Here is a 286,632-nt window from a genome sequence, read left to right as displayed (position 1 = left end):
GCTTCTTCCTCTCCCACTCCCCCTGCTTGTGTTCCCTCTCTCACTGGCTGTCTCTATCTCTGTCGAATAAATAAATAAAATCTTAAAAAAAAAAAAAAGAAAAGGAAAGAGATATACACATGGGTATGATATAACGTAATTTTTGTATTTGCTAACAAATCATGCTTTTTTTCTTAAACTATAAATTTAAAACAAGTATAAAGTGTACATAATTTGTGTAACAAGAAAAAAATAGATTTCTGCCTCACATACTGTATATTACAGTGCAATAAAGTTGACTTTATAATACAATCTTTAATAATACATATAGATGTATTTTAATAAAATATACTAGTCTAAAACAACAGGCTTTAACCTAAAAGCACTTCTATATAACACCTAAGGAATGACAAATGATTTGAGAAATTCTCAAGAGAGCTGGTAAAGTCATATATTACTATGAAAGGTTTAAAGAAAAAAAAAGGTTGAAAATGTTCACGTAGTGTTTAAGAACGCTAGGGGTATATCTGGCATATAGTCTAGACTCTCTCCTTGAAAAGTGATAGAAACTCCTTGAGGTTCCATTTTATCTGTAAAATTGGGATGATACGAATATCATAGAGCTGTTTTAAAAGGTTAAACCAGACTATACTTGTAAAAAGCGCAGAACCTGTTATATGGTAAACCCTCAATAAATGTTAATTATCCTTACCCCCCTGGGGTGGATAAAGAGGAAGGATTCTCCACCTGTGGCCATACAGCCTCCTACTCAAGGAATAATCCAGAGGATAGCGGGCAACCTTGCTAGACACGTGTATCATTTCGCCATTCAGTAGCACGGAATCTGCCCACAGAACACACTCTCTCGTCCAACTACATCACCACTAAGGTGCAGGGTATTTTCCCTTCTGCAACGTTTCTTGTCCCTACTCCCAGCCCCAGTTTCCCAATCCACCTATTCTAGTTGCTGGTCCCTCTTTGCCCCGCCCAGAGACAATGCCTTTTTTTTTTTTTCTTCTCCTCCCTGCACCCTCTCTAGTTCTAACTTTCCCGCCCCAGTAGGTCTTGACCAATCGGAGATGGGCTTGTCTCTTCTTTCCCGGCCTCTTGGTGACGTTAGAGAAGTAACACCTCTGATTGGATATTCTGGAGCAGAAGCCTACCAGTAACTGGCAGACTTTTTTGGTGCAGACGGACCGCTAGTATTATCGCTGGTGATTGGTTGGAGTGGCAAGACAGGAAAATGGCTGCGAGTCCCTCTGTAGTCCCGGTGGTTGTGACTGCTGCGGTGGGGCCGGTCCTGTCAGCGAGCAGCGATTTCTCAAATTTGCGAGAAATTAAGAAGCAGCTGCTACTCATCGCAGGTCTTACCCGGGAGCGGGGCCTACTGCATAGTAGCAAATGGTGAGATGTCGGGGTCGGAAGGGACTGGACTTGGATCCTTGGCCTTTGGGGCTGTGGATCTAATTCAGTTTGGGTGTTCCAGGTCCGCGGAGTTGGCCTTCTCCCTCCCCGCCTTGCCTCTGGCGGAGCTGCAGCCGCCGCCGCCTATTACAGAGGTAAGGACATCATCACTGCCGACGCTCCTTATCAACCCGAAGAGTTACACCGAGTGCTCTGTCGTTGGATGGAAGCTTACTGCTTATCAGGAACGATTGTCAAGGGAATTCAAGCATTTAAAGAGCTGGATGTTCTAAGCGATCTTATCGGTGTGGGTTTGTCGATCTTTGTAAAGATCTGGTGGTGCTTTACTTAAGCTGGAGAGAATTAGTAAACAGTCCTTGTTTTAAGATTTTCAGCCTTTTAAGGTTTTGTACCCCAGCCCGCTGTTCTTAACGATGAGAAGAATCAAAGGTGGCTTTGGTTTTTTTTTAAGATTTTATTTATTTATTTGTCAGAGAGAGAGCACAAGCAGGGGGAGGGCAGAGGGAGAAGCAGACACCCCACTGAGCAGGAAGCCCGATATGGGTCTCGATCCCAGGGCCCTGAGATCTTGACCTGAGCCGAAGGCGGCCGTTTAACCGACTGAGCCGCCCAGGAACCCCGAGAAGAATCAAAGGTTTTAACAACAGTATGAAACTGGCTTTGGATTCAGATAGTTCTGGGTTCAAATCTCAGCTACACCAGTGACTTTTGGCAACTTACATAATATCCTGAGCCATACGTTTTTCATCTGTGAAATGCAGATAATAATAGTATCTACTTTAAGGAGCTATTCAGAAAATTAAACGAGCTATGAATATATTTTATGTATGATCTATATAACAGGTATTTTTACATAGTCTGTGTAGTAGTCTGAATGATTTCATCATAATCCACTTGTTTTCCTGAAGATGCCATTTTTTGACACCCCCCACATGCACGCACACACTTAAATACAGTGGATATTTCCTACTCCAAAAGGTATAATGGAGATGAGAGAGGGTGGGGAAGGAAAAAAGAAAATGGTGAGTGGATGTGAAAAAGGCCACTAGACTCCTAAGCCAAATGGACACATTTAGGACTAGTTCCAATGAAGAAAACACTGAATATGTGTTGGTTCCAGTTTTGTTCTGGTAGTATTTGCAGCAAGAAGGATGAAGAGAATGAAGTTATTAAAGTTTTAATCAACTTACTCCTAGAATTTGGGGGGATTGTATGCTTTTTTAAACATATATGCATCATCTATTTTATTTACATACAGAATTATGTCTGTGTTCTATTCTTTTTGCAATACTAACATGTCAAAACCTTTTGAAGTATAAAAAATACAAGTAATTGCACAGTAGATTGCATTTTTGTACATATTTGAAAGCCTAGAAGCAGCAGCAAATGTCATATTAATGCTAGACATTTCCATGACTTTTCCACTTTTTCTTCATCAAATCTATGCTACTTGCTCCATTTTACTGATGAAGAAAGGAATTTTCAGAGAAACTAAGTAACTTCCCTATTAATATCATGAAACCAGGAAATCAAGGAATGGCAATTTGAATCCAGGTCCCTAACACTAAACCTATGCAACTTTACACTGCATTTAAAGAAACAATACGCATTTCTGAATGTCTTGGTTTACTTTTTAAATTTTTAATTTTTTCCCCCAACTTTTTATTTTGAAAAAAAGTTCCATAACCTTAGGGGGCGGTTAAACGTCTACCTTCGACTTGGGTCATGATCTCAGGGTCCTGGGATGGAGCCCCACATCGGGCTCTCTGCTCAGGGCGGGACCCTGCTTCTTTCTCTCCCTCTGCCCCTCCCCCTGCTTGTGTTCTCTCTCTCTCTCTCTCTCTCTCTCTCCTCCTTTCTCTGTCTGTCAAAAAAATCTTTTTTTAAAAAGTTACATAACCTTAGGTTATAATAAAATAATATACAAAAGTAATTTACATATATATGTATATGTAAATAAATATATGTGCACACATATGTATGCTAGGTTTTTGGGAGGAAAAAAATATTTTTCTTACATCTTAAAATAAATGAATATGCTTCTTTTTTTTAATGAATATGCTTCTTAAATTTGAATTTTTGTTGTCTTCTTCTCTAACACTTACATAAACTTGTCTCTCTTCTAGGAGGATGCCCAGGATATGGATGCTTACACCCTGGCCAAAGCCTACTTTGATGTTAAAGAGTATGATCGGGCAGCACATTTCCTGCATGGCTGCAATAGCAAGAAAGCCTATTTCCTATACATGTATTCCAGATATCTGGTGAGGGCCATTTTAAGATGTCATTCTGCCTTCAGCGAAGCATCCATATTTAATACCAAGGGGGAAAATTGTAATATTTTAAATAGTTTAGCAGTTTACTTGTTAAATGTACTTTATAAATACTTAACAGTAATAAAGAAGGTGTCATAAAGTTGAAAAGTGATGGTATAAAAGAAAATATTTAAACTATGTATTTTTAACATTTTATTTATTCATTTGACAGAGAGAGAGCACACGCAAGGGGAGGGGCAGAGGGAGAGGGAGAAGCAAACTGCCCACTGAGTATGGAGCCCCATGTAGGGCTTGATTCCAGAACCCTGGGATCATGACCTGAGCCGAAGGCAGACGCTTAACCGACTGAGCTACTAGGTGCCCTAAAATATTAAAACTATTGATAAGGGTGCCTGGCTGGCTCAGTTGGTGGAGCATGTGACTTTTGATCTCTTGGGGTTATGAGTTTGAGCCCCACATTGGGTATAGAGATTACTTTAAAAAATGAAATCTTTATTAGTGTATTTTTTAAAGATTTATTTATAACTCACGACCCCAGGATCACAAGTCGAATGCTCTTCTGACTGAGCCAGCCATGTGCCCTGATAATGTTCATTATTGACAAAGGTGTGAGGTAGTAGACTCCCTATTTTAGTAGTAAAATTTCATAAAGACATTTTGAAAGTCAATTTTGGCAGATTATGTCCATTTGAAATACTATGACCAGATGATTCTATTTTAAGAAACTTGTCCAGTAGAAATACTTCAATATATGTACAAGGATATATGAATAGGGATATTTATTAAAGTATTTTTTGTGATAGCCATAAAATGTCAATAACCTAAATAATCATTGTTAATTCTTGCCTGAAGTATTCCTTACTATGATTTTGCCAAATGATGATTTTCCACACCTTTGTTCTCTCCACGTTTACTGCTTGCCACTTGGCATTCTACTGTACATGAGCTTTCCCTCCCCATCTCCATTTATTTGTTTAATATCAGTGTGAACTCAAAGATTCCTATATTTTTGTTTATAATTTAGTACTGTACTTAATTATCTTGGTGCTCAAGTTATTCCAGATTTGACCATTGGGAGCCCTTGAGTTGTTTAAGAGTAGTGACCATGGGGTGCCGGGGTGGCGCAGCTGGTTGAGCCTCTGACTCTTGGTGTCCGCTCTGGTTTGATCTCATGGTTGTTGGATCCAGCTCTATGTTGGACTCCACACGCAGTGCAGAGTCTGCTTAGGACTCTCCCTCTGCTCCTCTTCTCTGCTCTGCTCTCTTTCTGTTTCTCTGTCTCTGTCTCACTCTAAAATAAATAAATAAATAAATAAATAAATAAATAAATCTTTACAAAATGAAAAAGAGTAGTGACTAGTAGTATTTGCCATTTTGTTTGGACTTGGGCCCTTTAGCTGGAATCAGGTTGCTAGTTTTTAGAATGAGTTTCAAAATAAACTGGGAAAAGACCTTTTCATTGATTTTTCTCTTACAGTCTGGAGAAAAGAAGAAGGATGATGAAACAGTTGATAGCCTAGGTATGAATTTCTTTCTCTTATCTTTTGGGCTAAAGCAGGGGTTGCACACTCAAATGCCTACATGAGCCAGGCAGGTAATACAAATGTGTGAAGTGGACCTAGGAGGTCTGTTACAAATGGGGGAACACAACTTCCTGCTTGTTACATACCTCTGGCTGAGGGCTGCCTTGGGGAAATGTGGGCCTAGTGTTGTCAAGGCTTTCTTCCCTTGGCCCTACCCCATTCTTTGGAAATTGAAGCTGGAAATACAGGTTTTTATTTGAGGCTTGTGATTTTTAAACATTGGTAACTATTTCAAATTTTTAAAAACCTCTGCGGTCCTGGGGTGCCTGGGTGGCTCAGTTGGTTGATTTCGGCTCAGTTCATGATCTCAGGGTACTGAGGTTGAGCCCCCCCACTACAAGCTCCACGCTCAGCTAGGAGTCTGCTTGAGATTCTCTCTCTCTCCCTCCCTCACGTCCCCCCACTTATGTGCGCGCATGCTCTCTCTCTGTCTAAAATAAATAAATTAATTAAAAAAACCCCCAAAACCCAAAAAACAACCTCTGTAGGCCTAACAAAATATGGCTGCAGACCAGTTATCAGTTGTAATTTCAGGAACAAAGTAAATGGATTGTGTAAGATGTTGTTGGCCACTTCTCAGCATTTGCTGTAAGTTCTAGTTGTAACTTTGGTTGATGTCAAAGGGAATGTCTAGGTCTATGAAATGAACGTTGGCGGTCTTTCCTTATATCTGAGATTTTGTTTCCCAGGTCCCCTGGAGAAAGGACAAGTAAAAAATGAGGCACTTAGAGAATTGAGAGTGGAGCTCAGCAAAAAACACCAGGCTCGGGAACTTGATGGATTTGGCCTTTATCTGTAAGTGTTAGAGTAATTTGGATTTTTCTATATCATTTTCTCCTGAGTAGAAGGGAGGTGTTATGAAACATTAACCTCTCCTGTAATTGTTTCTTGCCTTCCTAGATACGGTGTGGTGCTTCGAAAACTGGACCTAGTGAAAGAGGCTATTGATGTGTTTGTGGAGGCTACTCATGTTTTGCCTTTGCATTGGGGAGCCTGGCTAGAACTCTGTAACTTGATTACAGACAAAGAGATGGTAAATTGAGAAATTTATGTGAAAGACTCTCTTCTCCAAGTCTTGTGTAATTCTGTAATGGGATGGGAAGAGAGAGGTTTGCTAAACCTTTACTTGTAGCTAAGTCCTTGCTCCTTCTCTAATCTCTTTCACTGTTGGAATTTCAGTCTTCCTTTGAAAGTCTGATGTCTGGCTCTTGGCTGGTAGTTGCTGTTGGATTTGTGTGTAGATATATTAGAGTATCTTCTCTTTATTTCATGTTTTCACATTCAAGTTTTACTGTAACTTGTTGTATAGACTAAATGTTAGTATACTTTGTTTCCTCATTCCAAAGATGCCACAGGAAAGGTTTCTCTGATACCAAGGATTGTATTAAAAACATTTTTAAGGTCTCTTCTGGGCTGTCCTAGGACTCTATAAAGATTTACAGATTTGTTAATTAATGAAATAATGTATATGAAACTGCTTTATAAACTGCAGTCATTTTATTAGTCATTGTTAGAGGACATTTTCTATAGAGTTTATTTTGCCATTCTTCAGTAGTTAATGGAATTGATAATATACTTCATTTTGCTGACTTTAAAGAGCCAAAGACTGGTTGATTTCCCCCAATAATGACATGTGCTGCTAAATCCGTGTCTGAAATCTTATCTTGGTTTACTCATATTCAATATTTCTAACTGCCTACTAGAGTTTCATTGAAAGTTTGTTTTATCTTTGAACTCAAAATATGCAAAACCAAGTTTCTGATCTTGCCTGCCAAATTCTTTCTTCCTTCCAGCTTGAGAGACTCCCTTGATAGCATCACTATTTCTCAAGACACTCAGTCTTGATGCCGCACAGTCATATTTGTTCTTTCTCTTAATCTCCTTTCATCTAGTCAGTTGCCAGACCTCGCCATGGTTTCCTTCTTGTATGCATCTCTTTCTCTTAGTTTTCTTTGCCATCTTGGTTTTCAACTTAGATTTATTACTTAAAATTAATAGCTACTTTCCTATCTAGCTTTTCCATTTATACACTCCCATTCCCAAACTATTGTATATACCGTTTTCACACTTAGTCTTAAAACACCCATGTCATTGTGTCATTCTCTTTCCAAAAATTGTAGTGGTTTCCTATTGCATCCCACTTCCTTTTGCACCATAGGACCTGCCCTACCAGTTCAGTCTTATTTTTTTCACTATTTTTGAGCACATAGCCTCCCCTTAAACCAAGCTAGTTTCTTCATCCTATTCACACACACTCATCAGGATTGTTTTGCCTATCTTTATGTCTTTTTCTCTTCCTCTCTTTTTCTTTTCAAGTTCCATCCATCCTCTAAGATTCACCCCAAATCCTATCTTTTCTTTGAAGTCTTCCTCAACTAGGTCATTCCTCCCTGTTGTGCTTGTGAGTCCTCTTCACTTGATTGAATTGCCCTTATTCATTGTTAGGTGCTCTCATAAAGTTTTGGTGATAAATTTCTTTAGACAATAAAGATAGTTCCTTGATGTTCATTTGGGAGAGAGGTCAAAGTATATTAAGTGTGTCCCTCTCTCTCCTGCTGCCAGCTGAAGTTCCTGTCTTTGCCAGACACCTGGATGAAAGAGTTTTTTCTGGCTCATATATACACAGAGTTGCAGTTGATAGAGGAGGCCCTGCAAAAGTATCAGAATCTCATTGATGTGGGCTTCTCTAAGAGCTCATATATTGTTTCCCAAATTGCAGTTGCCTATCACAATATCAGAGGTGAGTGAATAAGGACAATGAAATACCATCAAATCCTGAAGGTGGCACTGTGTTGTTTTCTAATCTTTCTTATCTTCTTTCTACAGATATTGACAAAGCTCTCTCTATTTTTAATGAACTAAGGAAACAAGACCCTTACAGGATTGAAAATATGGACACATTCTCCAACCTTCTTTATGTCAGGGTGAGCTGCTTTGCTTAGACTTGATCAAGCTCTTCTGTGCTTTAATCTCCTGGGTTGGATTGTCACTGAGTGGCATTAGCTATGAGAAAAATAGTTCAGGGGGTTCCTCACTGATGCTTAGATTGTCTTTCTCTTTTCTTCCAGAGCATGAAATCTGAGTTGAGTTATCTGGCTCACAACCTCTGTGAGATAGATAAATATCGTGTAGAAACATGTTGTGTAATTGGTAAGAGTCACTACTTTTTTTTCTTTTAAGATTTATTTTTATTGTAAGTAATATTAATTAAAAATAACAGTATAAAAGCATCAAGGATTATAAAATTATATATTATAGAATGTAAAAGGTGGGTATAATCCCACCCCCAAGATTGTTCAGTGAACATGACTCCAGAATATTTTTCTGTGTGAATGCTAAAAATGTGTGTGTGGGTGCATGTGTGTGTATAACTTGCTTGCAAAAACTGTATCAGTATACACACTGATTTGTAACTTGCTCTTTTTTTTTTAACTTAACAATATATGTTTTCTGTCTTTTTATTTAGTACATCCAGATTTGTGTTATTTTTGATGGCTATTTAGTATTTTATTACACAGATGTGCCATCATTTTTATGTAATCATTTTCTGTTATGCAAGTTGTGGCCACTGTTTGTTAATATAAAAATAGTTTCAGGAACCATCTGTGTGTGTGTGTGTGCGTGCGCGTGCACACACACACACAAAATGGTGGTTTTATTAATGCACAGGGACAGGACCTGTAGGCAGAAAGAGTTGCTGCACTGGGGTCTTGAGGAGTGGTGATTATATACTTCAAAAGACCTTTCATATGCTAAAGAGGACTACCTACAAGATACCTGCAAGACACTGGAGGCCTTGCCATTGTCAAGTTAAGGTTGTTTTCCCCTCTGGCAAGGTATTGGCATTAAGATAGCTGGGAGATTCTTGAAAGAAAGTCACACCTGTCCCACCCAGGAGTGGGGGCGTTGGGGGAGGTTGCAGGGTGTCAGCTTATGCTTTGTCTTCAGCTTGCCTTCTGCTCCCTCATCATTTCCCCCCCCCCAAACAATTTTGACCCTTAAATCTTTAAGGTTGTTGAAGGTGGTAGGTATCATCTTCTTTAACTTCTTCCTGCTGATTAGGGGCATAGAAATGTACCTACCTAGGGTCAACATTGGTCCGTTGGGGAACACAGAGGGGAGTTATGAAAGGGGAGGCAGCTGAATTCAATGTATGTGGTCAACATACATGAATCTCTTTGAGTAGAAGGGATCATCTGTCGAAGTCATGTAGGGATGGAGTCTCAGGACCAAGCAGAGAGATACTGAAGAAGACAATGCATTAAGATTAGTATGGCTATAAGAATGAGAAGTCCAGGGGCGCCTGGGTGGCACAGCGGTTAAGCGTCTGCCTTCGGCTCAGGGCGTGATCCCGGCATTGTGGGATCGAGCCCCACATCAGGCTCCTCTGCTGTGAGCCTGCTTCTTCCTCTCCCACTCCCCCTGCTTGTGTTCCCTCTCTCGCTGGCTGTCTCTATCTCTGTCGAATAAATAAAAAAAAAATAAAATCTTTAAAAAAAAAAGAATGAGAAGTCCAATAAGGAGATGCTTAATAGTTGACCATAATTTTCCTCCAGTCCAGGAGTTTAAAGCAATCACTAAAGGAAAGAGAGATCATTTAAAGCACCAATTTGAGTGTCCATGTCAGTTAAAAACCCAGAAATATTTTTGTGGTAATCTGGAATGTATACTCAGCATTCTGTTTTTATGATAACGCGAGTTCTACCTTTGAAAAAATTAAAACACCTACTGCCATTCTGTTTTGTAAAGCTGCTTTACACATTTGTATTACTTTAGTATTTAATAGAGAAATGTTATTTTGAGTGTCATTTAGGGATTTGACCATGTACTTATTAAGAGCTTCTGTGTGTCAAACAGCAACCTCCAGTCTTAAAGAGGGAACAAAGATGGATGCCAGGTGGTCATACAAGGAGATACAGAACATGTCCACCACTGTTTTAAATCGGGAAGTTTACCTCGGTTGGTAATGATTTTAATAATGCATCTGTGCATCCAGGCAGAACCCAGAGTACAGTGGCCTATCCAGCCTGGGGGAAGCCATGGCCACAAGTTAGAGTTGCATAGCCATTGGGTCCCAGCCAGGAGGCAACCATCTAATACTGGGCCTCCTTGAACTGCAGTCAGGATTTCAAGGGCTACTTGGTTTTGGAGGGCCATTCTTTGAATGTGAAATAATTTCAGGCCCATATTGGATTGGGGAGTTACGGCTTGATAATAATCTCCTTTTCTTTAAATTGCTCCATGGGCATATAGGACTAGGAAGGCATATTTGGAGTCAGTATAAATATTTTTAAGGCTTTTGTCAAATGCAAAGCACAAGTGGGTGCTATTAATTCTGTTTTGGGGGCAGACGTGTTTGCTGACAGGGCTTTGGCCTCAACAGTCTGAGTTAGACTGACTATAGCATACCCACCTTTTCTTACCCCTTTTTCATGACACGACTGCCATTGGTAAACCAATTGTCGTCTGCATTTTTATTAGGGGAATCTTTTAAATCTGGTTGACTAGAATAAGCAAGATCAATGATCTCTGAACAGTTATGCTCTATAGAAGCTATGATGGTTAGGTCCAGGCATAAGGTTAGCCGGGTTTAAAGTTTGACAGGTTTTAGGTATTACTTCAGGCATATCTGTAAGCATTGCCTGGTGTTTAATAAGTCATTTTCCCATCATCCATTGGTGGCTTTTGGTCTCTAAGACACTCTGGACCTGATGTGAAGTCATTACAGTCAGGGACTGTCCCATAGTGAGCTTTAAGGCTCCTTTTACCAGGAAGGCTGTTACACACTTGGCTAAAGCCTTTGTTTGCAATTGTATCTCAGTAGAGGTGGCTTCTAGGATAAATATGACTATGAGGGATGAAACCATCAAGAAGCCCTGTTTGTTTGAGGTCTAGCCTTGACAATATTCTAATTACAAGGAATCACTGGCAAGTGGGAGAAGACTTGTCAAGAGATAAGGGCATCCCCGGGTGCATCATCTGATCAGGAACCATCTTTGTTTGTGTACATTTATTTTTGCATGTTTATGCAACTATTTCTGTATAAAATCTTCTTAACAGTGAAGGGTGGTTCAAAGGTGTGTATAGTTTAACCTTAATATTACTGAAAGTTGATAAGAATTTCTAAACCTCTGAAAAGAGATGAGAGTCCCTGTTTCTCTGTATACGGGTATTTCAATCTTTGCACTATCGACATTTTGGGCTGATAATTTTTTTTGTAGTGGGTGCTGTCCTGTGCATTGTAGGGTGTTAGCAGTATCCCCCTCTTCTACCCACTAGATGCCAGCACCCCCTCTCCCCCCAGTTGTGACAACCAAAGATGCACACAGATACTGCCAACTCTTGGGGTTAGAATCATCCGTGGTTGAGAACCATGGCCCTATGTACTCCACCACACTAGTGTGACCTGATCAGTTGGCATCAACACATCAGTGGCCACTTTTGGATAAAAGTAAGCTTGGTTGTTTGTAATTGAAAGTCTAGCTTCCCTGGAAACGAAAGGGAGATGTCTGTTGCTGGGTGTTTGATGACACTACGTTGAGATCATACATTCATATCTTTCTAGGTCAGGAAGTTCTTAATAAACTGATAGAATTTCAGTCCATCAATTCACTATTTTTAGCCCTTGAGGAAGTTGTGTTCATTATGGGAAAAAAGCATTAAAATATATATATATATATATATATATATAATAGGACCTATTGGACATAGGTGAAAGTAGGAATAAATGATCTTTTCAGTGTCAGCATTATGAAGAAAAGATAAAGTCTATTAAGATGAGGGCAGAACTCTCTTTTATTCAGACAACATCTTTTGAGCATCTTCTGAGTGCCATGCACTGTGCCAAATTTGGTTTTGTAGTACCTACCCTCATTGCCTATTGAGGAAGTCTAATAAAATAACTATAATGCAATGGGTCAAGTGTTAGGATTGAGGTAAACTGAAGATACTAAGAGAGTACATATGAAAGATACCTGCTCTGGCCTGTGATTAAGTAAGTCTTCTTGAGAAGGTGGTGCTTGAAGGCTGGGCAGAAGTGTAAGAGTTCAGTAAGGGAGGAGAAGGATTGACTTGGGAAGGGCATTGCACTGCAGAGGGACTGAAGTATGAAACAGGCATTGTGCCTGAAGTAGCTCCGTGTCTGGAAGCATGGTGTGGGTGGTGGGAATGTTCACAAAGGGGCCAAATATTGAAGAGTCTTCTATGCCTTGCTGAACATTCGGATTTTATTTTGAAGGTGATAGGAGTCTTCTGAAGGATTTTGAATCAGAGAGTGATGAAAGTTCTCAGATTTTCATTTTCAAATGATGACTGGAGACAACATGCTGGGAAGATTAGAAAAAGGGCAAGACTAGAAGCAGGGAGACCAGCTAGGAGACTTTTGCAATAATCCAGTCTAGGGATGATGCTGAGAGCCTACACTGAGGTATTGGCACAAGGGATGGAGAGAGGCTGTTGGATTTAGAAGATATTTAGGAAATAGAACAAACAGGAATTGGCAACTGGGTAACAGTGCCCTGTCTGTGAAAAAAGGGAACAGAGGTTGGGGAGATAAGGAACAATCTTTTTTTTCACCTCTTAGAGCCAATTAAAATCAAAGGAGGCATATATGAAGAGTAATGATTTAGGAGTTTCTTGTTTTTTTAATAATCTTGAGGTGAACGCTTTTTTTTTTTAGATTTTATTTATTTGAGAGAGAGAGAGCAAGAGAAAGCACAAGCAGGGGGTTTAGGGGGAGGAAGGGAGAAGCAGACTCCCCGCTGAGCAGGGATCCTGACAGGGGGGCTGGATCCCAGGCTCCAGGGATATGACCTGAGGTGAGGGCAGATGCTTAACCACCTGAGCCACCCAAGTGCCCCTTGAGGTGAACTCCTTAATGAACTGTTTTTTTTTCTCCGCATATCTGTAAATGCCTAGCACAGTGCATGACATAGCCAATAAATGTTTGTTGAATTCAGCCCACCTACCTTAAAAATAAAAAAATAAGGAATATTAGTTTATGACAAAAAATACACTTCAGCTTTTACATTGTAGCCAATTCAGAGGAATTAAAAAAGAGAAAGAAGGATGGAGAGAAGAAAAGAAACTAAGGACCTGAGAGAGAATGAACCCTCATATGAATTCAGTGGTGGCAGGGATCTCCTGTTTGTTTAGTCCTTGCTTCTGCTCTTATGTCGTGATATGAATTGATTGTTTCCTTCTGTGTCTTTTCTGGAGTCCCAATCTCTGAGAGACAGCACTTTATGTATATATAAAACAGCATATACTATAGTGTGGCATAGTTAAGTTTGGACTCTGGAACCAGACTACTCAAGTTTAAATCTTGGTTCTACTTATTACTAACTAGCTGTGTGACCTTGGACCTAACCTGTCTATGCTATAGTTTTCTCATTAATAAAGGGATAACAGTAAATTTTTCTCTCAGGTAGTTGTCATGAGGATTAGATAAATTAATGCCTAGAAAGCACTTACAACAATGTAGATTGCCCAGGATGTTGTATCCATTCATTATATTTTAGCTCTTCCAAATGAGATTTAAAAAAATCTCATTTACTGATCTTTGCTCAAAACTTGGCTTGTTCTGACTTCTTTAATATCTTCATCATCCTCACTCCTTTAGTACCTAGGGCTTATATAGGCCTATATCCCTTTTTCTGGGTGGGGAATCAATATTTTGACCTAGAAATATACCATGTTGATACATATAGCTTTCATTCCTTCCTTTTCCCTATTCCCCAGCTAATAACAGTTTAGGTTATTTTTTCATTTTTACCATGAGACATATTCTGCTTCATAGCTACATTAGAAACAGGATTTGTGGGATTTTTAAATTATTTAAGTATAATGTATTAGTTTCAGGTGTACAACACAGAGATTTGACAGTTCTGTATATTACTGAACACTCACCAGGATAAGCGTAGTCACCATACAGTTATTACAGTATTATTGACTGTATTCCCTATGCTGTACTTTGCATTCTTTGACTTATTTATTTTATAACTGGAATTTTGTACCTTTTAATCCCCTTTCAGTTGTTCTTTTTTGTAAAAAAACAACTCATTCTTTTTCTAAAAATAGCTTTATTGAAAAAAACAGCTTTATTGTGGTATAATTTACATACTATAAAATTTACCAACCCTAAGTTTACAGTTCAATGAGTTTTTGTAAATTTATACAGTTGTGTAACCATAGCCATAAATCCAGTTTAGAATATTCTGGCACCCTTGGAAGTTCTCTTGAGTGTGTTTGTGGTCAGTCCCCCTTGCGTCCCCCAGCAGCTACAGATTTGCCTTCTAATTCTATATTTTGCCTTTTCTTGAAATTTTCATGTAAGTGGAATCTTGGAATATTTAGTCTTATTGTCTGGCTTCTTTCACTTAGCTGTTTCTGAAGTTACCCATGTTGTATCATGTATCGTAGTTCTTTCCTTTTTAATGTTGACTAGTATTCCATTGTTTGGATATATACATTTTGTTTATCCATTTACCAATTGACATAAGACAAACGGCTTCTGTACCCTTTTTGCAAATAAAATCTTCAACTGAATCCCCAAAGCTTTCACTTGTTCTTTTCAAGAACAATGCTAATAGACCTGTTTTGATTCTTGTGGGAGAGAGGAGCTCAGAGCTCTACCTTTTTATCCCTTGAGGTACCTCTTTAGAAACCTAGGAATATAGTTGGAACACTGCCAATCTAAAGCATACTGTAGAAATTTCCTACCTTTTTTTTGGTTGTTGTTGTTTTAATATTTTATTTATTTGTCAGAGAGAGAGAGCACAAGCAGGGGGAGCAGCAGGCAGAGGGAGAAGTGGGCTCCCCACTGAGCAAGAAGTCCGATACGGGACTTGATCCCAGGATTCTGGATCATGACCTGAGCTGAAGGCAGACGCTTAACCTACTGAGCCACCCAGGCATCCCTTCTTACCCTTTGTTAAGAAAATGTGGATAATTAAGGAGGGCATGTGATGTGATGAGCACTGGTGTTACATGCAACTAAAGAATCATTGAACATTACATCAAAAACTAATGATGTATTATATGTTGGCCAATTGAATTTAAATTTAAAAAAAGGAGAAGAAAAAGAAAATATGGATAAATGCTCTATCCAGATGAAATTAACTGAAGAAAAACTTGAAGTGTTAGGAGACGCCTTTTTTTTTTTTTAAAGATTTTATTTATTTATTTGACAGAGATAGAGACAGCCAGCAAGAGAGGAAACACAAGCAGGGGGAGTGGGAGAGGGAGAAGCAGGCTCCCAGCGGAGGAGCCTGATGCGGGGCTCGATCCCAGAACGCTGGGATCACGCCCTGAGCCGAAGGCAGACGCTTAGTGACTAAGCCACCCAGGCGCCCCAGGAAACGCCTTTTTTTTTTTTTTTAAACCAGAACGTGTGATAGATGCACTATATTTCCCAAGGGAATGATGATGTTCCCTTTATGTACAATTTGGTTTTTCTGCAAACTCTTTGGGGGAATGGGTTATGGTTCATGCCTGCTCTGTGGAATGCTATTTTAATCGACTTATATTTTTACCTGTCTGGTTATTCATAAATCTTTTTTATTTTTCAATCAGGCAATTATTATAGTTTGCGTTCTCAGCATGAGAAAGCAGCCTTATATTTCCAGAGAGCTCTGAAACTGAATCCTCGGTATCTTGGGGCCTGGACACTGATGGGACATGAGTACATGGAAATGAAGAACACATCTGCTGCTATTCAGGCTTACAGGTGAGTTTCTAGTTGAGGGGTGAGGTGGAGGGGATTACTCTGATGTTAGGAGCCTCTCTTGAGCCTACAAGTCGCTAACCTCGATTCTGCCCTCTTACCAGTCTCTCTTCCATTTCTTAGACATGCCATCGAGGTCAATAAACGGGACTACAGAGCCTGGTATGGGCTTGGACAGACCTATGAAATCCTCAAGATGCCATTTTATTGCCTTTATTATTATAGACGGGCCCATCAGCTTCGGTAAGTCTGACCAGTGAATGATGTGTTTGTTATGAGAAGAGCTCATACTTTTCTTTATCTTTTACCTTTGATAGCTACTGAAGAATCACAGTGAGTGAATGGTTTTGACTCTTAGAGACCTGGGTTTAAACATGCTGTATGTTTTTTGGTCATTTTTTTTGTAGTGTATTCTAATGGGATAATAGTGTAATTGTGAACACAAAGCAATATAATTATATGAAGTATTGGATTAAAGATTAATTACTGTATAGATTTGAAATAGTGGTCAATGATGGTGTTTCCTGAAGGGAGGACTTTAGTTTTTTTTTAAAGTCTTTGCTCCGACTGCCCGTTCCTCTTTTTTCTTAGGCCCAATGATTCTCGTATGCTGGTTGCTTTAGGAGAATGTTATGAGAAACTCAATCAACTAGTGGAAGCGAAAAAGGTACCTGCAATTGGGTCCTGGAGAATTTGAGTGGAAATCAGCAGTTTGGATAAAGGGTTGGACTCTCTGTGCTCTAATTGTCCTTCATTCTGATCTATCTGCATACGAAAGTCTTAAGTATTTATAGGCTCATAGGCTAAAAAGCAAAGTGGGGCTGACATCATCAGTGAGAATATCGGTCTAGTAAAAATGCTATGCATTCTCTAAGTCCACACTTCTGGGTGGCTTGTAGCACTTGAGCCTTTATGTGGTAGGTCATGGCATATGGAACCATGGTCAAAGTGACCAGTTTATTTTTTTGACAGTGTTATTGGAGAGCTTATGCCGTGGGAGATGTGGAGAAAATGGCTCTGGTGAAACTGGCAAAGTGAGTGAAAGGAGTGAAATGTTGTTGTTATTTCTGTTGGCTTCTCTGGTATGGTGCATCACGTGCTTTTTTTTTTTTTTTATCACTAGCTTGCTTTGAGATCCGATTTGTACTTACAGACCAATTTATTTTGTAGGCTTCATGAACAGTTGACTGAGTCAGAACAAGCTGCCCAGTGTTACATCAAATATATCCAAGATATCTATTCCTGTGGGGTATGTGTCATGAACATGAGAATTGGGTTGCTGATCTCGTCCTGACCACTTCAGTCACTCCTGCTTTCCCTGTCTAGGAAATAGTGGAGCACCTGGAGGAGAGCACTGCTTTCCGCTATTTGGCCCAGTACTATTTTAAGTGCAAGCTGTGGGATGAAGCTTCAACTTGTGCCCAAAAGTGTTGTGCATTCAACGATGTGAGTAGCAGTTCTTTATTCAAGGGTTTGGATTTTAGGCTCAAACTTACGATCTTTACTGTGATCGGAGGGTAGAAGATGTCAGGTGAGGAAGCTAAGTGGAAAGGCTACCTTGACCTGTGAAACTTTCATATCAGCGTTTTAGAACTTGTTTTTGAGAATAGCCTTGGACATATTTTGAAACAGTTGCCTGACTTTGTTTCAGACCCGGGAAGAAGGGAAGGCCTTGCTCCGGCAAATTTTACAACTGCGAAACCAAGGCGAGACTCCCTCTACTGAGATGCCCACTCCCTTTTTCCTCCCTGCCTCACTGTCTGCTAACAACACTCCCACACGCAGAGTTTCTCCACTCAACCTATCTTCAGTCACACCATAGTTGGCTACTTTCAAGCCATCACATTACTAGACCCATGTTAAGCCTTACCTCTGTGTAAGGAACGGTCACGGTCTGTTCTTCCAAGGACCGTGGTTTTTTTGTTTGTACAGCTCCTTGGGGACAGTTTATAGAATTACCTTTGGTGTAGACTAATAGAAGAATCCTGGCAGCAACAGAAATTGTCTTTTGCCAGTTAGAAGCACTTCTATTTCCCTTCTGTTCAGAGAGGGGCTACGGATCTTGGCCTTCTTTCCGCCCCCTCTAGAAAACCACCCTTTAACAGCACTTTAGCACAGGCAAGGCTTACAGGAGCAAAGTTTTAATGCTGCTGGGAGTGAGAGATTTCTTAGAGAGGCATGGAAGGGAGAAAAGTTTGCCATTCTACCCTCTGCAGGCAGTAGGGCACTGTGTACCCCAGGAAGGTCAGGGCACTGGATAGACATGATCTCATCATTCTTGGATTTACAAGCATGACTATGCTCTCAGAGGTAAGATTTGAACAGAGTGAAGCTGTACATTTGTTCTTGCTTTGTGGAGACAGTCTTCTAAAACATTTTAAGGACTCTTCCTGGAAGCTTTCAAATAGAAAGGAACTTACTAGAGTTGAATCAAAGAAGGGACAAAAAGAATCTTACTTTGCAGGGAACTGTTGATGGCAAAAGAGCCTATGGAGTTAGCTATCCCCTTACTAAAGCCTCTTTGCTAAAGAGGCAGGATTAATGGATAATTTCATGGACATTCAGGAGTGTTGTTTTGTGACTATATAGACAAGAATAAACTCACCTCAAGCTGGTCTGTTGTAATAAATATTTTTGTTGTAGTTATTTTTCTCCTCATCTCTGACAAAATGGTTCTTTTCAGCCATCACTTGTTTAGATAAGGTAAAAGGAAGCATTCTTGCTGTGTTCTTGGACGGTTTTAGGCCTGTGCATGTGTATTCAGTAGGAGGTAATATGTTATGACTATAGTGTCCGCTGTAATAAATTTGAACTGTAGATGCCATGGATTATTCTGAGCTCAGGGCCCAGCCTTCCTTTACTGTTTCCAGAACAAGTTTGTTACCCATTCACCTCTTAAGGAATGACACTTCATTTTATATTAAGGAAGGTTTAAAGTATCTAATGTCCCTTGAATTCATTTCTTACAAAGCTTTTCTTGGCTTAGCTGTACAGTAGTTACACATCTCCACTGCCACTCCTGTGCAAGGTTCCAAGGGGCCCAAGTGATGTTTAATTTTCAATTTTTTCCCTGTTTTTTAAGTCCTGTTTTAATGAATTTGTTAAAATTGGAATTCAAACAAAAAACATGAAAAAAACACAAAAGCTGTGAACGATATGTTTATTTAATATAACTTTTTGTGTGCATAGAAACCATATAAGTAAAAAAGCATGAGATTACATAGGTGATTATATTACAAAAGGGAGGAAAATAACTAGTGTCTGTATATTGCATTCTGGATACAGTTCCAGGTATTGGTAAAGCTTTTTAAAAGAGACCTATTTCTCAAGCAGTGACCTGCCTCAGGGCAATGACTGCTCTCTCCTTCCCCATAGCCTTAGTATTTTTTGCCAAAAGGCCCAGATTTGAGTAAAGGGGAGCGCCGTGAGCGCAGGATCCGGGCATAAGGGCTGCAGTCTGTTGAGCTTTGGCAGGTGGGTGTTCTAGGAAGTAAATTTCGAAGAAACGGTTTCTTCCCTGGGGGCTGTTGGTTTGGTTGCTGGTTTTCCTGGTTGGCACCAAGGCGCTTTTTGGTAGAAGCCTGGCCTTGGAGTTTTAGTACAGTATGATACTGCTCTGCGATACATGCTGCCTTCTTCCGAAGGTCCAGTTTTACTAGCATCATGTTATTCTGCAGCTCAGCCAGGGTCTGATCCTAAGGAAGGTGAATAAAGTTAAAACAGTTTGGTCTGGTGTATTAGAGAAACTAAAGGGCAAGGTAATACATGCCATCTCCTACTTAGTTACTAACAACTGTTTTTACAAAGTTTAATTCTTTAAAGTTAGAGCTTATTGAATAGCGGGTATTTTCTCTAAGCCCCAAACGAATAGCACTGAATAGAAGGACAATTTCTAATATATGGCATGAGCTTGAATAAGTTTACTTAGACCTCCAAGAGCCCTAGTGCCTATGTATTAAGAGCTGTGTTTAGGGGCACCTGGTTGGCTCAGTCAGTAGAGCATGCGACTGAGCGCAGAGATTTGAGCCCCACGCTGAGTGCAGAGATTACCAGAAAGAAATAAACTTAAAAAAAAAAAAAAAAAAGCTGTTTACTCTAAGTTTTTTTTTTTTTCACTCAAATCAGGGTGCATTTACTGACAGTTGTCATAGCTAACTTGTTAGTGTTTTGTCGTAGTGGTAATATAACGGTTTCTTAAACTATGCATTTTGGCTTTTTTTGTTTTTTAAATATAGTTTTATTTTTTTAAGTAGGCTCCACAACCAATGTGGTGCTCAAACTCATGACCCCGAGATAAGAGTCACATGCTTTACTGACTGAGCCAGCCAGGTACCCCTTAAAATCTACATTTTGGATGAAATATGATAATATCTACTTCCATAGGGTTGTTATAATAGAAATTGCTTATAAATTACTTAGCATAATACCTTGTACTTAGTAAATAATTTTATTTTGCAAAGAAGATAAACTACCCTCCCTCAGGACTAGCCCAAAAATCTCTGCCTTTTTCTGCTTCTCATTCTTCTTTCTGGAGTGGGCTGATGAGAGAGAAGGAGATATATAGCCCTAACCTGTTTGATTAAGATGTCATCACAAGTGGTCAAGGCTTGGCGAAGTTTTCCTGCCCCAGTGCTGTGGCAACAGGCTCTTTCTGCTGACTGGAGAGACTCACCCAGTTTCTGAAGCTCTGTCCGTAGCAGCCTTATATTCTGAAAAGTAGGAACCACATTGTGGCCAAGATCGACCAGGAGAATGAACTGAAGGAATTGGATAGCCGTTTGAAGAAAAGTAAAATTAGAAAGGCTAGTCAGCTAAATGAAGTAGACACTCTGCAGGACTGTGCACAAAAAAACAAAAACAAAAACCCTGGTCCTCATAAACCACAGGTACAGGGTTGGAAGTTGCCTTAGGTAAGAGCCTGGTAACAGAGAAAGGTGTAAATTACCTTTTGGCCCTCCTCTAATTTTTTGTCCACATCAGTGGTAAAGGGCTTGGCTGAGGGTGGTGGTTCCAACATTTTCTGATACTTTCGTAGTTCTGAGGGAAGGAAACAAGAAACTTCAGTATGTAGGCTTTCTAGCCTTGGACATACCTCTTACCTAAATTAATAGTAGCTTGCAGCAAATATAAAAAGTGAGGCCATGTGCATCCTAGAGTGAAAGGTCAGGGGATGTACCTCAGAGTTGAGGAAATTATGGAGTTGGGAGTCTGGAGGCCAAAATTTGAAGAACAGTTCTCTGAACCACTCCAATGCTTTGTGCCCTCTCTCCTTCCTTACCTTCAGAGGTGGAGTTTAGCTCTGCTCTGCACTGTTCCAGTTTAGCTTTAACCTCATGGAGCTGCTGATTGGAGGCAGAAGCTGCCAACCTTTGTGACCGCCGAAGGGACAGTTCAGACCCTGATTGTTGAGGGGCTACTGGCTGCTGTCTGGCTTCGTGCAAAAGAGCTTCTAGTTCTTCAATTTTTTCATCCCGTTCCTAAGAGGGAAGCAGAGAGCACAGTTCCATCCAGAGTCAGACAAATCCTGCAGGAACGGATGACTGAACAGTGAACAAAACCTTCCCTGACAGTTATGCCTCAAAAGCCTGTTAGCAGGGTGCCTGGGTGGCTTAGTCGGTTAAGCATCTGACTTCAGCTCAGGTCATAATCTCCGGGTCCTGGAATCGAGCCCCATGTCAGGCTCTGCCCTCAGCAGGGAGGCTGCTTCTCCCTCTGCCTCTCCCCCTTGCTCATGCTCACTCTCTCTCTTTCAAATAAATAAATAAGTAAATAAAATCTTAAAAATAAGCCTGTTAGCACTTAAGCCATTTCCAGGTCAACCAACTCTTAATTCAAAGAATGACACCTATACAGTACTAAAAAGACTAGAAAAAAACTGAGTTACATATTCTTGCCCTACCAGAGTTTATAAAATCTATTTCCATCAGACAAGCTAGTGATGGGAATCAGTGGCTAGTTGGGGCTGCTTCAGGGCAACTCACCTGAAGCTCTTCTTGATAAAAACTTGTAAGTGACTCCTTGAGGATCTTTAGTTTCTCTTCATACATTTCCTCTAATAGTTCCTTCTGGGTGTCCAAATGTTCACTGTCAGAGGAGAAAAATGGATAAAGAAGATGGGGTTTATATATGTGCGCGCGTGCACACACACACACACACACACACACACACAATGGAATGTTACTCAGCCATAAAGAATGAAATCTTGCTCTTTGCAATGACATGGACGGACTGAGAAAGTATGTTAAGTGAAATCAGATAAAGACAAAATACCATATGATTTCACTTTTATGTGGAATCTAAAAAACGAACCAAAACACAGACTTTTTTAAAAAACAGACTTAAATACAGAGAACAAACTGGTGGTTGCCAGAGGGCAGGGGGTGGGAGGAATGGGTGAAATAGCTAAAAGGAATTAAAAGGTAGAAACTTCCATTTATAAAATAAATAAGTCACAGAGATGAAAAGTAGAATATTAGGAATATAGTCAGTAACACTGTAATAATGTATGGTTGACAGATGGTGACTACACTTACTGTGGTGAACATTGAATAATGTATAGAATTGTCATATCTCTAGGTTGTACTTGTGGAACTAATGTGTGTCAATTATACTTCAATAATAAGTTTTTTTTAAAGATAGACTGAGTGGCGGGAGGGGCAACAGGAGAGGGAGACAGAGAGTCTAAAGCGGGGTGCACGCCCAGTGCAGAGCTCAATGTGGGAGCTTCATCTCACGATCCTGAGATCGTGACCTGAGCCAAAATCAAGAGTCAGATGCTTAGCCACCTGAGTCACTCACGTGCCCCCATAATAAACTTTTTTTAAAAAAGAGAAGAGGTAAGGGAGTGAAGATTCTGAGGAGTTGGGAGGACAGGGCTTGAGGCACAACTCTATCCTAGTCCCTATTCCCCACCCTCTGGTCTAGTTGACAGACCCAGAGCGGTCACTCCAGCTGATACCTGCACCACTGTTCCCGTTGTTGCATCTGTTCCACCATCTCATTGCAAATCTCGTCACGGAGCTGCATCTCCAGCTGCAGCTTTTCCTGCCGTTCTTTACAAAGCAATGCTTTCATGGCTTCCACCACCTGCAGGAGCTCCTGGAGGGACACACAGTTCAGAAGTGATCTGAAGGTCCATGCCCTACAAAGGTAAAGGCCCACCTGGAAGACAGCGTGGAAAATATATAGCCATCAAGTTGCTACCCCAGAGCTTTCTTGCATTCTCACCTCCTTGCCATACATGGAGATGTCAACTTCATTTTCGATGTCATCATCAAGGCCTGGATCTGTCTTAGCTCCCATCTCTAAGCTGGGAGATGCCCGTAGACTGTGTTCCTTGATGAATGACTGTAGCAATGGGAATCCCAGGTGCACAGGTGGAGCATGCACAAGCTAGGTGGGGAGGAGGTGGGAAATCAATTGAATTCATAACTAGTCCCTAGTAGATTCCTTAAATAAAGGTACCAGCCCAAATTGAGCACAACCATTACACCTACAGCTTCTTACCTGGCTGGCAATGGCTGAGAACTTGGCCACATGAAGGGTCTCATCATAGGTAGATGCACAGGGATTCACATTGACAATCATGCAGGAGCGGCCTCGACCTGTGAAGAAGCCTTGGAATACTCGAGTCAACTTGCTGTCACGGAAGGGAACCAGGTTCTGTTTTGACCTAGCAGCGGATCAGAGAACAGAGCTGTGAGCACAATTCCAGCCCTTGGAGTATCCCAGCACCATCCCCAGTGAGAATCAGGAAGTCTCTTAGCAAACTGCAGTGCTCCAGACCATCCCAGCCCACGGCTTACAGTCAGAAGCTCACCGATTCTGCTGGTTTTGGCGCAGGGCAGCAATACAACGGCCCAAGGTGTGCAGAGAAGTATTAATGTTTCCTGCTTCCTTCAGCCGCTCGCCACTTTTCTGATCTTTGCAGCGCTCTGAGCCAGCCAGATCACAGAGGGACAACCTTGAATGATGGACAGGATCTGACATAAGGACCCCACATGTTATGAGCTTTCCAGCCCTTCATATAGCTCTGGGGAGGGGAGGACCCACCAAGGATCTCTGTACCCAAGGAAGCAGAGCAAGACTCTAACAGAAGTAATTCCCCTGAGGACCTCCCTTAACCCCTGCTTCCAGTACCATTTATGACCAAGAAGCCCACATTTTTTTTTTTTTTTTTAAAGATTTTATTTATTTATGTGACAGAGAGACAGCCAGCGAGAGAGGGAACACAGCAGGCAAGTGAGAGAGGAAGAAGCAGGCTCCCAGCAGAGGAGCCCGATGTGGGACTTGATCCCGGAACGCCGGGATCACGCCCTGAGCCGAAGGCAGACGCTTTAACAACTGCGCTACCCAGGCGCCCCAGAAGCCCACATTTCTAAATGGAAAAACTTACTCGCTGATTTTGGGGATGATATCCCCTTCCCCCTGAAGGTGCAGGATTCGTATTGAGAAGATGCTGTGACTGGAAATGAAGAAAAAAAGAAAAGTCACTGTGTATCTTCCATGACCAGGTGGAGGACTCTTGTTTCCTAGAACACAGTAAAAAGTTGACTCCCATAGCCCACTCACCTGCGGCTAGAGTTCTGGTTCAGATGGGTGCTGGCAAAGCTCTGGTTTTTACGACCCACTTTGAGCAGTTTCCAGGCCTCCTCAGCATCCTGAACGTGAATCCAGTTGAGATCTGAGGCAAAGAGAAAGGCATATAGAAGATGGGAGCACCTAACTTGTCCAGGTTTCTCCCAAATCCCGTTTCAGGGTTGTTGGCAGGCTCCCCACCTTCCCATACCTTTTACATAGGGATTGCCATTCTGATCTTCACAGAGCCGCAGAGTCTGCCTCTTGCGCTGTTGGCTAGGTGGTTCCAACAGGTCATAAAGCAGTTCATTGTAGATCTCAAAGAAGGAGATCCAGACAGAGAAGCGAATGTTTGCAGGGACACTCACAGGGGCAGTGTCTGGCTGTGCCCATCGGTGACTCGTTTCTGGGGAAGAAGCCAGTGTATAGGGCAACAGCTCTAGAGTAGTCCATCTCCCCTTTGGCCTGCGGTGGCCTTGGAAGGAGCAGCTTAGGCTGAAACCTCTGGTCTATACCCCTGGCAGCCGTTGGGAGCAAGGGAGTGGGTTTCTACTGTTACTTGGTACAAAGCCCAGTCATGGTACATACCATCCAGCTGGCTACTGCTGGTCATATGACTGGAGGAGAGCCCAGCGATGCCACTGTCAAAGCTGGTGCTGGTACCCATCCGACCTTCAATGTAGACACTCCTCTTCAAGGAGGTGGACAGCTCCTCCTGGAGGGGCCCAGGGAGAAAATAAGCACAAAACTTTCCACAGATTTGTCCTCTTAGCCCCACCTCTGTGAACACCAGCACTTCACCTCTTGGAGGCCTCCATTTAGCAGGGCCAGTTTCTTCATTTCCTCCTGTCGGATCTGCTTGCTGTCTAGCCAGATTACCTCATTGAAGAGTACAGGCTTCAGATCAGGCGTTGGATGAAGTTGGCCTTGGAGGCTATTGAAGATCAGAGCCAAGGACCGGGGTAGGATCCCTCCATCCTTGATGGTACCTGGAAGCATGTGAAAGATGGACAGCTGAGCGCTCTTCCCAAATTGAAAGCATCAAAAGGCAAAGAAAACATCATCACAGGGGCACCTGGATGGCTCAGTTGGTTAAGCATCTGCCTTTAGCTTAGGTCATGATCCCAAGGTCCTGGGATAGAGTCCTGTGTTGGGCTCCTGATCAGTGGGGAGTCTGCTTCTCCCTCTCCCCTCTCCCCCTGCTCTTGCTCTCACTCTCTCTCCCTATCTTTCTCTCTCAAATGAATAAATAAAAAAAACTTAAACAAAACAAAAAGCATCATTATCCATCATTACAGGCCAATCAGCAATTCTGTGAGGCCTACTACTCACTCACCTTGAATTGTGTGGGTTTTCCCTGAGTTGGTGACTCCGTATGTGTAAATGAGCCAGTTCTGCCCTTTGAGTACATCCTTTACCATCTCCTTCACGGTCAGGTTGAAGAAGGATGCCTGTCCCACTTCTGGCCCAAAGATCTAGAGACAGACCCAATTTCTCAGAGGCCCATCCCTCATCTCCCACTTGCCTCCTGTACAGAGCCAGCAGATGTGTCCCTTTCTGGGTGACTGGCTCTGAAGCTTACTCAGGCAACCTCTTCCTGCAGTGCTGCCAGCTGCTCTCCAAACACTGAAGACTAAACCACTCTCTGCCAGTGCATCTTTCATCCAAATCAACAAATACTTCCAGGTACCATCAAGGATGGAGGGATTCTACCCCGGTCCTTGGCTCTGATCTTCAATAGCCTCCAAGGCCATTGTGTGTGTAGCAGCAGACTACACACACGATGGGACAACACAGTAATCACAAGTGTGGGCTTTGGAGATGGATAGTTCTAGATGCAAGGCCTAACTCTACCACCGACTAGCTACATGGATTCAGCAACATACCTTCACTGAGTCACAGTATCCTTACCAGGAAGACAGGAACAAGAATGATAATAATAATGGAGATGTTGGGAATTAATGCACATAAAGTACTAGATGCACTGACTCGCACATGAGTCCCCCAAATTATGGACATGCATATATAAGGAACTCACAGTCAAGTAAAAAGCTTCTCCTCTAAATAGAGAATAAAGTTACCCCTAATATGTTGGTCCTTGTTCATAAACCAGTACCTCCATACCTGGGAAAAGGTGAATCTATGGGCAGCTTGTCCAATTCCCCGCTCATTGCTCTTCTGGGCAAAGGAATCCTTGGGTGCCTGTAGAACAAGGGTCTCCACATTCTCAATACGGACACAATCCTGAGAAGGGGTAAAAAAAAAAAAAATCACAGAAGGAAACAATCCTGGGAACGTTTCCTGTATTGCATCATTCCATCTTAAATCCTCCCTCCTCAGACACTCACCTGATCTTCCTGTCGTTCCAACTCTGAAGGTAACAAGGGCCTAACTCTCAGGTATACTTTCACCTTCTCTGTACTATCCTCAGATGGAACCTGTGACAGAATTCCAGGCCGGAATCAGCAGTTACTTCCAAGGAGATGAGCAAACAGCATATTTCCAGAGATTCCTGCTAACATTATCCCCACTTCACCTCAAATGTCTGTATAGCTAGCTGCTCTACAGTTCCATAATCACTCCAACCCACAGGGGTTTTTCATTGCTTTATCACCCTTCACTGTCTTCAGTATCCTGGAAACATGGCCTGCCACACTGACTTTCTGAATCAGAACTGGTTAAGTAGTATGCAAATCAGCATGTGGTATTACAGCAAAACATAAGCACCTTGGAGGCAGACAAACCTAAATTTGAGGGGCGCCTGGGTGGCGCAGTCGTTAAGCGTCTGCCTTCGGCTCAGGGCGTGATCCCAGCGTTATGGGATCGAGCCCCATATCAGGCTCCTCCGCTAGGAGCCTGCTTCTTCCTCTCCCACTCCCCCTGCTTGTGTTCCCTCTCTCGCTGGCTGTCTCTATCTCTGTCACATAAATAAATAAAATCTTAAGAAAAAGAAAAAAAAAAACACCTAAATTTGAGTTCCAATTCCATCATTTAGAAGTATGACATCTTGAACAAGTTTAGATTCTCTGCCTCTGTTTCCATATCTGTAGAATTGGGTTAATAATAGAACTCACTTCATTCACTCAACAGATGTTTAGAGATCTGTCTACTATGGCCTGGGAAATCTAAGGCTCTGGTTGTCCACAGTCAGGGACATTATCAAGGCTCCTGTTCTCATGAAATTTTCTCTATAAAAGAGGAGACTTTCTAGCAGAGTTGTTCTCAACCAATGCCATTTCCCTGCCAAGGGACATTTCGCTGTCAGGGGCAGTTTCTTGGTTGTCACAGTGGGAAGGAGCTAGTGACATCTAGTGGGTAGAGGCCAGGTATGCTGCTAAACCTCTTAAAGTACAAGACAGTCCCCTAAAACAAACAATTATCTGGCCCCAAATGTTCATAATGCTGCAGCTGAGAAGCCCCAGCTTAGCATAAAGTCTCCATAAATGGAAGCTACAGTTGATATTGAAAACATACTTAATGGCAGTATGGTCTTGTGCAAATTATTTACACAACTAGGCCTCATGGGGAAGAAGATAGAACTATTAGCCTTCCCTTATAGGACTAAGAGTATGCACGTGAGAGTGGTTCATTAATGGAATGCAAATAATAGTTCTTATGGACACACAAATTTACATTTTTTTAACCTTTCGTGCTCTTAATTTTGAACTGATCTCTCAGACCCCTGGGACTGTTGTCTTTGACCTCATACTAATTCTGCATGGAATGGTAGGCTGAGGATATCACTTTCTGCTGCCAAGCCACTGTCCAACTCTTTTACCTGCTGCTTATCCTCCAGGGAGGTGGAGATGACCGAGCAGTCTGATATCAGGTCCTTGCGTACCACAGACCCTAAATCTGCAGCTGTGGACTCAAACATGGGGGAGACTACAACCTCCTCATCTGACAGCAAGCCGGCTGGCGGAGAAAGGATCCCTTGCGACATGACAGCAGGGGCAGCTTAGGTCTACAAAGAGACAAGAGTGGGTAGGGAGGAGAACCTTAAGGGACAGAAGGGGCTGCAAATTCTAGGTAAGAAATAATTTCCTTGCCCCAGGACACCTTCCTCTCGCTGCCTGAATTCCTACTCCCTTATCTCTTCAAACGCCAGTACAGGGGTAGGGGATAAGAGAAGGAGTTAATCACGTAATCCAGTCTTAGGCATTTCCGACCGCCAAAAGGAATGAACAGATACCTCGCTCTAAAAGCAGCAGGCCACACTCTCATTAGGGTGCCTCGCCCACCGGTATCGAGGAGGTGGTATAGTTCCCTTGGGGTCCTTCTCCAACCTCACTCAGCCCCCAAGGGAGGACAGAGGTATTAAAAAAAGAAAAGAAAGGATGGCGGCACCTTCGCTTTCTAAAAGCCTATCCCGCGAGGGCAAGAACTGGTACCGCAGCTGGGCTCCGGCACAGCCGCAAACTCACCGAAGACGCGACACTCACTCTTGCTCTGGTACCGGCTCACACACCCTGCTGCCGAACCTGGACTTTCGCCGTCTGAGAGCACAGCTCCACCCACGAGGCGCACCTTTGTTACAGATACAATGTTTTAAATTACGCGCTGCGTTCGTTCGGCCAATCAGAGAGCGAAGCCTGCGGCTACCAATCAGCGCAAGGAAGGGGGGTGGATAATACTGGTAGACCGTTTGCTCTGGCTTGACCTCTTCCTTCTCATGTGGGTCCGGGTTACCAACTGACAAGTTTGGAGTAAGGCCGCGTACAATTCTTCGCGCTTAACACTTTTCCTTGGACCCTAGGAACTTCTTTTCTAAGAAACCTAAAGGAAATTCTGAGGCTTCAGAGCCATCTTCTTTAGCATATTCCTTCCCAGGAGCACTCAAGAAGCCTGATTTAGGGTTTGCTCATCCCGGTGGTTGGGACTACGTTTCCCAGGAGGCATCGCGAACAAACGCTCGGACTCTATTTCCCAGAGTTCCCGGGTATCGGCGGTACCAGACTGTCTTCCCTGAGGGGGTTGGAGACTTCAGGGCCAAGATGGCGGCAGGAACGGGTAGTAAGTATGTCTGCTGTTATTGCGTGGAAGGTCTTTTAGACCAGAGGCTAGGTACCAGCTTTCTGTCACTTGCTTGGGGATTAGGACCAATGATTGCCTAAGATCCCAGGGTCTTGAGAAACCTGCTCTCGACCGTATCGTGAAGACTAACGATTAGAGGCCCAGAAGAAGTGTAGGGTGTTGTGTCTCAGGGAGGCTGCGGAGATTTGAGAGAAACAGCTCAGCGAATCCTTGCGTGTTTGGGAACTCTGCGGGGTGAGAGATAAAGGGGCTCAAGAGGCTTGTGTGTGCAGACGAGGAGATGCTGTAAGCCATAGGAGTAATGTCTCAAAGAGCCGTTCGTTTTCTGGCCAGCGTTTGTGAGGCCCGTGGTCTATCTCTCAAGAGAAATGGGGTGCTTTAACTCTTAGCTTTTTCGGACGCTAGGGAAATTGCGTTTTGTGCATCTCAGCCATTTTCCTGTTTCGTACATTGAAAAGATCCTTTAGGTCCGACAGCTGCATAGGGGTGGAAGTACTGAGAGAAGTAAACAAGTTTATGCTAAGAAGGAGGCAGGGCCGTAGGCGCGGGGTGGGGGAGGGGAGTGGCTGCTCGGAATCCTGGGAAATAAGCCCTCGCGTTCTGATCCGAATCAAGTAGTCTTAAAAGTGGGCCTATCGGGAGAACTGCCTTATCTTACTCTGACGTTCTCCCCTGCCTTTTTAAAATAAGACAAGGTAGCCATGTCATTTGAAGAAGTAAGTTTTGTCAGATATTGAGAGCAATTTGAGGGGAATGAATAGTGATGGTATTTTAGTAGAGAGGTGAAAATCGAGATTCCGTTATAGTAACTCACTTTGTTCCTACAAGGTGGGATGTTTTGCATTAGGCTTTTAGTCCTCCCTTTGGGTCTTGGAACTGGTACCTCAGTGGTTGTTCTCTAAGACTTTTCTCCTTTTAGAACACAAGCTGCTGAGTACTGGCCCTACAGAGCCATGGTCCATCCGAGAGAAGCTCTGTTTAGCCTCTTCAGTTATGAGGAGTGGAGATCAAAATTGGTAAGGTATCTAAGATAGCTGCATTGTTGGGTCTTAGAAACTGTTGGGTATTTTTTTATTTACACTGGTGGATTCCTGTAGTTAATCATACTAGCATTTAAGCAGTATTTGTTTTTTAACAGCGTTATTGAGGTTTGATTCCAGTAACATAAAATTAACGTAGTATATACACATAATTTAGTATATTCAGAGTTGTGTGATCATTATCACAGTCTAATTTTAGAACATTTTCGTTACTCCTAAAATAAATCTCTTACCCCTTCCTTAACTGTCACTTTACAATCTCTCCACCTCGCTAATATCCACCCCCACCCTCAGGCAGGTAGATACTCAGTCTACTTTCTTTCTCTGTTGATTGCCTATTCTGAACATTTCATATAAATGGAATCCTATAATTTGAGGAACAGCTGAACTATTTTTTTTTTAATTTTTTAAAAAATATTTATTTATTTATTTATTTTAGAGAGAGAGTGAGAGAGCATGCAAACAGGGGAACGGAGACAATCCTTAAGCAGACTTCCTCCTGAGCATGGAGCCTGACTCCGGGGTTGATTCCAGGACCCTGAGATCACCCTCTGAGCCGTAATCCAGAGTCAGAGGCTCAATGGACTGAGCCACCCAGGCGCCTCCAACTGAACTATTTTTTTTAAATGGCCTCATATTTTTTATATCCCCACAGGCAATGAGTGAAGGCCCTAATTTCTTTGTATGCCTGACAGCACTTACTGTGTGTCTTGCTAGTGGTTATGAGATGGTATCTCGTTGTGGTTTTGATTTGCATATTCCTGATTACTAATGTTGAGCATCTTTTCATGTGCTTGTTGGTCACTTGTATCTCTTTAGAAAAATCTCTGCTCCGATCATTTGGATTCTTTTTTTTTTTTTAAGATTTTATTTATTTATTGAGAGAGAGACAGAGAGAGAGAGAGAGAGAGCATGAGTAGGGGAGAGGAGGAAAAGGGAGAGGCAGATGGAGAAGCCGAGTCCCTGCTGAGCAGCGATTCCCAGGACCCAGGTTCCGCACCTGAGTAGAAGGTAAACGCTTAGCTGACTGAGCCACACAGGTGCCCCTATCCTCTGGATTCTTTATATTATTACTATTACTGAGTTTTAAGCATTCTTTGTATATTCTGGACACAAATTGCTTGACAGATAATTTGCAAATATTTCTATTTTGTGTGTTGTCTTTTTTACTTACTTGACATATCATTTACAACACAAAAATTTCAATTTTGATATGTCTAGTTTATTTTTTTTCTTCTGTTGCTTATGCTTTTGGTGTCATAGCTAAGAAACCATTTACTTCTGCGTTTTCTTTTCAAAGCTTTATAGTTTTAGTTCTACACATTTAGGTCTATGATCCTTTTTAGTTATTTATTTATTTATTTTTAAAGTAGGTTTGACTCCCAACTGGGGGCTAGAACTCACAACCCTGATATCTGGGGTTGCATGCTGTGCTGACTGAGCCAGCCAGGCACCCCATTTTGAGTTAATTTTTGTGTATGTTGTAAGGCAGAGGTCTCTTTTGCACATAAATATGTCCCAGTATCCAGTATTTGTTAACAACACTATTCTTCCTCTATTAATATTGTCTTGGCACTTAGTATTTCTTTCTATGGACCATAAAGTAGAACTATGGTTTCCAGTCTTTTTTTTACTTCTAGTGCATACCCTTTTATTTATTTATTTAAAAAATTTTTATTTTTTCTCCCTTTGTTTTTTAAATTTTTTATTTAAATTCAATTAATTAACATACAATGTGTTCTTGGTTTCAGAGGTAGAGGTCATTGATTCATCAGTGGTCTGTAATACCCAGTGCTCATTACATCAGGAGCCCTCCTTAATGTCCATCACCCAGTTCCCCATCCCCCCACCCGCATCCCCTCCAGTAATCTCAGTTTGTTTCCTGTGATTAAGAGTCTCTTATGGTTTGTCTCCCTCTCTGATTTCATCTTGTTTTTATTTTTTCCTCTCTTCCCCTATGATCCTCTGTTTTGTTTCTTAAATTCCACATATGAGTGAGATCATATGATAATTGTCTTTCTCTGTTTGACAAGATTTATTTTAGAGAGAAAGAAAGAAAGCGCCCACTGGGAAGGGGAGGGTCAGGGAGACCCTTAAGCCTACTACTCTGTGCTGAGTGGAGCCCCACGTGGGGCTCCATCTCATCAGGCCCGAGATCACAACCTGAGCTGAAAAACCAAGAGTCAGACACTTAGCTGACTGCACCACCCAGGCGCCCCTCTTTTATTTTTTATTTATTTATTTTTAAAGATTTTATTTATTTATTCGACAGAGATAGAGACAGCCAGCGAGAGAGGGAACACAAGCAGGGGGAGTGGGAGAGGAAGAAGCAGGCTCATAGTGGAAGAGCCTGAGGTGGGGCTCGATCCGGGATCGCCGGGATCACGCCCTGAGCCGAAGGCAGACGCTTAACCTCTGTGCCACCCAGGCGCCCCCCCCTTCTTTTATTTCTAACATTTGTCTATTTTTCCTCAGGATCTAATGATGCCTTTTTTTTTTTTTAAAGTAATATCTACACCCAGGGTGGGGCTTGAACTCCTGACTCCGAGATCAAGAGTTCCATGCTCTATTAAGCCAGCCAGGCACCCCTAAGGCATCTTTTAATTGTCCTAAGCCTTATAATTACTTAATATTCAAATTTGTGTCTATGTGGTACATCTCTACTACTTTAATCATTCAAATGAGTTTACCGAGACACCATTGTTGGTCACACTTAGCATTTCTGCAGCCTTACATATTTTTCAAATAACTTTTTTTTTTTTAAGATTTTTTTTTATTCATTTGAGAGAGAAAGATAACGAACAAGCAGGGTCCCTGGAAAGGCAGGCTCCCTGCTCAGCAGTGGGCCTCCATCCCAGGACCTCAAGATCATGACCCTAAGGAAGGCAGCTGCTTAACCAACTGAGCCACCCAGGCACCCCCTCAAATAACTTTTTAAAGGTGAAATCCGGATATCCTAGGTAATAGCTGTTCTTGAACCAAATTAAATGGTAAACCCCAGGACAAAATGAATCACACTAATTTGATAAATATCAGGTTAAAAATAGTATAAGAACACTTAAGTAAAAATGGAGTTTTATTTATTTTTTTAAAAATATTTAGAGAGGGAGTGAGTGGGGGGAAGGGGAGAGGGAGAGGGAGAGGGACATGCAGACTCTGCACAGAGCATGGAGCCCCACACAGTGCTGAGTCTCACAACCCTGAGATCATGACCTGAGTGGAAATCAAGAGTTGGACACTTAACTGACTGAGCCACCCAGGTGCCCCAAAACTTTGAAATTTTAGGGGCGCCTGGGTGGCTCAGTCGTTAAGCGTCTGCCTTTGGCTCAGGGCCTGATCCCAGGGTCCTGGGATCGAGCCCTGCATGGGGCTCCCTTCTGTGCTGGGAGCCTGCTTCTTCCTCTCCCACTCCCCCTGCTTGTGTGCGCTCTCTTTCTCTGTCAAATAAACAAAATCTTAAAAAAAAACCCAAACTGGTACTCTATTGATGGACATTTGCTAATACAGATATAACCTTGCATAGTTACATACTAACTGAAAGCAGAATTATTGGGTCAAAGAATATATGTGTTCTTAGTGTTTGATAAATATTTCAAATTGCCCTACGCAGAGGTTGTTTCGATTTATAATCCCATCAGTTAATATATCAGAATGCCTCTTTTTCTGTGTCCTGGTTGTTAGATATTTTTGATCTTTGACAGTATTGTAAAAGGTGAGAAATAGTTCTCATCCTTTTCATTTACATTTATCTTATGGTGAGTGAAGTTAAATATCTTCTTGTGTTAAAGAGCCACTTGTATTTATTTTTTTGTGTGAACTGCTTTTTCCCATTTTTCTGCTTATTAGTCTTTCTCTTTAATTGGGGGAGGACTCATTATACATCAGGGAAATTAGCCATTTGTTTGAACTATGAGATGCATTTATTTTTTTTTAAACCAGTGTGCCATTTGTCTTTGCTTATGGCAACATTTTTACATTAAGACTTTTATTTATTTATTTATTTTAAAGACTTTATTTATTTATTTGACAGAAAGAGAGAGCCAGCAAGAGAGGGAACACAGGCAGGGGAGTGGGAGAGGAAGAAGCAGGCTCCCAGCAGAGGATCCTGATGTGGGACTTGATCTCAGAACGCTGGGATCATGCCCTGAGCCGAAGGCAGACGCTTAACAACTGTGCCACCCAGGCGCCCCACATAAAGACTTTTAAAATGTAGTTTACTTATTAATTTTTTTAACAGTTCCTAGATTTTGTGACCTATTTAGGAAGTTCTACCCTAGTCTGAGATTATAAAATAATTCTGTGATTTCTTCTAGTACTTTCATGGTTAAATTTTTTTTTTTTAATATTTAAATTGTTGATTCATTTGGGGCTTTTCTTGGTCTAAGGTGTAAATTATGGATCAAACTTTATTTTTTGCTGATAGCTAACCATATAATTATTTAATTTATAAAGGAAAAGAGCTGTGTAATACCATTATCTCAAAACGAAATTTAAAAACATTTTTCTGGGGCGCCTGGGTGGCTCAGTCGTTAAGCGTCTGCCTTTGGCTCAGGGCGTGATCCCAGAGTCCTGGGATCGAGCCCCACATCAAGCTCCTCCGCTGGGAGCCTGCTTCTTCCTCTCCTACTCCCCCCGCCTGTGTTCCCTCTCTCGCTGACTATCTCTCTCTCTGTCAAATAAATAAAAACAACAACAACAACAAAAAAACATTTTTCTTTCTAAAGTTACGTAGCTTTTTGGGACTCCTGGGTGGCTCAGTTGGTTAAGTGTCTGCCTTTAGCTTGGGTCATGGTCTCGGAGTCCTGGGATCGAGCCCCGCATCGGGCTCCCTGCTCAGCAAGGAGCCTGCTTCTTCCTGTCCCTCTGTCCCTTCCCCCAACTTATGCTCTTTCTCTCCCCACCCCCCCAATAAATAAATAAATAAAGTCATTAAAAAAATAAAGTTACGTAGTTTTTCAATCACATAGAGAAGTGTGGAGAATAATATATAGAGTATCCATGTACCCAGCCTGGATTTAATAAATCTTAATATTTCGTCATGCTTTTTTTGGATCTTTTTCAAGATTTAAAAATTTTATTTATTTGAGAGAGATCGAGTGAGCACATGTGAGCAGGGAAAGGAGCAGAGGGAGAAAGAGAATCTCAGGCAGGCTCTGAACTCAGCGGGGGGCTCAATCTCAGATCCCTCAGACCAAGACCTGAGATGAAATCAAGAGTTGGACGCTCAACTGACTGAGCCACCCAGACGCCCATCTTTGGATCTTTTTAAAGAAATAAATATAGATAAAATTAAAGCCACATACTCTTCCTTGATCCCATTCTAGTCCTTTTCTTATTTTTGCCTGTTTTTTTTTTTTTTTTGTCTTTACAACCTTTTAAACAGTTGTATGATTACATCATAGTAAAAAATTGTGTCTTTTTTTCTGTTAATATTATGTGGTACATGTTTTCCTTTTAACTACATACATTTTTAAATTATTTTTATGGTCTATTTAACATTTTGTAGAGGTGAAATACCATAGGTTAAACATCCCTTGCAGGCATTTAGGAAAAACCTAACTGTTCGTCAGTCTGGTCAAGTCTGCATGGTGCTTTCTTCTTGGTACTTCCTTCTTTGTTAGATTATTTTTTAATAATATATTCCTAGGAGCTGTATTAGTGGATCAAAAGATAGCTTTTTACTCTGGAATATAGTAGAGATTGCTTTTCAAAAGACGTATCTCTTGTAAAAGAACCAAAATCAACATAAAAATACTTGCCCAAATGAACAGGAATAATAATGTACTAGGTTCTAATACCTTCACTTCACCCAGGAAATACATCACCTAGGAAAACTGTTTCACAGGGCCCCTGGGTGGCTCAGATGGTTGGGTGTCTGCCTTCAGCTCAGGTCATGATCTCCAGGTCCTGGGATCAAGCCCCACGTGCTCTCTCTGCCTCTCTCTCTGTCTCAAATGAATAAATAAAATCTTTAAAAAAAAAGAAAAAGAAAATTGTTTCACAATGATTCTTTCCCTCTGAATGAATTTTTTTTTTTTTTTAATTGTCAGAGAGCACAAGCACAGGAGGTTTAGGGGGAGAAGCAAGGCTCCTCACTAAGCAAGGAGCCTGATGCTGGGCTGGATCCCAGGACCCTGGGATCATAACTCGGGAGCCAAAGGCAGACACTTAATCAAATGAGCCACCCAGGGGTCTCCCCTCTAAATGAATTTTAAGTGGTTGTGTCATTTTCCATTGTCACATATTTCAGAATACTTCCTGGTGGCAGTTTATCATTCTAAATTTTGTACTCCAAACCTTGAACTCTTAGCATACCTCCCCCCACCGCCCTTTTTTTTCTTCCTATTTAGTGTGTAATAGGCTTTTCTCATTTTGTTTAGGGTATCAGTTAGTAGAGCAATCAAGCCGTTTGCAGAACCTGGCCGCCCTCCAGACTGGTTCTCTCAAAAAGTAAGTTCCCAAGCAAGTGCTCTTTTAGAGCAGTCTTAGAGATGTGAAGTGGGTTCTCTTCCAGGCCCTGCCATTTAATCACAAGGCTTTTATACCTTGAAGAGGAAGCATAGTTGAGAATACCTTTTCATTTTTCCCACTGTTTGCCAATCAACACACTATTGCCATGTGTGTTCATGTTATAAACTTTTATTATCTGTATAACATAACATGTAAGAGTCTAAGCTTGGGAGTTAGAAGACCTGGGTTTAATATGACTTCACTTAGCATCTTTGGACCGGGATTCTGTTTTCTCATTCGTAAAGTAGAGATAAAAGTTGCTTCATGATTGTTTTAAAGTTTTAGTCAAGGTAATACTTATAAAGCACTTAGCACAGTGCCTTGCATATGGTAATTACTCAGTACATATTAACTATAAATATTGGCTTTTGGGTTGTTTTTCCCCAAATATACGAATTCTAGGTCAGAAGACTCCTTTTCTCTGTCCTGGTATTGAGTTTTTTGGTTTTTTTTTTTTTTTTTAAGATTTTATTTATTTGAGAGAGACATCACGAGCAGTGGGGAGGGGTAGAGGGAGAAGCAGACTCTGCTGAGCAGGGAGCCTGATGTGGGACTTGATCCCAGGACCTGAGCTGGGATCATAACCTGAGCTGAAGACAGATGCTTAACCAACTGAGCCACCCAGGTGCCCCCTGGTATTGAGTATTTTTAACTGAATGACTGCAGAGTAATTTGCCCTCCTAGAAACCACTCATATCTTACATGTAGTTTTTTCGCTAAGCCTTAGTCTGATATGGTAAAACTTTGAAAGGTTGCTCCTTTCCAGTCTTGCTCATCATTTTTTTACTTTTTTTCCCATAGCATTGTGCTTCCCAGTACTCAGAGCTTCTAGAGACCACTGAGACCCCAAAGTGAGTACAAAGCCAGGCATTCAAGCCTCATCTCTTTAGTGGAAAATGTTCACTTGGTTTATATCTATTAATATTACTGTTTTATATATCTGGTTTATATCTATTAATATTACTGGGTGATTAAAAATAGAGCAGAAGCTGTCTATGGTTAAATGGTGGAGAGGCTCAAAGAAAGCAATTGGGAGTGAGAACAGATGTTCTCTTATTCAAATGTATGTGTTTGTTTTTAAATGTTCTACAGACGGAAACGGGGTGAAAAGGGAGAAGTGGTCGAAACCGTTGAAGATGTCATTGTTCGGAAATTGACTGCTGAACGAGTTGAGGAACTAAAGAAAGTGATAAAGGAAACCCAAGAAAAATACAGGTACTTATCAGAGAGAATACTAAGTGGTTGGGAGAGACCAAAAGGGCTGACTTCTTAAACTGGTCAGAATTTTTTGACCAAAAAACCCAGTTAACTTATTTCTCTTTCTAGACGGCTGAAAAGAGATGCAGAACTAATTCAAGCTGGGCACATGGACAGCAGACTGGATGAGCTTTGCAATGACATTGTGATGTGGGTTATATTGTTCTTCCTTTTGTACACCTTTCTCTTGTTTTACCGCCTTTTCACCTTAAGTAATCTGGCTTATCTCCTCCATCTGCCATCTCTTTAGACTTGAGTGATTCTGGAAGGGAAAAGCTGCAGAGTGGCCTAGTAGCTGGGAGGGGGGAGTGAGTTGTAGAAGGTAATGTGATGGAATATTTCCATGTGAAGACATAACTTAGTTATAGCTTGAAAGGTGGGTTTGCCTATGAAGAACTGGTAGTTAGGCAGTACACTAAAAATTTTCCCATTTTGGGGGTGCCTGGCTGGCCAATCAGTAGAGGTTGCAACTCTTGATCTTGGGGTTGTGGGTTCGAGCCCCACATTGGGTGTAGAGATTACCTAAAAGTGAAATCTTAAAAAAAATTAAAAAAACATTTCCTATTCTTCTGGTAAGGATTCTTTTTAGGCCTTTCCTCCAGAAAGTGCTAGCCTGGCAAAAAATTTCCTTGTGAGGGCACTGTGACCTACGGAGGAACTAGAGCTGGCTAGGATCTTACTCTTACTTCCCTCTTTAGGAAAAAGAAATTGGAGGAAGAGGAGGCTGAAGTAAAGAGGAAGGCTACGGATGCTGCATATCAGGGTAAGCCGAACCTTGTGACTCTGTTTAACAATTTAACTATACAGTACTGCATGCTAGTAACAGTTGAAGACTACGTTGTAAGATAGAATCCATTGATGCCGATTTACTTGTGCACTTTTCTGTGTCCTCTTTACCAGTATAAAAACATCCTTTTATATCCAGGAAGAAACTGTTGGAAAATGAGTTCTGCTCAATTCTCACTAGACTTTGAGTCCTTTTAGGATACAAAGGCTTTATAATATAGATGTTGAACATCATTAAGTTTTTAGAATTCAAAGCTCTGTAAAAAGAATTAAGAATAGCCCACTCATTGGGTAAGAACTTAAGTGTTTGTAAGCCTAGGAATACATGGTCTGAGCCACCCAGCGAGGTCTTTCCCTCTTGTTAAAAGCAGAAACTTAATAACTTGTTGAAGAGGACATTGAGGACTGTTTAAACCACTTTCCTACTTCAAGTCCCTTTGAGATAGTTCAGTGAGTTTGCTTAGTGTGAGAATTACACTTAGGAAAAACGAGTTTAAAAAGTTACCTGTCTTCCAGAAGTGTTAAAGATTTCTAATCCAGACTCATAATGCTGCTTTAATTATGCAGCATCCCCATTTGTCCTTTGTTATAACAGAGTAGCGTCTACTTTCATTTATTTAATCCTGAAGACTTAGTAATTGTTGTCTTTTATGTTCTAGCTCGTCAAGCAGTAAAAACACCACCTCGGAGATTACCCACTGTGATGGTCCGCTCTCCTATAGATTCTGCCTCCCCAGGAGGTGATTATCCACTTGGAGACTTGACTGCAACCACTATGGAAGAGGCCACCTCTGGAGTGAGTATATTTTCATCTGCAGGAATTGATCAGCAAAGGGGCAATAAGCCAGCAGAGAGCTGAGTGATGAGGAAACCACTTTTGGCCTAGAGACATTTTCCTCTCTTGGTCTGAATGCTAAAGACTTAATTTACCATGTTCTGTGCTCTAAGATAAGGATGGACCTAAAAATGTTGAGCCTTTTGACCTTTTGGGAGATAGGTAAAATATTACGTTAAGGAGTTGTTTGTAAGTAAACTAGTCTTATAAAATTCCTGCAGAAGTAAGTGATAGTTTTCTTGTAAACAGAATATTGGTAGTGATTAAGCAGATTGTAAAAGGCAGGTTGGGTGGAATGTTTGGGTCATTGTGGGTTTGAGTGGGTGGAAGAGAAAAAACTGGGGGAAGAAAGGAGTGGCTGAGAGCAGGAGGGGTAGAGGGTTTCTGGGCAGTTTCACTCAGGACTAATAAAGTAATAGTTAGACACACTAACCCATCCAGATTAGTAGGGAACCTTCCAGAGTTTGAGAAGTCAGATAAAGGTTCTCTGTTGTCTCTTAGGTAACCCCTGGGACTTTGCCGAGTACCCCAGTCACCTCGTTTCCTGGGATTCCTGACACCCTTCCTCCAGGCTCTGCACCCTTAGAAGCCCCCATGACCCCAGTAACAGATGATTCACCCCAGAAAAAGATGCTTGGACAGAAAGCAACTCCACCCCCCTCCCCTCTGCTGTCAGAGCTCTTGAAGAAGGGCAGCCTCCTGCCTACTAGCCCCAGACTGGTATGGAGACTTCTGTGGGTGTTTGAGAGCTGTGGTGATTTAGTACTTTGGAAGGGAGTGCCTGGGACCTAAAATATGACATGGAAAAAAAAAAAAGTTCAAAAGAGAAAGAGATCTCCTAATTTTAAATGTTAATTTAAAAAACAAAAACAGAAACAAAAAACCAGTAAGTTGATAGTATCCTTGGGTCCTGAGTTACCTGAAACCACAATTATTTCAGTTCTCTTCTCCAGAGAACTCTTGTCAAATAAGTTTTAAAAATTAGAGCTTCCCTTTGGTCTGAAATTATTCTCTTTGGATATTAACTTCATGAAGTTTGGTCAACTGCTGGAGTCTTTTTTTTGGGAAGTGGTAGTAAAAGAAAGCTTGAGTGTAGCCTTCACCTCTATTCTTCCCTGGTAGGTCAATGAGAGTGAAATGGCTGTGGCTTCTGGCCACTTGAACAGTACAGGTGTCCTCCTGGAGGTAGGCGGGGTTCTTCCCATGATACATGGTGGGGAAATGCAGCAAACACCCAACACTGTTGCGGCCTCCCCTGCTGCCTCAGGTAAGTCAACACTTTTCCGTTACCTACTTTACTTCACAGGTGTTGATCATAGTATTGACTGTCTTTGGTTTCCGGCCTTCAGTAGTAAGCAACTGTCAATCATAGATGTGAAGTTCACCTTTCTTTGGTGCTACTTCACCTGTTAAACCACATAGTGCCCCAGATTGTAAATCCATTCTTGTCTTCAAAGTACTGATAGCTCTAGATGACCACAGCATAGCTATTGATGAGAAGAAGAGTGAAGTTAGTAGTGAAGCTGCTTCCCTGGGGCTTGCGTAATTATGGAAAGGTGCTAGAGATACCTGAGGTTACAGTACAGGGGATTGAGATTCGGAGCCAGAGAACTTGATTTAAGTGTCAGGCGTGCCACATACTGATTTTGTGGCCTTGGATAGATGATTTAACTCGTGAACCTCAATTTCCTCTTTTATTAATTGCAGTGTTAATTAATAAAAGAGGAATTTTTTTTTCACAAGGATGTCATGAGAATTAAGTGAGATAGAGAAAGTAAAGCAAGAAAAAAAAGCTTTACAAAATCTCAAACCTTAGATATGGATATTTGAATGGTGTTGAATTTGGGTGGTTTAAAGCATGCTTAACTGCAGAAGTGACAGATTATTCATACCAGTTTTTTGTGGTTTTGTTGTCACTGTTTAATTTTCTTCTGGGGAAAAATTACCACCAAAATTTTTCACACACATTGTGTGTTCTAGTGCTTTGGGTCATTCCTAACTTAGAAGAAGATCTTTATTAGTAAGTTTGGAAAAAGTGAGGATATAGGTAATGAGCTTATTCAATAGAGGAATTTCTTTCATTCTTTGAGACTAGAAATTTTCTTGGTTGAGTCTTAAAGTGGCTATTGCTTCTTGTTCACATGCTTTCCTCTTACCTCATTTTGTGTACCTCTTTGTCTGTTAGGTGCTCCCACTCTTTCCCGGCTTTTAGAAGCTGGTCCTACACAGTTCACCACTCCTCTTGCTTCCTTCACTACTGTTGCCAGTGAACCTCCAGTTAAACTTGTGCCACCCCCTGTAGAATCTGTGTCCCAGGCTACCATTGTCATGATGCCTGCGCTGCCAGCACCATCCTCTGCTCCGGCTGTCTCCACTCCTGAGAGTGTAGCTCCAGGTGCGTCCCTGACCCACGCCCTGAGCAGCCACTAGGTCCAAAATTTCATCTTGAGCTTCAGTTAGAGAAAACTGACCTAAGAGCATCAACTCCAATTCAAATGCTTCTGTTCTGTTCTCCGTGGACATGTGCCATCTTTATCCTTAGAAAATTAAGAATTTGAGAAGATGTGGGTGGGCATTTATGTTTTGGGGGAAAAGGGCTAAGTGTACAAATATGAGTGGGCTTGAGAATGTGTTCTCACCCTACTTGCTAGATAAAACTGGGGACAAGAAAACATACAGAGATGTAGATCTAAGATAACTTTTTTGAGCTTGAATGTGTGGGTACTTGACATCTGTCTATAGCCTTGGTTGATCTCCAGGTGGTCACTTGGTATCAAATGAGGTTTTGAAATGCATTTCTCTTCCTATTATTCAGTGAGTCAGCCTGACACTTGTGTCCCCATGGAGGCTGTGGGGGACCCACATACTGTGACTGTTTCCATGGATAGCAGCGAAATTTCCATGATCATCAATTCTATCAAAGAAGAGTGTTTCCGATCAGGGGTAGCAGAGGCCCCTGGGGGATCAAAGGCTCCCAGTATAGATGGGAAGGAAGATTTAGATCTGGCTGAGAAGATGGATATTGCTGTGTCCTACACAGGTGAAGAGCTGGACTTTGAGACTGTTGGAGACATCATTGCCATCATTGAGGACAAGGTAACTATTCAGCAAAGGCCAAAAGAATCTCTCATGAGTCTTACATAGGCGTCTCTCCTCAGCCTCTCCTTGTTTCTTGTAGTAGAAATTACATAAACAAACAGTTCTACTTCTTCCCATCTCCCATCTCCTTAGTCCCAAAGCCCTTTGGTGCACACATTGGTCATCTCCCCAGCCATCCCTGTGTTACTGGTTTGCTCAGGACAGGTGCCTGTCCATTGGTTGCTTCTATATGGAGAAGATGGAGAGAGAAGCTGCAGATTGAGGCCATCTCATTTGGTATAACAGAACTGAGGGACTTGGGCTTATTTCTGTGACTTCAACGGTGTATGTATTATGGGACAGGTAGATGATCATCCTGAAGTGCTGGATGTGGCAGCAGTAGAAGCGGCACTGTCATTCTGTGAAGAGAATGATGATCCCCAGTCCCTGCCTGGCCCCTGGGAGCACCCTATCCAGCAGGAGCGGGACAAGCCAGTATCTCTCCCTGCACCAGAGATGACAGTCAAGCAAGAAAGGCTGGACTTTGAGGAAACAGAAAACAAAGGAATCCATGAACTGGTAGACATCAGGGAGCCCAGTGTTGAGATTAAAATGGAGCCTGCAGAACCAGAACAAGGCCTCTCGGGTCCTGAAATAGTAGCTGGAGTTGTTCCAGCCACAAGTATGGAGCCACCAGAACTCAGGAGTCAGGACTTAGAGGAGGAACCCAGAAGTATTGCCACTGGAGAGATGACTGAAGCAGATGTTTCCAGTGGGAAAGGCGATGAGACTGCACTTACAACTGTGAAGACAGAGGTATTTAAAATCAGGGGCTGGGAGGATGAAGGGTTATACCTTAGATAAGAAGGGACTGTTCAGGCCTTTGGTTTTCCTCTTGCGTTCCTGAATTCTCACATGGTTGATGTGTCCAAAGCCCACAGGTGTGATTATTGCTGTATATGCTTATCCTGTTACTTGTAAGGTGACCATTAGATTCCTGTTACATGGGTAGGACTTAGAACTTCTTCTGTAGTCTTGTCACTGAAAAATAAACTTGTATCAGCAGAAGTGATATATCAGTATTTAGGGTATTTATTCTTTTTGGTCTTCAGGCATCCCCTGAAAGCATGTTGTCTCCATCACATGGCTCCAATCCCATTGAAGATCCTTTAGAGGCAGAGGCTCAGCACAAGTTTGAAATGTCAGGTAAATAATAAGGCCAGGAAATCTGTACTCTGTAACTAACTTGAAATCCTTTGCTTTGGCTTCTGAGGGATTGTGGGTTGTGGGCAAGTAGAGGAGGTAGAATAGGTCAGCATGGAAAGGAGAGCTGCAGGGGATTATTGTCCATAGGAAGGGGGAGGCTAAGGTGGAAAAATCTTCAGGTAGTCTTTCTCTCCTCTGCAGACTCATTGAAAGAAGAATCAGGGACTATTTTTGGAAGCCAGATAAAGGTATTTCAGACTTTTCTTTATTCCTCTTGCTGTGTGACTAGATTTCCTGATAGCACTACCTTTTTAATGAATTATAGTAAACGTGCATCTTACTCTCTGAGATGAGACTGATTAAGGAGTTCCATGGGGAAAAATTGCAGTGGACATTTAGGCATACTGGCAGTACTGTGGCCACATGTGCTTCCCATCTGAAAGAGTTTGTGAACATCACACAGAGCTTTCTTTTGCACATAATGCGTAATAAAGCTTTGATACCTCCAGAGTGATTTGGAGTAAATAGGGATGCCAGAGTCAGGGAGAACATATAAGAAATCAGATTATTAGTTACACTATCCAAAGAAAATTATCCAGAATTTTCTTTTTAGAATTACTAAAGTAGTAGAAATTAACAGATTTAAAGTAATGCGATGTGAGCTTGCTCCATCAGAGGAGACGCAAAATAAAAACTATTTTTGATAACTTTGTATCCAGGGTCAGAGTTCCTCTCAAGAGCAAGGGGAAAGAAGGAACGCCTCTTAGCTTAGTCTTAAGTAAGTAGCTTTTTTTTTCTTCCTTTTAAAAAAGATCCTGGGTCTTATTCTTTGTCCAGGTTCTATATTACTTGATCAGTGAGTGTACGTAGATGGTAGTGTAAGTGATAGGGGGCTCAGTCAGGAAGCAGTGTGAGGCCATTTTCTAGAACTGATCTAACCCAAAAGATCATGTTTAATGACGCTTTGCTGGATAGCTTTGCTTGCATTTGTTGACCGGAGCACACTGTGTCTAAGGATGCCCCAGGTGAGGATGAGGAAGAAGATGGAGTCAGTGAAGCGGCCAGCCTAGAGGAGGCTAAGGAAGAAGATCAAGGAGAAGGCTATTTGTCAGAAATGGATAATGAACCCCCAGTGAGCGAGAGTGATGATGGCTTTAGCATTCACAATGCTACTCTGCAGTCCCATACGCTGGCAGACTCCATCCCCAGCAGCCCTGCGTCTTCACAGTTGTGAGTATCTGAGATTCTTCTTTGAGCTCAAGACAGTGAAGGTGAGAAGTAGGAGACGACATTTTCTTCAGTCTTACTTTTTCATCTTCCCTTTCTTGGCCTGAACTAATAGCTGACAAGAAATGATTAGGATTTTTTTTTGTTTTTTTTTATTTTTTGGACTTATGCGTAGTGGGACTCCTTTGCTTCTTTTATTTCAGCTCTGTCTGTAGTGAAGATCAGGAAGCTATTCAGGCACAGAAAATTTGGAAGAAAGCTATCATGCTTGTATGGAGAGCTGCAGCTAATCATAGGTGAGTTTTACCAATCAGTAGGAACATTTTCTCCTGCTCCTCCTCCGTTTTAGTGACTAGAAAAAAGCCTGGGTGGTTTTATGTGGGATTGGTGGCTTTGACTTTTACAATCTTCAGCTACTTAAATCAGGTTCCCTCACCTGTGCTTCTGAAGGATAAGTCAGTAATTGCACCTTACTCTTTTTGGACAGATATGCCAATGTCTTCCTGCAGCCTGTTACAGATGATATAGCACCTGGCTACCATAGCATTGTACAGAGGTAAGCCATTATCCTTTCAGCATGCTGACTTGCCTGAATTTGTAAGTTGTTCAGTCTTAGTGGATTTTTACTTTAGATGGTATGTTTAAAGCAAGTGTTTTTGATGTGAGTAAAGGTGACCAAGTGGTAAATTGATCATTTCAGTGGCTGGATCACCAAAGACAGTCCAAAAGAATTAACCCTCTTTATTACCTTTCTTAGCCAGTACTTATTACAAAGGTTGACTTTGGTTTTTGGATTAAGTGCATGTTGTAGGGTGAGGAGGGATTGTCATTTCAGTCCTGGCAGCTAAGACTAAGGGTATGCATGAGAAGATATGTATGGTATTAATATATTTGGATCCAGTTGAGTCCTCTTCCCCTCCATTTACCTGTTGCTGCTGTTTTGTTTTTAGGCCTATGGATTTGTCAACTATTAAGAAAAACATTGAAAATGGACTGATCCGCAGCACAGCTGAATTTCAGCGTGATATTATGCTGATGTTCCAGAATGCTGTAATGTATAATAGCTCGGACCACGATGTCTATCATATGGCAGTAGAAATGCAGCGAGATGTCTTAGAGCAGATTCAGGTACTTTGAAGATCTTTAGTGTTTTAGCAAGGATGAAATGAAAATGCTCAGGGGAAGAATTCATACTGATGTCAGGAAAGGGTGCTGGTGGCTTTTAATTGGAATAGTCTTTCAGGGACACAGGAACATAAAATTTTGTTCTTGATGTTGGATTCATGTTGGTTTTCTCATGTTGGTTTGGTAAAAGAATTATGAGAATATTCTGCCTTGGGCAAATACGTGAGTTTACTGAAGTTTTTAAATATTTGGGGGGGGAGTAATTTTTTTTATAAAATGGTGAATGCATATTTTTAAATTACATTAAGTATGTATATAGTCGACCGTCAAATGGTTTCTTCTTCCTTTTTTATCACAGATAATCTACTTCTGTAGTTGCATTACCAGGGACCGTTTGGGATATTGAACTTCAAGGGATGATGTCTATATCTGCATAGTCTGCTAAATTAAATTACCTAATGGCCTTTGGTTCATCTAGGTTTTTTTTCTCTTCCTCATTCTTAAGAGATAGTTATTCTGTATTACAGTGAAAAAGTTAAGAGATATTTGGCACTTAGATCCTTTAGCATGCACAACTAGAATTAAAACCTAATATGCTAAACTTTCAATCAGTCGAGAAGTATTTGAATGCTGTTTACAGATGGATATTAAATGAAGTCCCATTTACAAAGCCAAAGGTGTCTTAATTCTTCCCTACTGGGTCAGGTCTGAAGGGCCAACTGTCTTTCTTTTCCCTATAGCAATTCCTGGCCACACAGTTGATAATGCAGACATCTGAATCTGGAATCAGTGCTAAAAGTCTTCGAGGGAGAGATTCTACCCGCAAACAGGATTCTTCAGAGAAGGTGAGGGGACAAGAAAGAGCCTGTATATCAGTGTTCCAAACTAGGAGTCCGAAGCATCCAAGGAGCCTTAGGTTACTACTTGGTACTTGGTGACTGCTGGGCTTCTATATTTCAATGGTGTACAGACATATAAATCTTTGGATGTACTCATCCAAACGTTGAAGACACTTGCTGTGACTGAAAGGCCCAGTCACTCACATGAGAAATTGTGAGCTGAATGAGTGCATTATTAATTTCTCTGAATGAGTGCTTGCAAGGTGGGGGAAATGACTTTTGCAGCAGTTGGGGACCGTCAGTTCCTGTTCCAGAAAGCATAATGGCCAAACTGCTTTTGGATCTCTTTCCTCTTGTTCTTGAGTTTTTAAATTTTGTCTTTGTGTGTGTGGTGCTTGTGTCTCTGTCCTGAGGTTTGGGGTGCTTGCGGCTGAGAGTTTCTGTGGAACCTGATCAGTGTTTGTTTGTCCTCTAACAGGACAGTGTCCCCATGGGCTCTCCTGCCTTCCTTCTCTCTCTCTTTGTAAGTATTGAATGGCTGCAAGGGGTGGTGTTGCCACAAAGATTCTCAGCTCCTGCTGGGGGTGGGTGGCAGAGGGAAATCCAACATGCAGACTGTGGCAATGTCTTGGACTTCTCTTTATTCAGGTCATTGAATAAGAATCTGTCTCATTTTCTGCATTCCTGTCTTTCTGCATGTGTGTGTGTGTGGGCTGGGTAGGGACTATTTATGAGTTCACTGGACTGAAATGAGGTATTCTTGGTAAGGATCTAGGATGCACCTGCTCCTCATTTTTGACTCCACCTTTTGCCAATTCTTTTCCTGTAAATAAGATTGCTCAGAGCAGCAGCTGCTAGCTGGCTTTTTATAAGTGTTCCTCATACCAACAGATACCTAGCACATAATTTTTTTCTCTTCGCCTAACATTAAGTTGCAAAACTGATGCCTGATACACAAATACTTAGTAAAATTTAAATAAGAATCTTAGTAACAATGAGTACTGCATACAGTGGTGGCTGGTAAAATTAGAGCTAAACTTAGTAAAGCTAGCCCTGAAGACTTACTATTTTCCTCTGTGAATTGAACTACCCTCTGGATCTGTGTTCATTATGGGGCACTGAGCATGATGTAATGGAAGAGCATCAGCTCGAAAAATGCATGATCTTAAACTCACTGGATTATCTCTTTGAACCTTGTTTTCCTCATCTGTATAATGAGGTACCTGTCCAGCCTACCTCACAGGGATGTTGTGAGGATAAAATGAGATCAAGGTATGGAACTGGCTTGAAAAAAATTAAAGTGTTAAATAAATGCAAGGTGTTATTTTTATCTTTAATGTCGCCTCAAAGGCAACTTATGTTCATGAGCTCTGAAAATTTTAGAGTCCTTGCATGTTAGAAATGTAAAAATGGCCGAGCCCAGCGGAAGTGTTCACTAATTCATTTTGCCTACAGGCGTCAGCCTGTACCACGGACGGAACACTGTAATCTCCCTTCTTTCTTACTGGCCTGCAACAGTGACTCTGGATCCCCAAGCAATTGGCTGGCTGTTGCAAAGCTGGTTAATAGGATCTTTTATCTATTGAAGACAGCAAAGTATTGCACAAGAGGAAGGAGCTGGGCTGCAGGGAGAGAGCAGCAGATGGAAAGAAGCCTTCTGATTGTCCTGATCTCATGGAAAACAACTGTCAGGAGGTGCTAGGGAACTAGTGCCAGGGTCAGTCTGCAGGAAAGGCCTTTCTTATAGGGACCAGCAGCTGGACAGGTATGTTAGCCAAGAATCTCACTATTCACTGCCCTTTCTGACCCTCCCACCTTTCTTTTACTCTGCCTGTTCCTTTGAACACAGTTTGGGGCCTGGGTGGGATGACTAATAGTCATTCTTTGGGACCCCAGGTGAACCCCAATGACCTCTGGTGGGCAGGAGCAAAATGTCCTGCATTTCCTCTCACAGACTACCAGGAGTTTTTTAGCCTACTCTGTGGGAAGACAAATCTGTACCTCTCATTTCCTGGATTTTTCTGCTGATTCTCTTCCCTCTTCCCCAAGAAACCATATCCCCAGCATTGTTGCAACTTTTCTCTTACCTCCTAATCAACTCACTCATGCTCCTTTTCTTTGTCTGCCTGTCATCTAGGATGGGGGCACCAGGGGGCGCCGCTGTGCCATTGAAGCAGATATGAAGATGAAAAAGTGAAGCTTCAGAGTATCCTCATTGAGCTGAACCTGAAGTAGAAGTAAACAAGATGGAGCTTGGGCTTGTCGGCCCAGTTCCAGAAGTGGAAGTTACAGAAGAGGAGGCACCTGGGCCATGTGACATGAGCTGGGGAAACTCAGAGAGTTGGAGTAGCACAATTGCCTGTTGTAGGGCAAAAATCATGGGCTGTGTTAATGTCCTAATGTGTAGCTAGCAGATTGTAGCTAGTTTGTACTGTCTGGTGAAGTGTACAGACTTTTTAAAAAAAAAAAAACAAACCAAAACACCTGTGAAGTGTGTGTGTACACAATAAACTGAAAATAAAGAAAACTCTAGCCTTTGGTGTGTTCTGTGTGTGTATGTGTGTGTGAGAAGCTTGAGATTTTTTTTTGCATGATAATTGTTTTATCACCTGTGGAAATGAGATGATTGGGGGGGGAGTGGTGTTATAATGTGAACTGTTCAACAGCCCGGAGAAGGTAAGATTGAATTTATAATTAATGTTTTAAAATGTTGCATTGTGTATTGATGATCCTATTCAGCTTTTCTTGACTGGGAAAACTTAAGGTTTCAGAGTTCTGTTGATGGTATTGCTTTTAATTGAAGATTAGAGCATGGACAGAGGTAGCACTGACCTTTATTTCAGTCATTTGTCCTACTCAGTGTACTATGTAGTATTTGCAGATGGTATTTCTAGAATAGCATAGCACTGTTTCCTTCCTGATTCTATATGTAGGGCTCTTGTATATTTTAGAATTAATTGCTATTTGAAGCCTAAAATCAGTTTAAGAGTTAGGAAATTTATCATCTGAGTTTATTCCAACTTTTGTTACTAAATAAAAATTAACTCCGTGAAATGAACCAGTTATGAGCCTTTTGTTATACAGAAATGGACATTAATAGGGTATTGTCTAGTACATTGAGTTTTCTTGAAAAAGATGTGTTTTAGAAAGATATTAGAAGTCACAGATCTTTCTGACTTAAACTATAAAGCTTATTAAGATTCTAAGGAAGTAGAAGATACAGTCTTGCGGGGGTGATAGAAATTCAGTCACTCCAGGAATTAGAAGATTAGTAACTATAGTATAGGGTCACCTAGGTAGCTCAGTCGGTTAAGCATCTTACTCTTGGTCTCAGCTTAGGCCTTGATCTCAGGTTCAAGTCCCTCATTGGGCACAACGTTGGGCGTAGAGCCTACTTTAAAAAAAAAAAAATCCCAAAGCAATCTACAAACTTGCATGTGATACAAACAGTGAAGCCCTAAATATGGGAGAAGATTGTAGAGGAGATCCATTTAAGGATATAGATTTTGGGTTGGTAGAGAAGGTGACAGATGTGCTTAATAGTAGATTGGATTAAAGGTCAAGAAACTTACCAGGAGGCTATGGCATTTATTCAGGAACAGAGGATGGGCATTGAGAAAAATTACTGTGGTTGAAAATTGAAAAGTGGGCTTGCGTACTGAATATAGGAGAAGTAAAGAAGATTAGGAAAATAGTGTTGATAAGGGGGGAAAGGGAATTTGGGAAGCAAATGATTTTGGAGAGATTCAGGAAAGAAGTGATTTTAGTTAGAAATGTTGAGTTGAGCAGATGGTAGGGCACCTAAAGGGAATTGACCTTTGGGTACATGGAAAAATGAGACCAGAAAGCACATAAGAAGTAAAGGTGGAGATACGGGAGCTATTTGAGTAGAGATCAAAGTTGAAACCTCAAAATATAGACATTATTTGAAGTATTAATGAGGAAGCAGAGGCCAAGCAAGCACATAGAAGAAGGATTTCCTGCAACTTGTAAAAGAGAGAGGAGAGGAGTGCCTGGGTGGCTCAGTCAGTTAAGAGTCTGATTCTTGATTTCAGCTCAGGTCTTGATCTCAGGGTCATGAGTTCAAGTCCCTCGTTGGGCTCCATGCTGGGCGTGGAGCCTACTTAAAAAATAAGCGGGGAAGAGGAGAAAGGGGTAAGAAAACCAGGATAGTGTAGTGTAATGAGAGGAAGGGAAGATACTTTTAAAACTTGATACTGTACTCATTCTGAGAAGTGAGTTGGATATGACCAGAAGAATGCCACAGATAATTTTAAAGTATGTTTTGAGGATTCAGTGGTTGATAGATTTAAAATGTCTATACACTGAGCAAAACATCTCTTGTCCCTCAAATGTATTGTCTTCCAGTTGAGTTTAAGGGTGATTTGCGATAGAGGAATTCTGTTCAGCTATCTATGCTTCTGTTCCTTTCTTTTGGAATGCGAGGAAACCCAAGGAAAAAATCACTGGGTAATACTTCTGTTACACTTTGACATGGGGCTTTTTCATTTTATTCTTAATGACAAATGTTTCATCTCCTGATATTTCCCTTCAGCTAGCTTTTATTCTTTGTAATGGTGAGTAGAAAGAAGTTTCTGATCCCTTATCTTTCTGCTGGATATTGGAGATGAAAATGCCTTAGAAATAGCTGTATGAGTGAATTTAACGCATTTTTCTGTGTATTTACAGATGGGGCGTGAGTGGGTTTGGTTCGATTCGGAGCAAGACTATCCCAATGACTCTGAGCTGAGCAACGACTGCAGGTCCCTCTTCAGCTCATGGGATTCCAGTCTGGATCTTGATGTGGGCAGCTGGAGAGAAACTGAGGATCCAGGGGCTGAGGAACTAGAGGAAAGCAGCCCAGGGAGAGAACCTAGTGAGCTGCTTGTGGGGGACGGAGGCAGTGAGGAATCTCAGGAAGAGGCAGAGCAAGTCAGCCGTCAGAATCTCCTCCACTTTCTTTCTGAGGTAATGGGGAGCCATTATATCCAAAGTTGAAAGAGTCCCAACCTTCTAAGAGAATGCTTACTCATACATATTTCTACCACTCTTAATATTGTTTACTAAAATGCAAACTCCACAGTGGCAGGAACTAAGTTAATTATTATGTCTCTAGCACTTGGTGCTAATACAAAATATGTGCTGAATATGTACTTTTTGACCAAATGTTGTAAGATCCCATTCATTAGGAGCCCAAGATCATAGGAAGTGGAATTTCCGTGTGCAGAACTGCCTTATGAATATCTGTTGCAATTCATTTTTCAGAGTCATGGGAGATGACACCCGAAGCCTTTGAAGGTCATAACATTATGACTTCAAGGCAATATTTTACATTGTCCTTATTACCCTGGTTTCAGGTTGAGGGCCAGAAACAAACCAAATTGGACAGTTTATATTTATGTGGCAACTTCACACATTCAGGAGAACCTAGGTGAAGATCAGTGAGAATCCATTTTATGTGTTGCTACTTCTTTCTGCATCATCTGTGGCGAACAAAATTTTCAGCAGTTTTCTAATCTGCCACTCCCAATTGATCAGAGTTGACACTTGACATGAAAAATTAGAGCATACGCTCTTTGAAGAGGCAAGAACCATATCTATCTTGTTTACTGTTAGGTTCCTAACAACTAGTCCAGTGTCTGGGTATCTGGGTTGTTTTATACATTTTGTTTATTGTTTTAAAAGATCTTATTTATTTATTTGATAGAGAGCACAAGCAGGGGGCGTGGCAGGCAGAGGGAGAGGGAGAAGCTGGCTCCCCATTGAGCGGGGAGCCCCTTGTGGGGCTCGATCCCAGGACCCCGGGATCATGACCTGAGCCAAAGGCAGATGCTTAACTGACTGAGCCACCCAGACACCCCTATTATACACATTTTATTTTATTTTACTTTTAATGTTTTTTTATTATGTTAGTCACCATACAGTACATCCCTGGTTTCTGATGTAAAGTTCAATGATTCATTAGTTGCGTATAACACCCAGTGCACCATGCAATACGTGCCGTCCTTACTACCCATCACCAGTCTATCCCATTCCCCCACCCCCCTTCCCTCTGAAGCCCTCAGTTTGTTTCTCAGAGTCCATAGTCTCTCATGCTTCATTCCCCCTTCTGATTACCCCCCCTTTCTTTATCCCTTTCTTCTACCGATCTTCCTAGTTCTTATGTTCCATAGATGAGAGAAATCATATGATAATTGTCTTTCTCTGCTTGACTTATTTCACTTAGCATTATCTCCTCGAGTGCCGTCCATGTTGCAACAAATGCTGAGAACTCGTTCTTTCTGATAGCTGAGTAATATTCCATTGTATATATGGACCAAAACTTCTTAATCCAGTCATCTGTTGAAGGGCATCTCGGTTCCTTCCACGATTTAGCTGTTGTGGACAATGCCGCTATGAACATTGGGGTGCATATGGCCCTTCACTTCACTATGTCTGTATCTTTGGGGTAAATACCCAGTAGTGCAATGGCTGGGTCATAGGGTAGCTCAATTTTTAACTTTTTAGGGGACCTCCACACTGTTTTCCAGAGTGGCTGTACCAACTTGCATTCCCACCAACAATGTAGGAGGGATCCCCTTTCTCCACATCCTCTCCAGCAATTGTTGTTTCTTGCCTTGTCAATTTTTGCCATTCTAACTGGCGTAAGGTGGTATCTTAGTGTGGTTTTGATTTGAATTTCCCTGATGGCTAATGATTTTGAACATTTTTTCATGTATTATACACATTTTAAATGATGGAATGAATGAGTTAATCTCTTTGCATCTCAAACTGAGTCATAGTGGCTGTGTAATCATGTAACATTATTGATAGTAGATAATGGTTTCCACTGGTGTTCCTTTGCACACTATGATTGCAGGTTGCTTATTTAATGGAGCCATTGTGCATTAGCAGTAAAGAATCAAGTGAAGGTTGCTGTCTTTCATCTGGTACCAGACAACAAAAGGGAAGGGAAATGGAAGCTACTGAAGGAGAAGAGTCATGCAGAAAGCCTGAACAGCCTTCAGCTAGGGTAGACCCCTTGGTAGCTAAGAAGTCACTGGAAGAAAATGGAAGGCCAGAGGTGACTCCAGCTCCCTCAGAGATTTGTGCAATTCACCGACTATCCATGGAGAGTGAAGAGGTGAGTGAGTAACTTAAACCAGATGGCTGATTGGTCCTCTGCCCAGGGAGGCAGAACACAGAAGTTACTGCACATAGGTTAACCCCAGAGAGTTCAGCAACCTGGTTGCAAATTTGGGTTTCAGCACCACTTAGCTGTGTGACCTTAGATGTGTCAGTGAACATCTTAAAACCTCAGTTTTTCTGATGTAAATGGAATAGTGCTCTCTCTACCTTAGGTTTGCTGTGAGGTTTAAGTGAGACATTTCTTGTAAAATACTTCGTTTAGTGCCTAGCTCACAGTGAGCAATCAGTAAAATTTAGAATGCCATTATGATGAGTATTAGACCAGCAACTCCAGGGCCACAAGTCATACAGTTTTAAAAGAATACAGCATCTTTCTAGAAATTAGTATATTGCTCTTTTATTTTTTTTTCTTGGGATACAGAATCACAGTTCTCCAGCCAAATTATTACCAAGAATTCATTGACTAAGGTCTGGTTAAGTCACCTTTCTCTAATCTCTTTTATAGCTTTACGTAATTGACCCTTTCCACCTTAAAGTCAGCCCTCATTTACCCCATGCAGGGTAAATTTACTATCTTGCAGATAGTAAATCTCTTTCTAAAATTCTCCTTGTTTCCTTACATTCCCAGGGGGAGGTTCATCAAGAATCCAAAGAGGAGGACCAGGGTGAAGGGTATGTGTCAGAGATGGAAGACCAGCCCTCTTCAGGTGAGTGTGATGATGGTTGCAGCATTCAGGAGACTCCTCTGGTGGACATCCTTTTCAGCCGTGCTACTTCTTCAAAATTGTAAGTATGGATTTTTATCCAAGGTTGTTAAGATTCAGACTGTTACTTCCGTTTATGCCTATTTGAATTGAAACCATGAACATGAATTACTTTTGTAAAATAATAAAAGGAAATTAAAATTAGAAAACACTAGAAATAGAATTAAATATAATTTTATTGTATAAATAAAAGTCTATGTTTTCCACTTATAAAACAAATCTGTTTCAGGTATCTGGCTGGCTCAGTCAGTAGAGTGTGTGACTCTTGATCTAAGGGTTGTAAGGTTGAGCCCCATGTTAGGCATAGAGCCTACTTTAAAAAAAATCTGTTTCATCAACATTGAGAATCTCTTTCATAAATAACCTTTTTCTATTTTTTTAAAAAGATTTATTTGAGAGAGAGAGAGCACGCATGAGGCAGGGAGGGGCAAAGGGAGAGGGAGAGAGAAACCTTAGCAGACTGCATTCAGCACAGAGCCTGATGTGTGAGGGCTTGGTCTCACAACTCTGAGATCACGACCGGAGCCAAAACCAAGAGTCGGATGCTTAACCGACTGCGCCATCCAGGCGCCTCGATAACCTTTCTCTTTAATTACTATATTTATTCAGGAAACATTGGTTATTCAGATTGTCCCTCAAGTCTCTTACTGAAACTGTACTTCTTTCAAAAATATTAAAACAGCTCCTTGTAACTTGAAATTAAAAATTATTTTGAAGTTTTGATCTCCTTTGTTTCTTTTTCACAGATCCTAGGAAATTGTTTATATAATTGTCTTCTTATAAATAATTATGAAGCTAAAGGGCACACTTTGGAATCTTAATTTTTTTTTTAGTAAAGGGAATTTCTTTTAAAATCAGGGGAAAAAATGTTTTTGTTATGGTAATAAATAGTTCCTTTTCTGGGCCTGGTCTTGTATCTATCTACTGAGGGAAGATAGCATGAAGTGTTGTTTCTTAAGTAGCAGATTTCAAAATTTTATTATGCAAGTAGAACACAGCTTAATACCCAGGTTGTTGAAGAATTGCTTCCTTTGCTTTTCTGTAACTCCCTGTGTAAGTATGAGCAGAGGACATATGATTACTATCCAAAAAAGAGGAAATCTCAAATCTGGGACATTTTATTTCATGACATTTTAGTACCTTGAATGGCAAAATCCACACTCTTATTTTAGGATTTAGGATAAACATGGAATATTTATTAGAAAGCAGTAGATAATAGTAATTGACTCTCCTTGACCAGATGCCTTTAGGGGAGATAGAAAGCTGTGTTCTTATGTTATAATCAGGCAAGCTTAAAACTACTTTGAAAGCTAGATATTCTCCAGGCTCCTCTTTTCTCGGTTCTCTCTTAGTTGGTACTAACTCTCAGGAAAAACAGAAATAGAGACTGTGGAGCGTTACTCCTTTCCTGCAGGTCCTTTCCATTCCCATATTTTTACTTGTAGTTTCTTGGCATGCATTTCCAAATAGGTGGAAATAAAGATAAGCTAGGGATTATTTCTTAAAATATTGCAAAATATTTTTTAAAATTTATGAGGTTACAAAACCTAAGGCAGTACCTTTCATATAATGGAAACTTAATACCAGTTGTGTGGATGTATGAACAAAAAATGCCCTGGTACCAAAGAACTATTATTCATTCTGGGTGACTGACCAAAAACAAAGGAAGAGGTTTGTTTTGGTCTTTAAATGCCTTGTTCTGATAGGGTTCTGGATTTAAGGACAAGTTGATTTTTGTGTACATAATTTAGATGCAGATGAGATACTATATCCAGAAACTGAGTAGTTGTTTGAAATTGCTCAACTTGGAGAAAGATAAAATGAGATGTGAGTTGTGCTCAAGTAGACACACACAGTATGGTTCATAAAGCACAAAGAGGGTATAAAACATTAGGTGTGAGAAGAACCCATTTTGAGAGATTAATGCAGTAGTAGGAAGTATCACGTAATGTTAAGCTTTGGAGTAAACAGAAAACTTGTCAACTGGGAAGATTATTAGATGAAATAAAACAATGGACAGTAGCACCTGGAAGAAAAAATAAACTAGACAATTTATTGGCCCAGAGAAGGAAGGGCCATGAAGAAAAATGAAATTTTCTTAGGTATTTTCTTAGTGAAAAGGAGAAATATGTAAATTGTATAGCACTCAGATGAAACATAAGAGAATTCCCTAAGATGTGAAACCAAGTATTTCTTTCTCAGGAAACGTAGGAGAAATGCTTATTAATGTGGCATATTTCTGCATAAACATAGGACCAGATTCATTTCTGAAATACTTAATACTATGAAATATTTGAGCACTTACTATGTGCCAGGCACTTGGGAAGCATCAGTGAACAAAGACTACTTTCATACACAAGTTTTTTTGAGTCACAAGTGCTGAAGAGCAAATCAGCGAGAGTCCAAAAGACAGAAGCATTTGTAGATTGGTAGTACAAAGTAACTACTTCATTAGGTAATAGTGACCGGTAAGAGAATATTTGTAGAGTTTGGGGTCTCTTATGGAAGAATTAAATATGTTTTAACTTCTGGTGTTAGTTCCTTCCCGTATTAAGTAGGGGCACTATATATTGAGAAAATCTCTTTACCTACCTGAGAGAGACAGAATACCATATGTGAAGTTACTTTTTCCTTTCTGTCCTGTTTTATCCCATAGGTCTGATCTAGGCCAGAGTGACCCTGTTCAGGATCACTTGTTATTTAAGAAAACTCTCCTGCCAGTCTGGAAGATGATTGCCAGTCACAGGTAGGTCTTCAAGCCACTCTTGGCCTTCACAGCCACTCTTCTCATTTAGAATGACTTTCCAGAGTTTCTTCATCCTCTCAGAGTGTGTCCCTTAACAGGTTCAGCAGTCCTTTTCTGAAGCCTGTGTCAGAAAGGCAGGCCCCAGGATACAAGGATGTGGTGAAAAGGTCAGTGGAAAGGGGGTCAGAAAAGGTTGGTTGCTTTTATATCTGTCTTTTCATACTTTATTTCTGATCTATTAGATCTTTTCTTTCTTCTCTTTCTTTCTTTCTATTTATTTTTAAGTAATCTGTACACCCAGCATGGGGCTCAAACTCCCAACCCCGAGATCAAGAGTCACATGTTCCACCAACTGAGTCAGCCAGGCACCCTCATCATTTCTTTATGTCGTTTACATTACTTAAAAACTCAAGATATATTTTACACCTGAACAAGTTTGTAAAGTTATGGTAGGATTGGTCTTCATTTGAGAAGGAATGCAGAGAACAAAAGGATAATAATAGGCTTTTTTCTTTTTTATATTGATTTTTAAGTAATATCCATTCATTATAATCTTACATAGCCTTTGATAGTTTTTGATACTGTTCTTTTGGAGCAAAACTTTAAAAAGAGCATTATATTCATCAAGCTGTTGTAGGTATGCTAAGGCAAAGATGGTAATCCAAATGGTTGTTACAAACATTGGTTGATAGCACTACTTTGGATTTTTATAGCATAATTCATCTAAAATGCTGTCATAAATCAGTGTGCTAATAGAGTATAAAAGATCAGGAAAGGACCTTTGGAGACCAACTCCTTCAGTCTATACATGAGGAAAGTAAGGCTTAGAGGTGCTCATGACTTGGGGTGATCAACAGTGAAGAGCAGAGCTAGAACTAAACCCCAGATTCTTAACCTCCTAGTTCAGTCCTCTTTCTACACTGCTGTGTTTTCCCTTATGTACCCACTCTCTGTGTCTCCTTAAATAGTTATTTATCTAAACATTCACTTCATTCACACTCTTCATCTTCACAAAAGGAGAAAAAAATTCTCCTATATAGTAAGAGAAGCAGATGAAACAACTAGTATATGACTACACATTGTGAACGGTCAGTCAGTAACTCTTCTGTGACAGACTAATCATTGGAGCTCTTTACACCTTTGGTATGTGGGGCCAGCACCCCTCCTACAGTGGTAGAGTATGGTGGCTGGGCTTGTGGGCTCCAGAGTCAGACTGCCTTAAGTTGGAATCCAACCTGTGTGACTTTGAGCAAGTACTTAACCTTTTTAGCATTGGTTCCCCACTGCCAGTTGGTGATAATAAGGTACCTAGCTTATAGGTTTACTGAGAGGACCAAGTGAATTAATATAGACAGTACCTGGTACTTGGCAAGGTAAGCACTTGGCTTATTGTAAAAAGTCATATATTAGCTGCTGTTGCCATTTTATTACCTGATGGGAATTAAGAGCTGGTTCTCCAGGAGAGCATATTAGGTCCCACATCAAGGTTTGGTTTCCTGTGGTTTTTCTTGGCCACCTGCAGACCCATGGACTTAACTAGCCTGAAAAGGAATCTGTCTAAGGGACGGATTCGCACCATGGCTCAGTTCCAGCGGGACCTGATGCTGATGTTCCAGAATGCTGTGATGTACAATGACTCTGATCATCATGTGTACCATATGGCTGTGGAGATGCAGCGAGAAGTCTTGGAGCAGATTCAGGTACTGTATGTAGGCTATAAGAAAAAGGAGTACAGGGGCGCCTGGGTGGCACAGTGGTTTGGTGTCTGCCTTTGGCTCAGGGCGTGATCCTGGCGTTATGGGATCGAGCCCCACATCAGGCTCCTCCGCTATGGGCCTGCTTCTTCCTCTCCCACTCCCCCTGCTTGTGTTCCCTCTCTAGCTGGCTGTCTCTATCCTGTCGAATAAATAAATAAAATCTTTAAAAAAAAAAAAAGAAAAAGGAGTACAGCCTCTGGAATCTGATTTCAGAAAGTCTCTGAGAATAAGAGTGATGTTCAAGTGACCTTGTGTTCTCAGAGTTTATGTTTAGATATGGTTAAAGGCCCTGAGGTATTGACATTGTACCTACTGCTTTGGAAAACTCTAAGTCTGTAGGACCAGCTTTCACAGATAGTGAAGTAAAGTAGTATAGGAAGACAGGCAGCAGTGAAGAAGTCTCAAGGGAGCTGGGGATAGTTAAGTAACTGGAGCTCCTGCTTCCAGTGCCTCAAGTCAAGAGGGCTAAACATGCAGACTAAAGGCTGGAATCACTATCCATTTTTTGGTTGCTATGCCTGTTGATATTAATGTATGTTCACATTGTCCCATCTATAGGGGTAAGACATGGTAGCCAGAAGATGACATTTGGGGGTTTCTTTTCTGGGCAGGACCATACTTAAAAGGAAAAAAAGCATAGTCAGACCTTATTGCAGAAAAAGAAAATTGCATTCAAATCTCTATAGTTTTTAAGATTTATAGCTTGCTATCTGCCTTGACTCTATAGGTGCTGAGTATTTGGTTAGACAAAAGAAGAGACTTAAATAGTTTGGAATGAGAACCAGCCAACCCTGTGGATGATGGAAAACCTCTTTTGTTAACCAGGAGCTGCTGTCCTGACCTTTTCTGGATTTGGGACCTTTTATTGATACTCAGAAGATCCCAGTATTTGTTTACCAGTTTTCTGTTGTCTTTTCTAGTAAGAAAAATGTGTTAACTCACAACCAAGGAGTCAAAGGTATCTGTAGACATAATATAAAATGGGGAAAGCTGAGATTTGGGGTTATGCCATAAATGTTGCTCACTTCTTTGTTCCATAGGCTTGATTTAGATGTAACTAAATTAAGCCTCTTATAACTGCTCTATAAATAAATGTTATTTCACAAGTTGAAGATTGCTTTTTTAATGATTACAGAATCTGGGAATAAAGGGAACAACATCTAGTGGAATGACTATAAAGTATTTGACGTGGGCTTCTTATATATACTGTCTGAAATGGGATGGTGTGGGATGAGGGGAGAGTGTCTATGATTTGCTCATTATTTATAAAGTTGATTTAATTGAAGCGTCCTTTAAATGGCTAAGAGGGTGAAATAAGATGAGGAAAATGTTGGAAAATGTCTAGTGCTCTAAGGTTGGCAGGGGGGAATAAAGATGGCTGTAGGCTGGCTCCTCCTCTTGATTGAAAGGAACCACCCAGAGTCTGTGACGCGCTGTGCTGGGATTGGCCCTCTGCCGCCACCGTCCCTGAACTGTGCTTTGCGTCTCCTAGCAACAAGCTGCGGTAGTACGGCAGGAGCCGGCGCCAGGGTGAGTGCGTAGATGAGGGCTGTACTCGGAATCTGGGAGTGCACCTCGGAAAGGCACCGGGACCTGGGGATCCTGCTTTCTAACCAGATCCTATGTGTGGTCTTCCAGGAGGGGCGGGGCAGGGGGGCAGCTTACCGGCCGCTGGGTAGAGAGTGGCTGCAGAGTGGCGGACCCAGTCTTCACCTGCAGTCCTGAGAGTCTCCGCCAGGGCTAGTCCCTCAGACTGCCCCTTGGCCTCTGTACGTCAACGAAAGGCTTAGGAAAACCAAGGGCATGAATTAGATGTAGAATAGAAACTGTATTTTTTTAAGTTTATTTATGTATGTAATCTCTACACCTAACCTGGGGCTCAGACCCACGAGACCAGAGATCAGGAATCACATGCTCCTCGGACTGAGCCAGCCAGGCTCCCTGACATCTTATTATTGACACACTGCTTATAGAAAAAGATTCGGCAGTTTCTAACTATAAGTTAATAACATCAAGCGTCTAATAATGCTGTTCTTAATCACAGTTACATTAAATTTGGGGTGGGGATGATGCATGTCATTGCAGTTGGTACCTGTGGAGAATCTCCTAAGTTGTACTCTGAAAAGGCAGAATGGAGATATCAATGCCCCCACCTCAGATATATGTAGAAAAAACTCTGGCTATTATCAAACCGGATATTGCTGACAAAGAGGAGGAGATACAAGACATTATTCTCAGGTCTGGATTCACCATTGTTCAGGTAACTTCTGGGCATGATGATCATGTTTTTTCCCCATCTTTGCTCTTTAAAAAAAATGCTTAAATATGTTAACCTATTTAGTGCCTTAGTACTTAGTATTGAACTTAGGTTTATTTAACTTTTAAGTATAAAAGTTATATGTGTTTTAATTTTTTTTCATACTTCATAAGGATATAAAATGAAAATTAAAATTCCATTTTCCTCCTCCTCTGCTCTCCCACCCAAGTCTCAGTCTCCAAGGAAAGGCATCTACTTAATGCTTTCTGTCCTTGCAGGTTTTTTCTAAGCATTTACAAACACCCCCCCCCCCCCCCCCCCCCCGCAAAAGAACAGTCCTCTTCCCTTGACTCCTGTTACAAAGTTGCTCAGATAGCATTCCGTGTTATTACATCTGAATCTATCTCATTCTTCCACGCTTCTATGTAACAGTCCTCTCTGAATACTTGTTCCTCAATTGATGGACTTTAGACTGTTGGTATTTTTTTTCAATTATTAAAAACATTTAGTGCTTTAAAGCCTTATTCTGCAGTTGGTAGAGGTTTGAAAGTGTATGTAAAAAGAGTGTTGTTAAAAGATTATCAAATAGAATGGAATATTTTGAATATTCCTTTTTTGTACCATCCCTATTTGAAATTCCAAGTTTTTTAATTCTCTTATATTTGTATAGTGTCATATTGTCTATTTTGTCAGTGTTTTAAAAAAGAAAACAGAGGGACACTTGGGTGGCTCAGTTGGTTAAACATCTGCCTTCTGTTCCCATCATGGTCTCAGGCTCCTGGGATCTACTCCCACATCAGGCTCCCTGCTCAGCAGGGAGTCTTCTTCTCCCTCTCCCTCTGCCCCTCCCCCTGCTTGTGCTCTCTCTCTCTTGCTCTCTTGCTCTCTCTCTCTCAAATAAATAAAAATAAAAGTAAAATGAAAAAAAAGAAAAAAGAAAACCAGGAAAGATAAGGGATTTCAGCTGAGCTTAGAAGGATAGGTAAAGGCTCAGGGTAAGAATGGTACAAGAAAGTGTAAGGAAGTAGTGCAGGAATGTATAATGAAATATTTAATATATTTGAGAGACTCAGGTAAAGAACTTTTTAATAAATTTTGTTAGGAAAATTGGGTAGCCATTAAAAAAAAGTTGGATTCAAATATACTGTATAACCAGGGTAAACTCCAAATGGATCTAAGATTTAAATATTTTAAAATTAAATGATATAAATTCTAGAAGAAAAGATGCATGAATTTCTTTTATTTTTAGAGTCGGACATCCTTTTTTACTATGACTTATCATCTGGGAGCCATAAAAGAAAAGATTGACCAGACTGTAAACATAAAAAACTTATACATAGCCAAGTAAACATCATGAAGTCAAAACTTGAAAGCAGATGATAAACATGGAAAAAAGATTCTCAATTCATAACACAAAGAGCTAATCTCCTTTAAAGATATAAAGAGTTCCTAGAAAAAGATAAAGAATCAATTGAAAATGGGTAGAACAGGGGCTCCTGGGTGGCTCAGCTGGTTGGTTGTCTGCCTTCAGCTCAGGTAATGATCCCAGGGTCCTAGGATGGAGCCCCCTGTTGGGCTTCTTGCCCAGCCGGTGGGCCTGCTTCTCCTCTTCCCTCTGCCTGCTGCTCCCCCTGCTTGTGCTCTCTCTCTCTTTCTCTGTCAAATTAATAAAATCTTAAAAAAAAATGGGTAGAACATGTGGATGATCACAGAAAAACAGATGCTTCTTAAACATACGAAAAGATGACCAAATTCTAAGAAGGAAAAACACAAATTAAAACAACACTGAGGGGTGCCTGGCTGGCTCAGTTGGTAGAGCATGCAACTCTTGATCTCAGGGTCGTGAGTTCAAGCTTCACATTGGGTGTAGAGATTACTTAAAAATAAAATCTTAAAAAAACAACCCTGAAATACCATCTAGCAAAAATTTAAAGGTAAATGGCACAACCCCTATGGAAGGGAAACTTGCAAGTATCTAACAATATTATAGATGCATCTACCCTTTGACTCAGCAGTTCTAATGCTGGGAATCCCTCTTGTGACCCATGTATTAATATGAAGTGACATATATATGGGTTTTTTTTGCAGCATTGTTTATTTTTTTCTTCCATTTTTAAAATTTAAATTCAATTAACATATAATGTATTATTGGTTTTAGAGGTAGAGGTCAGTGATTCATCAGTCTTATATAATACCCAGTGCTCATTACATCACATGCTCTCCTTAATATCTATCACCCAGATCATTGTTTATTTTGAGCAAAAGACCGAAAAGAACCCAGCATTCAAAGTTTGGTTGAATAGAGGGGCTCCTGGGTGGCTCAGTTGGTAGACCACGTGACTCTTGATCTTGGGGTTGTAAGTTAAAGCCCCCTGTTGGGTGTAGAGATTACTTAAAAAAAAATCTTGAGATGCCTGGGTGCCTCAGTCAGTTAAGTGTCTGCCTATACGGCATAGGTCATGATTCTGGGGTCCTGGGATCAAGTCCCCCGAGCAAGGAGCCTGCTTCTCCCTCTGCCTGCCTCTCCTTCTGCTTGTGCTCTCTGACAAATGAATAAAATCTTTAAAAAAAAATCTTAAGAAAAAAAAAGGATTGGTTAAATAAAGTCTGATGAAACCATCAAATTGAATACTATGCAACTAATTGTAAAATGAAAAAAGAGGAACCTCTCCATCTCCTGTTATGGAAAAAAGCAAGATGGCAGAACTGTGTATACAAACAATCTTTTTTGAGAGAGAAAAAGTAATATATATTCATGTTTCCCAGTATTTTCAAAATGAAATACTAGGAGATTAAAAAATGGTTGCCTGTTCGAGAGCAAGGAAGAACAGGGTGGATTACGAAAGGGATGGGAATACAGGTTTTCAGTATATACTTTTTTATAGTGTTTTGAATTTCTTTTTTTTTTTTAATTTTTTTTATTATATTATGTTAGTCACCATACAGTACATCCCTGGTTTCTGATGTAAAGTTCAATGATTCATTAGTTGCGTATAACACCCAGTGCACCATGCAATACGTGCCGTCCTTACTACCCATCACCAGTCTATCCCATTCCCCCACCCCCCTCCCCTCTGAAGCCCTCAGTTTGTTTCTCAGAGTCCATAGTCTCTCATGCTTCATTCCCCCTTCTGATTACCCCCCCTTTCTTTATCCCTTTCTTCCCCTACTGATCTTCCTAGTTCTTATGTTCCATAGATGAGAGAAATCATATGATAATTGTCTTTCTGTGCTTGACTTATTTCACTTAGCATTATCTCCTCGAGTGCCGTCCATGTTGCAGCAAATGCTGAGAACTCGTTCTTTCTGATAGCTGAGTAATATTCCATTGTATATATGGACCACAACTTCTTTTTTTTTTTTTTTAAAGATTTTTATTTATTTATTTGACATAGAGACAGCCAGCGAGAGAGGGAACACAAACAGGGGGAGTGGGAGAGGAAGAAGCAGGCTCATAGCGGAAGAGCCTGATGCGGGGCTCGATCCCATAACGCTAGGATCACGCCCTGAGCCGAAGGCAGACGCTTAACCACTGTGCCACCCAGGCGCCCCTGGACCACAACTTCTTAATCCAGTCATCTGTTGAAGGGCATCTCGGTTCCTTCCACGATTTAGCTGTTGTGGACAATGCCGCTATGAACATTGGGGTGCATATGGCCCTTCACTTCACTACGTCTGTATCTTTGGGGTAAATACCCAGTAGTGCAATGGCTGGGTCATAGGGTAGCTCAATTTTTAACTTTTTAGGGGACCTCCACACTGTTTTCCAGAGTGGCTGTACCAACTTGCATTCCCACCAACAATGTAGGAGGGATCCCCTTTCTCCACATCCTCTCCAGCAATTGTTGTTTCTTGCCTTGTCAATTTTTGCCATTCTAACTGGCATAAGGTGGTATCTTAGTGTGGTTTTGATTTGAATTTCCCTGATGGCTAATGATTTTGAACATTTTTTCATGTGTCTGTTAGCCATTTGTATGTCATCATTGGAAAAGTGTCTGTTCATATCTTCTGCCCATTTTATGATTTGTTTATTCGTTTCTTGCGTATTGAGTTTGAGAAGTTCTTTGTAGATCTTGGATACCAGTCTTTTATCTGTAGTATCATTTGCAAATATATTCTCCCATTCCGTGGGCTGCCTCTTAGTTTTTTTTGACTGTTTCCTTGGCTGTGCAGAAGCTTTTTATCTTGATGCAGTCCCACAAGTTCATTTTATCTTTTGTTTCTCTTGCCTTTGGATATGTGTCATGAAAAAGGTTGCTTTGGCCGATGTCGTAGAGGTTGCTGCCTATGTTCTCCTCTAGGATTTTGATGGATTCCTGTCTCACATTGAGGTCTTTCATCCATTTGGAGTTTTATCTTTGTGTATGGTGTGAGAGAGTGGTCAAGTTTCATTCTTTTGCATGTAGCTGTCCAATTTTCCCAGCACCATTTATTGAAGAGGCTTTTTTCCACTGGATGTTTTTTCCTGCTTTATCAAAGATTAGTTGCCCAAAGAGCCGAGGGTCCATTTCTGGGCTCTCTATTCTGTTCCATTGGTCTATTTGTCTGTTTTTGTGCCAGTACCATGCTGTCTTTGTGATCACAGCTTTGTAGTAGAGCTTGAAATCCAGCATTGTGATGGATTTGTTTTTCCTTTTCAACAGTTCCTTGGCGATTGGGGGCCTTTTCTGGTTCCATACAAATGTGTTTTGAATTTCTTATCCCTGTAGGTATATTACCCATTAAATTGGGGGGGGGGGCAATTAAATGAAGTATACAAATAAGAAAGATATCTATTTAAGTTTTTTTAGAAGTCCATATTTTAAAAATAATTAGTGAAAAACTTAAGTAGCTCATGTTTAAATATGCCTAAGAATCACAAATATTGATATATCTTAAATAATAGAATAATAGGATTATACTAAATCAGGTGGTTTTGTAACTTCTCAAATTTCTTTTTCTTGACTATATGAATTTCAGTATGAGAACAGATACAAGCACCTATTTTGCAGTAGCTGGTTCTTGACTGGTGAGAATGTTAATTAGCATAAATGCTAATATTTAACACTTTCTTTCCCTAGTCAGCAGTAAATTTCATACCAAAGAAAGATTTGGTATATTGTATGCTTCTTTTTTGTTTTAATTGTGATAAAATATACACAACATGAAATTTACCATTTTTAAGTGTACAGTTTAGCAGTATTAAGTACATTCCCTTTATTGTGCAGCCATCACCACCATCCATCTCTAGAGCTTTTTCGTCATCTGGAACTGAAACTCTGTACTTACTACTCTTCCCAGCCTCTGGTAACCACTACTCTGCTTTTTCTGTCTCTCTGACTTTGACTATTCCAGATATCTCATGTAAGTGGAATTGTACAATATTTATTCTTTGTGTTGCATACTTTTAAAATAGGCTTTATCGTAGTTGGAAGTCCATTGAACTTGAGGCTTTCTTGTTGCATCTAGGGAAAACCTTCTGAAAAATGATGCATCCTTTCAGTAGGTGGCAGTCTTTCCTTTGTTACAAACTAATGGTTTCTTCTCTGGTATTAATGCTGCTTTCTGTGTGAAAATACCCAAATTCCAAAAATTTTTACCTGATCCAGTTTTTAAAAAGATTTTATTTTTAGGGATGCCTGGGTGGCTCAGTCGGTTAAGCCTCTGCCTTTGGCTCAGGTCACAATCCCAGGGTCCTGGGATCGAGTCCCACACTGGGCTCCTTGCTTAGCAGGGAGCCCGCTTCTCCCTCTGCCTGCCGCTCCCCCTGCCTATGCGCAATCTCTCTCTCTCTCTCTCTGACAAATAAATAAATAATTTTTAAAAAAATTTTATTTTTAATCAATCTTCAGACCCAGCATGAGGCTCAAACTCACAACCCCAAGACCAAGAGTCACATGCTCCACTGACCGAATCAGCCACGTGCCCCAACCTAATTTTAAAGTAAGCAATGGAATTACTGGTTTTTGATCAGTTTTTTTTTTTAAATGATTTTTTATTATATTATGTTAGTCACCATACAAAAATATGGAACGCTTCACGAATTTGCGTGTCATCCTTGCGCAGGGGCCATGCTAATCTTCTCTGTATCGTTCCAATTTTAGTATATGTGCTGCCGAAGCGAGCACGGTTTTTGATCAATTTTTAAAAAGATTTCATTTATGTATTTGAGAGAGAGAGAGATGGAGACAGAATGAGAGGGGGAGGGGCATACTCCCTGCTGAGCGTGAGCAGCCCTGAACCCAGCCAGACTGGGGGGAGGGCTGGATACCCGGACTCTGAGATCATGACCAGAGCCAAGTCAAACACTTAGCCTACTGAGCCACCCAGGTGCCCCTCATCAATTTTGGTTTAAGAGGAGCTCTTAATTTTTTTTTTTTTTTAAAGATTTTTTATTTATTTATTCGACAGAGATAGAGACAGCCAGTGAGAGAGGGAACACAAGCAGGGGGAGTGGGAGAGGAAGAAGCAGGCTCCCAGCAGAGGAGCCCGATGTGGGACTCGATCCCGGAACGCCGGGATCACGCCCTGAGCCGAAGGCAGATGCTTAACCGCTGTGCCACCCAGGCTGCCCCTAGCTCTTAATTTTTATAATTATGCTACATTAGGCAGCACACCTGCAGAAGGTGGCTTCCCTTGCTTGTTAAGGGGTGTGTGATAAGGGCTTACATTATAACAGATGAAATTTTTATTTTTTTAATATTTTATTTATTTATTTGACAGAGAGAGAGACAGCCAGCAAGAGAGGGAACACAAGCAGGGGGAGTGGGAGAGGAAGAAGCAGGCTCCCAGCAGAGGAGCCTGATGTGGGGCTCGATCCCAGACCACTGGGATCACGCCCTGAGCCAAAGGCAGACGCTCAACAACTGAGCCACCCAGGCACCCCAAAATTTTTATTTTTTAATGCAGCAACAAAAAAACCCATGCCAGTATGCCTAAGAATCACAAATACTTACACATCTTATTTTTAAATAATAGAATCAAGGATTATACTATATCAGGTGCTTTTGTAACTTCTCAGATTGCTTTTTCTTGACTGCATGAATTTCAATATGAGAATAGATACAAGCACCTATTTTGCAGTAGCTGGTCCTTGACTGGTGAGAATGTTATGTTTGTCAGCAGAACCTGTTTACAGCAGTGCTGACCCACCTAGGTAAGCATCTTCCCATTTCTTGCTTTGGGCAGTTTTGATTTCTCACTACAAACCAAGCAGTTTTGCCAAGTTTCTGAAGCCTGAGGACACATGATTGTTTTGGAAGGAGCTTTCAGAGGTCACTTGGTAAATTTCACGCTGTACCGTCAGGAAAATCTAACCCACTCTAGAAAGATAGCTTTCTGCCTTAATCATGGAGACTTTTAGCCTTGACCCAGCAACTTATCTCCATTCTCATCATCCTTATTCTAGCCAGAAGTTTTTCTTGGTGACTAATTTGAATCCCTCTGTTATATCTTGGGTCTTTTTCTTCATGATCCACCCACCTTTAGTGGAATTGACAAACAGTAGTAATGGACGATTTTTAAAAGGCGTTCAAATAGCTGCTTTTAGAAAAGGATGATATCCAATCGGAAGAATGGCTGATTTCACTCTGTGATTTTTTTACTGATTCATTCATATAATCTCATTTGTGAAGAAAATAACGTTTGTTTGCCATCAACATTTTATGTTCTTTCAAATTGAGAAACTTAATAGCAAGTATTTTAAGATCATAGTGAACCTACATATTTATGGCAGAACCAGGAGAAAGATTACACAACTTTCACATTCCACAGAAAAACTTGTTTACTCCATCGTTATACTGTATTATATTATTTCCAAGTACCACAATGAGACCAGCTCCCTAAAATAATATAGGAAAATTTCACAATTAATAGGAAAATATCACAAATAGATAAAGATGAATTTAGAATATTCTGAAGTCCAATTTTGTTACTTTATACAAAGTATAAAAATGTTGATGATAGTAGTCTTTTTTAAGAAGGAGTTAAGCTGAATTTATCATCAACAAACCATATTTTGAAGTAGGCTGCCAGACAGGAATAGTTTTTCTTAAGTAGGTTAAATAGCTGTTTTTAACTCAAGTGTAATTAACATGCAATGTTGTATTAGTTTCAGGTGTACAATATACTGATTTGACAATTCTATACTTTAGTCAGTGCTTACCACAGTAAGTGTGGTCACCATCTGTCACCATATGACATTATTACAATATTATTAACTCTTTTCTCTATGCTGTGCTTTTCATCTCTGTGACTTCCTTATTTTCTAACTAGAAGTTCCTACCTCTTAATTCCCTTCATCTGTTTCACCTGTGGCCCCCACTAACATCCCCTCTGACAACTACAAGTTTATTTTCTATATTTAAGAGTCTGTTTTTTGTTTATTTGTTCATTCGTTTTGTTAGATTCCCCATATAAGTGAAATCATGGTAATTGTCTTTCTCTGTCTGACTTATTTCATTTAGCATAATACCCTCTGGGTCCATCCATAGTGTCACAAGTGGCAAGATCTTTTTTTTTTTTTAAAGATTTTATTTATTTATTTGACAGAGATAGAGACAGCCAGCGAGAGAAGGAACACAAGCAGGGGGAGTGGGAGAGGAGGAAGCAGGCTCATAGCAGAGGAGCCTGATGTGGGGCTCGATCCCGTAACGCCGGGATCACGCCCTGAGCCGAAGGCAGACGCTTAACCGCTGTGCCACCCAGACGCCCCAAGATCTTATTCCTTTCTATGGGTGGGTAATAGTCCATTGTGTATATATACCACATCTTTATCTACTTATCTGTAGATTGATCCTTGGGTTGTTTCCATGTCTCAGCTATTGTTAATAATGGTGCAATAAATGTAGGGGTGCATATATCTTTTTGAATTAGTCGTTTTGTTTTCTTTGGGTAAATATCCAGTAGTGGAATTACTGAATCATATGGTATTTCTATTTTTAATTTTTTGATAAAACTCCATACTGTTTTCCACAGTGGTTTCACGGGTTTACATTCACATCAACAGTGCATGAGAGTTGGTTAAATAACTTTGAGAAATTTATTTATAGCCTACATATAACTTTATCTCTCCCTTTCTTTATAATACAAAAATCTCAAATTTATAATCAAATTTGTATTAATTTCAAGTTGTTAGTGACTTAATGAGTTATTATTGAACTGTCATTTTAAACACTTTTGTTGACTTTGTTTCTCTTATAGAGAAGAAAACTGCATCTCAGCCCTGAGCACTGTAGTAACTTTTATGTGAAACAGTATGGGAAAATGTTTTTCCCCAATTTAACAGCTTACATGAGTTCTGGACCACTTGTTGCCATGATATTAGCTAGACATAAAGCCATCTCTTACTGGAAAGAACTTTTGGGACCAAGTAATACCTTAGTAGCTAAAGAGACTCACCCAGACAGGTAACTTTCCTATGGGGAAAAATGGAATCCAAGTATAAAAATGGAAACAAAACAAAACAGAACACTAAACTGATTTCATTGTAATAGGAGTTTCTTTTCATTTGAAAGTTTTCCTAAGTCAACTTTTTGGTTTTATGGTTGGGATGGGGGTGGGTTCAGTTGTACATTTTAGCTCTGTAAGTGTCCATCTTAACACCAAATACTCCAGCCTAATTCTTCTCTCATCCTTGAATTAAACTGCCACTGAAGTAGAATTTTTCATAGGAAAATTGGCATGGCTTTTAAAAATAATATAGGTAATAGAAGGCCAGAAAAACAGATTTTTAGCATTATCATTAAAGTTTGGAAGTGCGAGGACATTGAATTCCTGCGTTTTTGAATATACATTGCCTTTTCACTTCTCACAAAAAAACACCTCTTCTTCACCCAGGGAGCTCCTATTTCCCAGTGTATCCCTCCCGCAGATTTAAACATATTTGACCCTCATCTAGATAGTTTTAAGCTTAAATTCAAAATAGATTAAAACTTCCATATGTGAGAAGTGGCAATGCTTCTGTAAAATTCCTAAGTAGAATGCATATGTAAAGAGTAAGGAGAGGATATCACATTGGATGGTCATCATCTCTAACTTACTTTTAGTCTAAGGGCAATTTATGGCACAGATGATCTAAGGAATGCACTTCACGGGAGCAATGATTTTGCTGCAGCAGAAAGAGAAATTCGATTCATGTTTCCTGAAGGTGAGTTACTGATGAGTAATTTAGTCAAGTGCATCTCCCTATTGTTTGCTTTTTCTTTTATTTGGGTGATGTACTGGGAGGGAAGATAAAAGGGTTTTTCTCCAATATATTTTGAAGTTACAGTTACTTACAAACTTGAGGCCAAGAATGGAAAATTCAGTGTTTCCCTCAGAACTAAATTGTGTCCAGTGAGGGAATCTTCTGAGAAGAGTTAACTTTTTTCTTTCTTTTCTCTTAGACTAGCCATGGCTAGGGTTTCTCTTCTCCTTTGTTGCAATTCCTAAAGTTCTCCCTAATGCATCAGTAAAGTTTGTTACACATGAAAAAAATGATCTCCCTTGGAAATTATGATAGATTTCCCATTTTCTCTAACACTTTACTGTTTGCCTAATGAATGCCTATGCAGTTGTGAAATTAGTAGGTCTCTGGCCCATTTTTTGTTTCCATCCTGTTATGGAAGTTGTAAACCTTCTAGAAGTGGGCATAGTAAGGAACAGCATTGAGGTTTTTAGTTTGTTTTCAATATTTTTAGCTCTAGAAGAAAATTTGGTGATTTCTGTTATAAAGAAAAAGATGTAAAGCACGGGAAGCTTTGAATATTTTTTTGGCCTGTTATTTTCTCTTAAGTCATTTAGGCCTGTTCTCAGTATTTTCTACTGACGATTTATTCAAAGAAAACTGAAATCTGTCTTGGAGATTTAAAAGTCCTGATTCTTTTTTTTTTTTTTTTTTTAAGATTTTATTTATTTGAGAGAGACCATGAGCCAGGAAGCCGGGGGGGGGGGGGGGGGGGGCAGAGAGAGGGAGAAGCAGGCTCCCCGCTCAGCGGGGGGAGTGGGGCTTATCCCGGGACTCCAGGATCATGACCTGAGCTGAAGGCAGATGCTTAACGGACTGAGCCACCCAGGCGCCCCTAAAAGTCTTGATTCTTAAACAAAAACTGGTGGGTTTTGTTTTGTTTTTTTAGCTACTGATTTAAGGGTTTTGTTTTTTTTTTTAACTTTCATTTTTAAATTTTTAAAAAAATGTATTTGACAGAGAGAGCAGGAGAGCACAAGCAGTGGGAGTGACAGAGGGAGAGGGAGAAGCAGGCCCTCTGTCCAGCAGGGAGCCCAATGCAGGGCTCAATCCCAGGACCCTAGGATCAGAACCTCACCAAAGGTAGTCGCTTAACTGAGCCACCCAGACGCATCTCATTTTTTAAGTAATCTCTGCACTCAACATGGGGCTTGAACTCATGACCCTGAGATCAAGAGTTGTGTTCTCCACCCACTGAGCCAACCAGGTGCCACACAAAAACTGTTTTATAGCTATTTGTACACAAAAGAATTTGCCTACTTACATGTTTTATTCTTGCTGATCTAATTTCTACCACATATCCCTTCCATTAGGGTATCTGTTTCTTTGGAATTGTTTATTGTGGAAATTTCAAACATAATCAAAGTTGAATAATATGATAAACCCCCAATGAACCTATCACCAACTTAAATAATTGTGATCAGTCTTAAATCATCTATAACCTCTGCTTCTATTTCAGTGCTTCCATATTATTTTGAAGTACATCTCAAACATGAAATGTCTTTTTAATGTGATACTACTTTAGATTTAGTCTTCTTAGTGAATTAGATTTTTCCTCTGACTCCAGACATCTAATCTCTCTTTGTTTTTTTCTCATCAATAAAATGGAAATGTTATTAGTATTGCCTACCTAGTTAGGGATATTGTTAGGGTTGAATATATAAATGCGTGTAAAATTCTTTGAGTGTTTGGTGCTTATGTGCTCAAATATTAACTGCTATTGTTGTTTTGTTTTCTCTAGTCCTTTTCTTTAGAAGCTCTTCTTACTCATAGGGGTATATACCTAAACTGTTATTTTAGATTGCTTTTGATTTTACCCATTAATTTGTCCTCTAGACATACGTTTAAGAGACACAATTAGACATTTGAGAATCAGCAGTTGTAGGATAGATAAAAATGATTAGTTTCCTACCACATTGCAGATCTTTGGTTGTGAGAATGTGAAGTTCTTTGGAGTAAATTCTCAGAGTTTGGGATATGAGCTCTCTCTTGCTTAGCAGTCAGTCAAGAACTAGGTGCAAAACCCTATATGATGATTCACTCAAGGCACCTTTCAAATAATCTTAAAAAAAAAAAAAAGATGATGTAGAAACAATCCAAAAATGAAGTTAAGAAAATAATTTCATTCACAATAGCATCAAAAATAATAAAATACTATTTCACTCATAGGTGGGATTTACGAAACAAAATAAACAAAACGAGACAAAAACCAGACTCTTAAAAATAGAGGGGCGCCTGGGTGGCTCAGTCGGTAAGCATCTACCTTCTCAGGTCATGATCCCAGGGTTGTAGTATCGAGCCCTGAATCGGGCTCCCTGCTTGGCAGGGAGCTTGGTTCTCCCTCTCCCTCTCCCCCTGCTTGTGTTGCCTCTCTGTCTCTCTCTCTGTGTCAAATAAATAAAATCTTAAAAAAAAAAAAAATTGAGAACTGTTGGTTACCAGAGGGTAGCTATGTGGGGATGGGTGAAATAGGTAAAGGGGATTATAAGGGTACACTTATTTTGATGAACACTGAGCAATGTATAGAATTGTTGAATTACTATGTTGTATACCTGAAACTAATATAACACACTGTATGTTACTTATACTGGAATTACATAAATAAATAAAATACTTAGGAATAAATTTAGCAAGACGCACAATTCTTATACACAGAAAGACATAAAACATTACTGAGAGAAGTGAAAGACTATCTAAAATAAATAGACATCCCATGTTGATGGATCAGAAGAGTCAATATTGTCAGGATTGCAGTTCTCTCCAAATTGATCAATTAATTTAATGCACTTCCTGTCAAAATCCATACATTCTTTTTTTTTTATAAAGATTTTATTTATTTATTTGACAGAGAGAGACAGCCAGCGAGAGAGGGAACACAAGCAGGCGGAGTGGGAGAGGAAGAAGCAGGCTCCCAGCGGAGCAGGGAGCCTGATGCGGGGCTTGATCCCAGGACCTGAGCCGAAGGCAGACGCTTAACGACTGAGCCACCCAGGAGCCCCAAAATCCATACATTCTTTTATGTAGAAGTTGGCAAGTTGATTATAAAATTTGTCAGGAATTGCAAAAGATCTAGGCAAGCTAAAACAATTTTTAAGGGGCACTTGGGTGGCTGTTGGTTAAGTGTCTGCCTTCGGCTCGGGTCGTGATCCTAGGGTCTGGGATCAAGCCCTGTGTTGGGCTCCCTGCTGAGCAGGGAGCCTGCTTCTCCCTCTCCCTGCTACTCGTGCTCTCTCTCAAATAAATAAAATCTTAAAAAAAAAAGATTAAAAAAATTTAAAAAATAAAACAATTTTTAAAAAGTAGTAATAAGTTGGAGAACTTCCACTAATCGTATTTCAAGACTTACTATGAGACCATAGTAATTAAGACAGTATTGTACTAGACATATATATCAAAGAAACAGAATTGAGAATCTAGGAATAAATCCTTATATTTATGGTCAGTTGACTTTCAACAAAAGTGCCTAGACAATTTGATAGGGAAAGGTGGTCTTTTCAACAGATGGTGCTAGGACAACTGAATATCCACATGCAAAAAAAGAGAAAGAACTCAGATCCTTGTTTCACACCCCATACAAAACGTAACAACAATGGATCATAGACCTAAACATAAGAGCTAAAAATATCTATAGAGGAAAACATGGAAAATCTTCATGACCTTGAGTTGGACAAAGGGTTTTTGCATATGATATCAAAAGCATGATCCATAAAAAAAAATTGCTAAATTAGGCTACATCAAAATTAAGAGTTTTAATGTTTCAAAGGCCATCATTAAAAATATTGAAAAGATTAGCCCCAGACCGGTAGGAAATATTTGCAGATCATATGAAATAAAGGACTTTTATCTAGTATTTATGAAGAACTCTTATAATTAATTCAGTAAAAAGAAGGCAAACAATTAAAAACCAGGCAAAAGATTTGAATAAGCATTTCACAAAAGATACATGAATAGCTAATAAGCACGTGCAAAAGTGTTAGTAATCACTGGGAAAATGCAAATTAAAATCACAATGAGATATCACTGCATATCCACTACAATGGATAATCATCAATGGCAAGGATAAAGAGATACTGGGATCCTCATTCATTATTGTAAAATGGTAAAGCCACTTTGGAAAACAATTTGGTTATTTCTTAAAATGTTAAACATATGCTTACCATGTAACTCCATTGCAATTCCACTCCTCTTAGAATTTACCCATTCAAGAGAAATGAAAACATAAATCTACATAAACACACATGTGAATGTTTCTAGCAGCATTATTTAGTACAGCCAAAAACTAGAAAAAATTCAATTATAAATGGTTAAACAAAATTTTGTATAGCCATACAATAGAATACTATTCAGTAATTCAAGGAACAAACTACTGATACATGCTACGAGAATCCAGGCACAAAAGACAACATAGATGATCTGTTTATATGAAATATCCAGGAAAGGCAAATTTTTAGAAATAGAAGCTCAGTGATTGCCAAGGGCTCGGGGTGGGAGTGGGAGTGGGAAATTGCAAACAGGCACAAGGGAACATTTTTGGGGTAGTGAAGTGTTCTAAAACTGGATTGTGGTACTGATTGTACAACCATAAGTTTACTAAAAATGTATTGTATACTTCAGTGGGTGAATTTTATCATGTGTGAATATACCTCAATAAATTTTTTTAGAAATTACAAAAAATAGATGAGGTCCCTGTTTCCTTTGAGTTTATATCTAATGTTCAGAAGACAGCCATTAAACAACAATTACCCAAATAATTGCACAGTTATAATGACTGTGTAGTTACTGTGTGGTAAGTGCTATACAAAGCAATTATAGGATATTATAAGACCCTATGATAAGAAAGGGCCAGCTGAGGAAGTGACATGAGATCCAGGGAAGAACATTCTATCTAGCAGATGGAACAGCATGTCTCTCTCAAGTCATGAGCAAGAAAGAACATGATACATTGTATAAACAAATATCAGAGGAAGATAAATATGAAGTTGGAGAAGTAAGTAGAAAATACATGGTATAGAGTCCTGTGGGCCGTGGTATGGAGTTCTATCTTGACTGTGAATGCAATGAGGAATGAATGAAGCTTTTTAAGGCTGGGAATGGCAATAATCAATTTTTATTTTTATTTTTTTAAAGATTGTATTTCTTTGAGAGATGGAGAGAGCACAAGTGAGGGGAGGGGCAGAGGGAGAGAGAGAAGCAGACTCCCTGCTGAGTGGGGAACCCAACAGGTTACAGTGAACATGATAAATGTGGTCCTAACTTTCATGGAACTTACAGAGTAGAAGAGACAGATGACAAATACTTGTGTAACCAAATAAAACAAAATTATTACAGTGATCAGTACAAAAAAGAGTGCTATAATGAGACTAATAGGGAAGGAACCTTTTACTCAACTCCTTTGAGATATCTCCTAGCTTTTCCTGGCATCCTTGCAAAGGACTGTCCCATTGTTAGTTGTCTCATTGAGGCTGAGCCCATACACTAGTCATATAGAAATCTGTCTTCCCACCCTGTTTTTCCTTGGGCCAGTGATGATAAATCTGAACACACGAGATCAGTAGCTTCACATTCTCATCTTTATCAAAAGTTGCTCATTGATTGAGGTAAACCTCAAATACTTACTAAGACTTATAAAATACATTCTTTCTCTTATAGATTCTTATTAAACTGCAAGTCTGGTTGACCTACATAGTGTTCAAACAAGACTAAGAAGACTAAAATTTTCCTAGATCTTACATAATTTATTTAATTAAAAAACCTGAAAAATAAGAGCAGGAATGTTAATATACACTATGCACACAGAAATAGGTTTTATGTGTATATTCAGTAGTTTATAAGAGAGTGAAAACTATGTATTTTTCACTGTTGTATCTATACCACTTTGTGAAGTGCCTGCTATTTTGGTGGCAGGCATTAATTTTTGAAATGAATTTCCTAGATTTTACATGTTCTTCATATTTTTCCTTTTCATAATATTGTCCATTGTAATATTTACTGTAAAAAATATGGAAATGGAAATGCAGACAAGGATGTAGTAGAAAACATAATCAGAATCTCATACATGATCAGTCTTAGCACTTTGATACATTTTTTTGCCAGTCTTACATGGTCTTATTATTTCTCTGTGTGTGCTTGTGTGTTTTTGAACAAACTACGTATGCTATGTATCTAGTCCTGTTTCCTTTTTATAAAAAAAAAATACTTTATAAGTATCATGCCACTAAAATTTTTTCTTTGTAATGATTATATAATGTTTCATCATTTGTGTTAGTTTCAATGGGAATACATTTGTATTTGCAGTGATTATTGAGCCCATTCCAGTTGGACAAGCTGCTAAGGATTATTTAAATTTATATGTAACACCAATTCTGCTTGAAGGACTCACAGCACTTTGTAAGGAGAAACCAGCAGATCCTCTTGTAAGAAATCTTTTTATTCACACTAAAGAAATTGTCTATAGTTTTCATATTTAAAACATCGTGTTTTTTGAAACAGTGAAAATATCGAGAGCATTTTAAAAACTATTTCATATTCATTTTAGATACTTATATATAACTTTTGATTACTTATTCTCTTGCTGTATTTTAACTCTTTTTTTTTTTTTTTTTTTTTTAAGATTTTGTTTGGGGATGCCTGGGTGGCTCAGTCTGTTAAGTGACTGCCTTAGGCTCAGGTCATGATCACGGGGTCCTGGGATCAAGTCCTGCATCAGGCTTCTTGCTCAGCAGGGAGCCTGCTTCTCCCTCTGCCTGCCACGCCCCCTGCTTGTGCGCTCTCTCTCTCTCTCTCTCTCTCTCTCTCTCTCTGACAAATAAATAAATAAATACTCTAAAAAAACCCACACGCCTTATTAAAAAAAAAAAGATTTTATTTAAGAGAGAGAGAACACATGAGCTGGGAAAGGAGCAGAGGGAGAGAGAGAATCCCCAGGCAGGCTCTCTGCTGAGTGCAGAGTCAGAGGCAGAGCTGGATCCCAGGACCCTGAGATCATGACCTGAGCTGAAAGCAGACACCTAACCAACTGAACCACACAGTTGCCCTGCTGTATTTTAACTCTTAAAGAACACTGTTCCTACAAAACAAAAACAATATTATTTCTAAATACATTTTCAGTTACTGTGCCCTTCAAATACAGAGCATTGTTTTTGGGTATAATTTATATAATCAAATGATAAAATTAGGTACATATTTGAATTTTTGATATTTTTATTTTTAATGATATCTAAATTTTTTTTTCATAGAAAACATATTTATTCACATCCCTAGATACTTCAACTTGCTTACTCAGGTGGAAGAATAGTTGGATAGGAGAAACTAGGATAGTGTCCAGGGTCAGATGTCTTCCTTGTTCCTTCCTTACAGGTACTCCCACTCATTTGAAGACTCAGAGATAATTTGGAAGGTTATTTCATTTATTTATTTATTTATTTATTTGTTTGTTTGTTTGTTTGTTTATTTATTTATTTATTTTAAGTAAGCTTTATGCCCAACATGGGGCTTGAACTCACAACCCCAAGGTCAAGAGTGGCATGGTCTTCCCACTGAGCCAATTAGTTACCTCAGGGAAGGTTATTTTAATATCAGCCCTGACAGAATAGTGTCTCCAGCCTCTGTTGGAGGTTACCATTCTGAAAGGGAATCCCCTTTGGAAGACTAAAGATTTAATCTCTCCTACTAACTGTCACTTTTACCAAAAATAAAAGATAGGCAGGTTATTTCTCTCTCCCTCTCTCTCTCTTTTTTTCTTTTTCTTTTTAAGTAATCTCTATACCCAATGTGAGGCTTGAACTCATGACCCCCGAGATTAAGAGTCACACACAATGCTGCCTGAGCCAGCTATGTGCCCCTAGGCAGGTTATTTCTTTAATAACTCCTTTTCATTATGACAACAACATATGTTTACTTAGTAAGAACCCTGATACTACTGAAAAATGTAAAGAAAAAAAAAGATACCCCTGGTTCCATTTCCTAAACATCGTCTTTGAAGTCATCTTGCCTAGATTCAACTGACTCCAGACATCTAACCTCTGAGTTTTTCTCTTCTCATCAGTAAAATGCAAATAGGTTAGTACCTGCCTACGTAGTAGGGATATTGTTAGGATTAAATGTATAAATGTATGTGAGGGTACCTGGATGACTTAGTCAGTTAGGCCTCTGACTCTTGATATCAGCTCAGCTCTTCATCTCAGGGTTGTGAGTTCAAGCCCCTCATTGGGCCCCACGCCTCTTTAAAAAAAAAAAAACAAAAAAAAACACCAAGAAGTATGAATGCATGTAAAATTCTTGGAGTGTCTGGTGCATATGTGCTCAAATGTTAACTGCTTTTGTTGTTTTTTCCAGTCCTGTTTTTTCTTTGCTCAAGTTTTATTTTTTATTTCTATTACTATCTATAAACATATATCCCATAAATATTACTATATTTAAATATATATTTTATAGAGGTTATTTTAATAGTTGAGTGATTTCTTTTATTACCCTTACCATACTTTTGCTGTTTTAGTTGTTTGCTATTATAAATAGTGTAACAGTAAACATCTTTGAGTATAAGGCTTTTTACACATTGAGATTATATCATTTGGAAAGAGGTCAGAAAGTAGAGGGGTTGCCTAACTGGCTCACGGCTAGAGCACATGACTCTTGATCTCAAGGTTGTGAGTTCAAGCCCCACATTGGGTAGGGAGCCCACTTAAAATAAAAAATAAAAAAATGTAAAAGGTAGAATTATAATTCAAAACATATGCAGATCTAAAAAATTTTTGCCCTTTTCTAATTAAATTTTTGAATAAGTAATATTTAGAACAGTTTTTTTTGTAGCAAGCAATGTTTTAATATGGTAAAATTCAAAAATTACAAAAGGATATATCATGAAAAGTAACTCTCATTCCCATTTCTGTTCTTCAGTCATTCATTTACACTTCCTGGAGTCATTCACTCTTAGGAGCCTCTATATATCCTTTCAGCAGAGAAAATCTATACATTTATAAGCATATATATTTTTTCTTAAAAACATGCTTTTACTTAGAAGCATTTACAAATGGTAGCCACTAATTATGCCATTTGATACTTTTTACCTTATTTACTCAATATATATTATAAGTTATTAAATAACACCACAAACAAAATTGCCCTGTTTTAAAAGAAGAGCTCATGGCATTTTCTTGAATTGATGTTCTACAGTTTATTAATTAGTCACATATAGATAGTAGTTTAGGTTGTTTCTACTCTTTTGTTACTATGAACTGCCAACAGTGAAGATCTTCATTCATATGTCTGTGTACCATGTATCTATAGAACAAATTCCTGCAAATGGAAATACTGAGTCAAAAATAATGTTATTTTTTAAAAAAGAATGTTGTTTTGATGTGTTTGATATGTGCATTTTAATTTGGATAAGTATGGCCAAGTTTTGTAGTGGTTATACCATTTTATACTCTGATTGAAAGTGGATGAGAGGGGGCTCCTGGATGGCTTAGTTTGTGGAACACGTGACTCTTGAGCTCAGGGTCCTAACTTCAAACCCTACATTGGGTGTAAAGTTTACTTAAAAAAAAAAAAAAAAAAAAGATGGGTGCCTGGCTGGCTCAGTCAGAAGAGCACGCGGCTCTTGATCTTGGGATCGAGTGTGAGCCCCACGTTGGGTATAGAGATTACGTAAATAAATGAAAAACTGAAGAAAAAAAAAGAAAAAGTTAGAAAATTCTCCAAATTTATTTTTCCTTTTCATGATTGTTTTGTGTATTCAGAGCCTCTTGAAATCACATGAATATGAGGATCGACTTCAATATTTCTGCAAAAACTTTTTTGGGAATTTCATAAGGATTGGATTGTATCTGTAGCCCACTTTAGGTAGTAATGACATCTTAACAGTATTAAGTCTTTAGGGCTCCTGACTGGCTTGCTTGGTGGAGCATGGGATGTTTGATCTCAGGGTTGTGGGTTTGAGCCCCATGTTGGGTGTAGAGATTACTTAAAAAATAAAATTTTTTAAAAAAGAAAAAAATAGTATTAAGTCTTTCTATCCATGAACACAGGTTATCTTTACGTTTACTCAGATCTTTAAATTTCTTTTAGCAACACTTTATAGTTTTCAGCATATATGTTGGTTAAATGTACTCCTAGATGTTTTTTTAATGCTACTGAAATGGAAGTGATTTCTTATTTTCCTTTTTGGGTTGTTTATTGCTGATATATAGAAACACAAATGATTTTTGTGTTGGTCTTTTAACCTACAACTTTGCCGAATTCATTTATTAGTTGTAGTAGCTTTCTTGTGGATTCTTTGGGATTTTCTATATATATAGGATCATGTCATCCGTAAAAGGGGATAGTTTTACTTCTTTTCCAATTTGGATCTATACTTGACAGTCTTGCATAATGTAAAACTTAGTGTTTCAGTTTTTTAATGGTCATTTTCTCATTCTCAGAGTAAATTTGCAAGCTAAGTTTTAAATTGATATGTATATATAGAATATATTTATAATTTATAGTATATATACTTAAATGTCTATTATGAGTTTTTTTCCTTTTTTCCATAGATTTGGCTAGCTGATTGGCTACTGAAAAATAATCCCAACAAGCCAAAGCTATGTCACAATCCGGCTGCAGAAGAACCTTAAAATAAAGTTCCTCAAAGAACAAATCACGATCTTATTGTGAAAGACATGCTTCTACTTTAAAACAAACAAACCTTCCTAAGGGTTTAAGTAACTACGTGTGAAATAAATTGTTTTCAAAAATATAAGTTTTAAAAGAATGACTATGTTTTGTGCATAAGATAGCATTATCTAAGGTAAAATATGCTTTAGGGTATGATTTTTTTTTCTAATAAGAAAATTGATTTTATCTAGAAGTATTTAGAATGTTAACGAAACAAATGGAAGTATTTTGTGATTGTAAAGTGGTATCCAGTTAGGAGAAGAACAATTAATTTATATAAGACACGCTAGAAACAACTGAAGATGAAAAGACTTATGTGCATCTTTTTTTTTTTTTTTCTTTTAAGATTTTATTTATTTATTTGACCGAGACAGCCAGCGAGAGAGGGAACACAGGCAGGGGGAGTGGGAGAGGAAGAAGCAGGCTCATAGCAGAGGAGCCTGATGTGGGGCTCGATCCCATAACACCGGGATCACACCCTGAGCCGAAGGCAGACGCTTAACGACTGTGCCACCCAGGCTCCCTGAGACTTATGTGCGTCTTGACACTCCCCTACTGTGCCAGGCAAGGGTAGTGGCCACTGAAAATGCCACCAGGATGCGGTGGCTGAAGACACAGTTAATAGTATGTTAACTATACAAAAAAAGACAGTGTACAGTTCAAAAACAAGTCTCACGCAGCATTATATTTTAGTTTTTTTTCTTCAAAAGAGGTGAGTTGTGTGCAGGGAGGTTAAATACTTTAGAGATGAGAAAAAAAGGAGAATGCACTTATTTATCATCATCATCATCTTCATCTACATTGTCCTCCACTACCTCTCCATCTTCTCATCCTCCTTTTTCTTGTTTTCAGCTTTGAGGACTTTTCTTTTTTTTTTTTTTTTTTGCCACATAGGCTTATTTTCATATTTTGATTTTTCAGCAATTTATCTATTTTACCTATTTTTCCTCGGCTTAGCAGCCTTCTTTTCCTAAGGCTGCTTGTTGTCTGCAGCAGTGTTAACTTCACATGGCTCCCTGTCTCTTTGTAGCATCACCAGTGCACAGGCCAGGATGTTCTCCTTGGATCCGGGGGTAATACTCAACAAGAAAAAGACTCAAGGCAGCCTTTTTGGTGCATCAGGATCCTTGAACTTTGTGTTTTTGTTTCCCCTTTAGGAAGAATGTAGGTTTCCATTTCTTTTAGAACTGCCTTGTCTGCATTTGCCACGTCTTCAAAGTTACCTTTCTCTTCATCAGACATTGTCTTCTACCTCTCTGAGCTCTTTTAGTAAAACTCTGAGAAGGTGACTGAAGCATCTGGTTGCTTCTTGTGCTCCTCCTGGAATGTTTGCACAAAGGGCGCCTATAATACATTTTGCTTCTTGGTCTCAGGATCTTCTTTGCCCGTGTATAGTCATTTTTTTTCAGTGTGATGCAGAATCACCCGGTGCCCATGTGACTCTCACTTGCCCTGGCCCTGTCTCTTTGGAGCTCAGTATACTGCAATGGCTGTCAGCTTAGGGGATGATTTTAACAATGATGTAACATTAAGTACTAGAAGACTGATATAAGGTGTTGCTGTATTTTTTTTTAAGTTAGGGAAGTAAGACACGGAACTTTTTTTTTTAGTAAATTCTACATGGGGCTTGAACTCATGACCCCGAGTCATGTGTTCTACCAAATGAGCCAGCCAGGTGCTCCAAAACACAGAATTTTAGTTACGATATTTTCCTAAGCGTATATTCTATATCTAGATGCATAGATTAACACAGTTCAGTTTAAAAAGTTTAAGTATATAAATAATTATTTTGTATAAATAAAGTGGTCAGAACCATGTTATGGTTTTAACTAATCCTTTATATATAACTATTTCCTCAACAAGTGCCCTCCAAGTGTGACCAGACAGTAAGGTAACAGTTCATCCTGGTTTGCCTACGACTTCTTTCCTGGTTGTGTAACTAAAAGTCTGCATCCTGGAGTTTCTTTAGTCCTGAGCAAAATAGAATGCTTGGTCACTCTACAAAATAGTCCTTAGGTTAGCATTTCCCAATTATGTTTTTGGGATAAAGTACTAGTTTAAAAAAAAAAAGTGAAATTCTCAGTTCTTAAATATTTATTTAAGTAATCTCTACACCCAATGTGGGGCTCGAACTCACAATCCCAAGATCAAGAGCCTCCCCCTCTACTGACTGAGCCAGCCAGGCACCCCTCAGTTCTTAAATTTTAATGTACTCAAAAAAAAAAAAAACAAAAAAAACAGATTGTAAAGCACTTTTATTAACAGTAGATATTTAAACCGGCCTGATCTCTTCAAAAAGTCAATGTCATTGTAAAACAAAAAGTAGAAATGCAGAGGAACGGTTCTAGATTAAAAGAGACTAAAGAGACATCTAAAACTAAAGCATCTTGGGGCACCTAGGTGGCTAAGTTGGTTAAGCGTCTGCCTTTTAGCTCAGGTCATGATCCCAGCGTTCTGGGATTGAGCCTTGTGTTAGGCTCCTTGCTCAGTGGGGAGCCTGCTTCTGTCTCTCACTCTCCCACTGTGCTCTCTCTCTCTATCTTAAATAAGTGAAATCTTTTTTTAAAAAAAAAAGATTTTTTAAAAAGAGAAAAAATAAAACTAAAGTATCTCAACCAAAAGTAACTAAACACATCCTAACCAAATCTAATGAGATCTTCATTTGATCCTGGTTAAATATGCCTGTGTGTGTGTGTGTGTGTGTGTGTGTGTGTGTGTGTGTATGATCTTTGGAGGATAATTAAGGACATTTTGATATGGATTAAATATTAGATGGTATTAAGAAATAAGTGCTAAATCATAGGGTCAAAATGATATGACCATAAGAGGAGAATGTATTTCTTTTTAGATGACGCAGTCTGAAATATTTAGGATAAAGTTTTTGATGTTTGCAACTTATTTTCAAACAGTTTGGCAAGAAAGAAATATTTTTATACAGGTATAGATAAAGCAAAATTACTAAAATAACAATAATTAAGTCTAGGTGGTAAACACCCTAGTGTTTATTGTACTGTTCTTTAAACTTTTCTGTATTTTAAAACTACTCACAAATGAGGTTGAAGAAAAAAGGAGAAAAGATCTGACTGTCCTCATCATAATCCAGTGGTCAATTTTTCACATGATTGATAGGGAGACATTCAGATGTTATATACCTCTTGATTGTACAGGATGAAATATGCTAGTCATCTAGCCAAACATAGTAAGATAGGAGACAAAATGGTCATCTAAAGGACACCATAAAAAAAGCAACTAGAGAGGCACCCGGCTGGCTCAGTTGGTGGAGCATGCGACTCTTGATCTTGGAGTTATGAGCTCGAGCCACATGTTGGGTGTATAGAGTGCTTAAAAATAAAATCTTAACAAAAAATGTTTAAATCTTAAACAAAAATGTTTAAGCAACTAGAAAAATTTAGAAGATGGGATGATCTCCAGGACAGATGCCCCCATCTTCTCAACACATTGGTGTCATAAAAAAAGGGGATTACTTCTTTTTTTAAGATGTAGCCTTGATTATTTTTTATTTTTATTATTTATTTTTAAAAAGATTTTATTTACTTCTTTGTCAAAGAGAGAAAGAGAGAGAGAGCACAGCAGGGGGAGCAGCAGGCAGAGGCAGAGGGAGAAGCTGTCTCCCTGCAGAGCAAGGAGCCTGATGCCAGACTCAATCTCAGGACCCTGGGATCACGACCTGAGCCCCAGGTAGACACTCAACTGACTGAGCCACCCAGGTGTCCCAAAAAGGGATTACTTTAGATTTAAAGAGACTTAAGCTACATCATCAGAATCAATACTTGTTTCTAGATTGGATGCTGGTTTCGATGGAGAAGCTGCAGAGAACATTTTTGAGACAAATGGGAAGATTTGAATCGAGACTGAGTATTAGATGAGATGCAAATATATTGTCTTGGAAGGTAAAGATCGTTAACTGGAAAAAACATGTTATAAAGCAATATACACAGTGTGATCTCACTTTGATGAAAAAAAATATGTATATGTATATATGTAGAATATGATGTGGAAGGATACCCACCTTCCTTATAATATATTTTATATATATGTATTATATAATACATAATTATATAATCTCTGGAAGATGAGACTATGCTCTTTTTAAAAAATTTTTTTTTTAAATTTTTACTTAGTGGGGCACCTGGGTGGCTCAGTTGGTTAAGCGGCTGCCTTCGGCTCAGGTCCTCATCCCAGGGTTCTGGGATAAAGCCCCAGGTCGTCGTCGTCTTGTTGTCGGGCTCCCTGCTAAGCAGGCAGTCTGCTTCTCCCTCTCCCTCTGCTGCTCCCCCTGCTTGTGCTCTCTTCCTAGCGCTCTTTCTCAAATAAAAAAGCCTTTAAAAAAGTAAATTTTTACTTAGCTGTATTTTAAATTTTTCTACAGTGTTCATGTTACTGCTTTTGTAATTCTTTCTAAGGTTTAAAAAGGTCCACCCAAGCATCCAAGCTGTTGATTTCAGCTCAGGTTATGATCTGAGGTTCTTGGGATCAAGCCTGGTGTTGGGCTCCCTGCTCACTGGGAAGTCTGCTTGAGGATTTCTCTCCCTTTCCCTCTGCCCTGTTCACTCTCTCTCTCTCTGATAAATAAATCTAAAAGTAACCCCTCCCCCCAAAAAAGTCGAGTGCTTAACCAACTGAGCCACCCAGGCACCCCTAAAAAGATAAACATCTTAATGGATGTCAACTTAAAAGGGTTGGCAACATTTCTTTAATAGGCTATCTATCGCCAAGATGTTTTATAAGTTCTTAGTGCTGGCGTATATATGAATTTTTGGACGTATTCCTCCTGAGACTGATATGCCTGCTGTATTTCAAAACACCTTTGGCATCGGTGTTGGGAAGACAAACCAAAATCTTTTTTTTTTTTTAATTTTATTTATTCATTTGAGAGAGAGAGAGAGAGACAGCCAGCGAGAGAGGGAACACAAGCAGGGGGAGTGGGAGAGGAAGAAGCAGGCTCCTAGCAGAGGAGCCTGATGTGGGGCTCGATCCCATAACGCCGGGATCACACCCTGAGCCGAAGGCAGACGCTTAGCGACTGCGCCACCCAGGCGCCCCCAAACCAAAATCTTAATAACAACGATAAGTGATAGATTGTTGTATTTTGAGCAATGGCCAAGAGCACATTGGAAAAAGCAAATAGTTTTTACAATGAGATTTCAGTGTGATAGCTTCAGGAGGTCATTTCCACCACAAGAGGTGACTCTTGCCCAAGATAGAGGCAGCATTGTATTACGGCAGAAAAATTCCACACTGGAAGTCAGCTCCAGTCTCCAAACCTACCATTTGTTTTTTAAAAATGGAGGGGTGGGGTGGCCCCCACATTGGGCTCCCCGCTCGGAGGGGAATCTTTTTCTATTTGAGGTAATTATTTCATGGGCCACAACTGCAATGTGTAGCATAGGGTGAATAGGAGAACGGGAAGACTGCCTTCTTGTTTACTTCCTAGGTAACTGGAGAGGGGAGAAGACCACCTTCTGACGTCACCTTTTAGGTAGTACCAAAGTACTACTATGCACACATTTGTCATCGTTAAGCGCTGGTGATTTCATGCATTTCTCTCCCACTGAACGATAGTGTGGTATCCTTATTAACCAAGATGTATCACTTCATTTATTTCCTTTCTCCAGGACTCAGAGAGACCAAAGAAGAAAACAAGCAAGCACCCAACTCTGTTAACGACTTTGAACTAAACAGTTAAGATGTTTCTTTACTTTTGTACAAGTTTAGATCTGGGATGGCATCTAGAAGTTACCATTCTTCTTATACTTAGCCAGAAAACATGGTACATTATGTCTCACCTGGGCATACGGATCTCAGCCTCTGTTTGGGGGATTTTGAAGAGTAGAATATTGCTTGAAGAAGAGAGTTCAGGGCAGTCGTGTATTGGTTGTGGCAGAAGGGTGCCACAGATTAGCTTGATTTGAAAGTGTCGCAGATACTTTTGACAAGTACTTAACTAGCTCAGAAATACTGCCACTTCTTTTATGCAGTTAACTATAAGAACTCTTTACATTAAGCTTTGACTTTTGATTCAGAGATGGCTCCATTCTTTGTTGCTCTTTCTCTGACTTCAGATGCTTTTCCTGCATTATTTTTGTTAGTCGCCTAACAATAGTCCCTATCCTGACCTGATGCCTTTCATTTTAGATCCCTAATTGCTTTCCAAAAGGTAATTAAATCCCAGAGACTGGGGCACCTGGGTGACTCAGTCAGTTAAGTGGCTTCCTTGGGCTCAGGTCATGATCTCGGGGTGGGGGTGGGGGGGTGTTCCTGGGATCTGTCCAGCATCAGGCTCCCTGCTTAGTGGGGAGTCTGCTTCTCCCTCTCCCCCTCCCTCCCACTCTGCTCTCTCTCTCTCAAATAAATAAATAAAATTTAAAAGAAAATCTCAAGGGGCGCCTGGGTGGCTCAGTCATTAAGCGTCTGCCTTCGGTTCAGGGCGTGATCTCAGGGTTCTGGGATCGAGCCCCGCATCGGGCTCCTCCACTGGGAGCCTGCTTCTTCCTCTCCCACTCCCCTGTTTGTGTTCCCTCTCTTGCTGGCTGTCTCTATCTCTGTCAAATAAATGAAATCTTTAAAAAAAAAAAATCTCAAACTCTTGGACTTAAGAGAGCCTTTAACAGAGTTTACTTCTAAAGGCAGAACACAGTGATTTCTGGCAATTTCAGGTAGAAAGTGCAAGTGAGATAGCTTTCTCCCACCTCACCAAAGGACATGACTAAAGGAAAAGATCTCTGTAGAGCAGTCATGTATAGCTTTCCTATTAAATTAGACCCTTAAGTCCATTGGACTAAGATGACTAAATAAAACGATATTGTCTGTTCCTTTCCTGCTTCCAAGGTGACCCAAAAAGTTCTCTCCCATCCAAATCAAGGGTTGATGACACTGCTTTGATTGATGCCTTTTGTTCCCAAACCAAATTGTTTTTTATAGCCCACCCCCTGCCAGCACTTTCCAAAGTGCCACTGCCATCAGCTGCAGAGGGAGCCCCTTCCTCAGGCTTCCTGGTGAGCAGCTGCAGTGTGGTGGCAAGGAGCAGGGAATGGGAGGAGAAAGCAGTTTGCAGACAAATGGGCAGCTAATCTGACCAACAGCCCCATCACTAGAACCATAAAAAACTTCCTTTTTTTCCCACCCACTTGCCTCATCTGCATTTCTTAGCTGAGGTGGGTGGAATGTTCCTTGGAAGAATTATGGCTTCAATATGGTCTATCAAATAAGACTAAAAAAAATTTTTTTTTAACCTTTTTTTGCTTCTTAAACCAGTTCTGCTTATTTGGCCCAATATTGTCAGATCACTACAGACCTTACAGATATTAAAAGGGCAGGGGCGCCTGGGTGGCTCAGTTAAGTGTCTGATTTAGGCTGAGGTCATGATCTCTGGGTTCTGGGATCAAGTCCCATGTCAGGCTCCCTGCTCAGCGGGGAGTCTGCTTCTCCCTCTCTTTCTGCTTCTCCCTCTCTTTCTGCTTCTCCCTCTGCTTGTGCTCTCTCGTGCTCTCTCTCAAATAAATAAAATCTTTTTTAAAAAAAAAGCAACAGAGAGACTATAATGAATAATTTCATGCCAATAAATTTTACAAACTAGATGAAATAGACAAGGCCCTTGAAAAAAACAGATTACCAATAATGTGTCGATCTCAACTACAATTTCTAGATCCCTCTTTAAACTTTCTATTATTACTCTCTCTGTGGTCAGCTTTTTATTATGAAGCTACCATGCGGAGCTTACTCAATTAGCATTCTTAGCTGTTCTACGAGGATCTGGTTACTTTTCAGCACAAGTTTTGTAATTCTGGGATAGAGAGGGTTAAGCTATTTTACAAGAATAAGCATCTCAGGGGTTAATCACTTATCTTATGTCAGGATTATAAAATCCTGATCCTTCTAGGTGGCCTTTATGTTGAGGCCTGAATGACAACCTCTCTGGACTTTATCTAGTGTTTCTGGTTCTTGTCAATGTGAGAACATTTCGAGGAGTCTTTAACGTATACATGTGGTTAGAGCCTCTTGCACCATAAAATGGTTAGACAAGGACCAATATAAAACAGTCAGTCTACAATGAAACTGAAGCTTTGGAAACAATCACATCCTTTTCAGTGGTGCTTGCTTTTATAATGTGTCATTTAGCAAATGGACTGTGAAGAATTAGTCATGCCAAACTTCTAACCATCCGATGACTGGCTCAGACTAAACATCCCATTTGAAAATTTTTAGGCCTTAAAGTTTCGGTCTTTCAATTCAAAGTTCAATTAAAATAAAATCCTATATTTAACAGGACCCCCAAGTTCTAGTGTAGTTTAACTTGTTTGCACCTTCCAGAGATGCAAGTTCAGTACACAAATGGCAAACCATTATGAGCATCCTTCATGCCTCTCAGGGATGTAAGAAAATGTAGTATTTGAAACCATTGTTATCTTTGTGCTCAGAAATCCAGTATACTCGAAGTAAAAATACCATATTATCATGGGTAAATTCACATTGTTACATCCCCCTTTCTATTGCTAATATGGTAGGTCCCAACCCGAATCCACTGTTGTATGTAGAAAGCCAGACCTTTTGTGTAGCTTCTCACAGGCCTGCTCTCTGTCCTCTCCACTCTCCAGGAGTTACCTACTGGACTCTGAGGGCTTGGCCTCGGGCTCTCCGAAGCCATCTGGCTGGCCTTCCCACTGGACTCTGTGCCCTTGCATCTTCTTAGACTTTCCTTCCTCTCACAGCTCCATTATTTTCAAAGTCTGTTTATCTTTTTCTTGCCCTCATCTTCATCATTTCCCTTTATTTTTATCAGTGAGTTTGGTATTCCTGACCTCAACATAAGCTGCTATAAAGATTTGGGTATGTCAATTATATCTCAATAAAACTCAAAGAGTTTGAAATTTTGGAAGGACGTCACAGACTGAAGGAGTTAAAAACAGTGGGCTCACACGCTTTCTTACTGTTGCAGCTGGCCAGGGGACTCAGGTTGAATAGACACTGCCCATACTAAAAATGAGTTTCTTACTTCCACTGGGGAACTAGGTTTGAAATTCATTCTCTTGATTTTGTGACAACCAACAAATATTTATTATCTCGTGTATACCTAATACGGTAAAAAAAAAAAAATCTTATTTGTTAGTCTGGTATTACGGCTCCCACAGTCTGGCCAGTGCTTATCTTTCCCACTTTATTCCAGAACGTGCCTTTATGAACGTTGCTCTATTTAGAGTGGTCTATTGGCTCACCTAGTTCGTTCCTAATTCTCTACATTTGCTGAAGCCAATCTCTTCCTTTACTCCTGCTCCCCCACCTCACAAATACCGGATGACTCTCCTACCCTTTTATGGTTACACAGTTCCTAGCCTAGGAGGCAGTGTCCTATGATTTTGTTCTAAAAAGTGCTTGTTTCTTGTGTCTGTGAAATACTCATGCTTAATTTCTGACTTTTCTGGCACTTAGTAATGTACTCCTTTGATATAATGTAGTGGATAATATGGTGAAATGGTTTAACATTTGGTTTTTGGAAAAAGCAAAGCAGTTTTGTAACATAACTCCTTGACTTCCTAGTTCTGTGACCATGGGAGAAGTTGCTTAACCTCTGAGTCTGTTTCCTCATCTGTAAACTGGGGATAATGATAGTACTGACCTCACAGGTTTATTGTAAGGATTACATGTGATATGGAAAAGCACCCAACAGTACCTTGGAGGCACAGAGTAAGCACAGTCAGTGTTGACTATCATTACTTACCCAGGTATTTTTTTTTAATTAAAAAAATTTTTTTTAAAGTACTCTCTACCCCTAAGGTTGAGCTCGAACTCACGAACCTGAGATAAAGGGTCACATGCTCTATGGACTGAGTCAGCCAGGAGCCCTTAAGTTCCCATCATTAATGAAAGAACTATCTATTGTGACCTCTCATGTGCCAATCAGTACGCTAAGCACTTTCTTTTGTTATCATTTAATTCTCACAACAATCTTGAGGTTAAAATGATTTGATCTAGAGGCAAAGTCTAGGAATTTTTAGAGCCAGGGTTTTGAACTTAATTATATTTGGCCCTAAAGCCTTTCCATTACTTCCTGGTGCTTTTTCACAGACATGGAAAACCTTGTTTTTCTCATAGGGCCAGTCTGTTGTGTACCGACCAAGTTCAACCATTTAATGGATTTATTCTGAATAAATCAGTAAGTGGAACTTGGAGCTGTACTACGTTTATGCTGCTGCTTTTGGGGGCCTACAATTACACTGTTTTTTTCTTTTATTACTTAAAAAGTATCTCCAAATCCCTTTTCATTTTCCATATTACCAAAGGCATTAATGTCTTTATTTACATTTAACCACGACTCATTCTTACTCAGCTTTGCCAATGAATATTAAACACCTAATATAACCCCTTCATTTATAGTTGAAGCAAATGAGACTTGGGATAGCTAAGAGACATGCCCAAGGTCACAAATCTAGCTAAAGACTGATGATCCAGGCTCCTGGCTCACATCCAGGGCGCTATTTATTATGCAAGGAGCCCCTTGAGAAGAAGCCCCTGAAAAGATTGTTATTAGAAGCTGTTAACAACTTCCACCTGCAGCCTTTTTGTGGTGTTAATTTAATAGTAACCCCTTTTAAAATATAATATACAAATACGCTTCCTTCAGCACAAAATTCAGATTATTGAAATCTAATTGTAAGACTATGTATCTGAAGAACATCTTACCATTGCTGTTTTACAGGCTATAAGTTTCTAGAAACCAAAACTAGTTCTAATTTATTCTGTATGGCTATTGGCATGGGACTTCATATGAAGGCAGAACTGTCAGGATAGAGAAACTTAGGGGCTCAGAATAGAATTTTAGAATTTCAAAAAAGTTTCGCGCATATCTAATGCATTTGAATCCCATCCCCTTCTTTTTATAGTAACGATTTTGAAGCTCAGAAAGTGATTTGCATGATGTTGTAGTAAAATCTGTGGCAAAATCAGCAGTGCTTTTTCCATAATATCAAATTGCCTCCCTTGATTACTTGAAAATTAAAACTAAATTGTGTTGATAGTCACAGAGATAGCAGGAATAAATCCTTTTGGGAAAATAGAAGATAGCCAAGGAAATAAAATCAAATATGACCTTAATCTCCCTTGGAACATGAACCCCCATATTATTCAGGGAACTTCACTGCATGTACAGATTTTCCTGGCTTTTTGATAGTCCTTATGTGTTACTGGCAGAAACATCAGAATTCAGAAAGAGAGAAAAATGGAATTATCTCAGCTAAATGGGAACTTTGAAAAGCTCCAGATTGTGATCTATTCTGAAGTGGCCTCAGTTTTTAACAACTTCTGGGCATGGAGAGGAATCAGGATGGGTTTGGGTCATCCTCTAGGATAATCAACAATTCTTGTCTAACGTTTTAGCCATAGAGGCAACAAAAATATCTGGATGTTCAGTGTGGCTTTAACAATATCTTTATCTTCACTGTTTTCTTTAGGTTGTGGGTTGTGTTGCTACACCTATTAGAGCCCAGGTTTTGGGAGAAATTTTGTATTGTCCATTTTTCAAGAAATTTCCATTCTTCCCAGTTTGCACTCATATACATTCAGGTCAGACTTTTTCGGTCCTACTGTCCTACCCTGCCTGCCTCTAAAGAAATCAGACCTGAGAAGGAGGATTATGACCCAGTGGGGAACTGCATCCATACCCTCAACCCAGCCCTGTCCTTCAAACTTCAGAGATTATTCAGAGTCAACCCCAGGACACTGGTGAGTGTGGGAACCTCTTGGAGGGGTGAGGAGTGGAAGGGTGCCAGGGACCTGAAAGATCTTATGAAGTTTCCGGCCAAGCTGGCCTAGGATTAACCCATCGTTTCCCAGCCGGAGCTATCCCAGCTGTCTTGCTTTCCTGGGGCCTCTCATGTTAATCTATGGAATTGACCAACTGAGTTTGACCGTGACTGGCTTTGTTTTGCAAAACAAAATTGGTAAGGCAGGCCTCATGCTGACTGACTGAATGGTGTCATCAACTCAATTCAAGGGGTGCCACAAAAGCAAGGAAATGAAACTTCAATTTCCTCCTCATGTTAAATGATAGCTTATCATACGGATTATGACCCTTATGGAGCTCAGGGCAAAGTATTTTATTGCTTTTTTTGTGAACAGCAATAAACCACTCTCATCTTCCACTTTTTCCTCTAACTCCCACCCCCACCCCACACCTGATTAAGGCTCCCCCGAAAGGACTGTTTTCTATTGTCAATGGTCAGAGAACCAAAGCCTTGTTTTTTTTACCCCCACCAACCTGTCAGGATTTTACCTTTATTCTAGGAAGCACAAGATTTGCTTTAAAACAGAAACAAACAACCAAGTGGTGGTGGAGAAAAAGCCATTCTGACTTCAGAGCTCCTTTGTAATGTTCAGCTCCTCTTACTGCTTGGATGAGCTTTGCTCCAGCTCTGGACCAGGCAGACATTGTGTGCTGTCTTCCCTGTATTCACACTGCCCCCATACACACCTCCTCTAGAATGCTTACCATAACACATTTTTATCAGCATAAGAGTGCTTTCCTTCCCAATTGGGAAGGATTATGTCCGTTCATTTTTATGTCCCTGACCCACAGAAGGCGTTCCTCGAATGAATAGATTGAAAGAGGCCACCCACACAGTTCAGCTCATCTATTTCCCTACCTGCCAGCAAATTTGTACCTATCTCTTCCCAGATTCCAAAAGAGGTTCAGTTGCTCACCTTCCTCACTGGGCGCTTGTGGACATCAGTGGGAGAGGTGTGGTGTTTCTTTGGACTTGAACCTGTACCTTCTTCCCTTCACCTCCTCCTCTTCTTAGGAAGTCTCATTTCCTTCCATGGCTTCAAAAACCATCTCTATATTCATGTCTCCTAAAATTGCATCTCCGTCTTAAATTTCTTCTCTAATTTATTTAATTAGCTTTCCCAGATTTAAGAGTCAATTGCCTGCTTGATGTCTCTACTTGAATGTCTCAGAAAAATTTCAAGTTAACGTGCTTAAAATGGAACTCTTTGCAATTTATTTTTATTTATTTATTTTAATTTTTTTATTATGTTCAGTTAGCCACTGTATAATACATCATTAGTTTTTGATGTAGTGTTCAAAGATTCTTTAGTTACACGTAAAACACCCAGTGCTCATCACAGCACGTGCCCTCCTTAATACTCATCACCCTGTTACCCCCTCCCCCCAACCCCCTTGCCTCTGAAATATTTTTATTTCTTTATGTAAGCTCTACGCCCATACTGGGGCTTGAACTCACAACTCTGAGATCAAGAGTTCCATGCTGTATTGACTGAATTAAAATGGAACTCTTGGAGTGGCTGGCTGGCTCAGTTGGTATAGCATGAGACTCTTGATCCCAGGGTTGTGAGTTCAAGCCCCACATTGGGTGTGGAGCCTACTTTATTATTATTTTTTTAAGATTTATTTATTTGTGTGTTTGTTTAATTATTTATTTATTTGACACAGAGAGAGAGAGTGCAGGCAGGGGGAGCAGCAGAGGGAGAGGGAGAAGCAGGCTCCCCACTGAGCAGGGAGCCCAATACTGGGCTGTATTCCAGAACCCTGGGATCATGACCTGAGCCGAAAGCAGACATTTAACCGACTGAGCCACCCAGTGCCCCGTGGAGCCTACTTTAAATAAAAATAAAATAAAATAAAATAAAATAAAATAAAATAAAATAAAATAAAATAAAATAAAATAAAATAAAATTTAAAAGAACTCTTGATTCCCATCTTCCCATTACCCCTAACCTGGTTCTCTCTCATTTTGCCTCTGTCTGTAAGTGGCATCATCTGCCACTCACTAACTAAAGCTAGAAAACCAGAGTTATCCTAGATCCTTCCTCTCTCTCACATACCACATTCAGTCCATCAGCAAATTTTATTGGTTCTGCTTCATTTATACATACTTCTCATCTTCCCTGTTCTTTCTATTCACTCGGTCCCTACCTTTGTCCCAGCCATCATCAGCTCTTGCTAGCCTGATATAATTGCCTTTTTGTCTCCAGGCTTCCATGCTTGCCTCTCTCCAGTCCATTTTCCTTATAGCAGCCTGTACGAGTTTTCTTGCAAAGTAATTAGGATATTATCACCACTTCACTTAAAATCTTTTAGTGGCTTCCCGTTCCTCTGAGCAAAATTCAGATTTTTTACTGGGACCCCCTGGATCTTAGATGATCTGACCTCTGCCTACTTCTCTAATTTCTCCTCATGCCACCACATGCAAACCATGCTCCAGTCACATCAAATTTTGATCAGCTCTTGGAATTTTTCAAGTTCTTTTCTGCTTTGGGCTTGATTGCTTATGATGCTTCTTTCTGGATTATGGTTTCCTGAAGTTCTTATAATTGGATTTGGTACATACTTTCAATATCAGCTTATATGTCAACTTCACAGAGAGCCTTCTCTGACCACGTTTTTTTTTTTTTTTTTTTTTTTTAAGATTTTATTAATTTATTTGAGAGAGAGAGAGGCAGGGAGAGAGAATCTGAAGCCGACTCGGGGCTGAGTGCAAAGCCTAACATGGGGCTCAATCCAACAAGATCATCTGAGCGAGATCACTTGCTTAACCAACTGAGCCACCCAGGTGCCCTTCTGGCCACCTTTTCTAAAGATGTTGCTGCCTTATTATGACAACTGTACTTATTTCTATCATGACAGTTATCTCAATGTATAATAATTATTTTTTTTAATTTGCTCGTTGTTTGTGTCCTCCACTAGAATGCCAGTTCCATGAGGGCAGAGACCTGTCAATGTCATGAACTCCTGTATCCCCTGCATTTGTGCTATGCCTATAACAGAGTGGGTATTCTGTGAATATTATTTAAGTGAATGAATGAATGAAATAGGTTATAAATAGGAGCACCATATAACTATCATCAAGCCAGGGTACTTTTCGGTGTGAAAGGAGACACAATTATACTTGGGACAATAGACACAAACCATGAAATAATAGAAAGAGCACTGGGGAGGCACCTGGGTGGCTCAGTCATTAAGTGTCTGCCTTCGGCTCAGGTCATGATCCCAGGGTCCTGGGATCGAACCCTGCATCAGGCTCCCTGCTCAGAGGGGAGCCTGCTTCTCTCTCTCCCACTCCCCCTGCTTGTGTTCCCTCTCTTGCTGCCTCTCTCTCTGTCCAATAAATAAATAAAATCTTAAAGAAAAGGAAAAAAAAAGAAAGAGCACTGGGTTTCCAGAAATACCAGAAATCCAAAGTGACTCTGACTTTGTGCCCTACAACAGTTTTTTTTAAGTTTATTTATTTATTTTTAAATAATCTCTACACCCAACATGGGGCTCAAACTCATGACCCTGAGATCAAGAGTGGCGCGCTCTTCTGACTGAGTCAGCCAGGCACCCCTGTGCCCTATAGCAGGTTTATTCAGGGAAGCCAAGTTAAGGTGACTACTAGAGAAAGGGACATGCAATGAAGAGTAGTGTAGAAGGAGAACGGGATGAACTTTTCCTTACACTTGGGTGTAAGTGATAACGGTATGTTTGGGAAACCACATATGTTCTTCTCCTTCCTACTTTTTTTTTTTTTTTAAGATTTTATTTATTTATTTGATAGAGAGACTGAGAGAGAGAGAGAGCATGAGTTGGGGGGGGAGTGAGAAGCAGACTCCCCACTGAGCAGGGAAGGGAGCCCGATGCTGGGCTCAATCCCAGGACCCTGGGATCATCACCCAAGCCAAAGGCAGAAGCTTAACTAACTGAGCCACCCAGACGCCCCTCCTTCCTTCTTTTTATTTGAAAAATTTGGGTGGGGGGGCACCTGGGTGGCTCAGTTGGTTAAGCATCTGACTCTGAGCTTGGCTCAGGTCTTGATCTCGTGAGTTCAAGGCCCACACTGGGCTCCATGCTGGGCATGGAGCCTACTTAAAAACAAAAAACAAAAAACAAACAAACTATATATATATAATTTTTAAAAATTTCACATGACACATCCAAGCCCTCCCCTATCAGTTACCTATCTGAGTTATTACCCAGCTGGTTGCTCGAGAGAATAGTATGGATCCTTTCCAGAGCAAAGGACCAAGGAGTTGCTTGAACTTGGAATTGGGAGACCTGAGATCTTCAGTTTTGACCTTTACCTGTAGCCAAATAACCTTGGGCAAATAGCTTTCCTCTTCTGCAAAGTGAGAGGATTGTAGGAGATGACTATCTTCTCCATCTCTGAGATCCATGAGCTGTCTAATGTCAGAAGAGCACCCATCACCCACCACATGCAGAGTGTTGTGAGAGGCTTATGGAAGCACGGAAAGGTAACATGGTCCTACGCTCAAGGGGAGACTTGTCAGCTCTATTGTTGAAACAGAGAAAAATACATAATGACTAGATATCATAGGCAGTGATATTTAGATTCTATCAAATAAAAGGCAGGCAATTTCAAGGAGCAGGTAATAAACCTTAAGGACAGAATGTTTGGAGTTGGATAGTCAGTAATTAGGGCAAAAGTATTTCAGGGAGGATGGTCTCCACTGGGACACAGAAGTTGCATGGGAATACTATATGTGAGGAACTATCATAATTTGGTCTAGCTGGGGCTGAGGAAACAAAGGATGAACTTGGAAAAGCGAGTTAGGAGCAGTTACTGTGGGAAGGGCAGTGGGCTGGAGGAAGAAGGGAATAAAATTGATTAATCACTTTTGGTCTATTGACTTCTAAATTGTTTGAATTTTTATGAAAATATATTTATAGAAAAAATATTTTAATGTTTACTGTAGGATACTGTTAAGTTTAGAAGACTTGAAATGTCAGGCCAAAGAATTGAGATTTTATTCTCTAGGACATTGCAGGGTGGTTGTTGTTGTTGTTGTTGTTGTTTTAAGGATTTTTAAAATTTTAAGTACAATCTGCCCCTCAAGGTGGGACTCAAACTCCCGACCCAACGTCAAGAGTCACAAGTTCTACCAACCGAGTCAGCCAGGTGCCCTTGTTTGTTTGTTTGTTTTTAAATCAAATGGTGATGAATTGAATGTGATATATTAGTAAGATAAATATGGTAACAATGTGTTAAGTGGAGAGTCAAGAGGCAAAATATCAATTATTGAGTGCAAAATTTAGTGCAAAATTCAGGTACAAGGTATAACAGCGTTAGTCAAGACTGGAGGCAAAGGTAATGAAGAGGAGGGTATAGATTTGGAGGCCAAATCTAAAGGAAGATGACTAAATATGAAAAGTTGAGCAGAGGGAGGAGTCAGGGAAGATTCAGGAGTAAGCCTCAGTCACTCAAAATTAGACCACTGCTGGAAACAGAAGTTGAAAGAGAAAATCAGTGTTGTCACCCAGGAGAAATGGTTGGTGAAGCATTAGAGCTGTGGTGCCTAGAATTTGCACAGAGATGGGGATATAGCAGTCATCAGCAGAGAAATAAATCTGGAATTTTGAAGTAGATAAGATCTCCAAGGATGGGGTGCCTGGGTGGCTCAGGCAGTTAAGCATCTGCCTTCAGCTCAGGCCATGATCTCAGGGTCCTGGAATCAAGTCCCCAATGGGGCTCTCTGCTCAGCGGGAAGTCTGCTTCTCCCTCTGCCTCTGCTGCTCCCCCTGCTTGTGCTCTCTCTCTCTGACAAATAAATAAAATCTTAAAAAAAAGAAAAAATATCTCCAAGGGTGAGAGCAGAGAAGCAACTGTGTCCTGGTTGTCAGTTTCATGTTCTTGCCCTTGTACCACTGCCAGCTTTGACAGTTGTGGTTCCAGCTGATGGAGGTGGGAATCAAGGCTACCTTGATGAAATGATGGGAGTTAACAAATGAGCTCAGGCCGTGGAGAAATGCAAGTAGGGCCTGATGAGGCAATCAAAGCTCTGTGACAGTGGAGAATAGTAAAAAAGAGTGTGAGAGAGAACTAGTGAGAAACTGGAGTAATCAGGATTATTTAGCTTGGAGAAAAGGAGAGTTTGAAGGCCTGAATCCATACTGAGAGGTCCTAGAGGATTTGGTAGGCTTAAAATATAGCTGTGGTGATTCAGGTTAGACATGCAGCAAATGTCCTGATAAGCACTTTATCACAAGTAAGGAAGGACTGCCTCCCCCCTCTTCCTTGATGGTCTTTCCTTTTTTCCCTTCCTCCCTCCCTTCCTTCCTTCCTTCCTTCCTTCCTTCCTTCCTTCCTTCCTTCCTTCCTTCCTTCCAGAGATTTTATTTATTTGTCACACAGAGAGAGAGAGAAAGCACAAGTAGGGGGGCGGCAGGCAGAAGGAGAAGCAGGCTCCCCACTGAGGAGAGAGCTGGATGCCGGGCTCAACCCCAGAACGCTGGGATGAGGACCTGAGCCGAAGGCGGATGCTTAACCTACTGAGCCACCCAGGCATCCCTCTTTTTTTTTTTTAAACGATTTGATTTGTTTATTTTTTATTTTATGTTTTTTAAAGATTTCATTTATTTATTTGACAGAGAGAGCACAAGCAGGGGGAGCAGGAGAAGGAGAAGCAGACTCCCCGCTGAGCAGGGAACCCTATGCTGGGCTTGGTCCCAGGACTCTAGGATCATGACCTGAGCCAGAGGCAGAGGCTTAACTGACTGAGCCACCCAGGAACTCCTCCCTTGATGGTCTTTCTTTCTTTCTTTCTTTCTTTCTTTCTTTCTTTCTTTCTTTTTTTTTTTTTAAAGAAGATGAGAAGCCACTGGAAGGTTTGTTTTTTTGTTTTTTTTTTAAGATTTTATTTATTTATTCAACAGAGATAGAGACAGCCAGTGAGAGAGGGAAGACAAGCAGGGGGAGTGGGAGAGGAAGAAGCAGGCTCCTAGCGGAGGAGCCTGATGTGGGGCTCGATCCCAGAACGCCGGGATCACGCCCTGAGCCGAAGGCAGACGCTTAACCACTGTGCCACCCAGGCGCCCCTCTTTCTTTCTTTCTTTCTTTCTTTCTTTCTTTCTTTCTTTCTTTCTTTCTTTCTTTCTTTCTTGAGTTTATTTATTTGAGAGAGAGAACAGAACGAGAGAGGGAGAGGAAGAGAGAGGGCGCAGGAGCAGGGGTGGAGGGGCAGAGGGAGGAGAGGCAGGCTCCCTGCCGAGCAGGGAGTTGGACTCCGGGCTCCATCTCAGGACTCTGGGATCATGACCTGAGCCCAAGGCAGATACTTAACGGACTGAGCCACCCAGGCGCCCCTCTTGATGGTCTTTCAAAACAGAGCGTACAGTCTTCACCTCTTCCTTAGGCTTTTGATTAGGAGCTCTTGTATTAAGAAGCACGTGGCTGAATCAAGTGATCTCTTATGGACAGCAAGAAGGTCCTGGTGAAGAAATGATAAGGGATCTTAGTACCTCAACATAGGTCTGCGCAGGTACTTGAGAATCTGGGGATGTGGGAATGAATTTGGGCTCCTGGTGCACCAGCAGGCCTTTTCCCTTACCCACATGCCTAGTTCCCATACCCCTAGTCTCCCTACTCCCTCACTGACCAAATGCAGTTTGAGGCTTCCTGGAGCCTTGGCCTAATTTCCTCAATACTTGCATGGGTCATCCAATATTGCTTTTGTGATGAAAAGGGCAGTCTGGCAGGGTGGGCAGAACATCAGCCATGGAGAGTCTAGCGTTGGAGTCTAGTGTTATCTCTTCAGTTATCTCCTTTGGTGACATCGGGCAGGACACTTTGCTCCTCTAAAACCAGCTTTCCCCCCTTTTGTTAGGGAATGTAGCAGGATTAGCTGGTTTAGGGCTGTAGTCCTACTCAAAGGTCTTTAACTTCTCCTGAAGTCTTTGGTCTGGTTCTTGCTTTCATTTCACTTCCCCCCAGCCCGAACATCTGTATCTGGGCCCTGAGTCTCTGTCTTTTGTGATCAATTATTATAAGTAGTTTGTGATCTGGGGCTAGAAATTTGTCTTTCTCTGGATCCTGCTTTTCCTTCCTCTACCCTCTAAAATAAACACTCCTGCTTTGACATTCCTTTGAAACTTTGACCTTTAATATAGACCGTAATTGTTAGCCTTTTTCTTTGAGTACCCCCTAGCGAACCAGGATTCTGCCCTCCCAAGTCAGCAGGAGTCAGGCGATCTTGCTTTATCATTCTAAGGAAGGCCTTTGCAAGTCAAAAGTTAGGTTTCTCCATTCTGGAGAAGGGCTGAGAAATTTAACTCTGCCGCTTGCAGAAGAGAGAGGAAGAGGACACCTTTCACTGCATATGAATGGTAGTCATCCTGCAAAGCTGTCATGACAGTTAAGAATGTCACCAGAGATTCCCAGGGCTCCCAGAGCTTAAGTGGTGAAAAGAAAGAGTATGGATTTGGGTGATAGCGTTCTGAATTCAAATCCACCTCCTTGTGTTTAATTTTAGGTTGGGTGCTTAACTTATCTGAGCCACAGTTTCCTCAGTAATAAGAGGGGAATAATTGTAACTCTTTAACTGGATTGTTCCCAGGATTGAAGCATATAATATATATTAAGCACTTGAAACATAGTACCTGCTCCATTACCTCCTTTTCACCGTTACTGTTACAACTGCCCACTGGCAAACCCTGGGGAGATTGGCAGGGGCCATAGGAGCTCCAGGAACAGACCTCACAGTTTTCTTGGGAGTCCCTAATTCTACTCATGGCAAAGGTCAGATGGGAAGGAGGAGGAGGGAGAGGAGGAGGAGGTAAAGGAGGAATAGGACGTGGGAAGGAGAGGAGAAAAAGCTTTGGAGGGACCTGGCAAGCAGAGGCATATTTTCCTTTTAATCTAGACTGAGAAAATACAGGCTTCTATTCTCCAGGTCATATGAAGCGGTGCCTGCATTTGAAATATGTGAATAGGCTCATGGACAGGTTTCCCCTCATTGAGTTGATCTTTTTTTCCAACAGGTTTTCAAGATCCACCATAGATTGTGGCCAATCTGCCTGTCTTGGGCCTTGAACCTATTGAATATAGGAGTTTTACTGTTTTGTCACCTTAATGATAGCCAGTTTGTTAAGGATGAGCCAAAAGGGAAGGAGGGTAGAGTTGTAACTAATGAATTTGAATAACAGTGTAATGCCTTGGAATGAATCCCTGACAGGAAGGTGATGGATGTAGAGAAATCAAAATTCCTTTAGTTTCTGGCTAGGGGTCTACGTAAGAAGATTGGTTGGTGTGATTGATTGCCATGAAGGTAAAATGAAGGATGATGGAAGAGACTTGGAAGAAGTGGGACTATGAGCTTTTCTGGGGAAGTAGGAATTCTTTTCACGGAATTCCCAGTTGCTCTGGGTTTTATTAGTTGAAAACTTCAGATGTAAACCCACAGAAGACATAAGGCATGCTTTTCTTGAATGATCATGTTTGTACAGGGCAGCGGGAATAGTTTCAGAAAATCCCCCCGAGGATTGTTTGGGAATGTCAGCAAGGTGGGGGGGTGGTAGAGGGGAGATGTCAAAGCGTCAAGTACCTGGGTTCTTTGGATGGAGATTCATTTAGGAATGAAGGGAGAAAATCTAGTTTGTTCATTTCCCTAGCACAGTGTCACAAGTCAGGTTTCATGATGGGCACTTTGGCACCTTTGTGTACTGGAGGACTGACCTCAAGACTGCATAATTTTATGATTTTTGTTTTTCTCTGAGCCCCAGGTTAATAATCTTTTCTTTTGGTTGCGTATTTCTTCACCATAATTTTTGTGCTTAGGTACTGCCTCGTTCCCCTTTCCACTACCACCACACACAGACACTTTCTCTGTCACTAACTGTGGGGTCTTGCTGTAAACTTCCTTAGGAGAGAGGTGGAGGAAATCTTCCACTTCCTTAACATAGGGTGCATTTTAATGGATTTCTCCTTGTCTCCGGCATCTATGGGAGTTTTAAATGCAGAAGCAATAGAGACCACAGTGAGTTTTCAAGGTACCTGCTTATAGTTTCTCTTGAGATGCCATCTTCCTTAATATTTCACCTTCCTTTTCATTAAAAAAAAAAGAGGGGTTATTTCCTGTTGGCATTTTTAAAAATAACTCATTCTTTTTTCTGAAAGTGTTTTATGACCAGTATTTTTTAAAATCTTTATTTGTTTATTTTAAAGATTTTATTTATCCATGAGACAGAGAGCAAGCAAGAGCATGGGGTGGGGGAGGGGCAGAGGGAGAGGGAGAAGCAGGCTCCCCGCTGAGCAGGGATCAGATGCGGGGGCTCAATTCCAGGATCCTGGGATCATGACCTGAGCCAAAGGCAGACGCTTAATGACTGAGCCACCCAGGCACCCCTATTTATTTATTTTTAAGGGGGCTTGAACTCCCAACTCTGAGATGAAGAATCACATGCTCTACTGACTGAGCCCACCAGATACCCCAGTAACTCATTCTTTTTGATAAAAAAAAAAATTTGTTTATTGTAGAGAAATGTAAAAATACAGAAAAATACAAAAAGGAAAACAAATTACTCTATTTGGTATTACACGATAGCAAATGTTTTCATGTTTTCTTAAGTAAGCTCTGTGCCCAAGGCTTGAGCTCACCACCCTGAGATCAAGAGTAGCATGACTTAACTGAGCCAGCCAGGTGCCCCAGTATTTTCCTGTTTTTAAAAACAAAATTGGGTTATCCTGAACATGCTGTTTTGTAATTAATTTTATTCACTTAATATATCATGTATGTTTTTCATGTTGCTAAGCGTTTCTCCAGAATATTATTTTAATGGTTCATATTCCATTGTGGGGCCATGATTTAACTAGTTTGCCCTACTGTTGAACATTTAAATTGTTTTCTAATTTAAAACGTTCAGCTGAGAGTGTTTCCCCACTCTTGGTGATCAGTCATTTTATTTGTTTATTCAACATATCTGAAATACCTCCTCCCTGCAGGGAGCTTGGCCTTTGCACAGAGGGGAGACTCCCAAGGCTGAGATGCTCAGATTTAGGAGACCAGTTGTGGAGCCCCCAGGGGCTCCCTGCCCCAAGATTGCCCATGGAAGATGCAGGAGTGCAAATGAGGAAGGTAGAATCCACAACTTTCCTAGTCTCTTGTCCAGGTTCTCCCCAAAGCATACAGACACCCCAGGAAGCCCAAGTTAAGAGAGCAAACACACTTTGAATATGGTTCAAGTTCAAAGGGCTTCCTTGTCCCTCAAGTTTCTTAGGTTGCATTAAAATAACATCTTCTAAATCTGGGAGTCTGGATTGTTTTCCTATTGGCCAGTTCCTGGTTCTCAATTATATTATCTCTCAAACACTGATATCTAGGGGGTTGGATATTTCCAGTTCCCTTAGCCTTTTGCATAATTGGAATATACAAGCAGGGTTTCCCATTCCTTTTCTTAAACTATGGTTTCTAAAGGGAGAAATAAAAGTCTCAGGTGGATAGATAGTCTTGTGTTTATTGCAAAATGAAGTTGAGTTCCCAATCTGGGAAAATAACCAAACAGTCATTTTACAGCTCTTTGGGGAAAAAAAAAAATCCCTCTTTGGGTGGGGTGGTGGAGGGGAGACTTATCTAGATAAGTTGGGGTCACCTGCCCACTTCCTATGACCATTCTTTTTCCATGGCTACAGAGGTGGTTTCTGAGCTGGGAAAAGTCCTCAGCTTATGTTTGGTCCTAGTTCCCCCAGGGTTTTGTGGGGAGAACTTTTTTTTTTTTTTTTAAGTAAGCTCTGTGCCCAATGTGGGGCTTTAACTCAAAACCCCAAGATCAAGAGTCACATGCTCTACCAACTGAGCCAATCAGGCGCCCTGAGAACTTTTTAAAAGTGCATACTCAGACGAAAACTCTAACACCCTAAAAACCTCCCACTAGGCAGGTCTATGGTCTCTGCCCCCCTTATCTGCGTGAACATGTACTTGGTCTTTCTGGAGCTAGCCAGCATCGGGGAAGGTTGCTCCTTCAGAAGTCTGGACGGAACTCTTTGTTTTTTGCTTCCATTCCCTCTGAAACTAGTGACAAGTACTTTGACAGTCCCTCTGGATAAGAGCCCCAAACCAAACAACTCTCTAGCAAGCTGCAAAAGGACAGGCACAAAGACCGGGAAATAACTTGCAGGAGAGGTGAAATGGGGTCTGCCCACATTAGAATGCCAGGCTCCAATTTCAACACTGTCAAGAATATGCTGGATCACCTTGGGCCTCCATTTCCCCGTGAATTGCAGATATGAAGAGGGCTACAGATCAACCCTGTGATTTTCCAGTTGTTTTGAATTCATTCTCTCTGAGAAAGAAACTGTGTCCCCCTCCATTGTCATACAACCAAGCAGCGACTCTGTGTGGGCTGCTGTCAGGCACTGGCCTTGCCTCGGGACCAGGCACTGCCTGGGGAGCTTGAGCAGTAGTACTTGTTCACCACCTGCCTACACTGGTCACACCGGACTGTACAGCACCACTGGAATTTGCAGTTACAGCTGCTGATAGCCTCAGTTCTTCTCTCTTCCACCTGCAGGCCGCACTCCGTGCACAAGCGCCCGCAGCTGCGCTGCTCCCACCTGGATGTGTTGTGGCTGTTCTGCAGACACTCCCGACCTTCTGTGCCATGGACGCCCAGGCTGGAATTGCGGGTACAGTAATCTGGAGATTCCTCTAAAAAGATCAGTTCAGCCTCGGCACTAGGAAGGAAGGCCTCAGTGGGTGCCCAGCGGCCCTCAGCGCTGTTGCCAGCCCGCAACTGCCGCTTATCCATCTCAATTTTCAGGGCCCGGTCATACTTGGCCTTCAGGTAGTCGCCCATCTCCCGGAAGTCAGCCAGCTGCAGCCAGCATGTCTGGATGCTGCAGCTCCCGGAGATGCCATGACATTTGCAGGTCCTCTTCATGATGGCTCTCACGGCCTTCAGAGAGAAAGGGAGAGAGAATGACTCTGGGGAGGGAGGACCGAAGGCCAGCAATTAAATGGGATATTTTATTTTAGAGTTGTGCTGCTTAACTTTGGAGGAGCATCAGAGTTACTGGGGAGGCCCGTGAAAAATGCTATTCCTGGGCCCTACCTCAGATCTTCTCAGCTGGAGTGTTCGGGGTGTAAAGGCCTTGGTAAGGGTGATTTTAAAGCACCCTTCGGTGTTCTTTGGGAAAAACAGGCAAGTGTTGAGGAAGTTGCAGGAATCGGGAAACCTAGGCTCTAGGCCCAGCTCCATCACTTGCTGAGCTTGTTTTTCTCTCTCATTGGAATAAGAATGATCAAGAGAGTACTGTGTGAATTAAAGAAGAAAATAGGATCATTGGCACTATTATTGTCTCCAAGGTAGGGGCTGGATTATTGGTGAGAGTTTGGATTTGTCCTCTCCCAGAGGCAAGGGAGCTCATGCAGTCAATTACTCGTGTGTGTAAATGCCTTGAAACCTCTTCCCCTTGCTCTGGGCAACCAGGTCATCCAGATATAGGTTCAAAGGAAATTTTTATGCTCTTAGCTTTAAATCCAAATTGCTTTCAGATTTGAGTTCAGAACACTCCAGAAGTTTTGGGGGAGAACAGACCCTCCAGAGAAGCCTAGATCAGTCCCAATTCCTCGAAGTCCTGACAGATCTTAGGATACAGGTTGGATGATAACCCCCCATTAATTTCCTAGAACACACACATTGAAATGGTTAAAATTTGAAGTCATGAAAGCAAGGCTTTGGTACTGTATTGTTCTGTGTTCTCAGAAACCTGCCTGTGGAAGGGGCTAGACCATAAGGATTAGTAATAACATTAAAGTAGAAGATCTGAGTTTATTGCCTGGTTCTGATGCTTATTGGTTGTATTATGTTGGCCAAGCTACTTGGCTTGCCCTGAACTGGCTTTGTCATCCAAAGAATGGGGGTAGCCATCCCAGTCCTGATCGGTGGTGTAAGGATGACACATGGGTATGAGACAGCTCTTGGTAAGTTGTGAAGGGCTGTACAGATGTGAGGCTCTTGCCAGTACTGTTCCTGATGGTTCACTTGTGGACTCCTATACCTACCAGCCTGCCTGCCCTGTTGTTGTGAAGATTCATCAGGGCTCTGGCATCCTTTCCCTTTTCCAGGCTGTCCACAAAGAGTTTGGAGATCCTTTCCCCAAATTCCACATTGTCACTGCAGCCTCCCCAGATCCAGCCATGACCTCCTGCACATAAGGAAAGAATAAGTTCTGCACACATTTCCCTGCTAAGTTTCAGGAGAAGAGTCAAGGTCACTTTGGGTAACATAGCCAAACCATCCCCCCAAGAGCTCTAGAAGCATATAATGCTGCTGGTGAGACCAGGAACTGGAGGTGTGCAGGGTGGGTGGGTGAGGTCCTTTTCACAAAGCCAGCTGCTCACCATTCGGGTACTTTCCATCTCTAGGCAATTAGTCTATATACCCTCAGTAAAGATAGGCCTACTGAGCCTGGCCTACATGATCTTAGAGGTTCATTGCAGCTCAAACATTCTCAAATTCTGCACCATTACCCTACAGTAGTCTTGTTAGAGCCACCTCCTCCACCTTTAATGACAAATCTGAGTCTCTTAGATGGTCTACAAATAACTGAGTAGCTCTGGATTATGGCCAAGCTGTTCTCAGCCTGAAACTGGAGGGTCAGCTTTAAGCTCTCTTTGATCTTCTCATTCCTAGATGTCTTGTTGGTTTTAGAGCTCAGTGCTACTTGGTGATCCTAGAATCATGGACCCAGGTTCAACTTGTGGAAGGGTCCAGGAGCTCCCGGTAAGAAGTTGCTGCTAGCATCTAGGGGGTTGAAGGACCTGTGTCCCCTAGCCTTTCCCTGGAAGACCTTAGCCTGCACGTAGCTCTGCCTCCCTCACTTCTTCCCCACCCACATCAGAGCGCACAACTTACCTGTTTTACCATTTTTCGACTCATCACAGCCACAGTTTTCAAAGTCGCCCATGCTACAGTTCTTGGTGATGGTGTACATGACCCCAGCAGAGCTGATGGCATGAATGAAGGAGGTCTCCCTGGTGGCTTTGGAGAGAAAGAGGGGACTGGAAACTTGGACTCTGATGACTCAAAGCAGAGGCTTTGGAAAAGCAATTGTTTCTCTCCCCTGTCCCCGGCCCCTTTGGGTTTAAGAGGATGCTCTTCTCCTTGAGAGAACAGTGCATGTCTTTCCAGCATCCTTACTTCTTTCAGGCAGACGTGAGTATTCCCATGGGGCTGGGGACAGTAAAACTCAGAGAGTGATGTGACCAAGGCCGCTCTCCTCACCATTTGTATTGGGACCAAGACCCTGCTCTTCTGAAATCCAGCCTGGGCTTCTGTTCATTAGCCACTGCTTCTGGTCCTTGGGCAATGGGGGACTTAGGGCCATGGAGCTGTCTTAGGAAAGAGAGAAGGGCCTTTTCTTCCTTCTGACATGAAGCAGGAACTACATAATAATCATACTGATTGTGGCTACCATTTACTGAGCTCTTATCTTACTAAACTCTTTAAAAAACATTGTCCTGTTTCATTTCCACACACTCCCGATTCTGTCTGTATACCCCATGGGAAGATACTTCTCTTCATGCACATCTTCTTTACTCCCTTCCCCCTACCTCTTCTCAGGCAACTCTCTATTGTTTGTATATAAACAAGCTTTATGTAAACTACATACAGTTATAAAGAGGTGCACAGGTGCATACACACATGCGCACACACACACACACACACACACACACACAAGACACAGCTCAATGCGATTTTTCAACTTCTCTCTTTGGATTTTATGACAGCTGGGCAGGTGGGAAACTCCTCAGGGGCTACAAACACAGGGCCATTTCCCTGTTTTTATTTCATACAATTCAGTGCAAGGTAAGTGTATACAAACACACAAATACAGGCATGCTTTTAAAAAATAGAGAAATGGTTACAGTCGTATGGAAATACCTTTGTATTCACCTCATTCAACCCTTACAGTAATGGGGAGCTAAACAGAGCTGGCCTTATTGACCCAATGACAAAACTGGGGTTGAGAGAGGATGTAACTGACTCGGGGTTTCACAGCAAGGAAGTGGCAGATGAGCAGATCACTGATCCCTTTTTCATTTCACTGTGCATAGAGATGTCATACATACAACACATACACATAACTGCAAGCCCACCTCCATGCACACATACCCCTTCATGCAGGTGCACAAACTTACCACTTCTCAGCCTGTTGTGAGTGGAAAGCTGGAGAGCATTTTCTGGGCAGTTCCAGCGTTCCCAAGCAAATTGGAACTTACACTCCTCAATGCCACTCTGGGCACCCAGGGCCACGCTGGTCGTGTAGGTCAGATAGGCCTGGCAAAGGGAAAAGGGCTATGAAGTTCAGCCCTGGCTCTGCTCGGGTCATCTGGGGTTGCGGGAAGCAGACAGGACTCAAATAGGTTAGCTCCCCAGGAAGGAACAATTATGGGCTCCTCTGGGTGAGGGACTTCTGGCACTGTCTCCCCTCCCCTCTTTTCTTTCCCCAGAAGAGCCAGAGGACCATCCTACCTTGGGACCTGTTATCAGGAAATTGTTCACTGACCTATTGAAAAGAGAAAAAGTGAGGCAGTGGTGAATGGGGATGAGAAATGGGGTTTCCTTCGTGGAGAGTGGGGAAGGTAGGGCGGGGGAAGGACTTACCAGGCCAAGGCACTGAAGGTGGCATAGCATATGCCCACAGCTACCCTGAGCATAAACAAGTCCCCCATGGCCTTGCTCACCCCCAGGGGACCAGGTCCAGGCCAGGGCCAACTCCAGAGAAGTGAGGAGAGGGCAGGGTCTTTCTCAGTATTTATGTGGGGAAATTCTGAATGGCCAAGGGGGAAAAATCAACAGCTCTTCTCATTTGTCCCTCACTGGCAGGGCTGCAGGAGCCACTGACCCAATGGGGGACCAGGAAGGAAGGACTCAGCCCAAAGCCTCCAAAGGAAAGCCCCGCCCCACCCCGCCCCACCAGCCCTTCTTCCCTCCCAGGCTGACAGAGGGGCTGAAGGCTTTCCCTACCCTTGAGGTTTCTTTCCTCTATAAATCAGACTTATCTCTTCCTGCTTCATGGCTCATTTCTCAGAATCTTGTAGCTTGGAGCAGATGAGGTTCCCAACCCTGAAGGTAGGTTACCAATTTCTCAGAGTTACAGTGTCCTCATCTATCCCTGAGACCTCACTCTTTGTCCTGCCTTCTTCCCCAAGGTGTTAATAATAGAGGAACCCTGTTTGGGGCACCCTCCTACTCATTTTACGAAAGTAAGTGAATACACCTTTCCTGCCTCCTTCCTTGGTGACTGTAAAGTCATGGAATCATGGGACCATGGAACAGAAACACTTCAGAGGCCATCTCTGTAATAGGAGGCCTTCTATCAACATTCCACCAAAGTAAGCTCTGGTAAATTTCCTTCATTCCTAGTAGATCTGTCGTTTTTTAAAATTTATTTTTATTTTTATTTTTAAAAAGATTTTATTTATTTATTTGACAGAGAGAGGGAGTACAAGCAGGGGGAGTGGGAGAGGAAGAAGCAGGCTCCCAGCGGAGGAGCCTGATGTGGGGCTCCATCCCAGGACGCCGGGACCACGCCCTGAGCTGAAGGCAGACACTTAACGACTGCACCACCCAGGCGCCCCAGGTCTGTCATTTTATATATGAGAATCAACCTTTGGGTCACCCAGGGCTGTATTTGAGAAAACTAACGCCTTTCTCACACTGCTTTGTTGCTAGGAGGTCAGCTCCTTAGGCAGGAATCTTTCTTTTCCTTTATTTTTTTGTTATTATTATTATTTCTAAGTAATCTCTACACCCAACTTGGGGCTTGAACTCACGACCCCAGTGGAGATCAAGAGTCTCATGTTCTATCAACGGAGCCAGACAGCATCCCAGGAATCTCTCTTTTAGTTTCACTTAAGTGCTTGAGATGATGCCTGGATAAACAAACAAATGAATAAAAAAATTGTGACCCCTAGTAGGGACCCGAGACACCATTTAGGTAGGTTTTGGGACTGCAGTGAAGGGGTGGAGATCTTCCTTGGTTGATGGAGCTCTTTTCTTGGATGGGGGAAGGCAGCCCAGAGAGACTCAGAGGAACCTACAAACAGAAGATCACTATCCTGACTCATTACCCTGTGACCACAGATATCCATATCACATCCCAGCCCCCCAGGGCCTGATTTGGGTGAGAAAGCGAGCTCAGACATCTCCCCACCGAAGAAGTTGCAGGCCCCTGTCCTCAGGCTTTTTTACTTTTAAGGACAGTGTACTCAAAGTTTGGGCTAGGATTGGTATCAGTCTATAAACTGTTACCTGTTACCTAAGTACAGAAATGAAAGTGTTTAGAAATTTTTATAGCAATTTGATGTAATAATTTTATTTTATTAATTTTTAAGTGCTGTTTTGTTTATTTGTTTGTTTATTTTTTTAATACACACCATGGAGCCCAACACAGGGCTTGAACTCAGGACCCTGAGATCAAGACCTGAGCTGAGATCAAGAGTCAGACATTTAACCGACTGAGCTACCCAGGCACTCTGATGCAGTAATTTTAGCTTTGTTGGATCTGATAATAAGACATTTGGGCTCCTGTTTTGTGTGTGTGTGTGTGTGTGTCTGTGTGTGTGTGTGTGTGTGTGTGTGTGTGTTTTAAAGATTTTATTTATTTATTTATTTGTCAGAGAGAGAGAGAGAGAGTGCACAAGCAGAGGGAGTGGCAGGCAGAGGGAGAGGGAGAAGCAGGCTTCCCTCTGAGCAGGGAACCTGATGCGAGGCTCGATTTCAGGACCCTGGGATCATGACCTGAGCTGAAGACAGATGCTTAACTGACTGAGCCACCCAGGCATCCCAGGGGGCTCCTGTTTTGTATATATTTTTTCTGTTTCATTTTTCTAAGAGGATTGGTTTGAACATCACAAATGCAAAATGTCTTTAATGGACTAAAGCTCTGCCTGTCAGCCGTCTGAAAGCTGTCTTCCTCTGCTTGCTTGTGGGGTTCTCTCCTTGGGGAAAAGAAGTATCTGAGACTTCAGTCACTTAGGAAAAGCCCACTGAGTTTGCTTCCTATTTTCCCTGGTCAAGAATCTAATGTTTAACTTTTCTTTCTTTTTTAAAAAATTAATTAATTAAATAATTAATTATTTTTTATTATGTTAAGTTAGTCACCATACAGTACATCATTAGTTTTTGATGTAGTGTTCAAAGCATCTCAGTTGCATATAACACCCAGTGCTCATCACAACACGTGCCCTCCTTAACATCCATCACTGGGCTATCCCATCTCCCCAGCCGCACTCCCCTCTGAAACCCTCAGTTTGTTTCCTGGAGTCCATAGTCTCTCATGGTTTGTCTCCCTCTCTGGTTTCTTCCCCTTCGGTTTTCCCTTCCTTTCCCTGTTGTCCTCCATTCTATTCCTTATGTTCCACATATGAGTGAAACCATATGACCATTGTCTTTCTCTGCTTGGACTTATTTCACTGAGCATAATCCCCTTCAGTTCCATCCATGTTGAGGCAAATGGTGGGTATCATGCTTCCTGATGGCTGGGTAATATTCCATTGTATATATGAACCACATTTTCTTTATCCATGCATCTGTTGAAGGGCATCTCGGCTCCTTCCACAGTTTGGCTATTGTGGACTCAACTTTTCCTTCTTAAGACAGCTGGATTGACTTCCATGCCACTCACTGTCAGGTCAGAGGGTTAGCATTAGCTTTGAGGTAGTCCCCCCATGCCCCTTGAAAGTGTTTTAGGAATGACCCCACATTCACTTCGTGGGATAGAGCAACTGGATCTTACTATTCTATGTCCCCCACACACCTGGCATTTCAGTTGGTACTTTATAAAAATATTCTTTTTTCCTCCTAGGAAGCAGAGGGAAAGGTAGAAACTTTGTGCATGCTTCTGCTCAGATTCTCTAAAGTTCTCATAATTTCTCTAAAAAGGATTTAGGATGTTGAGGAAATGACTTTACTCCCAGGTATTAGGAGGCCTGGGCTTTGGCCACTAATTTGTTGTGTGACCTTGGGTAAGCTATTTACTATCGCATGGACTCAGTTTTTTCATCTGTAAAATGAAGGAATGGGGGAAATGTTGAACATTGAATGACCTCTAAAGACCTTCCCAGTTTTCTACATGCTGTAATCCTACTTTTTTTTTTTTTTAAGATTTTATTTATTTATTTGACAGAGAGAGAGAGACAGCGAGAGAGGGAACACAAGCAGAGGGAGTGGGAGAGGAAGAAGCAGGCTCCCAGCGGAGGAGCCTGATGTGGGGCTCGATCCCATAACGCTGGGATCACGCCCTGAGCCAGAGGCAGACGCTTAACGACTGCGCCACCCAGGCACCCCTGTAATCCTACTTTTAAGGTTTACAGAATTTATTAATCCCAGAGGTAATTATAGATCAGAAATGGGGACGTCTTGTTTTCCCCAGCTGTTTGCATGGAATCATCTTTTTGTCTTTGAATCCTTCAGTTGCCTGTAAGGATAGACCTGTAAGATAGACCACCAGTGCTTTCTTTGGAGTGCTTTGGGGCTACGTCTACATAAGACCCCTCTGCTAGACTGACCAAAGTCCTTCATGTGGACAGATGGGCCCCTGGAAGGGGAGATGAACCAGAGACAGGCACTCCACGTTGGAGTTTACAAGTCATTTACAGTCATTGTGCATCCCTTTCCTTAACACCAGCTCCATTATCTCACTAATTTTTTTTTTTTAGAAGGGGGGAGGGGCAAACAGAGGGGGAGAATCTTAAGCAGGCTCCCAGTGAGGAGCTGGATGTGGGGCTTGATCTCATAACCCTAAGCAGAAACCAAGAATCGAATGCTTAACCGACTGAGCCACTCAGATGCTCCCCTCCTTTTTTAAAAATAGGCTCCACACCCAACATGGAGCTTGAACTCACAACCCTAAGATTAAGAGTTGTGTGCTCTATGGACTAAGTTAGCCATGCGCCCTATCTCTTTAGTTATTAAGTGTGTGATCCAACTCTTGGTTTTTCTTTTCCAGGGAGGGAAATCTGGATCTGAAGACCGGAGCAGATGATGATGGAGATAGAGTGGGCCCATCACAAGGCAATAGTGTCTCTGAATTAGTGGTATACTGGTAAATAGGTGTTTAACAACCAGTGGTGTGACAGGAGCCATGATTGGCAGTGTTTGCTGATATCATGGTACAAATATTCCCACCAGGGCCTTTTTCAAACTACCAAATGGACTTGGGAAGAAATGAACAGTACCACATCATTATATAATATTCTTTCATATAGATATAATAGATGTCAATAACCTTAAGAATGTAGATATTAGTAAAATGTCAGAAAATAATTAGGAAAAGATGAATTTTGAGTACTTGTTACCTTTGTTTTTAATATAATTTAATTGGTTATGCAATTTAAATTTTTTAAAGATTTTATTTTTATGTAATCTCTACCCCCAACATGGGGTTTGAACTCATGACCCCGAGATCAAGAGTCACACACTCTACCAATTGAGCCAGCCAGGTGCCCCTATGTAATTTAATTTTTAATAATGGCTGTGTTTAACAACCAGTTTGCAAAATTGTTGAAAATTTACCAATCAGCTTTCTGAGCTGGGACAGACGGCCCCCCAGCATACCATTGGAGCCCTGTGTCCTCCCTGTAGGCCACTGGGAGATACAGTGCAACAGATTTCTATGTGGAATTGAACACCAACTGTTTGTCAGTTCCAGTTATGTGCAAGGCTTTAACTCTTGCTGAACCACAGTCTTGCTACCTGCCCTCAGGGGGCTTAGTATCTGGTAAATAGAGGCTAAGGTGTGTGTTTAACTATTATGTAGGGCAGAAAGAAGAGTACAGTGAATAAATGCATGTACCTCTGGAAAGGTATTCATAGAGCTAGAAAGGAGGTAGGATCATATAATCCTGAAGGCCCCTTCTACCCTTACTGTTTAGGGATGTTGAAGTTTCAAGAGTCCTAGGGGAAGCTCTGGGGACTAGAATCAAGGAGGAACAAGCCAGAGTCACCCTTGTTGTGCCCAACTTCAGAAAATCTAGAGGCCATTCATTGAACCAAGACTGTCTGAACTAGAGGGTCTCATTTTATGAGGTACATGGGGCTCAGAGACAGGGTACTTAACTCAGGGTCACACAGTGAGTTGAGGCCAAGAAAACTTGGATCCTACCATCCTGGTTTGCTCTGGATTGAGGGATTTCCCGTGGAGTGGGACTTTCAGTGCTTAAAGTGGGACAGTGTTGGGCAAACCAGGTGGTTAGTCACCCTACGGTGATGATGGCGTGCATCATAGGCCAATGTTTCTTTCCAAATGTGCACTTTCACTGAACTCCCTTGTCCCTGGTTCCCTCGCATTTCTTTTCCAGGCTCCTTCCAGCGCTCTGACCCTACTAGCCACTTCTTAGACTGTGGAGCAAGTTGGGGTGGGGGCAGTGGAGTGAGAGGGTGGAGAGAGGGTGGAGGTAGCTGAAAATGCCAGAAGAGAAAGAGATAGGATTTCTGACTTTTTACACTCCTCTGCTAATTAGATAAGGGGGGGTGGGCCAGGGGGGAGAATGAGGCTCAATGCATATTCTTCTAAACTGTGACACTGAGCAGAGCTCAGGGATTTTCAGTCTCTGGTCTCCACCCCTTCTCCTTGGAAACTGGTCTCTTCCCGCCCCCTGGGGATCCTTGACTCCCAGTCCAAATGCCACAGCTGCTTGAGGTCCTGGCCCTCCCTTTGGCCCCTCAGTTTAGCTTCAGTGACTTGCAAAACTCCTCAACAATATGTCCAAGGAAGGAAGAGGAGAATACTTTAAGTTCTCCCTTTCAGATCCAGAGTTCCAGGCGTAGGGGAGAAAAAAAAGAGGCCCTCCTGTTTGGAAAATGGGAGCAGTTGGTTGTCTGTTGAACACATGGGCCTGTGAGGGCTGGGGTCCATTAGAGGGGATAAATCTGCAAGCCATGACTAGATCTGTTTCATGTTTGGAGATGCTTCTTTCATCATTCTGGAAGCTCCTTGGGGCTTGGCCTCCTCAATCCCATCCACAGGAGGACCTCTCATAGGATAGCAGCATCTTTCTCCCATTGGAATGAGGTGCCCAGACAGCAGAAGCTACATCTTCACTATTAGCCTGGGAATGTTTGGAGTTGGAGGAGCTCCTCCAAGGAGAGATTTCAGGTAGTTTAAACTCCTTTTTTCTGTTTTGTATTCTCTCACCGTTCTAAACTCCAATCTCTAGGCCCTGGATAGGACACAGAAATTCCCAATTAATGTTTCTTGATTGTTGGGGAAGAAAGTATGGAGATGATTGTGGGATTTATTAGTTTTCAGAGAAATATTCATCTGTCTATCCATTTATTCATTCTAAAAAATATTTATCTACTGAGTACTCAGTACTCAACACTTACGAGTCTAATATGAATTACCCTTAGTTGATATTTTTATCCTGGACAAGCTCTCAGTCTGGTTTGAGAGAGAAATGTAAACAATTTATAATAATACAATGAGATAAAGTATTCTTTTGGAGCTGGAAATGAGAATAATGAGGGGGAAAAAAAAAATTCCATAGCATGGGACTTCTGATAGAGACCTGCCATCTGGTGGCAGTAGGTGGTACAACAGGCTCCTTGTTGCCCTGATGGAAGCCCTGCAATTTCAGCCTGTGCGAGCACCTGCCTAATGGGTAGCCAGCCCATTGGTTGGCACTGTGGTGCGTATAAAGCTTCTAACATAATCTCTGTCTTTGAAAAACTTGTAGTGTGCTTGTGAATATAAAGCATAATCAAATTATCAGCCAAATATTTGATGTGCATGCATGAACAAATAAATAAAGCTTTAAAAAATTTTGTATATGTGATGCATGCTCATTACCAAAAAAATTAAATAAAATGGAAATACACAATGTAAAAATTGAGTCTCTCCCATCCACTCCCTGTAGGCAACCATTATGAACAGTTTAATGTGGATTCTTTTCTCTACATATACAAATGTCCATATATCCATGTTATTTTAATTTAATTTATTTAAGTAGGCTCCACTCCCAACATGGGGCTTGAACTCTCGACCCTGAGACCAAGAGTCATATGCTCTACCAACTGAGCCAGACAGGTGCCCTTATACATATGTAATTTTAAAAATAGAACTGTGCTATTATTCCTCATCTTGATTTTATTTTATTTTATTTTGTTTTATTTTATTTTAATTTTTTTTTTTTTCCTCAACTCAGTTTAAATTTTTACCTCAGGGACTCCTTTCTGTGATACTACAGAACAATCTACCTTGTTTTTTCTTAATTTTTATATTAAATCAAAAACATACTCCTTAAAGTTAAAAGTTCAATAGGATTTGTTAAGAAAAACTGCAGCCTTCTTCAACTATGCCCCTTTTTTCCTCTCAAGAAGCAACAACTTTCAGTTCTTTTATTTGATGCTGTTAGGATTACTACCATATTTCTTTTTTTAAGATTTTATTTTATTTACTTTTTAAGATTTGTTTTCAAGTAATCTCTACACCCATCATGGGGCTTGAACTCACAGCCCCGAGATCAAGAGTCACACCCTTCACCGACTGAGCCAGCCAGGTGCCCCTACTTCTGTATTTCTAAAAAAAAAAAAAAAACCTATTTGAATCCTATGTAATAATTTTCAGTTTTAGGTATTGTCTGTTTACTTCCCACCATGGAGGATGAGAATTTGGCTCTCTTTTCTCTCCCCACCTACCACACGCAAATCCATCTTTCTCATTTTCCCATCTTCCAAGATAATTAAATTATAGTTTTACTCAGGATGGTGTTCAGCGTTTACAATCTGATTATACATGTGGTAAACCAGCCTTACTTTTCTTTCCCTATAAGTCTTTCTGTTTTCCCAGGGATGAATAATTTCCTTTCTTTTGTTGTTTGCTTCTTTTCTATGTAGTTACCACCACTTCAAACCCTAACTGTGCCACTCATCTAAAATACCTCTCAGGGCACTGACTTCTCAGACTCATTCTATCTGGCTCAGGTATTTCTCTGCATTCTGTACAGCTGTCATTTTAGTATCTTTTTCACCATCAGGATAGGGTTCACTTTGCTTCTCCACTTTGTTGTACATCCTGTTTCTTACATATTATATCTTTTTATCTCTGTTTACTCCTCTCATTTTGGTGGGTAACATATTTCAGTAGCTTCCTGAGAATGGGTAGATAGGAAGCACATTTTTTAAGACCTCACATGTGTGAAAATCTTTATTCTACTCTCACTTGGTTGATATTTAAAATTTTTATTAGATTAATTTTTTGATCAGGTATAGAATTGTAGGTTGGAAATAATTTTTCCACAGAATGTTGAGGTCATTGTTCCAATATCTTCCAGTTTCTAGTATTGCTGTTGAGAAATTTATGCCATTTGAATGTTAGTCTTTTGTAGGTTACCTGTGGTTCTTTCTGCCACTCCCCTTGGAAGCTTGTAGAAGCTTTTCTTTATCCTCAGCATACTGAAATTCCACAATGACGTGGATTTGGTTTACAGCTTTTTCATTTCTTGTATTTAGTACTCATGGATTCTTTCAGTCTGTAAACACATGTCTTTTTGTCTTGGTAAACTTTCTTGTATTATTTCTCTGATACTTTCCCTTTATTTTCTGTGTTCTCTTTTTCTACAATTATTTGTGTGTATTTGTGTGGAGGATATCAGAACTTCTTGACTAATCCTCTCATTTTCTCATTTTACCTCTTTTTTCCATCTTTTTTTTGGTTTTGTTTTATTGTTTTATTATCTAGGATAACTCCTCAATTCTATCTTCCAACCTTCATTTATTTTTATTTTAGAATATTTATTTATTTTTAGAGAGAGAAAGAGTGTGTGTATGTGTGCTGGGGGTGGAGGTGGGGGGAGGAGCAGAGGGAGAGGGAGAGAGTGAATCTTAGGCAGGCTCCATGCCCAGTGTAGAGCCTGACATGGGACTCGATCTCTCCACCCTGAGATCATGACCTGAGCCAAAATCAAGAGCTGGATGTTTAACTGACTGAGCCACCCGGGGAACCCCTATCTTCGAACCTTTAGATTAAATTCTTTTTATTTCTGTATCAAATCTTTAATATCTTAGAGTTTTCTCTTATTCTCTGACTAATCCTCTAAAAAATGGTATTCTGAGGTGCCTGGGTGGCTCAGTTGGTAAGTGAGATCACTATTGGAGCAGAAATCAAGTGTTGGATTTTTTTTTTAAAAGATTTTATTTATTTATTAGACAGAGACAGAGACAGCCAGCGAGAGAGGGAACACAAGCAGGGGGAGTGGGAGAGGAAGAAGCAGGCTCCCAGTGGAGGAGCCTGATGTGGGACTCGATCCCGGAATGCCAGGATCATGCCCTGAGTCGAAGGCAGACGCTTAACCGCTGTGCCACCCAGGCGCCCCTAAGTGTTGGATGTTTAACCAACTGAGCCATGCAGGTGCCCCACCTGACCCACATTTTTAAAAGATCACTCTGGCTCCTGTGTGGACAGTGAATTGGTGTGTGTTGGGGTGAGAGTGCTGAAGACATTGACAGATCTCTCTTAAGAAGAACTGACCAGGTTTTGGTACTTAATTTACCTTTCTCCCTCATTCCTGATCCCTCCTCAGTCCTAGCATTTTTCCAGCCTGTGTGACTGGGAAGAAGGGTGATGGTATTACCTGAGAAATCAGGGCTTCATGGGGTGAGAAAGGTGATGGCAGCAAAGTCCAATAAATGTTTGGTGGGTAGTTGGAAATTTGGTTCAGGAGCTGGAGAGAAAGGACAGAATTTTGAATGTCTAGATTTCAGAGCTACTATGGAGAGGAGATAGTTGAAGCTGTGAGATTGTATGAGGCATCTGAGAGGGGTAATTCAGAGAAAAGAGCAGAGGGCCAGAGACATATCCTCAGCGAGGCAACACCAGCAAAGGAAGCAGGGGCACAAATAGTGTAAGGTGGCAGCACCAGGGCAGCGCAGAAACCCTGGACAGTTTAAGCTGGTCTGCCAGCAGAGCGGCGAACACAGCAACTATATGGCAAAGCTAGAGTTACGGCAGGTTGGAGTACTAGGAAGTCTTGTGGCAGAAACAGGACTTGAATGGACCTTGAAGGACAAGTAGACTAGATTGATGGAGATGAAAGCAGGGATTTCCAGACCAAAAAACCCAAGAACCAAGGTATACGAGAAAATTCTGACCATCAAGTGTGTGTGCAAGGTCAGGGAGTTGTTGGGAGTTTGTGAGAGGAGGCTTTAGTCAGGAAATCTTGGGTGATAAATGTGTATAGAAAGAGCTGAATCAGGGGCGCCTGGGTGGCACAGCGGTTGGGCGTCTGCCTTCAGCTCAGGGCGTGATCCCGGCATTATGGGATCGAGCCCCACATCAGGCTCCCCCGCTGGGAGCCTGCTTCTTCCTCTCCCACTCCCCCTGCTTGTGTTCCCTCTCTCGCTGGCTGTCTCTATCTCTGTCGAATAAATAAATAAAATCTTTAAAAAAAAAAAAAAAAGAAAGAGCTGAATCAGTTAGCTGATCAACATGTGTATTTTTTGAGCACCCCTGCATACCGTGCACCAGGTTAGGTTCTGGGAATGTATCTGTGAACCAAGAGACTGAGGCCCTGTACCTCAGAGCATACCAGTTAGTGAATCAGACAGGTCTCCACAAGCAAGCCGAGGAGTTTAGACTTTATTCTATGAGCTGCTGCTCTCATGTGACCCTATAATGGGAGCTGGGGGGAGGGATGTCCCCAGCCTGTGGGGGACATGGAAGGGAGTGTAGGCAGAGGGAATGCAGGATGGTGAAGAGTCTACGGGAGCGTGTGAACCTGAACTGTGTACACATAGACTACGACGGGTGCACTGGAAAGGAAGGGAAGTGGTTGGAATTTCTGAGAAAGTCTTTTCTTTGGAGAGACTGATGGCTGGTTCATTAACCTTTGCAAGGGAAATTTGCATTTAATAAGAGTAAAGCCTTTGTTTGGCTTAAATTGCAGGAATTAAACTCTGATGATGGAATTATTGGCTTGAGTCAGTAGGAAGAAGAGGTATTTGTTGGAGAGAGGGCAGTCAGAACCACTCCTGGCTCTGAAATACCACCTTTCAGGAGCTGTCTGCCCACTCAGAGGCCAGCTCTTACCTTCCGTGGGACACTGCTTCATTCTCTGGACGTCATTTTGACCATTCAGAAGCAGATGTAGAACTTCTTGGTTTTCTAGAGATGAAATCATTCCCTTCTAATTCCTAAATGATTGTCGCCCTGCTTGCCCTGCAGACTCAACTTTCCTAGAGAAAGCAAGGGAAAGGAAATGAGGAGAAATAGGCAATAGGTAGGAGCATACAGTCAGAAACTGTGTGTAAAACTTGAAAAGGAAGTCAAAGGAAACAGACAAAATTTCTTCTTGAGCTTGGGATCAGCAGGGAATGATGCCGCTTCCTGAAGATATTTATAAAAAGCACTGGACAAGCAGAACCAAGAGGCAGAGTGACCAGCTCATCCTGTTTTTCCCTGAACTTGCCCAAGTTTGACACCTAAAATTCCATTCTGAGAAAACTGATATAGTTTATCATCCCATTAGGAGGCCTGGGCTCTATCTCTGCATCTGCCTTTACCTCCCTTCCCTTGAGCCCGAGTTTCCCCCTTATTTGGTAAAGTATGGTACCTGAACAAGGTGATATCAAAGAGCCCTTCCAGCACTAATGGAACAATCTGGAAATTTGCCCAAGCTGCCCTGATACCCACTTTCTCTCAGAGCTTGCCCTGAGCTTGGGCAGAACCAATGTCACCACCAGAGGGCGCACCAGAGGGCTAGCGATCCGGCCAGTTCTTCCAAAGACCCTCCTTTCCTCCACATGGAACCTTCTGAGGGACGTTAGTCAGTATCAGCCAACAGTATATTGTAATTATTAGTTGTCACCTCAAAACATGAGTGGGGATGATTATTCCCAGTTGTCAGATGGTTTCAAGGAATATATAAACCAGAAAGAAGAAATAGAGCAGGAAAAATAAATTTCTCAGAGCTTCCCGCAGGCACTATATTCATTAAATTATAGCCTATACAGTTGTATTGGAATGATGTGTGGTATTCCTACTATATAGAATTTTACCTGGCTAGTAAAATAATGATTTCTGTCTCTCAATTTCTATTAACATAAGTAGAAAATTTTTCTTTCTCTTAAAAGTCTTTTAAGTACTTACTGTTCCAAAAGTGGCCTTTTATGCCCCCTTTACCAGGTCATCATTTTCTGGCAGGAATTTGAAAACCAGTGAATTTTTTAAGTTGTTCCACTGGACTTTTCCAGAGTTAGTAGTCATATAACATAAGAGCCTAGACCCTGAAGCCCTCCTTCCTGGGTTCACATCTCAGCTCTGTAACTGATTAGTATAGCTTGATGTTTCTGTACCTCTGTTTTTATCTGTAAAATGGGGATGATGTTAATAGTATCTACCTCATAGAGACATCATGAAAATTAATTTTTTTTTAAATATTGCTCCATACCCAACATGGGGCTTGAACTCATGACCCTGAGATTAAGTCACATGCTCTATGAACTAAACCAGCCTGGCACCCCAAAGTTGTCATGTCTGAAGTGTTCAGACCTCTGCTTGCCCTTCAGCATGGGGATTTTCATTTATTTTGTTCACTTACATATCCCCAGTGCCTAGAACTTTGCCAGCTCATAGCAGGCATTCAGTAAATATTTGTTGAATGACGGTCTAAGGTTTGGGAATAGATGTTCAATGTAATATGTTGTTATTCTTGAAGTTTTTACAGCCCATGGGATTTATCTATTTTCACCTTTAATTTTTTTTAATTTTAATTTTTAAAAAAGATTCTATATATTTATTTGAGAGGGAGAGAGTGCACAAGCAGGGGGAGGGGCAGGCGGGAGGGAGAGGGAGAAGCTAACTCCCCACTGAGCAGGGAGCCCAACACGGGACTAGATCCCAGGACCCTGGGATCATGACCTGAGCCAAAGGCAGACACTTAACTGACTGAGCCACCCAGGCACCCCTTCACCTTTTAATTTTCATAAAAGAAAAATTGAGGTCCGGAAAGAATCTTTCCCATGTCACATGAACTTGACTGGCAGTAAAATTAAATATCAAATCTCTGTCAGACGGGAAAAGCACTAGATGGAACCTCTGTTTCCCCACTTTATGTTTCTTTTTTACCAGTCTAGTATTTATCAGCACTTCTCACATAGAAGCATTCAGCTTTCATTTGAGTGAATGCCACCCTCCCTGATAGCATAACATCCACTGTAGCAGGCAGAGTCCATGTTCTCCCACACGAACAAAATGCCTTGCCCTGAAAGAAGATAGGTCACTGTGTTCGTGCTGTGTCCTTGACTCCTGCGTTTCTACTCAGTCTGAGGCCTGCTCCTCTTTCCTTCCTCAGAAAGCCTGGGACCCTGTGTGCATAGTCACAACTCCCACAGCCACCCCGGAAATCAACACTGCACTGATTTTGCACTGAGGCTGACCTGGTTTCAGATCCCATTTCTGCTACTTATACCTGTGTGACCTTGTTGGACAAGTTTTTGTGCTTCCACAGCTTGAGTTTGTGCATCTCTAAGGTGGGCACATTGCCATCATCCTCCCAGTAAAGGTCAACATTAGCTAATAATACGGGGCCAACTGATTGTTCAACGTGATGAATGCAAAAAGACCCAAAGCAAAGCATGTTGTAGTTTCAGGTTGGGTTGTCCGGGAAGCAAACTCTTGAGATGGAGAGTAGCAGGCAGGGCGTTTATGAGCGCATGCTCTTGGGGTCAACACATGTGAAAGGAAGGAGAAGGAAACAAGACTGGGCAGAGGAAGAAGTGGGTTGTGGCGTAGGCCCAGGGAAGACCTCAGCTGATCTCCCATGGGGAGCTGTAGAGCTGGGAGGAGGTTTCAGAACTGTTGCCAGCTGAGGTGAGGGAGCTGGGCCTTTCATGCTCCCATGTTGTCACTTATGCGGACAGGCTGTCCTGGAGGTTTTCTTCCTCCAGAGCATTCTCCAAAGAGGACTGGCAGCTGAGGGTCATGGCAGCATTCCCAGAAGCTAAGGGAGATAAGTCATGCATTCCTGAAGGGGGGTCTGGGTTGTGCAGTCAAGCATCCATCACTCCCCAGCTCCAGATCCTGCATAAAGATCCCAGGGGCAGGGCCGCCTGGCACCCAGTACATGTCATCATCCCAACCCTGCCATCCATTCCTGACTGAGTGCTTTCAGCTCTTGGCTTCTACAGAAGAAGGCTGTGGGATGTCTTCCAGAGGAGTGTGCAAAAGCAGGGGAGGATTAATACTCAGCCAGGAAATAGTTTTATGTTTGCACAGACAAAAAATTGAATCCAGAGCTTTCTGTTCTGAAAACATATCACTGCAGAGAGAAAATTAAGGGATTTTCTATTTTTCCTGTTCCTTCTATAGCTGTCATGTGGATGGTAGGATGGGAAGATCTGCTATCCCATGTCCCCTTTCTTACCTGCAGTTGATGTTTATGAATAGCTCAGTGGGAACCTGGAACGCAGCCAGATGTTTTCTGGGAGTTATTCTCATGAAAAATTTGTAACTCTAAAATTCCTTCGGAAATTTCAGATATACTTTTGCATGACCTAACCTGTTTGCTGTTTGCTTGTTTTAGTGATTCTAAAACTGCAGATTTATTTCTTGCACAAATGGCTCCTTGTTGCAATAGAATTCAAAGACCCACCAATGAGAGGAAGAACCAGCATTCTCCTAGGCATTTCGGAGGCCCTGCCTTGAACTGCCGGATGAAGGTCAAGAGGAGAGGAGACTCAGGAGGTGGGGCTTTTCCTGATGGTGACAAGATGCCCAAGAAGAGCAGTGAGAGCAGTGGTTAGCTTGAAGGTTAGTTCCCCATGGAAGATCCTAGAGGGAGGAAAGCAGAGTTACCGTCTGGGCCCCAACAACAGCCTCTGATCTTTGGAGGGCAGCCCTTCTTTGCCTCTGAGGATCACATGAACCTCCATATGGGTTCTTATAGGGCAGATTCTTCTTGGGGACTCTACCCCCTCCTCTTAAACTCACCTACGAGGGAAGAAGGCTGTTGTAATGGCGAGAGCTCCAGACTAGGAGCCTGGAAGCCTGGGCTCCAGCTCTGTCTTTAAGCAGTGTGCACCTTGTTCAGATAATTTGACTTGTGGGGCATTGGTTTTCTGAGTGCTGGAACTATATCAGCCCTGACATCCCTTCCAGTTCTGAGAGACTGTGATTCGAGTATCCTGCAAAGCTGGTGAGAGGTAGCACGGTTAACAGGAAGAGCATATGGGTGCTGAGCCCAGCAGACCTAGGTTTAGATCCCAGCACCGCCACTTACAAGCTGTGTGAACTTTTTTTTTTTTTTAAAGATTTTATTTATTTGTTTGACAGAGAGAGAGACAGCCAGCGAGAGAGGGAACACAAGCAGGGGGAGAGGGAGAGGAAGAAGCAGGCTCACAGCGGAGGAGCCTGACGTGGGGCTCGATCCCATAACGCTGGGATCACGCCCTGAGCTGAAGGCAGACGCCCAACCGCTGTGCCACCCAGGCGCCCCAAGCTGTGTGAACTTTGTAAATTTTAATTTAACTGTCCTCAGCCTCGGTTCCCAGATCTATAAATTTATAGTCGTACCTACAAGGCAGGTCTGTTTTGAAGTTGGAAGTGAAACAGTGTATGTCCATGGTTCTCAAACTATATCTTGAGGCACCCTGAGTCTCTGGAGTGAACTCACATGGGACCACCATGGGATTGTCAAATTTCTAAGGGAAACAATGAAGCAGAGGTAGTCTGTAGTTTAAACATTAGATGGGGCCACATTCCTTTATGCCTTGCGTTGTATCTTCACAAAGCGGGGTTTTCAGTGTGATAAAAGGCAAGCACCGTATGAAAATCATCGTGGAAAACAAAAGGAGGGTGGTGGTCTCTAGTCTGCTTAAGAAGTTGAGCAGTGTGCAACAGCTGCACACATCCCATTAGTAAGTACTTGTGCTTATTTAAGAATAAAATAAAAATATTTTTCTTTCAATTTATATGCATTGTTTTTTTTCACAAACAACTACTAAGTTGTTAGCATATTAATGCATCTTAATGTGTTTGGATCTAATTATTTAATAAATGGCCCAAAGAAGTGGTGGCATACTTACTGAGTTTTCCTGTGGCCCTGTGAACAGAGAAAGTTTGGGAACCTCTGATATATGGAAAGTACTTGGCACACAGTAGGTGCTCAACAAATAGTAAAAAAATTATTTTTTAAAAAGATTTTATCCATCTTTTTATGTGAGAGAGAGCGTGTGCGTGGGCACAAGTGTGCGGGAGGGGCAGAGGAAGGAGGGGAAGCAGGCTCCCCACTGAGCAGGGAGCCCACCCCAGGGCTCAATCCCAGGACCCTGAGATCATGACCTGAGCTGAAGTCAGACATTTGACAGACTGAGCCCCCCAGGTGATCCAATTGGTAAAAATTATTAAGAAAGCTCGCAGAAGGGAATGGAGAGCTATCTCTTATAGCTTATTTCTTGTAGTGGTGGGAGCCAAGCATGAATCAAGAGGAGTTTGACACATCTTTATAATAATAGTACCAGGCACATAGAGGTGCTGCATAAAGGCCACCTGAATGAGTGAAGGTGTCACAGATAAAAGATTTTGTAAGGTACCTGGGACATGACCACCAAGGTGAATAATAATTTTTTCAGGGTCCCTTCAACTCTTCCTCACATGCTATATCTTGCACAGTGTATTTCCCAAGAACGTCCCCAAATACGAATCCATTCCCTCCAGAGGATTTTGGTCTTTAGTCCCGTTTCAATGTGGTAAAAGTGCTCTTTTGTAGAATTCCAATTTGAAGAGTTTGCCACAGATTCTGAGACGTTTGGAACTTGTTAGGTGCAGTCTGGGCTGGGTTCAAAATAGGGCTGGCCACAGAGCGAAAGGAGTCCCGGTGTGGGAGTTAAACTGTACCAGAGTGAGCTAGTCCTTGGTTTAGCCTCCTTCCCTACAAAACAGCTGTTTTTAAGCCCTTAGGAAAACAACAACATGCAACAGTCCAGCCCTCTACATTCTGTCAGTTTTAAGTTTAAATCAATTTAGAATAAAAGGTATAATTATGTTCCCAAATAGCCTCTGTCTGTAGTGTGGAAACAGGGCTCCCTTCCCAAATATTCAGTCCTCAATATTTGAAATTAGAGTGGTTTTCATGCATTGTTTGCAAATGATCTCTTAGGTGAGAATAAACTTCTACCTGATGGAAATAAGTCTGTCTTAGGAGTTGTGCCTTCCTTTCCCTTGACTTTAATCACTAAATGCAAACAGTTTTTGAAGTGTGCGTAAAACAATCTTTTGTTCTTGGTTCTGTCAACTAATGGGATTTTGATAGCAGGAAGACAGGTTTACTGAGAGCTTTATTCCTTATAGGTTTTAAGTCTAATAGAATGTTTGTCTGCTGATATTTGCTTTTCTAAAAAACGACATTATTTTGGCAGTTTTCACTAAAAATGGAGGCTGTAGCTATGGAGATAACTTTTTAAAATAAAGTAACTTAAAGAGGGCACCTGGGTGGTGCAGTTGTTAAGCGTCTGCCTTCGGCTCAGGGCTTGATTCCAGCATTCTGGGATCGAGCCCCACATCAGGCTCCTCTGCTGGAAGCCTGCTTCTTCCTCTCCCACTCCCCCTGCTTGTGTTCCCTCTCTCGCTGGCTGTCTCTCTCTGTCAAATAAATAAATAAAATCTAAAAAATAAAAAGTAACTTAAAGTAACTTGCAGGGCATCTGGCTGGGTCAGTTGGAAAAGCAGGCAAGGACCTATAGTCCGGGTAGTGAGTTCCAGCCCCACATTGGTAGATTTTACTTAGAATTTTTTTTTTTTTTTGCAAAAACAAGGTCAGTTTCTTATCAGTCTGCCCCAAGGCATTTTGGATTTTATTATTCTTTTTGGTCTTTGTTCCTCTGACTGTTCCACTGCAGGTTTAGAACAAGACTGCTAATTCAGTCCCTCTGCCTCCTTTTCTCTAGCTTTCCATTATCAATCTGTGGCTGGTGACTCCTTTTCTGTCCAAAAGTTACCGAAAAATAAATTTTGGGGAGAGGAGATCTAAACCTTCTGTTAACCACTGTATAACTATGTATGCTTAAGAAAAGTGTTAGGGAAAGGTCTATTGATCTCCATCCATCTCTTAATTTGAAAATATAAGGAGCAATAGGGGAGCAGTGGGGTCCTCCCTGGGATCTGTGTTCCTGACAAGGGTTAATTTACTCCGAAAAGCCTTGCCCAGAGTAATTTCAGCCAATGGGGCTCGCCCTGATGAGGTAATGCTTTCAGCCCATGCTTCATTGGTTGCCCTTCCTTACTTGGTGTTCTCCCAGAGGCTGGGAAGTGAAGTGGGCTTGCTTTAGGGATCAGAGCTTTTTTTTCTCCTCCCTCTGGCCACTCTCAAGGCTCTCCTCAGTCTTCAATTTTCGGAAGCATGGTTGGTGCAGGCCGTTGCTGAAAACAGGCGGTGCTTACAGCCACTGGAGAAAATCTGATTCCCCTTCTTGAGTGCTTAGATGTCCTCAGCTTGAGCCAGCTCTAGACCGGGGCTCTAGGGGTGTCTTCTAGTCTGGACCTTTATTTTCATCTTTGTGTCAGCGACTAGGATTCTCAGCAATGAGAACACGAGTGAGATGGGGCTGATGCTAAACTCTGAGGAGGTGAGAAAGGAACCAGACAGTCCTGGGACGAATATCCGCCATAATGCTTGTCGTCCAGTGGACCGAGGGGCCCGGCACCATTTCACTTCTTAACCCTCTGCGATCCGGGAGCGGTAGCACTGGCTGTGAGTCGGGCTGGTTGTCCTGGTTTGCCCTGTCCACCCCAACAAAACTGGAGGGGTGATGATTAGGGGAACTGGGACTTCTTATCAGTCATCTCACTCTGTCCATCGTCTTTTACTTTGTCTACCTCTGTTCTGGGAAATTGTGTTGTCTGCACCACAGTGCCTGGTGTAGGTCTTTTGACAAGGAAACAGTTGTTTAGCAGTGTCTCTGAAAGAACTTGGAGAGCTCTTGGTTCTGCTTTTACATCAAGAATCTATCTAAACTTCCTGGGAAGAAGGGAGGGAGCATCTGATTCTAGGTTGCAAATAGGGAAACTGAGGCAGGAAGAATGAAGGAATTGTGGGTGAGGTGGGAATAGTAGGTGAGCGCTCATCTCTGACAACCTGGCTAGTCTATGTGCATAAACCCATGCTCCTTTTCACACACTGAAGACTTAGACAACAGGGGCACCTGGGTGGTGCAGTCGGTTAAGCATCTGACTCTTGATTTTTGGCTCAGGTCATGATCTTGGGATCATGGGACTGAGTCTTGTGTTGGGCTCCATGCTCAGCAAGGAGTCTGGTAGAGGTTCTCTCCCTCTTCCTCCCCACATCCCGCACCCCCACCCCCGCTCTCTCTCAAAATAAAAAAAAAAAAAAAAAAAAAGAAAAGAAAAGAATTAGATAACAAACGGTGCACCTGGCTGGCTCAGTCAGTGGAGAGTGACTCTTGATCTCAGGGTTATGAGTTCAAGCCCATGTTGGGTGTAGAGATTACTTAAAAATCTTAAAAAAAAATTAAACAACAAAGAAGCAATATGGCACACCCTATATAGGTGGTCTCTCTAAAGAAGTTCTTCATGGCTAACTAAGAAGTGGACATTTGTATACAGTAAAGGATCCTATAACTGCATGGGAGAAAATTGGTAGGTAGAAACTTTTTAAAAAAAATTTTTAAAGATGATTTTATTTTTTAAAAAGATTTTGTACTTTACTTACTTGTTTTAGAGAGAAAGTTGGGGGGAGAGACAGAGGGAGAGGGGAAGGGTATATTAAGCAGGCTCTGCACTGAGCACGGAACCTGATCTGGGGCTCCATCTCACAACCCTGAGATCATGACCTGAGCTGAAATCAAGAGTCAGACGCTAAACCAACTGAGTTACCCAGGCGCCTCTAAAAGATTTTATTTTTAAGTAATCTCTACAACCAACATGGGGCTCAAACTTACAACCCCGAGATCAAGAGTCACATGCTTTAACAACTGAGCAGCCAGGTGCCCCAGTAGGTAGAAATTTCTAAAGGGAATTGCAGCTGAACATATTCTTGTGGACTCTGGGACCTGAGAGTGACAGCATTCCAAAGGTTAATGGGTTAATCTGGCAGTTCTGTGGAGCAGGTGATCTGATTTGAAACATAATTTAGTTGTAAGCATGAGTCTTCTGCCCTTCATGGTTGGGCTTTATGGAATGAGACGCTGCAAGTTGAAGGTAATGAAATTTTACTCTATTTTGCTATCTAATCGTGGGAAAGTGGCTCTTTTTTTGTGACCCAGTTTAACTGTCTTGAAACAGGAGAATCACCTTGAATTCAAAGAAGGATTTTGTATGAGTGAAAGGCTCCCTCTAAGTATTTAAAAGGGTGGAGATGTCTTTAAAAAAAAAAGGTGGAGATGCCCTTTATGATTCTGATAATACTGTCTGAAGCATCCTGAAATGAACTCCTACCAGGGTCCCACTCATAGATACAAGAAAGGTCTCCCCGTCCTGGTCTAGCCCTCCCCTCCAACCTGAAACCATGATCCAGGCTTTTAGAGATCTGGATTTATCGCAGAAAACAAAGAAGGGCTAGGAAAAATAAAAAGTAGGTGGCTTCAAAGTTAAATTTGCAGTCATAATATGTGTTCAAAATACATTTGCAAGTGCTTTGTAACGTGTAACATGTTGACATGATAACAAGAGGGATCACTGCTCCTCACAAGAGCAGGAACTCTGTTCTATTTGTCGCTGGACCTCCAGTGTCCAATCCAGTGTCTGGCACGTAGGACATTTCTTTTTTAACTTTTTATCATTGGAAAATTTTAATTATACGAAGGTAGAAAAAATACTTTAATGCACCTCCATGAACCCAGCTTCAGACTGTTATCAATTCATTCTATAGGCATTTAATTAATGCTTTTGGAAGCGAGTTTAGCAGTTTCTTAGAAAAATTTTACCCATCCTCCTTTTCTTTAGAAGATTATGATCAATATAACAATAATATCAGAAAATCACATTCCAGGCTCCCCTCCTATATTTCTCATTGGGTTAATCACATTTGAGAAAAAAAAAAAAGGTGGAATTCTTGGAATTCTGGGTTATTAAATAAGGACCTATAAAATAAACATCTTGATTTTATAGAGAGCAGAACCTCAAACTGTTTGCTACTCATGCCTATGGTTAATAGTTCATTCAATTTCAGAGTTTTTTTTAAAGGATTTATTAATTTTAGACAGAGAGAGAAAGAGAAGAAGAATGTGAACATGCAGGGGGAGGGGTAGAGGGAGAGGGAGAGAGAAACTTTAGCAGACTCCACACTGAGCCTGGAGCCCAATGCAGGGCTGGATCTCACAATCCTGAGATTAGGACCTGAGCCAAAGTTAAGAGTTGGACATTTAACCCACTGCGCCACCCAGGCACCCCCAAGTTTTTTAAAAACTCTGAAGCTGAGGGGTGCCTGAGTGGCTCAGTCAGTTAAGCGTTTGCCTTTGGTTCAGGTCATGGTCCCAGGGTCCTGGGATCAAGTCCTCTGTCAGGTTCCCTGCTCAGCCGGAAGCTTGCTTCTCCCTCTGACTGCTGCTCCCCCTGCTTGTGCTTGCTCTTTCACTGTCTCTCTCTCTCTGTCAGATAAATAAAATCTTTAAAACAAACAAACAAACAAACAAACAAACAAACAAACAAAACTCTGAAGCTGAGGAGGCACCTGGGTGGCACAGCTGGTTGAGCATTGGACTCTTGATTTTGGCTCAGTCCATGATCTCAGGGTGGAGGGATCAAGTCCTGTGCCAGGCTCCATGCTCAACACGATGTCTGCTTGGGATTCTCTCTCTTTTCCTCTGGCCCTCCTGCCTCTCTCTCTCTCTCTCAAATAAATAAAATCTTAAAATAAATAGATAAAAAAATTTGTAGTTTGGCAGGTGGGTGTTGGAAAGTAACTAGAAACCATTTTACTCCCGAAAGCTGATTTGAAGGGCCATCAGTCCTCTTTGACTATGATATGGATGGAATGGGGCCAAGGTCTCCGTGCTTCTTGGTGTTTCTATTTATCTTTGACCCTTGCACTTCGTGTTGGTTCTTTATTTCTAAGAACACAGATAATAGGCACGCAAATCTGAGACGTTTGCCTAAACCGCCTTTGGCATTTTTCAACATTGTTTTCTGGGAAGACCAGGGTGGTTAAAAGCTCACTGGTGGTCTACACTGAGATGTGCATCTACCTATGAGGTTGTGTTTGGGTGACTCACTTCCCTTTGGGTTTCCACATTTGGGTAAAATGAGGTGGTGGTGGTGTTTTTTTTTTTTTTACCTAAGTAGGCTGTCCACCCAATGTGGGGCTTGAACTCTTGTGAGAACCCTGAGATCAAGAGTTGCATGCTTTACTGAATGAACCAGCCAGGTGCCCCTAAAATGAGGCTTTTTGATAAAGTGACGTAGTAGAGGAAGGGCAGCCTCAAGAGTAAAAAAGACCAGGCTGTGAATTGCATCTCTGTATGTTTCTCATATTTCCCATCTCCAACATGTTTTTTTTTTTTTTTAAAGATTTTATTTATTTATTCGACAGAGATAGAGTCAGCCAGCGAGAGAGGGAACACAAGCAGGGGGAGTGGGAGAGGAAGAAGCAGGCTCATAGCGGAGGAGCCTGATGTGGGGCTCGATCCCATAACGCTGGGATCACGCCCTGAGCCTAAGGCAGATGCCCAGCCGCTGTGCCACCCAGGCGCCCCCAACATGGGTTGTTTTAAGACAAACTTTATTTTCAAGCATCTAGTGCAGTGTCTGGCACACAGCCAAGTGCTTGAAATATATTAGTTATCCTTATGATCAAAATGAGGAAGTTGCAAGCAGAAAAATAGGCCATGGAGTTGGATAGATAATTCACTGAATAAGAAATACAACGGGCAAGGATGCATATATATATAACTCTACTTGTAATTAGGGAAATGCAAGTTAAATAATGTGTACCACTGTTTCTGCTCATCAAATTGGCAAAAAAATAAAAATACACATAATATCCATTGTTGAGCAAAGTTTAAGCAAATAGGCATCTCCTGGAAACCTTTGGAGGGAGATTTCGATAGTATCTACAAATTCAAATGTGTTACTCTTCTAATCAGCAATTTTGTTTCTAGGAATCTGTTATACACAAATATATACATGACTATACAAACACTTATTCCACCACTTTGTTTTTACTTTGTAAAAGAATTTTATTGTGTGGCTTATGTAGGTCTTTGCAGTCTATATTTTTTTATAAAAAATTTTTTTCACTACTGTTTTTAATGGAGAAAACTGGAAACAACCTAAATTTTACTAAAATGGATAAATTTCTATGGAATATTATGTGTAAAGCATACTATAGAATATTATAGTATGATCCCATTTATGTCAAGAAAAGCAATTGTGTGAGTGTGCATTATATAAATGTATGGAAAGAGGTCTGGGAGGTTATACTTCATAAAATTTACTTGTGGGGAGGGGAGTAAGATTAGACGGTAAATAGAGAATTTTGCTTTTTATTCTTTATTTTTCTAAATTTTTGAAATTTTCCCAGTGATTATGTATTATTTTTACATTTGAAAAAAGTTTTAGTTCTTTTTATTTTTAAAGAGTTTATTTATTTATTTGAGAGAGAGAGCATGAGTGGGGGTGGGGGTGGGCAGAGGGAGAGGGAGGAACAGACTTTCAGATGAGCAGGGAACCCGACAGACACAGGCTTGATCCCAGGAACCTGGGATCATGACTTGAGCCAAAGGCAGATGCTTAACTGACTGAGCCATCAGGTGCCCCAAAAAACCAATTTTAAAAAAAGGGTGGAAGTGTGAATTAGACCATCTCTCAGCCACTATGTCAGTTGAGTACTTGTCTAGATCCAACATCAAGGTTGAGTAGAGCCATGCGCTTCTTAGGTCTGGAAGGGTGGGGAAAGCTTGTATTTAAGTAGCCAAATTTCCTCTCCATGGTTTGAGGCTTGGACTGATGGACCAGTGAACCCAAGTGACCCCTTCTGAAAATAGCAGGACTGCATGGGAATGAAGGAGAAGTGTTTCAGTAGCCCCCGGTCCTTTCCAAGGTGCTCTGTTAAAAAGGAAAAGAAAAGGAAAAGGAGGGGCGCCTGGGTGGCACAGCGGTTGAGCGTCTGCCTTCGGCTCAGGGCGTGATCCCGGCGTTCTGGGATCGAGCCCCACATCAGGCTCTTCCGCTATGAGCCTGCTTCTTCCTCTCCCACTCCCCCTGCTTGTGTTCCCTCTCTCGCTGGCTGTCTCTATCTCTGTCAAATAAATAAATAAAATCTTAAAAAAAAAAAGAAGAAGAAAAGGAAAAGGAAAGGAAAGGAGAAGAAAAGTAAAAAAGAAAGAAAGGAAAGGAAAGGAAAAGAAAAGGAAGGAAAGGAAAGAAAAGAAAAGGTCCTGGGCTTCTTTGGAAGAGTCAGGGTGATCCTAGAGTTGTAGTATCTCAGAATACAAGACTTCTGGGCTGGGAAGAACCTTCTAAGTTATCTGTATGTTTGCTTCCTCTCAGGTCAGTATGTCAGATTTTGTCAGACATGCCAGATCTCTAATAACGAAATTTCTCTTTAGGTCCCAGGGAGCGTTCTTGGATTATAGGCGCCCACTAACTTCTCTGTGGTTTGCACATTGAGCTTCTACTACTGTGTACAATATCCAGGTGAGAACACAGACAAAACCTTTTATTTAAGATAAAGATAAGGCCTGAAAGAAGGGGAATCCTGTTTTCCTGCTTGTGGATAATTTGCCCCAACTCTGAAAAGAGCTTACATGAAGTTAAGAAAAGTATCACTCTAGGGGCACCTCGCTGGCTCAGTCAGTAGAGCATACAACTCTTGATCTTGGGGTGGTGAGTTCAAATCCCATGCTGAGTGTAGAGATTACTTAAAAATAATAACAATAAAAATAAAATATACCTGAAATTCAAAAAATATATTTTATATATATTTTATATTATATATTAAATATTATCTATTATAATATTATTATATTTAATAATATATTAATTATATCATTATATAATAATATCATTATATCATCATATTTAATATTATTATATATTATACTTATATATTATTATAATATTATATTTAATATTATTATATTTAATAATAATATATTATAATATATTATAATATTATATATTATTAAATATAATAATATATTATATTCATATTATATAAATATATTATTATATTATAATATATTATTATATTAATATCATATTATTATATTTAATAATATATTAATAATGTTATTATGATTAATTATATTAAATAATATATATATTATATATATTAAAAGCATCATTCCAATATCCTTCAAATCTCCCTGATTTTTAGATTGTACACAGAGCAAGAATGGTGCCCATGTACTGGCAATGGGATGGAATGGTACACATTTCATCACATAACTGAATATTTTAACATTTTAAAAACTGTGATCAATACCAATAGAAGAGTATATAATATATATACATATATAGTTTGAAAGAAAGTTATCAAAAACAAACCCCTTGTACCTTCTACACAGCTTGAAAAGTAGAATATTACAGAAACTCTGAAGTTCCTTGGTGGGGCTGCCAGCACTTTGGTATAAATTGGGCACTCCACAAAGGTCCTAGTCGAGGGGAGGGAAATCTCTGGAAGAATGGGGACTTTTCCTTGGGTACAGAGGCTCCACCTGCAGCCAGGCTGTGGGCCCTCTGGGCTATTGTTTTCTAATTCATCTGCCCAAAGAACAGTCCTTTTTCTAGTTCCCATAGAGGTCACTTACAGGCTAGTACAGACCTATTTTTGGGGGGTCCCATTTATATGCTCCATACCCTCCACTAGAAGTAACAATTATACTGAATTTTAGATTAATTATTCTCTCATTTTTCCTTAGTATTGTTAAAAAGAAACAACAGGCCTATAGAGTCACCTGTGCGTAGCCCCACCAAGACTTAATACCTAACGTAATTGCAATTTCAGCCTCTCCCTGGAGTGGAATTTTAAAACAGTCGATCTGGAATTTCCTGGTCAGCACTAGTGAGACAATATGTCTGATAAAACGCCCAGCCTTTTCCTAAGGGAAGGTGATTTTGCATGAAATAATCCATGCTTTTAACTTCCTTGTTGCATCCTGCTTCTGCCCATAGAAAGCTTCCATTTTGAATGCAGAGCTCCCCTCTATTTGCTAGATGGGATGCTGCCCAATTCATGAATTGTTCAATAAAGCCAATTTTTTAAAAAATTTTATTTATTTATTTGAGAGAGAGAGAGAGACAGCACAAGCAGGGGGAGCAGCAGGCAGAGGGAGAAGCAGGCTTCCCACTGAGGAAGGAGCCCCATGTGGGGCTTGATCCTAGGATCCCAGGATCATGACCCATGCCGAAGGCAGACACCTAACCGACCGAGACACCCAGGCGCCCTCCCAATTTTGTTTTTTAACAGCATTTTACAGTATCTGTATATATCCTTACATCTCTCTTTTTTTCCTCCTCAAAATGCCACTGGCCTTTGTATTTATTTTTTTGTATTGCTCTACCAAACTGCCACAAACTTAGTGTCTTAAAAATATAGATTCATATGTGGGGGCAGAGAGTATCTACAAAGTCTCTACCTTCTGCTCAATTTTGCTGTGAACCTAAAACTGCTCTAATGTCCTTGTTTTTTAGAAAAAGGCATTAGGTACTAACATTGAGAGAAACTGGGAACTCTATGTGTGATCTTTGAAACTTTTTATTTTTTATTTTAAAGATTTTATTTATTTATTTGACAGAGAGAGACACAGCCAGCGAGAGACGGAACACAGGCAGGGGGAGTGGGAGAGGAAGAAGCAGGCTCCCAGCGGAGGAGCCTGATGTGGGGCTCGATCCCAGGACTCTGGGATCACACCGTGAGCTGAAGGCAGACGCTTAATGACTGAGCCACCCAGGCGCCCCTGAAACTTTTTTTAAAAAAGATTTTATTTACTTATTTGAGAGAGAGAGAGAGAGCACAAGCAGGGGGAGTGGCGGGGGGGGGGTAAGCAGGCTCCCCAATGAGCAGGAAGCCTGCTGCTGTGCTCCATCCTAGGACCCTGGGATCATGACCCAAGCCGAAGGCAGATGCTTAACCAACTGAGCCACCCAGGTACTCCTGCAACTTTTCTTTTTAATTGAAGATTTTATTTTAATTAATCTGTTCACCCAACATTGGGCTTGAACTCACAACCCCAAGATCAAGAGTCCCATGCTCCACCGACTGAGTGGGCCATGCTCCCATCTTTGCAACTTTTCTATAAACCTAAAATTATTCCAAGATATAAGGTTATTTTTCTTAAAAAAAAAAACACATGAATTTACTACCTTATAGTTCTATAGGTCAGAAGTCTCAGTTGGGTCTCACTAGGCTAAAATCTGGGCTCTATGGGGCTCTAGGGAGAATCTGTTTCCTTGCTTTTTTTAGCTTTTAGAAGCTGTCCACATACCTTGGCTCATGGCACGGGCACCCCCCCTTCCTCGTCCAAGCCAGCAGTGTGGGTTGAGTGGATCTCACATCAAATCACTCCAAAGCAAACAAAGGACTGCTCCCCCACTTCAGATAGCAACTGTAAGTAGAGGGCCCCCGGGTTACCTCCACTCCTGACCGACTTGGCTGCAAATCAGGGGTGTTCCCATGACCCTCTCTTCAGGTTCAATAATTCCCTATCATGGCTCACAGAACCAAGGGAAACACTTCACTTTCTTTGACTGGCTTACTATAAAGGATATTATAATGGATACAAATGAATAGCCAGATGAAGAGGTATTTAGGGCAAGGTGCAGAAGGGTCCTAAGCTCAGGAAACTGCCCTTGAGGACCTGGGGATAGACTACGGTCGCAGCTCATGGATGCATTCACCAACACAGAAGCTCCTCAAATCTTGTGCAAGTTTTTACAGAGTTTATAATCTCCAGCTTCCTCTTTCCTTCCCAGGAGGTCAGAGGTGGGGCTGCCAAGTTCTAAACCTCTAGTCTATTGGTCTTTCTGGCATCAGCCCCATCTGAGGCTATCTAGGGGCCCACTCTAAGTCAGCTTATTAGCATAAGCTCAGGTGTGATGGGAAAAAGGGACTTGTTATGAATAACGAAATACACTCCTTTTACCCCTATTACTCAGGAAATGACAAAGGTTTTAGGAGCTCTGTGCCAAGAACTAGGAAAAAGACCAAATATGTGTTTCTTATTATATCACAGTGTCACACATATACTTTATTTACATTCCATAGCTGATAACTAGAATACTTGCAGTCATTGCTGTATCTGAAGCTCATTATTTCCTTTTTTAAAATATTTATGTATTTGAGAGAGAGAGTGAAAGTGAGCGACTGAACACTGAGCAGGGGGGAGGGGCAAAGGGGGAGGGAAAAGCATGCTCCCCACTGAGCCTGATGTGGGGCTCCATCCCCTTGGGATCCTGACCTGAGCCCAAGGCCAGATGCTTAACCTACTGAGACACCTAGGCGCCCCTCCAGAGAGGACTTTACTTTTGCTTATGCAAGGTGCCTGGGGGCACTAAAGTGATCACCTTTATAATTTTCAGCTCAGGGTTTTCTGGTTCCCACAGATAGTGTGAAATTCTGCTCCCCTCAATATGCTTGTAAAACTTGTTTAGGAAATCTCAGAGGAGAATTTTCTTTTTCTCTACTCCGTCTTCAATTAAGGTGGAGACATTCAGTTTTCCTTACCCTTTCTTTTGGTAGGTCAGGCTTTTTTTTTTCATCTTCTCCTTTAGGGATAGGAGTTTGGGGAAAGTCTCCAATGTGAAATATGGGCAAGATGTCTGAGACCCAGAGAAAACGGATTCCTTATCCAACCTACGTGAGGTCACAGTGGCTGCCCAGATAAAGTGATACTTAGGACACTTAAACTGGACTTAGGCTTATTGACGTAATTACACTATGTTCCCCACAAGGCAGGAATCATGTCTAGTGTGTTCACTGCTATGTCTCCAGCACTTGGCACAGTACCTGGTACATACTAGGTGCTCAATAAATATTTTTAAGTGCATCAATGAGTAAGAAGTATCCAAGTATTCCAGGTGGAGGAAAAAAATACACATAAAGCAAATAAGGAGAAACCACTAGCAAAACCTTGTTAAAAGACAACAAATTTGGTTGCACTAAGGGCCATTTCTTTTCTCAAGTGTTTTTATGGGACTTGTTTTTGGTAAGACACTCATTTAGGATACAGGCAGTGCCATACTCTAAAAGGGTGATAAGACACATGCATAATAACTGTAATACTTCTCCCCCTGTGTACAGTTTGATTTCTGTCATTATGAAAGAGTGAAATAAGAGTGTAAGCCTTCATATTTCAGAGTTTCTCTGCTGATGAGCTTGGGGACTGGAAAAACACTAGATGCTCTGTAAATCATTATATGCCCTTGTCTTTAGTGGACAAGAGCAGTCAGGTGTAAATATTTGGCAAAAATATGGTTGCATTTAGATTGCCATCTGCGAGGATTTGGGCTGTTAGTTTGCCAGAGAAGGTATGGCCCTAATGAAAGGAGTTTGAGGAGTCTGGCTGGTCAAATGGTAGGAAGATCCAAAAGCCTAAGGCTTCTGAGGAAGAAGAAGGGTATGCAGAATGGCAAGATACTCCTGCCTGGATTTCTGGATTTCTTTTTCCTACCTGAGTAGTAGAATGCCCATGGTTTTGTGAGGGTCATAATCTCATTGAATCTCTGAGCACTTTTTAAATTTCCCTTACATGGATATAGGGAGAGGGGAGAAGAGAAAGGGATATCTTTTTTTTTTTTTTTGTAAACTCTACCTCCAATGTGGGCCTCGAACCCACGAGCCTGAGATCGAGAGTCACATGCTCTACCAAATGAGCCGGCCTGGCACCATCCCCCCCTTTTTAAACAATAAAAGTTCTGATTGTGGAAAAAATACCTAGTTGACTATAGGAATTTAATCAAGAAGCCAAAACAACCGAGTCTCTTTTTTAAATAAAGATTTCATTTATTTGAGAGAGAGAGAGGGGGAGAGAGCACAAGCAGGGGAGTGGCAGAGGGAGAGAGAGCAACAGATGCCCGGCTGAGCAGGGAGCCTGATTCAGGGCTTGATCCCAGGACCCTGAGATCATGACCTGAGCTGAAGGCAGACTTAACCAACTGAGCCACCCAGGTGCCTCCAAAACAACTTAGTCTTATAGCTAATGATCTCATTGGCTTATATTATTGTCATACAGTGAATTCTGAGCGATCAGGCCAAAAATGTGGACTTGGCAAAGATGAGCGTTACTGTCAATTGTTCTAGCTCCCCAAACTGGATGGTACCAGTAGCTGTGTGAGTGAATATGGAAGCTGAAATAAACAGCATGTTAGCTTTGGTTCTATTCCAGAAATATGTAAGATGAAGCTTTTTCAGGGCAGAGATCATGATTATATCCCCTAACACAGTGCCGGACCTGTAGTAGTTGTTCAAGAAATATGTGCTGAATAAATAAATGGCTCAAAGGTTACTTGGGGTTGCTAAGATCAGAACAGTATTTGCCATTATTTTGGATGTTGGCGTGGGATTTGTACACCCTGGAACAGTTTCTTCTCTTTGCAGCGAGTAATATTTTTTTTGTTTATGAAGAACATGCATTCTTGCGTGCTGGCACAATGGTCCTGGGGAAAGTGGCCCAGGCAGATTCCACTGCATTCCTCAGAAGAGCCAGCAATACCGCTCTCTCAGGGTGAGTTCCTTCTTTATGAGAAAATTTTAATTTTGTGAAGTTTTTAGTCCCTTTTTTCCCAATATACATGAATACTTCAGGAAAAAAAATTAGTTTGATTGACTTCAAGAGCATTTTACTGCTGTGTGGGAATCCAGGTAGGTACAGCATCATGTCTTGTGCAGTTTCTCTTGCACACAAAACTGCATCTGTTTCCCATACTTATTTATATGTATGTCTTCCATAAGTGGGCAGTGTAAATATGCTTCCTAATTAGGGAGGACATATGTGCCCATGTATTACAATTCACAAGGTTCAGAATATCTTAAAAATAGCACCAAGAGTTTGGGGTTCTTAGTTGTTGTTGGTTTTCACTTAAAAATAAATTTACAAGTATTTAGCAACTTCTGCCAAGAAAGACTTCCACATGGGGCTCATTGCTAGCAATAAAAACTCAGATGGTGGGAAAACATCTCCAGAGACTTCGTTAGGTCTCTGGAAGAGGTGCAGGAGAGAAGAGTGAAAAAAATTGTAGTATACAGCTTATAAAACACTTTCATGCATACCAATTCATTTCAGTATTATTTTCCCTATTTTACCAATGGGGACTCTAAGGTGCATTTAGGTTAAGTACCTTGATCAGAGTCACATGGCTACTCAGTGAAAGGACTAGAACTCAAATACAGGTTTTCGTATTATAAATTCAATTGTTCTTGTTCCAGGTCTGACATTCATAAGTATGGAATGTTTGTTGTGACTATTTTACTTTTTAAGTGATAGGATCAGTGGGGATGGGATATGTCTTATGGCTCTTGCTGGACATTATGGCTCCAGTTTCTTAGGACCACTGTATTAAAAAAGATAATAGCAGGAGTGCCTGGGTGGCTCAGTCATTAAGCATCTGCCTTCAGCTCAGGGCGGGATCCCAGGGTCCTGGGATCCAGCCCTGCATCGGGCTCCCTGCCCTGCTGGGAGCCTGCTTCTTCCTCTCCCACTCCCCCTGCTTGTGTTCCCTCTCTCGCTGGCTGTCTCTCTGTCAAATAAGTAAATAAAAGCTTAAAAAAACAAATAAAAAAATAAAAAAGATAATAGCAGCCTTGAATGAACAAAAGTTAATCTCTATGCTAGTCCTCTAATAGCCTTGGCCAGATATGAGATCAGTAAGGGTGAGGAGGACACTTAATCAAAGTTTTCTTACTGAAGGCACAAGAGAAGGGCTCAACATCTTGCTACATCTAGGAGAGCTGAATTCAATCGGAGTATTCCACGGGTGGGTGGAGGGGAGAGGTCCATTTGCATCCTCCTTGAATAATGAGGGTTCCTCTGTAAAGTAGTACAGACAGAGAGCTGCTCCCTAACTTCAGTCTCATCCCAGTGACGTGGGTGACCCTGGGGAGGCAGACATGCTGATGTCCTCCTCTAGGATGTGTTTTGGGGTTGAAGCAAATAGATATTTCTTCTATAGTGATTTGACTCATGATTTTACTTTTGAGGGGCTGAAAGCCTCTGCTCAGAGAAGCTGGGTAAGGTGTTTGTTTTCCTAGGCTATAAAAGTCAGCTTGCAAAGAAATACCTAAAAGATTTCACCTGAAATAATAATTTTTCTGGTAGGCCTCACCTTCAGAGGAAGTCTTAGCAACACACTAGTCACTTCTCATCCTGGCCAAATAGCTATCTGAAATGCTGTTTTTGACACTAATTATGTATTAAAATGTAACTTCTACATCTATGGGTGAAATATTTGGAGGCAAAAGGAAGAAAAAAGTGATGTAATTTTGAGGTGTTTTCTTACTTACAATGACTGCAAAGTGTAGAAATTCTATTTTTCACAAGATGTTCCATTTTCAGCCAGATAGTTCTTTCTCATGGGGAGGGCTGTCCTATGCATCCTAGGATGTTTAGCAGTGTCCTTGACCTCTACCTGCTAGATGCCAACAGCACCAATAGCTCATAGAAGTGTCTCTAGACATGGCCATAAAAATTATCCATGGTTGAGAATTACTGTTTTTAAGTACCAGGATATTAAAAAAAAAATCCAACAGCTGCCTCCACCCTCCAAAAAACTCACTAAAGTGAGTTCTGAAATGGACTCCCCCTAGAAATCTAGACAGAATCAGGTAGATAACTCCAAATGCTTACAACAAGTTATAAAAGGTCAAGTGAGAATATTATTTCTTTGGAGACTATTGTTGCAATGCCGTGAATTCTTACCAGCCGCCTGCCTTAGTTTTATCTCAAACTGAGGGAGAGGAACCTTCGTCAAAGGAACTACTCAGAGTACTTCAGATGTGCCTCTTGTAGTTAGAGAGGCACAGTGGACCTGTGTCTGACTCCTGCCTGGAAAATATAGAGGACCAGGGAAGGGCTGGCCACTGTTTTGGCAAAAGAGCAGAGGAATGCTGAAACCGCACTGGGTTGGCCTGTACTCCCGTTTGTTTGGGCAAGAAGTGCATGAGAGATTCACGTAGACCAGGGGTGGACCATAGGGGGCTACCACTAGCCTAAACAGCACGGTAAAAAAGAAATTCTCTTTCACCCAGACACTTCACTACCGGCTATTGGAAAAAGTCACACTAATTTACTTTGGACAAAACACTTTACTGCCATCTGCTGGAAAACTATCAAAATCAAGATACAAATCTGCAAGGATGATGAGAATGGTACTCCCTAGGGTGTGGAGTGCATCACCGAGCACAACTACACGGGGTGGCCCCAGGGTCACTTGCAAATGGGCGGGTGTGAGAGCGATCTTAGATCCTATTTGACAGGGTCCTTACAGAGAAAAACAAGTTTCAACGGACAGGAAGTTGGAGGTAGGCCTCCAGATTCCAAGGGGCTGAAAGAGGGAGTAAAGAACTGCCAAAACAGAGTGCTTTTGCTCAGATCAAGGGAACTATGGGTGGGAAACCACCAGAGAATGGGGATGGGGGTGGTTTCTGAAGTAACCGTACAAGTATCCACCAGGAAAAAAAGGGGTGCCTTTAAATATCTATCATGTCCAAGTGTTAAACCAGCCCATGGAAGTTAAGAGTGCGAGAAAGACCAGGCATGATGTCTCTCTAGGGCAGGCAGTGAGGGAGCTCTCTCCTTGGGGGGGGGGGGGGGGGGATTAGGGGAAAGGGTCACTCTTTGTGATTCAAACACTGTAGGACTATTATTATTATATTTTCTTAATGTAAGCTCTACGCCCAATGTGGGGCTTAAACTCATGACCCAGAGATCAAGAGTCATATGTTCTATTGACTGAGCCAGCCAGGCACCCCTCAAACACCCTAGGAATTTTCTATTCCTAAGGGTGACCAGGCAACTCATGAAATCTGCCTGAATCAAGTGTGTAACAGATGTATTCCCACTGCCCAGGTTTAAAGGGATGGTGAAAGATTAAAAAAAAAAATGTTTTGTTTTGTTTTTGTTTTTTAAAATGAATCTTGTATGGATGCATATTGGTCACATATCACACTGGTTACATATTATAAACTAGGATCTGGAGAAGATATCGTCCAAGGACATGTTCTTGAGTTTTACAGGGGGAAAATGGTCATTTAATTGACTCGTTTTGGGGAACTCATATTTTGGGAGTAGGGCCATAAATGCAAGGCAATCTCTGTCCTCTGGGAGCTTACAGTCTTGGGTTTCATACTCATGCCTGTAATGTATCTATTACAGCCAGTTATGTCAACAAGAGCCTGTGTTGCATAGGTGGGGCAGGTACAGGAAGGTTTTTACTCTATTGATTTACTCTAAGTTTTACTAGCTTATGATTAAGCTTTAGCAGCAATCATGTCCCCCCGTTCCTCAAGTATTGAAGCACAGGTAAAGCTTTCATTGAAGATGTTTAAAGAAAGATGCAAGGCTAAATGCCTAGGCTGCATCTTAATTGGGCTGCTATGAAACCAGGGCCCGTCTGGTCCTCGATTTGGCAAGATTCAGAAACTTATATTTTACCTCGCTTACGCTTAATCAGGCTCTGTGAAATTAATATGGATAAAACAACGTTTTCTTTTGATATAACACCGTGATAATTCAACCCAGTGAAAAGCAGCTGATTTATAACCATGACATGAGTTTATCAATTGAGAAAGAGTGTATAGTCAGCTTAACTAGTACTAGTCATGTGCCTTGGACAATTGCTTCTTAGTGGGTTTATTTAATTGAGACCCTTTAAGTGATGGGAAGACTACTTCATGGGTATGGAATCAGAGCACAGGTCTTTGCATATTTTTTTTTTTTAAGATTTTATTTATTTGAGATCGAGAAAGCACACAGGTGCGCTCGTGAGAGAGAGACACGGCGTGCCAGCCCAAGAGCCGGGAGAGGGGGAGGGGCAAAGAGAGAAGCAGAGGCCCGCCCCACTGAGCAGAGAGCCTGACCTGGGAATCCCAGAACTCCGGTATCATGACCTGAGCTAAAGGCAGCCACTTAATCTACTGAGCCACCCAGGCACCCCAGGTCTTTGCATGCTCTTAAAAGATATCCAGAATTTAAGTTTGTTAGTATATAAACTCAATAAAGGCAGAGATCTTATTTGCTGCAGAGAGGATAGAACACAGTGAGAATTCAGTGAGTATTTGTTGAGTGAGGGATTGATTTTGAATTCACTTTTTACCTGTCCTGATAATAGTTATTGATCCTGGTTGTTGCAATCAGTAGCCTCTCTCCTGGACAGAGTGGGAGCACACAATACATTCTTATTCAGATTCTGCTGGTTCTAGGCTCTTGATGGACCCCACCCTTCTTCTATGACAGTATCAACTGGGCATGTGACACTGAAGTTACAGATGATTTGTTTTACTCTCTGATGAAATTTGGGAGCTACCCTGGCCTCTGTAACACATTTACAGATCATCTCACAGGGTGAATTTTTCTTTTCTTTTTTTAAAAAAAATCTCGTCCCAAGTTCTATGAGGGTTCTTGTTTGGCATTTTCTGGGTTACTGACTTGCACCTCAGGCAGGCAGGAGACAACCGAATTGTGGTCATTTATATTTTTACAAACACCCAGAGTTCTTTGTGCAGGTGTGGATCTACCAGCCATGAAGGAGTCCAAAAACAGAACACTGCGTTTTAGTCAACGGAAGATCTCAAAGCCCTTAACACACTAAAGGAAAGAAGAGATTGGCTGAATATTCACATCTCTGTGAGCGCGTGAGAGCCGCAGGGTCGGTCTGGGTGGCTATGCAAGCAAGTACCGAACTCCCTAGGCTCAGAGGGCGCCTTATTCTTTATGCCTCTTTTCAACTCTTTGAACCTCTGGTTTAGTATAGGAAACTCCCTGTGAACAAGTAGCCTATCAACTTTCATATTCCCAGACGGTTTGCGGAGGCATATATGTTCTCTCTGGAGTGTAGGTCTTGTCCTTAGATGAAGGGGAAGGGTGGAAAGCGGGCAGGGTCCCCGATCTGACGCCCAACGCTGAGAATGTGAACGTGTCATCGCTTCGGCCTGTCTGGTGGCTTTCGGTATCCGTGCTCCTCACCTGGATAAGGGCACCCGGGTTTTCCTGGCCTTCTGCGGGACGGCACGGCCCACTCTGCAGAAACCAGGAGACCTCGGTCTTCCAGATTTACTCTTTATCCCTCCTATGTCCCCTCCCGAGTTTTCTCTATCTTCTTTCCAACCTTCTCTGGCTGAGGACCCCCAACACCTCCTTTTGGCCCGCGCCGGGCTTTTTTCACCCCAACTCAGGGGGCCCACGTTTGGGGTGGGAAAAGGAAGGTGGGTTCTAAAGCCCACAGACTGCTGGGCTGCGGCCAGGGGCTTTCGGGAACCCCCAATCGGGGAGCGCACGCCCCGCCTCTGCCAGCCGGCCCGCCCCGCCCCCTCCCACGCACGTCACGTCCGGCCCGGCCTCCGCCCGCCCTCCGCCCTCCGCCCTCCGCTCTCCTCCCGCTCGCCGTTAGGGAGGGTCTGCGCCTCAGCCACTGCTTCAGTCGCCGCTCCTGCCCCCTCTTCCGTGTCTTCGCCGCCGCCACCGCCGGGGGCATCCGGAGGTCGCTTACCGGGCTGGCCCCGCGCCGCAGCCGTCGCTTTAGCGTCCTGCCAGCGGCCGCCACAGGAGGAGGCTCGCCGGCCGCGGAGCCACCTGGGGCCTCAGTTTTCGCTCTATTGCCGTCGCCGCGGGTCCTGGAGAAGCGGCCGCGGCCGGGGAACGGGGCGTCGCGGTTCCAACGGTAGGTGAACGGGCGGGTACCCCTATTTGCGCATGCGCGGGTCGCCCAGCGCCGCGGCTCTCCCCCTCTGCGCCCCCCAGCGCCTAGTCCCACCCGCGCAGTGCTCAAGGGCGTTGCACGTCGGGGTGCTCGGGTTGGGGGCAGTGCACTGAAGATGGGCTAGTACGTAGAGCGTGCCCTCTTTCTGCTCAAGCTTTCGGAGATGAAGCCGTGCCGGGGCTGCTGGGGGGTGTGGCAGTCTTCGATTTTTCAGCCGCTGCAATGCGCGTGAGCGGGTGTGTCTTCTTACCTCCTAGCTCCCCCAAAGTCCAAGGCACAGCAGCCCACGCGTTTGCTAGTCTCCCCTGAATACCAGACTGCGCCACCTCCCTGCCCACTTCCTTGATGCTGGTCGGTGAAGTTGATGCAAAAAAAAAAAAAGTGTGGTTTAATCTGGGCTCAACTGCGCCCCTTTTTAAGATCACGTGAGATGAGTGGTTGCTGACTTCCTTAAATCGCTCAGAGAATATAGCCAAAATTGGTACATTCGGGACTTGTCTAGAATGCACTTTGAATACGCAGGCCAGAGGGGTAACAGCATTAAATTTCAGATGGGGCGACTGCTCTCCGAGATAAGGCTATAGGAAATTGAATCGGTTGGCACACTTGACAAGTGAGAAATTGGTAAACTTTTGTTTGTAATCAATTAAAAATCAAACCGAATTTTAGAAAGGCAGTTGCAGAATTTCATTCGGTTCCGTATTATGCCATATAATCATCGAGAAAAGTATCTCAAGTTCGGCATTTACTTTCCTTTCAAGGAACAGCTAATCTAAAAATGACAGCCAGAACCACGGTAATGCATACTATGGAGATTAAATAACTGGGGTGCACTTTGAAAGGCAGACATTAAATGCTAGTTTGAAGTAATGACTTTCTGAGTTAATGTGAGGCTGTGTCTTTAACTTTCCTTTTTGCAAGTACAGTAGCCATACTTGTTGGCCTGGGCTTCTCACAGGTATTGTGCATTTACTAATTACTTGTTGATGGAATTGGATGGGCACTATTTGTGTGTCCTTTGGGAGCTCCTTCTTTATTAATCTGTGCTGCTTTTAAAATTAGGGCAGTATTTTCTCCAATTTAATTGTATCACCAATTAGGGATTTTTGACACAACTTAAGTCCTTAGATGTAGAAAGGCATATCACAGTCATAAAATTCTTCACTGAGCGAAGTAAATGTTACATTATGGTTTTTGTTAGAATGCCATTGTTTTAGGACAGAAAATGGCTGAAATGAATGCATTGTGACTTGTCACTTTTCCCTCACCAGTAAAATGACAGACAGCTGTTTTTATTATCGTTTATGAATAACCTCTCTTCTGTGCATGGCTTCTCCTTCATTGTACACTAACTTTAATATTGGAGAATATAATAGAAATTACTGTAGCTATGCTTGGAAAAAATTGTGGTAAATAATACATAACAAAATTTACAATTTTAACAATTTTTAAATGAACTAGTTATGGCATTAAGTACAGTTACAATGTTGTGCAACCATTACCACTGTCTAATACTTATAGAACTTTTTTATCATTCCAAACAGAGACTCTGTAGACCGTAATTCCTCATTCCCTTTTACCCCTCCCTAGCCCCTGGTAACCTTTATTCTATCTTCTTTATAAATTTGACTATTCTTGGTACCTCAGATAGGTGGAATGTGTTTGTCCTTTTGTGTTTGGCTTATTTCATTTAGCATGTTTTCATGGTTCATCTATGTTATAGCCTGTATCAGAATTTACTTCCTTTTTAAGGCTGAATTCCATTGTATGTATAGGCAACATTTTGTGTATTCATCTGTTGGACATTTGGATTGTTTTTCCCTGTTAAAAAACCGAAATTCAACTGAATAAATTTTAACAGTCTTACTGGTTTTATTCAACTATTCATGAATCAGGCGGCATCCCATCCAGCAGATCGAAAGGAGCTCTGAGGAGCTGTACAAAATGGAAGGCTTTCAGAGGCAGAAGGAGGCGGGACAAGGAAGTTACTAGCAAAGAGTGGGTTGTTTCAAGCAGGTCACCATACTTTGGTGGACAGCCTGAGTCTGTCAGGCAGATTACCTCACTAGTGCTGACCAGGAAATTCCAGACTGACTGGTTAAGATTACATTCTCGGGGGAGGCAGTTAGGTGGATATTAAGTCTTAGTTTGGTGATGCAGGTTTAGCCTAGGTGACTCCATTTTGGACCCATTATCTGTCTGTTTCTCTCTCTCCCTCTCTCTCTCTCTCTCTAAGTAGTCTCCAGGCTCAATGTGGGGCTTGAACTCAAATCCCCGAGATGAGGAGTTACATGTTATACTGACTGAGCCAGCCAGGTGCCCCCTGTTGTCTCTTTTTTAACGCACGTTTTGACTGTTGTGAATAATGCCGCCGTGAATGTTGTGTACGAATGTCTTTTTGAGTCCCTGCTCTTCATTCTTTTGGGTATGTATCTAGCAGTGGAATTGCTGCATCATATGGTAATTCTATGTTTAACTTTTTGGGGAACATCCAAACTGTTTTCAGGGCTGCTGCACCATTTTGCATTCCTGTTAGCAAAGCATAAGGGTTCCATTTTCTCCACATCCTCTCCCAAAAGTTGTTGCTTTTGTGTGTGTGTGTGTGGTTGGTTGGTGTATTTGTTTGATAATAGCCATCGTAATGGGGGGGAGCTGGTATTTCATTGTGGTTTTGATTTTCATTTCCTTAAGAGATAAAGATGTTGAACATCTTTTCATTTGTGTATCTTTGGAGAAATGTCTGTTCACGTCCTTTGCTCATTTTTGGAATGTGTTTTTGTTTGTTGTTGCTTTTTAAAAGATTATTTAAAAATAGCTTTTTAAAGTTATTTTATACATGAATTAAATCTCTTATCTGAAAAGCTGTTCCAAAAGTGAATGAAATACTGAAATTTAAAAAAATAGAACTAGACAATTTCTGTTTTATACATGAATAAACAACAAAAGGATTGATACCTGAAAAAGGTTTCCAATTATATGGTAGGTCACTCTATATTTAGAACCCAACTAGATGTATATCAGTACTGAAAACTTACTTCCATCACTTCAATATTACAAAGGTATTGGGGTGCCTGGGTGGCTCAGTTGGTTAAAAGTCTGCCTTCTGCTCAGGTCATGATCCCAGCATTCTGGGATCGAGTCCTGCATCGGGCTCCCTGCTTAGCAGGAAGCCTGCTTCTCCCTCTCCCACTCCCCCTGCTTGTGTTCCCTCTCTTGCTGCCTCTCTGTCTGTCAAATAAATAAATAAAATCTTAAAAAAAAAAAAAGAAATTATGATCCTGATTGAGTCCTGCAGTGGGCTCCCTGCTCAGCAGGAAGTCTGCTTGTCCCTCTCCCTCTCCTTCTGTGTTCTCTTTCTGTCTCTAATAAATAAATAAAATCTTAAAAAAAATATTACAAAGGTACATCCATTAAATAAAGGCCCTGTCTTCAGCAGTGAGTAATATTACTGCTTCTAAACTTTCCTTTGTTTTATTGAGTGTTTTATTAACATGGCTAGGGGCAGAGGAGGAGATTACTTGGTAGAGAAAAAGGAATCGTAGTATGTACACATGAACTTGACCTGAGTGAGTCACTGTTCCCCAAGCGAGGCGGTAGGCTAATATGTGAATTGGTTCAATTTGGGGCCTTATAGAAGAGCTGACTTTGATTGGAAATAGAAATAAGGAAGGATATTTGGAATGGAATAAAGGCAATTTTTCCATGAAATCCTGTGGTACACCAAATACATAGTAGTAGTAATGGGATAACAAGAGTAACTCATTATCAGATTCATTTATTCATTCACCAAATATTTATCTCCTTCTAAATTCCAAAGTTAACAAGCAGTCACTTGGTGAGAGTTGTATAACTTTGTAAATTTACATGTACTATTGAAGTGTACACTTGAAAAGAGTGAATTTGTGATATGTAAATTATACCTTAATAAAGCTGGGTTTTTTTGTTTGTTCGTTTTTTAAAGCAACCCACCAGCAGACTTCATGGAGCTTATACTCTCTTGGGAGAAATAGACATTAAACACAGAAAGAAGTATATATAAATCTTATGAATGCTTTGGAGCCACGGAATAATATGCCTTGAGAAAATTTAAGGATAAATCATTAGATTGAATAGGTTGGAGAAAGTCCCTCCAAGAATGGTACTTGAGTTAAGAGCTGAAGATGAGTAGGATGAAGTGGGGAGAGTGTTTTAGGTAGATGAACCAGAATGTGTAAAAGTCTTAGGTTGAGGAAGATGAGATGGGATTATAGGATAAGTTAATGCAATTTACTGGATTTCTGTTAGAGGGAAATATTCCAGTCTCTTCTGCCAAGTTATTTAGCTATAGTGTGTATTTTCTTTTTTTAAAGAAATTATATATTATTTGTCAGAGAGAGAGAGAGAGACAGAGGGCACACAAGCAAGGGAGCGGCAGGCAGAGGGAAAAAGCAGGCTCCTTGCGGAGTGGGGAGCCTGATGCGTACCCATTCCAGGACCCAGGGATCATGACCTGAACCAAAGGCAGAAGCTCAACCAACTGAGCCACCCAGGCGCCCTCTAGTGTTATTTTCTTTTCCTTTTGTATATGATGCATGATACTTTGTATCTCTTTGATTTTAAACAATTTTCAGAGGAATGTCTCAAGTTTATTATTGTCCTTTTTAGTAATAGAAAAACAGAAAACGTTGAGCCGTTTATTCTTAAAATATTTATTTTTGCTTTTGTTTATTAAGCTGCTGTTCCATACATTTGGAGAGGAAAAGTAAAAATAAAACAACTTAAATTTTTTTTTTGTTGAAGTATATTTGACATTGCAATGTTAAATTAGTATATCACAGTAACTCAACAATTCTGTACGTTATTCAGTGCTCACCACAGTAATTGTGGTCACCATATGTCACAACAGTATTACAGTACTGTTAAAACATTCCCTTTGCTATACTTTTCATCTCCCTGACTTATTTTATAACTGGAAGTTTATACCTCTTAATCTCTTTCATCTGTTTTATCCATCCCTCCACTTTGTCCCTTCAGACCCATCAGTATGTTCTCTGTATTTATGAGTCTGTTACTGTTTATTCTGTAACTATATGAATATAAGTTAAATCGTATGGTATTTGTCTTTCTCTGACTTACTTCTCTTAGCATGATATCTTCTCAGTCCATCCATGTTGTGGCAAATGGCAAGATCTCATTCTTTTTTATGGCTGATTAATACTCATTTTTATGTCCGAGTAATACTTCGTTGTGTGTGTGTGTACCACATCTTCTTTATCCATTCATGGGACATTTGGGTTGTTTTTATATCTTGGCTGTTGTAAATAATGTTGCAGTAAACATGGGGGTGCGTCTATCTTTTTGAATTAGCGTTTTCATTTTCTTTGGATTAGTACCTGGGAGTGTGAAAACCACTTATTGATTGATATAGTGGGTGATTAATTGATTGGCAAGGAAGCAGGCGGTAGGAGGGTAGGTGCTTTGTGGTCCTAATTTGGGGAAAAAACACTAATCACAGTGCAATAAAAATTTGGAAAGGCAGGGCACCTAGCTAGCTCTGTTAGTAAAGCATGAGAGTCTTGATCTTGAGGTTGTGAGTTTGAGCCCCATGATGGGTATACAGATTACTTAAAATCCTTAAAAAAACTTGGGGGGGGGCGCCTGCATGGCTCAGTTGGTTAAGCGTCCAACTCTTGATCTCAGCTCAGGTCTTGATCTTAGGGTTGTGAGTTCAAGCCCCATGTTGGGCTCCACATTAGGCATGGAGCCTACTTAAAAAAAAATTGGAAAGGTAAAGGAACTCAAATTTAGAATCAGATAAGATGAGAGTTTTTAATAGGAAAAGCAGACCATATTACGGTTGATTATAGAATCACTTTTGAAACTTATAATTTCAAAAGATAAACTTTTTTCTACTAAGGAATATTGTAGTGTTTGAATATTGATTTTTGAGTAGCAAGTACAAAATGTTTGAGTGTTTTATAAATTACCTCCTGTATGTCTTCATACATTTCACTGAAATTTTAAACAAAATTTTCTGTGATGATTGTAGTAATTGTTGCCTGAAAGAGCATTTACTTAAAAGATAACAGTCTTAGAGTTCTAGTCCGTAGTTCAGTGACTTTGAACCAGTTTCTTCAGCTTTCTGAGATTTTTGTTCCTATTCTGAGAGAGGGATTGGTGCTCTGTCCTGCTTATCTCACACAGGATGGTTGTGAGGATTCATTTGGGTAGTGAACTGGAGAGAACACCAGAAATGATAGCATCATTTCAGATATTGGATTTCTACTTTTGTTTAGTGTTCACAACTGAGGAAACAAAGGGGAAGTCATATCTTTTGCTCTCAAAGTTCACAATCTAGTGGGAAGATGCATACAAAAATAAGTATATTAAGTGTTTTTTTGTTCATGTGCTAGCTTTCCTTTCTTTCTTTTTTTCACCAGAGCAGTTTCTGTACAAGTTTGTGTAAAAAGAGAAATGTCCTGATTTCAAGAAACCCAAGAACAGATTGTAGAATTACCGGCAATACCCCTTACATGAAAAAAATGAAGTGCTATGGTTTTGTACTGTGCAATAAGAAGTGATGAGCTAGTCTTCTTAAAACCTTGCTCATTAGTTTGTGGTAGGTGCTGGCAGTGCATGTTTTCAATAAAAAAGAGGTGAAAGGTTACTAGAATAGAGGAGTCTGGAAGAGTCAAAATTTGTCAAAATTGAGATTACATGCACACATTTAGCTGAGACAGATTACATGTCTACAGTATGTATTCTCTATAATGCATATATGCTTTCTCAGATATTTTTTGTCACCTTCTAAATTGTAGTGCTATTTTTTAAAAAGGGTCACTCATTGTCTAATACTTAGTGTGAAGAGCTAATTTAGCTGATAGTCACTTTGGCTTAATGGAAAATCATGGTACATTAGTGGACCAGTGACAATAGAGTGCTTGTGGGAAAAGGGAACCTGTTGGGAGGCATCTTCTTCTAGCACATTATAGGCTTACCTTTTAATCAGGAGACAGGCATTTAAAGTGTTACCTTTCCATGTGTACACACACACACACACACACAGATTTTATTTATTTATTTATTTATTTATTTGAGAGAAAACAAATGAGCATGGGGGGAGGTACCTCATGGTCTCCTTGGCTTTTTGAATCAGAACTGAGGTTGCTTTCCAAGTAAATGTGAAAGTAGTCTTTAGCCTTTTTAATAGTATGTGTGTGTGTTCTTTCTGTCTTTCTGTCAAGAATAAACTTGAACTCAGGACTGTGAGATCGAGACCTGAGCCTAGATCAAGAGGACACTTAGCCAACTGAGCCAGGCACCTCACTTGTTTTATTTTTTAATCTTATTTATTAATTTACTTATTTTTAAGTAATCTCTACTCCCAGTGTGGAGCTCAAACTTATAACCCTGAGATCAAGAGTCACATTCTCTACCAATTGAGCCAGACAGGTGCCGCCAGTAGTGCTCATTTTAATGTTCTGGTTTCTTAAGACTTAAATTACTTGGGTTAGAAAGATTTGCAGTTAGAGCCACCAGCATATTTTAGCATCATCATTTACAAATTTTAAAGTTAAGCTGAGTAACTTGAGGCTCACAGTACTTTTTATTTCTTTATTTGAGAGAAAGAGTGAGTGAGCGAGCATGGGGCAGGGAGGGGCAGAGGGAGAGGGAGAGAGAATCTTAAGCAGACTCTGCACCCACAGTGGAGCTCCACTCAGGGCTGGATCTCATGGTCTTTGGATCCCGAGATCACCACCTGAGCTGAAACCAAGAGTCCAACCGACTGTGCCACCCAGGGTCCCCACTTTCAGTTTTTATATATATACAAGTGTCTGATTCACAGCATTATTCTAGGTGTGAGAAATAACTTGTAAAGTGCTTTAGATATTTTCGTAAGTAATAGTTGCTTTTCCTTCATGATTTGATTATCTTTGGTTATTGTGAAAAGTAGATATGGCAGCCAATTTTGATGTTTTATTTAGTTTTTAATCACTTAAGGAGATGCCCCTTCTTGTTAATCTTAACTTTGAATAGACAATATTGTTTCTTGTTTATGTCTTTATTCAACATATTATTTAAAAAACTAAATTATCTGTCAGGCATTCGGTGAGGCCTTTAGTGTTACAAAGATGAAACGACAGGTTCTTACCTTCACGGATCCTCTCTATTGAGAGACGGACATACTTTAATTCTGTAGCATAACAGCTAAAAAGGTCATGGTATATTAGGCACAAAGGAGGAAGAGAACTGTATGCTTTGGAAAATTAGGCAAGGTTTGATAGGAAATTAGAATTGGACTCAAATATCAATAGAAGTTTGGTGAACTGGATGGGATTGGTTAGGGTAGTCATTGGTTATGGTGTTGAGTTACCGCTCTAAGCACAGTAAATGGTATGTGTAAAGCCTGGGAGGTGTGGATTGCGAACTTCAAGTAACTTAAGTATTGCTGGAGAGTAGAGTGAGGTGGAAGAGTGGCAGGAAGGGAGATTTTACTGGTAGGTAAAGTACTTGTAGGTCATGCAATGGATTTAGGGTTTAGTTAGTATGCCGGAGGTTCTTAAATCTTTCTATGCATCATAATCACCTGAAGAGCTTATTAAACATGAGGTCCAGGCCATGCTCTCATGGATGCTGGATTGGGGTTGTGGCCTTGTACTCTGTATATTGAATAAGCACCTCCCCATCCCCAGACAAAGTTAGAGAAACATTGCTTTAGGCCACTGGTCTCAGAAGTGAGGTACTGGCAATTGTTTTTTTTAAATTTTTAAATGTAAGTATAGTTGACATATAATATTGTATTAGTTCCAGGTGTACAACATAGTGATTTGACATTTATATACATTAAGAAATTCTCTTTGCAATAAGTACAGTTACCATCTATCACCGTTACAGTTATCACATTATTATTGATTGTATTCCTTGTGATATACTTTTCATCTCTGTGACTTATTTATTTTATAACTGGAATTTTGTACCTCTTAATACCCTTCACCTATTTTGCCCCTCTCCCTGCTGCCCTCCCCTCTGGCAACTACCATTTTATTCTCTGTATTTGAGTCTGTTTCTGGTTTTTGTTTGTTTTGTTTTTTTAGATTCCACATACAAGTGAAACTGTGTGGTATTTGTCTTTCTCTCTGATTTATTTCACTTAGTGTAATATCCTCCAGGTCCATACATGTCCTTGCAAATGGCAAGATCTCATTCTTTTTTATGGCTGAGTAATATTTCATTGTCTGTATAAACCACATCTTCTTTATCCATTCATTCATTGATGGACACTTAGTTTGCTTCCATATCTTGGCTACTGTATATAATGCTGCAGTAAGCATTGGGGTGCATGTATCTTTTCAGAATAGTGTTTTCATTTTCTTTGGGTAAATACTAATAAGTGGAATTACTGGATTTTATGTATTTCTGTATTTAATTTTTTGAGGTTCTTTTATACTGTTTCCCATAGCGGCTGCCTGAGTTTACTTTCCCACCAACAGGGCAAGAGGGTTCCCTTTTCTATACATACTTCCGAACACTTGTTATTTCTTTTTGATACTAGCCATTCTGACAGGTGTGAGGTGATATCTTATTGTGGTTTTGATTTACATTTCCCTGGTTAGACTGATGTTAAGCATCTTTTCCATGTTTGTTGGCCATCAGTATGCCTTCATTAGAAAATGTCTATTTAGGTCCCCTGCCCATTTTTTAATTGGTTTGCTTTTTGGTGTCATGAGATGCTCACACTTTGGAAGGACAAGATGACCTATTAAAGTGTGTGTGTGTGTGTGTGTGTGTGTGTGTGTGTAGCAGTACTAGTGAATTTATTTATTTATTTATTTATTTATTTATTTATTTATTTACCTTTTAAAGATTTTATTTATTTGAGAGAGAGAGAGAGAGCCCGAGGGGGAGGGAGGGGGGGAAATGGGGAGGCTGAGGAAGGGGGAAAGAATTCCTAGCTGACACTGCACTGCCAGGGCTGGATCTCACAACCCTGAGATCATGACCTGAGCTGAGACCAAGTCTAATGCTTAACCGACTGAGCCACCCAAGGTGCCCCAGAATTTGTTTTTATATATTTTTTAGCCTTAAAATTATTTTTATGTATGTTTATTATATATAATATACTAGTATATTATTTACTACTCTAGAAATATGCATACAATACAAAAATGAAGGGTGGATTCATAATCTTTTCATGATCAAAAATTTGGAGTCCAGGACTGTAGGCAGTGGAAAACAATTGAGGAATTTTGTCCAAGGCGGGGATTTGGGTTAGATTTTTGGTTTTGAGGAGATCAGTGAGGAGAATAGATGAGGGGACTTAGCTTCAGGGGATTTCATCTCCCTCTGGCTTTTTTACTTTGTTTTGATTGGTATAGCTTGGAATAGCTTGAAATCATGGTTGGAGGTTATAAAATAATGGACTGTGGTCATGAAACCCTTTGGAGAGTTTTTCAAAATGAACCAGGCTGTTTACCAGTAGCTTATCTCCAGGGGCAACCAAATTTTGCCTGAATACGTTAAATAAGAGAGGAATAATAAGCTGTCTCAAGGTAAAATGGTTTACATTTAGTGTGTATTAGTCTTTGAAATATATGTGCTATATCTAGTATCTTAATTTGGCAACTGTAGTCTTTCAAAATAGGTTTGATTCCGTTGTTCATTGTAGTTTTGCGGAATGACCATGGAGGAAGATTGTACCCTTGAGTAGTACGTTAAAGTGCACTCAGATGAACAAGTCCTTAGGAATGGGGGTAAAAATCGTCACAAAATGTACTTCATACTCTTTCTCTGATTTTTTTTAAGGTAAAGAAGTTCTTAAACTTTTGAGTGTTAATAGCTCTTTAATTTAAAATACTTCTAAACCTGAATTCTGTTTTATTCTATAGTACTTAATGGCATAGTATGAATTTAATAATAGATTTAATTGACTTGGTGTTTTCCCTGATCAAAATATTATCTGTGAACATATGACAGGTAACTTTATGTGCTCTTGAGACATTTGTTCATCCTTTCTGTTTGTTCGGTGTAGTGTTAAGGGTTTCGGACAAATGAATCCCTTGTTAGTTTTTCAGATCAGGAAGGAACCACTGATTTGGCATTTTGGGAACCCTCTTAGAGCTATCTTTGTTCAGTTTGAATGAAGGTGGTGCCTTCTGAATGAAGAGGTGTCTTTTCCTTTACTTTGGTGAAATGTTTAGAGCTTACTAATGAAGACCTGAATGTATGGAGCAGGGGTAAATTTATTTGCCTTAAGCTTTGGTTCATTGACTTAGAGTCAGTGTAATTGTCTACAAACTTAAATCTCTTTTCCCAAAGTTTACCATCTTTATTGAGGCCCAGCTCCCTGTTGGCTTTTTCCTCATAGTAAACTAGTGATAGGGATTTTTTTTTTTTTTCCTTTTTGGCTTTAGCAATTATTGAGGTAGCTCTTATAAATTTTTCTGTGTGAATTGTATCCTATTTTGTCAAAGCATTTAGGGCAAAAGTGAATTTTCTTGTTCCTTTCTATTCATTTTGAAGGTAGAACTTTTTCACATGAAAATGACAGTTTATCTTGGCAGATGCTGCTCTTACCACAGATGGTTGATTTGCTAAATGATAAAACTTTATTAGTATATCACAGATCAAATCTTAATACTATTACATTGTTTTGTTAAATTGTTTGCTTTGAAAAGACTTAATCTTCAGTCCAACTTTAATTTTTTTTAAAGCTATGTAGAAAATGTAGTAGTTTCTAAATGTGCTTGCTGGATAACATACTAGGGCCGAATAGGATCAGTTCTTGAAATGTGGTTGAAATAAATCTTTTATTTTTCTTTTTTGGATAGAGAAGTATATTTAAAAAATGACATACTCTTTAATGAAAATAGTTTGGTATTAGATAACCTATTAAGGTGATTTTATGTCTTTATTTGTATGGTTTTTTAAAAATTTTTTTCAATTTTGTTGAAGTATAGTTTATATGCAATAATAATTTAGATACAATAACATTCACCAATTTAAATGTCCAGTTCAGTAAGTTTGACATGTGTTTAAGCACATATCCACCACTATCATAGTCATGACATAGAAATTTCCATCACTCCAGAAAGTTCTCAATGTTTTTTGGTTTTCTTGTCAGTGAAATGGATATAATAAAGCATCTGCATCTATAGAATTGTTATAAGGATAAATGAATTAGTACATTTAAAGCCCTTAAGGGGCACCTGGGTGGCTCAGTTGGTTAAGTGTCATGATATCAGGGTCCTGAGATCAAGCCCCATGCCTGGCTCTTTTCCCAGTGGGGAGTCTGCTTCTCCCTCTCCCTCTGTGCTCTCTCTCACTGTCTAAAATAAATAAATAAAATCTTTAAGAAAAATAATAAAGCCCTTAAAATAGTTCCTGGCTTTTTTTTTAATCTTGTTTTATCTTTTATTTGAGAGAGAGCATGGAGGGGGGAGGGTCAAAGGGAGAAGCAGACCCCCGACTGAACAGGGAGCCTGACACAGGACTGGATCCTGGGACTCCAGGATCATGGCCCGAGCCAAAGGCAGTCAGTTAACCAGCTGAGCCACCCAGGCGCCCAGTTTCTGGCATATTGTAAGAGCTCAGTTATTTGTCCATTGTATTGATGTTGGTGTTCTACCGTTTTTTAAAAGCCCCTCTCTACTAATTTTATTAGGTATTTAAAACTGAAAAGATACTGTGCTAAGCCATCAAAAAAAAAAAAAAAGAAATCTTGTCATTTGCAACAACGTGGATGGAACTAGAGGGTATTATGCTAAGCGAAATAAGTCAGTCATAGAAAGAAATTATCTTATGATCTCACTGATAAGGTGGAATTTAAGAAACAAGGCAGAGGATCATAGGGGAAGAGAGGCAAAAATGAAACAAGATGAAACCAGAGAGGGAGAAAAACCATAAGAGACTCTTAGAAAACAAACTGAGGGGGGCGCCTGGGTGGCACAGCGGTTAAGCGCCTGCCTTCGGCTCAGGGCGTGATCCCAGCGTTATGGGATCGAGCCCCACATCAGGCTCCTCCGCTATGAGCCTGCTTCTTCCTCTCCCGCTCCCCCTGCTTGTGTTCCCTCTCTCGCTGGCTGTCTCTATCTCTGTCAAATAAATAAATAAAATCTTTAAAAAAAAAAAAAAAAAAAAGAAAACAAACTGAGGGTTGATGGAGGGAAGGTTGGGGGGGTGGGGTAACTGGGTGATGGACATTGGGGAGCGTATGTGTTGTAATAAGCACTGGATATTACATAAGACTGATGAATTACAGACCTGTACCCTTGAAACAAATAATACATTATATGTTAATAAAAAAAAAAGATTCTGTGCTGTTAAGAAAGGTATATGTTGCTATCATATATATGCATGTATAAGTGGAACTGAATGGAATGCAGAAATACCTTGATCTTCAGCAGAACTCAAGTTGATAGCCTGGTATATGAAGGTACACTTTGCTGAATGTACCTATCACCCACTGTTATTGAAAATTGGTATTTAACAGCGTGTGTTTTTTTTTTTAATTTTAATTTTAATTTTTTTTTAAAGATTTTATTTATTTATTCGACAGAGATAGAGACAGCCAGTGAGAGAGGGAACGCAAGCAGGAGGAGTGGGAGAGGAAGAAGCAGGCTCATAGCAGAGGAGCCTGATGTGGGGCTCGATCCCAGATTGCCGGGATCACGCCCTGAGCCGAAGGCAGACGCTTAACCGCTGTGCCACCCAGGCGCCCCTGTTTTTTTTTTTTTTAAAGATTTTATTTATTTATTCGACAGGATAGAGACAGCCAGCTAGAGAGGGAACACAAGCAGGGGGAGTGGGAGAGGAAGAAGCAGGCTCATACCAGAGGAGCCTGATGTGGGGTTCGATCCCATAACTCCGGGATCACGCCCTGAGCCGAAGGCAGACGCTTAACCGCTGTGCCACCCAGGCGCCCCGTGTTTTTTTTTTGTTTTTTTTTTATCACTCTTGTCTCATGATGTACAATTCAAAATGATTTCTTATTTGTTGTCAGTTCCATTATAGGAGGCAACGGTCATTTGTATATAAAATGATTTTGCTGTTTTAGGGCCTGACTGGCTCAGTCAGTAGAGCATGCAACTCTTGATCTTGGGGTTGTGAATTTGAGCCCCATGTTGGGGAGGTATATTGTACTTAAAATTTCAAAAAAATCTTAAAATGATTTTGCTGTTCTATTTATAATAAAATTATGCTTTTGGAAATCCTTGGTTATTTTGAAAGTCTGAGCATTCTGTTCTCTTGTGTCAAACCTTTTATTGATTAACTGCTTTCTTTGCATTTATTGATTCTGTCTGCTAAGACATTTCATCAGATCTCTTTGGGATAGTTTACTGTTGTACCTGATACTATTTTCTTTGAGAACTGGATTTTGTAGTTTAGATGTCACATGAAATTTCTAGGCGTTCCATGACAAATTATTGCAAGCAGTATAATTTTAAAAGAATAGATATTTTTTTCTCACAGATCTGGAGGCCAGAAGGTGTGGGCAGGGCCATATTCCCTCCATAGGTTCTGGGGAGGATTCTCCTTTGCCCCTTCCAGCTTTTGGTGGCTCCTGGTGTTTCTTGTCTTGTGACAGCATAACTCGCAGTTTCTCCCTCCATCTTCACATGGCCTTCTTCCCCTCTTTGTGTCCTATCTTCTGCTTATAAGGACACTAGTCATTGGATTTAGGACTCACCCTAAAACCAGGATGATTTTTTTTTTTTTGACGATTTTATTTATTTATTTGAGAGAGAGAACCAGAGAGAGAGCACAAGTAGGGGGAACATCAGAGGAAGAGGGAGAAGCAGGCTCCCCACTGAGCAGGGAACCCAACATGGGGCTCTATCCCAGGACCCTGGGATCATGACCTGAGCCAAAGGCAGAGACCTAACCGACCACCCAGGTGCCGTCAGGATAATTTCATCTTGAGATCCTTAACTAATTGCATATGCAAAGACCCTATTTCCAAGTAAGTTCACATTTAGAAGTCTTGGGTGAACACGAGTTTTTTGGGGAACACTGTTGAACCCACTATAGATAGGAAGGGAATATTTACATGATTTAAGCTCTGACAAGGAGTGGGGAACAGGATTAAATAATGTCAAAAACTACTTTGCATTTTGCAGGATTGTTATTTTGGGCCACTCTCCAGTCTAAATGTTTTTGCACTGCACTGATTCCTGGTTTCATTAACAAAGCACAGAAACACTGAGTACCCATTTTAGTGATACATAGAACTTGCCTCTGACAAAACTCTTCTAATGAGTGTTCATTTATTGTACATCAAGGAAATCTCCTTTTTATGTCATGAAGGTATCAACCTGACTTTTAATGTAAGTTCATTAAACATTTATCCCTGAAGTTAACCTCTCTAAAAGATCTTCTATAACTTAACTTTGAAGTTGTGTTTCAGATGAATAGGCTACATGTTTTAGCAGGCATTTCGGGATGTTTGGGAAGTAATCATCTACCAAAGATTTGTTGTGGGAATGTGGTTTTCCTTCCCCTCCATTTTTTATGTTCCTCCTGGAGGTATATATTACTAATAAGACATTTTTGAAAACCACACTGAATGATAATACTCTTCTGCTTATCGGGACTCTCTCAGAGAGCTATAGGGTGGTTTCCTGAGCTTATTAGAAGATTTTTTTAAGTAGATTACTGAAATTCACACAGGGTGATGAAACAACAATTCACAGATGAGACCAAATATTAAATGCGTTGTCAAACAGGTCACCTCTCTCCCCAGCCTGTTTGCTGGTCTTTTTTTTTTTTTTTTTAAGATTTTATTTATTTATTCGACAGAGATAGAGACAGCCAGCAAGAGAGGGAACACAAGCAGGGGGAGTGGGAGAGGAAGAAGCAGGCTCATAGCAGAGGAGCCTGATGTGGGGCTCGATCCCATAACGCCGGGATCACGCCCTGAGCCTAAGGCAGACGCTTAACCGCTGTGCCACCCAGGCACCCCTGGTCTTTTAACATTTAATACAATGAAGAGAGAAAACTTGTTCTGTGTCTACTACCTTCATGTATTATCTCAGTTAAACATCTGTATAGGCATACTCTTATATAAAGGAAACCTAAGATTAGAGACATGAAGACATGGAAGTTGTTCAGGGTCACATCTATAGGGTGGTGGAGTTAATATTTGAAATGTTAGCTTTTCTGGTTCTGTTAAGTGCTTTTTTCCAACATGTGCTATTGTCTCTCTAAACCAGAAAGCTCAGACAACTACATTCTTGCTAAAAAAATATTTGGTGTATACAAAGAAAAGAAGAAAGTATATAAGTGCTTTTCCAAGCTTAAAATCATGTCTTCAGTTCTTTGATCTGGAAATGTTTCTGTGTTTTTTCCTGAGCATATGAGAACCCAAGGAGGTGGGCGGGGTGTGTGTGTGTGTGTGTGTGTGTGTGTGTTCAAATGAAGGATCCATTGAGGAAAATTGATTATTTGAGTGGTGTAATCTCTGAATATCTGTTACTGTTAAAGATTCTCCTTTGCAGTTATTTTTTACCAGAAAGATTCTTGTCCAGGTTGGCCATCATAATTTGAAACCTTGTGCAAGATTTTGCCTCTAACTAGGTCACAGGCAAATTTTCAGGCAGAGGAATGGTTTTCAGTATAGTAACCCTCCTAAATGGACTTCACTACTTATTCTAGTTGCTTTTCACAGTAAGAGATGGTTTGGGAAATGAAAAGAATTGTTTTTGTCTTCTAGATTAACTGCTGAAGTACTGATCGAGTTCTGCGTTTCTTCAATGAGGAACTACAGGCTGATCTTCTGCCATAATCTCAAACAGCCATAAATGACAAAAGAATGCTTGCTCAGTGAGGGTAGCTGGTGCAGAAGCCATTTTTTAAACTTAGGTGTTTAAGTACTCAAAGGTAAGTTTTCAAAGTGGTAACTCCCATGCTGTATAAATCCACAGAAATTTTGGAGTTTATCTCCTGTTGCTGCTATTTGATTATTAACTTGAAGTTTTGTAGTTATTAGCTGGCACCAGATATGTTGAAGAATGGATCTTGCTTGTCTAAAGCTATGTAAATTTATGGCATTTTGCTTCCCCTAAGTTAATTTCTGTTGTTTCTGTAAGTTGAATGGATTGTTTCCCAGTCCCATTGTGATACTCTTGATCGACTGGGTGCAGTTATTATGTAATTTATATAGAAGATATTTTTGCAAACTTCAGAATATTGAGTAGATTTATTGTTTTGCTCTGTTCTCTCTTGTCGTGAGAAAGGAATTGTTTCTCTGGTGTGATGAAAAAAGCCAAGTTGGTGACATTTTGTTCATTAACAACTTTTGAAAAAAGTTTTTCTTTTGAAAATACTCATTTCTCACATAAAGTAATAAATATTTTAGGAAACAAATTTTTCTTGGGATTACTTGTTCTCTGATGCTTCAGATATTTGAAACATTGTTTTCTCTTACTGCTCTACTGATCACTATTCCTACAAAGTTAAGACAAATAACTTATTTTTTCTGAGCAAGACTGGTTATGGAAATTTTTCTTTGAAATAATTAATGAAACAGCAGGATTGATGAAAGAACGTTTTCATTTGAAAGTTGATGTCTAGCCCTGAAAAATTTCCTTTATTTATAAAAACGTATTATGACTCCTCTGTCATGTAGAAATCGGGGCTGGTTGATCTTGCTTTTACTAGCCCGTCATTGATAAAAAATGATTATTAGCCCAATACTTTATAAAAAGTGATTCTCTCCTGTTTTGGGTGCTTATAAATTAAGAGGTTAGATATGCTTCATATAGCACAGTCCAAAATGATTGGGTTTGGCTTTCTATCTGTGTCATTAAGCTTGGTCAGTAAAGGTCCTCTGGAGCCACATTTGCCTCTTACTTTGTCTTTAGGACATTAATGTCCTTTGTTAAGTTTAATGATGAATTTGCCATTGTTTGATAAATGCACAAACTATACATAGTAGAGAAAATGTTTGGATGATTGTATTGAGCTTTATTTGTAGAATACATTGTAGGCCTGAGAACTGGAACATATATAATGATTAAAAGCACATTCAGGTGTAAAGCATTTTTTGTAATGTATTTAATCATATTGTCACCTGTTGATTATTAGTCTTTTTTTTTTTTTTTGTCTTTCATTTGGCAGAAAAGACAGCTTTGATTTCTGGCTGCAAAAAAGATATGAGGAAGAGCTCCTCCCCTTCCTTGAGTAACTGCAACTCCGTTCTTGCTAACAAAATATTTGGAATTCCACTTGATGAGCTGCAGCAGGGAGGACATCCAGACAATGAGGTTCCGTTCATAGTCCGCCACGTTGTGGACTATATTGAGGAACATGGTATACATTTCCTTACCTTGAGGGCTAGCATTTAATAAACACAGCTTATCCATTTGACCTGGAATTTTTTTTTCTTTCTTTTTTTTTTTTTCCCAGTATGGAAGGTCCAAAATATAGTAAGGAAAAATGATAGAAATTTCTTATGTAAAGTCATATACTTAGAAATGCCCAGCATAGAGCATTTTTTAGTGGGGTGGTAATAGGAATATTTTTAATGGAGGCGGGGTGGATAAGATAGATTATCCCTCAGGACAGAGATAGTATGTTCCTAAACCTGTGATTTGAAGGTGTTTAGCCCAGTAAGGAGAGCCAAGAAGGGCTTTTCAAAAGTGAGTTATTTTAAGTTGTTTGGAAAATGAATATATATGGTCAAGTAGTTGAAGTCGAAGCTTATTTAATTTTTACTTTGAACTAATGCAGGAGGTCTGGAGCAACAAGGACTTTTTCAAGTCAATGGAAATGCTGAGACAGTGGAGTGGCTTCGGCAGAGATACGACAGCGGAGAAGAGGTGGACTTGGTTAAGGAAGCAGATGTTCCCTCAGCTATTAGTCTTCTTAGGTTTTTCCTTCAAGAACTTCCTGAACCTGTTATCCCTGGCAGTTTGCATATTCACTTGATGCAGCTTTCTCAAGGTAGTATAATTTGATTCTTACCAATTAGTCATTTACCATTAATTTCAAAGTCTTGTAGAAATCTTGACATTTAAACAGTAATTATAGTAGTTCTGAGATTCATTTCTTATGTTCCCATTTGTGGACATATGCTCTTTGGGTCTGTATGGTCTAGTCAAGGGAATGGCAACTTCTTAGATTCCTGTAGTCCTATTTATTTTTTATGATTGGTCTTAGGAAGCCTAAGCTACAGGGTGGGAGGAGGAGGAGAAGGAAAGGCGGGAGACAAGAACAAGGAATAGGAGGGTTGGGAAAGAAGAGAAATACATATAAAGTGGTATGTGTGGCATAATATCCAATAATAGTGCTGTTCCTTAGTGGTAATGTTTCTATAGGATATTATTTATCCCTGGTTTGATAGAATGTCCTAGCAAAAACCAGATGACAACTTTGATTCCAGGTTCAGAATATACTTGAAGCTTGTTCTTGGACTTCTGCCTGAAGGAAATAAAATATCAATTTGGACATCAGACTTACAAGCCAAATAAAGAAAAAAAAAGGCTGATTTGTATTTGTTGGGTTAGGTTTTCAGTGGTGTGGGTTGTATCTTCTTTGTTCACTCATAGTTGTTGACTAGCATTGGGCAGTGCATTTTGACTTCTTATAGTTGGCACTGCTTTGGAAATACAGGTACAGTCATGCAAGAGAGAGTATGATGAGAATTAAAAAAAAATAAATTAGAGAATTGGGGCCGATGAGTAATAGATGAGGAAAACATCCTTCAGCAGTTGAGGGGTTGAGTTCCTTCTCTCCAGCTCTTCTCTTCCACTTAATAAGTGAAATGCGAAGCTCTAAGGCATTTGGCCTCTGTAGAGGAAGTGAAGAAGTTTTGAATTGTTAATAGTAAAAAGGTGATGTGGGTGGAGTAATGTGAACCTGGCAAAATATCTGAGCTTTGCTTTTACTTCATTAAAAAAACCTGTCATTATGTTTTATAGATTATAATAATGAAGATGAATTTGGAAGAAAGTTGAGGTTCCTTTTACAGCAGCTTCCACCTGTTAATTACAGTTTGTTAAAGTTTCTGTGTAGATTTTTAGCCAATGTAGCATCACATCATGAAGAAATTTGGTCTGCAAACTCTTTGGCTGCTGTGTTTGGTCCAGATGTCTTCCAGTAAGTTTTTCACAAATTTTTATGTAATCCAAAAAAACTGAATTTGTGAAGTAGAGTTGTTATACTATCTGCCAAGGATCATAGGTCTCTTGGTGAACCATTATTTTTTATAGTAGATCTGATTAATCCTCCCAGCATTTCTGTGAAGAGGGTACAAATTAGGTAGGGTTTACAGATGGGAAAACTGAGGCACAGAATGATGACATAAATTGCTCAGGTTTATAAAGTGACTCATTGGTTGTCTAATTTTACCTGTATTTGATTTAAGGACTCTCATTTTAATTTAGACTTTTATTCTTAGCATTTACACAGATGTGGAAGATCTGAAAGAGCAAGAAATAGTGAGCAGGATAATGGCTGGACTTCTGGAAAACTACTATGAGTTCTTTGAGAATGAAGAGGAAGATTTCTCATCTAATGATTTGAGTTCAATTACTGAACAGGTGAGAATATTTTAAATGCTCTACTTGGAGAATTTTTAAAGAATATGCTCTTTAGGTCTTGGCACAAACTCAGGTGGAATTTTTAAGTACTAATCAAAGCAGTTCTCTTGGTTATTGCATGTAATCACAGGTGACACATCCATGTAATGTATGAATGTGGTATTTTTTTCTTAATAAGTTCTCAATTTGAGTAATAAGAAAAAGGTGTTGAAAGCAGAGTATATGTTAGGTATTTTGTGGGGTTTGCATGTCTTTTCTAACTTAAGCATTGTTTATTTTGTAAGAATAGGGTGTTTTTTTGTTTTTTGTGGTTTTTTTTTTTGCGTTTGCAAAGAAACTTAGCATATAAGCATGTAGGCAAAGGGTGAGAAATAGAAAGTGGAGGGATAGAATCAATACAGAGTTCACACAAACTTTCAAAAATAGGAAGTTTTTCTTGATGAAAGTCAAGTCAATAGAGTGGTGCAATCATTGTCATTATCGGGAAGCATCATGGTTTTTTTTTTTTTTACTTTTGTGACTTTGGAAAATTAACATCCGTTTCTCTGGCTACATTATATTTTGTTGTTCTGCTATGTCTTGATGGTTGAGATAATATAAAAACCTGGTTACTTTCTCCTTCATGAAATGAGAATATGCACAGTAACTAATTTATTGTAAAGCCACATTAATTCAGACTTTTCATGCTTATAATTTAGGTCTATGTGGAGGTTTTTCTTTTGCACTTACGTGAAATAATTTGTCAAACAAACTTTTATTAAGTTAAAACCTATAGAGTTACTTATATTTTGAGCATGGGGTGTGGTTGCTACTTTTTCAATGAATAAATCATTCACCTGGTTAAAAAAAAATTCAGTAAAATGTCTTGGTTTTCCCCATACCCACTCCTTTGCCCCCACATTGGTTTTCTATGTGTTTTTTCCCAGAGTTCTGTTATGCAAATGTAAGTAAATATTTGCTTAGTTTTTTAACAGGAAAGTAGCATACCACACACACTGTTTTGCACCATGTTTTTTTTTTTTGTTTTTGTTTTGTTTTGTTTTTTAAGTCAGTTAACAGTGTATCCGGAAGTCTTTTTTTACTGGAATATAGAGAGCATATTCTTTTGTTTTTACTGCATGGGTCCCTATTGTATGGATGCAACATTATGATTTATTTGATTTATTGTACTGATCTCCACTTGAAAAGATGATAGTATACCCCATTTTCTCAGAAGAGTCATGGTTTATATCTCCTTCTCATGTAATTATTAGTAGCTCCCCTTCTGACTCTCGTATGTATCCAGGTTTTGATGATTAATTATGTGGTAATTTTTTATTGATGTACATCGGGTGGCTTCTCTTCATTTGCTTTTAGATTAGCAAGCAGCAACTCTTGAAAGGTAGTTTATCATACAGATTTTCATTCGTTCTTAATAGGTCTTGGTTCTGATAATGTGAATTTAGGAGTTTTATTTTCTGGGTAGCCCATTTTTTTTTAAAAAGAGTTTCTGTACTGTTGTGAACTTTTATGGATAAGTCTTTTTAATATTTGGAGTTGAGACCTTCCTTAGTTTTCCATGTTTTCTTCATGTAAGCATTTATATCCCTATCTGATTTTCCCTCCCTCTTTCCCTTCTTCCCTTTTTCCTTCCTTTCCTTCCCCCCCTCCTCTTCCCTCTCTCTTTTCAAATATTAGGATCTTTAAGGAAACAGTAACAAGACAAATTGCAGTTTGTAATGTGTAAACTGTGCATGAAAGCGGTGTGCATATATATACATTTGTGAAGTAAACCAAGTGGGTAGAATTTGTAGCCAGAATCAGTGATCCGTGGAACTTTTGGCATATTTTTTGAACTTCTAACTATCATATACAATTTCTGACTTTAAAAACTTGGTTAGAATAAAGAACTGACACATCTCTTCAAAAACTACTCTTGCTTTAAAGAAAATGACAAGAAGAGGGCAAGGAAATAGATATTCCTTAAGCCATTAATGTCTTTTGATGCCCATAAGAAATCCCATCTTTGGGGAATTGTGTGCCACTTCTTTAAGTTTTAGTTGAGTGGTGCCTGGCTGGCTCATTTAGTAGAGCATGTGACTCTTGACCTTGGGGTTGTAAGCTCAAGCCCTAAGTTGGGTGTAGAGATTACTTAAAAAAAAAAAAAAAAAAAAAAAAACTTGAAGAAAATAAATTATATTTTAGTTTAGTGATTTATTTAGTTAAAATTAATGGCTGCTCAAAATGAAATAATATGCATACGTTTGTGTTACTCATTTTCTCCATTTCTAAGATGATTTGACTTGTAAGAAGCTGATGATGCCAGTTTGCCCTAATATTTATATCTTGACGACTCTAAAGTCTTCATGGTATGCCTTGGCTATGTTTTGTGTTGTGGTGTAATTCTCTGATATATCTGCTATCCTGCAGCTTCCTTATGTACAGTGGAATAACTCACATGTAATGCATTTGTATTTTTATATTTCTTTAAGCACTAGAAAATGTTAAGAAAACTTAACATGTTATGCTTTACATTAAATAGAATAGTGGTTAATTAACACCAGGACGTAATTCTGCAGATTTGCCCATGGGTAGAAAAGAGGATGTTAGGGTCTCCTGGGTGGCTCGGTCATTTGAACGTCTGATCCTTGATTTCGGCTCAGGTGTTGATCTCAGGGTCATGAGATCGAGCCCCATGTTGGGCTCTGTGCTCATTGCAGAGTTTGCCTGTCCCTCTCCCTCTGCTCCTCCCCCTGCTCTAGCCCTCTGTCGCTCAAATAAATAAATAAATACAATCTTTAAAAAAAAGAAAAGAGGGTGTTAGCACATTGAGTAGAATATACTCAATAAATGGAGTAATGCTGTGAGTTGTAGGAGACAGGGATGTATATTTAATTATTTTGGCCCAAATTGCTAATTACCTGAATCTGGTTTCATATCTATTTTAATCACATTTCTGAATTATAAGTAGGTTATAATAGTAGAATAGATATCTGAAAGCTTGCTTTCTTTTCAAGCAGATCTGATAACTTTAATTTGACTTGTGAGGCTGAAGTGATAAGGTATTGAGTGAAAGTAAAATTTCCTCAAACGTAGCACATTTTGGTTGTATTTTTAAACTGACCTAATTTAAATGCTGCTAATTTCTTATCCCCATATTTAAAGATATGGGTAGAGCTGGCCCATCCTTGCAGCGCTTTGATTATTTTTCTTCTGATTTTGATATTTGAAGGAAGCAAAGTTAATCGAGTGCTCTCTTCTCTTGGAGTTTCATCCCATTAATGCAAGTATTTGGCTGCTAGAGCCTTTTCAAGGTGGTAGATATTTCTGTTAATAGTGTGAGAGAGATGACTGGCGATGATGAATAGGGAGTGTTTGAGAAATGACCCAGAGTTGGTGGACAGGTTCTTTGTATGGGATCCCTACATGAATGCAAATTCAGTAGAGTGGTTTGAAGATGTAGGTGATAATTATGTTTCTTTATACATTTGAGAAGGCAGGTAGCAGCGTTCTCCACAAGCTGGAGTCTGGAGAGCAGGCATTTCACGAGGCCCTAGAGAAGGGAATTACAACAGTCAAAGAAAGAAGAGATGTAAGTATGGATGAGGGTTTTCCATAAGTGGAGTGAGTGGTTTTCCATGAGTCGAGCTGAGGCAGTTGCATATATAGGGCAGGTTCAGAATAACTTAGGAACAGGTAGAACATTGATAAGCAGAAGGTCAGGTTGACAAGGAGACGATTAAGAACTTTTGAAGTGTGGGGTGAGAGAGGGCATTTTTAAGTTTTAATACTTATTCTTACCCAAACTAATTTCGTCATTTCTTACTGCAGGAAGGTCTATTGGGAGGCCTGGGAGATGGGAGGGGGGAAAAGAAAATCCCATTAGGCTACTTTTCATGTCCTATCTTGCTGGATGATTATTGGTGAGAATACTGGACAATGTCAATTAGTTTACATAAAGCTTATTGAATTGAATATAATATGTTCAGTGTTATTGAGTATAAGGTATTTCTAGTTCCTAAGAGCTATTGACCGTAGGTACAAACTAGTTTTTAAAACATATGCTGTAGCATGTTAAAATAGCAGTACTTCTGTACCAAAAATTTGTGGAATGAATAAATATTCTTGGTTTAAATAGCCATCTTAAAAATTTTTTAAAAAATATTCTACTGTGGTGCCCAAACCTTTATTGATCAGCCACAGTAATTCCCATTTAATACCTCTGAAATAGCATTTTCTTGCCATTTTGTTTTCTTGCTTGAGTTACCAGGTAGATAGTATATTCTTGAATTTCATTAATTTATTAAATACATACAGGGAAAATGAGGGTTTTTTCCATTTGATCAAGTTTAAAAGCTGATTTATATGAAATTTTCACCTTTGTGTATAAATCTTACCTTTCAGTTAATAATCATTTACTGATTTTTTAGTATTTTCATCACTGTTCAACATGATGAGGATAGATGAGGGTTAGCATTTAGAAGCACAACAAATTGAGCCGAATCTGCTGCACTGCTTTATATATAAAGTAAATGGCTCACAAATTGAGGTCTTTAAGTATTATTGTTAATAATGAATTTTTAGTGACGCAGTTAACTAGTGACCTTGATACAGCAGTGGGTGAGAGCTGCTGCTTTAGTTTGGGTGGCAAATACTGTCTGTCTTTATTAAAAAAAAAAAAAAAAAGTGATGTTATATGTAGAAACTAGGCTCTGTGTTATATAGAAATAACAATTCCAGTTATAATGATAACTATTATTTATTGCTTATTATGTATAGACACTGTAGAAGAGTTTGCATATGTTATTTAATCCTTTCAACTAGCCTTATGAGGTAGGTAGTATGTATAGCATCTCCATTTTATTCATAGGCCTGAAGAAGTTAAGTAAGTTGAGGGATAGTTAAGGGCATAGTAGGAATGTGAACATACATCTTTCTGCCTTCAGAGTCTGGCTTTTAAGTACTTACTGTATTACTTGAAAGCAGGCAGTCTGTACTTGTTGATTACGAGTGGTAGAATGCCACAGAGAAATGACCTATCTTCTGGTTAAAGTTTACTTTGTGAGGGTATTCTAGCAACTATGTTTGACTGTAGGGAAAGAGCACCACTCTTACACATAGTGGTAAATTTATTTTAGGTATTTCCAGTGCATTTGGCTAGAATGGGTAAAGGTATACTTTTACCACTCAGTGTTTTTAATGACTAGTAATAAATTATAAAAGATGTTATGACAATTTATGGCTGGCTGCTTCTTTGGGATAGCTTGAAAAGTTATTTCTCATTTGGAAATATTTTGTTTTCCTGCTCTGATTTTATTCACCGTCTTTTTATTAAGAGTGATTGTTTATATAGCCAGTTTGGTAATGGAAGACATTTTCTAGCTCCTGCAAGAAAGAGAATTATAGCTTTGAGTTGTGCTTACTGGCCAAAACAATGAGTTCCCCTTTGTAAGGTCCAGTCTCTTCATGAAAAATTCCATCTGAATCCTTTAGAAGTTAGCTGACATTTTCTAAAACATAGTTAACACCTTAAGACAAAATTTCTCTGCCCTTTTCCAGCACTTATCCTATATTAAAATCACTTGATAAATGCACTTGGAAATTGGAGAGGTCAGTTAGAAGTCTTCATAACTATTTGGTCTACAAAACTGATTGGTTAGTAAATGAAGATTTTTTAATGTTAATTAACTGCAGTGTGCAGTCTTTTCATTGTTTACATTCTTAATCATATTCCTAGTGATATGCTGAAGTAATCATCGCTTTGTGCTTTAAAATGTTAAGTTTGTTTTGCAGTTTTCTTCTAATATGGGAGAGTTGGCAATTACTTATTCCGTTAGGAAAATTGGTCCTAGGAAATGAAGTAAAAGACGAGTTGTTTTGTTAAAATTTTCGTAGAATAGTATATCTTAGATAATGTCAATTAAAGTTGTATTAAATTTTGATTTGCAGTTTCCTCTTATTTATATAGGTCAATGAACTTTCTGAGGAAGAAGAGGAAGATGAAAAGTTGGAACATATAGAAGAACTTCCAGAAGAGGGTGCAGAAAAATCAAGTGACATGGCAGAGGTGGTACGATTAAGGATGACTGAAAACATCCTGGAACCAAGTAGTGTTACAGCATCAACAAGGTAGTATTGCAGTTGAAAGAACCTTAGCTTTTGAACATTTTATTCTAGATGTAGATTCACTGAAGCACTAAATCATGCAAATTTTTTTTTTTTTAAAGATTTTATTTTTATTTATTCGACAGAGATAGAGACAGCCAGCGAGAGAGGGAACACAAGCAGGGGGAGTGGGAGAGGAAGAAGCAGGCTCATAGCAGAGGAGCCTGATGTGGGGCTCGATCCCATAACGCCGGGATCACGCCCTGAGCCGAAGGCAGACGCTTAACCGCTGTGCCACCCAGGCGCCCCTAAATCATGCAAATTTTAACAGTGTGTGAAAGATTGATTTGGGTATGGGGCACCTGGGTGGCTCAGTCAGTTAAGTGTCTGCTTTTGGCTCAGGTCATGATCCCAGGGTCCTGGGGTGAAGCCCCGCATCATCAGGCTCCCTGCTCAGTGGGGGGTCTGCTTTTCCCTCTGCCCCTCCCCCTGCTCGTGCTCTCTCTCTGTCTCTCTTGCTCACTCTCTCAAATAAATAAATAAAATCTTAAAAAAAAAGATTGATTTGTTTATGAAAAAGAGCAACAAGAAAATTTTAAGCAAACTTGCTAAGAAAATTTCAGGTGTTAGCTTTTATACTTCTCTCGCTCTCTCTTTTTTTTTTTTTTAAAGATTTTATTTATTTGAGAAAGGATGAGAGAGCACAGTCAGGGGGAACAGCAGAGGGAGAGGGAGAAGCAGACTTCCCACTGAACAGGGAGCCCGACGTGGGGCTCAATCCCAGGACCCTGAGATCATGACCCAAGCCGAAGGCAGATGCTCAACTGACTGACCCACCCAGGCACCCCTAGCATTTATACTTCTTTTTCAAAATATAACCGTTTACATTTCTTCTTAAGGTTTGTTTTTGTATTTTTAGTATGTTTTAGTTGAGTTGGGTCAAATTTAAGAACCTTTGGAAATGGAAAGATACAGTGGTTGAATTGACTTGTATTTCCAACTTCTGGGCTAGAACTAGGTTGTTAGGCTATAAGGAGAGAACTCTGTGATGCATTAAGATAGTTCTTTCCAATCTTTTCCTGTATTAAGGGATACTATTTACATGGCATACTGTGTGAACTTCGTAAATGTGGTCGGGTAGAGGCACTATCTTAGTGCAGAGGTGGAGTCATTGGGTACACTGTTTAGGAAGCTTTATTATTTATTTAGTTATAGATTTTATTTATTTGTCAGAGAGCGAGCGCACAAGCAAGGGAGTAGCAGGCAGAGGTTTTGGCTGATTGATTGCATGAGGGTAAAAAAAAAATACATTCTTTGATTGTCCACCATGGATGAAAGAAAAATAGGGGAGAAATATCCCTAGAATACACAAGCCCTAGCATACAGGGAACTACGTATACATTTGTTTTAGGGAATTAGTGGATACTGGAGATTGAACTTTTGGTAATTTTTAATGTTCACCTTTCTGAGTTTTTCTGAGAGGTAGTTCATGAACATTTACTGGAGTATTAGGTAGCTACTCTATTTCTCTTCACAAGTAGCTGTGGGAAAATATGTTAGAAACCTAAGGGAAATAAACATTTAATGATGGTTTAAAATAGCAGTTATCAAACTTTTTGTTTTCAAATGTTACATTCTTAAAAATTATTGACTTCTCCAAAGACCTTTGTTAATGTTGGTTATACCTATGGGCATTTACCATGTTGTAAGTTAAAACAGTGTATTTAAGCCACTGGAAGTGTTTCTTTGTAGAATTGTAGTTAGGAAGATGCTTATATACAGCTATTGATGACCTAAGAGGTTTTTGTTTGTGTGTTTTTTTGTTTTTGTTTTTGTTTTGTTTTACCTAACAGTTTTTTGATTGATAAATTCTTCTCCTTTATTAGTTTTAGGTCAACAGTTCTTAAACTTTTTGGTCTTAGAAACACTTAAAAATTATTTAGGACCCAAAGAACTTCTGTTTCTGTGGGTTATAACTACTGGTATTTACTATATTAGGAATTAAAACTGAGAAACTTATATATTTTTTTATTTTTATTTATTATTTATTTATTTGTTTATTTTTTAAAGATTTTATTTACTCATTTAACAGAGAGAGACAGCCAGCGAGAGAGGGAACACAAGCAGGGGGAGTGGGAGAGGTAGAAACAGGCTCCCAGGGGAGAAGCCTGATGTGGGGCTTGATACCAGGACTCCGGGATCACGCCCTGAGCCAAAGGCAGACGCTTAATGACTGAGCCACCCAGGCGCCCCTATATATATTTTTAAAATAGCAATAAACCCATTACATGTTAATGTAAAATTTTTATTTTTATTTTTGAAGATTTTATTTATTCATTTGAGAGAGAGATAGAGCACAAGCCAGGGGGAGAAGCAGAGGGAGAGGGAGAAGCAGACTCCTCACTGATCTGGGAGCTGGACCTGGGGCTTGATCCCAGGACCTGGAGATCACAACCCGAGCTGAAGACAGACACTCAACCATCTGAGCCACCCAGGTGCCCCATTAATGTAAAATTTTTAAACGTAACTATGTTTTCCAAAATCTCCAAAAAGCTTTTTAGTGAAAAATTTTTTAGTGGCTTGTTTTATATTTTTACAGATATGAATGTCTTTAATGTCTGGCTTTGTAGATGGCAGTGAATTCTTGCATTTTCCTCTGCATTGCCTTCCTTGCTGTATGTTATTTTGGTTAAAGTATGTGAAGAAAATCTGCCATCACCCCAGCATGTAGTTGGAAATAGAACATTTATAGCCTTTCAGACAATTGTGTCCATTCTTCTTTGATTATAGGCCAAAACATAGTAAGTAGCAGCTTCTTCAAAGTTATTTGTATTATAGAATCTGAAACCATACCTGTGAATTCTTCAGCTCTGATCTTTTGGTCTGTCTTGTGCTGTTGTGATTATTTTATTTCTGCTTGATGTTGTAACATGGTACATTGGGCATTTAGAAAATGCTCTTCAGGGAGTTATTCAGCTCTTCCAAATGATGATACATTTTGTTACATAATATCAACAGTTCACATTCTTTAATATCACCACTGATTATATCAAAAACGTCTTTTAAGTACTGGGACATTAATGAGTTTATGGTAAAAATAAAGGTTTTCCAGAATTCAAATTTTTGCTTGAAATCTCAAATTTTATCAGTACTGTCACTTGCTTTTCTTGAAGTCTCAGTCTTGCTCATTTTTGAGAAGATGTCTGCCAGATATTCAGGTTGGTATAACCAGTTTGTCAGCCTATCTTTCAGTTGAAAACGGTGTTCCATGATAAAACTTCAGCTCGCAATCCAAACAAGGCAGGCATTGTACTACGCCCTGCAGCAGAAAGAAGTGTTTTATGTGTGCTTCCCATTTTGTCACACCAAATACTAAAATGAAGTGTATTCAGGGCTGAGATAAAATTAATAATTTTTACTGCTTCTTCATCAAGGACTGGTCCCCTTTAAAAAAATTATAAGTCGGTGGTGGTAAAGAATGCAGTGGCCATGGTACAGTCTGGTACCACTTGCCTGGATTTATGCTAAGACCTCAAGCATTATTTTCTACCATTGATTTTGTATCATCATGCAAATGTCAACACAGTGAAAAAGGCAAATATTATGAAAATAGTTTTGGTCTTTTGGTTCACATACCACCCTTTGACAACCAGTGGTTTAAATATTTGTGTAGCAGTGGTACTGATTGGTCTGTTTATGCGTCTGTTCGTTCTTTCTCTCTCTCCCTTTTTAAGATTTTATGTATTGGAGAGCGCGCGTGCATGCGCACAAGTGGGGGGGGGCAGAGGGAGAAGCAGGCTCCCCACTGAGCAGGGAGCCCCAACGCAGGGCTCAATCCCAGGATCCTGGGATCATGATCTAAACCAAAGGCAGATACTTAACCAGCTGAGCCACCCAGGCACCCCAACATCTGTTATTTCTTTATATTGTATGCTATTAGTCATATTTTGTGACAGCTTGACCCGACTGCAGAGAGGAAAAAATGCTGGGGTTTAGATTTAAGTAGCTTAGGGTACACAGAATGCATCAGTCTTATCCGTGAGGTCCACGGATCAGTTTTAAATCTCAAGATCAGTTTTAATGTGCTTTGTATCTGGAAATAAAGAATCGTTGCCTTCTGTCCACATATTTATCCATTATTTAGCTTTGCTATTTAAATGTACAGGTTTTAGGGGAATCTTTACCTTTAAAAACATTTTTTTTAAGATTTTATTTATTAGAAAGCACAAGGTGGGGGGAGGGGAGGAGGAAGAGGGACAAGCAGACTCCCTGCTGAGCAGGGAGCCCAGTGTGGGACTCGAACCCAGGACCCTGGGATCATGACCTGAGCTGAAGGCAGACACTTCACTCACTGAGCCTCCCAGGCGCCCCTACCTTTAAAAAATTTAAAGAGAGGTGGGAGAGTTCTGAACAGGTTCTTACCTTTTTTTTTTTAATTTGTGCCTCATAATCTTTTACGTAGCCTTGAGGTTTAGGCAAATTTTAATTTATGCTCATGTTTACAGAACTACACATCAAAAAGTTAATTGGTATTATTATAAACTTCATTTGTAGTTGTGCCTCCCCCCCTTTTTTTTTTTGAGAGAGAGAGCACATGTGCATACTTATAAGGAGCCTGACTCGGGGCTTGATCTTGTGACCCCAAAATCATGACCTGAGCTGAAATCAAAAGTGGGATGCTTAACTGAGTCATCCAGGCGTCCCTACAGTTGTGCTTTTAATGTCTTGCTAAAACTTGGAATTCAGAAATGGAAATTTCAATATTCTTTTTATGGGCTGTTGGTGCTAGGGCTTCATTTTTTTTTTTTTTTAAAGACTTTATTTGAGAGAGAGAGAGTGAGCAGTTGGATGGGGCAAAGGGAGAGAGGGAGAGAGAAGCAGACTCACTGCTGAGCAGGAATCCTGATGCGGGGCTTGATCCCAGGACCCAGAGATCATAACCTGAGCCGAAGGCAGATTCTTAACCAACTGAGCCTCCCAGGCGCCCCGCTAGGGCTTCCTTTTTGTGAGTTCATTGGTTTCTGATGGTTTGTTCTTTTTGATACAATGCAGGAAAGAAGGTGTCATGATTGAGGAGAGCTCTGAGTTTAGGGTTTTGAGGTTAGTCTCTACAGCTTCCTTCAGTGGATGCCTTATTGCTGAGGAAATGGGCCTTCACCTGACTACAGATGGATGAAAAAAGTAATCATAACTTTTCCCCTTCTTTTATCTGTTGAATCAGATAGTTTGCAGAATATTCATTTGGCAGATTTTTATCAATTCCACCATGTTTTCACTAGCTGGGTTCCACTAAGAGGAGGAGAATGTACTTTGGTGGAAGTATCAGAAATGTTTGTTGGGTGGAAAAAAGTAGAATTTATGCTCTGGTTCATAAGAAAGGTTTATTAAAGTGAAAGTTCCTTTAAAGTACCAGAGCATAATAGATATTGATAGTTTCTCCTTCTCTGTGCCCTTGCCCTATAAATGATGCATTTAACCTTTATTTTATTTTTATTTTATTATTGTTATTTTTTGGTGGGCAGCAAAGCAAAATTTATTGAGCGATAGTTAAGTTTATTGAGTGATAGAATACAAAGCTCCCAAAGAGGGAGGGGACCTGAGAGGGTTGCCTGCATTTAATGTTTTAAAGACTTGTGATTATAACTTAACTGACTTTCTAATAGTAAGGAATCTTTCATTTTATTCTTCTCGTAGATATAGGGTATTCCCAAGTTGGTGGGGAAAGTGAAGAAGGGGTTTTTGCTTTTGGCTTGAAAGGGATGTATGATTTTTGTTTTTTTTTTAACATACATTTACTTTTTGAAATCACCACTTTTTTTAAATGATAATTTTGATGTGGTTTTGGCATAAATTATATGGAAATCACTAATGCTTTTCCGAATATGGATAATAAGTGAACAGTAGTAGTACTGTACCTATTGTACATGTGTTTTATCAATTTCATATTTGTCATAACAAATCCTTGAACAGTGTAGTAATGAAAACAGATTGGTTTTTCTGCTTTACACTGGATTAGGCTTAAATACTCTTACAGAAGTTCTACCCATATTTAAAATTTTGTCCCCTTTTTCCTATGTCCTGCAAAATTGCACAGACTTGGGAAAAAATTTGTGGACTCTTGATCAGGTCTCTCCTTGTCAGTAGTGACCTCATGTTGCAGCCTGCTTCCATTTAGACTGCAGCTCTGGTAATTGCTCAGCTGTTTTTATAAGCCCATCACCATCCTTCATGGTGTTTGAAGTCTCTTTATCTCATGTTTTTGTTGGGAGATGCCATGAATTCAGAATGGCTTTGCAGAACTCTGTTGCACAGGTGAAATGATCTGTATCAGATTTAATTGAAGCAGAGCTGGAGTACTTTTATTGAAGTGTTATTTGTAACATTAAATATTTGTAATCGGGAAATTGAAATAATAGTATTTCCCTGTGATCACTGTATTTGAATTACAAAATCTTGTAATTGGAATACATGGCTGCAAGATTGATTTTATGTAATGTTCTCAAGAAGATTATGTGATTGTAGGCAGATTTAAAAATAGAGTTAACGGAAGGGAGAGAAAGCTCAGAGAATGACTACAATCTTTTAACATACTTTACTGAGGACTTTAAAATATGCATGACCCTAATTTATTGTTGGTTCTTTTAGTCTGGTCTTCTTTGGGGTGTTTAGTGAAAACAGTTAGCATCTGTCTATATAGTACGTAAGTAATTTGACCTTAAATTTATCTGCGATTATTTTTTGTGTGTCTTTATTAATCAGAACTCACATCCTTATGATACCTATGCTATTTTGTTGTGATAATACAGATGACATAACTGTATTGATAGTTTTTACAGTCATAGATATGTGTTAGCCATGGTTTGTGCATAAGTGCTTTCTACCCAAAGAAATTGGCTACAGTCTGAAAATAGAGAATAACTAAAATCTTTGCAATCTGAAAACCAAATCATTCTTTTGTCCTTTACAAGCTCGGAGAATGAAGTTGTACAGTCAACTTTGTAGTCCCATGAGTGACAATCTGACTTAAAAGTACAAAATCTAGGGCACCTGGGTGGCTCAGGCGTTAAGCGTCTGCCTTCAGTTCAGGTCATGATCCCAGGGTCCTGGAATCGAACCCTGAGTCAAGCTCCCTGCTCAGTGGGAAGCCTGCTTCTCCCTCTCCCACTCCCTCTGCTTGTGTTCCCTCTCTCGCTGTGTGTGTGTGTGTGTGTGTGTATCTCTCTCTGTGTCAAATAAATAAAATAAAATCTTAAAAAAAAAAAAAAAAAGAGACACCTTCGTGGTTCAGTTGGTGAAGCGTCTGCCTTTGGCCCAGGTCACGATCCCAGGGTCCTGGGATCGAGTCCTGCATAGGGCTCCTTGCTCAGTGGGGAGCCTGCTTCTCCCTCTGCCCTTGCTTATGCTCTCTGTCTCTTTGACAAATAAATAAAATCTTGAAAAGAAATTACTAAAGTTAAAAAAAAATAAAAGTACAAAATCTGTTTATTTGATTTATTTACTATGGCTTTTTGGGGTGGTAAGAGGGTTTATTGAAAAGGAGCTGTTTATTTGATTGTCCCTGCATATTCTTTGGGGCTAAAGACCTTTACTGTTACTATATAATTAAAAAGGGATAGAAAACAAAAAGATTAATTCCTCTGCCTATCCATCCAATATAAGACTATTAGAACTTTTTCTCTTTTTGGCTTTTTGGATAACTGGAACATTTTATTAAAGTTTAGTTATTTTGAAGGGTGGAAATAGATCTAGCAACTTTAACTTCTTTAGCTTATTAGTATGGGTTAAGAGTCATCACTGGTGCTTATAAAAAAAATGTAGACTTTTGGGCCCTACCTCAGAGGTTTGGGGAGGGCCCCAGAAATCTATTTTTTAAAAGCTTTTTAAAAAAATGGGAAAATAAATCATACATACAGAAAAGGCATAAAACAAATGTATAGCAAAACCAAGTTAGTCAAAGCATCTATCTACCTGTGTAACCACCAGCCAGATCTAGAAATAAATATTGATAGCACCCCAGTAGGTCTCACAGTCCTCATCTCCACCCCCCCCCACTAAAGGAAACCACTATGTTGACTTTTTTTTTGTCAATACAGAGCCTTTACAAATTTTTTCCTAATTATTTAAATTCAGTTAACATATAATGTATCATTAGTTCAGAGGTAGAGTTCAGTCATTCATCAGTTGTATATAACACCCAGTACTCATTACATCATTTGCCCTTCTTAATGTCCATCACTCAGTTTCCCCACCCCCTAGATCCCCTCCCCTCAAACAAACCTCAGTTTGTTTCCAATGATTAAGAGTTTCTTAAGGTCTGGGGCGCCTGGGTGGCTCAGTCGTTAAGCATCTGCCTTTGGCTCAGAGTGTGATCCTGGAGTCCTGGGATCGAGCCCTGCATCGGGCTCCCTGCTCCTCTGGGAGCCTGCTTCTTCCTCTCCCTCTCCCCCTGCTTGTGTTCCCTCTCTTGCTGGCTGTCTCTCTCTCTGTCAAATAAATAAATAAAATCTTAAAAAAAAAAAAAGAGCCTCTTATGGTCTGTCTCCCTCTGATTTCATCTTGTTTTATTTTTCCCCCTCTTCCCCTGTGCTCCTCTATTTTCTTACATTCCACATGAGTGAAATCATATAATTGTCTTTCTCTGATTGACTTATTTTGCTTAGCATAATACCCTCTAGTTCCATTTGTGTCGTTGCAAATGAAAAGATTTCCTTTTTTAAATGAAAAATTTTATATTTTTAAGATTTTATTTATTTGAGATAGAGCGAGAGAGCATGAGCTGGGGGGAGGGGCAGAGGGAGAAGCAGGCTCACTACTGGGGAGGGAGCCCCATGCGGGGCTCGATCCCAGAATTGCGGGATCGTGAGCCAAGCCTAAGCCAGACGCTTAACCCACTGAGCCACCCAGGTGTTCCAAGATTTCCTTTTTTTGGTGGCTGAGTAATATTCCATTGTGTATGTGTGTGTATACACACACACACACATATATACACCACATCATCTTTATCCATTCATCTGTTGATGGACATCTGGGCTCTTTTCATACTTTGCTATTGTGGACTTTGCTGCTATAAACATTGGGGTGCAGGTGCCCCTTTGGATCACTACATTTGTATCTTTGGGGTAAATCCCTAGTAGTGCAATTGCTGGGTCTTAGGGTAGCTCTATTTTCAACTTTTTGAGAAACCTCCATACTGTTTTCCAGAGTAAGGCTGTCCCAGTTTGCATTCCCGCCAAGAGTGTAAGAGGGTTCCCCTTCTCTACATCCTTACCAACATTTGTTGTTTCCTGCCTTGTTAATTTTAGCCATTCTGACTGGTGTGAAGTGGTGTTGCAATGTGGTTTTGATTTGTATTTCCCTCATGCTGAGTGATGTGGAGCATTTTTTCATATCTGTTGGCCATTTGGATGTCTTCTTTGAAGAAATGTCTGTTCATGTCTTCTGCCCATTTCTTGATTGCATTATTTGTTCTTTGGGTGTTGAGTTTGATAAGTTCTTTATAGATCTTGGATACTAGCCCTTTATCTGATAAGACATGTGCAAACATCTTCTCCCATTCCGTAGGGTGTCTTTTGGTTTTGTCGACTGTTTCGCTTGCTGTGCAAAAGCTTTTTATGTTGTTGAAGTCCCAGTAGTTCATGTTTGCCTTTGTTTCCCTTGCCTTTGGAGACATGCCTAGCAAGAAGTTGGCTATTCTTCTGTGGCCGAGGTCAAAGAGGTTGCTGCCTGTGTTCTCCTCTAGCATTTTGATGGATTCCTGTCTTATATTTAGGTCTCTCATCCATTTTGAGTCTATTTTTGTGTATGGTGTAAGAGAATGGTCCAGTTTCATTCTTCTGCATGTGGCTGTCCAATTTTCCCAGCACCATTTGTTGAAAAGACTGTCTTTTTTCCATGGGATATTCTTTCCTGCTTTGTCAAAGACTAGTTGACCATAGAGTTGAGGGTCCATTTCTGGAGTCTCTATTCCGTTCCATTGATCTATGTGTGTGTTTCTGTGCCAGTACCATACTGTCTTGAAGATTACAGCTTTGTAATAGAGCTTGAAGTCCGGCATTGTGATGCCACCAGCTTTGATTTTTTCTTTTTCAACATTCCTCTGGGTATTTGGGTCTTTTCTGGTTCTGTACAAATTTTAGGATTATTTGTTCCAGCTCTGTGAAAAAAGTTGATGGTATTTTGATAGAGATTGCATTGAATGTATAGAGTGCTCTAGGTAGCATAGACGTTTTAACAATATTTGTTCTTCCAGCCCATGAACATGGAATGTTTTTCCATTTCTTTGTGTCTTCCTCAATTTCTTTCAGGAGTGTTCTATAGTTTTCTGAGTACATATCCTTTGCCTTTTTGGTTAGGTTTATTCCTAAGTATCTTATAGTTTTGGGTGCAATTGTAAATGGGGTCGACTCCTTAGTTTCTTTTTCTTCTGTCTCATTGTTGGTGTATAGAAATGCAACTGATTTCTATGTGTTGATTTTATATCCTGCCACTTTGCTGAATTCCTGTATGAGTTCTAACAATTTTGGGATGGTATCTTTTGGGTTTTCCACATAGAGTATCATGTCATCTGCAGAGTGAGAGTTTCACTTCTTTACCAATTTGGATGCCCTTTCTTTTTGTTGTCTGATTGCTGAGGCTAGGACTTCTAGTACTGTGTTGAACAACAGTGGTTCCTGACCTTAGGGGAAAAGCTCTCAGTTTTTCCCTGTTGAGAATTATATTCACTGTGGGCTTTTTGTATATGGCTTTTATGATATTGAGTTATGTTCCCTCTATCCCTACACTCTGGAGAGTTTTAATCAAGAAAGGATGCTGTACTATGTCAGATGCTTTTTCTGCATCTCTTGAGAGAATCATATGGTTCTTGTCCTTTCTTTTATTAATGTAGTGTATCACATTGATTTACAGGTACTGAACCACCCTTGCAGCCCAGGAATAAATCCCACTTGGTCGTGGTGAATAATCCTTTTAGTGTACTGTTGGATCCTTTTGGCTAGTATCTTGGTGAGAATTTTTGCATCCATGATCATCAGGGATGTTGTTCTGTAATTCTCCTTTTTTGTGGGGTCTTTGTCTCATTTTGGGATCAAGGTAATGCTGGCCTCATAGAAAGAGTTTGGAAGTTTTCCTTCCATTTCTATTTTTTGACACAGCTTCAGAAGAGTAGGTATTAATTCTTCTTTGAATGTGTGGTGGAGGGGCACCTGGGTGGCTCAGTCCGTTAAGCATCTGTCTTTGGGTCAGGTCGTGATCTCAGGGTCCTGGGATCGAGCCCCACATGGGTCAGGCTCCCTGCTTAGCAGGGAGTCTACTTCTCACTCTCCCTCTTCTGCTCCTCCTATTCATGCTCACTTACTCCCTTCCTCTCTCTCTGTCAAATAAATAAATAGAATAAATAAAATCTTAAAAAAAAAAATGTGTGGTAGAATTCCCCTGGGAAGCCATCCAGCCCTGGACTTCTGTTTGTTGGGAGATTTTTGATTACTGCTTCAATTTCCTTGCTGACTTTGGGTCTGTTCAAGTTTTCTTTTTCTTCCTGTTTCAGTTTTGGTAGTTTTTAAGTTTCCAGAAATGTATCCATTTCTTCCAAAGATTGCCTAATGTATTTGCATATAGTTGCTCATAATATGTTCTTAAAATTGTTTGTATTTCCTTGGTGTTGGTGGTGATCTCTCCTCTTTCATTCATGGTTTTATTAATTTGGGTCCTTCCTCTTTTCTTTTTGATAAGTCTGGCCAGGGGCTTATCAATCTTATTAATTCTTTCAAAGAACCAACTCCTAGTTTCATTGATCTCTTCTGTTCTCCTGGTTTCTATTTCATTGATTTCTTTCTTTTTTTTTTTTTTTTTAAGATTTTTTATTTATTCATTTGACAGAGATAGAGACAGCCAGCGAGAGAGGGAACACAAGCTGGGGGAGTGGGAGAGGAAGAAGCAGGCCTCCAGTGGAGGAGCCTGATGCGGGGCTCGATCCCAGAATGGTGGGATCACGCCCTGAGCCGAAGGCAGATGCTTAACGACTGAGCCACCCGTATTTCATTGATTTCTGCTCTAATTTTTATTAATTATCTTCTCCTGCTGGGTTTAGGCTTTATTTGCTCTTCTTTCTCCAGCTCTTTTAGGTGTAAGGTTAGGTTGGATATTTGAGACCTTTCTTGTTTCTTGAGAAAGGTTTGTGTTGCTATATACTTCCCTCTTTTGCTGCATCCCAGAGGTTTCGAATAGTTGTGTTTTCATTTTCATTTGATTCCATGAATTTTTTTTTATTTTAGAACTTCTTGAGATTTTGGTGTAAGGTAAAGCAAAAGCGCACCAGAAATCACAAATTAAATGGTGAAGGGAAAGATGTTGGATTTATAAATTTTCTTCACACCATTCAACGTATACTACACTGCCAGTGGATTACAGTTAGTTATTAAAAATATTTTTAATTATATAGATAGGTACTCTAAGCTTAGAAATTGCAAGTGTTACTGAGTAAAATATAACTGATTAGACCATGTAGAGATTTACCTTTTAATTAGTCAACCCTATATATAAACAGCAAATCATTGTAGCTAAGTAACAGAAAAAAGATCTAATCTTAATTGACTTTTAAGCACTCTGTAGAAAGAGCTTTATTTATCTTTTTTGTTTCTTTTGTTTTTTTCTGCAGAAGTCACTAAATACTTTCACCTGAAACTATTAGAAATGGACCGTGGCTTAACTCTTCTTTGTGCACGTATATGTGATTTTTCTCCCCACTGTTGCCTACAGAAATGAAGTTCAAAAATGTCATTTAAATTTGAAAATGTTTTTAAGTACTTACCTTGAGGGTATTAGCATGAAAGCATTTTGAGCTAAGAATAATCCATTCATGAAAACTAGCATAATATTGGCAATTAAATTTTTTTTATAAAGCTGAGAGATGTTATGTGTGCCAAACCAGGGTGACTTACTGTTGTCTGATAAAGCAGTTGCGCAATTTGCCATTCATGTGTTTGCTTTGAGGGAGACCTGAAAGTTACTGTATGAATGGTAAATGATGTTTATTTGGTTTCCTACAGAGAATCCTGAGAATATTTTTTCTTTTTTTTTAAATTTAAATTCAATTAATTAACATTTAATGTATTATTAGTTTCAGAGGTAGAGTTCAGTGATTCATCAGTCTTATATAACACCCAGTCCTCATTACATCACTTGCCCTCCTTAATGCCCTTCACCCAGTTACCCCATATCCCCATCCACCTCCCCTCCAACACTCAGTTTGTTTTTTGTGGTTAAGAATCTCTTATGGTTTATCTCCCTCTCTGATTTCGTCTTGTTTTATCCCCCCATCATGCTCCTCTGTTTTGTTTCTTAAATTCCACATATGAGTGAAATCATATGATAATTGTCTTTCTCTGATTGACTTATTTTGCTTAGCATAATAACCTTTAGTTCCATCCATGTCATTGCAAATGGCAAGATTTCATTTTTTTGATGGCTGAGTAATATTCCATCCTGTATGTACACACACACCACTTCTTCTTTATCCATTCATCTGTCGATGGACATCTGGGCTCTTTTCATAGTTTGGCTATTGTGGACTTTGCTGCTATAAACATTGGGGTGCAGGTGCCCCTTTGGATCACTACGTTTGTATCCTTTGGGTAAATACCCAGTAGTGCATTTGCTGGGTTGTAGGGTAGCTCTATTTTCAACTATTTGAGAAACCTCCATACCATTTTCCAGAGTATTATTAATATTATCCTGAGAATATTAATCTGATAGGCAGTGTTCCTTTTGTTGGTTAGTGTTTGTGTTGGCACATTTATAGGTCATCTTCATAAAACTACATTTACTTTTTTTTTTTTTTTTAAAGATTTTATTTATTTATTCAACAGAGATAGAGACAGCCAGTGAGAGAGGGAACACAAGCAGGGGGAGTGGGAGAGGAAGAAGCAGGCTCATAGCAGAAGAGCCTGATGTGGGGCTCGATCCCAGATCGCCAGGATCACGCCCTGAGCCGAAGGCAGATGCTTAACCGCTGTGCCACCCAGGCGCCCCTACATTTACCTTTTAAAAATAACTTTTTATTGAAGAGTCGCATAGATACAGAAAAGTTCAGAAATCATAAAGTCATTGAATCATCAAACAAACTTGTATAAGCACCGCTTGGGTTACTTGCTCCTTCTCAAATACTCTATGTCCCTGTTTGCCAAAAGTAGCTGCTATATATGCCTTTTGTAGATTCGTTTTTCCTGTCATTGATTTTTTTCCTTTAAAAATCTACTTCGAGATCGTTAAACTTTCACTCAATAAAATGCACTCATTTTACAAATGCACACATACACATATATATCTGTTAAGAACCACCACAGTAAAAACAGACTGTTTCCATCACCCAGCGGTCTGGCCCCAGACCGTCACTGGCCTGCTTTCTGTCACTGTATAGGTAAGTTTAGCCTGTTTTAGGATTTCATGTAAATGGAATCTCCTACAGACACTTTTGTGTCTGGCATCTTTGCTTGGCATAATGTTGAGATTCATGTTGCATGTTTCAGATGTTTGTACCATTTATTTATTAATCTATTAAAAAATTTTTTTTAAAGATTTTATTTATTAGAGAGGGAGCGAGCTTGCGCACAAGCAGGGGGAACAGCAGAGGGAGAGGGAGAAGCAGGTTCTCAGCTGAGCAGGGAACCTGATGCAGGGCATGATCCCAGGACTCTGGGATCATGACCTGAGCTGAAGGCAGATGCTTAACCGACTGAGCCGCCCAGGTGCTCCCGTTTGTACCTTTTATTTAAAAAAATACCGAGCATATTCAATTGTAGGGATGTCCCACACCTCTGTCTGCTTTCACCTGTTTGGATTGATACCTTTGTTTGGCTTTTGTAAATAAAGCCTCTATGCTTGTGCAAGTCTTCCAATGGAATTATGCTTTCACTTCTCTTGAGTAAATACCCAGGAGTACAATTGCTGGCTCATTTGGTAAGTTTTATAAGATAAGTGCTAAACTGGTTTCCAAAATGGTTGGGATGTTTTAAATTTCCGCCAGCAGTGTAGGAAATTTCTAATTGCTTCACATCCTTACCAGCACTTTGATTTTAATTTTAAACATTTTAGTGGAATCTATATCTCATTGTGGGTTTCAGTTGAAGTTTTAGCTATGGTAAAAATGAGGATGTTATCTATATTTTTATAAATATCAGTAGATACTGTGGTGCAAAATTTGCTAAGGAAGGCCTGTTAATGGTACAGTGAATGAAGTAGTATGATTTTAGTATCGATTTTGCCCTTGGGAACTTGAGAACATCCTCTGACTGGTAGCATATGCTGTTACTTCTGGCGAGGAGTACAGAGTGAGCATTGAGGCCTTATACTATCCTAGGTGAGGTGGTTTTGTTGGGGAAGTAGTCCACTTTTTTCCCCTTCAGCCTTGGAATATAGGTCAGTGTTTCTCCAAGTAAGCACCAAATGAAGTAGTTGGCTACACACGGGTAGGTATATTTAGTTTTTTGTGTGAAAAATAGAGAAGAGTGTTCTAATAGAAATTTAGAATCTTACTCTGCCAGAAATGAACCTAAAACTTGGTGTTCGCTCTCCTGGGTTGTGTCAAGGTAGTGCAACTGTGGCAGTTTTCAACACTTTCTGTAGTTACTTAGTACTGAAAAGTTTTATAGCTAATTTCTTTCTTTGATTACAGTGCCCGTTTATCGCCCATCAGCATCTTACCAGCCTCTGCGGAGTAAGTAATATACTTGTAGAAGACCATATTTTTTTAAATTTAAGAATATTACTTAACTGTAGAAATGATAATCATGTATTTATTAAATAAAAAATGTTTTAAGAAAAAGAAAATCATGTATTTATTGTGCTTACTTTAGAGGAAGGATTGTACATAAGGCAGTGAAACTAGTTAATATTTTATGTACTGCAATAGGAACAAATGAAGGAATGCATTGCCTAATACATAAGATAAAGATTGAACTTTCTTCAGATGATTTTTTTGATCTTCTGAAATGATTGAGAAATGTCAGTAGATCTCTTTTTACTAAGTTTTCTTTAAGAAGTAGACTTCATGTAAAAATATGGACAGGAACCTTAGAGTTTCTTTGATTTAGCTGAGTGTTAACAAATTATTTTGCTTTATAAATGTAGCTTTAAGAAGTCTATTTAAATGTTTTTTCTATATATGAGCAAGGAGTGAATTACTGGGAGAACTGATCCTTCCCACCTCAGTAGTAATAGTGATGTTATGATTGATCTGTATAATAATTTCTTTAAAAAATTTACCCCATTATCATGTATTTCTTTTTTGTGTTTCTTTTTATACTCTAGTTTACCCATTTAAATACCCTGATAACTTGTCTTACTAGTCACATTTTAATGTTTGTATCGATGTGGCCAAATTCCCAGTTAGGGTGACTGCTTCTCACTAAAATGTGTTCTGTTTTGTAGCATTTTAGAAAGAACAATTAGAGCAGCTGTGGAACAGCATCTTTTTGATCTGCAGAGCAGCATAGATCATGATCTTAAGAATTTACAACAGCAAAGTCTGGTGTGTAATAATGAAGCAGAAAGTTTTAATTGTGATGGGGAAGGATCTAATAACCAGTAAGAAACTTTTATAACATCTCACTATTATTTTTTAGAGTTGTAAGATTGTTTTAATTATCTTTTAAAAAACCATAGTTTACTTAAATAATGGGATCTCATCTTAGGGATTTCTGAAAGTATGTGTGGAAAGTGACTTTGTATATAAGTTGAATTATACTCACTTAACATTGAAAATCTAAATCTTCCATTATGGTAATAGACATTAAGTCCAATACTGCTAGGTTTTCCTCCCTGAACACCAGATGAAGTAGTGAGCTTACCTCACTATGTTGTGTGAAAAATAACATTAAAAAAATTAGACTCGTACTATGTGCAACAGGTGGTCACACCGTGAGAGACATGAAGTGATCCTAGACAGCTAGGTGCAGGGACAGCAGAGTGGCATCACTCGTGTTGCATACAGTCATTGAGTGAAATGGTGAGCAGAATCATCCTTTGCTATTTAAGTTTTATCTCCTGTCACCAGCTACTACCCTGCTGCCCTCCCTACATACTTTTTTTTTTTTAGTTTAGCTGTTAATAGTTGAATCTTGTATCAGAGTACCTCTCTGTGCTATGTGATTTGTGATTTTACTCCACTCTTCATCTGACTTGTTACCTTTAAATGGATGAAAGCTCTCATCTCTTCTCCTGTTACCTCTGCCCTGCACTTGAGAGATACATAGGTGCCTTACTTTGAGACCATAATACAATGATTTCATAGTTTTCATTTATCAGATTTTATTTGGAGCACAGATGAGAAAGATGTACCCAAATTTGGAGGATTCGTAGGAGGTTTGAAAAAAAAAAAAAAGATTATTGGGTAAAGTGTTTATCCCTTTCTCTTCTTTTTTTTTTTTTTTTGAAGAATTAGATTTTTAAAAGGCCAAATATGTGTAGTCCACTAGAATAGCTGTTAAATATGAACTGAAACTGAAAAAATTAATGGATCTGAAAACCAGTGGTTGTAAAATGTTTATTTAAGGAATACCATATTGTGCAACTGCAGGTGTGCTCTGTCGTCTGAATAGATGGCATTACCAGCCTGTGCAGCTCTATGGCCCTGATTTGTGGTGCTTTGAAGGCATGATTAGAACTGATCAAACTGGATTGATCTAGAGACTATTTGGGCTGAATATGAACGAAAAAAGCAGTATCTGAAAGAAAAAAAGAAAACCAAAACAGTAACTAAAAGCTGGAAATAGTAGAGAACTGTTTCAAAGGATATGGTTAATATAAGTAGATTCCTTGGTGTTTGTCTTTAGCTTAGCTAGAGATCCTGAAACCCATGCCCATGCTCAGACTTATTTTTATCTGTGGGGAAGTAAGTCATGTTCTGTCATTAATGGTGGTATTGTCTTTGTAAATAAAAGCCTGCTGCAGTATTTTGCATATTCTAAATTATGTAACATGAAAAGTCTGCAGTAGGAAGCTATTCCTATCATAAAGGTGTTGGACATTATCGTGTCTAGTGCTAAACTTGTATTTGAATTGGAACATATTATAATTGAGAGTATGCATTTGTAAGGGAAATTATTTTGACACGTAAATTATTCTTTCAGCCATTCGTTTTTGAAAATTTTCAAAGAGAATAACAAACAAGGTAGTTTTCTTATAACGTTCCCTGGAGAGACAAAAATACACTTAGTGTGTTTAATAATCTAACTTGGCAAAATAGAGAAAGTTGGAAGTTTTATGAAAAGGACACATTTTCTTTAACAGGTTAAAGTTTCAGATCATTATTGATATTTATTTATTTTAAAGGCATTATATATTCCACATTTGGCCTGATCTGATTTTTTAATCTTCATTACTAGGGTTGATATTGCTGAGGATATTATTAATGCCAGTGAAAGTAATGGAGACTGTTCAGAACCTGTGGCTAGCACTAATTTAGACAATGAAGTTATGCAGCAAGATTTTGTATTTGAGGATGAAGAAAATAACCAGGTAAGAAATGCAAAGACTAAAAAAATCTTTGTGTTAGGTATGCTAGACATACAACTCTGATTGCTTTATGTGTTCCTTTGATACCAGAAGCTGACACATACTTGTCTTGATTATAAATCCCAAGAACATACACTCTATCAGTAAAGATTAGGAACCATCATTGGGTAGGGAATTGGGTATAAACTTTTTAAGAATATTTGCCTGGAAGGAAACAAATTACCATGTTAGCTGAGGTGGTTGGTGGTATTATGGTTGAATTTTGTTTTTTTCAAAATCTTTTTTCCTGGGGCGCCTGGGTCGCTCAGTTATTAAGTGTCTGCCTTCGGCTCAGGGCGTGATCCTGGCGTTCTGGGATTGAGCCCCACATTAGGCTCCTCCGCTGGGAGCCTGCTTTTTCCTCTCCACTCCCCCTGCCTGTGTTCCCTCTCTCGCTGGCTGTCTCTCTCTCTGTCAAATAAATAAATAAAATCTTTAAAAAAAAAAACAAAAAACTTTTTTTCTATTTCCCAATTTTTTTTCTGAAAAATGTGGGATGTCTTCATAGAGAAAACCCGTGAACGTCATTTTAAAAGTAACTAAATTGTTTTCACGGTCTTAATTGTCAGTGGTCACATTGTTTTTAAAATAATGTCAATAGGGACACCTGGGTGGCTCAGTCGTTAAGCGTCTGCCTTCGGCTCAGGGTGTGATCCCAGTGTTCTGGGATCAAGCCCCACACCAGGCTCCTCCACTAGGAGGCTGCTTCTTCCTCTCCCGCTCCCCCTGCTTGTGTTCCCTCTCTCGCTGGCTGGCTCTCTGTCAAATAAATAAATAAAATCTTTTAAAAAATAAAAAATAAAAAAGATGATGTCAATAAATGTGCAAAGCAGTATCCTAAGACATGTTTTAAAGTTCAGTTTTGATAACACTTTTTAAAAATAAGATTCTTAATGGTAAGGAAGTTTTCTTTAACATGTTTTCATACTAAACTATAAACTCTTAAGATACAGATAAAGAACTCAGGATCTGTCAACTGAGATTTGTATTCTGGCTTTGCTTCTTAATAGAACTGTGACTTTGGCCACCTTACCTAACTTTTCTTATCTGCTGTTTGCTTTTCTGTAGACAGGTTAGAGGATTACGTTAGAGGATTATTATAAATATTCAAAGAAGTAGAAATATACAGTTATTTTATAAGGTAGGAAACATTTCACAGAAGTTAAGCTGCTCCTGCTATTTTCACTGCATTTCTGTATTACTGGTATATTAATGCTTTTACTTCTACTGGTATATTAGATCCCTTTTCATCTGTTTATCGTTATTGCTTCTATAGTTGTCTCCTTGCCCTTTTCTGGATTATCAGTTTCTTCCCGTCTACTGGATCATTCCCATCAATGTAAAATGTTATTTTTCCATGTTTAGGAAATCACTCTCTTGACTCTCTTTTTGCTTCCCCCTATAATAAAATAACTTGAATGTGTTCTCTCTTTAATTCTAATCTTCCCACTCTCTCTTAAACCTCCTCCAGGTAACGTTTTGCCCCATCATTCCTCTAAAACTGCCTTTGCAGGGTACACATGAGGTCTGTTGCACATTTTACTTGATCTGTGAGTACAATTTGATTCAATTAATTTCTCTCACTATCTTGATTTTTTTTTTTTTTCTTGGCTTTCAGAATCTCTCACTCCTCTGGGTTTTTTTCTGCTTGACTGGCTGCTCTGTTTCTTTGTTGATGACTTTTCATGTTCTGAACCTTTGAAACTTGGAATGGCTCAGTACCCCGTTCTCAGATTGCTTATTTTCATTCACTCCCTTGGTAATCTCATTTAGACTAATGGTTTTAAAATACCATCTACATGCTAAAGATTTCCAAATTTATATCTCTAGGTGAGATCTTTATCTTGAACTTAATTCCTATATCGAGTTGTTTTACTTAACATTTCCACTTGAATATCTTGTAAGCATTTTGAACTTCACAGGCACCAAACTGAATTTATAATCTTGTCCACATATCTGTTCTTCTTTTCGTCTTTAAAATCTCAATAAAGGACAATTTCTCCTTCCATATGCATAGGCCAAAAGCCTTCGGTCATCCTTGGTTTCTTTCACTGTATATGCAGTCCTTTACAGAGTCCTGTTGGTTATACCTTCAAAGTTTATCTGGAATCTGACCACTTTTTACTGTTTTCCATTGCCACCATGTAGGTCCAAACCCAACATTATTTCACCTAGATTAACAGATAAATGTAGTATCATCTTTGCCTCCCTGTGGTCTATTCTCAGCACAGCAGCCAGAGTGATTCTTTTAAAAGGAAAGTTATATAATGTCAGTTCTCTTCTTAGAACCTTCTGGTGCCATCTGGGTATAAAGTATAGGAGTAGGCACTACAAAAACATTGAGACATTAGAGTTCTGTCTGGATTGCTGTTTTCCCAGGTGTCCCATGGTTTGCTGCTTCTGATCCTGCAAATGTTTCCTCACTTTGGCCTTTTCAGTATGGCCAAATCTCATCACTCTCTTTTGGTATTAGCAGGTCTTCCCATTGACCCACTCCCATCTAGTCCCTGAAGTTCCTGTCCTTCTCCCCTTTGCCCTTGATAGTGTTATCACTATTGCACATTATCTTTAAATTATTAGTTTATTGTCTTTCTCTCACCATTTTTTTTAAAAGATTTTTTATTTATTAATTTGACATAGAGAGACAGCCAGCGAGAGAGGGAACACAAGCAGGGGGAGTGGGGGAGGAAGAAGCAGGCTCCTACCGGAGGAGCCTGATGTGGGGCTTGATCCCAGAACGCTGGGATCACACCCTGAGCCGAAGGCAGACGCTTAACGACTGTGCCACCCAGGTGCCCCTGTCTTTCTCTCACCATTAGACTGTAAACCCTCAACCTTCATGAGGGTTGAAATTTTTATCTGTTTTGTTCATTATTGCATCCCCATTATCTAGAACACCTAGGTATTCATTAAGTATTTGTGGAATATGTGTGACCAAACAAATGAGTAACATCTGACACTTAGTAGGCATCTAAGTAAACTTGTTCTTGTTCTTCCTGTCTTGTCTCTTGTCTTTCTTTTTCTCTTTTCTTCTCTTTCTATTCTCTTCTCTTTTCAGGTAGGCTCCACACCCAATGTGTGGCTTAAGTTCTAAATCCTGAGGTCAAGAGTTGTGCTCTACTGACTGAGCCAGCGAGGTGCCCCCTAAGTATATGTGTTGACTGAAATTGGTGTATCAGTTACCTTGTTAAGAATGCAAGAATTATTTTTTCCCCCAAAACATTATTTTTTAGAGCAGCTTTAGGTTTACAACAACCTCCCCCATTGTCACCATCACTCACCTGAACAGCACATATTTTACCAAGAATGAACCTACATTGACACATCGTAATCACTCAAAGTCTGGTTTACCTTAAAATTTATTCTTGATGTATATTTCATGGGTTTGAACAAATGTATAATGACATGTATTCATTATAATATCATACTCTGGTTTTTAAACTGCCCTAAAAATCCTCTGTGCTCTGCTCATTTCTCCCACCACCCTTGCAACCACTGATCTTTTTATTGTCTGCATAGTTTTGCCATTTCCAGAGTGTCGTATCATTGGAATTGTATAGTATGTAGTCTTTTCATATTGGATTTTTTAACTTAATAATATTCATTTAAGATTTCTTAATGTTTTCTTAATGGCTTGAGAGCTCATTTCTTTTTAGTGTTGAATTATATTCCATTGTTTCAATGTACCACAATTTATTTATCCATTCACCTACCGAAGGGCATCTTGGTTGCTTAACCAACTGCACCATCCAGGCACCCCAGATCTATAAATTTTTATATTTTATTTATTTATTTATTTATTTTTAAAAAGATTTTATTTATTTATTTGACAGAGATAGAGGCAGCCAGTGAGAGAGTGAACACAAGTAGGGGGAGTGGGAGAGGAAGAAGCAGGCTCATAGCAGAGGAGCCTGACGTGGGGCTCGATCCCACAACGCCGGGATCACGCCCTGAGCTGAAGGCAGACGCTTAACCGCTGTGCCACCCAGGTGCCCCTATAAATTTTTAAATAGGTACAATAGTTGGTAGAGTAATTTGGACTATTTTTGAGGGGTTAAAACTGAGAATCAGTTGCCTGATCAGAACTCACATCAAAATACTTGTTACTATCAATAAACTTATCACAAAATCAATTCATTTCAAGATTCTTCACAAGCTTTTATTATTGGTACCTAACAGACTTACAGTTATTTCTATCTTCCAAACACTGAGCAATTAGTGGAATGCAATCTTTTTTCAGGAGTGGAGGCCAGAAGTATTTGGGAAACTCTAGAGGACAGCCAAGAAGGAGAGAGAGATGATTGTCATTTTGACTTGTGCTATTATGAAATCTCATCAGGTTTTTTTATGTTGTTTTTTAAAGATTTACTTATTTATTTGAGAGAGAGAGAGTGTGCATGCGTGCACGCACGCGTGCCCAGCATGGGCAGGGCAGAGAGAGGGAGACTGAGTCTTAAGCAGACTGTGCTGAGTGCAGAAGCCAGGCGTGGGGCTCTGTGTCACAACCTTGAGATGAGGATCTGAGCCAAAATCAAGAATCTGATGCTTAACTGACTGAACAGGTTTTTTATTTTTCCTTAACAGGTAGAAAAATGTCTAAAACCTCTGCCGGGAAACAGTCACTTAGTAACATGTTTGTTTTGTTTTTAAATCCCAATCTCTCTCTCTCTCTCTCTTTTAATTTTTTGAAAGATTTTATTTATTTATTTATTTGAGAGAGAGAGAGAGAGAGAGCACAGCAGGGGGAACAGCAGGCAGGGAGAGGGGGAAGCAGGCTTGCTGAGCAGGGAGCCGATGCAGGGCTTGATCCCAGGACCCCGGGATCATGACCTGAGCCAAAGGCAGATGCTAAACGACTGAGCCACCCAGGCACCCCGTCTTTTTATTTTTAAAAATTGAGAGATTATTGTCATATAACATTATATTAGTTTCTTTTTTTAAAAAATATTTATTCATTTGACGGAGAGAGAGTGCATGCAGAAGCAGGGGGAGTGGCAGGCAGAGGGGGAGGGAGAAGCAGGCTCCCCATGGAGCAGGGAGCCCGATGTGGGGCTCGATCCCAGGACTCTGGGATCATGACCTAAGCTGAAGGCAGATGCTCAACCAATTGAGCCACCCATGCGCCCTAAGATTATATTAGTTTCAGGTGTACAACAATTTTCTGTGTGTATATATTGTGAAATGGTCACAATATGTAGTTAACCTCCATCATCACATAGTTAAAAAGCTTTTATACTTGTGTTGAGATTTGTAAGACCTACTCTCAGTAACATTTATATTTACAATACAGTATTATTAGATATAATCACTAAGCTATACATTATATCCCTATGTCTTATTTGTTTTATTATTGGAAGTTTGTACCTTTTGACAACTTTGACCCATTTTGCCCACCCCTAAGTCCCTGTCTCTGGCAACAAACAATTTGTTCTTTGTATCTATGACGTTGTTTTTGTTTTGTTTTTTAGATGTCACATGTGAGATCATGTGACATCGATCTTTCTCTGTCTGACTTAATTCGTTTAGCATAATGCACTCATGGTCCATCCATGTTGTGACCAATGGCAGGATTTCCTTTTTTATGGCAGAATAATACTCCATTGTATAAATATATGCACTACATTTTCTTTTTCCATTCATCCATTGGTGGACACTTAGGTTGTTATCATGTTTTGGTTATTATAAATAATGGCAATGAACGTGGCGCACAGTTATCTTTTTGAAGTAGTGTTTTTGTTTCCTTTGGATAAATACCCAGAAGTGGAATTGCTGATAATCATGTGTTCTAGTTTTAATTTTTTGAGGAACCTCCATACTGCTTTCCATAGTGGCTGGCTCAGTTTACATTCCTACTAACATTGCACTCTGTTTCCCTTTCTCTACATCTTCTCCAGCACTTGTTATTTCTAGTCTTTTTGATAATAGCCTTTCTGACAGGTGTGAGGTGCTATCACCTTTGATTTGCATTTCTCTGATGATTAGTGATGTTGAGCACCTTTTCGTGTACTTTTTGACCATGTGTATATGTTGGAGAAATGTCTGTTCAGGTCTTCTGCCCATTTTCCCCCCCTCTGCCCATTTTTAAATCCAATTGTTTGTTTTTTCCTATTGAGTTGTATGAGGTCTTTTTCTTTTATACATTTTGGATATTAACTCACTGTCAGATATATTGTGCGTCTTTTGGTTTATTTTGTTTTTGTTTTGTTTTTGAGAGATCATGAGTGCATGTACTTGATCAGGGCAGAAGGAGCCAGAGAGAATCGCAAGCAGGCTTCATGCCCAGCACAGAGTCTGACATGGGGCTCAATCTCATGATCCTGAGATCGTGACTGGAGCTGAACTCAAGAGTTGGATGCTTAACCTCAGCGACTGAGCCACTCAAGCACCCCTGTCAGATACATTGTTTGCCAATATTTTCCCATTCAGTAGGTTGCCTTTTCATTTTGTTGATGGTTTCCTTTGCTGTGGAGACCGACTTACACATTAATCGATGGAAGAAATTGGCTTACATTGAAGTATACTTAATAAACTGTTTAGTAAGGGTTTACTAAGTGAAATGTGTGGAATGGAGTGGGGGTATTTAGCTTATTTAAAAGAAGTAACTAGTATGTTTGAGGAATACTAGGCGGGTGGAGATGGGGAGATGCAGAACTAAACAGTGTGGAAGCATCAGTAATGGATGGATAAGGAATGGGGGGGGCACAGAAATTACTGGAAATGCCCATTAGGCTTTAATTAGCTCCTGGCATTTAGCCCTGACAGCCCCTGAACATTGGCAATAGGATTATACTGCAGCTGCTGCTCCCACGAGTGTTGCCGCCACCACCACCACCGTCACCACCACCAGCACCAAAGCTCTCTTGCTTACCTTAGTGGGGACCAGAACACCTTACACTTTCTTTCGAGGACCCTGATGGTTTTGGGGAAGGGAGGGGAGAGTATGGGCTGTTTGCCAGCTGATAATTTAGAAAAAACAAGCTCTTTCTCCCCATATACAAAGGAATGATGTTTTGTGTAGAGTGAATTCTGAGGAAGCAAAACATACTTTAGCTTCTCAAAAAAGTATTGTTTATTTCCATGTCTGTTAAATTTGAAGTCTGGATATACTTTAGCCTGACCCTAATACCTCTAAATTTTTTTGCCCTGGGGCATAATGTAGAAGATAACTCTGCACCTTACTCTGAATTTCAGAGTGTATCAGTGTATCAGCCTTTGTCTTCTGTTACTGCATCTTTTATGTTGCCTCCAATTGCCTTTTTTTTTTTTTAAACTACTTTTCAGTATTCATTTTAAGAATTATGTTGCCTACAGGCGCTCAGGTCATGATCTCAGGGTTGTGGGATTGAGCCCTTTATCGGGCTCCCTGCTGAGCGGGGGGGCATCTGCTTCTCCCTCTGCTCCCCCCCCCCCCAGTTGTGCTTGCATGCTGTCTCTCTCTCCAATAAATAAATAAAATTTAAAAAAAATTATGTTGCTTAAATCTGGCTAGAAAGTATGTGGGTATTACATCAGTCTTTATATTTGTTTCATTTATTTCATAGTATAATGAATTGTAGGTTAAATTAGAGTTGGTGATATAATAATATGCTTTTATAATGAAACTTCTAAGCTATTTCTTTTAATTCTCTCATAGTAACTGTAAGATAGGCAAGTAAATGATTGTTGTTCTTATATTTGTGATAGGAAAGGTTAGAGCTGGGACTTCAACCTGGTTCTTTGAATGAAACACCAAGACTTATTTTGAATATTGGGTCTAGTAATGATTATTTCATGAGCCCATATTTAAGAACGTAAAGTTATATATATTCTAGACAGAAAGGTTGCTGAAGTCTGATGTGTAGATCAGTGGTTCTCACAGTTTGAGTCTCAGGACCTTTTGATACTCTTAAAAGATACTGAGTATCCTGGAAGGGTTTTGTTTACATAGGTATATTTATCAATATTTACCACATTAGAAATTAAAATTGAAAAATTAGAAAATGTTTATTAAATTCACTCAAGGTACTGTAAATATGGTTGTTTTTTAACTTAATAAAAAGCTGTATAAAACATTTTGTACTCTGAGGAATGGTATTGTTTTACATATTTACAAATATTGTTAATGCTTGTCTGACTTAATAAAAGTCAAGATGGATTTTCATACCTGCTTCTGCATTCAGTCTGTTGCCATAGGTTGTTTTGTTTGAAGTGCTTGCAGACAATTCATCCTCACAGAGATATATAGTTGGAAAAGGGAGAAGTAATTTAATAGCTTTTTCCAGATAATTATGAACTGTCTTCATATTAAAACTGGACAAGTGGTAGTTTCTTAAGAATCCAACCATCTGTTGATTTCAGAGGTGATCATCAGAAACATTGAGAAGTTTACCTAATTTGCAGTAAGGCACAAGGATAATTATATTAGACTCAGTGAGTATCTGTTTGGGGAAGGAATAGTGATGGGATGGTGTCACTGAACTCATTAGAAAATAGGGGGAGTGTTTGCATGTGTTTTTGAGGTTTACGGTTGTTATTTCAAATGTAATAAAGGGATCTGGTGAACCAAATGATTCCTCTGTTACCTGCTAGGAAGTTACCAACTTAACATTGTTGTGGCTGAGAAGAAAGAGAAGGAGCAGTTGGCAGGTGGGACCATATGGCTCTCCTTTTTGGAGGAAGAAATCCTAAGGATGGAAAAGGAATGGGATAGTAAGAGCAGTACCTAATAGTGTAGTGAGAATGCAGGGTCTCCATTTTGTACACACGCACACACATGCACACGCCTCAAGTTTTGAGAAAGATAAATTACTGTCTTTAAAAAGAGATGCCAACACCTATAACTATTATGAAGAATTAAAAGGGGGCATTTGACTAACTTGCAATCTAATATCGTAATTTAGGTTGGAAACTTCCTGTCATACCTGAGTATTGGGAGCTCCATTAATATAGCGGTGGTGTTCTTTTTTGTCAGTCTGTAGGTATACTGTTAGAGCCATGCAGTGACCACGGTGATAGCGAAGATGGCTGTCTTGAGGGGTAAGCATTTTCTTTCATTACTCATTAATCGTTTTGAGAATTGGAGCCCTTTACAGATTTGGGGGTGAGATTTTTAGATGAATTTATCCATTATAACATACATTTTCGATTATCTAAAAAGCCAACTTCTTATTTTAATGGTAAACGTAAAGCATATTCATAAGTATTCAGAGGGGCTACAGGTTCAGACAGACATTAGGTATAACTTGGAAAACATACAGAGGGAAGAACAGAGCCTTCTTGGAGACACTCCAAACTTTCAGTTGATTATAGAAAAATTGGGAATTTATTGATATTCTGAATATGCCTTTCAGTGAGTTAATTCATAGTCTTAGAACCATGGATAACTAACTGAAAGATTATAGCATATTTGCTTTATCAAATTTGTACAGAATATTTTTGTTCCCTCTCCAGCTTCTCCTTGGTGTATCCTAGTATATCTTACGCAATTTGTGTTTGTTTACCTCCTTGGCCAGCAAAAATGGGAGGGAGATACTGAGGCAATGAGTATTTCAGCCATATGTAGTCTCCATAGATACTTGATGATACAGTCCCTTTGAGCATAAGCTTTCTAGAATGTTTTTTTTTTTTTTTAAAGATTTTATTTATTTATGTGACAGAGAGACAGCCAGTGAGAGAGGGAACACAGCAGGGGGAGTGGGAGAGGAAGAAGCAGGCTCCCAGCGGAGGAGCCTGATGTGGGACTCGATCCTGGAACGCCAGGATCACGCCCTGAGCCGAAGGCAGACGCTTTAACGACTGCGCTACCCAGGCGCCCCAGCTTTCTAGAATGTTTTAAGTAGCTGAGTAGGTTTTGGTTCCTGTTACCCTTTTTCTGATTCTTTGAGACATTGCCAAGCAGTGTATTATAACTTTCTTAAGAAAAATTATTTGATATTCAGGAAACAGATTTGTAATGAATGCAGACTAGATTGTAAATACTGAGGATTCTCAAACATTACTGATGTGGTGATAGCTTGTTGGCAAGGGTAAACTCGTGTTAATGCCATTGTCTCTCTTAATTGTGATAGGAAACTTGTTCTCTGAGGGTAAGTAAATTCTTTGGAGCCATGTCTCTGGAGTGTCTCCATACTCTGAAGGTCCACAGATTTCCTGCTTACAGCAGTTCCTTGTGCTTCCTTTCAGGAGGCAGGAATGATCCTCTTCCAGCCCAGGGAGTATTGGAGCTATGGGCTGAAGATATAAGATAAACAGGCATCCCCAGAATGATGACATCTGGATTTGGTAGAACAATAAGGATCCATTTAGTGAGGACTCAATCTTTTTGGAAAAGCTCTTTCCTCTTCAACTTGTGTATAGGTTAGCAAACTTGTTTCTAGATCCAAAGAGTTCCTTGGTTAGATGGATTACATTTTGCATGCTTAACACTCATGTTTCTCAAATTTAGGTGATTGGGTCTTTTGTAGTCTCAAGGCAGAATGTAGCTCATTCCACCATTTGCTCCCACTCTAAGCAAGGGAAGGCCTTTGAGCTTGCCAGGGAATTTAGTTCATTTCTTTTGCTCAGCAAGAATAAGGTATTTATGCGTATGAGGAGATGTCTTGCCGTAGGTAGATCAAGACCTGTCATCTGGGTGCACACTGTTAAGGCAGGGTGGAAGCAGTGTCTGTGTGTACCATTGTAAACTGCCACCATATCTCTGGAGAGAAGAAATTTCCCACAGTAGGTATGTTGATAACCTACTGTAATATCAGATGCTCTGTTGACTGGTCAAATAGGGAGAGATCATTTGTGACAGCTTGCTCTAATATTTGTTCTAAATAGGGGTTTATTTTTATGGGGGGGTATAAGAGGTGAATTGAAATTTTTAAAAATTTCCTTTTTACATGTTACCATTATGTTTTGAGGAAGGAGAAGTTTAGAAATAGTAATCTTGTTCTGATTGTGATAGAACACAATCAGATTTGAAATATAGGAACATAAAAAAAAATATATAGGACCATCGCTATACCTTTAAAAAAATCTTCTTTAAAAGAAAAAAAAAATCCCAGAGTGGGGGATAATAAAGCTATTTGGTTAAAACTAATATTTACTTTACAAAATCTTTTCCATTATACATTCAACACTCTTGATTTCTATTTATTGTGGATTTTAATTTTACTTTTAAAATGTTTTTCTTTTGGAGGGGGTGGTTATGTGGGAGGGTGGCAAATGTTACTTAATTTTTCTAAACTTGAAGTAATTCTGTGGATCTTTTCAGTAGTGTGTGATTTTCAGATATAGGGCTCCAAAGAATGGGCATATGTCCAGTTGTCATTTTCTTCTCTCACATTCTAAATGCTAACTATATGGGGAAGAGAGGAATCTAGGTAAGAAATGTGCAATGATAGTAACCTACTTATTCCTAAAAGACTAATAACTATACTTGTATTTTTAGGAAAGAATATGTGTCATTTGACAGTGATACATTGTCACACTTGATTCTGGTAAGATCTTTTTCTTATGGTTTTTACAAATTTGACTAAGTTTAACCTACCAAATATTATATCTGGCCTTTAACTCTTGGGTTGAATAGGTTTACAGGAGATGTAAATACAGGTTCTCTTACCAGATATTTTACAGTTCAGAGCGGCTTAATTTGTCACTTTTGGTTACAAGTAACTTGGTTATAAAAACATTTTTCTGAATTTGGCATCCAAACTTTGTCTTCCAGTAGTACATATTATAAAACTGCAAATGTATGTTTGAAAATAGTTTGGATGGTGGGAGTGGGAGAGCTGAGTATGTATATAGGCACAGTAGTACACTAATAGAGACGATACAAGGATATATGCTGCTTGTTTTTAATTAAGCTGAGTGAGAAAAGCTTTGTGGTTGTGAAATGTATTCTTTATTTTAAAATACAGGATTCTAGTAGCAAGATATGTGATTTGAATGCCAACACTGAATCAGAAGTGCCAGGAGGTCAAAGTGTTGGTGTTCAAGGGGAAGCAGCATGTGGAACCCAAATTCCACATTTAGATCTGAAGAATGTTTCTGATGGTGATAAATGGGAAGGTAATTTTAGCCACACATTATTTTCCTGATACTGTTATTTGTACCTGAAAACACCTAAAGCAATAATGAGACTACTGCTCTTTTCTGGACAACCTTAATTCATTTTGACTTTCTGTTCTCTCTTTCATCTAAGAGGAGTGAGTGAGTGTTGTTACTCAGATGCACTAATGAGATTGTAGGGCAACTATCTCATGTGAACTAGAAGTTCTTATCTGATCCATTAGCTTTGAAGATGAAGTTAGAACTGATTAAAAGAGTAAAATCCCCCAGGATAGGCTTTTGTTAATTGTTAAACCAGGTGCTATTTCCCAGTCTTTGGAAATCTCATATGTTAGGCCTTGGGGATCTCACCACTTTAAACAGAGGGTTTACATGTAACCACATTTCCTTTATGATCATCAGGAAGCCTTTTTTTTTTTTCCCCTCTAAAATGATCTTTGAAGGCATTTCTAAGCAAACACTGTACCATATCCCCACATCTGTGTATTAAATGATATAAGCATGGGAACAGAGTCCTAACAGTTTTTACAAAGGAGAAAAATTTAAATTTAAAAAGCAAGCCACCTGTGTATATATATTTGTCAGAACTCAGCAAATGTGTACTTAAGACTTGTATTTCATTGTATATGAGTTTTTCTTTTTTTAATCAAAAGATGCAAAACCTAAATAAATATCGAACTCCAGTGAATGATTTGCATGCGGAAGTGTTTATAGGGAAGTATATCATTACCTGCAGTTTACTTTGAAATCCATGAAAAAAAATAAGATGGTTAATGGGATGAATAAATGTTAAAAAGCAAGTATAGTAAAATGTTAATTGTTGAATGTAGGTGATTGGGGTATGGATGTTCACTGTAAAATTTTTTCAATTTTACTGTGTACTTATAAACTTTCAAATGTTGGGGCTGGGGGAGTGGAAGCCAGCAACAAATTTGAATTTAGGAGTCCTGTATCATACACCTTCCTAGGTAAAGAGACATTGAGACATCTTAGGAAATCTTCCAAGTTACTTATTTGTTCACTTGGATGAAGTTCCCTTGGTTATCTCACCTTTGGCAAGTTAGCTGATTGACATACAGCGGTGATAAGAATTGCAGTGCTAATACCACAGGCTCCTTTTGCTACCTCAAGTCTACTCATTTGATCACAATTGGAGTTTATTTATTTATTTTTGAAGGTATAGCCAATTTTTTTTAAAGCCCCAACCAAGTCATTGTCTGTGCCAATCTTTATTGCTGTCTCTCCACCCCCCTTCTTCTTCTTCTTTTTTTTTTTGTTCTAGATGTTTGGCATGCCTACTGGCATATTATGTTTCTTAACTTAGACTAAATCAGGTAGTTGTCTTTCTTTTGCTTTGTTCTGGGTTATTTAGGATGTTTGGAATTTATGAAGATGCTCCCCAGAATTAGGGGATATGTTAGCATCTGGTGGTAGTAAAAATCAACCATCCCGTTCATTTATTTATCCTCACATAGTCACTGAAAAGAAGTGGTGGTCAACAGAGCATCCCTAGAGCCGGCCGCAGTAAGAGAGGAGTCTCTGAAAGATGAGGCTGAGATTCTGACAGAGGGCTGATGTTTCTCCCTTTGGAGGATGCAGATAAATAGCCCCTCATAATTGTTGGCCTGGGCGTTCTGATCTTAAGTTTTAAGCATAGAAGAGCACTTGTTTTCCATTGTCTGAGGAGATAGAACTTTGTGTGTTCAGCTTCAGCCTTCTGGAGGCTTACCTAAAGCGAACTTAATGCCAGGCTCACTGTTTTCCTGTCAGAATCCTCCCCTTACAGCTTGTGGTACAAAAAGAAAGTAACTATAGACCTCTGATTTTCAGTGCCTCAGCTCACCTGTTATAAACCTGGCTCAACAGCTGTGACAAATCCACATAGGCCTCCTGCAGGCTTTTACAGGAATAACTTTCAGTAACTTTCAGAGAGCACGTGGTAGTAGACATTTGAGTGAACTTCTCAGCCATGAACCTGTATGTGCTTGGAAGAGTGGCTGTTAGCAGACTATGTTGTTCCTTCCAACTTTGCCACCAATACAAAGATTGATTTTCTATATCTAGGAATTAGGATATTCTTTTTTTTTTTTTTTTTTAAAGATTTTATTTGTTTATTTGACAGAGATAGAGACAGCCAGCGAGAGAGGGAACACAAACAGGGGGAGTGGGAGAGGAAGAAGCAGGCTCATAGCAGAGGAGCCTGATGTGGGGCTGGATCCCATAACGCCAGGATCACGCCCTGAGCTGAAGGCAGACGCTTAACCGCTGTGCCACCCAGGCACCCCTAGGAATTAGGATATTCTAATGAAAGTCTTCCTTAAGGGGCCAAATTACTTTAGACCCTAGATACCTTGGAATCAGAGACCTACCTTGTTTGATGTGACTCTTAAAAGAGAAGTGGGGTCACTCCAAATAGAAGTCCACCTCCCTCTTCCTTAGTATGAGGGTTTTGTGTTTTGTATTGCTCAAAGGATAGTCAGCAGAATGCAGTTGGCAAGCAGGTAGCACATGTCCACCAGCAGTATGAATTTGTAGCAGCCGATCAAAAGGTTTTGGCTTTTAATAGAAGTGGGCAATATCTTTCCTTCAGATTCTCTCCTGCTAAAACTCTTGAATAAAATACAAGTACGATCTTTTCAAAGAGCAAACTAAGGGAGATACTTTTCTGTCAAATGAATTAAATTGAAAAGTTTCAAACAGTACTGGGTAAAAAGTTTCCATTTCTTCAGTTTTATGTTTGAGTTTTAATAAAACAGCACTACTTTGATTTTTTTTTTTTTTTTTTTTTTTTTTTTTTTGCCGTGCTTGCTGAAATGGAAATACATGTTTGTGTTTGTTTTTAAAGTTTGGTTAGTAGTAATTTCTTTGAATAAAGTTTTTGAGCAGAACGCCTAACTGGTTTTAGGGAAATGTTTTTGGTATCTTTGGCTTTGTGTTAGTTATGTGTATGGTTTGTTCTGACTGTGCTGTGTGTTCACTTTAGTATTTTTTGCCATTTTTTCCATTTTATTAGCGTCATGCCCTATCACTTTTCCCCTCATTGATTTCAAAACAATGCATCTGCAGAGAGATGGGGAGGGTAAGTATGGTTCACCATAGTTTAGTTTTTTGCCTTTTGATGGTTCACTTTGTTTGCCTTTTGATGAGCCCTTCTCCTGCTGTCCCCATATATTAGGAAAATTGTTCTGGGTCAAAAATGATACCCAGAAATAATTGTTTTTGTTACTTCTCTCTTAAAACAGGTGATTTCTCAAAAAATGTTTATTACCAGTTATTTGCTGGGAAGCAGGTACAAGGGTTGCTTTGGAAATCACTTTATTGCTGGGCTTAATGTGGGATTGCACGCTTTGTACCCAATTTTTAGTTATCAGATTGATCTGGGCTTTAAAAACTAACTAAATTATGTTCTTATTACCCTGGAAAAATTATGTAATGCTTTAAATTGCTAATATATGAAGTTAAACTAAATTACTAAAGTAGCAATCCTTAGCTATTGTGTGAAGAAAAAGAAAACAGCAGTCTTGATTTTTGACACTGTCAAGCCATCTTTGCATCCAAAAATACTTAAAAACTTACTTTTGCTATGGTTAATAGTTGTATATCAAAGTTTTAAATTGTAGTATAAAGTTAATGTGTTGATGGAAAAGTTTTTCCCCCTTTTGGATTCCAGTGGTACTTGTATTTTTGTATTTGGAGTGTATTTGTGGATTGTACGTTTATCTGTATGTGTTCTGTATGTAATCAGACCTTACATGGGCACAGACATCAACTATATTGACGTGGGTTCATTTGAGAACATACAGGTTAACTCCAGTAAGATAAGTGTGCTTAAGGTCTAGTGCTGTTAAATTTTGTCTTGATAATACTGTTGAGTGTTTAATTACTAAGATATATATTAAACATAGAAATCCTGTAATTTAAAAAAAAGAAATCCTGTAATAGACAATAACAACCATAATTTAATGTTAGAGGCCAGGTGCTGTCAGGTGAGTTAGCTGCTCATTTGGAAATGTTAAGAATTCCTTTGGGGTCAGAGAGCTCCATTTGGCGAGTGTTGTGAATAGCACGGGGAATAGCTTACTTCTGCTTTTAAGATAGTCACTTGACAGTGAGTGATAGTTTGTTTATTCACCTGGCAGCTATTGAGGTTTCGTGTTTACTATTTATAAAACAGCACTTGAAAAATAATATCTAATATAACTTTATAAAGATCTTGACAGTGTCCTTTCTTGCTTTGTGACTGGGTTCAGAAATTTAAGATATAACTCTTTATGGGAAAATAGAACTCTGAGCTAAAAAAAAAAAAGCATAGAAAATTAAAAGCTATAGTAAGCTTTACGAAGATCCTGTATCCCTTGTTTTATTTAAAGTATATAATAAATATTACATGAACCACCACATACTGATATGATTTAAAGAAAATACAGCTGATAATTGTGTGACTTTTTTTTCTATGTGGAACCAAGAGACCCATGGTACTATTCTTTGTGTTTGTTTTACAGAGCCATTTCCTGCTTTTAAGTCTTGGCAGGAAGACTCTGAGTCTGGAGAAGCTCAGCTCTCTCCACAAGCTGGAAGAATGAATCATCACCCCCTGGAAGAGGACTATCCTCCAGTATTATCACATCGTAGTTTAGATTTTGGGCAAAGCCAGCGTTTCCTACATGATCCAGAAACACTGGATTCCTCATCTAAGGCACTTTCTTTTACTAGGTACATTATTTTTATATACTTAGGAGAGGCGAGTCTTATTATGCCACCAGATCCTTTGAAAGGTTTAATCCTCCAGACCTGCAGTTCCAAGCTTTTCCCCCTGTATAATGAAAAACTTTTTGTACTTTCTTGGAGAGGGCTTGTAAATTCTGAGTTCATTGAGGTATAGAGGTTTGCTTTCTAATAGACATTTCCTCACAGCGTACAGAATCATTTTTTCACCTATGACTGAAATACAGAACTCTGGAAGGGAAGCAGCAAGTGGAATTCACCAATTCCTAATGTTTCTATTGTCAACACTTTAAATCGATTATAAATGTCAAAACCTTTCCTTTGCAGTTTGAACACAAAACTAATTCTGAGCTGCTGGACATCTTTGTTTCTTTTCTGCCTTTGTCCAAACAACTTTTGAGTGATTATACATTGTTTTCAACAGTACTTATGTTAGCTAATGGTGTGGTCTCTAAAACTATAGTGTAAGGTTTGGTTTTGGTTTTGTGTTTTTTTGTTTTTTTTACACTACCTATCCTTTAGTGTTAGGGACTTAATTTTTACTTTAAAGATTTGCTTCTTGGAAGTGGCATTGTTATATCAGGGTGGTAAGAGTCATAGCGTCAGTAACTTGAAAAAAATTTTTTTGACCAGGTAACTTCTTTAGTTTTTTTTGAAATATAATTGACCTACAATATTCTCTTACTTTCAGTGTGCCTTTCTGGCTCAGTCGGTAGAGTGGGCAACTTTTGATCTCACGGTTGTAGGTTCAAGCCCCACTATGGGTATAGAGCTAACTTAAAAATAAAATTAAAAAAAATTCTGTTCATTTCAGGTGTACATCATAGTTTTGTACATTGAAATGAACCCCATGATAGGTCTAGCTACCATCTGTAATAACTTGAAATTTTAGCTAACACTCTTGTTTTAATTCAGGATTCGAAGATCATCCTTCAGTTCAAAAGATGAAAAAAGAGAAGACAGAACACCGTATCAGTTGGTCAAGAAACTTCAGAAAAAAATTAGACAATTTGAGGAACAGTTTGAAAGGGAAAGAAACAGTAAAGTAAGTTTGTAGCATTGTCCAGGGTTTGGTAGATCTGTTGGAACTGGGAGGAGTTTCTTTGGAGAGCATTAGTCCATCTCTTTCCTTAAATAATGAAGTTGAGGTGTGCGGAGAAGTAGTGATCATGTAGATCTGAAATGATATAGATCCTAAGCTGCCTCATTTCCAGGCCAGTATTGTTACCAGTGCATCTTTATATTTCAATTGGTAAAAAAGCTTTTATAATTTTTAAAGGAAATACTTTACATTGACAAATCACATTAATGCTGTTTCTGCTTCCTCAAAAACCACAAAAAGCAAGGGGGAACGGGAAGGAAGGGATGGGACGGAGGGGGAAAGATATTTAATAATTAGAACATGTGAAGTGGCGAGAATCCTATACTTTGAATCAGAAGACCTGTATTCAAATGTGACTGTCGTCAGTTGCTAGATTCTGCTCTGAGAGAGCTTTACTTGATATCCTGTTCTGTCTACTTCAAATAAGGTAAGATGAAGTAAGGATTGAATGAAATCTCTGTTTTGGGAACTGTAAAATATTATTTGGGCATCAATTAACAATTACCGCTTACCACAGAGGTATCCGTGTTCCTTAATTTTTTAGCCCTCCTACAGTGATATTGCAGCCAATCCAAAGGTATTAAAATGGATGACAGAGCTTACCAAACTGCGGAAGCAAATTAAAGGTAGAAAATTTATCGTTTTTATAATATGTTTGCTTTAAACAGTATTATTATAGTATTCTCATTATTACATGAGAATTGTATAAGTAATAATTCTATGACATGAATTAATAGAATTATTCTATGAGAATTATGGTTATAATTTTAAATCTGAGACGCTGTTTGGCAAAAATAAAGGTTTCCTTTTGTTCCTTTATTAGTTATGGTCAAAGTTGTAGTACTGTATTCTTCCATATGTCTTTCTGGTGTTTCTATTGGTAATATTCTTTTGAAAAGCGCCCTTAGACGTATTGCATGGTGCACTGGGTGTTATATGCAAGTAATGAACCATGGAACTTTACATCAAAAACTAGGGATGTACTGTATGGTGACTAACATAATATAATAAAAAAAATTATTATTAAAAAAAAAGAAAAGTGCCCTAGATTATATATTCATAGGGGATATTAAAAAGTTTATCTGAAAAACAGTTAAAATATTAAGCAGTTTTGTTTTTTGGTAGGTATTTCATTAAGAATTTTTTGATGGGTATGTAATCTAAGACTATCATAATAAACTGTTTATACCGTAGAGACTAAAAACAGTAGGTCTTCTTTAAATAAAAACTAGGTCTGTGTTATTGGGTATTGGCTCAGTACAGCAGCTGCTAAGTTCTATTTACTTCATGGGTGTTTAATCACCATGCTTTTTAGTAATTGTTAATACTTAAAAAATTATCTGTACCAACTATGGGTTTATAATCTGGAGCATCACATTTTGGTATATTCATTTGAATTTATTCAACAAAATTTTTCTATCATTAAGTACCAAGTACTTGTAGATACCTGAGCCTACAGCAGTGGATAAGACAGTGTCCCTGTTGTCATTGAGTTTACATCCCTGTGGTTAAAATAAGTTTCCTTACCTCTTTAGAATTTCCCCCTATAATTCTATTAAGGATTTTCTTGTTTAATGCCAGTTTCCAACCATTTGTGAAAATCATTACCTTGAATGTGTTACTGATGGGTGTATTAAATTGACAAGCATTAGTCTCTTAACTAATTTTCCAATTTTCTTCCACTTTTATTGTCTCACAGTTCATTCTCTGCATAGCAGCCAGGATTATCTTTTAAAAAACTCTGTTAACTATCTTCAAAGCCTTCAGTGAGCTTCCCTTTTAACTTCGAATAAATGTCTAACAATGGGGAGGACGTAGTGATCTTGTAGATCTGAGATTATATAGATCCTTAGCTGCCTCATTTCCTTGCCTACTGTGCCCTTAGCCCATTTTATCACATTCCACTCTTCTCTTCCTTAAACATGCCTTGCTTCAGGGCCTGTGCACTGGCTATTGCTTCAACTGGGGAGGAATGCTGTTCCCCTAAATCTTCTATTGTCCATTTGCTGCTGCTGCTTCCGTGTTCACCTAGGATGTCCCCATCTCAGAAAGTCCTTTTTCAGTCCATTAAATGTAGTTGTTCTTCCTAAAGTACCTTCCTTTTAGCACTGTGACACCATCCTGTGTTCTCTTCTTTATAGCACTTAGCATTCTTTGAAATTATTTTATGAATCTGGTTACTTGGTTTCTGGTTTTATTTCCTTGAATATATGCTCCATGAGAACAGGGACTATGTCTCTTTGTTAACTACTGTATCACCAATGCTTACCAGAGAATCTTACTTTATGGTAAGGCTTTCTATGAATTATCATTGAAAGAATGAATGGTATAGCTTGCCATATATAGAATTTCAGTATTTCATATAACCTTGAAATAACTGAGCCTTTGTGCTGTTAATGTCCACTTTCCTGTTGTATATCTTGCTTATTATTCCTTTACATCCTTAGCAAAATCATTATTACTGATCTGTTTGTCCTCTTGGTTCTGAAATGTAGATGCAAAACACAAAAGCTCTGATGGAGAATTTGTACCTCAGACACGCCCACGTAGTAACACTCTTCCAAAAAGCTTTGGCTCTTCTCTAGACCATGAAGATGAAGAGAATGAAGATGAATCCAGGGTCATTCAGAAGGAGAAGAAGCCATCTAAGGAAGCAACACTTGAACTTATTCTGAAAAGACTGAAAGAAAAACGTGTTGAACGGTGTCTTCCAGAAGATATCAAAGTAATCTTGAGCTGTGCTTTTTGCCCAGACTAGCCTTTAGAGTCCCTGAAAAAAAATAATTACCCCAGTGGCATAGAGAGAGATGTGTAGTAATCTTACTGGCCTGAGTCTGCTCCCTAGGTTTGTAGGTAAACAACATGTTTTTATCTGCACACCAGAAATGGCCAGTCTTTCTGGGAGTGCGTCACAATAGTAAAACGAAGGAGCACCTAGCTGGCTCAGTTGGTAGAGCATGTGACTCTTGATCTCGGGGTTGTGAGTTCTGAGCCCCGCATTGGGTATAGAGATTACTTTAGAAATAAAATCTTAAAAAAAAAAAAAAAAAGTTAGTTTTACTAGAATCCTGATCTGTTCATTTATATTGGAGACAGTTGGCAAGATGAATGTGTAAAGAGCCTAAACATAACTGAACTTGAATCTTGGCCTTGTATCTTAATAGTTACATGTATTGAGCTCTTAGCTTTTGCCAGGCCCTGACTCATATTATTTGCATTCTGCCCGAGTCCCTTCAACCGTCCTATGACTTATATGGATATGATAATGTCCATTAAAATACTAACAATATGGTTATTGTGAGGATTGAATAAATGAATATTTTTGAAGAACCATTACTCAAAGCCCATGCTTAGGGCAGTCCTGGTCAAAGCACTTGGCAACCCAGATTATTTATCAGATGAGGTTTGCTGGGAGAATACAGAAATGGTCTCATGTGATCTTTTGTCTAGGCAGTGATGAACCCTGATGTTCGTTCCTGTCTTGACAACAGAGTACACCTCTTTCATGATTTAAATATTGGAGTGTTTGGGGCGCTTGGGTGAGTCAGTCGGTTAAGCGTATGCCTTCAGCTTGGGTCATGATCCTGGGGTCCTGGGATCGAGCCCCTCGTCGGGCTCTCTACTCAGCAGGGAGTCTGCTTCTCCCTCTCCCTCTGCTGCTGCACCCCCTGCTTGTGCTTTCTCTCTGTCAAATAAATAAATGTAACAAACAAACAAACAAACAAATAAATAAATATTGGAGTGCTTATCTCCATTGAACGGGGTTGGATTAGAAATTTTAATCACTGCCTTCCCTCAGCTTTTCTTGTTTTTCAATTTTGCGTTAGATCAGCCAACCTCCATTCCCCTCTCTCCACCCCTTTTTCTAGAAATGATTTTGATTGGATTGGCTTTATTCAGATTCACTGTCCTAGGGTTTAAGGTGCAAGCTTGAGGTTGAAATCACAGTGTTTTACAGTTTACCCCTAGCTATCCTCCACTGGATGTACATAATCTACAGTTGTATTTGGGCTGCCTTTTCACCCTAATTATTTACATTGTGGGATTGAAGAAAATAATGATGGTGCCAATGAGAGTGTTTTGTTTTTTTCTTTTAAATTCTAGAAAATGACAAAAGATCATTTGATAGAAGAGAAAACGTCTCTCCAAAAAAGTCTTCTTTACTATGAAAGTCAACATGGAAGGCCGGTAAATGTCTCTCTTGCTAAAGAGAATTGATTTTCTACCTTAATAAAGAGCACAAATTCCTTTTGTGGCCCACATCTTCAGTGCTGATTTATAGAGCATTGTTTCCTTCATTTAGGAGATTGTCTGCTTATTTAAAATAACTTCTTAAAAATTGGGAGAAAGTCATGTTGCCTAATGTTTTCGACAATAAAAATTTCTGATGACTAGGTAATTTCCATTTTTCTTACTTTAGGTGACCAGGGAAGAAAGGCACATTGTGAAACCTCTCTATGAGAGGTACAGACTTGTAAAACAGATGCTGACAAGAGCTAGCATCACTCCTGTTCTTGTGAGTAAAGCACACAAAGATTTATCTAGTTCATTTTATCAGGACCTACCCTTTAAAAAATACTATTGTGGTGGTATATTGGAGAAATACACAGCTAAGGTAGCAAGAATTGTATTTGTAAGGTGAGGTTACTGCTTTTAAAAGAATAGGCAATTAATAATCAGTGCCTACCTACCATCTCCCAGGCACTTGTAAAAGCATTTTATGTGTGTCATTAAATGAAGAAGATGTCATTAAATCCTGACAAGTCACAACAGTTAGCAGATGATAGCCTCATTTCTCAGATGATGAAACTGGGGCTAAGGAGTGATATATGTCCAGGGTCATCTACCTTGTGGAATTAAAAAAAACCCAAAAAACATATTTCAGACCCTGGCATAGTTTGTTTCAATTTAAATTCTTGTGTTTGAAAAGACAACAGTTTTGTGATGGCTGTCATGATGATTTAAGTGCATGAGCTAATAAACTGATTTTTTTTTATTATGTTCAGCTAGCCACTGTATAGTATATCGTTAGTTTTTGATGTGTTTTTTTTAAGTTCATCTTTTTTAATGAAGTATCAAACTAATAGTTATTTACATTTGTGTACCTTTTTAGAGAAAAATGAAAACTCTAATACTTAGGTGCAAATCAAGTGCTGTCTCCAGATTAACCAATAGGTAGTAGGACTCTAGATTTCTCTCAGGCTCAAATACAAAACAGCATGTAGCCCATTCTGGACCATCTTGTTAGGAATTAATTCACTGGAAGTATGGTTTGCTTAGGCATGCAAGGTCATTTTTAGATCGATAGCCACTTGCATGGGGGTTTCTTTCGGGCTTTGACTACCTGACTACTCATTATTAGAAGGTTCACTAGCATAAAATAATAAAAAATTAAAAAAAAAAAGAAGGTTCACTTTGGCCTTCTGAGCATTTTTTATTTAACCCTCATATAAACAGATTCTTTTTAAATGGCAATTTTTTTAGTTGGTCATCCCAGCATTATTTGATTTACATATAATCAGGTTTTTTTGAACAAGGAATCCTGTATAGGTTATATTCTTTGTACATAAGACAGTTTATTTAATACAGATTTTATCCTTTGATTACAAGGCATTTTTGTGATCATTGACATATTCATAATTCAGATTCAAATAGTCTTTGAATTTCTTTATGAAAACCATTTTAGAACTCCACAGATTTGTTTTTAATAAAACTGAAGCTGTAGCAAGTATTGCTAGATCTTAAGGACTCCTAAATATGACTATCATACAGAGAAATTTGAGGTATAAAAGTTAAGCCAAGACAGTTTGGTAGGAAAGAATAATATTTTCAATAGATTACGTTGGGACAGTTGGGTATTCATATGTAAAAAAGATGAATGTAAACCCTTATCTGACACAAAATTGAACTCAGAATGGTTCACTGACCTAAATGTAAGAATTGAAACTAAAAAACTCCTAGGAAATAGAAGATTAAATCTTTGTGACCTTGAATTAGGCAGTGTTTTCTTGGATATGACACTAAAAACACTGACAAAAATAAATAAATTGCACCTAATCAAAATTAAAAAGTTTTGTGCATGAAAGGACATTTTAGAAAGTGAAAAGACAATCCACAGAATGGGAGAAAACGTTTGCAAATCACGTATCTCATAAGGGACTGGCATCTAGAATATACAAAGAACTCTTTCAGTTCAGTAATAAAAAGATTAATAACCCAATTAAAAATTGGGGAGGGGTGCCTGGGTGGCTCAGTTGGTTAAGCAGCTGACTCTTGATTTCAGCTCAGGTCATGATCTCAGGGTCCTGGGATTGAGCCCCACTTCAGGCTCTGCACTTAACTTCAGGATTCTCCTCCCTCTGCCTCTCCCCCTACTTGCTTGCTTGTGCTCTCTAAAATAAATAAATCTTTAAAAAAAAAATTGGGCAAAGGATTTGATACACATTTCTCCAGAGAAGATATATAAATAGCCATTAAATATATGAAAAGATAATCATCATTAGTAACTAGGAAATGGAAATAAAACCACATTCAGATGCCACTTTATACCGACTAGGGTATAATGCTTTAATGAGAAAAGCTAACAGTGTTGGCAGGATGTGGAGATATTGGAATGCTTACATTACACACTGCTGGTGAATATAAAATGGTGCAGCCACTTTGATAAACAGTTTGACAGTTCCTCAAAGAATTAAACATAGGGTTATCATCTGACCTCGCAATTTTCCTCCTAGATATATGCCTGAGAGAATTGAAAACATGTCCACACAAACACTTGTACACAAAAATTCATAGAAGCATCATTCATAATGGCTAAAATGTAGAAAAAAACCCAAATGTGCAGGGACTGATGGATAAACAAAATGTGGTATTTCCATGTAATGGAATATTAGCCATAAAAAAAGGAATGAAAGTACTGATACATGCTACAACGAGTAAACCTTAAGAACATTATGCTAAGCGAGAGAAGCAAAATACAAAAGGCCACATATTGTGTGATTCCATTTATGTGAAATACCCAGAATAGGCCAGCCCATTGAGACAGATTAGTGTTGGCCAAGGGGTAGGGGAGAGGGCAAATGAGTTAATAGCTAATAAGTACAGAGTTTCTTTTGGGGTGATGAGCTATTTTAGAATTAGCAGTGATGGTTGCACAACTTTATGAATATACTAAAAACCACGAAATTGTACTTAAAGGAGTGAATTTTATTGTATGTGGATTATATCTCAGTGAAACTGTTACTTTTAAAAAGGAGTTTAAAGGTGTCCTGAGACAAAAAAGTTGACAGCTTTTGTTAAAAAGGAAAATGTTCTGAATAAAATTACATGTAATACCTTATTTTTTATTTATTGAATGAGCTCTTTTAGACTATCCAGACATAAGTGATCATTTAGCATTTGTGTGCTCACATAACAAGAAAACATAAGCAAAAATGAATTTACTGAGAAATTCCTTAAAAAATTTAAATCATATGGTTAAGATTTTGAGAGTAAGGTTTAGAATCTGTTCCATAGTGAATGAAACTTTCTTTGAATGCTTTAAATATTTAAAGTGAAACCATGTTGAATGTTATAGGGATCTCCATCTTCCAAGCGAAGGGGTCAGATGTTACAACCAATCATAGAAGGAGAAACTGCCCATTTTTTTGAAGAAATCAAGGTAATCCTTAAGAGAAATCATTCTCTGATAGCCTTCTTAACGAAAAAGTTGAGAGTCATGGCCTGTTTGATTATCTGTTTGATATCTTTTTAGGAAGAAGAAGAAGATGGTGTTACCCTGTCCTCTGAGCTAACTGATATCTTGAAAACCGCTGTACAGGCACAGTCTTCACTGGAAAACTCTGAATCTGATGTTGAAGAAAATCAGGAAAAACTGGCTCTGGATCTCCGACTGTCAAGTACTCGAGCAGCTTCTATGTATGTATGCTGGTTTGTGGTTTTTTTATTTTTTTTAAATCTATTTGTATAGAAAATCAGTGTTAAATAATCAAGCACTTGGAGGGAATTAATGTGTGCTCAAGAGATATACTTTTCTTAAAGGGTGTGATTTACAGATGTTGTCATTCACATTGTCTTTATTAAACATTTGTGTGTTTTAAAAATTAAAGAAACTAAAATCTGACATTTGTTTCATAACAGTGCTGGAGCCAGCTGAGAGTTACGTTTATTCTCTATCAGCTTCTTTCCTTGATAACGGTATATGACGGTGGTCTTCAGCCCTGGCTTCACTTTTTTTTAATTAAAGTATAATTAACATATAATGTTATATTAGTTTCAGATATACAGCACTGTTGATTCAACCATTCTATATATTACTCAATGCTCATCACAGTTAAGTGTAGTCACATACAATGTTACTACAGTATTATTGACTATATTCCCTGTGCTGTACTTTTCATCTCTGTGACTTATTTACTTTATACTGGAAGTTTGTGCCTCCTAATCCCTTTCACCTATTTTACCTAGACCCCCACCCAGAACCCTCCCTCACACCACCCAGTGTATTCCCTGTATTAATGAGACCGTTACTGTTTTGTTTTCTGAATTCCACATGTAAGTGAAATCATAGGGAATTTGTTTTCCTCTCTCTGGCTTAAATCATTTAGCATTATACCCTCTAGGTTCATCCATGTTGTTGGAAATGGGAAGATTTCATTCTTTTTTTATGGCCAAGTAATATTGCAGTGTGTGTGTGTGTGTATGTATGTGTATACCACATCTTCTTCATTCATCTTTTGATGGACACTTGGGCTGCTTCCATATCTTGGCTGTTGTAAATAATGATGCAGTAAACATAGGGGTGCATACATCTTTTCGAATTAATGTTTTTGTTTTCTTTGGGTAAATACCTAGTAGTGGAAATACTGGATCATCATATGGTACTTCTGTTTTTAATTTTTTGAGGAACCTCCATATTGTTTTCCACAGTAGCCTTGGCTTCACTTTAAGATCACCTGGGGGAATTTCTTTTTTCTTTCTTTTTTTTTTTTTTAAAATACTGATGTAGAGCCCTACCTGCAGCTATTCCTACATTTAGTTGGTCTGGGCTGTAGATTAGGCGTTGGTATATTCTGAATTCTCCCTAGCTGACTTTAGTTTGCAGCCAGGGTTTGAACTCCTGCTAAGAACTACAGTGCTCTTTCAATAATGTTTTCTTCCCATTTAAATTTTAGGCCCGAATTACTGGAACAACTTTGGAAAGCCAGAGCTGAAAAAAAGAAACTACGCAAAACGTTACGGGAATTTGAAGAAGCATTTTATCAACAGAATGGAAGGTTTGTTGAACATCACAAAATTGAGTCTTCTTTCTCCTTGAACTTACAGGTGCCCATATGCTAAATCAAGGGAATATATAGGAATAGAAATAAATTGTGCATGTAAGGATACTACCATTGAAAATAAAAGTAGAAAACCTGTCTTTTTACTTTGAAGGCCTGCTATTAATGGCAAGAAAATGACAGAAGTAGAGTAAGCAACATCTGATAGAATATTTCAGAGTTGTGCTAGGAGGCTTGGTTGAGTGGCATTTACATTGTGTTTTTGAATTCTTCATTCTCACCTTTTTGGAAGTGTTTGTGAAATAAGATGTTTTCCTTTTATTTTTACTTTTTATTCTTTTTAAAGTTTTTTTTTTTGTTTTTTTTTTTTTTTAGAGAGAGAAGGGGGAGAGGCAGAGGGAGGGAGAAAGAATCTCAGGCAGACTCCCCGCTGAGCATGGAGCCCAGTGTGGGGCTAGATCTCACGACCCCGAGATCACAGCCAGCCGAAGTCAAGAGTTGGATGCTTAACCGACTAAGCCACCCAGATACCCCTGTTTTTCCTTTTAGAAAGGTTCCTATAACATGACTGGTATTCTCAGGTGGTTTGGATTCTTTTTTTTTATAATAATTTTTTATTATGTTATGTTAGTCTCCTTAGTTTTAGTGTGGATTCTTAGACCGTTGCTGCTTAGGCTGCATGTTGGGCCATTCCAGGCTTCCCATTTCTAAGATGTGTAACAGGGTACCAGTCAACAGTGGGCTTCCAGAATACAGTATGGCATGTGCTTTTATCTAACTGGAGCACAGCTGACCCAGTGGAACTCTTTTAAAAGTAAGAAAAACTTTTTTTTTTTTTAAAGGAAAAATACATTCTAATTCAGATGGTGGCCAGAAATGAGCATTATCTTAGGCCTCAGAAAAGTTTTTCCGTGTATGTAACAAGGTAGTCTTACCAAGCCAGTAGCTATATTACAAATTCCAAAATGTGTTTACTTTGAGAGGCTTCTGTATAGTTGGGAAAAACAGTTAAAAAAAAATGTAAGTGTAAGAATGCATTTTTCAAGTACCTTCTAAATGTATAAAATGACTGGCTGTAACCCGCTGGCACTTAATGTACTCAGATCTAACAGAGTCTAGCAGTGCATATCTTCCTAAAACATTTGGGTACTTCTTAATTCTCTGCAGTGATCATTGTTATGTATAGCATTATTTAATCTGTCAATGGAGAAATTCAACAAAAGTAGAAATATTTTAAGAATGTTCCTTGGGGATGGGGGGGAACTAGTCCTGTAATCTTTTTTCTTGCAGAGGAATTTTTTATTTGAATTTATTTATTTTATTTGAATTTGGGAACATTTTGTTTCACATTAGGACAGCTTCTGGGACTTTTTCAGATGATCTCTAGAATATTACAGATTTTATTTTCTACCCTAGGAATGCCCAGAAAGAGGATCGTGTTCCAGTGCTTGAGGAGTACAAGGAGTACAAGAAAATTAAAGCCAAACTCAGGCTTCTTGAAGTTCTTATCAGCAAACAAGATTCTTCAAAATCCATATAAAAATATGCTCCTTGAAAACATCATAAAAATCAGTTGTATTCCCTGAAGCTATCATCGTGTGTACTTGGCTGGTACTTGAGTTTATTTTGTCAGGCACTCCGAGAGTATCATTTTGTACTTGGTTGTGGTGCCACTAGAGAAAGATGAGAGGGTAAGTAGACCCTCTCTAGGGAGCGTGGTGTTCCACATTAACCACAGACTGTCCTCTCCACCTTTAGCAAACATCCAGTTTTCTTCATTGTTTTGTACTACAGATACATCCTGTTAGCAAAAGACTAGTACTTTATTCTTTCAACTTCAAGAACTTTGGAGATACAAGCTTTTTGTTATCACCAACTTTATTTTTATTATTATTTTTTTAATTACTGAAGAAAATTGAGAGGAACATCTTCACGTTGAATCTTCGGTTGCCTTTTTCTTACAGAATGACTGAAAATTTGAAAGAAAAGTCTATAAATGTGCACATATGCAACTATGTCCTATGTTTTCTTAGAAAACCAAAATCAACTGAAATTTCAAGTCCTACTGTGGAACACATTTCTGTTTAATTTCCAAAGTGACACTTTCTCACAGGTAGTATGTTAGCAAAATTTTGCAATTCAGTGGTCACACAGCTCCTGGATGAAGGTAACAGAGGGTAGACCAAAAAGTGACCTTGTTTATTAGTATAGTGAAAACACACACCACACATCATACACAGAACTGAATCATATCACATGCTGCCTACGGGACATATTACTGTTTGTTTCCTCAGTTACTGTTTATTAGCTGGTGATGATGTGATTTTCTTTCTGGATCAGATCCTGTATTTTTTCCCCCTACCCACCTCCAGATAATGTGAGAAAATAGCCGTGTCTATGTAGGAACACTGATGGTGCTCAGATTTGTGTGTTCAGTCAGATTGGCCTAAGTTGGCAAAAGATTCATTACGCCTGAATTAAATCTTTTCTTCACAAGGGCTATACCACTGCACTTTTGTGTGTACCTTCCGGGGGTTGCATCATTTTTTTTTTCTTTTTTAATCAGCAAAATCCATAAAGAAAACATCCTCTAACAGGAGCCCTGCTGCTCAGTTACATGCTGTTTAGAGCAGTTGTGTAGTGGTATGCCCCTTGTCATATACTCTAAGCTTAACTTTTTTCCTTTGGCATTGCATGGCTTTTCTTCAAGTACCTTTTTGGTATCATTCTAATAATCATTTTCACAGATTGGTGACTTTATTTGGGCTAAGAATATAGTCAATAACAGCATATTCTGGTCAGGCTTAATGTAAGTGTTAATTTTTTTCCTGGTGCTTTTTTGAATTGATGAGTGTCTCACTTTGTGCCCATGTTTTGCATGCATTGACTCATGCATGGTTTTCTTAACTAGCTGATATTAACAGTTCCATATAAAAATGGGACTTCTGCGACATTCTTGAATCAAGTGAGGGAAGCATGAACCTCAGGCTTCTGGCACTATTACATAGTAAGCACATGAAGTAGCTTGATAATAAGTAGTGTTTCTAGGATTTCACATTTCACCTGTGTGTGCAATGCCTTTTTTGGGGGGGGAGGGAATGAACGTGTAGTTGGGGAATAAAGCACTAAATCCAGCCCTTTTCGTGTGGTTTCCTTTTGATACATCTAGGTTATTCGTAATGTATACCTAGAAAAATGAAATTGAAAATGCCAAAAGAAGTATCACTTTGATTTGAATCCAGCATGCAGTGTGCATTTAATTTCTTTCAGTCTCCAGACAGGAGTATATCCAAACATCTAATTTAATGTGCACTGTATGTTGTTTTATATGAATGTTTTATATACCACATGCAAAAATGTCCATATGCACTATTTAAATGTTTTAAATAATATATTCCTTCTTTATAATGCTAAATCTATATGAGTACCATATTTTTATAATTCAGTGGCCTGACTGGTTTCATTTTAGAATTAACAGCTGCTTCATGGTGTTGGTTACTCACTGTTCATGTTTGGCTGCAGGTAGAATAGATACAGCGGCATGGCAGCACTTACACGCTATGTGACAGTATTGTGTGTTATAGTTGAGCAGTAGGTGGTAGAATTAGGCAGTTTGTGATAGTTTTACTTTGGTACAAGTAAAAACTGTATATCTATATACAAATAATATATAGATATATATGACCACCAATATAATTGCATTGCTGTGTCTGGCACTTCATTGTATAGACTTTTGTAATAAAAGAACTTGAATGTTCCAAGTCAATGTAAATGTTTTTTTGTTTTGTTTTCACTAGATGTTAAAGAAAATGACCTTAAGTGTTTCCTTGCCTTAATGTTCTTAGGCTTTGTTTGAGTTACCTCAACGAGGGACCATGTTGGGGGACAACAGGGTTGCTAAACTACTTGGCTGGCTACAGCTCTGGGGATTGGTAAGACGGGGAAAGGCCATACTGTTGATTGCCTTGTGGAAATCTAGGGGGAAGATGCAGGGAGAACGGTCAGCATTTCTTGTTGCAGTGAATTATCCTACTAAGCAAACAAGGTACAATTTTCTAAGAGAAGAGGTTGGCCTGAGGTGGGTAGATTTAAAATCTATTGAGCGTCAATGTGGAAGTCGAACACTATGGTCAGATGATGTTGTTTGGCAAGCCAAGAGAACATAAGGCTCTTCTAGGAGGGCTTATGTAACCCACTAAAGAAATTAAAAGAGTTACTTCACACAACTTTCCGACCACCCAGACAGGGCTTTTGTAGTGCCTTCATTCCTACTTCTCATTCATTAAGTTGACTTCTCATAACCCTGATACTCCTACCTCGCTCTTTAGTTTTTAAAAGTATATTTTGTTTTAGAGTGGTTGAGGAAACACTTTTAGAATAAATGTGTCATGTTAGAAACTTTCTAGATGAATTTCCAGTTTGAAAATATTAGTGAAATTTCTGTAGATGATTGGGAAGTTCTGCATTTTAGCTTTTTCTAGGTGACCTCAACCTGGGAAGAATGAAAGTGAGATTATTTTATTTGGGGTCTTACCATAATGGTTTTCCAAAATCCTAAGTATTAATTTATCTATGGCCAGAAGAAGTTAGAACATGGTACATGATGAAAGCACAGTTTCTATACTCTAGGTAACATTGAGAAAACTGTCTTTACCTACTTAGTGACCTATTAGAGACCTTCCCCATGAACCATAAGCAGCAGCATTTTGTACTTTATCTTCACATTGCTAGAATTAAATAAATCTCCTAAAATCCTTTATGTGTAACTGTGTGTATACTCTGGATGCATGCTGTAACATACATGGATTGTACAGCAGGTCCCATTCAGGGGCACTTAATTTCTGGAAATCTTTTGAGATTATCATGGACTCTGATGATAGTTTGCTGATAGGTGGTGCAGTGTTTTTAAAGTGTACCTGTAATGGGGACATGTTTAGGAAATAATTCAGTACAAGGATAAATCTTTGTTAGAATTGCTCAATGATCATATCACAGGTTCTCACCTGCACTTCTCTCAAGGTTGTAGAGTTGAAATCTTTCTCATCACTCGGTTTAGTTTTAGACTGACATAGTGTAATTCTTTCTCCAGCTCCACAGCATATAAAAAGAGTCTAGAGAATAATTTAGAAGGAAGCAGAGAATGAGTAACATACCTTTGTGCATAAAGTGTCAGCAGGTTATTAGTACCTATTGTGAAGTACTTGGGAGTGGGAAGATAGTATTTTAAGCTTCTAAAACATGCCTAGTGTGGCCAAGTTTGGATCTTATATTCTAAAACTGGAGAACAGTTGTTTGCTATGCATATCAAATATAAATGGCAGTTCCTATTTGGACACGTAAGGATAAAAGCAATTGGTTTCTTTTTTTTTTTTTTTTTTAAAGATTTTATTTATTTATGTGACAGAGAGACAGCCAGTGAGAGAGGGAACACAGCAGGCGAGTGAGAGAGGAAGAAGCAGGCTCCCAGCAGAGGAGCCCGATGTGGGACTCGATCCCGGAACGCCGGGATCACGCCCTGAGCCGAAGGCAGACGCTTTAACGACTGCGCTACCCAGGCGCCCCTGGTTTCACTCTCACCTTACATTTAAACAAATAGAGTCTTGTGCTTTCTGTTTAATTTCAAAGTTGGGTAAAAAGATGAGAAAAGGGGTGGCATCTCAACAGAATAAGGTCTGGTTTCAGGAAAATAATATAACTCATGGCCCTGGTCCCCATATCATGACATCCCACAGTGCCCTGGTTAGAACATATACTTACTCTCGAAATTCCTGTTGAGTGACAGGCTGGTAGTCATCTTGAATTTCTGCAGAATAATACTTTTTCTCAAGCCTCTCTTTCCACTTTTTCATCTGCTTTGCACTTTGAATCTCCTGTCAAGTCAGAGGACAAGCATAGTTGGCACCCAAGCATCATGGGGTTGAGAATCTTATACTAGTCTCCAGGGCTGTGGTTTTGAGCCCCACTGGAGTTTGCCCTTCCTGGCTTTAAGATCTACGCATCAGCAGATTCACTTGAGAGGGCCTGGTGTTGGAACTGTTCACTGGAGTTAGGGGTTTTTTAAATTAAAAATCATCAGCTTATTCTCGTTTCACTGCCTCTTCCTCTCTGCCTCTCCAGCTGAATTTCTTTCTCATGTTCTCTGTTCTTCACTTGGCTAAAGCTGAGCTGTTCTTTTCTGTACTTCTGTTGTGTAATGAAGCAAATGTACTAACAAGTACATCTGTGGGTATTTGCCCTTCTAGCTGCTTCGAGGCCAGACCCCTGCAGTCTTACCTAACAGTCCCCAGTCCCCTTTTTGGGATTACTGCATCAATCTGTACACTCCAATCTGCCCACAGACCCCAAAATAAGTTCCTCATAACAGAAAATTCTTGTTGCCGCGTTTGTCTCTGCTCCTAAAGAGTCCTTCCTGTGTTTTGTCCTCACTACCACCCACTTGCCTTTTAGTGTCCAAATAATTTTTTCCCAAATTAGAAAAAATGCACTCTTATGTTGTAGAAAATAGGGACAGCACTTAAAAAAAAAAAAAGGGAAAGAGGAGGGGTGTCTGGGTGGCTCAGTCAGTTAAGCGTCTGCCTTTGGTTCAGGTCATGATTCCAGGGTCCTGGGATCGAGCCCTGCGTTGGGCTCTTTGCTCAGCAGGGAGCCTGCTTCTCCCTCTCCCTCTGCCTGTGCTCCCCCTGCTTATGCTCTTGTGCTCTCTCTCTCAAATAAATAAATCCTAAAAAAAAAAAAAAAAAAAGGAAAGAAAGAAAGGAGAGACCTTGCACCCAGATATGATCCAAAGACTTCTCAGTAAATCAGTACGATACTGCCCTAATCCAGTAATAATGTGAAGTACCAAAGTTGATCCCTTTATAAGGATTCTGATTACTTTGCTCAGAGGGGATGGTGATGCCTAAGTTCGTACTCTGTTTACTTGATAAATGTGTGCTGGTCTGGTCAGAGAAACTATCAGACAGTGTCTGTCTTTTAAACCAACATAGTATAAGTAGGAAAGGATGGCTTTCAATCTTGCTAGTTTTATTTTGGCCACATTATAACATTCATGTTTTGACATATTCACTTAGACTTTTAATGTGGTGTTAAAGTGGTAGGCCATGCAGCTATTTCTGTATGGCCAGGCCTGTTACAATATGGATGTGGTAGTAGTATGGGTTAAACAGACTGCCTAGTAAACTTGACTCATCCTTCAAAAAACCCATCTCAACCCTCACTACTTCTGTGAAGCCTGCCTTGACGTTCACAGGACAGTGGCTCCTTTCCTCACAGGCAGAGTGGTAATTCTGGGGCCATTTTCTCCAAGTTTCAGGGTTCTAATCTACTCAACCTCTTCCCTGTAGATGGTAGCTGTCACTGTTGTCCCTGCATTCATTTAGTGTTCAACACTGTCTCTTCTAGTCCTCTAATACCTCAGGAAGGAATTCTCGGTAGTAAATGCCCTCTTTTTGGACTACCTTGTGTGTGTTCATTTTTCTTTTTTTTCTTTTTTTTTAAAGATTTTATTTATTCATTCGACAGAGATAGAGACAGCCAGCGAGAGAGGGAACACAAGCAGGGGGAGTGGGAGAGGAAGAAGCAGGCTCATAGCAGAAGAGCCTGATGTGGGGCTCGATCCCATAACGCCGGGATCACGCCCTGAGCCGAAGGCAGACGCTTAACCGCTGTGCCATCCAGGCGCCCCTGTTTTCATTTTTCTGACTGAACTAATGAGTATTTGGTAGCAGGGGAACTCCAAAGAAACAGACCCTCATAGGTAGCGTGCTTCCATCAAGGGACATACTAACTGGCTCTAAGAATATGAGACTACCACCTGGCCATTTGGGATTCCTCAGGCTACTGAAGCAGCAAGCAAAGAAGTGGGTACTCAGCGGGCTGAGTACCAAGGGGAAATTGGTTGCTGCTACAAAACAGGTGCAGAGAGGGCTATATTTGGAATCCAGGGAATTCTCTGGGGGATGCCTGTTTTAGGTCCAAAAACAAACTTTGTAGTTTAGGGATGCCTGGTTGGTGTAGTTGGTATGAGCATGCAACTCTTGATCTCGGCATTTTGAGTTCAGGCCCCATATGGTGGGTAAACTTTACTTAATAAAAGAAAAATAAACTTTGTAGTTTAAACATTGAGTTCTTAAGGAATTGTGATATCATTAGGAAAGGTCTTAACATCACCCAGAGATAGATACAATGACTGTTGGGACTTTGCTTCTCCCTTTTGGGGGAGAGGATAAAAGTGCCTTCATTTGTATAAAGGATAGTTCCACCTTATTGGATGGAACTGTGGAAAACAGTTAATGTCATTTTATGCAAGTTCAAATGTGTATAATAGCCAAAAGGGTCAACTGGACCTACTATTTAGCTGATTTCTCTCAACTCAGAATTTACCCTTTTCTGCTCTATGATGCTAGGTCTTAGGTTTTACAAACCTGATTCCCCAGACACTTGCTACTGGCTTGTTAGGTTCTGCCTTAGTGGAGGATGGTGGGGTGAAGGATCTGGGTTTTTATCCATCAGCATTGCTTCTGCAAATGGTAGTCATCTCCAGCAGCCGTGGTTGGCTCCCGGCTGCAGCAGTCCAAAGTCTTTTGGCATACCCAGAACCAGGCTCATCACTCTCACTCAGAAGTGGTAGCAGCAGGGGTGGGGTGGGGATTACCCTCAGAGGTCTGAACAACAGCTCTGTAGGCTCCTCTAAGATGAGGTTCAGATAACTTCGCTTTTTGTAACCTTAGCCTTGGGAGTGATAACATCTTCCTAGAGTATGAGTTGCATCAGTGTTTTTACTTTTTCTGCCTTCCAGTACCCACGTAACCAGTTCCCTGTAGTAAATTTTTTCTGCTTAAACTATATAATGTCGGGCGCCTGGCTGGCTCAGTCGCTTAAGCATTTGCCTTCAGCTCAGGTCATGATCTCAGGGTCCTGGGATTTCCAGTCCCATATCCGGCAGTCCGCTCAGTGGGGAGTCTGCTTCTCCCTCTCACTCTCCCTTTGTGCTCTCTCTCTCTCAAATAAATAAAAAGCCTTAAAAAAGAATAAATAAATAAGATACATAATGTGTATTCCATTTTCCTGATTAGGTCCCGACTAAAGGTATACATATTTGGTCAAATGTATTTTTGTGTCTTTAAGGCATGCTTTAATTTTCCTTATCTTGGTTTTAAGCACTTTTTATTAATTCTTGGGCACTTTCTATTTTGTTGCTGTTATAGAATATTATAATTTTTAATGAACTGGTTAGTGTTTGCATATATGACATAACTTTAAATTATTTTTAATTCTATATTGAATTCTGGTACTTGCATATCTAGGAAACTTAAGAGAATCATATGTCAACTAAAGGTAGTTTATCTCTCTTCTCTCCCAATTCTTAAACTTCTAATTTATTTTTCTTAATTGTTTTTGGCTCATCCTCCAGTACATCCTTTCCAGTCTGTTAAGTAATTTGGAGCTTAGGGGTGAGATAAATATGGTTTTTGCTGTATCAAGGAAGTGTCCATTGATTTCTGTTTTGTTTTGTTTTGTTTTGTTTTGTTTTGTTGTCTCCCTAAGATTGGATGCTGAATCTTATCAAATACGCAGCATCTGTGGAAAATGATCATGCAACCTTCCTTTTGGATGTATTAATAGAATGAATTATGTTAATTAGTTCATTACCAATTTTAAACCATCTTTCCATTCTTAGAATAAACCCTGTTGAATCATGATATATTATTGTGTTCTGTTAGATTCTGTTGCTAATATTTTATTTAGGATTTTTGATCAAAATTTATAAGTGATATGTGTATATGTGTGTGTGTATATATACATATAGTCATTTTACATAATGACTATATAGCCATTTTATAAAAATAATTTGGAAGGTTTCCATTTTCTTTTTTTTCTGGAACAGCTTAAATAGATCGAAACTATTTGTTCCTTACAAATCTGATAAAATTCCTTTGTGAAGCCATCTGGGCCTGATTTATTTTTCAGGTAGCTCTGATGACTTTGTGATATTCTGCAGAGCTCTTTTCTGGGCTCATTTTTGGTTAAATTTATTTTCAGAGAAAAATTATGCACTGCATTCAGTTTTTCAAATGTTATTTGCATAGAGTTATACAAAAAAGTCTCTTAGTGATTTTTTTCAGGTGTACAACATAATGATTTCATATATGTATATATTGTGAAATGATCACTAGTTTAATAGTTAACATCCATCATTACACAGTTATAGATTTTTTTCTTGTGATAGGAACTTTTAAGATCTACTCTCTTAGTAACTTTCAAATATACAATATGGTGTTATTAATTATTATTAATAATTAATTATTAGTTGTAGTCATCATGCTGTACATGCATCCCCAGAACTTATTTTATAACTGGAAGTTTGTACCTTTTGACCACGTTCACCCATTTTACCAATTCCTCCCCCTGCCCCTCGTGAACCACCAATCTGTTCTCTGTATTTATGAGTTCAGTTTTTTGTTTTTTGTTGTTGTTTTTAGATTCCACATATGAGATCATACAGTATTTGTCTTTCTCTGACTTATTTCACTTAAAATAATGCTCACAAGGTTTATCCATATTGTTGCAAGGGGCAGCATTTCCTTTTTTTTTTTTTTTAAATGGCTGAGTAATATTCCTTTATACATATATCCATTTCTTTATCCATTCATTCACTGATGGACACTTAGATTATTTCCATGTCTTGGCTATTCTAAATAATGCTGCAGTGAACATGGTGTGGATATCTTTTAGAATTAAGTGTTTTTATTCCCTTCAGATAAATACCCAGAAGTGGAATTGCTGGTAACCATATGTTCTAATTTTTTGAAGAACTTCCATATTGTTTTCCACAGTGGCTGCACCAGTTTTCATTCCCACCAACAGTTCACAAGCGTTCCCTTTTCTCCACATCCTTGCCAACACTTGATATCTCTTGTCTTTTTGATGACAGCCATTTTGACTAGTGTGGGGTGATAGCTCCTTTGATTGGCATTTCCCTGATGATTAGTAATGTTGAGTACCTTTTCAGGTACCTGTTGACCATCTCTTTGTCTTTGGACAAAGGTCTATTCAGATCCTTTGCTCATTTTCCAATTGGATTTTTTGTTGTTCTTGTTGAGTTGTGTGAGTTCTTTATATGTTGTGGATATTAACTCCTTATCAGATATACAATTTGCAAATATTTTCTTCTCTGCAGTAGGTTGCCTTTTCATTTTGTTAATTGTTTCCTTTGCTGCACAGAAGCTTTTTAGCTTGCTGTAGTCCACCTTGTTTTGTTTTTGCTGCCATTGTTTTTGGTGTCAGATCCAAAAAATCATCACTGAGACTGATGACAAGGAACTTACTACCTGTGTTGTCAGAGGAGTTTTATGGTTTCGGGTCTTAATGTTCAAGTCTTTAATCCATTTTGTGTTAATTTTATGTTAATGTTATGTAAGGTATTGGTCCAGTTTTGTTCTCTTGCATGTGGCTCTCTAGTTTCCCCGGCACCATTTATTGAAGAGATTTGTCTCTTCCCCATTGTATATTCTTGGTGCTTTTGTCATAAATTAATTGGTCATATATGCAAGGGTTTATTTCTGGCCTCTCTAGTTTATTCCGTTGGTTTTTGTGTCTCAGGCAAATACCAGAATATTTAGATTGCCAAAACTCTTTTTTTTTTTTTCTTGTTTTTTTAGAGAGAGAGCACAAGCAGGGGCGAGAGAGGGGCAGAGGGAGAAGGAGAGAGAGAATCTTGAGGCTTCATGTCCAGCGCAAAGCCTGATGCAGGGCTTGATCTCACAAATGACCTAAGTGGAAATCAAGAGTTCCCGGAGGCTTAACTGACTGAACCACCCAGGTGCCCCAAAAGCTTTGTAATATAATTTGAAATGAGGGTGTGTTACGCCTCCAGCTTTCTTCTTTCTCCAGTTACTGTTTCTCAAGATTGCTTTGACTTTTTGAGGTCTTTGTAGTTTCATGCATATTTTAGGATTGTTTGTTCTATTTCTGTGCGAGATGCCATTGGAATTTTGATAGGGATTGTGTTGAATCTGTATATTGCTCCAGGTAGTAGGAACATTTTAACAGTACTAAGGCATCTAATCCATGAGCATGGAATATCCTTCCATTTGTTTGTGTTTCTTCAGTTTCAGTGGTATTTTTTTAATTACTTGTTTCTTCATTATCTCTCCCATTGCAATTTCTTACTATGCATGTTTACGCTTTCTCCCTCTTATTCCATGTTTGTTGGCTAGTAGTTTCTTCCCACTGACCTTCCCAAAGAACCAGCCATTTTATATATTTATACAACTTTGTTATGTGCCATGTATTAACTGTTTTTATCTTTATTTCTTATTTGTGTTTTTTTCTATTTATTGTTCTTTTCTAACTTTTTCAGTTAATGCTAAAACCAGTTTTTCAGTCTTGATTTTTACTGATAAATTTATCAGTTGATTTTCCTCGGGCGTTTGACTTTATCTCATAGATTCTGCTGTATAGTGTTTTTATTGTTTTTATAAGAATTCTGCAATTTCATTTTGTATTTCCTATTTGATTCAAGAATTGTTTAATAGTTTTTTTGAAGATTTTATGTATGTGTTTATGAGTATTTATTTACTTTGAGAGAGAGGAGGAAAGAGAAAGGAAGTGGGGGGAGGGGCAGAGGCAGAGGGAGAGAATCTCAAGCAGACTCTGTGCTAAGTGTGGAGCCTGACATAGGGCTCGATCTCGCAACCCTGAGATCATGACCTGAGCTGAAATCAAGAGTGGGACACTTAACTGACTGAGCCACCCAGGCATCCCAACGATTATATTTATTTTTAGAGAGAGAGAGAGTGCATACGCACACAAGCATGAGCAGGGTGGCTGGCTAGGGGTGGGGGGTGCGGTTGGTGCAGAGGAAGAGGGAGAGAAACAGAATCCCCACTGAGTGTGGACTCCCAGAAGGGACTCAATCTAACCACCCTGAGATCATGATTCTGGCAGAAATCAAGAGTCCAGTGCTTAGCTGTCTGAACCACCCAGGTACCCCAAGAATTGTTTAATAGTTTAAAGTCTCAGTTAAACAATCTTTATTTTCTGATTTTGTTAAAACATTTTTACTGTGTTGCTTTTAAAATAATTTTTTCTGTATTAACCAATTTTTGAATTTATTGATTTTTTTAATATTTATTTGCCAGAGAGACTGAGGGCCTGAGCGAGCACAAGCAGGGAGAGCAGAAGGCAGAGGGAGAAGCAGGCTCCCTGCTGAGCAAGGAGCCCGATGCAGGACTCGATCCCAGGACCCTGGGATCATGACCTGAGCTGAAGGCAGATGCTTAACCAACTGAGCCACCCAGGTGCCCCTATATGATCATTTTTTATGAATGGGTTTTTGAAAAGCAGATATATCTTCTGAGAGTACAAAGTTAAATACGGAACTATAAGATCAACTTATTCATTATATTGTTTTGTAGTTTTTGTCTTGTATTTTTCTTGATCTCTATTTTTAGTGTTCTATTTTTAGTTTATTTCTCATTTTATAAGTTTAGTAGGCCATACTTGATGGAATTCGATGCCCTATTATTTGGTGCATAGATAATCATAACTATTAAAGTTGATGTTAGCTCTATAAAGTGCCCTTCATCTCATTTAGAGCTGTAGGTCTAGAATTCTACCTTGACTTATATTCAGTTGTGTCCTCTAAATCTTTTGCTTACCTGTTTACAACTTTGCTTATGCTTTTATATTTAACTTTTCTGAATCACTTTGTTTTAGGTATATATTTTAGGATATAGCATAGGATTGGGTGTTGCTTTGTGATTCAATCTGAAAATTTTCCTTTTTAAGTAAACTAAGCTTAGTTGCTTCTACTGATAGTCATAACTGGTCACAGTTACACCATACTGTTTCATGGTAAGTTTTAAATTTTTTACCACATGGTATATTTTGTTTTGGTTTTGGTTCTTCTGCCCTTTGGATGGTATATATTTTTGTTGTAGTGGTTTGTTTTTATTCATTTATCTTTTTATACAACCTGGGTCCTCTCTTCTTACTTGGGTTCCCTCAACAAGGAATCAAACAAGTTCAACAAGAAAATGAGCTTGTAGTTTTTTCCTTCTCCTCATCTTCCTCTCCATTACCCAACTATATTTAGTCTTATTACTGTGTTTCATGTATCTGAGAGATGGAGTCTAATGTAAGACACACCATTGTTTATGGACCACTTAAGAAAGAAAGGTTACCAATTACCACATGACACCCCGTCAACCATAAGGTTCATCTTGATTTTAACGATGTTAAAATGTGAGAACATGTGTTTTAAAATCACTGAAACAATTTGTTTATTGTATTATTAAATATGCTAAAATTTATTCTTACTGATTATTAACTCTAAATGATAATTCTTTAATTTTAGCTATATATTCAAACCAATCAGTCAACTTTTTCTACTTTATACCGTCCCTCTCCCCTCTTCCTCTTTCCAAAATTTCTCCAGTCATCTTTTGGTTAGCTGAAGCTGATTGCTCTCGTAGAATCCTCAGGGATACAACAGTATTCTCTGAGTTCTTGCGTGTTCAAACTATTTGAGCCTTTACACTTGCAGCATGAGTCTGCTGGATATAAATATGCCTGGCTTACATTTTCTTTCTTTGCATAATTTTTAGATATTGCTCTGTTGATTTATGGTGTTGAGTGTTGTCATGCTAACCTGGTTTTCTTTTTCTTGTAAGTCCATATTTTACTTGGATAAGTATCATGTTCATTCTAGGTGATTCCCCTAGGTACACAGTATGTTTTTTAATTTACATCATCTTTTATTTCAGAAGTGGTTTACTGAATTATAATTTTGTTTTTAAAAGAAGCTCAAACTTACGGAAAACTTATAAGAACAGTACAAATGCTTTTTTTTTCCTTTGAAGTATTTGGAGTTGCCAACACGAATGTCCCATTGTCCCTGAGCGCATCAGTGTGTATTTGCTGCATACAAGGACATTCTCCTTTATTATAGTCACCGCATAACCATCAGAATCATAAAACTGATATTGATAGATTATTATCCTCTAATGCTGAGTCCTGCATTTGAATTTGCCAGCTGTCCCAATGATGCCCTTTATAGTCAGTGGATAGTATCAGTGGATAGACAGACGTATAGAACACACACACACACACACACACACACACACAATCTACAATTCTAATCCAACACCACAAAGTTCATTTTAACCTTCAGCCTTTCCTTTTTGTAACTTCCTCACCTCACAGAAACCTCGCTCTACTACATGTATAGCTGACCCCTGAACAACATGGGGGTTAGGGGCGCTGACCTTTGTGTAGTCACAAATGTGTGTGTAACTTTTGACTCCCTAAAAATTTAACAACTAATAGCCTACTGTTGACTGAAATCCTTTTTTTTTTTTTTAAAGATTTTATTTATTTATTTGACAGAGAGAGAGACTGGGATCACAAGTAGGCAGAGTGGCAGGCAGAGGGAGAGGGAGAAGCAGGCTCCCCACTGAGCAGGGAACCAGATGCGGGGCTTGATCCCAGGACCCTGGAATCATGACCTGAGCCGAAGACAGACACTTAACTGACTGAGCTACCCCGGCGCCCTTGTGGACTGAAATCTTAACGATGCCATAAGTAGTTGATGAAAACATATTTTGTATATTATATCTATTATATACTGTATTGTTATAATAAAGTAAGCTAGAGAAAAAATGTTACAGAGAAAATCATAAGGCAGAGAAAATATATTTACAGTAAATACTGTACTGTGTTTATTAAAAAAAAAAAAAAAGACCCGCATATAACTGGACCTGCGAAGTTCAAACTGTTGTTCAACAACATGGTTCCTGAACAACACAGGTTTGAACCATGTGGGTCCACGTACACATGGATTTTGTTTACAGTACTGTAAACATAACCTTTTCATTGTTCAAGGGTCAACTGTATAAAACATGAAAGTAATTAATCACATTAATGATTATGAGAGAAAAATGACATAATCATGTCAAGAGAGTGTGCTCACTAAACCCTGTGGGATTATCACACAGTGACTACAGCTGGAGGACCAGGGTGTCTGGCTGAGAGCAACAATAAGAGAGGTAGCATGCAGGACTGAAGTGACTTGTTGTAAACAACAAACTAGCTGGATTCTGGGAGAAATTTTTGGTGGTGGCAACTACCGCTCTAAAGAAAGCAAATCATTTCAATTCTTAATCAGAACTCTTTTGTAGGCATATTTCTAATAAAGCTATCTTTATAAGAAAGTTAAAATCTTACATTTTCATCAAAGCCTTCTCTTCTGGCTCGCTCAACCAAATCTCCACTTTTCGTACTAAGAATATAAAATAAAAATCAGAGGCATATGACAGTAGAAAGGGAAATGCCAACATAAAATACGATCAGCTCTATAGTAAGGATCTGAATTGCATTTTTGATCTTTCTGATAACATAATTATTTGGAAAGTGTGGTCATTAATAAGTTCTCCAGAGTGTCACATCTATAGCTATAAAAAAAAAGTTTATATTATGTCCCACTGCCAGAGGCCTGGGTTTCAGAAGCATTTTGATACCAAAATGATTCAGTAGATGTAAAGGTATCCTTAATTATTTTGTGTAAGAATGTTTTTATTTTGATAGCTAAATGCATGCACTTAATGTAGACTAAAATTTTTTCCTACCTTTTTAGGGGGTCTATATTCCATCCAGCTTTCTGTTAAAGCTTTTTCTGAGGGGCATGGCATGCGTTAAATTAATTTTTAATTAGCTTAGCTTGGAGTCTCACGGCACTCTCAAAATTAGGAGGCACTACTGGATGGTGTGTTGACAACGTATTTGAAATCAGCACATTGGATGGTGATTGTTTTGCAATCAAAACTTTACTCTCATTGTGAGCTTCTAACACAATCTACGGTTTGAAACGGCACGTTAAAAATTTAAGTCATCTTACCTTTTTTTGTCTTCATCCTCTTCAGGTTTCTTTAGTCTGAGTTTTTCGAGAGCATTGTTGTAACTCTGGGCATAATTAAAAATAGTTTAAAATTTTAACAGATACATATCCTGTACTAATTTTGATCAAGGAATAAGAAATACGGAATGCCTGTCCCTAGGGACTACTACCCTCAAGAAATATGGAGGCAATGCTGTGATTATCTTTCTTTCACTTTGTCACCACTTATGATTTCTGCCTGCTAGTGAAGAAGAAAAAGGGGTTCTCTTGTGAACATCACACTTGAACTTAGAAAAAGAAATCTTTGAACAGTTTTATGAACATTTATTGCATTTAAGGATGTTAACACTTTAATGCACATAACCAGCATCATAATCAAGAGATAAAAGATGACAAAACCTACACTTCACCTCACTGGGGGACATATGAATAGTTTCCTTTTACAGGTGAGCTCTTGGTCAGAGTTTTTAAACTCCACTAACCTCATGGCTCTTAGGACTTTTCCTGTGTGAAGTGATGCAGTTAGAGCCATGGCTATGCAGAGATGAGCAAGATGGTACACACATGACTCTGCTAACAACTCAAGCGAAGTAGGTGTTGAGAGGACAGGGAAGATGTCACTCTGTCCAGGAGAACAGAAGGTCATTGAGGGAATGGAGGGAACATTGCTGGGGTCAAGGAGTGACATGAGCAGAGGCCCAGAGGGGAGAGCGACATTCAGTGATGGTGCACAGCGCTGTGCTCCAACACTGGCTGGCCCATACCATGCTGTCCACGGAGGCATGGAAGGTAGACATGCTACATAGTTCAGTGATCGTGAATAAGGACAAGTTGGAACTGTGAGACTTGAGAAGGTTCTTGCGTGTTTGCGTAAAGAGCTTGGACTTACCTCACAGGCCCAGAGAAACTGAAGAATTGGGAGCAGAGAAGTGATATCAGAGCTGGACTGGCACAGGAAAGAGGCCAGAAGATGTTACCAGACAGAAGGCTGGGTGAAAAGTACTGAGGGCCCTAACCCAGTGGTGGCGGTTAGAATTCAACATGGCCTTGAATCTCGCAAATGTGAACAAAACTACAGAGATGGACTTGACACACAGGCCTTGGTAACAGACCATATGAGGGACAGGGAATAAAAAATTCAAGGTTTTTAAGCCTCGAGTGACTGAGAAGAGTGTTGCCATTAACAGAAACACGAAAGGAAGCAAGATAAGGCCCATGGATTTCTTTTTTTTTTTTTTTTTTAAAGATTTTATTTATTTATTCGACAGAGATAGAGACAGCCAGCGAGAGAGGGAACACAAGCAGGGGGATGGGAGAGGAAGAAGCAGGCTCATAGCAGAGGAGCCTGATGTGGGGCTCGATCCCACAACGCCGGGATCACGCCCTGAGCCGAAGGCAGACGCTTAACCGCTGTGCCACCCAGGCGCCCCAAGGCCCATGGATTTCTGAGTTAAGACTGTTTATAGAAATTTACTAGCATCTAAGTTGAAAATTTTGGGGAGGGAAGGGATAGGTTTATTATAAAACCCAACAGTGCTTTGCATTTAGTAAACAGCTCAGTTGCTATTTGATATATTGAAATCTGAAATAACTTCGGCCACCTTTTTTAAAGCCAGAAAGAAATCTCACTTCCCTGGCAGTGAAATAATACAAATAAGAGCAAGACTGGACCAAAACAAAAAACAGAACAAAAAACCCCACCACTACTTGGGATTTAAGTGCTATTCAAAGGACAAAAGTATAAACTGAAAAGATTTGTCTTAGAATTCAAAATAGGAAAAGAATTGGACATACCTTTTTAATCATTTTACCAAGTTCAAAATCTGGCCTTCTGCCTATTGAATAATCAGCTTTCACTTCAGAATAAGTATCATTAATAATTGCCAAGAACATGTTCTGGGGAGAAATAATCACATAATTATTTCAGTAAAAATTTAATTTACATGTTAGTGACTCTGATGAGTGCTGGGATTTTTTTTTAAGATTTTATTTATTTATTTGACAGAGAGCACAAGTAGGCAGAGTGGCAGGCAGAGGCAGAGGGAGAAGCTGACTCCCCACTGAGCAGAGAGCCTGATGTGGGACTCAGTCCCCAGCCCTTGGGATCATGACCTGAGCTGAAGGCAGACGCTTAAATGACTGAGCCACCCAGGCGCCCTCAGTGCTGGCATTTGTAAATTAGATTAAAATTTAAAAGTAGCCCATATGTTCAGTAATAGAGAAATGGCTATGCAGGCTATAACATAGTAGAATGGGAAACGTATAGTGTGGATATAGGTGAGTATGTTTATGGTAAATGAGAAAAACCATGTAAAATAATGCATATGAACTGGGTAGTAATATAGATATCTATGTATGTATACACATATACATACACACACTAATTGATCAACATTGCATACCAGAAGAAAACAGAATAAGTATATGTTCATAAGAGTGGTTTTTTAAAATTCTATAAAGCTGTTTAAATGCATAGTCTTACTAAGGCTCTTATGAATACTATGTCCAGATCATACAAACAATTGTGGAGAGGGTATTCTTACTTCCAGCCCACCTCCACCTTTCACTGAAGCCCAGCTCTGTCACTCTGAGGACTTCTGGCCACCACCAGGGGATAACTGCTGTACATTGACAAAAGTGTTTTCAAGGAGAACAGTAGCAGGGCCTCGACTAGGAAAGCAACTTTTCCTGATTAGGAAGGCCACATAAATTTGTCCTGAGCACACGTGAAAGACCCACCCTGGGGACTCTGAAAAATCGCACAGGTATGAGCTTTTAGCCGTAAGGGCTAGAAGCCATTGCAAATGGGCAGAATATATTCATCCCTGCCAGTGTGGAATGTCCCAGGCTGGAGAGACCTGGGATATTCACGTTATACTCAGAGAGGATTGAGCACATTCCTGGCACATGCCAGACACCAAGATGGTAACTAATGTGATCACATTCTCCTTTGGACAAACTGAAAACATTTAGACACTGGACTTAGCCTGGATTACTAGGAATCCACACAATTCCTATTAAATGTAAAAAGCTCTGACAGCTAAGCAGTGATATTATAATTTCTTCTAAATTAATAATTTTATTTTTTATTCTAAAAAATATTAAAAAGGGAAAATACATGGTCATACTTACCAGCAGGACAAAGAACACAAAAAAGATGAAAGTGATGAAGTAAATGGGTCCCAGGATACGATTGGCTTGCTGAATACCGGCAAAATTAAAATCTCCAAGAACAATTCGAAATTGTGCAAATCTTTGGGAAGAAAGAAAAACATTATATCCCTTCACACATACATGACAACTGATGGGAGTTACCGCTGTGTCTAGGAAAGTATCCATCCAGCTGCATGTGGCATAGGTTCTCTGGCTTTAGTCATGTTAGCCCCAAGTTCAGTAAAACTAGGTGTGGATAATCCCCCTAAAGGCCAGACAAGGTACTTCAATAGCTCAATAGTGATTCAGGAAATGAGGGGCTTCCACTTACTCAATCCCACAAGATTTGACCCTTGAGATATTTGCTTACCAACTAGTCTTGGCAATAGCCTTAGCCTTTCTTGTGTCCTTCTGAAACTTAGAATACCTGACCTTGTCCAATAAGGATTTTCAACTTGTACCTAGACCCAAGAACCCTAGAATTTCTAATACCAATAATGTGTTTAATCTGTACTCCTCTTCTGCTAAAATAAGATGCCGACAATTTATCACTTGCTGAGTTTCAAACGAGTGCTGGTAATGACCCTCAAACATGATCCAGAGGTGGTTTTTTTTGTTTTTGTTTTTGGAGACTGCATTCCAGTGAGCAGCGTGGGGCAAAGCAGAGGAAGAGGGAGAGACAGACTCCCCGCTGAGCGTGGAGCCCAACTCAGGGCTCAATCTCAGGACCTGGATATCATGACCTGAGCTGAAATCAAGAGCTGGGCGCTCAACTGACTGAGCCACCCAGGCGCCCCCTAAGGTTTACTTTATTCTCTTCAATAACTATAAATCTTGGATTTGATGTAAAATAACATTTAAAATATAACAGATCTTCATTTTATTAATATTAACGGTGGAAAATTAAGAAATTAAGGCTTTGAATGAGCGTAGTAGCAGCAGAGGTGGAATTAGGATTACTTAACATGACATCTTATTTTCTCATCATTAATTTGCAACGGCTTTGCCAGACATACCAGGGATATGTTAAAAATTATGTAGATGATGTCTTTGTTTTTAAATTGAGAAATGTTTAATTTCATCTTTACTCATACATTAAACAATTAATTTAAAATGTATTTGGATCTTTCTTTACAAGTTAAAATAGTTTTCTTGGGAATAATTATCTTTTTAGCTATAATACAAACACTGAGCAGTCTGTAGAAGCAAGTTAGAATCTTTCATAAATGGTGATAAACATTGTTAAGGATTGTTGCTTGGGTTCTGTATTATATCAGTCGATTAAATTTCAGCATTACTTTTCATTAATGTTAATAGATCCAACAGACCCAGAAATATCTGTGATATCAGATTTAACCTAAATTCCAAAGGAGGTCAGTGGGTCAGTAGGTTATTAGGTTAGAAAAAGATTTATTGTAGGGGCGCCTGGGTGGCACAGCGGTTGGGCGTCTGCCTTCGGCTCAGGGCGTGATCCCGGCGTTATGGGATCGAGCCCCACATCAGGCTCTTCTGCTATGAGCCTGCTTCTTCCTCTCCCACTCCCCCTGCTTGTGTTCCCTCTCTCGCTGGCTGTCTCTATCTCTGTCGAATAAATAAATAAAATCTTTAAAAAAAAAAAAGATTTATTGTAGTTTCCATTTTTAAAACCCAGGTTCCTGAATTGATCATTTTAAAATAATAATTTAAAGATTATTAATAATTAGATGAAATTAAATTTTTTTCTTTAAATTATGTGAACAGTACATAGGAAAATCTCTCTTACTCTTGTTTTGCCAACAGTTACATGTTACTTTATTACCAATATTCTGTTTTCTGGAATAGATAACATCTATTTTATGTTCCTCATGGATAGCCAGGGCTCTAATATTGGACAATTAAAAGAAAAAGGCAGCACTCCAGTTTTTCTGATTATAATAATAATGCACGTTCATGGGAGAAATTTTAGGAAGTACTAAAGAAAAAGTTTTAAAAATTCGTAACCTAACTAGGAACAACCACAGTTGATACTTTGAGCTTACTTGGATTTATGTTTGATATATTTTGATGCCACTGCTACTGCTATTAGATGCTTAAAATGAGTTATTTTAAGGGGGAGTCTGGGATGGAATTTTTAATAGTATGTAGATACTTTGCGTGATTGGTTAGTCAGTCAAAAGGAAGAAGGCTTCTTGTTCCTGGTTGCCTTTGCCCCCCATGTAAAGGGAGCACAGCTGTAAACAATGAAGGAAGAAATTGTATTCAAAGAAACGGGCTACTTGGAGTCCTAGGGCTCAAGAGTAACCTGGGACTTCATCTTGGGTACCTAAGACATGATTAAATCATACTTAAAGTATTTATTTAGCCTTTTTTTTTTTAAAGATTTATTTATTTAGGGGTCCCCGGGTGGCTCAGCCAGTTAAGTGTCTGCCTTTGGCTCAGGTCATTATCCCAGGGTCCTGGATCGAGCCCCACATCGGGATCCTGCTTCTCCCTCTGCCTCTCTCTCTCTCTCTCAAACAAATAACTCTTTTAATTAATTAATTAGCCTATTTATTATAAATAAATATTTTATTTATTTGAGAGAGAGAGAGCACAGCAGGGAGGGTCAGAGGGAGAGAGTTTTTAACTCTGCACTGAGTGTGGAGCCCAGTCTGGATCTCATGACTCAGATCACGACCTGAGCTGAAACCAAGAGTCAGTCGCTAACCGACTGAGCCACCCATGCACCCCATTTATTCAGCTTTTAATGCTGGTTTATAATGTTCTTCTACACAAGATAAGAAAAGCTGAACTGGAAGGAGACCAAAGTCTCTCAACAACGATTTTTTCCTCTCTGATATGGGAGAATGAGAGGTTTTGTTTTAGTTTTGATCAAACTTGATCTGTAATCCTTGAGTTGTATTTACAGAAGAAAAGATAAGTTAAAGGCACCGTTTTTCCTCTCCAGAAATTAGCTTGTTAACTAAAGCTTCTATTCAGTCCTTCTCTATCAGGAAAGTGTCCAGATACCTCTGCTGTGTAAGTAATGTGAATAACAAAACCCTAACCAAGTTGCCGAATGGTTATAATCACATAGGAAATGGAGACTTCAAACACAATGTAATTGTCATTTTTCTCCTAACTGGAATTTAGTTTATCTCTCCGCCGCCCCCACCCAACCTAAAAGGAACACCATGACTGCTTAGCATACAGGGTTATATTGAATGAAAATACTGTTTTGTAGCTTTCTGATACCCCTGGTAACTTTCTAGAGTTCTCTCTTATAAATTAAAATAGCTAACAGTTCCATAATAATATACCTCTGTGGTTACTATAACTTCACATGACTGGGTATTTAGCTATTCCTCAGCATTTTCCAAATATTGCCTAGTTCACTGTCTGTCTTCTGTAACTCAGATTAAACATGTTAGGCCTTCTTGTTCCAGTCTTCTTACCTCATATCTTCTCCCACTTTCTATATTTCTATGTCACGTTTTCAGTAACTTTTGGTGGCCTATTTTTCACTTTACTCATACTGTCTTCATCTCTTATTTGCTGTCAAACCTGTCAACTAGTTGGGTTTTTTTTGTTTGTTTTTTGTTTTGTTGTTTTTAAGTAGGCTCCATGCCCAGGATGGAGCCCAATGTGGGGCTCAAATCCACAGCCCTGAGATCATGACCTGAGGCGAGATCAAGAGTACAACACTCAACCAACTGAGCCACCCAGGCCCCATTTTAAGAGGTTTTTAATCTCAGTTACTATAATTTTCAGTTCTAGAATTCTATTTTTGATACTTTTACAAATATGTCACTTTTTATACTGTCCTATTCTCTAAAGCTGTTTTCTGACTTATGTTTTATTTCTCTAAATATAGTAAATATTGCATGATTATTCCAATATTGGAAGTCTTTGAGTCTGTTGTTTGTTATGTGCTTGTTCTTGCTTATGATTTCTTATCCCGTCTGTACCAGGTTGCCTTTGACTATGAGCAGTAAGTTATATTTGAAAAATTGCTTGTAGAAGAAATTTGAGACTTAGGATGAATAAACTTTCTCCAGAGAGGTTTTTTGTTTGTGTCTGCAGATGTACACAGGCATTCTAAACCAGGACCATCTTCATACAAGTTTAAGACATGTAATTCCCTGGATACCTAGGTAATTATGAGGGACTGATTCACCTTTAACTTGAGGCTCTAGCACTTCAGTTTCCTTGCCTGATATGTGGAGAGGTTATCAGACAAACCCTCCCCTTCTCTCCCCCTATGCAAGCCCTGGACTTTGCCTTCTGTCTCCTCCTCCCCAAGAAGTGGCCAGAAACACAGTTCCTTGACTATTCCTCTGGATCCTCAAAAATGCCTTCATGATGGAGGGTTTGGTGAGGTGGGGAGGGTGATGGAGTAAAAAACATTAGGAATATGTCTCCCCACCTAGACAACAATGACACAGGCAGAATTTGTCTGATGTAGCTGTTTTGGAACTCTGGAGTATATTTAAGGCTTGTAACTTCCAGGGGAAGGCTTAGACCACTTTGGTCAATTCCAGATTTTAGCTTGGCAAAAGCTACCCATCTGCCACCCCCCAGCCCATGGCAGGGAGCCATGCATGTATTCCTGGAGCAGCTTGTATGCAACCTGTGGGAGCGAGGGTGGGCAATCAGGACACTCTTCTCTAAACATTAGGGGTCTGTGTTCTGATTGCTGATTGCACCTTCTGATTACAAGGGTGCAGAAAGAGTTGGGCATGTTCCCCTGTCTGTTTCAAGTCCCTCTCCCTCTTGCTGAATTAATGTCCTTGGTGCCCTCCCCTCCTCCTTCGTTTTTCTCTTTTTCCGCCTTTGGGAGCCAGACATTAAAGACATCAAAAGTAACTGCATACACAGAGGAAATTAGAAAGTCACCATGCATCCCCAGGGAAAGGTGCAGGCTCAGAAAAGATCTAAGAAGACCTTTACACTTCAGGCTGATCCTCAGCATGAAGACAGTATACAATAAAACAACAACAACAACAACAACAAACAAAGGAAACCCTGGTGAAGGGCAAGAATGTCATTTCCAGGGTTATCATGTTCTACATTCAAATTTCCAGTTTTCAACAACAACAAGAAAAGACAGGACATACACAGAAGTAGGAAAGTATGACCCAACAGAAGGAAAAAAAATAAACCAGAGAAATATCCCTAAGAAAGACCAGATGGCAAACCTACTAGACAAAGACTCTAAAACAACCATCTTAGCACTGCTCAAAGATCTAAAAGACATGGAGAAAGTTAAGAAAATGATTTATGAAAAAAAATGATTTATGAACAAAATGGAAATATCTATAAAGAGATAGAAAACCTCAAAAGAAACCAAGAAGAAATTATAGAGCTGAAAAATACAATAATTGAAATGAAAGTTCATTGTAGGGATTCAGAGGCATATTGAAGCAGGCAGAAGAAAAAAAAATCATTGAACCTAGAGACAGGATGACTGAAATTATCAAGTTTGAGAGAAAGGAGAAAGATTGAAGAAAAATGAACAGAGCCACCGGGATACCATCAAGAGACCAACATATCATAAGAACATGAAAAGATGCTCTGTATTACTAACCATTAGGGAAATGCAAATCATAACCACAATGTGATATCACCTCACATCCATTAGGATGGCTACTATTAAAAAAAAAAAAAAAAGCAGCCCAGAAAATAACAAGTGTTGATGAAGATGTGGGGAAATTGAAACCCTGGTGCACTGTTGGTAGGAATGTAAATGATGCAACCATTGCAGAAACAGTATGGCAGTTCCTCAAAAAACTCAGAATAGAATTACCATATGATCCAGCAATTCCAGCTCTGGGTGTATAACAAAAAGAATTGAAAGCAGAGTATTGAAGAGATATTTGTACACCCATGCTCATAGCATTATTCACAACAGCTAAGACTTGGAAGAAGTCCAGATGGCCATCAACAGATTAATGGATAATCAAAATGAGATTTATACATAGAATGTATTGAGCCTTACAAAGGGAGCCTTAAAAAGGGAGGAAATTCTGACATATTGCACGACACTGATGAATCCTGAAGACACACGTTAAGGGGAATAAATCAGTGACAAAAAGACAAATACTGTATGATCCCACTAAGTACCGAGAGTTAATGGAAATCAAGAGAGAGAGAGAGAGAGAGAGAAAGTAGAATGGTGGTTGCCAGAGGCTGGGGAAGGGGGAAAGTAGAGAATTCTTGATTAATGGGCATAGTTTAGATTTTACAAGATGAAAAGAGTTCTGGAGATGGATGGTGGTGATGGTTGCACAGTATGAATGTACTTAATCTCACTAAATTGTATACTTAGAAATGGTTAAGATGGTAAATTTTATGTATATTTTAATAATAAAAAAATCCTTATAAACTTAAAAAAAAAGCTTTCAGGGCAAATGAAGCTTTGGATGCTGAGCTTACTTCTCTGGTTCTTGCCTTTTGGTTTTGGTCCACTTATTATCTACTTTTTTGTTCTTCAATGTTATCTGTATTTCGTCTAGCTTTTTCAACTGTCTTGAAGAAGAGGTTGATCTGAATAACCCAGCACATCATTACCAAAAGCAGAAGTCCCTTCATTAATGTATTCCAAAGTTGTCTACCTGTTTATTCTGTGCCTTATACTTCCTTTCTTCCCCACTATCGAGGGTAAGACCAATTTCCAAGTTCTGTAAATTACTATATTCAATGTCCAACACTACTAAGTTTTATTAGTAAGTGACACTTGAATTAAGATCCTAGGAAAGGACCAGGAAGTTGTTGGAACTGCAAATGTAATTCACTCAAGAGAAAGATAATTAGACTTCTCAAATTGTAGGTTGTTTGACACTGGAAAGAATCTTTGGGAGTCACTTAGTCCAGTCCCTTCATTTGCAGATAAAGAAATAAAGGTCTAGAAAAGTTGAACAGCTAGTGGCAGAAGTGGAAAGTAGATCTATATACTCTTGGTTCCTAGTCCACTCTTCTTTCTACTACTGATTAATAAAGGGTTATTTCAGCAAATATTATGAAATTTCTTAGAATTGGCACTTCAAATATATCCATGTGGATGGTGAAAAGAGAGCAACTCAAGACATTTCCTTAGACCAGAGTTCCCCAAAATCAAATAAAAGGGCATTGACAAGTAAGTTTGGAGAATTCTTGACTAAAGAAAGTTATTGCAGTTTTTCTCAGGGCCGTATGTTAATACGCACCACAAATTTTCAAAAGAGTGATGCAAAATTTCAAAAACTTAAATATGAAGCCATTTCCCATCAAGCTTGGTCTAAGTTACACAGAACATATTTTGAGAATTGATATTTCAGACTATCATAATTTTCTTACACACACAGAACTTATTTTACCTACCCAAAAAGGAGAGTGAATTTATTTAAATTATTCACTTAAAAAAAAAAAGCCTGAATATTTTTCTAAGGATTCTACCTGATCAGTTGTATAAGTTTGTTGCCTGCTGATTGTTTTATGCATATAAAATATTTTTAAAACACAGCTTTGCCAGATCAGCAAAGGACAATCAGGTGAATATCAATAAAAGGATTCTAAAAGTAGAGCCCTTAAAGAAAAACATTTAAACTTTCTTTCCTCCAGACAATAAATATTACAGAAACATAGAGGCCAATTTCTGTTATATTTAGTAAAATTTTTACCAATGAAAAATTATTTTTCTAACTTGACCTCTTAACATTTAAAAAATAGACTGCACTATCCATTGGGATCTCTTAATGCTAAACACCACTTCGAGTGTGACCAGGTATTTTTCTATCAGTGAAAATATAAAACCAAGTTTAAATTTATGAAAACATGTGCTACTACTTATTATAGGCCTTTCCATGATTTTTTCTTTATAAACTAGTAAATATAATTACATTTACTCTAACAGCTTACATGGCATTTTGAAAAGTGGAAAAGTCGTCAACTTGTGATCCAAAAACAAGAAATCCTAACTGAGCATAAGCAAAGAATATTATAAAAAACATGATGGCAAATCCTACTATGTCTTTGATACAGCGGGACAAGGTTGATGACAGCTGAGACATTGTCTTATTAAAACTTATGAATTTGAATATCTGAAAAAGAACAAAGTTAATTGAAACAGAAGAATATCTAATATCATAATTACTTAGAGTAAGTTAAATTAATTTCAGAAAAGATTTGCTTCAAATTAAAGGAAGTGCTTAATGATAGTTAGGAGACTTTGAAGATTTGCCCGCAATCATCGCAAGGCCAACCTACTTTTAAAATTACTTCGTAGTTAAGAAAACCCTTTTTTTTTCATAACTTTGCAGCTCTAGTTCCCATTTTGCTATCTTAAAAAATATATATCTAATCTGCTGTATTTAATATAATAAAGTATAAATACCTTTATCCATGCAAAAAAGATGGTGACAGCAAGTATATTATTGTAGTAAGTATGCCAGTATGCAAGAAAATAGAAGTCTGAATATTTTTCAGTATTTTTTAACAGGTCTCCAAGTAAGAGAAAAATTTGTATATTACAGTATATGTTGAAGGCAACAGTCACAAAACACAACTAAATGGGAAAATAAGAAAGGTTAAATTAGAGACCATTTCTGTTTCTAAATCTCCTGCAGCCTATGGACAGACACAGGAAAAAGTTCATCATAAGTCTAACAAAAAGGGAGGGGGAACTAAGACATAGGCTTTTACGTGAATGGAAGTAAACCTCAACTTACAGAAGGTTAGGATAGCAAAATGATCACAAAAGTACCGAAATACTGATCACCTGACCATCCTAATCTATGTGCCTGTTTCTTTGAGTCATAAAGCACAAATGTCTAAAATGATTATATTATTCTGACAAGTCTGCATTTCTGCTCCATGTAACTACGTGACACCTGGAAGTTTATTTTTATTTATGTGTTTATGTATTCATGTATTTATTTATAATTCCAGTGTAGTTAACATAAAGTGTTATGTTAGTTTCAGGTGTACAGTATAGTCTCCCTACACGAGACTTAAAAGTTTAATATTTTCTATCACATAACACTAAAAGAAAAAATTTTTCAGTGACACAAAAATAACACTTTTGAGAGCCCTCCAACAACTTTTCTAGAAGAGGATTTCAGAACCAGGTTATGTCAGGTATCACAGCTTTCTAACTGTCATGAAAATCTTCCTTTGCCTGAAATGCTCAGATAGTTAAACAGTCAATGTTATGCTGTGTGTTAAGTATTACTGGGGACACCAGAGAGGTAGGTGGCACATTTCTTGACTCTGAGAAACTTTTAATCTGGTTTTGGGAAACAAGGCTTATATCCAGGATTGGCTATAACTAAGGGTTAGTAAGGGTGTATAAGCCGGAAATGTTTGTTCATTGTTCTAAGACCAAGTTCTTACCTTTGTCCTGCCCTGTCGACCTCTATTTTAGTCTGTTCCAGTGAAGAGAACTGGCAGTTTTTAGAATTTCTTTCCAAGACTATCTTCCCAATCCTGGTGTTCTCTGTACCCACAAGCTACCCTCTGGCTCCTCACTCCCCGTGCTCCCCCTTTCAGTATTCTTCCTAGGCTTGATTTTGCATATTCTTTCAAAATTCAGTGTAAGAAAACAGAGAGGCAATATAGAAGAGTACATGTCCAAAAATAACCATGATTTTCAACATGAGGCCCTATAAGAAACACATTTTTTTGAGTGAAGGGAGACGAACTGTGCACATTAAATCATAATACCTATAGAATCACCTGTTCTTCTCAGTTTATGCTGGTTCTCTCAAGGACCAGATCAGGAAAAAAAAAATGGACTTCTTACTTTTGGAGGCACACCATTAGTATGCCCTATGACAGTTCCTTTTATGATTGATACTTGCAGCTTTTAAATTGTACCAGCTGGGCTCCTGAAGAGTTGAGGAGTTGGGGGTGGGGGATGTGGGACTGGGGGAGGGGGGAAAAGAGGGAGCTGGCCCTCAGCTAGTTGCCAGATGAATAGGAAATTTTGGTGGGTTCAGAAGCAATTCCCTCCAACCATGCGTATGAATGTATACTTACCACCAAAAGTAGTAATTCTAGCCAGTTCCAAACACTTTTGAAATAGGCAGACTTAAATTCTCGAACTTTTTGGGCTTCTTGTGTTGTGAAGACAATAAGAAAAATACAAAATGTGATTTCACAGGAAGCAATAATATAATCATAGTAGCTAACATATCTGAGGAGCTTCACAGAGTAAAACTGCCATGAAGTAATTATTCCTCCAGTTGCAGGGAATTCTGCCACCAATCTGTAAAATTAGGTTAGTGCGAGTAACTGTGCATTTATTTCAAGCATTTATATTTCAGTATGCAACTCAGTATGAAGTTTCTAATTTGTGATGATGTGTATTTTAATAGTCAGTTATTTTGTGCAAAATACGTTTTCTTGGGGTCATGTGTTCAATTTAAAATAAATTCTAGTGGATTTACTTATTTTTTAATGGCTCCATTTTTTTGGTACTCCAAATATTCACGGCGGTCAAAGACCAATGTAATTGAGAAAGTAAGATGGGATTTTAGCCAGACATTTTTTCTATTTTGTGTTCAGATTGCTTGATTGTAACTGGGAATACCATTTTATCTCCACAAGAGAATGAGATGCTGTTCAAGAAATGCTATACTGTTAGTTATTGTTATTAATCAGTACTCTCCCCAGAATACGTAATTCTTGAAGGTTTCGGAGAAGGAAAATACACTCTCCCCTGTCAGATTATCAGAGATACTTCTTGCTTCTAAATGTCAAGACTACATATTCTACTAAAACAAATATTTCCTGTTTACTTTAGGCACAGGATGTTGGATCCAAGGATCTATATGCAAAGAGAAATGTAAAAATTAATTCCAACACTAAATAAAAAGATTTTGAGGTTGTTCACTGTATTTCTACTGTCCTCTACAACTTCAGGTAAATAAGAATTGGCACTAATTTAAGGAACCCAGTATCTCTATCATAATGTAATTATTCCTACTTAGATATATTAGCAAATATTATTGCTATTGGAATAAAGGTGCTGCCAAAATAAAACCAAAAAGCAGTTAAACAGAAAACAGAACTGTTTGTTTTGCTTGCATGTAGTGGGTGTGCAATGTTGGATAAATGAGCGAAGTGAAAGAAACTCAGCAGTTTGACCTGAAGTGTACGCTAGTAAAAAGGGAAAAAAGAATAGTATTCAGTTTAGTTTGTCAGATATATTTACAAAAGGAAAGTAAATGGATAAGTAAATGTTCCCATACAACTACTGATTAGAGATACCACCAGTTCAAAGTTTCAAAATCTGCTAGTTTCTAAAAAGTAACATTTTAAAAGGTAACATAGAATAAGCATAAACCCCAGAGACAGGAAATCTGGACTTAGTCTAGTGTAACAAGGAGTTCTCCATATGATTTTAAGCCAGTTAACCCAATGTTTCTCCTCGTGTTTAAGGCATAAAAATGATTTGTATTCTTCGCTTTATCCTGATCAGGACTATTGGAAAGAGTGATTAATGTTGGTAAAAAGCTCTGATTCCCTGAAAGGAGAGGAAAAAAAACTATAAAAGAAATGGTATAATGCCCATTGGCTACTTAAGACAATTGATTTGTTTTATTCATTTTTCCAGATTTTAAAGGCCATGGTTGTGTTTCACTGTCACTATTGCACAAGGGCAAAATCCCCTAATCAGAGTAGACACCAATTCTGTATTCCATTTAGAGTAGAAATGAAAGACTCATGAGAGAGATTTAAGACTCACTGAGATTTTAGTGGATACTGCTGTTTGCTTGTCTAGTGGTCATCAACCCATTCCACCTTTCTAACAGAACCTTGATTGTATCAGGCATCCACCCATTCCCAGATCACTCAGAGGAAGCTGATTCAGTCCCCAGACAGATTCAATCATGGTAACCCTATTTCCTTTGTCAGTGTTTGATTCTAGAACACAGGCCTAAAGCCAATTAGCACAGTCCAGGTTAGGCAAAGTCACTAAGGTCATCAGACTAATGGAAAGAATTTTTTCTCTTTAGAGGGTTCTCTCCCCTGCCTGCAGACTCTTTCCCCTTCTCCTCCTCCTCCTTCACGTCCTCCTCTTCCTTTTAAGGGAATATCTCTTGTCATTCTCCTGGGTCCAAATCAGCCCAGACATGTCCTTCTCATGTAATGGCAGAAATGCCAGAGAGCAAGTTTTAACAGGCAAATTCATTTCAAATGTCTGCTTGTATCCTATCTGCTCCCATTCCATTGACCAAAGCAAGTCACAAGGCCAAGCCCAAAGAGAAATTAAGGAGTTGATCCCATTTATAATTGCACCCAAAACTATAAGATACTTAGGAATAAACCTAACCAAAGAGGCAAAGGATCTGTACTCAGAAAACTATAGAGCACTCCTGAAAGAAACTGAGGAAGACACAAAAAAATGGAATAACATTCCATGTTCATGGACTGGAAGAACAAATATTGTTAAAATGTCTATGCTACCTAGAGCATTCTATACATTCAATGCAATCTCTATCAAAATACCATCAACTTTTTTCACAGAGCTGGAACAAATAATCCTAAAATTTGTACGGAACCAGAAAAGACCCAAATACCCAGAGGAATGTTGAAAAAGAAAACCAAAGCTGGTGGCATCACGATTCTAGACTTCAAGCTCTATTACAAAGCTGTAATCTTCAAGACAGTATGGTACTGGCACAGAAACGGACACATAGATCAGTGGAACAGAATAGAGACTCCAGAAATGGACCCTCAGCTCTATGGTCAACTAGACTTTGACAAAGCAGGAAAGAATATCCCATGGGAAAAAAGACAGTCTCTTCAACAAATGGTGCTGGGAAAATTGGACAGCCACATGCAGAAGAATGAAACTGGACCATTCTCTTACACCATACACAAAAAGAGACTTGAAGTGGATGAAAGACCTAAATGTGAGACAGGAATCCATCAAAATGCTAGAGGAGAACACAGGCAACAACCTCTTTGACCTCGGCCGCAGCAACTTCTTGCTAGGCATGTCTCCAAAGGCAAGGGAAACAAAGGCAAACATGAACTACTGGGACTTCAACAACATAAAAGCTTTTGCACAGCAAGGGAAACAGTCGACAAAACCAAAAGACACCCTACGGAATGGGAGAAGATGTTTGCACATGTCTTATCAGATAAAGGGCTAGTATCCAAGATCTATAAAGAACTTATCAAACTCAACACCCAAAGAACAAATAATGCAATCAAGAAATGGGCAGAAGACATGAACAGACATTTCTCCAAAGAAGACATCCAAATGGCCAACAGACATGAAAAAATGCTCCACATCACTTGGCATCAGGGAAATACAAATCAAAACCACAATGAGATACCACCTCACACCAGTCAGAATGGCTAAAATTAACAAGGCAGGAAACGACAGATGTTGGTGAGGATGTGGAGAAGGGGAACCCTCTTAACACTGTTGGTGGGAATGTGAGCTGGTGCAGCCACTCTGGAAAACAGTATGGAGGTTCCTCAAAACGTTGAAAATAGAGCTACCCTATGACCCAGAAATTATACTACTAGGTACTTACCCCAAAAATACAAATGTAGTTATCTGACCAGGCTCCTGCACCCCAATGTTTATAGTAGCAATGTCCACAATAGCCAAGTACGGAAAGAGCTCAGATGTCCATCGACAGGTGAATGGATAAAGAAGATGTGGTATATATATACAATGGAATACTACTCAGCCATCAAAAAGAATGAAATCTTGACATTTGCAATGATGTGGATGGAACTAGAGGGCATTATGCTAAGCAAAATTAGTCAATCAGAGAAAGAATTATCATATGATCTCACTCATATGTGGAATTTAAGAAACAAAACAGAGGATCATAGGGGAAGAGAGGGAAAATTAAAGACGAAATCGGAGAGCGAGACAAACCATAAGAGACTCTTAATCATAAGAAGTAAACTGAGGGTTGCTGGAGGGGAGGGGGTTGGGGGGATGGGGTAACTAGGTGATAGGCATTAAGGAGGGCATGTGATGTAATGAGCACTGGGTATTCTATAAAACTGATGAATCCCTGAACTCTACCTCTGAAACTAATAATACTTAATATGTTAATTAATTGAATTTAAATTAAAAAATTTAACAACAACAACAACAAAACAACAAAAAAAACCAAGGCTGAGCCTAGCGTCAGGAGCCAGGTAAATGCACCCAACCCTGGGTGACAGAGCACTGCAAAGTTACATGGCAAAGATGTGAAGAATTGGGGCCATTTTTGCAAATCACCACAGGCTCTAATCATTTCTGGGATGCTGGCTACTGGTATATGTTGTTTGAAATTTAAATTGTTCATTCTTTTTTTTTTTTTCTTTAAGATTTTATTTATTTATTTGACAGAGATAGAGACAGCCAACAAGAGAGGGAACACAAGCAGTGGGAGTGGGAAAGGAAGAAGCAGGCTCCCCGCGGAAGAGCCTGATGTGGGGCTCGATCCCAGAACTCCGGGATTACGCCCTGAGCCGAAGGCAGACGCTTAACGACTGAGCCACCCAGGTGCCCCTAAATTGTTCATTCTTGAGACAAAAATTAATAACTTAATAAAGAAGCTCATTCTGAAAGGAAATCAGCAGATTTGAACGATCTGATTTGGAGGTAGAAATCAAGACTAAACATGAGATCTGCGCAGCTGCAGAATAAGACTATATATCCTTAATATTAAACATATTGTATGTTAAGTAATTCTCCATGTTCTTGAATATATTCCAAAACAATGAAACAATGAATATGATGTTGCTTTACTATCTTATTCATTATTGGCATAACTACATGATATTTATTTTGAGGGCTATGATTTTTTTTTTTTAAGATTTATTTGTTTGACAGAGAGAGAACAAGAGTGAGAGAAAGCACAAGCAGGGGGAGTGGGAAGCAGAGGGAGAAGCTCCCAAGTAGCAGGGAGCCCGATGCGGGGCTTGATCCCTGGACCCTGGGATCATGACCTAAGCTGAGGGCAGACACTTAAAGTGACTGAGCTACCCGGGTGACCCTATGATTTTTTTTTAAGTAGGCTCCAGGCCCAGCGTGGAGCCCAATATGGGGCTTGAACTCACAACTGTGAGATCAAGGCCTGAGATGAGATCAAGAGTCAGATGCTTAACTGACTGAGCCACCTGGGTGCCCCTGAGGCTTATGATTTTAATCTCAGTACAAACACGCACAAACTGGAAACACTAATGAGGGCTGTGGAGGCCATGTATGTATGTATGTGTTTTAAGTAGGCTCCACACCCAATGTAGGGCCCCAACTCACGACCCTGAGACCAAGAGTCCCATGCTCTGCTGAATGAGCCAGCCAAGTGCCCCTCTGAATGCTTTTTAAATTCAAGAGACTAATAATAAAGAGGTTCTGAGTCACTTACCTGATTATACAAAACAGGTTTACATTAGCATTGTATAATGAAAAATCAATAAAAATAACTCTAGTCCCTCTCGTGATCCAGCTGTTCAGTTGCAGGTGAACAAACTTGTTTTTCGTTTCAGATTTTGATTTTGATAAAGTGAAAATAAATCCTCCATTTCGGTAAACACCAACAAATCCCCAGTGCCAAGGGAAGGTACTTTCAGGAGTAGCATACTTCCATCTGTTAAGTATAAAAAGAATAATGGAGAGATGAGAAAGCCTGACCGAGAAGTATTCTAAGAATTTAAGCTAATGTTAAAAAAAAAAGCAGTATTAAGTTCATAAGTATTATAGTAATTTTGAAGCAAGACAATGACTTAAGGAATAAGAGGATTAATATTTAGTAAGTTTTCATTTTTTACTGTTTAGTGTGGGTAACACACTGGACTAGATACTATGAGAAAAGGTTTTTTTTTTTTTTAAAGATTTTATTTGTCAGAGAGAGAAAGTGCGAGCAGGGGGGCGGGGGAGGGGCCGAGGGGCAGAGGGAGAAGCAAACTCCCTGCTGAGCAAGAAGCCTGATGTTGAACTGGATCCCAGGACCCTGGAATCATGACCTGAGCTGAAGGCAGATGCTTATCTGACTGAGCCACCCAGGCGTCCCAGAAAAGGTTTTTAAAAAATCCATCTGTTGCCTCTGGGAATTTATAATCTAGAAAACCAAGACTAAGGTTGTTTCTTCAATACACGTTTCTGTTGTCTTATGAAATTTTTAGTCTTTTTGGAGGACAAGAATATCAAGGGCTGTGATTCATAAATATCTGTCTCCATATAGTAAAAGAGGGGCTTCATAGTCTGTCTTCTACAGGTCATATACCATGTATAAATGTCAATAAACAAGAGCTTTCTTACAATGTCTATATTGTTAAATAGATACTTATTTATTTTAATATTTTAAAAATTTATTTGACACATAGAGAGAGAGCACAGCAGGGAAAGCAGGAGAGGGAGAAGCAGGATCTCCGCTGAGCAAGGAGCCTGATGTAGAACTGGATCCCAGGACCCTGGAATCATGACCTGAGCTAAAGGCAGACGCTTAACCAACTGAGCCACCCAGGCGCCCCAACAGGTATCTTACTTTAACAAAAGTTTATAAATCAAAGTAAAATGTGCATAACTGAATTTTGTTTCCATCCTTTCTACTTTTTTGAGAGAGAGAGAGAGAGTGAGCAAGCATATATGTAAGGTGGGGGGAAGGGCAGAGGGAGAGAGAGAATCTCAAGCAGACTCCACACTCAGCGTGGAGAGGGATGTGGGGACCGATCCCACGACTCTGAAATCATGACCTGAGCAGATATCAAGAGTCCTACACTCAATTGACTGAGCCACTCAAGCACCCCCATTCTTTCTACTTTTAATTATGGGATATCAAAAAATAAAGCCTCGACTCCTCATTTCAGTCCCTGTTCAGTCTCCCCAGGCAGATTTGAATGATTATCCAAAGGTACACTGCTTAAACTTGTTTTTCTATTAATAATACTATGTTTGTTTTCAGGAGGGGGGAAAAGTGATACCACTAAGAAAAAAATACCCAGATTTAATGAAAATTCTGTTGTTGTATTTTTGAGTGTTTTCCACATGGTTGTTAAACCGAAATAAGAACAATTGTTACACCAGTCTTCTCCTACTTCCAATTTTTTATGATGTTTTTAATTAGCAAATGGTACATTTTAGATAGACAAACAAGCACAGATTGATTCTTATTTTGGTTGTTAGGGAATAACAAATATTATAATACAAAATCTGTAGTGTTAATTTTGGTAAATCACTTTAAGTTGTTATGAGAATTTGGAATAATAGAATACCTAACAGATTAGTTTTTGGATTCCCATTTAAAATGTGCAGTTGAATAACTGATTTATTTTGTAATTTTTCATTGAAAGAGAAATAGTAATATCTAAGAGAATGTGTCACCATACTTATGAATTTATTAGATTTCTAAGAATTATGCAAGCACTTTGCTATCCTAAAGTATAACCAAAAACTTACACAAAGAAAAAACAAGTGAACAAAAACTATAAAGCAATGATTAATCTTGGCGCTACAGGAGAGGCTGTTGAAGAAATGTAATCATTGCTCATATGTATAATATAAACATTGACTAATGATCAACAAAAATTATGATCTAACAACAGGCTAAGAGAAATAGGAAGTGTGTGTGTAGAGGGAGGGACACATGACAGACACCTTTCATGACAGAGACAATAGATACATAAAACTGTAAAATCAAGTAATAGCAGTATAAGCACATTATTTAGAAATAGAAAATACACCAGAAGAAACAACTAAAAGAACTCAAAAAGAGGCTGCTTCTGGAGAATTGTATTTGTATCATTTTGATAAATATTAGATTAAAAAATTTGTTCTCTGCCTCCTATGATTTTCATAGGACTGTAAACACAATGATAAGCAGCTTCTGGCTTTGGGTGTCCTGTTTTCAGTATAGACATGAGTGTACACCAGCATTAGCCTCAGCCAATTTGGAGAACACTGCTCTAATATCTTTGGTAGGCATCGTCAGATGCAGCGCCTCCAGAGCATAACTGCTCATTTTCGGTATTGGCAATAACAGAAGATATCACTGAAGTCAGAGTGAGAAAGGAGGAAAGTGGCAGAGCACACCTAACACACTCCCTGGGTGTCCCAAGAAGCTTTTGGGATGTGTTTGAGGGACTCTGGTCAGAGACAGAAAAGCTGATTTGCATACTGTAAAAGCAAAAACTGACACTTTACCTTATGTTCAAAATGACTTAGCACTTCATATACCCCAGTTAGAAAAAAAAAAAAAGAATACTCTTTTTATCCTTTGGTAAACAAAATAACAGTTTCACTCTTACTTTTCTAAACACTTCTCCTTCGTTTGTTACTATTATTGAAATAATAAAAACTGCTCCTTACCTGCCAGACCACTGTTGGTATTATTTGGAAAACACACAAATTTTCCTAATTTTTTAAACATACAATGGTAAGATGCTAGGAAAAGTTACATGTAATTTTATATTACTTACTCAGTTTCCGCTTTAAGGCCAAAATCAGCCAGGTCTTCATTTTTAGAAGTGTATCTGTCATAACATTCATTCATCAAAGACTGAAGGGATGAATAGACCTTGCATGTGTTGTTGCGGACTTTTAGTTGACGGACTCTAGGGACTCCTAAAAGCATGTTCTCATAGTAGATGCGACTGCTGTTCTTTAAATCGTACAATGTGTTTTTAGTGTACCATGCGTCCCAGTACAGACCTTCCAAAAGGGGTCCTTCCATAAACTTCATATAGAAAGATAAATGTTATGGGAAAAATACTTTCATGTCAATTGTGTAACAGAATCTACATTCATAATGTTACCTTAAGAACTTAAAAATCAGTGATTTTGAGGAGTACGAAAATTACTGACCAAGCCACCATTAATATTAAAGGATACGATGATGTCGATGATGATAATGAAGATGGTTAATATTTACTGAGCCCTTACTAACTACTCACTGCTCTAGCACTTTACAAAAATTAATTCATTTAATTGCAGAACCCCTCTTCTCCCTTTCTTATATGAAGGGTATATTGAAAACTGTCCCCTAATACATGAGTATATAAACCCATAGCCACATACTCATGGTTGTTATAGCCACAACTCATCACTTGCCCTCAAAGTTGTCTGTGTTCTTCTTCCCCACCAGCTCCAGCGGTGGTGACTGCTACTCCTTCCTTGCTCTGCCATTCTAAGAGATCCCAAACCCAGGGTTCAGTTTCTCCTTTCCTGCCTTTGTCTTCTTGCCATTGGTCATGTATACTTCAAGTCAGCACAATAAAAAAAGCAGGGTGAACTCCACTTCTGGTGTCGGGACTAACTCCTTTTTCTTTTATATCTCACTAGGCCTATACCAATGACCTTTAATCATCTGCTCTCATCTCAAACTTCCCTTCTTTCTCAGGAAGTGACCTTGCCTCCTTCGGAAGTTTCAGATTCCTAGCATGGCATTCATGATTTGACCTCTGTTCAGTTCAGGGTCTGGCCTTGTCCACCTCATCTTCCATATTCCTGTAATGCCAAACATAGCTCCATAGGTAGAGTTACTTATAGCACATATTGTTTATCCTGCCTAGAATGCCCTCCTGTTACTCATCCTTTAAAATACAAGTGAATTGTCATCACCTCTGGAAAACCTTCCTATCTCTTCCTTACATGCCCCAGTGTTTGTGACTTGGGATACCTAAAGCTTCTGTTCTCTTAACTGTTCTTTCCTTTTTTTTTTTTTAAAGATTTTATTTATTTATTTATTCAACAGAGATAGAGACAGCCAGTGAGAGAGGGAACACAAGCAGGGGGAGTGGGAGAGGAAGAAGCAGGCTCATAGCGGAGGAGCCTGATATGGGGCTCGATCCCATAACCCCGGGATCACGCCCTGAGCCGAGGGCAGATGCTTAACCGCTGTGCCACCCAGGCGCCACTTAACTGTTCTTTCCTAATAATGTGAGCATCTTGCTAAGTGAAATGTAATGGAAAAAACAAATCTGTTCCAAAGCCGAAGGAATGGTACTCTCACATAATTAAAAGCACTATAAAGTTATATTTTGCATATGTACTCTTTATTATTTACTTGATTATATGCTGTACATTACTGTAATAGACACAGTACAAGGCTGTATACCAAAATTATATATATTTCACTTTATGGGCCATTTAAGGATTAAACATTTTTTTTTTAGTAATCTCTACACCCAAAGTGGGGCTCAAACCCATAACCGTGAGATCAAGAGTTGCATGGTCTTCCAATTGAGCCAGTGAGGTGCCCCCATTTAAGGATTTTTTAAGAATAAATTTTTACTATACACAATTACAGTTTGACATGGATCCTAACCCCACATAAGCAGTGTGTCTTCTATTTTCCAAATGCAGTGATAATGTTAAAAAAAAAAAAAGTATAATTTTAGGGTGCCTGGGTGGCTCAGTCGGTTAAGTGTCTGCCTTCGGCTCAGGTCATGATCTCAGGGTCCTAGGATCAAGCCTGGCATCGGGCTCCCTGCTTAGATGGGAGTCTGTTTCACCCTCTGCCTCATGCTTATTCTCTCTCTCAAATAAATAGAATCTTTTTTAAAAAGTATAATTTTTTTGAAAGTTCTAAGAACTCTCTTACACTGAGAGCATAGGTTCTCAATATACACTTACTGATTGGTTGATTCTAAAAGTTTAAAGAAATGAAACTCATTTTTACTCATTCCTTCAACAAATATGTCTCCAGTGTCTATTAGGTGTGCCATGAGTTTGTTTATGCAATACCAAAAGCTATTTCATTCTCAGTCACATGATACCTTACCTTCCAAAAATCAGTTATGCTGCGAATAGACTTAAAGTTGGTTCTTTCATCACCAGGCACAGAAGTGTCCAAAAATAGAGATGACATAACTTTGTTTAAGTAATACATATGTGGGTTTACCATCCCAAAAGTCACTAAGGAGAAGAATTTTTGTTTAAAAATTTATTTTTAAAAACTCAGTTTATCAGGATTAAATATTAGTTAAATTTTATTCCCAATTATGTTTTGAAAATTCAAATTTTTTGACTAATTATAAAATTAAAAAAAAGAAAATAGAAATATACAAAACAGGAAGAAGTTTCCTGTAATTCCACTGCTACAATTAGGTTTAGCACATATTCTTCAGATTTTTCTATATGCCTACACATTTATAAAGAAAATAAGTTTATTTTTACAAAAATGAGATCACATTATGCATACTATTTTGCAAGCTTTTTCTCTGAGAGAGGCAATATAATATAGTGAATAAAGCTATGGATTTTGAATTCAAACAAATAATGATTTGAGTCCCACTACAGGGATAACATCTCCTACCTCATAGTTTTGTTATGAGACGTAAGTGAGATATGCATGTGGAACATATAAATCCATGTTTTGGCACATAAGAATTTTTAAATATATTAACTGGTATTTGTTCTCTCTCAAGGGTGGGTGGATAGGTTTTAGAGCAGGGTCTTTCTTTAATATGACTAAATATGTTTTTTTATTTTTCTTTTTGCTAGAAGACTTTTAGTTTTTACCAATTATCTATCTTCAACATTATTCTATGGCACATCAGCCTATGCCATGCTTTAATGTTCCATATTATTTCACTGTATATACCAAAATGCTAAACAAATCCTGCTTTTGTTTTTTTAACAAATCCTCTGTTGATGAAGATTTAAGTCTCTTTCAATTCTTCCTAATTAAAAAAGATTTTTTTATGTCTGAATAATGAAACTATGATCTTTTTATATTTTTCCATTTCCTGAATATTAAGCATTTAAAAACCAGTCTAAGATGTCTTAATTTATAAGATCTAGAGTTGTCTTTTTAATCAAGATCTGACTCAAACTCACTCCTACAATGCCAAATAGTTAACTGATACATAATTGCCAGTATGCAGGCCATATCAACGTGAGAAGTCTGGCCAATGAGTTTACTAAATCTAGTGTTTGCTGGGCACTCAAATGATGAAATGCTTTTTCATACTGATTCAGTCAATGCTCTTGACCCACAGATAGGAGAAACGCAGGTTAAGAGGTTTTCCCAACCTCGTTAAAGATTTGCATTGATCCATACCTTCCGTGACTCTGCACCAGCATATTTTACTATAAACTGTGCGATAGGCCAGGGAAAGAACAAACCAGACACGAAGACTAACTTCTTTGGCCTCATTTGTAGTGACCTATGAAACTGAGCAGATTTCTGACAGAAATCTCGTCTGAATTGCCAACTCAAGGGAATAATTATATTCAGGATAGAACTGAAAACTTTAATAATTCAATGTTGACTATGAAAGCTTTTCATTACACCTGTGACCTAAAGCTTTGCCCTTTAAGAAATGGAAATCGTGTCAATCTAAATGAATTTAAGATAAGTCTAAAATGTGTCACTAATTTTTTTTAGAGGTCTTAGTAGTCTGAGAGCCTATGGTTTATAAAGTACATGTTTTATTTTTCACCTCCACATAACTTCTTAGTTCAAACAGTGTCTTCATCTATATCTGTGTACTTACATATACATAGGTTTATTAAAAAAATAAAGTAGAGTGCCAACTCCTGAAGTGTGGTTCTAATTTCTACTTCCTTACTGTAATGCAGGTTAGGTTTCGGAGTCCCTGTGAGACACAAAACAAATTGTTTCCTTACATTATTATGCAATTTATAATGGATATTAACAATGATAATGGGAAAACAGCCACTTTTAGCTGATAGACTGTGTGAAGGAAAGCTCCAATGGCTTCTGGTTATTTTTTTATTCTCACTTTTGCGAAGTAGGAATAATTACTAACACTTCTCATTTTATGACTGAACACTAACGAATTATATATATTACACGGACGTTTCCTTAGAAGTCTCGTCTGAAAGTGAAAAAGCAAAATACAAAAAAAAAAAAAAAAAAAAAAGAAAAAGAAAAAGAAAAAAAAAAATCACTCATCTGTCCCTAACCGTTTTCTCGACCTTCTATATTCCTTCTTGGGAAGGCTGGCTTCTGCTGGAGGGGGGAAAAGGACTCGGCCTGGAGTTCTATCGAGGTAAGGCTCCCTAGATCAACGAAAGGCTTCGCAGAATGGCCTAGGGACGGTATCTGTGCATTAAGTACAAGCCCCGGCTCGAGCCTCTGGCGAGGGGCGGGCGCCATATCGCCTCAAGGCTTCAGTTTTCCCATCTGTGAAATGGGACTCCTAGCCACCGCTTCTCAAGGGGAGGCTGTGAGGGCTAAACGTGCTGTCTTTTATGAATAGATATGGGGTTACATAGTTCCTTCCATGGTACTTGTAATTGCCAAATCGGCCCTGCCCATAACTCCCTAGGATGATCCCTCACCGCCTCGGTGCCACCGTGACGCTTCAGCCATGTCCGACCTGGACAACGACGCCTGTTCGACCTCCCCGGTCTGCCGCGCCTGCGCGTAACTTTGCAACGCGCGCCACTTAGCTCCTGCGCCTGCGCAAACCCTCACGGTCCTGAACCAGCGCAAGCCGCGCTACAAGTGGCCAGGGCGCGTGCGCACCGCGGACGCTCTGGAAAGCCGGCAGCTGAGGCGGGGTTGGGAGTTGCGGCGTTTGTCTCTGGCGGAGGCTCGGCTTCTCGGGCGAACCTGGTTTTGGGCTTGGGGTTGGTCGTAAAAATCGTAGTAATTAATTCTAACGGGCTACTGTGTCTTGAACACCTTTTACATTTATTGGCTTTTTTAGTCTTCACATCCCCCCTTCCTGAAAGGTAGGTGTTTTATCCTCATTTTAGGTCTGGAGACGCTGAGGCGCTGAGAGGGTCGGTGACTTACCGAAGTGCACAGGTGGTCGGGGCAAATCTGCTGGAAGCCAGAGCCCGAGTGCCTAACCAAACGCCCACTCTGCCGATGCTGCTTGCAGACATCGGTTCTCGTTAACCGAGAGCTGCTGCTAGAAATAGCTTTCACCCCTCGTGCCACCCAATATGGCTAAAGAAAACGATAAAGTAGAATTAAAAAAATCCAGCTCTGAAGTGATTATGTGGAATAGTAGGCCCAACAGGAGACGTGGGGAGCCCAGAAGCTTTGCAAAGATGGGAAGGTTTGTAAACCAAAGACATTTGGCTGTAAATTAAGGCATCCAGAGCCCTGACAGGATATGAGACAGGAGAGAGTCTCATGTTGGAAAAAAGAAAAATGAAACGGAATTCAGTTGAAAGGCCCCAGGGCAGCTAGCAAAGAAAACCATCAAGCTGTTCGGGAAGTAAAAAATAAAGCCGCTTTTGTTATTTCCCTGAAAGAGATGTCGAGTGATGTTGATAAATGCTGTTTTATGTGTAGATGAAAAACAAACCGAGGCCACACAGCAGCGAGGGTCAAAGACTACCAATGATAAAAGAAAAAGGAGAGGCCTAGCAAAAGGCCATGACCAGTGGACAGGAGGCCTGAGAAGAAAGGGTTATGTCCTATCTTAAGGAATAGCGTAATGACAGGATTTTCCCTTTCCTGTACTTAGACTCTCAGATGCTCACAAAATTATGCTTCTTAACGTAATAGGTTATCTGAACTTGAGAAACCCCCCCCAACAGGCATTCAAATTTACATGAAATGTTAAGAATTAAGCAGATGACTCTACAGACTATTCTTATTCCACTGAGCTCAGTAGACTCAAAGGTCTTGAAGACTTACGGACTTTTTGGTTAAAACAAAATCACAATTTCAGGAGAGATTCTGTCAGGATTTATTGTGGTTGCTTGCTTTTGAAGTGCAAACCATGGAAGGTCTAGCTTAATTGCAGGAGGAATCGACTCAGCTGTAAGTGAGCTTCATTGAGACACAGTTCTAGAACATAATATTGTTGCTTTTTTGGAACTTGTTATTCTTAGGTTTGGCTAAGTGTTGTATAGTATGTAAAAACCAGAAGTTATATTTTAAAGATCTAGACTTTTGTGAAGAGAAGACAGTCTGTTTTAAATATTTGAAATTTTATTCTCTTTTGACATTGAACTATGGAACACTCAGATACTATACCATGTTAGTATTCCTCTAAGAGAAAATGGGTAAAACAGTATTTAGAAAGCAGTACCAGTAAACCTTATTACAAGCATTAGATGTGCTTAAAAAGTTGATATTAATTCATAACCTGTAATTGTTAAATGTGTATGACTTAAATGTTAAAATCTCACATTTTAAGATAGTGTTCTACAATTACAAACCCATATGCTCAGATTTTCCACGGGCTTTGCAAACCAGAGAAGAATGTGCAAGAGTCAAAGGATAAATATTATAAATATATATTAGTTATATTACCTAATTAAAGCCATAATCTGTTAATACAGCTATGGATTTACTTTAAAAATTTAATTGAATATGTTACTAATAATGTAGTTGTTGTGTTTTCCAGTGTTGGTAACCTCATTAAAGTTCTTCACTTTCATAAAGTCCAGATTGAGCTGCCAGACGCTGAAATTCTCCTTCAGGGTTAAAAGCTTGTTTCACATTCAGACCTTTACCATTAAGTGCTAAATACTTGCTGAAAGTTGGTCGAACACGTAACTGCTTAGGAGCTGGAAGGGTTTGGTTTTGACGAACTGAAATAGATGAAAAAGAGGTTAATTCAGAAAACCTGTTCTAAACAAATGCGTTGCCCTAGGTATTCAGTATCAGACAGAAACAGAAAAAAAGGTCAGAATTGATTATTTTTATATTCTGCTGGGATTTGTGTTTCTTACTGAATCTTTCTGATTAAGTCGTTGGGTTGATAGCGTGACATACCTGTAACATCTAATCTTGTGTTACATGTGGTCACTCCAGCTTCATTAACTGCAGACACAGTATACCACCCAGCATCTTTCTTGTTTACATCTTTTATCAGTAAAGTAACTCTTCCAGAGTTATCATGATATAAACTGAAAAGAAACAATAATAAAAGAATGCAGTGTAGGTATTAATTTTCCTGTGAAAGTTTATTTATGATGCCTCTGACCCAGAGGGTTAGACTATAAGAAAACGAAGCATTTGGAAATTCTGAGAATGTACCTAGTCAATGCCAAATAGCTATTGGTTTTATTGTGTTTAATTCTCCCCCCTTAATTTTATTTATGTCATCATTTCCTTGAGCTATCTTTCTTTGTTGTTAGTAAAAAGGTAAATCCTAGCTTTATGCCTTAAAATTTTGATTAGTGGAAGTGGGGTTAATGAGGTTTATTGTATTTCTATACATGTTTTAAAAACTAGACGAAGTGAGATTACAAACGCATGCCATTTGTAATGCATTTCAAGTACAGCTGGATTCACCCAAATAAACTAAGTTATGTCTAAGAATACTTATCCTACCTTATGCGATCAGTGTTGAATTGTACCATTTCATTATTTCTTTTCCAGAAAAGCTTTGGTGGAGGTACAGCTGAGATTTGGCATTCTAGCTTCACTGAGTCTCCCTCAAAAACTTTTTTGCTCTGTGGTTTGTAGATAAACATTGGTGCTCTTCTATGTTCTTTTGCTACATATTAATAAAAAATTCAAGTATTTGAAATATTATAAAAAGAAAATAAGTCAAACCAAGGTATTATGAAATTCGTATGTTGATACAAAAGTTTTAAAAAACACTAACTCAAGAAGATTGGAAACTTTAGCATTAGTTGAAAGAACATACAGTAGTACTCTTGTATTATACCAATTTGAGTTCGAAAACAGGAATGTAATGTTGCGTTGAATTTATAGTCATGTTTAATTCAAATAATTTAAGTTACATTCTCATTTATGTCTCTTCAATAAGGAGGCATCATGAGTGGTGGCAAGACTAGGCAGCTTAGGTTCAAATTGTCTATTTGCCCCACCAGCCATGCCAAATTGGGAAAATTTTGTTTAGTTCTCTGAGGCTCAGTTTTATCTGTTGTAAAATAGATAAATAGAAAGTCCATTATAAAATAAATACAGGTAATAGTGACTGCTCTGTCTACCACTAGTACTCAAAACTGTGAGGATCAGCTGAGATAATAAATGAAGAAGCATTTTGTAAACTGTAAAATAGTATACAAATATCTATAATTGTTATGTCGTTTCTTTAATTACCTGAAGGAAAAGAGGGAATGGTATACTACTGTAACCCTAGCTTTTCTGAAGGAGAAATGAAATTGGATAGATACCTGCCAAGGCCTCTTTTAGCTCTAACATTATAGTATTTCTGGAGCTATTGGCACAAAAACACTTGCCCAAAACTTAATCACCTGAATTGGATTTTTTTTGATTCCCAGATCACTACTTTTCCTCTTAGATTGAGGCCCATTATTATACCATAGAATAATCTTTTTTTTTTAAAGATTTTATTTATTTATTCAACAGAGATAGAGACAGCCAGCGAGAGAGGGAACACAAGCAGGGGGAGTGGGAGAGGAAGAAGCAGGCTCATAGCGGAGGAGCCTGATGTGGGGCTCGATCCCATAACGCTGGGATCATGCCCTGAGCCGAAGGCAGACGCCCAACCTCTGTGCCACCCAGGCGCCCCTACCATAGAATAATCTTAAAGATTTTTCACTGATCTGAGTAGAATGCAAACTCAAAGAAATTGTCCGTCCTTTAACTTAATCAAAATTTTATATAATCAACAGTGAATTGTAGCCAGGTATCTTTTTTGCATTATACTATGGCTTAAACCATTACAAATGTAATATATATTTAAAGCACTTAAATTGTAATATTTTAAAACAGTACATAAGTTTTATAAGAAACTGCCTTACTGAAGACAAATATGAGACATGAGTTTAGCCATACCTGTTTTCTAAGGAAGTAGGCATGTTTTTGTTATGATTAGAGAGTGGTTTGTAGTAAAGAGAACATAGTCTAAGGCTAAAAGTTATTATTTATTCCTTAATTTTAAATTATGTGTAAGCATGACAATTCTGTAAAAATAAGAATCAGATTATTTTGGATATAGACCAGAGAAATGATTAGACTAATGTTTTCCACTTTAAGATCCTTCAGTTACATCTAGAAATGCTTATATAGTTTACCCTTGAACAATGCGGGGTGTTGGAGCACCCCCACCCCACCACATGCAGTCAAAAATCTGTATGAAACTTTGACTCCCCAAAAACTCAACTACTAATAGCATATTCTTGACTGGAAGCTTTACCGAGAATATAAACAATTAACACACACTTTGTATGTTACATGTATTATATGCTGTATTCTTAAAGTGAAGTAAACCAGAGAAAAGAATATATTATTTAAAACATCATAAGGAAGTGAAAATAACGTACAGTAGTGTGTTGTAAAAAATCTGCATGCAAGTGGACATGTGGTGTTCAAACCCATGTTGTTCAAGGGTCACCTGTACTGCCTTATTTGTTTTGTCCAAAATTGTACCAGTTCTTTATTTCTTTTCCTGAAAAGCTTTGGTTGTAGGTCTGTCCTTGAAGTTTCATGGAGTTTCCCCTCAAAAATTCTCCCTCCCCTTCTCCCCCACCACGCTGTGACTTTTAGATAAAAATTGGCATTCTCCTGGGTTGTGTAGACATTAACCTTAAATATGAAGTCATCTGGGTTTTTCTTTTTTAACACTTGCTTTTAAAAATACTGCTGGATATTAAGGAACTCTTGAGGATCTCTTTGAAGGCTTACCCAGGACATCCAACTGCACAGTAAAGGTGGCTTCTCCTGCTCTGTTCTTGGCAACACACACATAAGCACCAGCATCTGAAGTTCTGACCACTTCAAAGATGAGTGAATGAAAACCCTTTTCAGATACTATCATTTTGTGAAACTCATCTGATTGAACTGGTCTTCCATTCAGATACCATGACACATCAGGAGCTGGCAGTCCGCTTACCTGGAAAGGAAAACACAAGAAGGAGATGACAGAATTTTAAATTATATCATCACTGGAACGTATTTGTCTATTTACAAATTTTAATAATTCCAGTATCTGGGTGGGTTTGTGATTCAAAATGCAAAGGAAGAGCTTAAAAAGGTATTTGGTTTCAACAGTTTTTTAACAAAAACAGTGGAAATTAAAACTTTCTATTAAAGATTTTATTTATTTATTAGAGAGAGAGCATGAGCAGGGGGGAGGGCAGAGGCAGAGGGACCAGCAGACTTCCCACTGAGCAGGGAGCCCGATGCGAGGCTTGATCTCAGGGCCCTGGAATCATGATCTGAGCCGAAGGCAAACTCTTAGCCAACTGAGTCACCCAGGCACCCCAGAAATTAAAACTTTTGAAATTAATATTTTCAGACTACCTCAAGCCACATCTAGCCCTTTTGTATGTAACCTCATGCTCCTTAAGATCTCTCAACTACTTTATTTAGAACATTAATTAATGTTATTTAGGACTCCACAAGAAATATGAAGTCCTATGGTTTTTTTCAATAATGGTGACTGCAGATGAAGTCCCAGAGGTATATAACATGTGATGATTGGTGATCTAATGAGTGACTTTACCAAAACGGAGTGCTCCTGAACTGTAACTCTGCTGTTTAAATGCCAGCTTGTTAAGTGTTTTTCTATAAATATTAACAGTTAAACCCATATACTTTCATCCATAAGGAATCCAGAAAAACATTGTGTAAGAAAAGGTTTCCAAAATGCGGATAATAAAAATGTAGGTCTTTCTAAAGATCTCTTCTAGCTTGAAGAACTCTTCTAGGCCAAGCGAGCAGGTTGGCTTGAATTTCTTGATGGAGAAGAATTAAAGAGGCATTTTGCTTTAGAGATCCTATTGTTTTGGTAGCTTCACTTAATGTATTTATTAGGAGGTAGGCACTATTGTGAGTACCTTATGCCTGTTTACTTGGTTAATCCTCATAACAACTTTATGAGGTAGGTACATTTGTTACTCCATTTTACAGATGAGACAAAAAGCACAGAGGTTAACTGCCTTATCTAAGGTTATACAGCTGGATGGTGGCAGAGCCAGGATTCAAACCCAGGTAAGCTTAGCTCCAGAATTTTTGTTCTTATCCACTATACACGTTGCTTGTTAAGGTGTACAGCAAGTTATTTATTTATTTATTTTGTTAGAGGGGCAGGGAGGGGCAGAGGGGAAGAGAGACTATTAAATAGGCTCCATGCCCAGTGCAGAGCATGACATGGGGCTTAGTCTCACAACCCTGAGATCACAACCTGAGCGGAAATCAAAAGTTGGACACTTAACCGACTGAGCCACCCAGGTGCCCCAGGTGTGTAGCAAGTGATGAAGAGGAAGAGGACATGTTTCAAAACATAGTATCTTGTTAATTTTCCTCCAACATTTTTGAGCTCTTACTTTGAAATCCATTCTGCAGAATCTTCCTTCTTCAATTGACATGTTTTCTGGCACTTGAATGAAACGAGGTGGGTAAAATTTCTCCTGGATTGCATCCTGCTCATTCAAAGTTCCCCTTGAAGATGATCTACTTCTACAAAAATATTTTAATAATCACTCTGCAGGAAGGTTGTCATTGTTCTTCCTTTTACACAAATGTAGTTAAGCCATTGTATTGGAACCCCCAGAGTCTATACTGTTTTATGTGTTAGTGTAATAACAGTAGAGAGAGGCCTTAGGACATGGCATATTTAATGACTATTAGAAATGGTAGCAACTTAAAAACATCTGGTACAAATTATACATCTTTGTGTCTTTTGTACAGTGCTGTAAATTGATGAAGAAAGTGATTAAAATGCAGAATACCCCATGGACAGTTCTTAACCATGTGCAATGATTTAGTAATTGGAATTGGGTTTCAATTATCATGAAAAAGTTGCCTAATATGAACATGTGGTCCTGGCTTATTTGACCAAAACATATAAAAAACTTCATTTGAGATAGTTCTGATAATTAACAGATAAAAATTTTGATCACCCTCTCAGACATTAGAAAATTCACATTGTTTTTTTATAAAAGGTGTAGGAGGCTTGAAGGCTTTATAAATATTACATTTTTAAGCTGAAAATATTTTTGGTAGCAAAGTAAATGAGAAATTTTTTTTTTTTACCTTACTTGTGATGTAGGAACTTGCAGTCGTGCATGTTCTGAGTTGTGCTGCTTGAAATTAAAACAAAGTGAGAATGTTAATGTGGTTGTTAGCTTGAAATGAAGCAGAATTAAGTAGTCGAAGTTGAACGTTTCTTTATTGACTGTATATGTGCAGTCATGGTTAATTCCATATACAGTTGATCCTTGAACAACACTGGTTTGAACTGCACAGGTTCACTTATATGTGAGTTTTTTTTAAAGGTAAATACTTTAAATATATTTTCTCACCATCTTTTTCCTCTAGATTATTTTAAGAATATAGTATGTAATACATGTAGTGTCCAAAATATGTGCTGATAAGTTATTGGTAAGGCTTCTGGTCAACGGTAGGCTAATAGTTAAGTTGTCGGGGAGTCAGAAGTTATATGTGAATTTGAACTATATAGGGGGGCTTAGCACCCCTCACTCCTGGATTGTTCAAGGGTTAACTGTTTTAAGCAACTAAAATAGAATGCACTCACCTTCTAATACTTTAGCAAGAAATCCCCAGAATTAATAGGACTATTCAACAGGTATTTTATATAAAAATTAGCTAGCCTTAGAATTCCTGGTGGTTCATTTTTCATATGACTATTTTACAACAAAGGGTGATGTGTCCCCCTGGTGTATTTGAAATGGGAACACATAGAACAGATTGTCCTTTAGTAAAACAGGAATAGACATGAAGTCACTTGTGTTGGCAATTGATACAGGGTATTCTGCCCACTGCTGAAAAGTGCATCAACAGCAATTAACACATATTAGGCTGGGAAATACTTCTCTTTTTACCTCATGGCACAAAATCATGGTGGACACCATGGAAGATATGTGTAGAGCTATGAGAATGTTTGAAAAACAACATTAATTACTTCCTGCTTCACAAAGGTATATTTAAGCAAACATCTTTTAGGATTTATATTTGAGCACCAGAAAATTATTTCCATTTGAGAATAAAACCAGAAATCAATGGAAATCATAATTAATTAACTGATCAAATAGTTAGTGCTTATTTTGTGTGTTTTACTGTTTTTGGCACAGTAGTGGAGACTAGTGAAAAATATATCCATATCCAAATATCTGGAAAACATCTATATAGCAGTGCAGCAAATCTGAGTACAAATTTATTTTGGGATGAATATGTTTAATATATTTGGTCATTTTAAAATTCTTACAACTCTAACAATTTTTGGCCAGTCTTAAGGTTCTCTAAGCAACATGTAAAAAAAAAAATTACCAAATCAACTAAGTTTTTGGTAAAAAATAAAAATAATCTGATTAAACCCAAAATAACCAAATTAAGTTTTTAGTGTTTCCTATAGTAGTGGTTTGAGTATGTATATATTCATATTCAGAGGTGTAACATTTCAGTTTTATGTACTCTGATGACGTTTTGGATTATTAGAGTTTTTGAAGCATACAAAAAAAACCCCCTAAGATTTATCTTTTCTGATTTCATAATGGTATGTTTTGCTGGTACCATCCCCTTTATTTTAATGTTTTTAAAGAATGAATAAGAAAAATGATAGATCCTTGCCCTCAAAATCATACACTGAATTTATAACATAAACCATCAATATAACATTGTTTTGAGTTACTCCTGCTAATAGAGGTAGTTTCACATCTTCTTGCTGTAATCTGTACCAGTCCAGAGCCCAACACACAGTAGGTGCTCCATATAAAATATTTAATTGAATGAATATATGAACTGTTGAGTAGCCAAAGAGACAGTCAAATTCTGTTTTAATTTTCTAATTAGTTGCACTGTTAGATCCTGCTCCATCCTTTTTAGTAGTTGCATTTAATAGAAATGAAAATCCTTTTTTCAGCTTCCTGTGCTTAGGAGCTTGGAGTTCTTGGGTGCCCTTTGACTTCCAGTTTCTTTTGGAATTTTTGACAAGAAATGAGAGGTAGCTACAGAAGGAAGACAGCTGTAAAGTTCAGTCTGTTTCTTCACCTCTGTGTTTCTCTTCAGGGTTAAGTTTACTTGTTAGAATGAAATTGATCGGAAACAAGCCTGTGGGATATTCACTTTATGCCTTCCATAAAGTTTATCTGTTCTTGGAAAGGGTCCTTTTGTTAATGTTAGATCATTACTCAAGGCTTTTTTTTTTATTGTTGTTCCTTGTTTTGTTTTACATAAGAAGCATTTTTGAATACAGAAACAAAGGGAATTGGATATTTCATTAGTTCCACAATTATATTTTAAAACATTGAAATGATTAATAGCTTATGGGAAAAGGTTATAATTACTTTGGCTCAGAGTTTTAACTTCTGTCCTATTAAAGATTTACAACTCATAAATTCTCTATCCCTGCTGACATTGGAAAAAGAGTTGTAGGTGTAACAGACCCCTAAATGTCCAGATGAAAAGTGACACTGTTAGCCTTCTGGTGTTTTGTCTTTGTGACATTTCATATGCTGATATTAGAACACCATAAAATGGGGCAAGATTTTAAGTTTCTCTCTATTTTAGCTCATCGTGGCCTCTCCTTTTTATACCTAATGGAGCATGGAAGTGATTGACTTTGCTTCAAGCTGTATTTATGAGGATTTGGAAATACACATTTATAAATCACGTGAAAGAAAAATACTCCATTTAGGTAAAGATTATTATAATTTACCTGTGGTGAGTCTTGTGCCTCACTGTCGTTTTGAGCTTGAAACACAGCAGCTGCGTTCTGTGGTCCTAGCAATCTGCGAGCCATCTTCTCCTCATATGTTAGCCGCTTTAAAGAAATCATTAAGGAGACAGCAATGAGATTTAATAAAAGTTGTTTGTGTACCTTTACCTTAAAACCACAAGAACTATACCAAAGAAGTATGGTTCTGTCTATTGAATTACAGATATATACTATGTTTTAAAACTTCGTTTTCATTCAAAGCATTTCCCTTTCATTCTAGTGCCACTTCCCTCATCTGTTTTCCTCTTGCTCCTGGGAATGGCAGGCTAATCACCTTTAAGTAAGGATATCCCAAGTAAGGGGAAGTTCTTCACCTTCCCTTTTGTTCTGCATGTTCTCATTGGCTCCATCTTTGAATATAGTACTGCATAGTCTCACATGGAGAAATAACTTTTATTAAATGAACACTGAATACCAGATTTAATTTCTGGTTGAAAGCAGTGTATGTTAAATGTATTTGGATTTAAGGCATTTAACGCTGTTGCAGAGGTAAGTGACTAATATAGTGGGTACAGAAGAGTTATAAATCTCATAGCTATGTGTCCATCAGTAGTATATACCAAAGTATGTGAAGAAGTTCACTGAGAATATTCCCTTATTGGTTATTTGGTCATTAGACGTATTTTATGAGGAGTAATGCTTAAAACAAAATTTTCGTTAAATTATTCAGATTTCTTTTTCTTCATTTTTTTACGTTGTTTACATTCTTTACTTCTTTTGTGTCATTCTTTTACTGCTGAAAACCAAGAGGCGTTTTCATGCATAGTATGTGGTATTGGATCCAAATAGTCCCTATTTTTAGATAATCTTGTCCCTTGCAGATTATATGGACATAGATCTGTGAGACAGAAAGAACTTTCTTATCTGAGATTAGATTGTATAGTTTAATTGGCTTTTTGTGCAAAATAGACATTTTGCTTACTTGATTTCCGTTATGAAGAAGGCTGTCCTTGCATTTTAGCTTTCTCTCCAAATCTTGAATCAGAGCTTCTTTTGATCCTTGTATTTCATGGTCAGGAGTCCTTGGGGTGGGCTTAGCATTTGCACTTTGGGATGGTTTAGTATTTACAGGTTGGCTAAATGAGGGTTGTTGATAGCTGTAAAAAGAAAAAAGTTTTTTAAAAAAGTTTTTATTTATTTAAGTAATCTCTACACCCAATGTGGGGCTTGAGCTCAGGACCCTAAAACCAAGAGTCACATGATCTTCTGGCTCACCTGGCCAGGCACCCCAGAAAAAAGATTTTTAAAAAAGATCCTCAGAGAAGGATGTAGTACTATGAATTGACCTCATTTTGTCAGTCACCTTTAGATAGGTTGAATCTACCACTTAGTACTATTAGTGTTATTAAAAATACCAATTTCCTAGTAATAGTCAAGAGGGATTTAATAAGAATGGTTACCAGCTTTTTTTTTTCTTAGCAAGTTAAAATTTAGTGGCTGGAGGAACAAATTAGATTAGGCATAAGGAGGATGTCCTTCCTTGAAGATCTTCCCTAAAGAAGTGAGTGAGAGTATAAGACTAATAACTGGCAGCTTGAGAGTTCTTCCAGTCTTTTTTTTTTAAAAGATTTTATTTATTTAGTTGACAGAGACAGCCAGTGAGAGAGGGAACACAAGCAGGGGGAGTGGGAGAGGAAGAAGCAGGCTCATAGCAGAGGAGCCTGATGTGGGGCTCGATCCCATAACGCCGGGATCACGCCCTGAGCTGAAGGCAGACGCTTAACCACTGTGCCACCCAGGCACCCCAAGAGAGTTCTTCCAGTCTTATAATTGAATTTGGTAAGTTTCGTTTATGGGTGGATACTGTTCTCAGCTCCCTGTGATCTCGTGTTGATAGTGCGAAATTGGTGGTGATGCGAGTATGTACACCAGGGAAGTTGGTAAATACCACAAATCCTACCTCCTTTCTCCAGAGCTGATTGTTAAACATTTACCAATATAACCACTGGTATTTAGTGAATATTCTGTTGCTTTGAATGGAGTGTACAGTTGACATAGTCTGGCTTTCCTTTTAATTTCCAGTTTCTTTTAATTTCCTGTTTTATATAATTCAAGTGTGGTACTATGTAACAAATAGCTTTTACAGTAACAATGGTTTCTTTAACATTGCTGAAGTGATTTTTAGAGAAAGAAAGGAATGATTAGAGGAGGAAGGAGGAAGAAATGTAATCTGAACACAAAGAGGGTTTTGGGGAAAAAAGAAAACAAATTTGAATAGCAGTTGAAAAGTTTGGTTTAAATCCGTATTTCAAGTTCTGATCCTAAATTTTATCTTGAAAAATGCTCTTACCCCTCCCCGAGTTCCCCTGTTGATTGTGACGGCGTGCAGGCTTAGTATTTAGGGATTCCTGTATTATTACATTTGTTAGGGAACTCACACTTCCACAGTTGTTTGTTCATATTTCGCCTAGTTCATTAAAGGGCCCTGCAGGTGTGTGCTTATATATGTGTAATGCAGGGTAACTGGTCACTGCCCTCAGTGAATATTTTAGCATTATCATGATAAACATTCTCCAGTTATCATTATGAGGCAGCCTAGATCTGTTTTCCAACTTGTTCCTGTTCGGATATTCTCAAGGGTCATTAAAAGAACTTATAAGCTAAGTGGAAATGTATCTCTCCTGAGAGGAGCCAGAGTTTCAATTCTTGCAGGCTTTGGGGACTTGGTTAGTAATCTCTAGATTGTAAACATTCTGAAGTAAAAAAGATGGCTTATTACTCACCATTATAATATTTATTTTCACTAACATGGAGTTTTGGTATAGGCATTACTCTATTGGCTGAATGAATGGGTTTTTAATTGTATTCAAGATGCTCTGTATTGAAAGTTGATGGTATACATTTCTCTTCCTTACATTTCAGGTCTTCAGGGTTGTCTAAATTAATGCTTAACTGAAATCTGATTTGTTAAGTAAACAGCCAGACCAAGTGTTTAAAGAAATAGTGAGTTGTTTGTGTGGTTTTTGTTTTTGTTTTTTTAAAGGTTGAATTCTCCTGTCAAAGTGGTAAAATTCCTTTGGTCTTATAGATCTATTATTCTAACTATATGAAGTTATAATAGCCTATTTTTTTAAGATTTTATTTTTCATTTTATTCGTTTTAGAGGGAGAGAGTGAGTGAGGGGGGAGGGACAGAGGGAGGAGGGAGGGGGAGAGAATCTTGCCCACTCTGCACTGAGTGTGGAACCTGACGTGGGGCTGGATCTCATGACCCTGAGATCATGACCTGAGCCAAAACCAAGAGTTGGGTGTTTAACCAACTAAGCCACTCAGGCACCCCAAAGCCTGTTTTTTTTTTTTTTTTTTTTTTTATGTTAGCCTACCATCTTTATAAAAGTCACATGTTTGTTAAAATGAATTAGAATTAAATAATTTTGTTTTTAGACTGTCATAGTATAATACAGTATATTTGAGAAATCCTGAAGGATTATCAAAACCAAGCCTGAGAATCACTGATGTGTATGTGACCTAGTCAATTTATTCACTGAATTCCCCTCTCAGTTTAGATGGCCTGAGTGTTAAGACTAGATATGTGCTCATATTTATAAACTAATATTATTCTTGCACTCTGCTTTATAGGTCTTTTTTTCCCTATCATTAATCAGCCAGATCCTTAATTTTGTTATAAATCATAAAACTGAATCACTGAGCAGGTTAGGCACACATGCTCAGTGTCACACAGCAGGCTTTTTGAATGGAATAATTAGGATTAGAGTTCTCAATTTCCCGTCTGTGGTTTGATCGACTGAATAAAATGTTTGCTTAAGGGTTTCCTACTGATGAAAAGCTAAATAAAGCTTTCAAAGCAATCTAGGTCAGAATCCAAGGGATTATTTTTGAACGCAGGGCAAACTTAAGCCCACCATAACAATGAGGGAGTTGTGCACAAATGTTCAAAGGGCCAGAGCTTTCCACCCTGTGCAGCTGGACACCGAATGGGTATCAAGTGGCTGTGGGAAGATTAAAAGAGTTATCTATGGTTGCTGCAAATGGAACAGCTAAAGTTGTATCTTTGATCTCTGGTTTGGGGACCTCCTATACTTATTTCTTATACTCTCCATTTTTGCCTTTTTCTCTTAGTTCTGTGCACAGAGCCAGGAATGTGGTTGAGGTTCTTTAATATTTGTTTGTGGCTTTCTTTTCTGGGCAGATATTTGGAATAAGGTTGAAAGACTAAGAAAAATAGTATAGTAAGAAAAGGTTATTTTATTTTACTATTTTTTTTTCTTGGCTTGGGGCCCCCAGAAAAGGTTATTTTGGATTTAAAAGTGCTCATATAGGAAATCTGAAAATAATGGAAAGCTAGATGGAAAATGATCATGTGGGTAAAATGTAACAAGAAAAATCTATAATGTGTGATAATGGGTATAATGGGAATTTTGGAGGGAAGAGTAAGAGGGCTCTTAATTCTTAAAGGCATCTTTAAAAAATATTAGGTCAGACTTATGAATGCCGTTTTTTTAGGTGAAAAATAGTTGACTATCAGCCATTTCAAATGATTCAACCTAGTATATATAGAATTCTAATAAATGTTTTTGGCTTTTTTCATTTTGATTTTTTAGAATGTTGTAAAGTATTCTTTGCAGGTTGAATTACTGTAGTCAGTTCAACTAAGTTTCCAGAGTTGTTACCAACAATAGGAATCTCTAGAAAAATTAGCCTCCAGAGAAGACTGAGAGAAATTATCAAGAATCTCAGCAAATCTGTTGATAAGCCTGCAACAAAACGTATTCCATCAGACAGTTTTTCAGATGCCTCTGATTTAATTCTCTGGTGTTTTAGCCAGCCAACGGATAGGAAAACTGATAGCTCTAGGTTTGCATAAGCACAAAGTATTCAGTTCATGTTTTAAAAAAAGCACAACCACTGTGTCCTTATTCATATCAGGTTCTCCTAGGATAGTTTTAGGATGTTGAAAGTAGTACATGCTTGCATAAGGCTCCAGGTATTCTTCTCTTTATTTAGACAGAACAATCAGCTGAACCAATTTGGACAAAGTGTGGTTTTAATTGCTAAAGGGCACCCTAAGGTCATTTATCTATTCAAGCCTTTCTTCTGATCATAGTAAGGAAAATTCATACACTTCAGCATCTGAATCCCAGGTTTTTATTAACCACCCTGCCTTTTTTTTTTTTTTTTTTTAACCAAATGGATAGTCAGGGTCAGAGGGGAAAATGGATAGGAAGAAAAGACTAAGACTGAGAAGACATTTAATAGCCTCTGCTTATGTGAGAGGAAATCCTATCTGAGGAGGAGCAGACAGGTGCTCTTCATCTCAGCTGAGCCCAGAACTAGAGGAATTAAATTTATAGCATGAGGACTTTAACTTAGAACTGGGAGAATAGTTCACTGTTCTTGGGTATGTTGAAATCATTTTTTGAAGATGGAAAATAATAGGTAAGTAATTGTATGTGGTAATAGGTGACTTGGGTCTGTCTTAGTGTGGACACTAGGGAATGGGTCAGATGATTTCTTACTGCCAGCACCCTGGTTCAAGGTGTTTTAGGAGAATGATGAAAGAGCCCTTGAGGTCGCACTGCCTGTTTAGCTAGTAAATAGTGAACTAGGACATACCCCCCACACTCCTCAGATAAAGCTCACAGTATATGCAGTATATAGTCATACATATAAAAAATTCACTTACTTGGAGTCCATACTGGAGGGGATTTTACTGCTACTATAATCAGGCTGTGATGGTAATATGGAGCTGAGGAAGCTGGCTGGGGACTGGTTATAGGTGGCTGTAACCCTTTGGCTTGGGTTGGAGCCAGCATGCTGCTGGGCAGAAGCAGGGAAAGCAGAGGACATAGTGATGTGAGAGCTCACTGTTGAGGAGGCAGAAAATCTTTGCTCTGTGCATTGGCGGGGCTGGATGATAATGGAAGACTGTTTGGTCTGGCTAGAATAGCTGGAGGTTTCCGGTGCAGAAGGCTGCAGTCTGGAGCCACATGGATTTTGGGATTGAAGGAAGTGTTTTGGACGTTCGTAGTTAAACATGCTTAGCTGGTATATGGAAGATGGAGGCAATTTATTACTATAATGATTTGCTCCTGGAAGGGTGGGGTCCTGAATTTGGGGTGGCAAGCCTGGAATCACAGAAGGTCCCAAGGAATCAGAAGCAACCTTGGTCTGCCCCTCCTTGTTGAGATCGTGGGAATACTGTGCTCCTGTTTTTGATGGAGTGGCCTTCTCTTGAAGAATATTGTTCCTTCAAAAGGAGAAAATGATTCCGTTACAATATTTGCATAAAAAACAGTGTTGTTTGTTTAACATCTTTAGGAGTGTATATGCTTTTTTTTTTTGGCCTTTTATGCTTTCAAGGTCACCTTAAGGTGGAACTTTCCTGGCTTCTAGACTTCTTCCTTTATCTCTGTCTTTGTACAAATGACTTTTCTCCTGAGAACAAGAAAAAAGGATTCATTAATGTTTGTTTGCCTCTGGGTAATTCTTAAACCATGCTCAGGGCCTTCAAGATAAAGGAGCAGGAAGTTTGAGTTTGCCTAGTGGTTACTTAGGAAGAGAAATTCTGTGATGTTGCTCAGGGTGAAAATTTAATGGTTTTAGGATAAGCTTTTGCCCAAAGGGTTCAGTTTCATTAATCAGAGAGATTTATTGATTTCAATTATTAGCTGTTAAGTATCTAACATGTCAGCTCCCATTCTATCTGAATTTTTCCCATTGCTCGTGAAAACTAATGAATAGCCGATAATACACCAGTTAATAAATGTCCTGTGGTGATCTGTGATGAATGATGTATTGGTAAATCAAGGGGAACACTATGCGTTTTTATAAAGAACATGAACATCTGCATTTACTCCTTCAACCTTTCAGAATTTCATAGAGGGAACATGTATAAATCGTTGTCAATTTTGAGTGTATTTTTTTTACCTTTCAATGCACTGTCTCTTCTCTTGATTCCAAATTGACCATAGTACCAAACTAGATGATAATTAAGGAGTGTATATATCTTTCTGTGTGTATGTATGTTACTGACTGTATTCCAGTGCAATATATAAATTTTTCTGTTATTTTTAGATTATACTATCTAGTTTTTGTGTTGATATTCTCTTAGAGTTTCACTTTTTATTATCTTTCATACGTATTTTGACTAATTTTAAAACTGTTTTAGCCTCTCTTACTTTTTCTTTCAAAATGGCGGACAAGGATGTACAGAAGTAAGTAAGGCAATATGAAGCTAGTTATGCCTTACCAGAAAAGATGGGTGCCATTTCTCTTACTTAGCTCTGCATTGGTTCTTCTGACTTCCTGTAATCCCCATTTTCCTTAGATGAATCTTTTGCCCCTAAAATCAGCTTTGAAGGGTTTTATTTGCCTCCGATTTCTTCCATTAGTATGGTAAATCTAAGCAGAACTATATATAGACATTACACACACAGATTAGCGCTATGAATTGTGACATTGATTCTGTCTTTATTCAAAATATCAGGTAATTTAGTCGAAAATACATTTAATTTTACATAGTATAAGCCAACTCTGAGATAATGATAAATCAAACTATTAATTGATTAAGTTACCCAAACTGTCATCATCAAAATGAAATCTTATTGTTTAATTTCCTATCCTGAAGTCCGTATCATTTTTAATGAAGAAATTTCAGACCAAATAAGTTCATCCCAAGGCTGTGCATGTGGTTCAGAGTTAAAACTAGTAGTTTTAGGAAAGAACAAATGCTACTGAACAGCCAAGAGAAAGATTCTGTTGAAAAAGAACACTTAAAAAGCAATGTACTCCTTAATTTCAAGTTTATGAACACAAGCATGTTCAACTAGAATGCATTTTAGTAATTAACTATATTAGGCCTTTAAATTGTTGGAGGAAAACATCCAGAAGGAGGCTTTAATTAGATCTTCTCAAAAAAGGACTCTATTTCAGGGCAAGTAGTTTTGTAGTTATGGGCTTATTCATTCCATTGTAGAATTGAATCCAAATTTGGTTCTTAAATTCCCTTTTAGGAAGGCAAATTATTCAGATTCATTTCATATAGCAAGGAATAAACTGTTTAACAAATAGCCAGTAGATGTTTTCCAAAACGCCCCCTCCTTTACATATGTTTTCAAGATATCCAACTATCTTGTACATTTTGGTATCAGCCTATATAGTTAACAGTTACTGTTATTTTTCAAAGCTCAATTGAAAATATGTTCTTTCAAAAGTTTCATTGTTCTCATGTCTCAACAAAATTTTATACAGTTGTTCAAATAGAGAACTCTGAAAAGCTTTTCTTCATGTTTGTAGTTACTGTACAACAATACTGTACAATAATTCTATAATAGATTCTTTTATATGACAGTATCATTTTATTCCAAATAATGTTAAATAATTTACAAAGATTTTATAAGTAAAATACTATGCAGGTTTCTATTTTAAAAATCTTTTTTCTTTCTATCTCTAATATAGCACAGACTTGCACAAAAAACTGAGGATATTTTGAAGCTCTAGGACATCACCACAATTATAATCAGACCAAGTATGCCTTTTCAAGGAAAAATGATGATTTAAGAATATTGACACACAACCATCCTTCCTTGTACCCTTTCTATAATGACTTCCAGTTTCAGTGGAACGAGTAAGTTACTTTCTTGTTGTATCTTGCTATAATAACATGATGTTGTGACTTTCAGAGTTTTTATGTGAAGATCATCTTTGTACACATTCCTCTGATTTGGACAAAAAACAAAAACAAAACCCAAAACTGTATCAGAAATAAAGATGGGACTTACCCGTTGTTCCAGAGGGTGCCAGCTGGGTTTAACCCACTATCGAAGGGAAGGAAGAGGCATCCTCTTCCCTCACAGACTAATCTAGTGGCTCTGTGCTTAGTATTATAGCAGCACTGACTTTTATCAGCTGCCAAACAGTGACATCTGATGTGCTTGCCTGTCCATCTACCTATGCTGGCATGTCAAAGTAAGAGTCCACAATCTAAACAATATCTCAGATGTCTTAGTGATATTTAAGGAGTAGGATTACATGAGCTTCTCTTGCGGCCCTCTTTATTTTAGATGTGAATTTTGACTGTAAGCCTTCACAAGCTCATGCAGGAGGAAGGGCAAAGAGTTGGGAAGTGAAAAAAAGTATAAAGAAAACTCAATTTCTTTATCGTGGTGGGGGCTTGGAATCTTTCCTGTTTAAGAAAGGACTAAAAGGGAAACTGTATTCTGAGACTGACGTTCTATCCAGCAAAAATTCTCCAGATATAAGACCAGTGATTGATGGGTTCCAAACTGATTTGTATTGGATAGTTGTTCATCTGAAATCTTCCCCCCCGCCTCCTCTTGCCAGATACAAGTAGGGGTGGAGCAGAATTCAAGCAGTTTGTTTTAGGAGACAGGGTGTGGTCTCAGCAAAGGCAGGAGAGCAGGGCGATGGTGACGTGTCACTGGGAAGGTGCGGAGATGGAAAAACATGATTTGGTTTCAGAAATTACCAGACAAACAAGGTTCTATACATGTAGGGCTTTATATTGTCAACTCTTCCCTTCATCTCCCTTAACTCTTAGCAGTTATACAGTTTCCTTTCTCTTTTCACTAAGGAGACTGTCTTCGTATTTAGGTTTCCATTTTTGTGCAGGGAACTAAATAATTAGAGAGGAAGAAACCTTCAAATCAACAACAGAAGTAGTAAAGAGGGGTAGGTGGCCTGAGGATCACGTCAATTGAGTGGAATTATCACCATTTAGTGGTTTCAGTTTTGGTATGTTTCTCCTGTTTAAAGCATATCTGTTTATTACTCCAATATTGATTTAATTACCATGGACATGAAGGTCCAACCAATAGATACTTGAGCGTATATGAGCCATATAAAATTCTTCACAGCTGACCATGTAGGTGTATCTTCCTTTGGTGTTCAGAGAAAGTTTGATAATTGCTTCCTGGGCATGCAGCCATTACTTAGTGGAAAGGCATACTAGACTGGATGAGTAGGTGTTTGCCTACCAAGTCTTATTTCAGGAATTTCCAAAAATATTTCTGTACATCTGCTTACTGATATTTCGGATTCCATTAATAGGGACAAAGCCTTTTAATCCAAATTAGGGAGACTTAAGATGTAAATGAAAGTGACAATAAAAGTAGCTAGAATAACCAATAAGTATAGCATTTACTATGAGTAGGGCTCTCTTCTAAGCACTTTAAATGTGATATATGTGACTGATACTTGGTTCTTCAGAGATACTAGATTTGAGGTCTCTTAATACCTAAAAGTTTAAGTTTTTATCCTACCAGGCAAGTAGGAAAGATGCCCAGGACACACTACGAAGTTTCTAATTTTGCCTAGGGAAGATTCTAAACATACCATAGTTGAGGAGGAATTTTAGTCCCATTTACTTTTTATCCTTTAAGCTTTATCTCTTTTCTCTCCTATGCCTTTGTAAGATGTAGCATTGGTACAGTGTTGTACTTCCATGGTTCATCTAGGCAAAGGTTCTTGCCATAGTGAGGGGATCAAGGGCTGATTTTGAAAAGGTAAGGAAGGTTTTCTTTGATGGTCCCATTGTCAGAAGTTAATGATCTATATTTAATAATCTGTTAAGAATCTATTTTTCTACTTTTTAATGTTTGGTTTGCTTTTTTGAATGGTGATTTTTGTTTCCTTACACATGGGGCTATTCGAGTGGTTTAGTTGCTTACTTGAAAAAAATTGTCTTAAAACTGGAAGAATCTATAAGATGATAGGTGAACTATAATCTAACCTGTCCCCAAAGACAGCCTTTTCCATTTATTTCTCTAATTATCAGTAAGGGCCTCTGGTGAATCATTCTAGTGCCTCACAATAGTAGGTAACTTCCCACTATGTCACTGAACTATTTCCTGCCGCATGTTAGGGGAATTCTTTTTTATCCTCTCGTCAGTAGAAGGGTGGCGTGGCTGTTTAGCTGTCACTCACTCATCCCTTCTTCATTTATAGCTCTTGTTTTTTAAAACGTGAACTAGGTATACTATTGTAAAATGGTGCTGTGAGCTTTGTCTAAAGTCTGATGTGAGATATATGTGATGAAGCTAATTTCTGCTATATCAACTGAGAAGGCAAATGCCACAGTGAGGGTGGAAGGACTAACGAGTGAAGAACATTTCATTTATTTTCAGGTCATGCATAATTCACTGTGATTACTGAAATTCTGTCCCACTGTAGCACTTGTGATTTGAAATCTCCTTTTGAGCATTTGATTCAGTCTTATATTTTTTTCAAGAGAGAAGTAATAATGGCCATTCCACTAGGTTTGGAGTCACACAATAAAAATGATAACATTAATTTGGTTAATGTTCTACAGCTTCATAGACACATTAACCTTCTTATTATCTGTTTTGGAGACCTGAGTGTGAGTGTCCACTCTACCATATACTTGCTGTGTAACCTTAGACAAGTTGCTTAATCTCTCTGAGCTTTAATAATTAACTGAAAAACGAAGATAGTATCTGTTTTACTAACCTAATCAGAGGCTTGCTGAGAGACTCAAATGAGACAGCAAATCATATAATGGACTCTTACATGATATAATGTATCTCCTCAACCAAGTTAAATGTTTTCTGAGGGAGGGACTGTTTATTTTTTATCTTTGTCTGGGACATTGTGGCTCATAGTTGACATTCAGTAAAAACTTGTTAACTTTTATGGAACTTTCATTGAATAATTTTTCTCAAAGATAATTTTTTAAATGAAAAAGATGGTAATCGCCTATGAAAGATACTGTATTATAAATTCAATGCCTTTTTAAGTCTTAAAGGCTCACTGCTAAACGTAGGTACTCATGGAGAAAAGTTTTAAATATCTGTGTTGGCTGTTTTCCCAAGAGAAGTCTCCCACAGAAACTGACATAAACACATAGGATGTGCTTAATAAATGTTTGTTGAATAAATTGCAGTCTTTTGTCCCACTACCCATTCTTTGACCTCATGAAAAATCTTTATAAGTTCAGCTATATCCAGGTAACTAGAGATCCCAGAAGCTAAAGGGGTTCCAGGAGACCAACTGAAAAATTATAGTCATAGACTGTTATTGCAGATACCTTGATCATAAGAAAAAATAATTCAGTGAAGTAAAAGCCACTATTATGAATTCCTCCTATATACTTGACATATGTTGTTCCAGGTCTGTTAATATCCAAGTTCAAACTCTTTCCTTCACTGTCTTCATTGTAAGAAACACTTGGAGAAATACCTA

The 286,632-nt window shown here is 39.3% G+C and overlaps 9 protein-coding genes, 1 long non-coding RNA gene and 1 other non-coding gene across 41 annotated transcripts; 6 read left to right on the top strand and 5 right to left on the bottom strand.

Annotated features, from left to right (window-relative positions):
* The first annotated feature begins 1,174 nt into the window (after positions 1-1,174).
* CDC23 (cell division cycle 23) lies at positions 1,175-18,615 on the top strand. The gene is made up of 16 exons (XM_026508070.4): positions 1,175-1,383; positions 1,466-1,538; positions 3,531-3,668; positions 5,158-5,200; positions 5,953-6,058; positions 6,164-6,296; positions 7,826-8,003; positions 8,090-8,187; positions 8,332-8,413; positions 15,836-15,989; positions 16,110-16,229; positions 16,578-16,653; positions 16,959-17,020; positions 17,157-17,235; positions 17,313-17,432; positions 17,638-18,615. The coding sequence occupies exons 1-16, from the start codon at positions 1,223-1,225 to the stop codon at positions 17,806-17,808; spliced, it is 1,794 nt and encodes a 597-aa protein (XP_026363855.1). The 5' UTR covers positions 1,175-1,222; the 3' UTR covers positions 17,809-18,615.
* A 499-nt stretch (positions 18,616-19,114) lies between these two features.
* On the bottom strand, positions 19,115-29,130 carry KIF20A (kinesin family member 20A). Of its 2 annotated transcripts, none has more exons than XM_026508069.4 (19): positions 28,988-29,130; positions 28,342-28,527; positions 26,912-27,001; positions 26,688-26,807; positions 25,900-26,038; positions 25,365-25,552; positions 25,152-25,278; positions 24,775-24,969; positions 24,558-24,669; positions 24,382-24,450; positions 23,806-23,949; positions 23,493-23,658; positions 23,214-23,378; positions 22,945-23,084; positions 21,968-22,070; positions 21,265-21,463; positions 20,932-21,023; positions 20,558-20,695; positions 19,115-19,681 (listed from the first exon to the last, which is right to left on the bottom strand). In XM_026508069.4, the coding sequence occupies exons 2-19, from the start codon at positions 28,504-28,506 to the stop codon at positions 19,364-19,366; spliced, it is 2,670 nt and encodes an 889-aa protein (XP_026363854.1). In that variant the 5' UTR covers positions 28,507-28,527; positions 28,988-29,130; the 3' UTR covers positions 19,115-19,363. The 2 variants fall into 2 exon arrangements, with proteins under 2 accessions (XP_026363854.1, XP_057163135.1); XM_057307152.1 differs by having other exon boundaries at positions 29,006-29,110.
* A 139-nt stretch (positions 29,131-29,269) lies between these two features.
* On the top strand, positions 29,270-50,027 carry LOC113261781 (bromodomain-containing protein 8). Of its 13 annotated transcripts, XM_026508063.4 has the most exons (22): positions 29,285-29,576; positions 30,517-30,613; positions 37,018-37,087; positions 37,949-37,998; positions 38,240-38,362; positions 38,474-38,554; positions 39,103-39,167; positions 39,850-39,986; positions 40,527-40,745; positions 41,148-41,292; positions 42,211-42,420; positions 42,841-43,121; positions 43,467-43,919; positions 44,216-44,309; positions 44,511-44,557; positions 45,325-45,539; positions 45,740-45,832; positions 46,024-46,092; positions 46,487-46,664; positions 47,402-47,506; positions 47,979-48,023; positions 49,638-50,027. In XM_026508063.4, exons 1-22 carry the CDS (start codon positions 29,558-29,560, stop codon positions 49,695-49,697), a joined length of 2,856 nt encoding a protein of 951 aa, XP_026363848.1. In that variant the 5' UTR covers positions 29,285-29,557; the 3' UTR covers positions 49,698-50,027. The 13 variants fall into 13 exon arrangements, with proteins under 13 accessions (XP_057163127.1, XP_057163132.1, XP_057163123.1 ...); XM_057307140.1 differs by having other exon boundaries at positions 29,275-29,576; positions 47,979-50,027; XM_057307142.1 differs by lacking the exon at positions 47,979-48,023 and having other exon boundaries at positions 29,284-29,576.
* Positions 50,028-50,126: 99 nt separating this feature from the next.
* LOC113261784 (bromodomain-containing protein 8-like) lies at positions 50,127-61,004 on the top strand. The gene is made up of 7 exons (XM_026508073.4): positions 50,127-52,468; positions 54,360-54,623; positions 55,257-55,414; positions 58,049-58,138; positions 58,237-58,305; positions 59,661-59,838; positions 60,623-61,004. The coding sequence occupies exons 1-7, from the start codon at positions 52,190-52,192 to the stop codon at positions 60,671-60,673; spliced, it is 1,089 nt and encodes a 362-aa protein (XP_026363858.1). The 5' UTR covers positions 50,127-52,189; the 3' UTR covers positions 60,674-61,004.
* Positions 61,005-61,078: 74 nt separating this feature from the next.
* On the top strand, positions 61,079-83,064 carry NME5 (NME/NM23 family member 5). Its single transcript, XM_026508074.4, has 6 exons — positions 61,079-61,425; positions 61,981-62,155; positions 71,333-71,538; positions 72,178-72,278; positions 78,651-78,769; positions 82,886-83,064. Exons 2-6 carry the CDS (start codon positions 62,027-62,029, stop codon positions 82,964-82,966), a joined length of 636 nt encoding a protein of 211 aa, XP_026363859.1. The 5' UTR covers positions 61,079-61,425; positions 61,981-62,026; the 3' UTR covers positions 82,967-83,064.
* On the bottom strand, positions 68,153-68,259 carry LOC113261977 (U6 spliceosomal RNA). Its single transcript, XR_003318579.1, has one exon. It is a non-coding gene; the product is annotated as a U6 spliceosomal RNA (small nuclear RNA).
* A 24,090-nt stretch (positions 83,065-107,154) lies between the features above and the next one.
* On the bottom strand, positions 107,155-111,482 carry WNT8A (Wnt family member 8A). Its single transcript, XM_026508062.2, has 6 exons — positions 111,415-111,482; positions 111,283-111,316; positions 110,949-111,087; positions 109,663-109,788; positions 108,810-108,952; positions 107,155-107,700 (listed from the first exon to the last, which is right to left on the bottom strand). The coding sequence occupies exons 1-6, from the start codon at positions 111,480-111,482 to the stop codon at positions 107,155-107,157; spliced, it is 1,056 nt and encodes a 351-aa protein (XP_026363847.1).
* An 18,587-nt stretch (positions 111,483-130,069) lies between these two features.
* LOC130542740 (uncharacterized) lies at positions 130,070-140,004 on the top strand. Its single transcript, XR_008957509.1, has 3 exons — positions 130,070-130,371; positions 136,309-136,396; positions 139,167-140,004. It is a non-coding gene; the product is annotated as an uncharacterized LOC130542740 (long non-coding RNA).
* Positions 140,005-148,232: 8,228 nt separating this feature from the next.
* Positions 148,233-224,662, top strand: FAM13B (family with sequence similarity 13 member B). Of its 13 annotated transcripts, none has more exons than XM_044387428.3 (25): positions 148,233-148,573; positions 165,300-165,466; positions 166,706-166,897; positions 167,318-167,530; positions 168,508-168,685; positions 168,987-169,128; positions 172,601-172,699; positions 175,076-175,236; positions 190,880-190,921; positions 191,635-191,790; positions 193,590-193,722; positions 202,709-202,773; positions 205,172-205,220; positions 205,641-205,791; positions 208,805-208,870; positions 210,294-210,504; positions 211,432-211,561; positions 212,163-212,244; positions 214,114-214,343; positions 215,723-215,806; positions 216,039-216,134; positions 219,195-219,278; positions 219,372-219,535; positions 220,792-220,893; positions 222,313-224,662. In XM_044387428.3, exons 3-25 carry the CDS (start codon positions 166,741-166,743, stop codon positions 222,434-222,436), a joined length of 2,919 nt encoding a protein of 972 aa, XP_044243363.1. In that variant the 5' UTR covers positions 148,233-148,573; positions 165,300-165,466; positions 166,706-166,740; the 3' UTR covers positions 222,437-224,662. The 13 variants fall into 13 exon arrangements, with proteins under 13 accessions (XP_044243363.1, XP_026363840.1, XP_048076801.1 ...); XM_026508053.4 differs by having other exon boundaries at positions 148,256-148,573; positions 172,604-172,699; XM_026508055.4 differs by lacking the exon at positions 172,601-172,699.
* PKD2L2 (polycystin 2 like 2, transient receptor potential cation channel) lies at positions 222,518-264,334 on the bottom strand. 2 transcript variants are annotated; one of them, XM_026508059.4, is made up of 15 exons: positions 264,153-264,334; positions 263,342-263,443; positions 261,625-261,758; positions 259,322-259,578; positions 256,273-256,494; positions 250,919-251,147; positions 249,276-249,446; positions 248,801-248,982; positions 240,926-241,046; positions 239,588-239,689; positions 237,794-237,858; positions 237,124-237,178; positions 226,654-226,766; positions 225,900-226,007; positions 222,757-222,865 (listed from the first exon to the last, which is right to left on the bottom strand). In XM_026508059.4, the coding sequence occupies exons 1-14, from the start codon at positions 264,181-264,183 to the stop codon at positions 225,911-225,913; spliced, it is 1,881 nt and encodes a 626-aa protein (XP_026363844.2). In that variant the 5' UTR covers positions 264,184-264,334; the 3' UTR covers positions 222,757-222,865; positions 225,900-225,910. The 2 variants fall into 2 exon arrangements, with proteins under 2 accessions (XP_026363845.2, XP_026363844.2); XM_026508060.4 differs by lacking the exons at positions 222,757-222,865; positions 225,900-226,007 and adding an exon at positions 222,518-222,569.
* A 1,412-nt stretch (positions 264,335-265,746) lies between these two features.
* On the bottom strand, positions 265,747-283,637 carry MYOT (myotilin). 5 transcript variants are annotated; one of them, XM_026508052.3, is made up of 11 exons: positions 283,194-283,637; positions 280,779-280,848; positions 280,097-280,660; positions 275,376-275,550; positions 274,394-274,498; positions 271,753-271,799; positions 271,044-271,176; positions 269,401-269,608; positions 267,115-267,280; positions 266,554-266,687; positions 265,747-266,369 (listed from the first exon to the last, which is right to left on the bottom strand). In XM_026508052.3, exons 3-11 carry the CDS (start codon positions 280,447-280,449, stop codon positions 266,197-266,199), a joined length of 1,494 nt encoding a protein of 497 aa, XP_026363837.1. In that variant the 5' UTR covers positions 280,450-280,660; positions 280,779-280,848; positions 283,194-283,637; the 3' UTR covers positions 265,747-266,196. The 5 variants fall into 5 exon arrangements, with proteins under 5 accessions (XP_026363837.1, XP_044243369.1, XP_044243370.1 ...); XM_044387434.2 differs by having other exon boundaries at positions 271,753-271,802; positions 283,194-283,364; XM_044387435.2 differs by lacking the exon at positions 280,779-280,848 and having other exon boundaries at positions 271,753-271,802.
* Between the last annotated feature and the right edge of the window lie 2,995 nt (positions 283,638-286,632).

Source organism: Ursus arctos, unplaced genomic scaffold, assembly GCF_023065955.2.
Source record: "Ursus arctos isolate Adak ecotype North America unplaced genomic scaffold, UrsArc2.0 scaffold_5, whole genome shotgun sequence".
Classification (NCBI taxonomy): domain Eukaryota; kingdom Metazoa; phylum Chordata; class Mammalia; order Carnivora; family Ursidae; genus Ursus; species Ursus arctos.
The sequence above is the reverse complement of the archived record's forward strand: the minus strand, read 5'-3'. Positions and strand labels throughout refer to the sequence as shown.

Bases quoted from the DNA above. Each gene is read 5' to 3' on its own strand.
- CDC23 (XM_026508070.4), top strand. From the start codon at position 1,223: ATGGCTGCGAGTCCCTCTGTAGTCCCGGTGGTTGTGACTGCTGCGGTG. The intron at 8,414-15,835 runs GTAAGAGTCACT...TTTTTCAATCAG, and splicing joins AGAAACATGTTGTGTAATTG to GCAATTATTATAGTTTGCGT. The intron at 16,654-16,958 runs GTACCTGCAATT...TTTTTTTGACAG, and splicing joins AACTAGTGGAAGCGAAAAAG to TGTTATTGGAGAGCTTATGC.
- KIF20A (XM_026508069.4), bottom strand. From the start codon at position 28,506: ATGTCGCAAGGGATCCTTTCTCCGCCAGCCGGCTTGCTGTCAGATGAG. The intron at 24,451-24,557 runs GTGAGTGGGCTA...CTTCATTTCCAG, and splicing joins AACCAGAACTCTAGCCGCAG to TCACAGCATCTTCTCAATAC. The intron at 23,379-23,492 runs GTAAGAAGCTGT...CTCCCCACCTAG, and splicing joins TCTCAGCCATTGCCAGCCAG to CTTGTGCATGCTCCACCTGT.
- LOC113261781 (XM_057307140.1), top strand. The intron at 44,558-45,324 runs GTATTTCAGACT...ACTGTGTCTAAG, and splicing joins TTTTTGGAAGCCAGATAAAG to GATGCCCCAGGTGAGGATGA. The intron at 46,665-47,401 runs GTACTTTGAAGA...TTTTCCCTATAG, and splicing joins ATGTCTTAGAGCAGATTCAG to CAATTCCTGGCCACACAGTT.
- LOC113261784 (XM_026508073.4), top strand. From the start codon at position 52,190: ATGGGGCGTGAGTGGGTTTGGTTCGATTCGGAGCAAGACTATCCCAAT. The intron at 58,139-58,236 runs GTAGGTCTTCAA...GTCCCTTAACAG, and splicing joins AAGATGATTGCCAGTCACAG to GTTCAGCAGTCCTTTTCTGA. The intron at 59,839-60,622 runs GTACTGTATGTA...TTGACTCTATAG, and splicing joins AAGTCTTGGAGCAGATTCAG to GTGCTGAGTATTTGGTTAGA.
- NME5 (XM_026508074.4), top strand. From the start codon at position 62,027: ATGGAGATATCAATGCCCCCACCTCAGATATATGTAGAAAAAACTCTG. The intron at 62,156-71,332 runs GTAACTTCTGGG...TTTCTCTTATAG, and splicing joins CTGGATTCACCATTGTTCAG to AGAAGAAAACTGCATCTCAG. The intron at 71,539-72,177 runs GTAACTTTCCTA...ACTTACTTTTAG, and splicing joins AAAGAGACTCACCCAGACAG to TCTAAGGGCAATTTATGGCA.
- WNT8A (XM_026508062.2), bottom strand. From the start codon at position 111,482: ATGGGGGACTTGTTTATGCTCAGGGTAGCTGTGGGCATATGCTATGCC. The intron at 111,317-111,414 runs GTAAGTCCTTCC...TCTTTTCAATAG, and splicing joins ACCTTCAGTGCCTTGGCCTG to GTCAGTGAACAATTTCCTGA. The intron at 107,701-108,809 runs GTAGGTATAGGA...TTCTCTCTGAAG, and splicing joins ACAACAGGGCAGGCAGGCTG to GCCGTGAGAGCCATCATGAA.
- FAM13B (XM_044387428.3), top strand. From the start codon at position 166,741: ATGAGGAAGAGCTCCTCCCCTTCCTTGAGTAACTGCAACTCCGTTCTT. The intron at 210,505-211,431 runs GTACATTATTTT...GTTTTAATTCAG, and splicing joins AAGGCACTTTCTTTTACTAG to GATTCGAAGATCATCCTTCA. The intron at 211,562-212,162 runs GTAAGTTTGTAG...TTAATTTTTTAG, and splicing joins AAAGGGAAAGAAACAGTAAA to CCCTCCTACAGTGATATTGC.
- PKD2L2 (XM_026508059.4), bottom strand. From the start codon at position 264,183: ATGGCTGAAGCGTCACGGTGGCACCGAGGCG. The intron at 256,495-259,321 runs GTAAGTAATATA...TATACTTAACAG, and splicing joins GGCCTTAAAGCGGAAACTGA to ATGGAAGTATGCTACTCCTG. The intron at 249,447-250,918 runs GTAAGTATACAT...TTTCCCATTTAG, and splicing joins TAGAATTACTACTTTTGGTG to TTGTGTTTTGTGACTGTTGC.
- MYOT (XM_044387435.2), bottom strand. From the start codon at position 280,449: ATGTTTAACTACGAACGTCCAAAACACTTCCTTCAATCCCAAAATCCA. The intron at 274,499-275,375 runs GTAAGCAAAATG...ATTTCTTTAAAG, and splicing joins TTCTTCATAACGGAAATCAA to CGGCTAACATATGAGGAGAA. The intron at 271,803-274,393 runs GTAAATTATAAT...TTTAATTTCAAG, and splicing joins AGGCACAAGACTCACCACAG to CAGCACAACTCAGAACATGC.